The sequence below is a fragment of the Passer montanus genome, unplaced genomic scaffold (genome assembly GCF_014805655.1).
Source record: "Passer montanus isolate IOZ18808 unplaced genomic scaffold, ASM1480565v1 scaffold27, whole genome shotgun sequence".
In the NCBI taxonomy this organism is placed as follows: Eukaryota; Metazoa; Chordata; class Aves; order Passeriformes; family Passeridae; genus Passer; species Passer montanus.
In genome coordinates this window covers 4,617,006-4,827,443 of record NW_024367372.1, presented here as the reverse complement: position 1 = coordinate 4,827,443, position 210,438 = coordinate 4,617,006, and the positions used below count along the sequence as shown (strand labels likewise).

The 210,438-nt window shown below is 42.3% G+C and overlaps 6 protein-coding genes, 3 long non-coding RNA genes and 1 other non-coding gene across 26 annotated transcripts; 5 read left to right on the top strand and 5 right to left on the bottom strand.

Moving 5' to 3' along the window:
- The first annotated feature begins 2,313 nt into the window (after window positions 1-2,313).
- Window positions 2,314-48,099, top strand: WDR20 (WD repeat domain 20). 9 transcript variants are annotated; one of them, XR_005627884.1, is made up of 6 exons: window positions 2,317-2,627; window positions 30,051-30,233; window positions 34,926-36,203; window positions 41,103-41,233; window positions 45,500-45,647; window positions 47,196-48,099. XR_005627884.1 is itself a non-coding variant. In XM_039712975.1 (5 exons), exons 1-4 carry the CDS (start codon window positions 2,379-2,381, stop codon window positions 41,190-41,192), a joined length of 1,800 nt encoding a protein of 599 aa, XP_039568909.1. In that variant the 5' UTR covers window positions 2,317-2,378; the 3' UTR covers window positions 41,193-41,233; window positions 47,196-48,099. The 9 variants fall into 9 exon arrangements, 4 of the variants coding, with proteins under 4 accessions (XP_039568912.1, XP_039568909.1, XP_039568911.1 ...); XR_005627889.1 differs by lacking the exons at window positions 41,103-41,233; window positions 45,500-45,647 and adding an exon at window positions 37,938-38,004; XR_005627888.1 differs by lacking the exons at window positions 41,103-41,233; window positions 45,500-45,647 and adding an exon at window positions 37,938-40,914.
- On the bottom strand, window positions 39,015-45,598 carry LOC120503913. The gene is made up of 3 exons (XR_005627890.1): window positions 45,480-45,598; window positions 41,072-41,336; window positions 39,015-39,200 (listed from the first exon to the last, which is right to left on the bottom strand). It is a non-coding gene; the product is annotated as an uncharacterized LOC120503913 (long non-coding RNA).
- Window positions 48,100-48,236: 137 nt separating the features above from the next.
- On the bottom strand, window positions 48,237-70,408 carry MOK (MOK protein kinase). The gene is given in 14 exon segments (XM_039712910.1): window positions 48,237-49,960; window positions 52,483-53,367; window positions 53,370-53,562; window positions 53,564-53,596; window positions 54,846-55,024; window positions 55,447-55,565; window positions 57,894-58,066; window positions 58,925-58,978; window positions 62,000-62,016; window positions 62,306-62,376; window positions 65,775-65,878; window positions 67,003-67,369; window positions 67,493-67,594; window positions 70,284-70,408. Coding segments are annotated over 10 exon segments (987 nt in total). The 5' UTR covers window positions 65,795-65,878; window positions 67,003-67,369; window positions 67,493-67,594; window positions 70,284-70,408; the 3' UTR covers window positions 48,237-49,960; window positions 52,483-53,239.
- A 1,400-nt stretch (window positions 70,409-71,808) lies between these two features.
- On the top strand, window positions 71,809-71,882 carry TRNAI-AAU. Its single transcript has one exon. It is a non-coding gene; the product is annotated as a tRNA-Ile (tRNA).
- A 983-nt stretch (window positions 71,883-72,865) lies between these two features.
- Window positions 72,866-83,738, top strand: ZNF839 (zinc finger protein 839). 2 transcript variants are annotated; one of them, XM_039712469.1, is made up of 8 exons: window positions 72,866-73,416; window positions 74,318-75,211; window positions 77,123-77,374; window positions 78,110-78,202; window positions 78,553-78,705; window positions 79,814-79,954; window positions 80,610-80,745; window positions 82,360-83,738. In XM_039712469.1, the coding sequence occupies exons 1-8, from the start codon at window positions 72,883-72,885 to the stop codon at window positions 83,349-83,351; spliced, it is 3,195 nt and encodes a 1,064-aa protein (XP_039568403.1). In that variant the 5' UTR covers window positions 72,866-72,882; the 3' UTR covers window positions 83,352-83,738. The 2 variants fall into 2 exon arrangements, with proteins under 2 accessions (XP_039568403.1, XP_039568402.1); XM_039712468.1 differs by having other exon boundaries at window positions 74,315-75,211.
- LOC120503713 (cyclin dependent kinase 2 interacting protein) lies at window positions 74,577-92,644 on the bottom strand. Of its 3 annotated transcripts, none has more exons than XR_005627820.1 (6): window positions 92,539-92,590; window positions 91,141-91,309; window positions 89,821-89,947; window positions 88,221-88,350; window positions 86,474-86,753; window positions 74,577-74,707 (listed from the first exon to the last, which is right to left on the bottom strand). XR_005627820.1 is itself a non-coding variant. In XM_039712470.1 (5 exons), the coding sequence occupies exons 1-5, from the start codon at window positions 92,543-92,545 to the stop codon at window positions 86,551-86,553; spliced, it is 636 nt and encodes a 211-aa protein (XP_039568404.1). In that variant the 5' UTR covers window positions 92,546-92,644; the 3' UTR covers window positions 86,418-86,550. The 3 variants fall into 3 exon arrangements, 1 of the variants encoding a protein (XP_039568404.1); XR_005627821.1 differs by lacking the exon at window positions 74,577-74,707 and adding an exon at window positions 84,819-85,180; XM_039712470.1 differs by lacking the exon at window positions 74,577-74,707 and having other exon boundaries at window positions 86,418-86,753; window positions 92,539-92,644.
- Window positions 92,645-92,672: 28 nt separating this feature from the next.
- On the top strand, window positions 92,673-134,560 carry TECPR2 (tectonin beta-propeller repeat containing 2). Of its 3 annotated transcripts, XM_039712466.1 has the most exons (21): window positions 92,673-92,921; window positions 94,916-95,064; window positions 98,131-98,415; window positions 98,528-98,656; window positions 99,077-99,208; window positions 100,121-100,278; window positions 101,383-101,695; window positions 102,497-102,629; window positions 103,905-104,366; window positions 104,967-105,967; window positions 107,326-107,509; window positions 109,365-109,538; window positions 111,746-111,926; window positions 113,375-113,516; window positions 114,734-114,974; window positions 115,718-115,807; window positions 116,766-116,999; window positions 120,971-121,119; window positions 131,927-132,076; window positions 132,325-133,890; window positions 134,051-134,560. In XM_039712466.1, exons 3-19 carry the CDS (start codon window positions 98,182-98,184, stop codon window positions 131,951-131,953), a joined length of 3,984 nt encoding a protein of 1,327 aa, XP_039568400.1. In that variant the 5' UTR covers window positions 92,673-92,921; window positions 94,916-95,064; window positions 98,131-98,181; the 3' UTR covers window positions 131,954-132,076; window positions 132,325-133,890; window positions 134,051-134,560. The 3 variants fall into 3 exon arrangements, with proteins under 3 accessions (XP_039568400.1, XP_039568399.1, XP_039568401.1); XM_039712465.1 differs by having other exon boundaries at window positions 132,325-134,560; XM_039712467.1 differs by having other exon boundaries at window positions 92,674-92,921; window positions 103,938-104,366; window positions 132,325-134,560.
- Window positions 134,561-149,756: 15,196 nt separating this feature from the next.
- Window positions 149,757-151,521, bottom strand: ANKRD9 (ankyrin repeat domain 9). Of its 2 annotated transcripts, none has more exons than XM_039712768.1 (2): window positions 151,371-151,521; window positions 149,757-150,995 (listed from the first exon to the last, which is right to left on the bottom strand). In XM_039712768.1, the coding sequence occupies exon 2, from the start codon at window positions 150,943-150,945 to the stop codon at window positions 150,070-150,072; it is 876 nt and encodes a 291-aa protein (XP_039568702.1). In that variant the 5' UTR covers window positions 150,946-150,995; window positions 151,371-151,521; the 3' UTR covers window positions 149,757-150,069. The 2 variants fall into 2 exon arrangements, with proteins under 2 accessions (XP_039568702.1, XP_039568703.1); XM_039712769.1 differs by lacking the exon at window positions 151,371-151,521 and adding an exon at window positions 151,142-151,336 and having other exon boundaries at window positions 150,070-150,995.
- A 4,717-nt stretch (window positions 151,522-156,238) lies between these two features.
- On the bottom strand, window positions 156,239-167,342 carry LOC120503803. 3 transcript variants are annotated; one of them, XR_005627840.1, is made up of 3 exons: window positions 167,136-167,342; window positions 166,921-167,036; window positions 156,239-156,591 (listed from the first exon to the last, which is right to left on the bottom strand). It is a non-coding gene; the product is annotated as an uncharacterized LOC120503803 (long non-coding RNA). The 3 variants fall into 3 exon arrangements; XR_005627841.1 differs by lacking the exon at window positions 156,239-156,591 and adding an exon at window positions 161,471-161,756; XR_005627842.1 differs by lacking the exon at window positions 156,239-156,591 and adding an exon at window positions 162,932-163,198.
- Window positions 167,343-191,504: 24,162 nt separating this feature from the next.
- Window positions 191,505-202,371, top strand: LOC120503804. Its single transcript, XR_005627843.1, has 3 exons — window positions 191,505-191,606; window positions 197,810-197,904; window positions 202,243-202,371. It is a non-coding gene; the product is annotated as an uncharacterized LOC120503804 (long non-coding RNA).
- Window positions 202,372-210,438: the final 8,067 nt, after the last annotated feature.

Below are 210,438 nucleotides of genomic sequence, written 5' to 3'. Positions count from 1 at the left end.
AAATTTCTTTATGAAACAATCACTCTTAACATGATTTAAAAAAATGCAGGGCTGCTTACCTACTTTATGTGCTTTTAGAAGGTCATCAATACCATCTGGCAGGACTGGCTGATAAGCTGACAAGATCTATTGGTCATTATTGATTGGCTTTATCTTAAGAATTTCAAGCAAGTCTTCAATACCCAGCCTCTTAGAAGCCTAATCATCTGTACTTGTTCAGATATTCACTCAGATACATACTCTGTTCTGGAGAGCCTTGGCTGTTTTGTGTCTCTCAGCTATCTTTCACTAATATTTTGGTGGTCGGCAGCAAGACAGCATTCAGCTACAAACAAAATCTCTTTGAACTAAATTGACTTGAAGCTAAATCCCTTTAAACCCCTGCAGTCTGGAAGACTGAGTGGACTTCTTCAGCTGAGCTGATGTAGTGGAAAGCAGGAAGGTCCTGCTGTCCATTCCCTTAAGCAGCCGGTGTTTTTTGTTTAACCATATTCATTTCACATTTGCAAGGAGTTTAATTGTCTGTCCATTTACCTTTCAGAAATGGCTCCTCATGAGGTCAGGAGAGCACTGTGGCTGGTAGAGGAAGGAGGGGCAGCAGACAGTCATAGTCCAGAAAGAAGAGAGCGGGACAATGCCTTTGGTAGCAGTCACATTAGAGCCACAAAGCTGCAGCAGGAAACTATACCTGGAAAGTATGATTTTTTTTTTTATTATTAACATAACAGTATGTTCTAATGTTCAATATGTTCTAATTCTGTGCTACTTATCTTCCCCATGTCACACATTTCCAACTCCTTCCTTATTTTGGCTCCAGCAGTTCTGTGGTGAGTTGAATCAACTTGGTTGCTGATCAACACTGTGCTCACCTGAGAACTCATAATTTCTGTGTGTGTGTGTTAATTTTCAGGTGGATCTGACTCACCCTTTGGTTGCATGATTACTGGAACTGATGCAAGACAGGTAATGGAAATACCTGTAGAGGAGGGGCCAAAACCTTGTTTTCTAGCTGGAGATCAGTCTTACATCAGTTTGAGTCAGTCATGAGGCTGTAGTCAGACAAACTCCTAAAGCTGAAACTGTTGTCAGAAGAAACAGTCCTGCCTCCCTGTCCAGTGAATGCAATCCTTCCCAGCCTGTGCCACCTCCATCTGATATTGATCTGGTTCACCATGCAACACAGCTGGCTGTATGGCTGCAGGATGATCAGAACAAGGAGGTGAGTGATTTGATAACCAGTTTTTCAGGTTCACACCTCAGGCCGACTCCCAGGCCTGGCCCTGCCTGCAGCAGGTTGGAGCTGGTGCAGAGCTGGAGGGATGGAGGCTCCATCCCCCTCAGGGGCACCTGAGCTGGGCAGGAAGTGTCAAAGCACAGCTGCACTCCTGGATTTGCTGTCCCTAAACTGACAGACTCCCACAGCAGGATCCTCACCAGGCACTGGCAAGTACCCCGTGGGCAAGGCTGGACAGGGCCGTGGCAAGCGAGCCAGTGGAGATGGCCAGGGCTGTGGTGCCTCACTGTGATGTGGGTGGGGAGCCATTGCCCCAAAACCAGCGCTGCACAGGGACACCTCCTGACGGATGTGGCACTTCCAGCAGCGGGGATCCCCTCACCCCACACTGTGCTGGCACATCCTTGGGTGGCAGGTCCCTGTGGGCACACAAAGCCCCTGCTCTTGACCTCCTCCTCTCTCCCACCCCCAGAGCAGCTGCCCCGTGGAGCCACCATGCAGGGTGACCCTGCTGCGGCCACATCTGCAGCGCTGTGTCCAGCTCTGGGCTCTGCAGCACCAGAGACTCGTGAAGCTCCAGGGCTGGGCCAGTGGAGATCTACAGCAATGGTTAAAGGACTGGAGCAGCCCCTTCATCAGGAAAGGCAGGCGGAGCTGGGCCTGTCCCGCCTTGAGAAAAGCTGACTGAGAGTTCACCAAGGTGTATAAATATCTAAAGGAGGGGTGTCAGAGGATGGAGCCGGGCCCTCCTCGGGGGTGCCACGGCAGAAAGTGATGCACAGCAGTTCCACACGAACTTCTTGACTGTGCAGCGACCACACTCTGGAACGGGTTGCCCAGAGAGGGTATGGAGTCCCGCTCACTGCAGACATCCAGGAGCGCTGGGGACGCAGCCCTGCTCTGAGGAATGACCCTGCCGGTCCCGGTGCCGGGTCCCCTCAGGCACCCCGCTCCTCCCGCCCCAGGCCCCGCCCCAGCCCCAGGCCACGCCCCCTTCCACGCCCCCCCGGCGCGCGGGCCCGGCGCGCCCCCGCCGGCCCCGCCTCCTCGCGTCGGCCCCGCGCGCCGGGGCCGCGCGCGCGCCGGCGGCTGCGCAGTGTCGGCACATCCGGGCACTGGGGCAGGATGAGCGCTCCTTTCCAAGATGGCGGCGGAGGGAGGTGGGAAGGAGATGAACGAGATTAAGACCCAGTTCACCACCCGGGAGGGGCTGTACAAGCTGCTGAGCCACTCGGAGTACAGCCGGCCTAACCGCGTGCCCTTCAACTCGCAGGGCTCCAACCCCGTCCGCGTCTCCTTCGTCAACGTCAACGACCAGAGCGGCAACGGGGACCGGCTCTGCTTCAATGTGGGCCGGGAGCTCTACTTCTACATCTACAAGGGGGTCCGCAAGGTACCGGGGCTCCCCCGCCGGGATGGGGCGGGCAGTGGCGGGGGCTCGGCGCCGCCCGCCCGCGGGGTGCGGAGCCCCGGGGGCGGGGGCCGAGGCCGGGCTGCCCCTCCCTCGCTGCCCCCTCCCCGCGGCCGCGGGGCCGGCGGCTCCTCGGCTCCGGCCCCTCTCCCGCTTAGCCGGGTCGCGGCTGGGGAGGGGGAGAGCAGGCCGGGGAGAGCGCGGTGTGAGGGCATCGGCGCTCGGGGCCGCTCCAGATACGGTGTCAGCGACGGGAGCTGTGTGAGCGGGCCCCGTGCGGGGATGCGGTCGCTGGGGCCCTCCTTGTGCGGGAGTGAGGGCTGGCTCTCCCTCCCTGGGCCTCCGTCACCTGCTGCTTCAGGTCAGAATTTGCTGGACACACTAATGCCTGTTGTGATTATGGTGGTGTCAAATCCCTGCTTCCAGGATCTTCCTGGCTTTGGTTGCATGGCTGAAGCATTCAGTGCAGTGTTAGGCCTTTGTTATGACTTACAAGTGTGGGTTGGTTTTAGAATTGTTTCTAAATGGGAGCGGTGCAGTGAAATGAGTCTTAAATATCAGATAATTGGCAGAGAGAAAGTTGCTTTTGCAGGAAAGAAAGATTGATGTACTTGAGAGAGAGACTCCTTGCTTGTCATTACTGGCTGCAGGACAGTGCATGCTTTAGATCTCTCGGGTCACCATATTTATGAACAAACCCTTGGTTTTATGGGATTCAGAGAACAATTCGGAATTTGCTGTGCTAGGTGAACACACGTCACTCCTGCTAGATGTAAACACAGCTATAATGAATGTCAGCTTTCTGTTTTGTTTCAAATACTGGGTGTTTGTTATTTTACATGCTCCCGTCTCAGCTGCCATCATGGGAGCGCCTTGAAATCTTCCTGCTTTTAGCTCATCGTTCAGCATGGGATGAGGGCACAGGGAGCTGGGCACTCACACGAGGCTGTGCAGGAAGCTCGTGGATGAGCAGGGGATTATGCCTGAGTCTGCTGTGTCCCAGGGCAGTGCCCCCAGCACTCCTCCTTTCTGTAAAATGTCGGCACCAGCAGGAGTTTAAAGTCTACGTGGTTGTTTGTTGACTGTGACCTAACAGATCTGATATGTCTTGTATAATTATATGTGAAAGCGTGTCTGTGTGTATTTGGTTTCACTCTTTAATGAATTTTAATAATCTAGGTATGTTCCAAATAGTGCTTGGACAATGGCTTCTTTAAGCATACAAGGAGTATTTAGTATCACACAGTATTTATTCCCTACTTACACCCAGTTGCTGTCTTGACAAGGTATCCTGAGGAGCAGTATCTCTGAAAATCTATGTCCTGAATTGTTGCTGTGTTTGGTTCTTGCTGTGTTTGTTTTTTCCATGCAAAGTAGCTGCAGACTAGCTGCTCCCTCAGCTCTGTCTCCCTTAGCTCACAGAGCAGGCCTTGATGTAGTTTAGTAATGGTACATGTGACTCTTGCAAGTTCTCTTAGTCATCTCTTGCCACACTTCTGAAAAATAAAAATCTAAAGGCTGGAGCTTCATTGACAATAAGGAATGGAAGAATTATATCGAATTACAAAAGTCTTCTTGAGCTGGGTATTTGGATATCTTTTTAGATGCTAAAAGCTACTGGTGTGATATACAGTAACTGAGAAATTTGAGTTTGTGAACTCATGAGCTCTGAGGCATTTACACCTGTGACAGTGTGAAATACTTTTTTCTCTGAATAGAGTAAAACATACACATTGTTAGGACAGAATGAGTCTCAATGACCTTTTACAGTATGAATTATGTAAAATAATACTGTACATTCTATATGTATAATACTTTAGTAAAGTGAACCTAAAGAAAGAGCTGAAATAGATTGACTCACTTTAAGGAAAATGCTGTAAATGAAATGGGAAGGTTGTCTGACTTAAATCTGCAATACTTACTGCTTTGGAATTTATTTTGGAACTTCATCTGGAAGTAACTGTTTTGTCTGTGCACAAAAGTGAAACAGGAACAGGCTGACAGCCTGTCAACTGATCATGTGAACTTTTCAGAATCAAAAGTTTTATCTTGTAGCTATCATAAAGGGGGGAGAGCTATTGTTACCTAAATGGACAGGATGTAATTCTGCCTTAAACTGGGCAGACTGTCACATTCTGTGTTCCTTCCTGTTCCTGGGAGCAGGATGGGGGAGAGGGATTTGATGGGTTTGAGACCAATCTATTTGTGCTCCTTGGCATAATACAGGTGCTGATAACTTCAGTTTTAGCTGTTAGTTCATAATTATTTATGTATCCCTTAAAATTTTCCCTGATTACTTTAAGATCATGATTTTCATTCTGGCTAAGTCATACTGGAGTATTGAGTTGAATTTAATGAAGCTGTGCTGTGTGAATATATCAGCTCACTGTGGTTTTGTCTTTTTATTTTTTCCTTTTTTTTTTCCCCTTTTTTTAAAAAGAGGTTTTTGAAACTTCTTCTCTTGATGGTAAAATGCTATATTTTTCCTAAAATGAGTGAAAGAACCACCAGGACTGTATTTTAAGTGACCATGTCTGTTGGGTACTGAGCTAATTCTTGCATCAGTAATCCATTGCAGATCAGTACACATTAAGAAAGAGTAACACTTAAGCCATGAATGACACTTAAGAATAAATAACCTAATATTGAGTCAAAGATACCACTTGGAAGGATATTTCTTGGCATCAATAACGCTAATCTTTCTTCTTTTAGTTTCCTTTAAATCCTAAATGCTTTGTGTCTGCTATATCTGGTTTGTAAGTCACCTTTTTAGGTGAACTGCTGATGTGTGTGTTGTCTTAGGAGATTTAACTTGCACAAAGAAAAATGTTCCCAGATAACCTTGATCCTTCCAAGGCACTTGTGGAGAAGTTAGGTCTGGCATCCAGGACAGTGGTGTGGAGGTTGTCTTTTTGTACTCCAGTCCTAAGGTTTGGTAGAGAGACAAGAGTTTTGGACAGCATTTGAAGCTGTCTCTAGAGACTTTTCAAAGCAGAAAGGTACTTTCTCCCAACTTCGTTCTTCACCTCTTTACTTGAAGCTGTCTCTAGAGACTTTTCAAAGCAGAAAGGTACTTTCTCTTCGTTCTTCACCTCTTTAAGAAGGAAGCTGAGTTTTTACTGTTTTGTAAAAAAACTAAAAACATTATTAAAAAACCTGATTTTTTAAAAGAAATAATTAAACATTGCAGCTCTCTTTGTGTTTGTAAAGCAATGCAGACTTCTAGAAAACTCCTGTGTTCTGATTTGGATCCACTGAAAAAAAAAAGACATGGACCTGTAGTTTAGTAAGAAGTTAAACTGTGACAGAATGAGATGTGGTTGGTTTACTTAGATAAGTATGTAATTGTTCTTAACTGCACGGAGTGTCAATGGACTTTCCCTTTCCGTCCTCCTTCTCTCTGGCTTTAAGGTTGGATGTGTGCAGTGATCTCTTATTAACCAGAGGGGTAAATTGTCATGAGCCCAACCGATCTAGGGACAGCTGTAAATGATGGACTGGCAGTATGGGATCCTCTTGGCTCTGTGTTCCTATCTCCTCGTCTTTGGCAGTGCTCAGCCTCTGGTTGAGCCAGTTCAGCTTGCTAAACCAGCAGCAAAAAGTACTTGCAGTTTTTCTGGGCAGATTTCTACTTGATTTGGTGAGTTGAACGGTGTCGTCTTGGGGTTGGTTAGTCACTGCACTTGGAGTACAGTGACAGCAAGGAAAGGGCTGGAGGGGCTCAGCCCCCTTCAGTGGCCTGGACTGTCTGCTTGGATCCACTGCCTTGGAGGTCTCTCCTGGATAAAGCCTCTGCTTCAGCCTTAAATCAGTTTTGGAATGATCTGTTCCTGAGGGATTGTTGGTTTGATTTTGATTAAGAGAGTTGTAGGTGTTAAAGGAAGCTGTTCCTGTTATTTTCGGCATTTGCCTCTTCATTGAGTGAGATTATAACGTCATCATTCAAAAATTGTTCAGATTATGATGCTCTGATGTTCTTGGTGGGTTGCTTTTTCCTACAGCCTCTAATGAAGAGTGAGGGCTGTTACGTGATTTATTTTTTTTTGTTGTTTATAAGACAGTCTTGAAGGACTTAAATATGGTTTGTGGCCAGCTTTGCAAAATTATTTATTAGTTGATTCATTAGGCTGGAAAAGGAGAGTGCTATATCATCTCCCTTGCCTTAGGAATGAGTGACAAGGCAAGGCTTTCCAGACTGCTGCTGACATTAACTATCAAGTCCTTTTCCCTTCCTGCTAGAAAGCTTGTGCATTGTCCTCACAGAAGTTGTGTGTGTGATGATGTGATATTCTCTATATGTTGTGAAAGTTTCTGGGCAGGTTAATCTGCAGCTGTCATTGCAATGCAGGTACATGTTAGCAATAGTGTTGCATGGTGCACAGTCTTAATTGTTACGTAATATATCAACAAGTTATGAAATTTGAATGTATAGTTTAGCTTCTTACAGGACAGAAAACCTTTTGCATTGTAGTTAAATTCTGGTTATATACTCTTTGGTATGTGTGGCAGACTTAACATTGGTTGTTTCATTTTTGAAATCACCTTGTTGCAAGAAGTTTTGCTTTTAGTTTGACTTTTTTCTTGCAGCTCCCTAAAGCAGCAGGCTGTTAATAACTTTGGAATATTACAGGATGTTGCTGTTGATTAGAAACATACATAGGTGATAAGCACAGGTTGCTGGAGCCATGGAGAGCAGAATTTGTTGACTGTCTTTTTAAGCTTTCATTGAGCAAGTGTCTTGGAATTGATATTTGTACGAGGATGAAAATCATCTCATATCTCAGCTTCTTTTATTGAGAGTTGACATACTGGTAGTCCCTGCTTATCAGTAAAAAGACTGATGTATAGGATTCTTTCCTTTGCAGTTCTCAAAATTACTTCTTTTTTGTGTCTGGCTTGATTTGTTGTGCAGTTGAGGAGTGTTATCCTTGGTGGTGACTTTCATTCTATAGACTGTTCACCTGGGAACTTGTTCAATGACAGAATAGTAATGGGTGGCATTTGTCACTGTGCTTAATATATTGCTCTGAGAAGAGCAGTGAGGCAGTTCTAGGTTGGAAGCTGGGATGTGTGGAGAAAACCATCACATTTCCTCAAGATGTGGTGGGAATGTGAATTTATATTACTGTATACTTACACTGATCACTAGGCTGTGTCAGGCCTCTGAAAACCATGCACATTTTGAAAGCAGATATGAGCTATAAAAGTGCTGAGCTTTGTAAGGATCTTGGAAGATACAGTAGGTCTGTAGCAGAGGGAAGTATACCTACATCCTAGTGACTGCTTCTGACACTTGCAGTAATGAGAATCCCACAGTTTCCTTCAATAACGATTTTTGATGTTCTCTTTCTTCTTCCTCCCATATCTGACTAAACTTCTCCTTCAGGGAAAAAAGAGAAAAAAAAACAGGCTGAATGCAATTATTTAGTGTGGACATAGAGATTATTGGACAGCTGATGATTGCCTTTGGTTTTTGCATATTTAAAAACTTGTTAATTTGTCCACTCAGTTTTCCTGAGGTAAATAAATCCAGCTCTTTAAACTATTCTTCTCAGATCATGAGTTCCAAATGTTTCATTGTTCTCCTCTCTTGGCTTCTGTTACCTGTTATTAGTGGTACTTAAACTAGACCCAGACCCAGTGCTTGCACTGTGACTTCAGTACAGAGCAAGGGAGAATTGTTGCTTGCTGTGTCTGTCTTTTAATATTCTTGCTAACATATTGAATAGTGTTGACATTTTTGAATCCTCCTTATAGTGATGACTCACTTGGATTGTTTCTTATCATATTGCTGCTTTTCTCCATTTTTATCCATGCCTTGATTTTTGTGGATGTTTATAAATGCCATGTAGCATTTTCATTGAATTTTGTTCTATTAAGATTATTAGAGTGGTTTTATTTCCAGTTCTGTTCTGCATAATGCAACAAATCCTTCCAGTCTTGATGTTAGTCACAAATTTGTGATTTGTACTCTCATCTATTAATGAAAATCTCTCATAGAACTTAAAACCCATATGTTGGATTTGCTGCTGATGTTTCACGTTTCCCAGGTGTTTTGGATGTGACTCTATTGTGTCGCTCTTTAAAAGGGTGTTGTAGATTTCTTTTTTCAAGAGATCCCTTTATTTCTTGCTGAGTTTTTTTCTTCCCTTTGTGTTGGATAATAGTTGTTGTATTGGGACTGGACTAGCCGGTCTCATGGAGGTATTGTGGCTGCATCAGCAGTACTTTACCTCTTGATCTGTGGTTGTGAAGGTGTTTGAGAGCCTCTTGGAAATTTGTTTCAGGTCTTTAATGGGTGGATCTATTTACCACTTGGAGTTTTGTGATGTAGGTAGGTACTATCCCAATTCTAGCTGGGCTGTACTAGGGACTGACAGACATGCTACAAAATACTCCTGTAGTCTTTTCTGAAGGGTAGAAGTTTTAATAATGCTTTTTTTTTCAACAACACTGCTGAAGGAAACAGTGAAGAGTTAATGTAGATTACAGATGGGTAGGTAGCTTTCAGTGTTTAATTTTGTTATGAGGCTTTTACAGAGCAACTTGGACTGGCTAGAGTAAGATAAAAAGACTAAAAAGCTTTAAAATGACAGTTACACTGTTAAATGTTTCTTGCTCTGGAGGAAGATGAAATATCTATGGTTGACAGAGCTTGCAAGATGATTTTTATGTAGGAAGTGGTATTAGTCTGTGGTGCTTTTTCTAGTCCAAGTCTGTGCTTCAAGCCCATATCACAGCTGTTTGATCTGAGTGAGCTCTTGCCCTGTGCTGGCTGCAGGATTGCTCTGAGGTAAGAGTTCATTTGTCTGTGACTGCTTGTTTGGCTGGCGTGTTTGACAGTCAGTGCTGGGCTGTGCTGGCCAAACCCCCGTGTTGGGATGCACTGTTTTATAGGCAGTGAGTTTCTGTGTGTGTCTTTGCTTGGGGTTTTTTTGCCACAGCAGTTATAATTTTGGAGGTTTTTCTTTTGTATTGAAGTGCATTTGTGGTAATAGTGCACTTACTTGAATTCACTTGGGGAAATTAATTTAGCGTAGAGCCAATAATTGTGGCACTTATTCTTTGCAGATTGACAAAATTTTAGTCATAATGCTTCACAGATGCAAAGAGGGGTCATTTGTAACAAACACTTCTGTGCCTGTGGAAAGTTTTATGGAGCAGCTTTGTCAGAATATTTAGAAAAGTATTGTGCTATGTGCTTAAATGACAAGGGGTTTGCATTGTACATTGACATCTGTGAGTCTGCAAAACAGTTAAAGAGTTAACTGTTAATAGTTAAAATGTACATTGAAGGTGTCTCAAACTCTAATTAAAGGCTGCCTAGACCCACCTCTGAGAGGATTGCCAGCCATAATTGTCTTGTTTGACATTCTAGAATAAAATTTAATGCTCTAGTTTGAAGTATTATTGCAGTTTTCTGGCTAAAGGGACCCATCTGAATTACTTTCTTGTGAAGGATGTGTACTGAAAGGCCACTTGCTATCCAGTTGTCATGACTATGAGTTGACACACTTGGACAAATTATTATTTGAAAGTGGTGCCATTTAGTGCAAAATAGTGCCTAATATTTCCATTATCTCTCCTCTCAGAGAAAGCTTAAGGAAAAGAAACAGTAACATGAAATGTACTATTCTTTAAGTAATAATATTTCATGTTCTTCTGGGAAATAGAGTATTTTTCCTTCCTTACCTCACTCCACTTTTAGGCCCAAGTGAATAGACAGCCCAGTTTGTAGCATCTGCATGCCACCCATTTCTTCCCCTCTGACTGAAAGCAGCTGCTGTTGCCTGTTTGGCTCCTGCTGAGCAGCTCTTGGTGCACTGCATGCAGCCCCCTGGTCTTTGTGGGCAGGACCACCAGCTGCTGCAATTGAAACCTTTCCAGAGGCAGTGTTGTAACTTGTGTTGGGATTTCTTGCATTATTCAGTCCAGCTGTTCAAAATGGAATGATAGATGTCTAATAGGTACTTTCTGCAAATTGATTTCACTTTTGCTTTACCAGATATATTTGTTCTTTAATTTCATGAGTTAATCATAATGTTTACATGTGGCTATAATGGTAAAAAAATAATATTTATAAATTTTATTAGTGCTTTTTAACTCCATATGGGATTAGAAAGTGACTGTATTAAGAAGTTGTTGGTTTAATAGTGTAATTTTCGTACTACTAGAGATTGTGAAGTGCTATGTCAGACAAAATACTAGTCTAAGCAAGAAGTTTAGCTTAGGAGCATGCTGGTGTAGGGAGAAAACGTTGCATGTTATGAACAAACTTCATTATCCCCAGTTTCCTAGTAATTAAAAAAGTATTATTTAGCAGGAGTTTTAGATATATTTTTTTCAGGGAAGTGATATGATGTGAAAGTTGGAGAGAACTCACGTTTATGGTTTCAATTCTCCCTTTTAGCTAAAGAAAGGGGGAGCAGTGACAGCAGGAGAGAGAATGGGTACCAATATACATTGAACTGTGTGTTAAAAACCCACAAGTCTGGAGAAAGAAATCATTTGAACAGTGCCTTAAGGACACTTTGGCCTGCCCAGGGCTACAGTGACAGGGATAACTGTGAATCTGGGTAAAATAAATGTCTTCTTTTCCTATCTTACAAATGTGATCAGAACAAATACAGAGTCCTAAAAGTTGTAGTCTCGTCCTCTTTTAACTGTGGCAGTTTATTTCTAAGGATTTTTTATATGGCTCTTTTAAGACTTCTAGAAAGTTTTCCTGCAGGTGTTCTTGATATTTGAGGTAGATGTTGGAGCATGACTGTGATACATGTTTGAAGCTATCGTTGAAATGAAATTTTGGCACAAGTTGTAAAGGATTATTTTTGTTGTCTTGATTTTTCTGGTTTTCTGTTGGTAACTGTCAGTACTATAGAAAAATAATTTTGCAATGATTTGTTTTTTAAGTCACATTACTAAGATTTAAATTACAGTTTAGATGTTTGGATTTGCTTATTTTAGTGGTTTGAATGGAAAATATTACCTCTTAACATTGACTTAATACTGTATTGTGAAGCCATAGGTGAAGGCTTAGTGTGCTTCGTTCTTCAGATTTTTCCCTTTCCTACAGAATAGCAAACAATTTGATTTAGTTTTCAGACTTAATTTTTAAATGGAAGTATTTCTAAAGGTTGCTTTTCTTTAGCCTTTTTAGTAAGAGAGTGGGCCAGAGACCTTCAATAGGTACCTGTTTGCACTTAAGGTGTCAAGAGGGTCTGTCTTTAAAGTAATAATTTATGAGGGCAGGAATAGTTGCATGATTAGGCAATAGCACTTTTGAAATTTGATCTCATCTACTGCCAAATGCTGTATTTCTTACCTGTTTTGCAGCCCATTTTGCATTGTCATTTTGTGTCAGTTTGAATTATTACTTTACTGTCCATAAATAACTAAATAATAATTTTTTAAAATGTGCCTGTTCAGTGTGGTATATTGATCCAGGAGGTTTTTTTCCCAAAGAAGAATTTCAGAAATACAGGGTGCAGCTTGTAAAAGTGAGGTGCTTGTATTGACTAGAGAATTACTGCTATTTAATAGCATGAGCTGTATATCTCAACAGGTGACTTCAGGAAATGTCTTGCTTTTACTTCAGTGTGAACTTATGCTCCCTCCCCTCTGCAGGCATCTGTCCAGTTACACTGACATCATAACACAGGGGATGGCCTCTCCTGCCTGCAGCAGTGGAACTGTGCTCCTTGTACAGAATGACTTCTGTCTGTGTGTCGTGAGCTGTTTGCTAACACCTTCAGAGTTCTAAGATGCTGTTCCAGGTGATGTTTCTGACCTAACAGCGTTGACAGAATAGCTTCTGTGCCAATGAAGTGACTGTTCAAGTGTAGTTCTGTGTTTTAGCCAAAATGCTGCCTCTGTAAATTCTCTAGATGGAACTGGGATAGTTAAGCGTGGGCACATGTTAGCACTTCTAAATCAGAAAGATGGGGCAAACAACTGTTCTAAAGAACTCAAACAAATGCCTAGGTTGAGATGCCTTTAGTGATGCTCCAGGTGATCCATACTTCTCATTTTTAGAGTGACAAGGTACTGTTTGCCAGTGAGCTACTGCAGCAGCCCAGTGCAGCTTGCTCAGTGCTCTGGGTGCTGCCCTCTGAGGGCTCTGCTCCCTGTGAGCAGGGTAACACCTTGCACTGGCATGGCCAGGCTCTGGGGGGCTGCTGTTGGAAGCTGCTGTGAGGACGGACCTGCTGCTGGCCAAGGCTGAGCCCAGCAGGAATGGTAGTACCACTCTGTGATACTGTATTTGAGGAGAGAAAAACAGTTGTGCAGATGTGTTTGCAGCCAGAGAAGAGCAGAGTGAGAACATGTGAGAGGATCAGCTCTGCAGACACCAAGGTCTCTGCAGAGAGAGGGGCAGGAGGTGCTGCAGTGTCGGAGCTGAGATTCCCCTGTGGCCTGTGGTGAGAACCTTGACCCACATCAGAGCAGGTGGATACCTGGGAGGAGGCTGTGAGCCTGCAGGAGGCCCAGGCTGGAGCAGGTTCCTGGCAGGGACTGTGGACCCAAGGAGGGAGGAGCCCATGTGGAGCAGGTAGGACTTGGGACTCGTGCAGGAGTAGGCTGTGCCTGAAGGGCTCAGATGGGAAAGGTTCATGGAGAACTCTGTCCTGTGGGAGGGACCTCGTGCTGGAGCAGGGGAAGGACTCCTCTCTCAGAACAGTGGCAGGAGCAACGTGTGATGAACTGGCTGCAGCCCCCATTCCCTGTCTCCATGCTGCTGGGGAGGAGGTAGAGCTAGGAAGAAGGAAGGAGTGGGGAGAAGGTAGTTTTAAGGTTTGTTTTTACTTCTCATTATTGTGCTTTGATTTTCTTAGTAATAAATTCAGTTAATTTCCCCAAGTTGAGTCTCTTTTTGCCATGATGATAATAGGTGAGTGATCTTTGCCAGTCCTTGGATCATGAACCTTTCACTATATTGTTCTCTCCTCTGCCCAGCTGGGAGTGATAGGGCATCTTTGGTGGGTGCTGGCATCCAGCCAGGGTCAACTCAGCACACACCTGCAAAACCGTGTTGGACTGGCATTGATCTGGTTCATCTGTTGTTGCCTTTTGTTATCCTACACTGATGGAAGCATTGTGTGTACATAAGAGAGTCAAAGGGGAATGCTGGTAGGATCAGGGCCTGGAGAAACCCAGTCTTAGGAGCCTAGAAACAGATCTTGCTGTGCTTTCTCTTCACTCACCTGGGAACCCTTTCTTCATTTCTCTGCCCTGGTTATTGGGTGTCTTGCAGCTGTGGCACTTGCAGTGCAAATTGATACAAAGTAGAGTTTGGATTTGGACAGCGTGGTGGTTAAAGGTAGGATCATTTTTGACAGCAGAGATCCCTGGTGTGCCTGGTGTTAGTGTGCCCTATCCGTGGGTGGGATGATTCAGCAGCTGGGCTGTGCTGGGTGTCCTCACGGTCTCCTGGGAGCACCTTGAGCAAAACGCTGACACGTGGGCCCTCAGTGGGCAGCACTGTTCTGTGAGGTGACCACAGACAGTCTGATCACAAAAATCACCCTGAGGAAAGAGACTCTTGTGTGACCATTTGGTATGTGGAATACTTTTAGCCCTTTGATGGTAATTTGAAAAGAAAATTATTAATAGCAGGCAAAAGGTTGTGGGTTTTTTTCCACATAATATCTATACCAGTGAAAGTGACAACACTTATTATTACTTACAATATCTTAATAGTTTTGCTTACTTTAAAATAAATACTTTTATTGAGAAAGCTAGTGCCTGAATTTGGAACATATTGCCTTTTGTTCTAAAAATTCTGAAGGAGGATTTTGCTTCTCAGACTGGGTGATATCCTAGAAGTTGTACACTTGGGGTTGTGGGAAATCAGAATTCCCTACATTTGTTTTAGGGATTTGGTCCTTGATACTTGTTTGCTAATAGCTGTGTTTGTTTTGCAACACTTTCCATCTTATTGGGCTGGTTTGTAATGAAATGCCTTCAGCCCCAGAAGGAAGATGCATTGTGAATTAACAACTGCAGGACAATAGTTAGAGCAAATATGTTATTTCATCTGTCTGTTACTGTACATGACCACAAAAAGCATAAACCAATGGGCCTCATCCTGGTTTTGGAGCACAGGTTATATATTTGTGCAGTATTTTATTCACATAACTTCTGTGGGACTGTTTTGGTGTTCTTGGGATAAGAGCCATCTCCATCTTATTTTTAGTACTAAAGTAATTAGGGCTTTGTTCTAGTAATATTTCCTTAACATGCTGCAACATGATGGAATTATTGATAAAAACTCTGTATCAAAAATGTCCAGCATTCCTGTAGGGCTTGCAAAATCCAACAGTAGCCAGAAGAGACATAATTTAGACTTGCTGGACAGATATGACAGTATTCCATTTGACTTCTATTGAGCTTTGTAATGAAAAATTATAAATTGATTAGCAATTAACTGCTACAGTGAAATAAGTTTCTATAGCAACAGGGCAATGCAGGGTACAATTATTCAGACTGCTTTCCTTACCAGATAATTTTTTCTTCCAAGCACTGAGTTTACACTGTTGGACTAAAACATTATTTTGTTATAGCAATGGATAATCCTCAGCTTTTGCTGCTCTTGCCTTTTAATTTTTTTCTTCTTCATAAAGAAATTACTTTTCCTCTTATGAGCTGAAAAAGAAATGGAAGAAACTTTCTGAGATAGATACTGGTGTGGTAGACTGGTGGAAACTCAACCTGCAACTATTTGTCTGTGTGTTATTAGTATAATGAATGGAGTTATATCAAATACACTGTTATGCAGTATGGATTTCTGTTTCATTTCTGCCTGTTGACAATCTACATGAAATTAAACCTGGTCTAATTTAATAATAATGGTGAGCATATAAGAGCTTGCAAATTTCAAGTAAATCAATTTAGATGAGTTGTAATGCTGATTCCCTGAATCAGCCAGACTTTTTTTTCTTAGTTTGTTCTTTCTGTGTTTCTTTTAATTTGTTTCTTTTTGTGTTGTGTGAAGTCACTGTATTTGTTTTTTGGTTTCAATACTTCTAAATACCTTTAAAGAGGAATATTCTACTTTAATCTTCACTCTTAAAATTGGAAAACATTAGGATTTTGTCAAGGCACTGCAGGTGTTTGGGGTTTTTTGCCATAGAACACACTCATAAAACCAACTTGTAAGTGTTTCTATATTTTGATCTTTTTAAAGTTAGAGGAGGTGAAATTTTAACAACTTAAGTGATAAAGCTACAGTATCTTGATCTTGTTTTTTAACAGGACACTTAGTTTTGTGTTAAGTATTTTAAATACATCTCAGATGTCTGATCTCGTGAAAGAAGAAACAAAAGCAGATTTTGCTTTTGTCAGTCAGCCTCAGTGTTTGCTGTTGATAGGTGTTGCACAAGTGCATTTTTCCAATATTGTAACAAAACCATACCATTGTTTTAGAAGAGAAAAAACCAGGATTCAAAGGTAAAGTGAAAGTAATGGCTTTGAATGAGTGACTGACTAGAACACTGGTCCAACAGGTCAGGTAACATTTGTGTGTGCTTGGGGAGGAGGTGATCAGCTCAGAGATGACGGTGCCATTAAGCCATGCACTGTTCCCAGTTTGTTCCATGTTTTGGGTGCCATCTAAAAGCAGTCTGCCAGCTCTAATTTAAATAAGTGTTGCCTTTAACAGGTGTGATTTTTTAACCAGTTTTGCTTGCAGAACTGGGCCAATTTAAACAATTTCCCAGTGAAAGTAACTTACTAAGTGTTTAATAAATATTGCAACTGAGTGTGAACTGAATGAGAAGAGCTGCTGAATTGTGCCAGAATGTGTGGTTTTACTCGGAATCCATTTGATATTTACATACCTATTTTCCTTATTTTAATTTATTTTGTACATCTAGTACATGTATTCTTATTTTTCCATATTTTGTACATCTAGTACATGTATTCTTATCTCCGTTAAGCTCATCTGAGTTATGCCTCGCTCAGTGTTAAAAACAGGTGAGAAAGACTGATTACAAGTGTAGGCAACAGTGTGACTAGACTGTAGGAGGAAATAAAGGCACCCACTGGAGAGTAAGGAGCAAGAGGGAGATCAGAAAGGTAACTATTACTTTTTTACTTTAGAGCTATGAATCTGTTATAAGGTACTAAATTGTAACTGTTGAGAACTGAATTATAGCTAACTAAGCATAAATATTAGGTGAGACTTGCAGAACTTAAATATGAAGTGTAGTTAAGGAAAGAGATAATTGTTACAGTACACTTTCTCAGTTTCTCAAAAGTGAAGAGACTAAAATATGTGCTTCGATGCCTTCCAGCCTTTCCAGAAGGTGATGTGTTCTTTACATAGCTTGTGACAGTCCATAAGTAGTTTTCCAGCACAAACTTTATTTAGTGCCTGTGAATATTTGGAATGCTCTATGCTATTCTGAAATCAGTTGCTTTTTAATTCACTCTATTCCTAACAGTGAAAACTTCTGCTAAAAACCTTCTGACTGCCTTTGGCTGAGTGACAGGCAGGTATTTTTGCAAGGCTTATCCTGGATTGTATTCAGATGGAGAAAAACATGCAGGAGTGCAATTCAACACATACCCCACCACAACAGCAACAACAACAAATCCCCTTTCAGTTTTAGCTTTTGAAACTCTTACATTGTAGACTCTTACATTAGGGATTCTTTTTTGTTTCACTGAAAGTAAATTGTTGTGTCCTTGTGGTGGGAAAACATGAATGTATAACATGTATATATAGCCAGCTTTATTTGAAGTTCAGGTGCTCAGCCTTTGTAGTGTAACACTTTGGTAGTAAAGGAGAGTTGTAACTTACTAAGTTTGTGTCCTTGAATGAAGTGGAAATTCAGATCCGCATATTAGATATTAAAAATGAAGGAATTTTAGAACTTGGACATTCTGTTAAAATGTTGAGAGAATTAAAAGCTAAGTTCTTTTTCTCTGAGACAACCATTGGGAAGAGACCTTCAAGTTGAGGTCTTCCAGGAGAGGTTTTGGAAATAATTGAGTTGGTGGCACTGTTACAGAGAAGCAGGAACATGTACATGGTGCCCATAATGACTTTGGGATGCATCACTGTTCATAATCAGAGTTACTTTTTAAGAAGAAAAAAGCTGATGTCACAACCATAGATGAAGTGAAGATTCATTGAAAAAATCTGTAGGGAATTTTTGCTTCAGCAATAAAACTTTGAGAAGATGATACACAGAGTGTAGTGTTGATTATAAGCTGAGCCAGCTTGTGATACAGCTGTTGAAGGCTGGAGGACATAAATGCAACCCAGAGATGTATCAAATGAGGTTTACAATGGAAATAAAGAAAGTCTTTAGTGCCATTGTACTAGGCATTGAGAAGATGGCTTTAATATTGCAAGAAATTCTGGTTGCTTTTGTTGAAGGTGATTTTTAACTCCTGATGCTAAAAGAGGATGGTGTCTGAGGTAAAACTGGAGAAAGAGGTTTGTGATTTTAATTTTCCAAGGAAAATAATAAGTCACTAAATATCATTTTTGTCACACTAGAAGAAGAGAGGGAAGAAGGGAGAGAATAAATAATATAAAACCTTCCCTGGATGTATGAGACATTACCAGATCTGCCACAAATCCCAATCATGCAAAATTTACTATTAATTTAGAATTATCCTGCTTTTTGACCAGCCCTGCTGTAAGTTCAATTATTAATAGCTGAACTGCAGAATGAAAATACTGTGACCCTAAGGGAAGTACAGAATAGGTTTTAACAAGAGGCAGAATGTTTCCCCCAGAAGCTTCTTAGGGCTGAGCCAGATGAACAGAGTGAAGGCAATTTATTTTTAGTGATACAAATCCAACTCTGTGGTACCCAGTGAGGCCACCTTAGTGGCTTTCAGATCAGGAGAGGAGAGTAAGAGACTGAGGAGCTGGAGGCAGTAATGTTCAATGAAAAAAGGGATGTACAGCTCACTTGGCAGATATCATGGAAAGAGCAGGAGAATTTTAATGGTAACTAAATGGATGCTAGAGTATCTCAGTAGTTTTGTGGGGAAACTTTAGGAGGAGATTTTGTATTTTGTGAATTTTTGGAGGTGGTTTTCAATATTCTGAGTCTCCATTTATACAACAGACATGAAGGTCAGAACTATTTCATCCTGTCTTAAACCATGAGCAGAGTAAAGGATGAGATTTTAACAAGTGACCAGCCAGCTTTTTAAAAAAATTTTTTTAAAAATCACGAGATATAGTGAGGCTGAAAATATGAGCAGTAAGCCTGTTTTCTCAGGTTTTCCTAATCTGTTTACTTACTTTTATATAAAATTTTACTATGCTGAAGTATTTGGCAGGTTTAGTAAGAATTGGAAAAGATTCAGTGTGCTTAAAACAGATGTTTTCTCATGATCCTGTTTGACAGAAATGTTTGAAGGAAGTTTTTGCTTCAAAATGGAAACTAAAAGAAGCAAGCAGCTGTGCTTTGGCTTTGTCCTGTTAGTGTTAATCCTGGAACTTCAAGTTTGCCAGTTACCTGGCCCCTCTTGCACTGGAACAGAACAGTTTTCCACCAGGGGAACAAGCTTTAGTGCAGGAAAGAGTCTTTCTCATTCAAATGTACTCCTGAAGCAAATTCTCCTTTCTGACATGAATACAAACTCTTCTTTCAGAGGGGAGAAGATAGTGTCAGATAGAGACTGCTGTTCCAATGTAGCTCCTTATAAATTGAGTGTACTCCTTTCCTCACATCTGTCTGCATTCCCTTTATTTGGAGCTTTTTACGTACGTCTTTGGCAAAGAAGTTTCATTACTACCATGCCATTCTGAACAACAGCAAAAATCCTTTGATGTTTGTGATCCAAGGTGGTTCTCCTGTATGAGAATGGCTGCTTCACTCTTTGGAGTGCTTAAGGATGTTAATGTATCTTGATCAATGTGCAATGCTAAACAGTTAAACGGAATTTCAAGTAGAGGCTCAGGCTGCTTGGTTACCATGGCAAACACAGTAGGAAATTCATGCCAAAGTTTGGAAACTAAGATACACAAAAGAAAACTTGTAAACTGAAATAATCACTTCAGAGAGCAAATATACTTGCTTATAATTTATTAGAGTCCGTTTCCCAAGGAATACAGTTTTCAAATCCTATTTTATTAAGCAGATCTTAATTGCCAGTCCAGAGTTTTGTACAAAGGAGGCAATATTCACAAGCAGGGAAGAGTGAGATTCTTTGTTGGCTTGCCCTCTAACTGTAAGGGCATTGAGTGAATAGAGTAGCCTCTTGGAGACAGAGGAATTGAATTACTTAAGTACTGTAATCAAGGTTGACATATTTTCAGTGTGCAATGCCTTGTTTCACAGATGACTCCGTCTTGTCTCTCTAAAATTTGTCTGTGTTAGTGATTATATGTATGTTACACAGATCATACACGTGTGATCTATGTGTATGATCTCTGTATTTAATGGTTTGTTTGTGTTCCGATTGCATATGTATCCTTTCATTACTTGTCTGTATTAAAGATCTTGGCATATTTAATTCACTTTCTCACAGTTGTTTTTCTTAAGGCTTGTTATCTGTAAGCAAGGTCTTTATGTGAGTATTTTAATGGGGTGATTTTCAGTTTGATAGGCTCCCTGTGTAATCAGCTTACTGTGAACACAGTGTTTGGTATTGTAGTCCTGTCAGGATGTTGTGGTAAAACCTGATCCTTTTGCATGTGACTCGCTTTCCATAGGTATGGTCACATGCAAATCATGCAGTTATTTTTATCTTTCTGAACATAAACTAGTATGTATATTTCCATGTATCTTCTCCAAAGTCTCATCCCCCAGAGGGAAGCTGATACAGAGAAAGCCAATCTGTGGCCTGAGGGAGACACTACTTCTAAAGATTTCCTGAAGATCAAGGTTAGAGCTGGCATTGGGCACTGTGATCATGAGCACCTACCCTAACATGTGACTCTACCTCATCACTTTATGCATTGCATAACATGGATTGGAGATTATGGTAGGCAGTTGGAGGCTCAGGGAAAGCAGTTTAGGTTATTACTGAGAAACCATGATGAATTTGCCTCTGTCTTTATAACACGTGGTCTCTTGGGAAGGGAGGCTTGCTGTCCTTATAACTGGGAAGTAGTGTTACTGGAACGTGAGATGTTGGAGGTGATGGAACAAACTGTTTATGAAATGGTGCTCAGGAGTTCTTGTTGTGAACAGTAACTGTTATATTGAATTACAGGTTAGTCTGCTTTTTGCTGACCTCTTTAAAAAGGACTTACTGAGCACTTTTTAATTAAAACAAAAGTGGAATGTGAAAACATCTGGAAGATTATATTAGGGCTTAACTCAAAGGAAAGTAAGAATTTAGAAGCCACAGGAAGAGAAGAATTGTGCCACTGATTAGCCACAGTAAATAAAATGTTTTCACCCCACGAAGTTTAGCATGGTAATTTATAGTTATGTGGTATATCTGTAACTTCAGGAAAAGAAGTGAAAGGGAAAGAGCAGCAGAAGTTGGACTGGTTTGACTGACTGACTGGCAAGAGGCATCTGTAAGAAACTTGGGAGATGCAGTTAGGATACTTGAGTGAGGAGCAGTGTGTGTTCCCACTAATCTCTTGGTGGTACACAGTGGAGGAAAATACTTGAGTGAGTTTGGAGCTACTACACAAGAAGAGTGGATTGATATTGGTGATTGTACTTGAGTACCTATGGCATATATAACTGATTGGTACATATGACACATAAAACTGATCAGTACTTGAGTTCTAATAAATATTTCTTTAAGAAATGGAATAGGGAAGAATATTAGAAACAAGAATTGAATAAATCATTCAGCATTGTATAGATTAGTAGGTCCATCTCTTATAGGTCTATAAAAATGTATTATTACAGAGATATTCAGAGAAGTGGTGAAAATTGTGCCATCTGAAAACTTTTGTGTAAATACTGAGGACAGGACTGCTTACTCTAGTAATCAATATGTGTGCTGTGTATATGAGCAATATTAGATGACATTGTCTCTTCTTGGGAACAAGATGGTGTTCAGTAAAATCAGAGGGGAACAAAATTCAGAAATTATACTTTTTTCCATATATTAACTCATCAGGGTACCTTGCTTCTGTAATATAAGTGAAAGTTACACAGGAAGTGGGAGTTAAAATCTGGCAATTTTTTTCAATTCCATACAGTAGTTAATGTAAAAAAAATCCTGTGTTATTAAACTTTTATATTTGCATTATAAATGGCTTGATGAAAGAAATCTCGGATGGACAGTTATCCATTAATGCAGCTGACTTCATGAGTTAACTTCTGGAACATATATCTGCCCACTGTTGAGGGAATGGTACTGGAGTAAAAAGTCCTGGCACAAAAGTCCAGTTTGGAGTCCATGATCCTGAAGTATGTCTGTGCTATGACTTAAATCAGTGTCTTAGTTGTTAGGCCAATGAGGGGGAAACCAGTGTGAAAATGTGACCTGTCACCCATGGTTTATAAATACCCTGAGAGATCATTATTTTGAACTTAAAATTGCACAGTGAGATCTCTTTCTTGCATATGCTGTTAAAAAGAGCTGAGTAGGGGGAGAAGAGGAGGAAGGTGTCTGCATCACATGCACAACATACGTGATTCTGAATCAGGGCTCTGCTGGAGAGGTTTTTATCCAGCAGGCTAAGTTACAGTACAGCCAAAGTTCTTCAGACCAGGCACTGGCAAGAGACAATAATGCTGATATCAGAGCTTCTTCTCCCTTCTTCCTAATAAAAAAAAGGCAAGTAATTGCTTAAGCCAAAATAGAACATCTAATTCAGTTCATGTCTGTTGGGAATGTGTGATACAGTGACTTTATTCAGAGTTGTTTAATTAGCCTGTTTACAGATTTAGTGTGACCAAATGCAGAACACTGGAGTCATAGTCTCAATTTCCATCTGAGTTGATCATGTCATTAACTGGCACCCACCATGAGGGGAACTTTGCAGAAGGAACTGTGGAATACCTTTTGGTAGCTCTTCTTCAGCATGGGTTTCTGAGGGATTGTTTGGAGGGTCGGGAGAAGTTAAAGCTCATGTATTCTTTTTGTCTCATAGTAAAGCAGTGTTGTGCAAATTTTGTAATTCAAGTGCATTGAGTGAGCAAAGGGAGCAGGTTTGCTTCTGTAGATATAATGTAAACTTTGTTAAATATGGAGAAACAAACATCTTTTGAAAAGTTAGTGTTCTGTCACTTGCCCGAAGCTTTAGTGGTTTGATTATAGTGCAGCTGAAGATGCTGGAGTTGCTTGAAGTGCTTCTGGTTAACTCTGTGGAGTGTGCAGGATGTTGGGTTTCTCTTGTCAGGACTGACCAGGATGTGCTCTGGAGAGCTGTGTCATGGTCAGTTCATTAGAACAATTTGGTCTACCTGGCTCTTTGAACAGCACTGTCACAAATTGTGTGGTTTTTGATCTTCCACTCCAGAGCAGCAGTGTCAGCATGGATGAAAATTGAACCAAGTGAGTAACACCTTGTACTGAAGATGCTTTAAGTTTCTAAAGGAACAGTTTCAGGGACTACAGACCTCTCTTGGGTTATGACAGGTGGAGGCAGCAACAGCATTCTGTGCTCAGAAGACAGAGGGATTTTTGTGTGGAGGGGTTCAAAACCTTGTTTCAACTTCCCTTAGCCTCAGTAATTCAAATGTGTTAGTATTCTTGTACTGTTTCAGTGCCCTTTGCTCATCTTATAAATGAAGAGTAAGTTGATGCTGTATACACCTGTGAAGGACTTGCAAACAAAATTTCTTTCTGAGTCTGCTCTTCTGAGGATTTTAAACACTTTTAAAAAATAAAAATATCTACTTTTTCTAGGGTTATTGGTAGACTGGTGCTTTCACCTTAGACAACTTCCAAAAGAATGTGCTGATCTATACTGTAAGCACAGAAATGCTTTAGTTTATGGCCTTACTAAAATGGAGTTAACATTGTTATGATAAGCTGTAAATCAAACAGTCCTTTATGTGCATTCTTTATGGTGCTCACATCTACTTTCTTGATCTTGTCAATTATATAACCATCGGTTCAGTTAATATGACACAGATTTATTTCAAACCAGTGCGTGCTCTTTGCTCTGTTTGAATGCTTAGAGTAATTCTTCTGGAAACAGAATATGATTATTTTATTGGATCCTTCAGAAAACTGCACTGATCTCTGCCTAAATATGGATTTATGTCCAGTTATCTGGTCTAGAGCTTTTCTCTAAATGTAGGTGGTCACAGTTGTCTGCTGTATGAATAAATGCTTAAATCTTGTTAAGTAATGTTTTTCTCCTTTCAAAAGTCATGTATGTCTTGTATGGCCCCAAGTGGGAATTAAATCTAGAAGGCAGAAGAATATCAAGTAGCTTCCCAAATTTTCAAGCGGCTTTGTACAAAATTGATCTTTAAGACTTTGTTATGGATGAATTGTGTGGAACACTTGAAAAAAAATTAGGTTAAATAAAATTACTTGGTGTCCCTGTTTTACTAGCAGAGCTGTTCTTACAGAGTATCCTAGAAACTGTCACATGCCTTAAGTGTTCCTGTTCAGCATTTAATCAAGTGCTTTGTAACTTTTAAAAAACCTTCTGCAAAGATACAGGAACCCATTTATGAAGAACGGTATTGTGAGCGGCAAGCTATTGATGCTTCAGTTCATGGAGTTGGAAGATCAGCCAAATGTGAAATGGAAAACTAAAAATAATATTTTTATTGAAGTTTAGAAATGTGACTTTAATATAAAGCAGGTACATTGAATGCAATATAAAGACCTAAAATTTCCTTAGCATTAATGGCTTTGCAAGGCTCAGGAGACATTTAAAACTACTCTGTGTACACACACAACACCTGTTATGCAACCCTGGAAACTAAGCACATCACTCAGGTATGGAAAAAGCAGCTCCCATTTATTTAGGAAACCTATTGTGGCTATAAATAGGGCAACTTTACAAATGGTGATTATCTACTGGCTTTTTATTGAATCCTAATGAGAATTTTTACCTTTTTTTTTTCCCCTTTCTTTTCTTTCTCTTTGGTTTCTAAGTGAAAGCTGAGAAGCTTTTAAATTATTTTAAGTGTTTGGAGGGGCTTCTGGAGCAAATATGTGTTGACCTATACATTACCTGAAAGGTTTGTGTATCTGAAGGGATGATGTGAGTTCTTGCCAGACTTTGAACTTTCTGCCGAGAAAGCCAGATCAGCAGTCTGTCAGCTTCTGTGCAGTTATATTTGTAGCAGCCGTTTGCTACTGACACTGTGTCACTGTCAGCTGCACTGAAGAGTGTTTTGTTAGGCCTTTGTACTTGCAGGAAGTGTTGCCTGGACTTTCTGTTGTGTATTTTATATAAACTAAGCAGAACTTTTGCCCTACATCAGTGGTCTTTATAGGGAAAGACAACCAACTTGTTCCTGGAGTTTTTTTGCTTCCTGAATTTCCTTTATGATGCAAACCAGACCTGTTAAGTAATGTGGGAGTGGCCCTGTTGCTGCTGCTTTGGTTGATCCTAAGCTTAGGATTCCAGGGCTATTCAGGTGGGAAGGAACCTCTGAGAGTCCCCAGTCTAACCTGCCCCAAGCAGGGTCAGCTGTGAGATCAGATCAGCTTGAAACAACAGTGATGTAACTACAAAATTATTATGTTGGTAATAGTAAGTGATCTGTATTTGGGCTATAAAACCAAAAAAATCTGGAAGTCCACTCCTGTGTTAATAAAGTAGAGTGTGAAGTATTGATGCTGGTATTTCTGTCAGAAACTTGTACAGAAACAAGGAATGGAGTTGGCCAGAAAATTCTGCAGAAGTGCCTGGGGTAGCTCTGCTTTCTTGTGTTCCTCAGCAGTCCCTGCCTTTTGGCGTGTCTGCAGGAGGGAGAAGGAGACCAGCACAGACATGGAGGAAGAATAAGCAAGTTTAGTTTCCCCATCCTTGCTAACGCAGTGAGCGAGTCAGGGAGGGTTCTGTCCCATTCACAGGAGATTGTGTAAAGCAGAGAGCTCCAGCAGGGGTTGCCTTGCCTCTTTTTTCAGCCAGAAGCATCTGTGAAGTTCAAAGAAACTCACTTAGTAATAATTCTAAGAGTTGACTTCTTCTGTTACCTGTACAGCATTATAACATAATCATTAAGCACATTAGGCACAGCTTTCTCAAATTCTGTTTCTAGACCAAGGACCATTAAATCCCTGGAGAGCAAGGTGTGGAAGAGATAGCAAGTTCCAGGTAGTCAGTTACAAATTCCAAGCTCCAGAAATACTGAGGCAATTGTTTTCAAAAGTACATTGTTTTGGTTCTTGTGTGTTCTCTTTTACTGTGCACTAGAGCTGTACATACATAGCCAATCTGTAATCTGCTGTTCAAGATCAGTAATTCTCTGGACAAGAGAGATTTTCTTAAGAGGATTTTTTGGCAGTAAAATTTTTATTAAATGCTTCACTATTTTGTCTCAATCTCACTTACAGCTATGACCCATTGAAAGCTAGTGTCCTGGCAAATGTAATATTAAATGCTATTAAGTATCTAATGGAACCCTTTTCATGAATACAATTGAAATTACCTGGAATAAATTAATAAAGTAATTAATTTAATATCTTGGCAATGTTTGCAGCTTGGAAAGAATTGTAATGTGTGACACATTTCATTCAAGTAAAATTTGTAGAAAGCTGTAAATGTAAGTTAGGAAAAGATACAGGAAGAAGTAATATCTGTCAAGGAGTGTGATTAAACACTGACTTAAAGTAATGTGATTCACTGTTTAGGCAATTTTATTATGAAAGCTCTAAGTCTTGGATCAATAAAATAAATCTTGGATAGATATTAATCTTTGGCTTTGACCTTAGAATTACACACAGCTACAGAACCAAGGTTATTGATGCCCATCCTAATCAGACATTTCAGACATCAGAATATGAATACTTAAAATTTGCTTCAGGCTAAGGTAACTGTTTTTTGTTGTGGTTCTTTTTCTGCCATTTTTTTTTCTTAGTGTTTATATAGTTAAAGCTGTGATTTAGTATGTTCCATTTGACTGCCCTTCTACTGGAAGTCATAAGTCCAGGGTGAATGGGCTACTGTTAGACTGTTAGATTTTCCCTCCCTCCCTCCCCATCAGAGTGGGAGTAGTTTTGTTAAAAGTGTGCTGTGAGGAATAGGAAGTCCCTCAAACAGTTACATGGCTCATGTTTTGTTTCTAGAGTAATAATTCATCACACAAACCTAAGCTCAATTTTTCTTCTGTGAGCAAGTTTGAGGTTCTCTCAAGGGAGAGTTCAAATCTCCTCGGAGACAGGACTTGGAAGCTGTGGATGCCCAAGGTACAGCAGTTTTGTTCAGCTGTGTCACTGGCTTTGTGACAGTGTGTGAGGTTCCTGTTGGTGCCCAAAGCCTGTTATTCCTTGTCTCTTTGCCCAGGGGGTACAGTACCTCTGTATGTTGGAAGGAGCAGACTTTTAGCACAGGGATCAGTTGGCCAAGTGCCAGTCCCAGAGCCTTCATTAGCTGAGATGTGCTTCAAGGCTTGCACAGGTAAGGATGCTCTTGATGTTCCTTGCCTTGCATCAGCTGCCCCATTCTGCTTTCAGTTGTGATTACTGAAAGTGTTGCTCTCATCATGAATCATCCACAGTTGAGGAAGTTTCTCAGAGTGGGCAGGCTGGAATAGTGCTGAGTGTTTTTCAGAAGAAAATTTTAAAAGCATTGGGACAGGAAGTGTGCAAATAACTTTCTGCCAGGTGCTGTGGTGAGGGTGTCTGCTCCTGTACTTTTAATCTCCATGCCCAGCAACACTTAATCCCAAGATTTTTTTGGGGTTTTTTCAAAGTCCATCACCACTTCTAAGCAGAGGGAAATTCATATCACCGTGTTCAGTAAAGAGCAAGGTGATATGTCAGGTCTTAGGATTTGACAGTTTTTTATGGACAAGATCTCATGTAAAAGCTTTTCTCTGAGAATCACATCTTTCACAAAATAGCAAATGGGTTTAGTGGTGAGCTGATGAAACACTGAGTCCCATGCTTGATTTTGAGTAAGCATTTTTCTTGTTCTTAGCAAAATCCAATAGCAGCCTTCATGCAGAAATAAAGAAAATGTCTCCTAGCTGCTGTGCCCGTTGGTTCTTCTCTCTTTCAGTTAAGAGAGATCTAGACCAAAGCAGAACTTTAGTGCTTGTAGATTTGACTTCTCTCCCTGAGACAACTGTGCTGTAACTGAAAGCAGTAGCTGCATGTAAATAAAAGGCGGGGCATCCCTGTCAGTAGGAGCCTGGTTAATTCTGGGTTGATTTAGTTTATTTATACTTCATTTAAGTTCAGACAGATTCTCACTGCCATCTGGTTCCCAGAGAACAGCTAGAATAAGCACAGTGAAGTCTGTGCTTAGATTCAGTTTATCAGAATTTCATGTGTTGCTAGGTCTGTTACCACAGAATTTCATGAGATAGGGAACTTGTCACGCCAAAGTTGTTGGACAAGAAAAACAAAAGCTAGTGATGTAAAACCTCAGCCAGACAAAGGAGCAAGGTATAGTTTGAACATAGCCACCTATTTATTGATTCTTTGCTGCTTAAAGGGCCAATGAGGATTCAGAAGAAGGTGGTAATGCCTGTATCCTCTGCTGGCTGGGACACTCTGTGGTGCTATGGTCATTCAGTATGATTCAGACCAAGTCGTGTTTACTTTAGAATGGATCTTTGTTCTTAGGCATTGAGTCCTGCTGCAACTTCTGTCCAGAGGAGAGAACTTGGAGTCTCATAGGTTTGCTTTAATTCTGCTTTATTTGAGGTATGGCTATGTGGTTGTGTAGTTTGCTCTTCCAGATAGAAATGCTACCCCAGTTCTGAGAGTTCTCTCTTGCCATCACTTGTTTATAGTGATACAGGACAAGGGAATGTTACACAATCTAATTGCAAGGCCTTTAGGATTTGATCTTTCAACTTCAAATCACAGATTTACATCAGCCTGTGAGCTGGTGAATGCTCTGTGGCAGGCATGCACATTATCCTTCCACCTCCCAGTTGAACTAGTATTCTATTTAATTTCTCCTTGAAGGGGTATTGGTAATATTCTCTTTTAGCTTAAAATGGATCTCTGGACTCTGGGGAATAACTTTTTAGTCTGCTGACTTTAGAAATTGTAATACATCATCTCATTTTGGAGTTTTTAACTAGGAGACTGTACACCTGATTAAACTGGTTTATAATATGTGCTGCAAAACATAAGTGCAGCTTTAATATTGTGTATAAATGTTTGTCATGCATATCTTGTAGTTAAATTTGCCTTGGAAATGGCTCACCTGTGTAGCTGGTTAGGATTTTTCCCTACTGACAGGTCTAGTTTCTCTCTGTGTAGCTCTGTGAATACCAAAGATCTTCTACTCTTCAGTCCTTGTCCTCCAAGGTTTAATGCTTTGGAGCAATTCTGTTTTATGTGAAGCTTGTTTACTTTCTCTTTTATTGCTGGCCTGATTTCCTCTGAGTAGATATACTGAAAAAGTATATATCAGAATTAGAATCTGAGCCCAAATCACAGCTACATCTGAGGCCTGTAATATTGTTTGAGTATCTGCAGCTTTCTAATTACAGACTCTGCACCTAGTAAATAGGGAGGTTAAAAAACAAGGTTGAACCTGATGGATGATCTTGCATATTAAAGTGTGGGGTTTAATCTCTGGATGATGAAAGATTTAGTTGTCTGTACAGAAGTGATATGGGGATGAACATGGGTGGCACAAGTGAGGGAGCATTTTAAATTGCTTTTCTGTTCCTTTTGATTCTTCTGACACTTAGTGCTAGATCTTAATTTGTTTATATTGAAATGCCTCAGTTTTGTTAGCACTTATTTTGTCTGAGCTATATTTGAGTTTTGTTTTCAGAAGCAAATTACTTTGTAGCTCAGTGGTGTAAAATGTGTTTTATAATCGCAGTATCAGTATCTTGAATCACTGTTCCTAGAAAATGCTCTCTTTGGAGCTGGTTGATAATTTTTTGTGATTATGGAGAACAATATCATTTGTTTGCCTGTTGTTAAAGGATGGACTTAAAAGTTCAAGAATTGTGTGATTGAGAATATGGTATTTTTAATGCAAAATTGGTTGTACTGAATACTGGGGAAGTGCTACTAGTAAAGTAGAAGATTCCTTGTCTCTGTGATGGCTCTTGTGGCAGGAGAAGCCTTCTGGTATCTTGAGGACTCACAGGAGCCTTTGTGTGTGGCTGTCACAGGTGTGTCACGTGCTGTAGGTGCAAAGACAAGGGCAGGTGTAGTTTGCACACTTGCTTAATCTAAAGAGAGAAACATTTTGATAAGATCTTGGATGTCTCATAAATGCAGAGCTGCTTTTTAAAGTAGAGTTTTGTGACTGCATAAATTGTTGTGTGGTATGAACATTGTTTTCAAACAGATGTGGTTGTGTGCACATATTGTGATAAACTGTCTGAATTCTGTTTGCTCTCTTTGCAGGCTGCGGACTTGAGCAAACCAATAGACAAAAGGATATACAAAGGAACACAGCCTACATGCCACGACTTCAATCACTTAACAGCCACAGCAGAAAGTGTGTCTCTTCTAGTGGGCTTCTCTGCAGGCCAGGTCCAACTTATAGACCCTATTAAAAAAGAAACTAGCAAATTATTTAATGAGGAAGTAAGTAGAAATCTTAATATTGTTGCATGCATGTATCTGTGATATTGAAGTTCCTAGGTTTTGTAAGTTCAATAGATGTGGCTCCATTTGCCTGTATAGCTTATTGTTCAGTCATTGCCTTTGTTTTTCAGCTGTTCCATTGGCTTGGAGTACTTACATAAAAATGTTACTCATTGTGAAAAGATAAAGGCATCTTGTGAGGTTAAAGATTAAAAATTAGGATTTTCTAGTTTGGGTAATACTGTAACTAGTGTTGAGGACAGTTTACAGATGGAAATAAGGTCTACAAATGTAAATATTGCTACGTGTGCTCTGAATTCCGTTGTTTCTAAGGCAAATGAAAAAGAACATTTTAAGCCGCTATTTAACTCCTATTTTATAGTCAAAATATTAAATAAGTTAAAAATACACATTTTTATGGTTGGGGTGTTACAGCAGAAACTGCCTGTATTCCTAAAGGCTTGCTTGGATAAGAGTAGGCTATAAAGGTGAGTGCACAGAAATGCTGAGGGTTTGTGTTGTCTTGGCCATGTGATGTTCAGAAGGAAACTCTCCACCTGCTTTTTCTGCTGCTATGCAATAAGGAAAGATAGAAGGAGTACTATGGGGGGCACTAATGCCACGTTACAGGACCACTGGCTCTGAGTATCTGTGGCATTGATATTCTTAGAGGAGTAAGTGTCCAGATGCTAATAAGGAAAGAAATCTGTTAATTGGGATGACTTGTGATGGCATTTTCAGCAGAGGATAAGCTCTGGGAATTTGGGTGGTTTGGGGGAGGTGACTTGCTTTTGGGGATTGTTCTTCTGCTCCTTTTTTGTTTTAATTCAGTTCTGTAGAGAGGTTTGCAGGTATCTTGGTTGGTTTTGTTTGTTGGTTTTTCTTTCCTTTTTTGAAATTTCACATCTGGATTAGAACTTTACAGATGAAGTTAAGCCTTGCTCAGCTTTCAAAGTATACCTTTCCCGCCTCAGAGAGATGTGTTGCCTTCCTCCTTCCTTGTGCAAAGAAGATTGAAGTATTTTTCTCACTGGGGATGTTTTATAATTAGATCTAATTCCTCCTCAGCTTTCTAAAAGTAGCAACATGTAGATCAGAAGAGGGGTGTTTTTCTTCCTACCTGGCCTTGTCCCAACTGCTCTGTCTCTGCTTGTGTTGAGTGGGAAATAGTGCTGGAGAATCTTTTAATGAGTCTTTTGTCTGTTGGTAAAAACCTCTGTATAAGTAGTTGAAATGTTAATTTTAGCATTGCCCTACCACCCCCACCTACCCCCCCCAAAGTGTGTTATTTGTTCTTGTACAAGAACATTGTAAGTATTAAGGGTAGCAGACATACTCTAAACAGCTGGTTTCATATCACAGAGTAGTTCCCACTCCTGCAGCTGAGCTATAGTTCCTTTGAGAAAAACTTCTGGTGGAATGCTTATAATCAAGGCCCAGTGCACATTTCCAGGCCTTGATGGTGTTTACTGTCTGGTGACTGCAGTGCAGAGCTGTGTTGCAGGCTGAATAGTTCCTGTGGTATTCCCCAAATGCTGGAAGAAGTGAAGCAATTTCCATCAGCCAGTATTGCTTTTTGTCTGTGCTGTTGTCAGATTATTCAGTGTGATGGAAATGTGGCCTTTGACAGTTTGGTGGAAATTTAAATGAGGTGATTTCTCTTCTACCAAGCTAATGTAAGGATTTGCTCAGTGCTACCAAATACACACAGTAAGCTACAGTTAAATGACAGATTCTTGTTTCCTACACTGACCTTATCTGCAGTTACAACCAGCTCTAAAACTGAAATATATTTTTATTCTGTCAATTCCAGTATTGAAGTTTGCCCTAGATGTTTGTAAGTTCTGGCTTGTATTTAAGGTCCCATTCAGAGAAACATTAGTGAGCACTGATGTTTGAACCAGCTCATTTGCTTCAAGATGAAGGTGCCTATTGGATTTTGAATATATTTGGAGTTTAGATAGTCTTTAGGAACAACTGTAGGCATAAGGTGGTCTGAATGAGTGTTAACGTTGTTCTACAGATCCAGCACTCATGCTGGAGGTAACAGAATTCACCACCTGTCCTGTGAGTGATTTGGTGCTTCAGGTAGCCCAGAGCTCTGCTTTGACTATCAGCTGTGGTAGAGCAATCAGAATATATATGATACATGAAATAATTCATCCTGTTATTACAGGTTATGTTGAACAAAAAATGCAATAGCCCTAGCATAGTCTTAACTTGTTACTAATTTTTTAAAAAATGCTGTTGATGTAGAGGATGATAGGGACTTGAAAGGCTGAGGTGGGTGATAGATACTGTGCAGCTTGTGGCTGCCTACATCAATCCATCTGTAGCCACAGTGGTATTCCTTCCAGTTGTGTCAAAATTAAACCACTGATATTTTCTTACTGCCCAAACCAGTCTAATACACCTCACAGATTCAGTTGCTTCCAGGTGGTAATTGGTTATTATCAAATTAGCCAGTGCTTTTTAATCTTACTTTTTAATCCTTTTTTAATTTAAACTGAAGCCTTGAGCTGCATTTTTTTTCCTAATAAACTTGTCCTGTATCTTTGTTGCCAAAGCTGTGTAAGACCTTAGTGCATATTCTTTGACTGCCTCAGATTTTTCAGTCAATTGTGGCCTGTGCCTGTAATTTTGTCCCTTCAAGTTCTCCAAAACACGACCAAGATAATCTTGGCCAGTGTTTCTGCCTGGTGAGTGAAGCTTCTTCACTTCCTATTCTTCCATCAAACTGAACATCAGCTCTTTATCTCACATCCCTCATTGATGTGCTGATACTGCATTCAGACCATTCTTGTAATGCATCTGCTGCTCCCACTGGCTGCAGGTCTGGCTTTGTTGTGCTGCAGAACTTTGTGAACCCAGCTGAAAGCTTTTAAAACTCACAGAAGTCACAGCTTCAGAGTTTGTATCTTGAGAAGGGGATGTGTTGTAGTCACTTGTACATGGCAGATTAAAGTCTCTCTGCATCTTGTCTCCCTGAGCTGATCTGTTCTCATTGCAAATTGTAATCTTCTGGTTTTTGCAGCCTCCTCCAGGTTTGTGGAGTTTCTCTGCAGTATTTAGGATCATGTAGGACATAAAGTGCCATATCTAGTATGAAAGTTGAGCAGGTACTCTTATGAGTAAAGGTTGTATGTCAGATTGAGCTGTTTTAGTAGAGAGCAAGAAATTTTGCTTTTGTTGCCATGTTGGCAGTGAGAAGACTCTTGCCTACAGGAAACCAGCTGGGCTGGTGTTCCCTGCCCTTGTTCTCCTAGTGTGTGCCAGGTGACTTTCTCCCTAATGTATCAGATGCCATCATTACTGAGCTATGCATGATATATATCAGTGAATACACGACAAACTAGATGAAATATCCCAACAGAACTGCAGACTATATGACAACAGAATTATAGACTCTATTATTTTAAAGCTACTCCATTTGAAGGAACTTTGCCATATTTAGTTACATCTCTCAGATCTCAAATATACCATGGCTGTTTTAACCAATGAAAAATTACAGGAGAGACTTTCTGGTTTTATACTTAGGTTGACAGCAGCAGAAGTGTAATCTAGAATGGCCAGGTGCTGCTTTCCAGTCCAGTTCCACAACAGATAACAGTTGATGTATTACCCATTAGTTTGATGTTTTTGTGTGTGATAAACAGCATAGCAAGGTGGGGTGGGATTCTTTGTTCTTAGGGCTTTTGCAACTTGTTCTGGTATTCCTTAGGCTCTTTACATTTGCACTCTTGCCTTTTGTGTGGCTCAGCTCTTCTTTCTCCTTACAATGAATATGCCAAATACAAATCTTGAATGTGCTTGTAAAGAATTACTTGTCTGCAAGTTACAGCTGAGTGGTGCTATGGACAACGTGGTAAGTTGTGGAAGTCCACCAGAACTACAGTAGTCAAAGGAGTCACACTTCACCTCTCAGTTCTTAGAGTACTGAAGTCAAGATCAGGAATGTTTGTTTAATGTGTGTGCATTCTTTTGCAATTATGAACTCCAGTAAAACATTTTGTTTTAAAGGAAAGTGCTTAATCAAATGGTAACAGGGTATTGATAGGTCCTTGGCTATTGAAAGAAAAATAATTGGAGGTTGGGGATTCCAAGGTGAAAGTTTGTGGTGCCCTGTGAATTCACCCTGCCACGTGCATTTACCTACTGACTTTGCAGCCACATGATAACAGGGTCACTGTGTATGCAGCCTTTGCTCCCTGAATCAGTAAAAGCTGGTAGGTTTTTTTTCAGAGGTTGGGTTTTATTTGTGATTTCAGATAAAATCAGAGCCTGAATTTACTGTTGTTGATTTGTAACCTGTTTGCTGTATAGTATAGATGACTAAGTGCTTTTTTTCCCTTTAGTTTATTAAATGTTTTCTTGTTGCCTTCTCATGCTCTTCAACCTACACAGGGAAAAGTAAACCAAAGAGCACTGCCTTTAGATTCATAACAGATTGGCTTGACTGAAGTACAGTCTTTGTAGAATGTGACTGGACCATAAGAATGTCTGAAAATAATTCCCTCTTTACTGCCTGATAAGTTTTAGCAAATACAGTAACTAACATAGTCCCTGTCTAGAAAGTTAAGTTCACTTTATTTAAGTATTGCTCCTCATCCCCCAGAAAGCTCAGATTTACAGTTAATCACGAAAACTTTAATTTTCAGAGTTTCTGATGTGTATCTTCTTTGTTTTTCACAGAGACTAATAGACAAGTCCCGAGTAACCTGTGTAAAATGGGTACCAGGTTCGGAAAGCCTTTTCCTAGTAGCTCATTCCAGTGGCAATATGTACTTGTATAACGTGGAGCACACTTGTGGTACCACAGCCCCGCACTACCAGCTACTTAAACAAGGAGAGAGTTTTGCAGTGCACACTTGCAAGAGCAAATCCACAAGAAACCCTCTGCTTAAGTGGACAGTAGGTGAGGGTGCCCTGAACGAATTTGCCTTTTCCCCCGATGGGAAGTTCTTGGCGTGTGTGAGCCAGGATGGTTTTCTTCGTGTGTTTAACTTTGATTCGGTGGAATTGCATGGTACAATGAAAAGCTACTTTGGAGGACTGCTGTGTGTGTGTTGGAGCCCCGATGGGAAGTACATAGTGACAGGCGGAGAGGATGACTTGGTGACAGTTTGGTCTTTCGTGGACTGTCGAGTCATAGCGAGAGGCCACGGCCATAAATCGTGGGTCAGTGTCGTTGCGTTTGATCCGTATACCACTAGTGTAGAAGAGAGCGACCCGATGGAATTTAGCGGAAGCGATGAGGATTTCCAAGACCTTCATTTTGGCAGAGATCGAGCAAATAGCACGCAATCTAGACTATCCAAAAGGAACTCTACAGACAGTCGTCCAGTAAGTGTTACGTATAGATTTGGTTCAGTAGGCCAGGACACGCAGCTCTGTTTGTGGGATCTTACAGAAGATATCCTCTTCCCCCACCAACCTCTCTCAAGAGCAAGGACACATACAAATGTCATGAATGCCACAAGTCCACCTGCAGGAAGTGGTGGAACTAACCCAGGAAGTAATGGAAACAGTATCACAACACCTGGAAACTCTGTACCCCCTCCTCTTCCACGGTCCAACAGCCTTCCACACTCTGCAGTCTCAAATGCTGGCAGTAAAAGCAGTGTCATGGATGGTGCCATTGCTTCTGGCGTTAGTAAATTTGCAACCTTATCGCTACACGATCGGAAGGAAAGACACCATGAGAAAGATCACAAGAGAAACCATAGCATGGGACATATATCTAGCAAGAGCAGTGACAAACTGAACCTAGTTACTAAAACCAAAACGGACCCAGCTAAAACTTTGGGAACACCTCTCTGTCCCCGAATGGAAGATGTTCCCTTGTTAGAGCCTCTTATCTGTAAAAAGATAGCACATGAAAGACTGACTGTGTTAATTTTTCTTGAAGACTGTATAGTCACTGCTTGTCAGGAGGGATTTATTTGCACATGGGCAAGGCCTGGTAAAGTGGTAAGTTTTAATCCTTAATGCTGCATCAAAGAGCTAGAACTCTGAATAGATAGTTTTCTTGAAATATAATGAATGTTGAATATAAAATTTCTTTATGCTTAATGTAAAAAAATATCCTCAGAGCCATACTTTTGGATACTGCATGCCATATTTCTGAATGATTTGAAGTGTCTTGGATACAATTATTAAATATAGTTGCCTTCCAGCAGAAGAAATAAATACTGTGCATCTAAACTATTGATCAGTGTTCTTATACTTAAGCATAACCACAATATGGTGAAAGCTATTTATGTAAAAATTGAAGTAAAACCTGTCAAACACTAAAATAATCATAATCCTTCTAATGTTTTCTAAAAAATAAGCACTCCCAATGAGAGTAGCTTATGAAAAGCTGCTGCTTCTAAGTCTAATGAGAAACGTGAGCCTCTGAAAAAGTGAAAACCAAAGTGTTTTATTCCTCCATTCTTTTCTGTGGTGGCCTGCCATTAATGTGAAACCACTTCTTATTAAAACATCAGCCATTTTATGCACAGATTTGTGAGCCCTGTACTGACTGTAGTTTATGCTCTTAAATTGTGAATCAGTATTAACAAAGAACTCTAATTATAGCCAGGTTTTGATTTATGTATTTAAGTTAGGGAAAATCCTGCAAGCTTTCTCTCAGTAGTTTCAGTGTTCTGTTCCTGTCAGGTTTGTTGAGGCAGTTCAACCACTACAAGCTTGTGTTTTTGATGGCACCTATTCCATCAGCTGAACCTACGTTAGTCTGTTACCAGTTTTCACTCTTGTTGTTGATGCACTTGAACACCTATAATATTTTATTTTTCTTTTGTCCAATGTATAGATAGCTAAATTTTGACTGAAGCTAAATGTGGTGATTCTTACATTAAAAAGTACTTTGTGCTACAATAGCTCTGCTTGCCAGCAACAGTTCAAAGGAATACAGCTGTGAAAACATTTCCAGAGTTGATCTGAGAAAAAGAACCATTATTTTTGTGAAAATTTCTGAAAGGGGATGTAGATTATCACCTGAAGTAAGAGCAATGATCTGGTAATACCTGAGTAATGCCATGTTGAGCAACTTAAATGAAAATCTGTTGTTTGTTAGATTTTAACCATTTGGTTCGTAAATCTGACTTTTGAAGTAGAGGTACTGTATATATTTAGATACCACATCTTCATTACTATAAACTTGCAAGTAAAACTCAATTATTTTTCTTAAAAATTGTTTGTATAATGTAGGCTTTTTTGAGATCTTATCAAATTAGTCACAACATATGTATGCGTAAAAATCTGTGTCTGTTCTGCATCTTAATGCATCTTTAAAGGTTGAATCTAAAACTTAAAATTGAAAACCCCTTTATGGGAGAAGGGAGGAGGGTGTTACCTAAAAGTATTTTTTTGCCTGAGAACTACAAATCCAGCATTAATTAAAAAATAAAAGCACTCCCTTAAAACACTAAATTATTTAAAATGTTTGCTCAAAATGAAAGTATTAAAGCAATTACACTTTTGTGACTCGGTGCACTTCACATCTTATTAATTACAGCAGTGCCTCAGATTGCTATTGTGAGCTACATTTTCTTTTTGTTCTAAAACTCCTTTGAATACTATTAAACACTACATGTCACATTTATTTTTCAGTGGCTGAGGTGGGTTTTGTTAGACTGAGTATAACTTAAATATTTTTGTGTATTGACTTTGATTTGGAATATGACATTTCAAATATTTCAGAGATAAAGTATGCAGTACCAAAAATCAGGATTTATGTATTGGCCAATATGGAAAACTTTAACTACAGGTAAGTAATTTTCATGCTGAAGTTATCACTTTCAAAATTAATATATTGCACACTGATGTAAATGCCATATTCTTTAGGATGTATTTACTTAGAAATTTACAAATTAATTTGTTTTTCTGATTTCACTTGCATTTCTAGTGAGCTCACTCTGCTGGTAAAAACTAAATTTTGGTGGCATGTTTACAGGGCTTTGTTAGGAAAATACTTGTGCCAGAAGGACGTTATGAGCATCCTTTTTGTTTATAGGAAAGCACTTAATTTTATTTAATGAGAATTGTCAAAGTATAAAACACTCATGGTGATGTCTTTCTTACTGGGTTATATACCATCATTTCTGTTTCACCAGCTGTTTTATCCTAGGATGTCCCATTACTCTGGGGTTTAAAGTTGCTATTTCTAGTCTTCCTTTGACACATGGCTCCCCAAGTGATCCTAAAGCTCTGTCACTTTTTTGTCTGCCAACTCTGTAGAGTACAAGCCTCTGAATCTTGCTGCTGCTTCCATCATTGCCTCAGAAGGCCTTCATTAAATTGATGCCACTGCCAGCCTAAAGAAAGAATTGGATGGAAAAGGGAAGGAGGCTTGCAGTGTCTAATGTAATTTCCATTGAGCCAGTGCTACCTCTCCCTCTCATTTCCAACAGCCATCAAAACATGTGCTGGATAATTTGACAGTGTATGACACATTCTGTTTATTTTTCTGGTTGGGCTTGTGCTGCCCTGAGTGGAAAATAAATCCAGAAGTGTCTCTTCAGCCATGATCCCTGTGATAGTTGATAGTCTGTACAGTGCTGATATTGTCCTGACAGTTTGTTTATAAACTTTCCAAATTACTGCTTTGGTGTGTACCAAATCATACCTTGAGCTTCCTCACGGGATGCACCGTCCTTGCGTTGCACTTCCAGAACTGCTCTGCCAACTCCCAGTCAGTGAAGTGAAGCGAATGGCAAAATTCAATTAGAAACAAGTTGGATGAGGCTCAGGGTTCATTAGTTTCAATTTTTTATTCTCTTTTTTTTTTTTTGGTGAGCTGGTTTCTGTGAAAGAAGGTTCAAGGCGGTCAGAAAAATAGGTTGCCTTAACAAGAGTGTGAGCTTTTCTTCTCAACATGGTGACAATTAGCTGTCGTCTCTCACCCCTGTCTTTCCCAGGCCCTGATGGCAAATTTAAACGGGGTTACAGAACTGTTGGATTAATCTGGAAAGATAGAATTTGGAAGGAACAAAAGTAAACTTTATTGTGCTATCTTTATAGCTACGTCAAACTGAATTACAGGATCTGCAGAAGCAATTAAAAAACCCCAACAAAAGCAACCCACAAAACCCCAAAGTGGTACTTGCATATGCAAAATAAGTTTTCTCTGAACTCAGTGGTCAGAGTCACTACTTATGTGATTTCTGTGTTGGACTTCAGAACTGACTGTTCATTGTCTGTGCAGCAACTCCATTTTCCATGAGTGAAAGTTGCTGGTGAGCTCCCTGTGTCAGAAAGCTCAAGGTAAGATTGGCCAAAAGCACCTCCAGGTGAAATGGTAGTGTATAACCTAGCAAGAGAAACATCCTACCACTTTGTAAAACAAATGCACATGGAATTTATTTATTTGACTTATTGTACAGGAAAACTTAGACTTAAATTATAACATCCTTGAATTTTCTAGTTAACTACAATTGTAGTACAGTATCATGTTTTAGTATGACTTCTGTTTTAGTGAAAGTACTTAAACATTCATGTACTATATTTGAGTGAGACGAGCAGCTATACATACTAATTCTTCCTCAGTGGAAAGGAGCATTTCATCATTACAATTGAAGTTCAATTGCTGGTATTTAAGTACTATCAAATAGATTTCTTTCAACGTGATACGGTATCTGTATAAACTTCAGGGATGATTATAGTTAAACTGAAACACAGCTATACAACTTCAGGTTACCATGCTAAAATTTGAAGCTTTCTGTAATGTGCACAATAGCAAAGTTGCACATGGCATACCCACATTGTCAGGGTGAATTAAACCTAGAGTACACTGGTGTGATATTTATAGCAAGGTATGTGTGTGTGCGTGTGTGAGGAGGTGTGACAAGTGGCTCCAGTAAAGCCAGGAGAGATCATAACCCTGTAAAGGCTTTATGATGAGGATGTCTGGATTAGGAAATAACATGACTTTTACTAAACACTTTCTAGAAAACCCATGTTCTGCATTATCACCTCTTAAAATTTGAGTATGTACTTGGAATGACTGTATATGTCTGCCCCTTTAACAACATAAAACTACTAAATTAATATTTAAAATGCTGGCCTGCTTATGTTACAATAATAAAATTTGTGTCAGTTAATTTACTGTCAATTTACATGTAAAGATTAAACTATTTTTTCTGCATTTTATGATTCTGTATACTGGAGTTTGTTAAAGATTGACATGTTAGGTGATACTGTACAAAATTGTATTGACTACCTTTAGTGAAAATCAAAAGTAAAATTCATATGTATTTCCTTTTTACACTTCCATCTAATTTCTTGACAACTTGAATAAATTTCATAGAGCCTTTCTAACATGAACTATTGTTAATTTAACTGTTGCAATAATTAAGCTTTAAGAAGTATTGTTGGTATATTTATAATTTTAAGAAGATCATGTTTGTTTCATACTGCTTATTTTTAGCTGTTCTATTGTCACTGTTACAGCTGAAGAACTTTACTAAATACTTGACATTACAAAATAACTTGCTGGGGTTGTCCTCTGTATACTGACGTTAAATAAAAATGTGTGATTGAACTGTAAATGTAGATAACTTTCAATAGTCCTTTCCACATTTGAGTTTTAATTTATCTTGCAGTGCTTAGGTGGTCTTGTGCTCTCACACTGTGCTGAACAAATGGCCACAATGAAACTGTTAACTTGCCATGCTTTAAAGTAAGAAGTTGATCACATCTGTAACCTGCTCTGAGAAAATGTTTCAATTTGTCTCAAGACTATGCAGATGTTTTGATGTTTAAAGCTTGCTGATAAGGTCGTGACTCAAGGTAGCTATTTTTTTTAGGACTAGAGTAACATGAAACAGAATACTTACCAAACCACTTTTCAAACTTGTTTGAACTCAGATTCAGCAGAACACAGACATGGCTGTATCTAGATTCTCTCTGCACTCCTGTCCGGTAGCAGCTGGGGCAGAGTGTCGTCATTCCTTCTAGGACTCTACAGGAGCTCTTTCCTCTGTGGACTCTGGTGCAGGGTATGTTCTTTATTCCAGCTTTAGATCTTGGTGTTTACCTAATGATTGCTGAATTTACAGCCCTGAGGATATGGCTCATACAGATGATTCAAGCATTTTCTGTCTAGAAAAAAATCTAGCATTAAAACTCATCTGAACCAAAATAAACTAGTCTAAAACTTTGCAAAATTCCTTGGAGCAAATTTAGGTGAAGACTTCAGATGTTGCCCTTCCTTTTGAGGGGTTAGGCATTGTCTCACCTTTGCAGCGGTGATTCTTTGTTAACAAAGAAAAGCCAAACAAATGCTATTTACTGAAATGTTTCAGAGGCATCTTTGAGGAATTTCAGTGTAAAAGTGAGTTACTTTGTGTCTAGTCTGACAGGGAGGACTCTTGTTTGTCTCTTGTGCAAAAGTACTCTGTAGACTAAAGCTGAGGCAATCATCTTATGTAAACTTGAGAACTTTGTAGTACTTCAAAGGTATTGATTGACCATTGTGATGATCTGTACATAGAACATAGATGCATATTTAAGAACAGGGGCCAGTGAAAGAAAAAAATGAAATCTGCTTGAACACTTCTGGAACATCCAGTTATATCAAATTATGCAAGAACTGGTTGGTCAAACCAGTTTCTCAATAGTCAGTGTGAGCCTGAAACAAAACACAGCTTCCACAGGTTTTGTGGTCAGAGAAGGTATTTGGCAAAATATGGCTTGAAACATGAAGGTATCATTTTACTTGCCTTTCATAATGTTGCACTAACTTCTCAAGGAAATAACTTTTAAGATAATGCTATTTTCTGGGTTCTGAAGCTGGATTTTAGGTAGGTGCTGCTCAACCTTATCAAACTCATTTGCCTCCTTTCTTCTGCTAAGACCACAGCTGCTTTACTGCTAACTCACATGGGGTTGCCTTAAGTCATATGCTTTTCCCTGAGGTTTTCCCTGGTTTATCTCAATTACATTATTTTCTAAACTGACTTTTGTAGTTTGAGGAAAGTAGAGAAACAACAGTTTATAAGCCTGTGAGCCCTTACTGCTTGATTGAAGCTTAAGGTCCTATTTTTGAGCCCAGGTCAGGTTTCTGCTGGCAAAAGCCTTTTTGCATTTTCAAGCACCCAAGTAGTTGCATCTTACTTTTTTTTCCTCTTGGACCTGCATATCTTCCATTCACCTAGTGCTACTGGACAGATTTTTAGTTACTGATGGTTTTCTACCAGCCTTGAATTTGTTTTTTTTTTGTTGACAGTCACCTCTGTTAAAACTCCTTTATATGCACAGAAGAGAAGTTTCAAGTGAAACCCTAAAGGTGCTACAGTCTTTTATAAGGTCTGGTGTCAAATGGTTTATGTATTTATACTTTTGTGTAATGTTATCAGAACAGAGAAAAAAAGGCAAATGGAATACAAATTTAAAAGCCCATTTAGTGAACACACAAACTGTGTTCAGCTTTGCTGTATCCCCCTAAAACCCTACAGAATATTTCTCTGTAGCATGTTATGTATATGAGCAGCATGTGCTTTCCTGAGCATTCTTACTAAATTAATTTTATTACTCCATTAGATTAATATATGATTTAGTGAGTATATGAAGTTTAGAAAGTTTTGCTGTTAAAAACTTATTCTTTGGATAAAGAACTTGAAGATTTTGTTCGTGCAAGTCTTAAAACCAGTTCAGCTAATTTAACTACAGAATTTTAAACAAATATGAGAAACCTCACTTTGGTTTTGGTGTATTATTGTTCCAACATTAATGGACCATGGGTTCTTTTCTCAAGCAAAGCTTCAGTCCAGACTACTTTGTAACTCTAGTTACCTAGTAACCCTAATTACTCAGGAATATCACAGTTCTGGACAAGAATAAACTACTTCTGCAGTATTTTTCAAATAATAACTTCCCATTATTTTACATACTGGCAATAGTAGAAATAGTTTAACAAACCAGTACCATTCTTGTATGGGCATTTGGTAATTCAGACACATTTTAACTGGTTTAATTGCATTAGTGAAGTGTACTATGAGACTTCTTTTTTTACATTGGATTGTTTGTTATGTTGGACCCTTTCCTTTATTTTTTCTACCTTTCAATTTCAAACCAGAAAGTAAAAAGATGAGCAGAGTTTGACATCCAGCATGTTCTGAGTGCCAGTGGAGCTGTTTCCCTGAAGGAGACATGCACTTTCTGTATCCTGCTTGCATGTCCAAACTTGCTGTGTATTATCTAGATTAGTGGAACTGTGTATGATTGCACCTTTGGCTCCAATTAAACATCTTCTAATTTAAATTAAGAAAATATTAACTCAGTGGCTACTGCTTACTATTTTCCTATTTAATATTGCAATACCTTCCTGTTTGTTTTTGGTTTTTTGTGGGTGTGGGGTTCTTTTTTGGGGTTTTTTTTGGTGGTTTTTTAATACAGCAATTACATGCTGATCTTTCATAGAATTAGTTTCTCTTGTGAAACATGGCATTTCATGTCATTGGTAAAAAACCCCAGACTTTTGTCTGGATTGTATCTGGAATTTTTAAAAATATACCCACCCCTCTCCTCACAATCCCATACATGGGGAGGAGGGTTTGTTTGCTGCAGCAGACAGACCCCAGCAATGAGTGCCATGAACCTCGGGTGCAAATGGCCTTCCTGATTGTGTTTGTTATGGCTTTTCATTCCTCCCCATGCCAGCATATTTTCACCAGATGTGCAAAGTCCTGTGTGTTTCAGGAAGTCAGAGAATGCATGGATAAACAGGAGGTAGCCTGTGTTCAGCACTCACAGCACTGACTGACTTAGGAAAAATGACCCCATCCTCTGCAGCTGCATTGCTCAGCTGTGCAGTGTCCCATTGAGATGACAGCAGCTACCTCTCTGAGGTTGGGATGAATATTGTTTCACTAAATTCCTCTCTTGGATCTCATAACTCTTCCATTTCCCACGCCTGCTAGACTCCTATGCTGACAAAATACTACTGCTAATAAAACACTACATTTATTTACAAAACTTTGAGCAGTGTCTTAATTTGTTCCTGCTGCTTGCTCAGTGGGATCTGTTTGTCCTCAGGCCGAAGCTGCTGCACCACGCGGCAGAGCTGCAGCTGTTGTGGCTCTGCCCTTCCCTGTTTCTGTCACAGCTCTTAAGCAGGCTGACTTGGCTGTTGCTCTAATAAGTTGCTGCAGCTTTTGTTTCATCTTTTCCCACCTGATAGACTGGGTGGTTCCATCACAGAAAGCACTACACTCTAATGGCTTTCTTCTTTCTTTACAGGCAGGAACTTTTTTATGTCTTTTCATTACCTTACCCATCGTGTTCTTCCAGAGAATGTAACTACAACTGTTCCAATGCCACACCCTTTGTATCACAGATGAGATTTACTGAGAACTTTTGTATCAGAGCAGTAACTTTATTTGAGCCCTCACTTGCTTTTCTTAGGTTGTTTTCCTCTATCACCAAACACATTCTGATTAATAGCCTTGCTTGGAAGGCTCTGAAACAATGGCAAAATGCTGTAGAATTTTTGTTTCAATCAGGACCCACTGAGAACTCACCACCTTCAGTGAAACTTATGTGCCTAAAAACCAAATTCATACTCTTGCTTTTCTTGTATAAACATTTAAGATCTCTTCTGAAATCAAGTACTTGGAAGAACTCACAAACTTTGTGGTCTCTCCCCTGGGAGTGAATTTCTGAATGGCATCATAGCCTAGTCCAAGTTTTAAGGCAGTACTTGCATACATTTGTTCCATCTGCAGAAGCACAAGGATATTGGTCTTGAGGTTATTTCCACTTCATTGTTCCTCTGGCTTGCCTGCTCAGAGTTGCAGAATTAATTCAGAGCAAGGACTGACATACAAGGAATTCCTAGTGCTCACTGAAGGCCATCTGCACTGAGCTGCTGCTCTTCACAGCAGGGAGCATTCACCACCTATGAGATGTAACCAGGACTGACTCCTTGTTCCTAGTCTTGAAACTTGTATTCTAGAATGGCTCATAGTTCACAGGGAATAAGGCACCACACTGAATTTCAGTATGTGCTGCCAGTTTCTAGAGGAATCCTAGGAAAAGAACTTCATTTTGTTTCCCAGGAATTGGTTGTGTTACAATGTAAATCCAATGCTAGAATAGATTTATTTCTCCTGTATAGGGTTGTTATGAGCCTGTTGAAAAAGACTTGACATTATGCCATCCCTAGAGCTTCCTGTGTGCTTATAAAGCACATATTTGCATATGAACAGTTTGGATTGCTGATTTAATTAAAACTGAAAATAATACCTTTGGACGTCTTTTTCCAGGGTACTTCAAAGTTGCTTAGTGGATGTAATCTTCTGACAAGAAAGACCTTCCAGTTGCTGCTGGATTTAATAGAGTTGTGAAGAATGCTTCAGTAATGAACTAGTGAATTCTGATTCAACCTTGTCATTTTGCAACAAAACTTTCCTGGTAAAAATTTCAGAAGTGCTTCAGTGGCTTGTTTGTTCTAAAGTTCTGCCTTCTTTCACCATCTAGTCCTTAAGTAATAACTAGGAAACTTTTTGTTCTCATGAAATATGCAGGATCCTTGCACATCCCAAATGTCAAATGTAAAGAACAACCCACTTCAGTCTACCTCAACAGTGTCTGAACCAGATATTCCCTGCATAAACAAATACAAATAAAGGTGTTCAGGTTCCTTCAGGTGAGCTCTGTGGAAGGCACCAAGTTAATTTCCATGTGGTCTGTTATATATAAATGTTATATGGACCATATGCAAATACAGTCTGTCATAAATCCTACAAGCTATCCAGGCTCATGACATGTTTGAAATGATCAGATGTTCTTTTAAAAAGAAAGGCTTTGGTTTTCACAGGAATTTGATGACTTGAATCCAGTCAGTCTGGCCCTCTTTCCCCTCTTTCCACCTCTTCTGAGGTCAGGGTTTACTTCCATCATCATGACCTCTCAGTTCTTGAGTTTGAAAGAGCTCCTGTAGATTCTGAAGAAGTGACATAATTCTGTCTTTTTCTGTATGCTAATTGCTGCCTGATCTTGTCTAGTTTGGTGGATCTGAGTCCCAGGATCTTAATTTTGAGGTAAGAACATAAGCTGGGAGCTGCTTAGAGGAGTTGCTGAAAGTGCAATTATGATAGCTGCCAGGTGAGGAGTTGCATGGGGATACTTGCTGGTGTGCTGCCAGCTGCCAGCGTGCTCCTTGGCCTGCTGGCACTCAGTACAACCAGCTAATGCCCTTATAAGGCTAAATTGTATTTTGACACTAAGCTTTTCCTAAGTAAGCCTGATAAAGTTGCTTTGAGGAGAATTATTAAAAAGTGGCTACTATGCATAAATCTGAAATGGAGTCTGTCCATTGGTACCCAGGGGTTTAAGGTGTAGCTGCTGTAACCTGAGGGGCTGTGTGTGAAATAAGGCTCTTGATTGGAATGGCAGGGTAGTTAGAAGAGCTGGTACCAAGTTTTCCTGAGTGTGAACTTAAATTGTAATAGGAAATCTCTACTGAACTCTTGTCAGGGTTTCATTCTGTTTTAAAATTACCAAAACAAATATTTGGTTAGATGATGTATTTTTCTGTTCCAACCTTGTAATACTCAACCACATATAAGAGATGGAGTGTTTCCCTGTATCAGGTCAGGTGTCAAACATTGATATCGGAATAGGCTTTGACACCACCCCAGTAAAATGCTGATCACTTTTTTGGTGTATGATTTTTAAAGTTTCACAGTTCACTGTGACTCCAAGTGCAAGGTAGATTAAACCAAATGCTGGGATCAGATCCATTCCGTGTCATAAACGCACATGTTTCTTCCTGTCTGAGAGCTCTTTGTGCACTGCTTGCCTGAGATCGTGGTGGCTTAGAGCCTTTGGAGGAGAGAAGGTGCTAATAAGCAAGTGTTGGTAAAAATCAACTGTACTCATTATAGGTTCAGGTTAAGAACTTTATAAAATTCATGTCAGGTTCTCTTGCTGGATTAATGTAAACTGCTTTGTTTGCAGGGTTTATTGTCATCCCAAAACCAGGCCAATTCTCCAAGTGGAACTGTAGTATAGCATCACACTACTGCTAGCAAATCTCTGAACGCAGGACAAGAAGTAATGGCAGTGGAACCAGGAGCTGTTCTTCAGGCAAAGAGCATCACAAATTATAATGTGGCAGAGTGTAAACATGGAATTATGTGAATCACATAGTGACTTGCAAAGGACAAATGTAAGGAGTTCTCACTACAGCTGATCCTGCTAGGCTGCTCACCCAAGGAAGAGTTTGCATTGGAGAAAAAGCAAAAAGCTTCCTTTAGTACTGCAGGAAAAAAGTAGTAACATTTTTGTTTTCTTTATACTTTTCAAGTCCAGTGTAATTTAATCTCTCTATAAATATATAAATAAAAGTTATACATATATATATATAGTGTAAAATAAGATATGTTTCTTAAATTCAAGTAAGTTCAATGGTTAAACTAGTACTTCACCATTGTTTATTTTGCACTGATTTTTTTAACCAGAGATGGCTAGAAGACAGCCTGGAATGCACTCATGGAAAATGAAAGTCATTACTTTCTGGCTTCAAAATGTTTTTCAGGAAGATGGATGCTGCAATCATAGATTTTTTTAAAACAAAATTGTTTTGCACTTAAATAGTTTAATGCTTATAGAGAATTACTTTAAAATTGGTGTCCAGACACCAGAAAAACTATGTTGTGGAGAAAAGATCCTTTGTATCTATTAAACATTTATTTTAATATTGTTGTTTCCAACTGCAATCGGCTCTGTAATATATGTATAAATAATGTAATTCAGTGATGGGGGATGGGAGTAATGGATCATTACACTAGAAATTCTCATTCATTTAAGAAAGTGATATTTCTAATTCAGAAAATACATATTAAACTATCTTGAATATGCATTTTTGTTTACTTTCTGTTCAAATCCAATCACTTTTGATGTAACCAATTCTTTGCTGAATTAAATGTTTGGTACAGAAATACTACCTAAGCTTTGTAGAACAAATTCCTTTCAAAAACACCTAGAACATTGCTTCATATTTAATAGAATTGAATTTCAATTAGGAAAGTGAAATACAGTTTTTCTCTTCTTGTTCTTAATGGCTTATCCCCAAACACATCCTGCAGTTTAAATACTTCATACAGCAGCAATTTCACAGACAGGCAACTTCATGGGGTAAGGATTTTGTTATTGTGTAGTCCCCTGCATTTGGAGTTGGGAAGTGGAAGATCCCACAGCAGCTGTACACACTTTATGATGTCAGTCAGAAACTGGGCTAACATATTGGAGTAGCATTTCTGAGACTCATTTGTTTTACATCAGGCATCTCATTTATAATTCAGTGGTCTTAAACTGGTAAGTGTGATGGGGATAGACATCCACAAGTGTGGATTTGCAGAGGTTAATGTTGCTTGTCTAAACACCTGTCATTTTTAATCAGTCAACACACCACTTAACTTGTTTTCAGTAGTTCTTGCGAAGACCAACCCTCCATGTCCAGCCCCAGACTGACAGAGAATAGAAGTATCCATCATATGCTTCCCTTTTTCTTATGCAGCAACGTTCACAAGTGGGATTTGCAGAATCCTGCAGGCAGAGTAGAACAGAGGCTGCTTGCCCAGAACAATGAACTTGCCTGAGGGTGCACATACTGTATCTGTGGCCACAAGTTAATGCCCTTCCTGCTCTCCAACAATAAAGCTCGGTAGAATTTTTTTTAATTACAAGTAATCTTAAGACATTTTCTGGCATGAAAAGTGATTTGTTTTCAGGAAATGAATGGACATTTGGGGAGAAGCAACTGCAGTAGCTTTAACTAAGTCTCACCCTTGCAATGCAGCCAGCATGTAGAGAACTGCCAGATCTGTTTATAAGCTGGGAATTAGCTCCCTACTTTATTCAAGATGTAGCTGTGCTTTACAATTCTTATCTGTCTTCTAAAATATGAGGAATGGGGAAAATACTGAAACTGAGCAGGATTATTTTTCAGAAGTTTTGTTTTATTAACATAGTGGGTTTAACTGTTAAAATACAGATAAACCTCATCACTGAAAACTAGTGTAGTTATCTCCCCGTAGACTTCTTCTATGTAAGTGCTTCATATGGTCTGAGTCAAAATGAAACAGTTGAAGAAATATGCAGTAACTTTAAAAGACTTTTTTTCCTTCAGCTGGAAAAATACAAAACCAGTAGGGAAAGAATTGCAATGTCCAGCATAAGGGGAACAACAGCAGCTACTCACATCCGTGTTGGCAGGGTATGTCCCTGCCACAAATTGTAGTCCAGCAGCACACAAGGAATGTGTGTGGATTTTCTTTTTTCAGCCTCTTCTTTACTATTAGGGCAATCATCTAGAAGCTTGAATTGCCCATATCACACTATTCCATGTGGAAAACATTCTTTTAGTAAGAAACAGGATACTAATAACTTACCTGGAGGGAACTTAAGACCTCTACTGTAGATACAGCTTTTAATAAAAATATTTTTCCTACTACATTAAAAAATAATTAAAAGTGAGCAGAACACAGATAATCTCAGTATGGAATTTTAGCTGGAAGAATGAGGGTAGGAACTATACTTGCCAGTTTGTAGTTTAAAGTTTGGGTGTATTTTAACTATAAAGCCAGTGGGAAAACTCAAGTTTGCCTATTCATCCAACAGCCAGAGAAGTGTAAGTTGTCTCCAGAGGTTTAACAGCAAGGAACTTGTTAGGAAATCAATATCCCTGAAGTACTGTATGTGCCAAGCTGAGCAAGATCCACCTGAAAGTATAACAACATGAACAAAAATTCCAATGTGGTTCTTCACTTCAGATTTGCAATTTTATAGCGAAAATGATCTGTTGAACATGAAATTGCCATTCTCATTATAACAGCTGGACAGCCCCAGATACACAGAATGTGATAATACACAAGATGTTATTCTGATAGCCCTTTTTTTTCAGGTTAAAACTTACAAAAATTCTGACTTCATCTTTTTCCTGGTGTATGAATAATCACCTACCTGATATATTAATGAGGGTAGCAAACAGTGGCAATAACACTTTTGAAATCAGAAAGAACACAGTTTGATGGAATTTTATATTTTTAGTCAAAATACTTAAACTTCAGCATCTGTGATTTGAGGCTTCCAGAAACTGATTATGGGAAGCAACAAATACAATAAATGCATCTCCATCAGGAATATACTTTTGATAATCTGAGCTTTGACCTGCTGTATAGTGCTAGGTAAGGGAGATCTGAGTCAGAACAATCCATCAAATGTGGGTAGCAGGATTTGTCCTTTTTTTGGTAAGAAATTAACAACAGTGGAGAGTAAGCTCCCTTGGATCCTGTTAGTTAACTATTTTTAGACTATCAATTTTAATGCTACTCATTCTGCTCAACTCCAAATATATCAGCACTAAGCAACTCACCATCTTCCTCTCTGGAAAAAACCCTGGATAAGCTCATGGCACCTTTTGCTCAGTGTTCCAAAGGTAAGAACTTGGAGGTTACTGTTGCACTGTATGGCCTGCCTATAGACCTGCAGTCCTTAATTTCATTTTCTAAGTGTAGCATCATACCTTTCACATATCTGTCTGTCTATAAAAAATCCCTGTGGTAAGTATTCAGACAAACACTCTGTTGCCTTATTGTTGAAGTTCTCTGTTCTGTCAGCATGAGCTGCTAACATGAAGGCACATAGAGATGTGGGGAGATGATTCACTGAAATGTAACAGAGCAGGAAACCTCAGCCAGTCACTGTGGTTCTACATACCTTCACTGCTCTTTGAGGTACTGTGTTCAGGAGAACACTTTTTGCTTGGAACTGGGGGAAAGCAGCATCCATGCAGTAGGAGTTTCAATAAAATGACAAGGAGCAGTTAGCTGTACCATTGTGTTCTCCTGTTTCCCTTTGTTACAGTGTTCCCACTCTACTGGTGTAAAGCACTTCCTCCACTAAAACTCGGCTCATGTATTTGTTCAGTCCTAGTAACAGAAATGTGCTCTTCCTTTGGCACACCTAGTGCAAGTAGCAGCAGTAGAGGTTTCCCTGCAGAGCCTTGTTCAAGTGCAAATTGAATAAAGTGCAAAATTCTATAAAATTCTTGCCAAGGCTGGAATGTTTTTTCATTCTTGCTATTGAGATTCTGAAAGTTTGCTATGAAGAAATGACATAAACTGAGCAATGGTACATGATGCAGGTGCACGATATTTAACTTGGATAGTCAAATTTGAATCAAGATCAAATACTCCCACAGTCTGCACCACATTTACCCTGTGACTATTTTCACATTTTCAAGAATCTCCTTACAAATGTCACATTGATCCTCAGTATAGTATGTGATAATAACACCATCTTCTAAACATGAAGACAAACATAAGTTAGACAAGTGCTTTTAAGCAGTAGATGTCAAAAGGATTCATAGAGAACTTGAGTCTCATGAGCTTCTCCACACAGAAAAGCTTCAGTGTGGAATTTGGGCATGCTCGAAGTTGTCCAAAGTTGACCTGAACAAGGATTAGGATCTAATCCAGTCACAACAGAACCCTACAAGTGTTGAGATGCCTCTTACAAAAACTACCAACCAATCCACAAACCACAGCAAAAAGCCTGCTTACTGGAAGAGCTCAAATGAGTGAGAGGAATAACTATTTTAACAAACGCACAGCCCTGTGGAGTCTCAGAAGGAGAGCTGAGAACATAAGAGGCTTAATTTTTACTCTTACAGGATCTTGATGTTAACCTGTATTTTACTGCATTGTGTATCTTAACTGGTTAGAATAAATAGTTAGTCTGGATCTAGAGCACAAGTCTCAGATTGATGCCTCAGGGTTGGTAAGTGACTTGGATGTGATGTGCTCCTCCCAGTGCCCCATTTTCCGTGGTGCTCCCCACAGCAGTACCTCTCACACAAAATGCCCTTTGCCTCCTGCTCATGGCTGGGTTTTTGAACAGCAGCACCAGAGCCCCGTGTTTGGTTACGGAAAAAACGATGATCACTTCCCCATTATGAGCAGAGCAACTTTTATAACTATTAAAACCTCCAAAAAAGTTCTTTGCCAAACCTGTCTTGCATGCACACTTGGTAGGCAGAAGATTTTTAAGCCCCAGCCAAGTATGACTTGCACAGACTTTGGTTTTCTAAATTACAAAACGTTCTCTAACACATCACCAAATTTAAGTATTGCAAATTATTTAATGCAAGTTTTTAGATCTCAGTAATTTTTAAAGCAGTGGTATCAATTTGGAATAAAGACTCTTTCCTAGTAAGATAAGGATGTTGCCTTTTAACTCTTACCTTATTTAATAATAGGAAATATTCTGTTAAACTGTTGCTGATGATCCGTGTGCCAGATTTCTGAAGCATTATCAGCTATGTGCTTCTACTGCTCTTTTAAGCAACTGGCTGCAATATCACTCCCTGTTAAGACTTTTGATTAATGTTAAGATCAATGGCTTGAATCAAACTATGACTAAGTTTTACTTGCTTTTCAATCAGCTAAGAAGTTGGTTTAGCTTTTAAATATAGTTACATAAAAATATTCAGCAGTTACAGAAACTGCATGAAAATCAAGTATCTCATATATTAGCACTATTTGCACATTCTCAGTAAAACCTGAGATGGAAGTTACTGAATACAGGAGGGGAATCATTTCCAGGGCTAACTGAAAAAAACCCCAAACCCTTAAATCTAAGAAAAAAATACAGCAGTTAGCTATCATTTGTAATACAATTTGAAAACTTAAATTCTGTAGATAACATTCCATTCCTAATACTTGAACTCAAAGAATCCTTTCATGTTATTTTTAACCAACCTCCTCCACCAGGTTCTGAAAGGAAAAAGTACTTAGGAAGTTCAATGCAGAACACTCTCTGTGCTCTGCCAGAACAATGCTTTAATTAAATATTGACCCCCTTCAGGAATATAATATCAAAATGGTAGGAAACCAGCCCTCAAACCTTGTGGGGTTTTCCTACAAATTGTCAGAGCAAGACAAAATCAGGCGCTGCTGTTCTTGTTAGATCTCTAACAAAGAAGCATGACTGGGTCTCTCTCACTGCATAGCCAGGCTTTTCCTCACTTCTATTCCTTCTGTAGCAGGCAAATGGAAATGTTTCAGGGAACACTGAAGTGCCTTCTGTTTCTCAGACTGTTGAAGAAATAACAGAAGTTTCAAATGTGCTTCAGTGGGCAAGTGAGAGTCTACACCTCAATATTTGATCCAATAAATCTGACAGACTGGAACACAGGGGTTCCACCACCTTCCTTAGGTTTCCAGAAAACGGAATGCAACGTAGGAGTAGGAAAGGAAATCAATTTGGCTACTCCAGAAAAATTTAATTCTCTTAATTCTCCCAGTGGAGGCCCATGTTGTTGATTTGGTTTTTTTCCCTACTTTCCTGAGAGAATGCTTTTAAAATAAATAAACAAGATTAAATTTCTTTCTGAGAACATCTTAAGGAATACAATTAGAAGAGAAACCCCAAATAATCAGAAATTAAAAAACCCTCAGCCAATTACAACTTCACCTCATTCCTTTTTAAAAATTACTTGATGTGTCTTGAAATCTTGCCTAAAGGAACTTCATAGAAAACCTACACCGATGAGTCCCAGAACTAAATTTGTGGAAAAGGTGGCTTCTCCTGTAGAAGGAGAGTTCATGCTTTCAAAACTGAATGTACAGCAGAAAATAATTTATAATTGTTCTTTGCTAGTTTGTGGAGGTTTTGAGGGTTTTTTTGAAAAAAACCTGTATTTGAAAGTTCACCTCACCTTGTTGATACAGCAAGTGATTACATAGAGTATTTTTCACATAGTTGATATATGAACAAAGTTTTAGTTTGCCAGAATTTTTAATCATACTTTAATTATTTATTATTTAATGTCAAATGCACGTTTATAATTTCCCCCAATATAATCTATATACATGATAATTAAGTTTTTTAAAAAAATATTTTTATTTGCTCAAAATGTAGACTGATGTCCTGAAAAGGCAAAAGCATAATTCCTGTCTCTGCCACACTTCATCTGGAAAACTTTTAAACTCAAGGCAGACATCAAAACCAGGATGATTATATTTGAAAATAAAGGTGGAGCTGACCCTTTAAGTAACAGCAACTCTAACAAGAGTCTAGGAGGGGATTATGAGGTAGCAGAGCTTCTAAATTCTAACTTGTGCATGTCAGGGATTTGGGGGGAGGAGGAGCTGCATCAGACCAAATAAAGATCTGTGTTTAGGCAGACAGAATAAACCCAAGTAATCAGCTTAAGTAAAACATTTGTTTCTAGCTAACAAGCTCAGTGCTACAAATTACTTTCTCTAAATGGGCTGACAGTTCTTCCACTTAAATACTACCTGTCTTGGACCTGCCTTTGAAATTTGCCACAAATACTGATGTACTTACCCTGACATATTTCCTACTACTTTTAATTTTTTGTGCATGGTTAAAGCTCGTGTATTGGCTGTCTTAAAAAGGTGGGGGCAAAAAGAATAGAGACAAGTGTCAGTAGTGTTTTAGGTGAGGTTTGGACTCAGTGCAAAGAACTATGTTGACTGAATTATGTTCATGATTGACAAGACAAGGACTAGCACTGGAAACAAATTTGATTTCACACCACTTGAAACATGGATACAATGCTCCCCTCACCTTTTGACTTTAGTCTTCAAAATTGAAGTGATTTGAAGTCACTTGCCAGAGTTCTTGAAAATAAGGGTGCTGTAGGGCTTGATGGGCAGCAGTTCTGTCATTTGGGTCATATTTTGTCATTGCATACAGGAGATAGAAAGCTTTAAAAGGCAATTTGTGCACAAGAGAAGACTTTCCTTTTCCTTTCTTTAAAGGGAGGAATCAAAATTCAAAATTCTTGACCTGTGTTAAGCAAGCTGAGACAAACACTTAATCATGCATATTCAGAGAGGGTTACAATTTACTGAAAAGAAAGAATTCACCTTATTTAGGTAATAATTCATTAGGGAAAAGTAAGTAGTACTTAAAAAAAAAAACCCTCTTCTTTCCTAAAAATCTATGTCACTGGCCTTAAAGACACTATGGAAAGAAAAGGCCAAACAAGATCAAGACAGGCTCAGATTTCTTCTGCTCTGCCTGTAAGGTTGACGAATGGGTGGCTGTCTCTGGGTAGGGATAGAAGACACTGCTCTTGTGTCAGCACAGATTTAGGTTTTTGTGGTGGTTCCCTGAGCAGAAATTGCACACAGCTGTACAGCTCTGTTGTGGATATTGGAACAGTGAGATTAGTAACTATGGGAGTGCATACTTACTGCTTGAACTTTTGGGATTTTGTTACCAGGAGTGCCTAACACTTCATGGATTTTTGAGATGTGGTCCAGCTCACTACATCCAAGAAAAAGAGGCTGGAAACTGCAAGGTAAGAGATGATATTAACATTAGAGAAGACACAGTAGAACTGTTACTTTTGATTAAAAAAACCTTTTTTTGTAAGGAAGAGAACATGTTAGAATTACTAATTTGTTGACACTTTAATACTGATCAACAACTAGAGGATAATGTGAGCAGAGCAACAGAGCTGCTGGTTTGCATTGAAGGAGTAGCTTGGGTTATCAAACAGAAACCTGTAGCTGCCCTCTCCTGCTGGTTTGGGGAAAAATATGTAAAGAGATCATCCCTTGTGGTGAAGGGAAATTGATCTGGAATTGTGTTTGCTTCTAGTAAAGTGGCAGATCCTAGAAGACATTGTGTGCTCCTTATTTTAAGACAGCAGAATCAAGCAGTCCCTCTTGCTGTGTATGCACACAGAAATGTATTTATAACACTCCATTCCTAACACACAGGTTCTTTGCAAGCAGCAATAATAGAAAGGTGATAATGTGAACTGCATTCCTGAGCTTGATCCTCAGTTAATATAAAACTTGCACAGAGTCCTTGAAAACATTGTTATCATATTACAGCAATCTGACTTTAGTCAGGTCCAGTAACATTTATTTCCTGCACATGTTGCTTTTTTCTTTGGGCTTATAATTCAAGAAACACTTCAGTAGCACCACATGACTCTTGAAAGCAAAAAACTCAGCCCCTTTGTAGACATGAGAAACTTCTTTTTAACTGTTTGCAAATTCAATCAAACAGCTGGCTGCACACTGCTCTGAGTGTCTTCATAAAGCTTAGAGAAGGAGAAAAAAGATCTGATTCACATTGTGCAGCTGCATCAAGACATGCAGCTGGGACTAGCTTCTGTGTGAGCTAAAAATGTGCTGTTGTCAAATGTAAAACTGTAACAAATTCAAGAACAACTGTGCAAGCCACTGAAAAGTGTGATCCAGGAATCATGATTTATAGGGAACAGAAAGGGAAACAAGATTTGAAAGATCAGCATGGCTGAATAAGAGACTAAAAGTTCTTACACAATGTGCTGTAAAGCATAAAGGCTTATGCAACCATTCAACAGCAACAACTGCAGGAGGCACTGAAAAAGAAACAAACCTGTCCATAATTGCCTTTAGTTTGGCAAGACTGTATCCCTTGTAATTCATTCATTGCCAATAAACAGCCCTCCTTCCTCTCTGAACAGACCTGTAAGGTCTCTGAAAACGTTCAGTGGTTGAAAAGAGTGAAATTTTTTACATTAAGCTGAAACTACACAGAAATATCTTTCAGGTTTGGGTTTTTCCCCTAAGAAAACTTAAGTTTGCAGCATGTAATTTTCTTACAAAGCTACAAAGCCCAGCTGATTCAAGTTGAAATGAAAAAACGAGGCATTCTTCAACTTTAGCTTTTGGTCCCAATTTACTTTGCAAGAGTACTGCCACATTTGGGATTTTTCTTTTAACAGTTTTCTGGCTGGAGAAGTAGAAATGTTTCTACAAGTTAGCAGGCAAAGCATAATGGTTGTCATTTAATGTGATGGTGATGGCAGCAGCTGCACTTGCCATGTGGAGGAGGAAAGAAGCAAAGCAAATGTTATCAGTCCTGGTTGCATATCAGAGACAGCAGTGTGGGAGGAGAATAAAGAACTGCTGCTGTTGCTAGGGCACAAAGATATTGGAGAAATACTCAGGGTGGGTATTTTTGCTTTTTTCTTGAAGACCAGTGACAAATTTTTTGAGTTATAGTTTTATCATCACCAAAAATCTTAAAAGACTTTAATTTGTTTTTTCCTGAACTCTTCCTTCATCAGAACCTGATTTCAAAATATACCAGCACACAAGATCTCAAGAGCACAGGAGTGTTAGATACAATATACTGTAAATCAAATTCGTAAATCAGAGGAAGAGTATTTTCTAATCTCCTCTGGTTTTGCAGAAAGTACTAGAAAGTCCAAGAAAAGTGGCAAAAATTTTACCACTAAGTGCATTAACAAGACTGAGGATAGTCTGTGATGCTCATGAGAGGAAATGAGCCATACTCTACACAGAGATAAAGCAGAGAAAATACATTTTTACTAGATACGAAGCGATTGGGGAAAAATGTTCCAAAATGTTTCCTTGTAAATCACATTTGTTTGTACTGTGTTCTCTTGAACTGCTCTATTACTAACATGCCACAGGGTGAAGAGAGTGCCAGACCAGAGGATTACTGCCTCATGAACCCTGCACACTAAGCACAGAAGCTTCTTCTACAAATCCATGGAAACGAAGATCATATTATCCAAACCACATGCTCCTAATTTGAGTTATTTACCTTTGATTATCTTGATTAATGATAAGCAAAACCCTCCACTGCACACAGTACCTTGTGATTTCATAGAAAACACAGCCAGGACTCCACATGCCAATTTTGTAACTACAGAGGCCATTTGTAAGCAAACATTGAGGTGCTCAGTACCAGCGTGGGGAGGTACTGTGTGCCTGCTGAGAATAGATACTCCTACAAGATCCAAAATCTCTTAACTTCAGGGTGTTCTGCTGCAAAAATAAATAAAGTATTTCCACAGATTACAAACAGTCAAATATTCAAGCAATGACTGTAAAACAGTAATTGTAAAAGAAATCACAGATTACTTTAAGGAGAAACTTTCCAAATTCCAGGGGCAGTATCACAGCAGTAAAGCTGCATTAAAATAGTAAGTAAGGGTTCAGGCATGAAGATATCTGTGCCCATAGTATGTAATTCAAATACTGTTCTGTACCTCATGAAAGGAATGGTCTAAGAGCACAGGGACTATCACAGAAGGAAAGGCTGCTAAATAGGACATCTAGATTAAGTTATTAGAGTTCTTCTGTTTAGTAGTATAGGTGGCTTTGGCTTCTGTACACTTGTACGACTCAAAAATTTACCTTCAGAAAATAAAATTTCATAAATTGAATTTAAAAATCCTTGCTTTTCAAACATTAGCAAAATAACTTTCTGGAATGGTAAAGAGAGATGGTTACAAGTAAATCTTCTGAAAGCCACTATCTTCTGCTCTCTTTTGTTTGTGTAACTTCCACTAAATGTAGGAATTGAATGTAGAAAGAAAGAGCTGCAAAACTGAACCCTATTTCCTGTGTCTAGATTAACACAGAAATGAAAAGAAATATTAACAGAGGATAAAGAACAGGTTTTTAGGTTGGAGGGAACACATACAGAGTGTAATGCATCTCAGTCATTTTTAGCCAGTAACAAAATTGTTTGTTCATTCCCCTATATCAGGAATACAGTAACTGACTATATATTTCTTAAGAAACTGTGCTTTTCTTCATGAATAAACATTACCTTCTCAGGGTAAAGAGAAAAATACATACCTCACTCTTAGTTAAATATCCTCACATAAATTTAATTACCTTTATTATTATGTTTTCTTGTTGCTCATCACTCTGAAATATCCCATTTCTGTACTAATACAAAGACAGCAGAGAGAAGAATTCAGTAAAAAGATAAACATTATCAGTGCTTCTAGTTATTTGTAAAAAAAACCAAACAAACAAAAACAAACCCTTAAAGAAACCAGCACTTTTTTCAAACTTATCAACATAATAGTAAAAAATTAAATTTTGCCATCATGGTAAGATAACAGCTACATGGGAATGGGGAATGGGCAAGTCCAGGAAGGAGAGGCCAGGCTTTGTGCTTCTGCTCTCCCCAGGGCTGCCAGAGCATTGCAAGGGCCGTCCCCTCCCAGCAGGGCTTCCTGCAGCAGGTACTGCAGCTCCTTTGGGCTGCCTGCTGCCTCCCAGGGCTCTGCTGCAGACAAAGATTTATCTGGGCCATGGCCTTTTCTCTCCCTGCAGCAGTCGGCGGCTGCCCCAGACAATGTTGTTTCTGCCTAGAGAAGACCCTGAAATAAATGTGTGCTACATTTGCTGTAAATATTGCTGAACCCATTTTTGGTTTGCTGAACCAGATCTTTTACCTAGGTACACAATCTAAAGATTTGCATATCTGTTACATGTTGTTCCTGTTTGTTTGTTTTTTTTTTAAGGCAATGGCTTTCTCCTTCCTAGAATAAAATTTCAAGTTGTGTGAGTCTTTTTGCATGAAGAACAAATAGAATACAAATAGCAGTCTTCAGCTTCCAGAGGTTCATTGATATCACCTTTTTCAATTATACTACTTTTATATGTCATTTATAGCTAGCTTTGTAGTTCGTTTTCCACTCGACTTCTAACATAATTTATATTTCAGTATGCACCAGAATAGCTCAGCTAACAATTGTCAATTCAACATTCTGTTAGATGTCTTAGTTTTTACTGCATGTATTACTTGCAGTATCTATTTGCCCAAGTTCTAGCAGAACTGCAATATTTCACTTCTAAATATCTCATTTCCTCTCTACTCAGAGTAATTGTCCTTGAGGTTAAAGATTTGTATCAATCACCTCAAGTTACCACAATGGCTGAAAGACTGTGATTCACATCTGAATTGCAAATTCAAGGCTAACCTATGTTGTTTAGCTTGCTGTTGCTGTTAGGTAATAATTACAGTTATAAAATGTATCTATTTTTCAGAGCCATTCAGTAACTGCTCAGCTTTTTTCTTTTATAGGCTCCAAAGGCCTTTTAATCTTGCTGTAATGCCTTTATGTAACGCTGCAATGCCATCAACAGAGGCAGAAATGATCACATTTTTGACAAACAAAGCAGGTACTGATCTGCCTGATGACAGTAGTATGAGTAATTGGCTGGGAGGAGGAGGGAGATTATCAGGACAGTAACTCATTGAGGCCAGAGCCCCAGAGCCAGACTTGTGTTCTCGCTGATTGCAGTGCTCCTCCAGGCAGCCACATAATCCACTGAGCAGGATTAGATCACAAAGCACTTGGAACAGAGTACCATCTACATTGGGAATTGTAGTAGTAGTGCCCCCATAGAGATAAATGGTGCTTTCAACATCAGGACTTTTGTCATTTATAGTGGAAAAGATATTATAAAATGCAGCTATTCAAATCAATTTAGATTATTATTCGTATTTAAGGAATTGGGCCTTTGTAAGAAGAAGTCATGCTCAATTGCTTTTTCATTACATGTCACTAGAAAAATCTGGAGCAGATGCTCTTCTACTTCCAGATTTATCACTGGAGAAACCTTATTTGGCAGTAATGGTACAGTGAATCCTAAGGCAGTGGCACTTGAGGCTTCTCTCATTTCTCTTGAGAAATCCTCCACACCTCTCTCTCAGCCACTTTTTTCATTGCTTTAAATTACCAAACTGCTGTTGATTAAATAAAGGGCAAGACTGATTTTTAGGTATTAAATGCTTCTGCTATAAATTAACAGCAAAACAATTAGGACTCTGTGTAAAGACAAATAAGCTTGATTGAAGTAACATGGATCTCTTGTTCTTTTAAGGAAAAAAACCAAAATTATCAGCTTTCTACATTAGTAGCATTACAGTGAACTGTTCTCCTAATTACAGAAGTGTCTCCATACTCCTTGTCAAATTAAAAATTCATTTTCAGTCCACTTCAGTTCACTTTCCTTTTATATTCTGTGATTTGACAAGCTCCACCCCATGTGCCACTACCTTATCCAACATTAAAAATAAGGCACTGTATCATGGTAAACACAGTCCAGACTGAAAATTCAGACCACAAAGAAGAATCAGCAATTAACAGAAGTTCAGGTAAGTGCAGATGAATGTTCAGATAATCCCTAACTGCAGCATTTCAGATTAGTACTGAACACAGATTTCATTTTGAACTGATTCACCGTGCCATAGAAAAGGAGGTTACTACAACTAAGTGGTGTGAAAACAATAATCTTCTGGAAAACTTTGAAAGAACTTGTATTTTTAAATAGTAAAAAAATCAGAACATACTGAAATGATGATTCTCATTTCCATTTGAATCCCATGCTAAATATAGCAAACCCAAAATGCCTTATTAAAACTAGTACACACTAATATCTACTTCAGCAATCAGCAAATATTTTTAATCTCACATTCTTATCTAGGTCAGAAACAGAGTTACTCCTTTTGTTAGAGATCTGAATAGTCAGTGTCACCAATGTCATGTTCAGGAGCAAGTCTTTATTGTATTTCACTGAATGACACTTGCATGTTCAGTTATTTAAATTAAACTCCCAATTGTTAAGACATTACAAATTCTTAATTATGCATTTTAAAAAATTCTTTTTTACTTATGACTTGTAAGTCCCTTCATTTGCTGTATTCAATTCCTTTACTGTTTATATAAGAACTGGTTTTAAATCAGCTTTTGTTCTAAATTTTTTGAGGAACTCTTCCTTAAGCTTTATGGTCTCTGACCTGCTTTGACAAACAGCTCCAGAATTTTTAAATGTAGGAGCTATGACGGAACAATGTTATTTTATAAAGAAAACTTAGTGAAAGATATAAAAACTGAAAATCCTTATTCATTGACTTAATAGTTTTGAAACAAATGAGAATAATTTTTTTAATACCTCACGGTAGCCATGACCTAACAAAGAATCTGTTTAAATTTTATTTTTTGTAACATAAAGCAATTATTTTGTGTTTTGCCATCAAGGTTGTTTGACCGTGGAATAGATGGCTATGGACTGCATGCACCCATGCCTTAAACAATTGGGTATATTCTACTGCCAAGAAATAAAGGGTAAAGCAGTACAGTACAAGATTGCCTATGAGTTCTATAATCTGTAACAGTGAAAAACCAAGTGAAAAATAATTAATTCCACTTTGTGATCTACACAAGGAGAGTTTAAGTTTCTTAAGCATATGCTACATACCTTTTATCAGCTCATAAACAGTCATGGCCATAAATTCACATACCAGTGAAAGGGAACCAGGGTTTTCATCCCTGCAGAAACAAGTAAGGAGACTTTAAGCTAGAAATAAACTTGCACATTGATTTGTCCACAGTGTAGGAAAAAAGTACATAGTTTAATCGGTATTAAAATGGACATTTGAATTTTTAATTGATATTGTCTCATGCAAGTTTTTAAACTTACATCTGAGGTATTATAGTTTTAGTTTATGCTATTCAAAGCACCCACTGCAGAAGTCAACTGATTTATTCAGTGAAGCTTTTTGAAGGCAAGCTTTCTGGGCATATCATTCTGTTCAGTATCAGGAAATTTCCAGTAAATTAACTGATACAAGCTCAGAATAAAAGAGAGGGAAGCCATTGCACTATATGTAAAAACACTTTCTAGTTAGAACTCCAGTAGTGTTCTATTGCATGGCAATGAGTATCTGGCTGGACTCACTATTTTGCTGACAACAGCAATTTCAAGTATAATCATGCTGTAATACATCTGACACTTTATTTTTCATTCCACTGCCCTGCAGAGGCAGACATCTTTAGGCCTTCAGTTTTTCTTGTAAGATAATTGCATTACAGTCCATCTCCCCTGCAATGTTGTATTAACCCAGCCAGTAAAAGGTTGAGGGTACAATCTGCAGTTCAGCTTGCAGGAGCTCAGCAAGCTGGCTGGCCAGCTGGATTACACTTAGTTCACAGCACAGCAGCTGAGGCTGAGAATTCCAGAAAGCCAAGCTGCTGACACAATTAGAGCCTTCCCCTGCATTTGCAGAAAACGGGACTGGCAATAACAGTGTAGTACTTGTACAGCCTTGAACAGAGAAATAAGACAGCTTGAAGGGCAAGAAAAAATGTTTCAGAGCAGTCAACAAGTTTTGTGTCAAGTATTTGCGTAATGAAGGATATGTCTGCTGTTGCACAGTGATGAAATGTACCATGCAGTAATGGAGTAAATGGTGTCATAAAACGTGATCACTCTGGGAGACAGAACATGTCCCCAGAAGAGACTGAAGTGCTTAATGAGGCAAGGAACCCAACTTTATCACTGACACCTCTTCCCAAAAGCATCGCTCAGCTCCTGCCTAATTCTGAGATCTAAACTTCAACTACTCACACAGGGGTGTCTGTAAAGCTGCCTGTGAAATGATACTGCCAAATAGTTTGCTTTGATCCCTAGTTCAAACTGATAAGTCAAGCCAAGATCCTTAAGTACCAGAGGCTATTTCAGCAGATAAACTGAGTGTGCCTAACCAGGGTACTGAGCCATGGTGTACAGTTAAAGCACTAACAGGATACGGGATGTAGGTTAAAATCACCAGCAAATCTTACATAGGATGAGATGAAATTTAACTATGCTTAACATATATTTAGATTTTCATTTTAATACTGATGTTGAAATATTTTGGTCTGTTGGAAAAGAGACACAAAAAGCAAGAGCTACATCAGACTTTCTTAACAAAAGCAGACACATAGATTTTGAGAAACATGTTTCAAACTCAAAAAGCTGATTAAGAATCTACAGGTTGTCTCTAAACCCAAAAGTTACTGGATATTGTTCAAATACAGGAATAAAGAAAAAATAAATCAATGCATACAAAACAACTTTATGTAAACATAAAGATAGTAGGATGTGGAGTCAGCCTCCTTAGTGCTTGTATTTATCTCACATTATCACTTGTTCCATACTGAAGTTGAATTAAACAGAAAGCAGGACAACTGTCTTGCAGCCAAGGACTGGATTATAGCTGACTTTTTCCCCTGCCATGAGGCTGTCAGAACTTTAGTCTGTCACAGAACTTTCAAATGCAGGGTCTGATAAATTGTTTGCTTCCTCTTTCTTTATTGAGCAGATCAGTAATTAGTAAATGGCTTTATTCCTTCCTGCAGCTTGGAGTAGCTGGGTTTACCCCAAGAAGAAAAGTAACAATGTGCTGTGCCCCAGACACCAGTTACCATGCCAAGGAGCTCCCAGCAGGAATTTTGTGTTGCATAAGAGTATGGATTGTTCTGCTTACTCTGTGCTGCTGTAGCATACATTCCAAACATTGCTCAGAGGGATGCATTGCCAAATTTAACGTTTAAAATTAAGTTTTGATGGAAACCTCTTACATGAAAAATAGACACTATTCAATTATTGTGTATATTATTTCATTGCCCTCCTAGGCTTCAGTAAACAAAAAACCCATGGTACAGAAACTCTGGGGAGGAAGCAGGAAACAAAGAGTTTTGCACACTATTGAATGGACCAGGGCAGGACATACGTCTTTCCCCAGTCAGACGTACAGCTAAACACCAAAACAATATTCTCCACTTTGAAATGAGGAGAAATATCATGTATGGGCAGGTTCTGTTTAAAATAATGTTATTATCTGCTGTTAACAGAGTTCACTTCATCAAAAGAATTTGTCAGTCAATTTATCAAAGAGTTAAAGGCCTAAAAGATGTTTTAGATGAAAAGATGAGAGAGTCTGCAGTGCCTTACCACTGAGTTGTAAACATCTGCCCTTGGTACAGTTAAGCAGATAGTTTAAACACTGAATATAATTAAATAACAGTTTAAATACAGTTTTGATCATAAAGTGGACAATTCTGTCAGTTGTACGTAGTGTATAAATGGACCAACAGATCTACCAATAAAACAGAGAATCAGAAGCCACATTACTTGAAGATATTTCTCTTCCTTTAACTGATATTCTTTGAAGCTCTGAGCTACATTTTGAAATCTCACCTAAGAGCAAAATGTCCCATTTCACTTTGTATGTACAAATGAGTCATTCCCAGTGATTTCATTAGGAACTTGATATATTTAACTGAGAATATAAAATCAGTAACCCAAGAGGCACTGGTGGGTTCTTGTATACTTGGAGGACAATGTCATCTATGTCTACTAACACACAGCCCTCTCCTCTCTTTTCCTAACTGATAAAAAGCACCTATTTTGTGACCAGATAACATCTGGATGATGGATGTAAATATAAATGCAAATATGAAGGAGAACTAATGCTATACATTGACTAAGGAGAAATGCACTGGTTTGAACCAGCATTACAACAGTACTTAAAAAGAGACTGAAAAAAGTATTACCAAGGAGAGGACTGACACATGTCCTCCAATTATTATTTACAATAAAAGAAAAACAGCATAAGTATATTCAGTGCATTTGGCAAGGCAGAAATCAACTACTTATTCCTCATTTATGGTTTCACCCTCGACCCAGAGGCCAGGCACCATTTAATGCAGTGGGTGACATCCATTAGAGCACTCAAGGAAGTAACCCCCAGTGCCAAACAGGAAGGCAGAGTTCCCTTGCTGTACCACAGGCAAACTTTTTAATTCATGTGTACTTAAAAAGCTTCACTTAGTCTTAATTTTGTGTTTCCTCATTGAATTTAAACATGGCTTTCTGTAGAATTTCCTTGATTAATTATGCATACCTTTCAAAATGTTGCTTCATGTGTTTACTTGCACAGAACTTTCCTTCCCAAAGACTCACTTTCTCCAGAACATCAGGAAATATTCCCTCTCCTTATCTTAGCAACTGGTATTTTAAAAACAAAAATACACTGTGTGTCAGTATGTTTGAAATTATTCTGAAGACTGTGTATCAATCCTTACTTTACTTGTTAAAGGCTGACTAATGGAAAACTTTTGAATAAAAGAGGTATTTTATTAACATGTAAGTTGAGAGAAAATAAAATGAAAAACAGCAGATGAAGTTTTGCTGCCCAGATTACAGAAATATATATTCCAGAAAGTAGAAGACAATAATTCTTAGAAAAGAAAATACCACTTCCTTGCTCAGAGACATGATGCCTCTCCACACAGCCCTTCCTACCTTTTTTCATGCTGCAGCATATTAGCAACTCATATTTGAATTTATTCTTTGTTTCTTTCACCAAAACAAAACAAAAAACTCCCTTTTTTTACAATGTACTGAAAACAAAATTATCTTGGAAAGCAAGTGTATCATGGAATCATTGTTCCAGTGTGGGGGTTATTTGTTGGGGTATTGTTTGGTTTGGTGGTTTTTAAAATATATTTTATTTTAAGCAAAGCAGTTTCTGATTTTAAAGCTTTATTCCCATATTAAACTCAGATATGAGATTTGCACTGGGCCAAAAGTAATGTTTGGCTTTGATAATTAAATGCTTCAAATACAAGGATGTGAAAAATCAGTCAATTCTAATTCTGCAGAACTTTAAGGAATGAAGCAGGTATGGGTTATCAAAAAAAAGTTTTATTTATATTAATTTTTAGGTCTTCTAATTTCCATCAGAATTGACTTTTTTCTTTCTCCTTTATTCTCCTCCAGCTTTGTGATTAACTGTTCCTTACAATCCCAGTGCCTAGTTCCCTTCACCCACCTCATCCTCCTATTTCCTTTTATTTTTAGCACCTACAGATTCTATCCTTCATAATTTTTTCAGTAATTTCACCTGAGCAAAATCCAATTCTGGTTAGCTTTATGCTGCTGTTGCTTCTGACATGGGTCTTATTACTCAAGAAAGATGCAAACCCAGTCATTTTGAGGGAGGCAGATCAGAAAACCTCTTTTATCACACTCAGCCCTTTATGGGTGTCAGAATAACTGGGAGTCTCAAGCTTTGTGACAGCAGTAAATTCAGTGTAGCTGCCTGTTACTGGTTACTGTGACAACAGTACCTGGCAGGGACTTGGCCTGTGACAATCAGCACTTTGTGAGGCACCTTCCCTGCCTGGTGTGAGGACTCCTTCTAAGGTCGGTTCTCAAGCAGTTTCTGTCCTTCTGCCTTGTTTTGGAAGATAAGAGAATTTACTAGCAGAGATGAGGGCTGTTTCATGCCAGCTGCTCTTTGTGTCCAAGAAGATTTCCAGATATGTTTAATTTACAAGTATAAACACAGCCTTACAGTGGAGAAAGCCTGCCAAGAAATTTTGCAGAGGGAAAAGTTACTTAGGCAGGGACATTCTAATGCTGTCTTCCAACTGACAATCGATTTGTGTTGTCTCATTCTCTTTTCATCTCCCCAGCTTTCGTATTTGCTTCTGTCTAAAAAAAGACACCAAACAACAAAAAACTGTTTTCTTCCTTGTGAGCCAAATGCTTGCATTTAAATTAGTAAAAACCTTCCCCTTGCAGCCCCTCTTTCTTCAATACAGTAGCAGCACTTACATGAGAATTGTCAGGTGCTCTTCTCATTTTTATCATCTGCTACTTCTGTTTTCTGATCATTATCAATCATGCTGCATCATAAACTAATTAGGCCACCTAAATCTGAAAAATTGGAAATAGGAGAGTAATTTAAAATAAACCACACAATCTCATATGCTCAATAGAGACAATTTGCATATAGAGCTATTTTAAAAGCACAAACAGAATGTGAAAATCATTGTGGGTAAAGGAGGCCATCTAACAGACTCCAGCATGGGGGACAGTTTAATTGTTGTGGCTGTAATTTGCTAAGTGGGCAGTTTGTGCTTCAGGGGAGCTGATCCTCAGCTTTCACCAACTGAGACTGAAGAAATAACATCTCGTCAGGAAAAATGTTCTCTATCCCCACATTAAGTTTTAATTTCCTATCTAAATTGCTAAATATAAGATAGAGATTGTAAATTCAGACTACTTAAATACTACTCTCTCAGAATTCAGTGTAAACGTATTTTTTTGGTAGCAACTGATACCCTCCAACCAGTCACAAACACACTGCCTGTGTTACATGTTCTTATGATGTCAGAGCCAGCCCTGGGGCCAAAATATATGCAAGACAGTCACAAAAAAAAAGTTAGCTATTTGTTGATTTACTCTTTTATTCTAATAAATGGCCATCCTAATTTTTTTTCCTTAAATGCAAGTAATTGATTCTCTGGCATCAAAAAAAAATTTCAAAATCATATGATCTGAAAATGAGATCTTAATATCTATGGCATAGCAGCCATAGTGTTAATGAAGCAAAGTAGTTGGGCAGAGAAATGCAGGGAAAGCATTATTGCACAAATTTATTGAAGATATCCTCAGGTACTTAAAGAAGTCAGTATATGTTTATACTGTTTGGTTATGTCTACATATTTTCTTCTATAAATGTATTTTACACATAAAAGAAAAGTGGAGAGACAGTGGAGAGCTCAAAATAACTCGAGTTGTTTATAGATTTTAAATTGCAGAATTCTGATGTGGTACAAGGACTTAATCCTTTACACATTCTTACAGCACTGAAGATCTTTTCCACATAAGCCTGTAAAACTTGTTATTGTAATTCTTTCACAACAGAGAGCTCTGTAGACAAAATAAATACCCCACACATGAGCAACAACTGAGCCTTAAACCTGGCACTTGTGAGATCCACCCAGTTAAAAGAATGAAGCAAAGGCCTGAATAATTTCAACTGACTGAATAAAGGGTGGAATCAGGAATAAAAACTGCATTATTTGAAATGTTTCTTTGATGAATAAGGTCAATGTGTAAACTCTGAACAAAACAGTAAAATAAGAGAGGTTTTCTCCTAGGGACAAAATGATCATGATCACATGACACTTTAGTTATTGTGTAAGCAGCAGCTGAAATAAAATCAGACATTGTAAGAACAACAGCATAGAAATTTACATAGAATAAGAAGAAATAAAGTTTAGACTTCAGGTGTACTAACAAATTTTAATTTTGCATTCACAAGCCAAGATTTCTGGAGATTCTTAAAAATCCACTTCAGCACCATCCTGATCATGATGTGACCACATCCTGAGAGTGACAAGGCAACAGAAAGAACCCACCAAAACAAGAGACTTCACACACATGCTGAACAAAAAAAAGCCAGCTCAGAGCCGACTTTAAGCTATGAAAATTTGTACAGCTACAAAACAAAACTTACTACCAGTTAGGATTACCTGGATTTGCTGTAGTCAGAAACGAAGACTGAAAGAAAGGTTAAAAATTTTATTGTAAGACTAAAAGCTTCGAGGGTAAATTAAAGGAAGTGTTCTAATTACATTTGCATAGAACACTGGAGAATGACAGAGACCTGATCACTGGCTAGAGTGTATATCTGTAGTTAGTTAACTATATAACATATCTGTAACAACAGATATTAACTAAGCTGTCCCTCCCTCCCCTCTGTCTCAGCACACACATTTTCCAGCTTAGAATCGTTAGTGGAAAGGGAAATAAAGGCTGGGAAGAACAAGTCGTAGCAATAGGAACTCATCCAACACCCCCAAAAAGTGGCCATGAATTATTCAATAGACGAAGGGTTTAATGTGCAAGAGGCTAGAAAACCCCGGAAATAAGGAACAATCTAAATGTAAATTATGGACAAGTGATGGAACTCACAAACACCCAATAATTGTAAATAGAGAGTGTGGAACATTAATAATCATTTAGCATTAAAGAATTCAATACAAAATGACACAAAAGACAGCACTACAGTAGTCAAAAGAGGATATTATAAAAATCTAAAGCAGATGCTTTGTTACAAAGATGCCAAGATACTGAGGAAGAAAGAGCTGTGATGTTTAAGTATACACGTGGGAAGAGAGAAATAACCAAAGACATGAAGGAAGCAGCAAGAAGTTGAGCTTCAAGGCCATGGTACGTAATTATTGCACTCAGAGACACGCCAGATGTGCGGGGTGTGACACGGCATGCTGTGAAGGATGCTGAGCAATGCAAAGCAAGGCGTGCCGAGCCAGGAAAACTTCGCAGCTCCCGAGAAAACGCTCGGAGAGACCAGCAGCCAGGGTGATGGCCCGCAGGAGCCGAGAGAAAGACCTGCTCGCTGCCTGCTGCGGAGGACTGGGGCGCGGAGAGCAGCGCCGGCATGCGAGGCCCGGGAGCTGCCCAGGGGCTGCAGAGGCGCCCGCAGCCCCTCAGCGCGGCTGCTCCCTGAGACCACGGCCCCTCGGTGACCGTCAGCCTCCTGCAGCGCCCGGGCCAGCACCACCCCGCAGAAAGGGCCCGAGGCCTTCCCCCGTACCCTCTTACTGTGCCTCCCGCGCCGTGCCGCAGCTGCCGGGGCTGGCGGAGGAGCGGCCGGGCCCGCCCCGGCCCCGCTGCCGGCGCTCCCCTCAGGCCGCCATGTTGTGTTCCAGTCGCCCCGGCAACCGCGCACGCGCCGGCCCCGCTGCGCACGGCACGGCCGAGGGGGGGCGCATGCGCAGTGCCAGCGCTCCGCCCTGCCCGCCAGGTGCGCGCCCAGGTGCGGGAGAATCGTGGGTGTCGCACCTCGGGTAATCTTTTTTTTTTTTTTTTAAGGAAAAGGAAAGACAATCCCAAGGTGAACGGGCTGTCTGGACGAGGGACACCAGGATTGGAGTCAGGAGAATGGAGCAGTAACTGGGGGAAACGTAATTTCGGCGGTGCGAGATCGCAACCCATTGGCCGCCTACCCAGAAGGGACCCCAGCCTCAACCGGAAAAAAATAACTACGCCTACGGACTAATTAGCGTGAAAAGCGAGGTGCTACTACCAAATAGTGCTTTGGATACTAATTAATAGAAAACTTACGTAGTTGGTAACGGAGGATGCTGATGCCTTTGTTTGTTAAAAAAGTATAGCAAGTGTGAAATTTTGATGCTCACTGGGCTAGACTTTTGTGGGATACCACCAGGTATTTTATTATATTCCCTGCTTTGCGCAAACTAGAATAGAACCAGAAATACCTCGCCTCGAGGTGTCACTTGGGGTCCCGACTCCCCGGGGATGGCGGGGCTGAGCCGCCCGCGGGTGCGGGGTTAAGGAGGGGAGCCCTTGGGATAAGAGCCGTGCTCCATGAACCCAGCGGCGGCCCTGAATGCTGCCCCGGCGGGCTCAGACTCATCCCCGGTGATGGCCTGATCCCTGGCGGATCCTGCGCGCCACTGCGGGGTGCGGAGAGCAGCCCAACCTCCAGCCCGGCACAGAGTGGGGGCTCTGCTCTCACCGAGCTGTCTCCAAAACGCTGCATTTTGGAGAGCTGTGTCATCCCCTGCCTGTCCCCGCCGCCGGTGTTTGCCTCTTGCTAAACAGACATCCTGTGAATTAACGCAGGCTTCAATGGTGAGCAGAAAAGTTCTTTTCTATGCAGCATATGTAGTAAAAAACAAAACACTAGGAAAAGGTGAATTTTTTGTCCGTGCAAACCAGGATCCTAGCAGTGTGTTAAACGGAATAGTACATGCTTTTTAAGAATGTTCAAATATTTTAATCAAAAGAAACTGGAATAATAGCTTAATAAACTTCAAGAAGTATTAGCCTGTTGACTTAGAGGCGAAGTTGTCCCCGATTGCGCGTTACAGTTGTTCCCTACCAGGCGCTGCATCTCTCTCTAGGCAGAGAAATGTTTTCAGATTCGCTTTTGGTTTTGCTGAGGAGTTAAGCGTGTGTTTCCATATGCGCGGCCCGGCTCCCGAGGATGAGGCGGCTCCTCGCCCAGTTTGTCGCCCTCTTTATTCCAGCCGAAAGGTGGAACATTGGCGTGGGGTTGTCTTTATTTACCCCGGAGTCGGACCTTAGCACCAAGTGGCCGGTTAGCTCAGTTGGTTAGAGCGTGGTGCTAATAACGCCAAGGTCGCGGGTTCGATCCCCGTACGGGCCACAGGAGTTACCTTTTCCTTTCCCGTCTTTTTTTCGTTTGTCCTATTTGTCCCAGCGATTCCCACCACCTCACGCGATTGTGCTGCGACGCTGCGTGATCTCTGCACAACGGTGCGTATGTGGGTGTGCGTGTCTGTGTGTCTGTCTGTACGGGGCTGGAGCGCCCAGAGCGGCAGCAGCACGGACCGAGCTTCATCGCGCGCCTGCGGCTGCTGGAGCCCGGCCGGCCCCGGCAGAGCGCGGGGTCGGCTACAGCGTGCTCGGGTGACCCCTCCGGGCTCTTTTCTGCCGTGTGGGCTGCCCTTCCCGCGTGACACCCGCTCCCCTGCCCGAAACGCCTCCCGGTGACAGCGAGTGGCGGAGCACGCGTTCACAGAATGGGTCACTTTGGAGGAGACCACAACTCCTCCAACCTCCCTGCTAAAGCAGACTTGTACAGCACCCGGCACAGGATTCCGTCCAGACCGTTCTGGGATATCTCCAGTTGAGGGAGACTCCACAAACTCTCTGAGCAACCTGTTCCAGTGCTCGGTAACCTGCACAGTTGAGTTCTTCCGCATGTTCAGGTGGAACTTTCTGTGCATCAGTTGTCTTGTATCCCAGAGGTCGGCACCTCCGGGAAGAGAGTGGATCCATTCTCTTGGCACCAGCCCCTTTAGATATTTGTACACAGACATGAGGTCTCCTCCGAGTCGTCTCTTCCCGAGGCTGGAAAGGCGCGACTCCCTCATCCTTTGATCGTAAGGCAGACGCTCCGGTCCCTCAGCTATCCCCCATTGCCCTCCACTGTACCCGCTCTAGGAGCTCCATGTCCCTCTCTCTTGTACTGAGACTCGAACGGCGGGCAAAAACAACTCACGGTAACTCCGCCACCGGGGCCAGCAGCTCCGGGTGCACCTCCGCCGGTTTTATCCCGCGCGAGCCGCCGTCGGCGCCGGGCGGCCCCGCCCCGGGGGGCGCGGCGGGCGCTGCCGGGCCCCGCCGATGCGGCGCCTGCCAAGATGGCGGCTCCCGGGGCGGGGGGCGCCGGGGCGCTGCCGCCCCCTCCGCCCGCTGAGGACGAGCCCCCCGGGACCCGCGGGGCACCCCCCGGCGCGGCCGCGGGGCGAGAGGAGGATGGCGGTAGCGGCGCGGAGTTGCTGGCGGTGACGGAGGAGCTGGTGCAGAGCTTGGCCGCCCTGGAAGCCGGCGGGGGAGCGGCGAGCGGCACCGTGCTGTACCTGCGGGCGGACGGGAGCGCGGCGGAGAGCGCCGGCGAGCAGCGGCGGCTGCTGGGGCGGCTGCTGGAGAGCCCGGGGCCGCCGCCCCGTCCCGCCGCCGCGCCGCTGGCCCCCGCGGAGCTCCGGCGGGTCATCGAGCAAGTGAGCAAGGCCCAGGAGCAGCTGAAGCCGGCGGCGGCCGCCGCGCCCCCGCCGCAGCCCTGCCCCGCGGGCGGCATCATGCAGAACGCCGCCCGGCAGCTCCAGAGCGTGGCCCAGCAGGTCGCCCTGCAGCAGGGCAGGGCCGCGGCGGCCGCCCGCCTCCTCCCGCAGAAGGTAACCCCGGGGGCTGGGCGGGGGGGAGGCTGCGGCGCTCTGTTGGTGATGAAAGCCATGGCTCCGGCGGGTTTAATCCTTTCTAACACTTTTCTTTTTTTTTTTTTGCCGTTCTCCTCAGTCGCACCTGCTCTAGGGTGTAGACTCAGATCCCATAGCTCAAAGGCACAGCTTTCAATGTGGTTTAGGAAAATCCGTGTTTGAATGTAGCTAATCGCTGCTGTGGTCAGTATTTCAGTCTGACAACACGTGCAGCCAAGGACAGCACAGAAGAGCCTTTCCTTAGTGGTTAAGTGGTGATACACTGGAAGTTGCTGCATGCCTCTTGCAGGTGACAGTCCCTGGGCTTTCAACCCACTTTTGGGGTGTAGGTTGTGAAGTGAATGATTGGAACTGAAGTAGAAATTTGGATGAGGCAGAGAAACTGCGAGGGAGATAAACAGTAACATCTGATTCTGTGAATCATCACCACAAAGTTTTTGTGAACTGAACTCACATCATAGTATGTCCTGGACTGGGTACTTGGCCTGTGTTATGTAGCAGACTGTAGTTTTCCCGTGTGCGGGGTTTGCTGAAGGTTGTGAGTGTGCCTTGGTGATGGCATTGACTCTGCTCTTCCAGCCAGGCCTGCTAGCAGGTAACAAAGCTGTGGCATGGCCTCAGAGCAAACTTTACATGCTTTAGTTGAACCGCAGTCACAGCAGAAAATGTGCAGGAAAACCCATAGCTTGGAGGAAGGGAATCTGTGCTTTGATGCATTAAGATGGAAAGTTAATGATGTGCAGTGCTTTCTTCACGCTTTGCTTTAAGGGAATGTGTGTATTAACTCAATAAATATTGTATTTATTTATTAATACTGTATTTGTGTAATTGCAACTCCTCCTTTTTTCCACAAAAGCAGCTGGAAGCCATTTGTGTCCAAGTTCAGCCAGGACAGATGAAGGAAACTGAAGGGCCAGTGACATCATTGACACCAGTCCAGTCCAAAACTATAACGCTGAGTCAGCCAGTTGGTAGGAAATCTAGCATGCCAGGAGTTGGCATTATTAATCCCCAGATAATTAGGATACAGCCTGTTTCAGGAACTGAGCAGCAGCAACTACTCCTGCACAGTTCTTCTGAGTCTCCAGTTCAGTTGCTTATGCAGAGGCCTTTACCATCTCACGGGTCTGTGGACAAGATTCCCCCATCCAAGATGGTGAATGGACAGAGGGCTTCTTGTGCCACAGCATCGGCTTCAAGGTCTCCAAAACCTACTGTGGCTGCAGCCAGTTCAGCAAGTACACCAAGCCTTGAAAAAAAGCAAAAGGATGACAAGTTAAAGAAATCCTTGAAAGTGAAAACTCGTTCTGGACGGATTTCACGACCTCCTAAATACAAAGCTAAAGATTATAAATTCATTAAAATGGAGGATTTGGCTGATGGTCATCAGTCTGATTCTGATGACTACTCTGAGCTGAGTATAGAAGATGATGAAGAAGGAAAGGTGAAGGGAAAGGATGCATTATTCAGTTCTTCAAATTATAATCTGAAACCCAAAACGTTTAAATGTCAGACTTGTGAAAAATCTTACATAGGAAAAGGAGGATTAGCAAGACATTATAAACTTAACCCAGACCATGGACAGCTGGAGCCTTCACCTCAGAAAATACCTCTAAATAAACCTAATGGAAGTATATTTGTGGAAGAGGAAATGATGAGTCCAGATTTGGATTCAATTGCTGTCACTTCAAGTCATGAAAAAACACTAGCTACCAGTATGGAAGAAACTGTTGATTCAAAGGCTGGAGAACAGGTAAAGGGTAACTTATAAAACCTGTAAATTCTGTGCAAAGTACAATGGCAGTCCTATAGCTGCACAGTCTTGTATTGCTCAGAAGTATCCACTGATAGACTGCATTAGGCAAATTTCCCATTGAATGCCTTTAAAAATCAAATTGTCTCTTGCAGTGCTGCAGCAATGGTACTCTTGCACAGACACATACAACTAAATGTTCACTGAGTGTTCATTTCTTCCTTGTTTCTGACATACAGTTTTCACCTTGTCTGCATAAATGACATTCTTCTCTGCATTTGGATAAGAACACTGTTGTTCAGTTACAGCCTTTAGCATGACAGCAACACATCATCTGTTCTCTCATTTTCTGTTGCTGAAATAATGTCATCACAGAAAAATCTCTTATTTGGAACACAACAGTGAACTGCAACTTTTCCTAGAGCAGGTTTTCAAAGTGAGGCTTTGAAACCCTGCACACCAAACACTGGTGAAATTTGAGTCTCTAGAAAGCTGCCTTAGCTGCAAATTTTTTCCTGTGATGTTCTAAGCTGGTCACTTCAAAGAAAAGTTTCTCTTTTAATATTGAAATGACTCTTAACATTTTGCAGCAAGAGCTGATGCAGCTGCTGGAAAGGACAAAGTACTCATTTAGATACAGGGGTGTCACACTTAGCTGCAAATTTTTTCCTGTGATGTTCTAAGCTGGTCACTTCAAAGAAAAGTTTCTCTTTTAATATTGAAATGACTCTTAACATTTTGCAGCAAGAGCTGATGCAGCTGATGGTAAGGAAAAAGTACTCATTTAGATAGAGGGGTGTCACATTTATTACTTTATCATTATGAAGTTGATCTCAGGAAGGTGAAAATTTACAGCAAACAAACCTTCCCTCATCCTCTACACTCAGTTATCATCTCTGGAAAAAGAGAATTGCAGAATACTCAAGTCTGCTTTCTGAATTACTGTATTTGATACAGACAGGAAGCCAATCAAGATCCCCATGCTCAACCCCTAATCCTGTGTCAAATTTAGAACTAATTTAGTAATTTAATCCCTGGATAGAACTGACATAAATTTGCCATTTATAGAGCTTTCCTAATCAGTAGAATAGTAGGGAGTTACTGAATGTTGGGATGCAAATGTACAGATTATGCAAAGAAGCCTGATGTAACTCAGTACAATTATAAACTAATTTCTTGAAAGATGCTGGAACATTCTTAGAAATTCTAGCTTGGAAGGGAAAGATGCTTAAGTAAGAAATCACTGCTTTGAACAGTTATAAAGTTTTACACTGAAATGATCATAACTTAAACATATAAAAGGTACTTTGACTTTCTGTGTGATCTTATAACAGCAGCTGCTTCCTAGCTGTATTTCTAAGGAAGACAGGATTTTGAAATGTGGTAACTGGGCAGTACATTTTGGAATTTAATTACTATGCTTGTCACTGTTCGTGGTGTCAGAGTTTTTGTCTTATAAATTCTTCATTTTGATGTAGTTAGAATGAAACCCAAATTATACTTTGAGTATGTTTTATTGCTAATTAAGTTTTATTTCTACAACCTCTTTATCTAAATAGGATATATTTTACTTCAAAAATATTAAATGTATTTAACCCACTTAAATCACCTCTTTCATTATGTTTATTTAATATTTTTATTTTGTATGACATCTTGTGGTTCAAAAACGCTAACTTTGCGTTATCTACTTCTGCATCACATATATGCCATTATAAATAATGGCATATATGTGATGCAGAAGTAGCAGTCTTACTAATGTGTTTTATTCCACAACTTTCTTTCAAGTTATGCTTGTATCCAGCTTTGCGTTTTTTAATATGCTATTTATTGTATGCACAGATGACAAAATTTTATAACTGTCTCCTTGAAACTGTTTAAAATGGTGAATAAACACATTTCCTTTTAATTAAGGCATCAGAGTGTGAGGAAAGCAGACACTTGCTGGCAGAAGAACCAAATGAAACCAGTTCAGGACGCCGGGGACCGGTAACACCAAAAGGATCTGGAAGGCCCAGACGACCAAAGAGACGTGGTCGACCCAGGATGGGTGGAAGATCCAGGTGTTCTGGAAGGCTTAGCAGACCTGGTCAGTCCCCTTCAAAGTCACTTAGTAGTGTGTCAGCAGAACACAATGTATTCAGAAGAAAAGCTAGGTTAAAAGAGGTATGGTTCTCTTCTGCAATTACTTTGCAAGTATTTTTACCCCACCCCAATTTCCCCCCCTCCTTTTTTTTTATTAATCACTTATTTTCAATTAATCATTTTCAAAAAAAGATTTTTTTTTTACATCCTTATGTATGGACAAGATGAAAGCCTTAGATGGCTTCTAAGAAGAAAATGTTGTCTTTTAAGAAAAAAATACTTCCAGCAGAATATTGGAAAAAGGGAAAATGGGAACTGGGTTTGGAAAGGGACTTCTGACATGTAGATATATTCTTGCTACCCTTTTTCTGCAGAAGGAAAGTTACTAGCTACTACTAGTATCTCCTCCAACACAGTAAAAGAAATAATACTGAAAAGAACACCAAAAAACCAAAACAAACCCACAAAGAAGGTCTTGGGGGAGGACAGATTGGGGATTAAAATCCAAGTAACACAATTTGTTCTTTGTTTTCTGTGTGTTATAGATTCTTTATGGCTACTACAGCTACTGAGGTTGCTGTTCTTTCTATGAATTGGCAACATTTGTGGGACTGAGTTTTGTCTGTACATGAGTAGTAACTATTCTGAGGTTTTGTAACTTACCCCACTTTGGAGTTAGTTTGCATCTATTCTTAAAGCTGCCTAAACATACAGCATACCTTTAAAAAAAAAAGTAGTGATATTTTATGTTCTGAAAATGGGGTGCATAATGTGTGGGCTGCTTTTTCCTAATAATCTCATTCTGCCTTTGGACAGCTAATACAACAATGTGATAATGAAGACTTAATGGAGCTGGCTCTCCCACGTCTTACAAAGCTGGTTACAGTGTATGAATTCCTGTTGATGAAGGTGAGTTTTCACCTAAAAATACTAAATTATTTTAGGGATATGTCCATTAGTACTCATAAAAAGATTCCTTTAGAGAAATAATTTAATTTAGTAAATTAATATCGTGCAGCATGTAGATGTTCCACACATCACTTCAGTCTTACACAGGCAAAACTCTCGTAGGTCTCAACTCAAAGCCTTGCTTTTTGCTGCCTGGTTCAATGGCATTTTGAATATTCCATAGTCTTCTGACTTGAATGTTTCTATTTCAAAATGTTGAACAGAACAAAATTGACAGATCTTAATTTCATCTTTTTTTAAAGTATAGGGGAGGGAGAAACAAGCCCTTTTTTATTCCCCTCTTCTTCTAGGTGGAAAAAGGACATCCAGCAAAAGCTTACTTTCCAGATGTGTATAGGGAGTTTGAAGATTTGCACAATATGGTAAAGAAAATGGCTTATGATCACCTCAGTAATTCTGATTATGTGAACTGCCAACAGCCCGTTGAAATAAAAGATGCTAAGGTAATAAAGCACTCTGTTTGGAACTATGATTGGTTGGTTTGTTTGCCTGCTTTATTTTAGATGCCTTCCATTTTTAATTTTTTCTGATAAGCTTTTTTGTGCAGGTAAATTTATTTGACAACAAGATTTTTAATTAGTAAAAAATAGACATTATTGTGAAAAGTCCAACAACTTACCAAGAAGAAAAAGAAATCCATAATAAAACTACAATTCTAGTTTTTGTCAGTGGATACAGCTAGAGAGATAAGAAACAATAATAGCAGTGCTGATAGTTGCCTTGCATATCTAGGATAGTGTGAAGCTGCATGTTACTGCAAGGTTTATTTAGCATTAACCACTAATCAAAGCACATCCTGATGTTTGATCAGGAAGTGGGGGGGTCCTATATTTAAAATGAGTGACCTTGATTTAAAGAGGTAAGTAATTTCATTGCAAAATGAGGGCAAACTGAGTGCATCTATGCAGTACACAGCCACATTAACAAACGTGAAAGGTAGTGACTGCATTAATAAAATTGAAAACTATTATTTCAGTGACTCCAGATGCATTGTTTATGGAGCTGTCTCTGGAAAGACAGATGAAATCTCTTTCTTGCTTCTCTTCTGTGTTCATGTGCATTCTTAATATAGAATGAAGCTCTTTAAAAAAGAACAAGACCACACCAAACCCCAAAACAACCTAGCCTTGAGAAACTGAATGGTAGCACACCTATGTAAGGATGAAGCACAGGAATGGAATGTGAGGAGGGGGGAAAATCCTTAACTATGCAGAGATACTCTAAACAGAAGACTAAAATGTTTTTATATGATGGAGAGCCTCAATAATCTTTATTAAACACTGCTCTGAGTAACTGTCCCTGGATTCAATGTATAACCATAATTCTTTCAAGTTTGCCTGTTAACAGTCACCTTCAAATGAAGGTCATGTGTCAATGTGAAGGCTGGTACAAAACATGGGAGTCTAAATACTTGCATGAGCTGAGGTGATTGTCAGGCTAGACATGACTAGTTCTAGTTCAGTTTGAAGAAAACTAATCTGTATTTCAGCATATATGTATTCAGATCTGAGAGGCTAACTTTTACTTTTTTCCTTTTATCTGTTTTTGAAGGTTGCTGAATCTCTAGGGATCACAGAAATACTTGGTGGAGAACAGAAGATGCAAGGTGCAGATTCTTATTCACAGTGTGTAATTAAAATGGTCAGTGAGCAAGTGCCTGTGGACGTACTGGGACAAAAACGGTTAGCTGAGGTATGGAACACCTTTGTGAAAATCAACAGTGAAACTAAGGCAAATTAAAACTTAAAAATACGTAATTATTCCTGACAAAATCATGCTGGTATTATCTGAGTCAGGTTCAAGTAAGGCTTTTGTGGTGTTCAGAAATACTGAAAGTACTCTCTGCTGTGGTATCATAGCAGGGCACGTGAACTAGCATACCAAGTATGTGCTTTGGGAAGACACTTGGTAGCATTCAGGACAGAGTATCAAAGACTTACAGGTCTTGATACAGGGACAAAAGAACTTAACTGAGGTGCTGGTAGCTGGGTCTCCACAGATTCCAGCCTGTGTTAGAGGAAATAGCCTAACCTACAGCAGGTTCAGACATTAGAGAAGTGATTGCTGTGCTAATTGGTGGTGGATAGAAGGGCATGAAAACAGTTTCTTTCTGATGAGTCAGTTGATGAGCTTCAGTCTGTTTATAGCTGTAGCAGAGAGCTGTGTTTTGTCCCCTTGGAGTTTTGCCGTAGTGTGGGGGCTGTGTTTAAATCCTTACCTCTTAACACCTTTAGTGTAAATCCTGTTTTCAGGGATCATCAGTTCACTGCCATGATGTTCCCACACTTATCTTTTCCAGTATTGTCAGATGTTACAGGCTGCAGTTAATCATCTCTTGTATTGACAGAGCTCAGGGGAAGAACTGTTGCCACCAGCCAAAAGGACCAAGTTAGAAGATGTAACAGAAAATGTGAACACTTATGCCAGTCAAGATGAAGTGAAAGAAAAGAGTGGGAATTTGTGTACACTGTTTGAAAAAGATGGTAACCTCTTCAGATTTTCCAGTTCTGTTCTGTTCATGGAGGAGCTGAGCAAATCTTTGTTCTTCAAGCTACTGTGGTTTTTGTCTTACAGTTTCATTGCTTAACTTGCTTCCCAGGTCCTTCAAAAGCAGCTGTTTAACTGGAAAGGCCTCATGAGGAGGGAAAAGTTACAGAGGATGCAGACAGCAGTAGATCAGTCCTGGATGCATGATAATCAGTGATGATACTTATGAACATAGTAGTGTCCTCTGCTGTGTCCTTCCTGTCTGTCCTGTCCCTCTGAGTGCATGACCTTTGTGTCAGCTGTGGGAGAGCAGAGGAAGCACAGTGCACATCCTTCCTCTTGGCCCCAGCCAGCTACAGCAGCAGAATGACCAGAGCTTTGTGGCACCTGGGGGAAAGGGAGAGCTGTGTAGGCTGTCCTGTATCAATCATTGGAATACATCTTGTATTGGAACTGAGGCACCATTTTGCATCACAGTCTCTTCAGGTGGTTACCTTTCTTTTTATTCCTTCTTCATGTTTCATCCTCCTGCACTTCAGATGAGCAGGGCAACAGTGAAAGGAAAGTAAATCTCTAGTAAGATATGTCCCTCAGTACCATTCACTTTGTAAATACCTCGTTTTGGTGTTGCTGTGCTTTTGCCCTTTGTACGCCTTTCAGTCAATGGTTTTGTTTCCCTCTGTTAGATTTTCTTTCTCTGAAAGGCTCTCTGCATGACCATGCTTACTTCTTGCTGCACTATGATTTTCTTATGGTCTAGGAGTTTTTAAAATTACATTTTTCTTGCACCTGCTAGTAGGGTGTTTGCTAGTCTACAGTGCAAAATGTTAAAAATAGTCCCCTCTGCAGTGTTAAGTCTCCTTTTTTGTGCTGTGGTATCTTTCATAACAAAAAAATCCAAAACCAAACCAACTTACTTGTTCCTTTTGACCTTTAATGATAAAGACTGACAGCTCATACTACTGCAGCTTAGTAGTTATTGTCCAGCTACTTTCAGGGTTTGGGACCCTGGTCAGGTCCAGGTCAAGTAACTGGTAGAACATTGCATTTATTGTGGTTTTGACCTTTTCTGGCACAGGACAAAAGTGCTGCTGGGGCTCTTAGCACAGTTAATTAATATGTAGTAACCTGATGACATGTCTGAGTCCAGGATGAACTTGATTAGGCATAGAAATTTAAACAGAAGTTTAAATGCTTCCATCAACTTACTAAAAGTGATGAGGATGAGCAGCTGACAAGCTTGTGCCTGGTAAAGTCTTTGTCTTTTAATGTTACTGGCTGCATGACAGATGGAAGAAAAATGAGTTTGCTTTTCAGCCCAGGTTCTTTTCAGGATGAACAGAAAAATGCTGCCTCTAAATGTAAGGTTTCTCAACATAGAAATACTTGATAAACTATCACCATTCAAAAATTCCTTAAATATTGTTATAGTGAATTTCTCATTGGGAAGTTCTGTGAAACTCCTGTAAGGTGTTTCAGGTTTGCTAATTTGGGAGAAGCAAAGCAGGGAAATAGTCAAGCTTTTCCTCCAAAATTATTGCTGAAATATAGGTTTTTTGGCATGCAATATTAGATTGCCCAACAAAATAATACTTCTTTCCCCTTTTCAGGTTTTAATCCATTAAATGGAGAAATCCTGCTTTCAGAAGACAGGCATATCACTTGCTGTCCAACTGGAAGTACATTACAGACAGCAGAGGAACACAATTCACTTGCTGATTCAGGAGTTCGAATCGATGGTGAAAATTCAGGTACCTTCTCCCAAACTGTGGAGATGAGGATAGAATACCCCCAGCCTGCAGGGACACAGGCAGCAGCCGTGGCAGCTGAAGCCTCTGTGCTGCACACTGAGGTGGTGCTGCCTGTGGGAGCCGGCGGCTCGGCCGGGCTGCTTCAGGCGCGCTCGGTCAGCGGGAGCGCGGCGCGGGGCCCGGCAGCTCCTGAGCTCCACAGCTCCCTGACGGAGCAGGCAGCGGCCAGGCAGAGCACTGCCCTGCCAACGAGTGAAGACAATGGTCACACTCCAAAATACCATCAACTGCAAGAAGAAAACCCGAATTTTGCCATTAAAGAACGCTCTGAGCAACTCCGTAATGCTGATATGGCTGATGAGATACAGGAGCTTGAGAAAGTTTTTTCAACAAACGTTGTGCCAATAAACTACCCCCAGAATGCTCAGGCTGAGTCGCACCAGAACGCTGTCCAGGGAGCCTCCCTGTCCACTCATGGGAACCAGGAAAATGCTTTCAAAAACCAGAGTGAATATTCTTGTGGGACAGAGGAAGCACACAAACTGGCAAATACAGTTACTGTAGATGAAACTGTAGCTTTTGAGATTTCTGATGAGAGCCATGATTTTTTGTCTCAGGGACACGAACAGATTTTTATTCAGACTTCAGATGGGCTTATCTTGTCTCACCCAGACACTGCTGTGTTGTCTCAGGCAGAAGGCATCGTCATTGTGACCGATTCCAACGGTACAACAATGCACATTCGCACACCCGAAGGGATTCCTCTGGAAACAGTGGAAGCCCTTCTGGCAATGGAAGCAGGTGGCCAAAGTGAAGATATTTTGCTCTCGCAAAGTGAATTGGAGCCATAAATTAGAAAACCCTATAAGCTTTCTTCTGGAAAAGACTGATTATAAAATGTATATTTTTCTAATGTGAATACTGAGATAATTGAAATTTAACTTATTTGTAAACTGTTTCTATGCCCTGTACTTTTTATAACTTATGTTTATATAAATTTAGCAGCATTGCAACCAAAAATTCTAGAATTAACATTGTTCTATTTGCTTTATATGTTGGGGATGGGTGGAAAGTGAAAATCTTGTCAACCCTAAAACTTGCACTGTTCCCTTTTGTTACATAATTCCTTTTCTCTCTAGCCATCTAAAAATGCAGTAAGTTGTACTGCTGTTCAGCAGTGATGTGCTGTGTACTGGCAAGCTGTATATGGGTAAAATAAAAGCTATATTAAAAATGTGCATTTTCTGTGCCACTGAGAGTACAAAACACTGTTATTGTGTTTTTAAAAGCTATCTTGAATATTCATTAGCATTTAGACTTGATGCACATAAATCTGCCTGGAAAAATGAGCAGCTTTAAGTATAATCCATAAACTTGTGCTTTCTGGGAACAATGTGACAGCCTAGCTGATCCTTACTGAAAAAAGCATTCACTGAGTTGAGACAAAAATAGCCTCAAACAAGATCTGATCTGTACTGAACAGCTGGAAATGTATTTAAGTTGCTTGTCTAATGTTCAGCCACACCTTTAAAAATTGCTGTTGTGTAGACATAAATGGGAAGGTGCATAAGTAGTGATCTAATTTTCCTTAACGAGGTACCAGATTCCTTTTTTTTGCTTTAGTCTGTCATGGCCTATTTTTGTTAGAGTGGTATTACACTTTTTTTCCCCTTTCAGATGATGCATCCTTTATGAGTTCCACACTTCAACCTTTCCAGTAACTCCATGCTACCTTGTACTGTTTAATCATAATACAAAGAGACTGTTGCTCTAGGCAGGGAGAAAACTTGGCAAATTACTTGAATTTTTGTCATACTTTCAGTATGATCCTTGGATCAGATTATATTTTTGTGGAGACCTCCTACCAGCATCTTGTCCAGGGCACTGTCTTTTCTTTCAAGAAGTGTAGCATGTGAAAAAGAACAGCATTAAATGAGCAGACACGACTGAAAAGTGGCAACATATCCTTAAAATGTGTGTGTCACCTCATTGCTGCATAGATGCAACTACTGGGACAGTCAGACAAATCTGCCAAGGACAGGAGAGTTGCTCTTAAATTGAATATGAGCAGTGATTTTTTTCCCATGGTATTGTTACCACTAAGAAAAACACTAAAATTGAATCTAAACAGAAGACAATTTACAGATCAAATAAACTGCTCTATGTTCCTTTACACATAGTTGGGTTAGGCTTTTTTGTTTGGTGGGTTTTTTTCATGGTTGCATAAGTAGAAGATGCATTTGATTATCCAAAATGTTGCCTTTTATGAGTAGTTGTGAAAGATACTGTACATTAATGAGTTATTAATGAGTTACTATTTGTTTTGGGTTTTTCCCCTCTTTTTCTAGGAGGTGGTAATTGCCAGAGGATAGAGACCTACCTTGTAAGTGAAGGCAGCATACAAAGCAAAGTCCTCCTGCTCTTTCAAAGTCTTTCACTGCAGTGAGCAATTCTTTATGATACTCTTTTGTACTGACTGTCTGATAATTGTATTTGAGGGCTACAAATATAACAATCAACTGCTTAGAGCTAGAATGACAAAACATCTCTGCAATGATTTTGCAGTAATCTTCCAATGCCCAACACCAGTCAATAAGCAAGAGGGTCTGTGAATATGAAGAGCCCTTCCTGAAGAGCCTTTTTTGCCTCTTAAGAAATGAGAACAAACCACAATTTCCACCTGTGGAGAAAATGAAAACTTGCTTCAATTTTGCCTTCCCCATCAATTTGCACATGCTGGGAAATATAATACACCTACTCTCATCTTAAAAGAACAGTTCTATATGTGAATCAATCTTTTCTCCTTGGAAAATATTTTTGAAGTACTGAGATGTTTCCATAGTGACACAGGTCTGGCCCAACTCAGATGAATTAAGGTGGCTATTAAACTAAGTGGAACACTTCCACTGAAAAAATAACAAAACCCAACAAAGCTGTTCCTAACTTTATCCTCATTGAGCTACAGCAGAATTTCTTTTTAGATGCTGGAATTGTGGGCTAAGAATAGAACTCTTATTAGCTGCCAGAAACAACCTCATTGTTCAACCAAACAATTTTTCAAGAAAACTTCTCAATTCATGTCTGTCTGTCCTGTTACTGCAGGAAACTCATGTATTTCCCTTACTAACCCCAAGGTTTCAGCTTGGGGCTAATTAGGTAAGTGACTTTGCTTTTGCTATCAGTACAGAGGGATGGACACACTTTCAATCCAAAACCACTTGACATGAGTACCAATAGTCTAAGGAAAAACTCACTGAGCCCTATTACAGGGAGCAGACAAGATGGGATACAGCCTTGACTAAAGCAGGTTTTGTTTTATTCACAGCTGCTTTCATTGAACATCTCTTAAAAAAAAAAGTTAAAATTAATTAAAAGGGACAAGACCTTATTATGTAATGATTGTAGAATGCTGAGTTCTACTAAACCTTCCCTGGGTGCTGGTTCAGGCTTGGATCACTCATTGAGGGTGATGTACCCAGCAACACCAGAATCCAAACCAAAGCAGAACTTACACTATTGTCTGCAGCAGCATTTCAAAATCACATACCAAACTATGTGGATCCTTTTGGATTCTTTTTGTGGTTTTCTTTCTTCCAATTATAAATTAAGTACAAAAACATTTGCCCTATTAATTCATGCAAAAAAACCCCAAAAACCATGGAAGATCAAGAAGTGCTGAATTTCTGTGGCAAAAGAGACTGTGTAGGTATTTTAGGCTTTCTAGACTTGGAAGTTACATTTTTTGCTGTGTATTCTTTTTGCATTTAATCCCCCAGACTACCAAGCAGTGCTCACCTCTTTCTGACTATAGAGGACTTAGCATCCTACCTGTAGCCTCTGTGTTGCCCTTACAATAGATAAAAACAATCAAAACTAGATTGTCCCATGCAGAAAAAGGAGTATCAGATGAGACAAAGTAAGGAATATGAAGAGAAAAATATTTTTAATAAGTTTTACAAAAAAATCAACTTACTTGGTAAGCCTTGCAATATGCCAGTTCAGTTTCATATAAAAGCATCACCAGAAGCCAGCCATGTAACCTTTGGAGTTCTAGCACTGCCTGTGTCCTGTTTCCAGCAGCATGGCTTCGAGCAGCAGCATGCTGCTGTTCTCAATGTAAGGCTGGTACAGCCACGAGGATAAATACACCATCATCAGATCCTGGTCAGCAGAATGAGCAATGTCTTGTACAATTGTTTGCTTGAGTTGTAGTTCCTTCTTGTACATTTCAGACAGCTTCAGAGAAACCTCATCTGAAAAGGATTGAAAAACCAAGCACATTGACCAGAACATTTCAGCAATTCTCTAAAAGCTAAATTATACTTGTAATACATGGATCATAAAAAACCCCTACCTTACATAAGCTATTCCCCAATTTAGCCATCTTTTTTTTACAGCATGAATGATGTTTTTACATTAGAACATAAAATACTAAACAATTTCCTCAGCTTTGGGATGTATTTTACACACTGCTGATTTTGACATGAGTCCACATTTAATTCTAGAATAAGCAATGGTATTGGTCTCAGGACCCACTATAAAATTATCAGCTACAGCTATTCCTCAAATAACTGAAATTTGATTTTTAAAATTTGGTAATGCTATCCTACAATACAAGCTTCACATTTTAAGAGTTGCTCTTGATTTTAGCTAATCTTAAGGATGCCCTCACATGCTGTGAAGCACTTCAGCAATGCATGATCACCAGTAAGTAATACCAATAGTGAAAAACAACAGTAAAAAAAAACCCCAACAGACCAAAACCAAAGCATTTATCATAAAAACTGCTACTAATTATGTTAGTAAACCTGGCAGGGGGGGTTAAAATGCATCTGTAATCTTTCATTGTTTGAATTACTAAAAAATAACCACACAAAGTATTTTTAAAGAGAGACTTATCTTGTGCTTCTAACTTAGCCTGAACTATCACTGCCTTCAGAAGGATTTAGTCTTTCATGGAGTAGACAGCATCACTAAATGATTCAGTCACAATGGGTGTTTTGACAGCAGTTGTCTTTGTCATTCTTATTCTTTGAGGCTGGCAGAAACTAATACATTAAGATTCCTGCTAAACCGTGGCAGTGAATTAAGAGGTAGAGCTTCACAGAGGTATGATTTTCACAAAGCAGGCAGCTGGTTTCCATGCAATCAGGCTTCTCTTGAATTCAGACAGTTTTTAAATTGGGGTAATACCAGCTAGGAGGCAGTACCTTTTGCCATCAAGTGAATGCTAAAAGAATTAATATTAACAGTAGAGGGTAACATTTCTTTACTTCACTTGATTGACACTGAGATCAGAGGTATTTTTCTTTGGCTGCTTGAGAATTAACTGAGGTATAGCTTGCTCTTTGCATTCAAGGATTTAATTTCAATGTCAAGTAACAAGTCAAGTAGTTAAGCCTGCAGCTTAACACCAGCAAGCTGCAAATTCATCTCTTCCTGCAGAGAACATGGCTGTTGCAGCATGGACACTGTAAGCTGCTGACAAATTTAGTTCTATGCTGTAATTGTTGCATGTCAGACAATGCTTGGCAGTCATCAGCAGTAACCCTAAACCAAGTGATGCATTCATGTGTTTATTGATTAGTCAATTGTAAAGGAGACAGCACTCTCTCCCTCTCAAGCAAGACATCCAGATAAGAGGGCTTATTTTTCAGTCATAAATTAGATGACACTGATGACACAATGTAATTAGCTAAGATAATCAATATTTTACTTACAGAAGTACGGTGTGGGCCATGTATGAAAGAAGGGAGCCTTGCAATTCCCAGCTCCATGGTGGAATGTTTCCAAGTCACAGATTGCTTTAGTAGTTGAAGTAAGCTTTTCCATTTTCAGTTGTATTTTTGTCTTAAAATGATGAACATAGAATGTTACTGAATATCAAGCATTTTTTTGCAAACACACTATTTATGAAGGCTGTTTAATACTGACATTTCTAACTCACATTTTTTAAACTCCAGACAGGAATCAAAACTGGAATCTATATACAGACTTAATATGAGATACCTGGAAATTCTGAACACTGCAGATATGACTCTGCTTTGGACATTCATTTGTTTCCCACATATAGAAATATACTAAAGCCCTCTCATTTTTTCACCTCAGCAACACAGAGGCTACCTGTAGGAGGCTAATTTAACACTGGGGAAAAACATCACACTGGTATAGCACAAGCCCTGTCAAGATCTTTTTGTACATTACCATATCAAGATGACTTTTAATTTCAAAAGATCAGCAGCAGGTGAGAAAAGCAGCTCAAGCTACTACTGACAATATATCTAGGGTGATCTAACAACTTTCTTCAAAAAATAGGTCATTCCATCCACCTCCTTCATGTTCATACGACTTTGTGCATTTGGGTATGAATATTTACACCAAAATGAGCTTGCAGGCAGTATCTTTACATCAAGCAGCTAAACCACAGATACATCTATGAACCTGTAAGCTCATAAGGAATGAAAAATAAATTAGGTCATAGTGGCTATGTTTAGTATCCAATCTAACACTGAGTGCTTAGACTCCTGTTCCTCAGGAAGAGCAAAAACTTTATCAATGCATTTGTAGTCTGAACACAACAGTACATCAAGTAAAAAAAAATCCCCAAACATTTTCCCCACAGAAAAAAAATTGGAGGGAAATCTAGCCAGTTTCCTGCTTTTTCTAAATACTGGAGGTCTGTGTCCTGTCTATATAAAAAAATAGATCTTTTAATGGGCCTCCACTTTGGCAAAAGGCTGTAAAAGTTATTTTTAATATGAATTTTAAATTACAGTATCTGGCAGAAAAAAATTGTTTGCTTCCTGTCAAACTGACAGGTGACATTAATTCCTAGCAAGGTATCCAGAAAAAATGTTGGGTTACATAATTATCTTACTCCACTCTCCAGAGAAGGAGATCTGCACAGCAATGATTGCATTATGTCTGATCAAAGACAGCTGCAAGGATGTGATGGCAGGTAGAGCACTGCTTTATGCTTTGCTGTTTCTTTTGTTCTAAACAGAGGGAATATCCAGGATGAGAAACAGAAAACAGGTGCAGCTTTGGAATGCATTCTTTGTACAATTTGTTTCCACAACCCTTTATAAAGGGGGGAGTAGAACTGCAAGACAACGGAAGATGTAAAAACAACTTTGCACCATTTATTTGGTTGATTGGTAAATTTCAATCTGGATTTATAGTTATTGAGATTTGAAGCCAAAGAGCTATGAATGAAAATCCCAATTTTCTGCCTACAATAAATACTTCAGGACATTTCCTTGTTACTTGAGCTCACTTGGAATTGATTAATATTGACTAAGTCTGAAAAATTAGTATTACCATTTGCTTTAAGGTCTCAAGTAATTCTGCACAGCAATTGTCCAGCTCTTCATTGTATTTTGGGGTTGGCTTTTCAGGTTCTGTGGCACTGTTATCACATACTATCTCCAGTTTGTTGTCTTGAAATCTAAAATAGAAACATGAGGCAGTGTAAACAACTACATATAGGTTTACTTGAGCAGTGCAGATTTAAAATCCTTGTGGTCTGATCCTACAAAATCTCTCACTCACAGGCTGTTCACAAGAATTCCAACATAAAAATAGCAAAAAGCATAGCTGGCCATGTGGGCAAATGGGGCCAGTACCACAATCTTCAGAGAAAAACAAAACTACTCTACCTTAGAATGTGTGCTTGAAAAAACATTGGCAGGTGTTAAGATAACACTTTTTCCCTCTTACCTTGCCCCTGTGCTGGAGGTTGTTCTCTCATCACCTACAAGATATGCCAGGCTTCAGCTGCTCCACAGGACAATCTGGTGCCCCACCACAAACTCACCTTTGTGCAAATTTAAGCCAAGACATTTACCTGTGACCCCAGAGCAGCCAATGTGCAGACACCTGCCCTGTCTGGCAGACTTTCCCACACCAGCTGTAAACTCAGACTGGAGAGAGAGAGCTGCTAAAGAGCAAAACAACATCTGGCACCATTACAGCAAAATATTCCTCAGCTTGTACCTGTCAGAACCCTGTCAGACAAACCCTCTTCAGCTGTCAGGAATCTGGAGAAGCTGCTCACAGCCCTGTTAGTTAAGGCTTTTCATTACAGCATGAAAATAAAAGCTCTACCAAAGTGGTTTTTTTTTTTTTTTTCAGTTTTTCTGTGGGGGTTTTTTTAATGGTGGTTGTGGTGTGGTATTTTTGTTGATTATTTGTTGGTTTTAAGCCATCACCATTAAAACTTTTTGTCTGTACAAATCACTGATTCTTCCTTAAAATCTTCTGAACTTTTGACTTAGGTTTTTTATGCCTCACTGTAAAACATGCAAGAGAGTAAGGGAACTCACATGGGCTGAAATTTATAAAATTAGATTTTAACTTGGCACATTATGTAAATATTTAAAACATGTTACATTTTACTATGTAAAATAATAATTTCCCATTTCTTGCAAATAACATTACTGTATGAGACATTATTTGAATGTAAATAGTTTATGTAATCCAAAAATTGAAACTGCTGAGTTTGATCTAAAAGCTAGCTTATCCACTGTGACATGTTCTTTTCCCATCTCCCAACAGAACTTTCTAGTGAAGAAAGCAGATTAATCTCTCAATAAAAGCAATCTTTATGCTATGTTTATTTGTGTGTATTAGCATACTTACTGCTCACTGATCCTCATGTTGACTATTTTGTTTGCTGTAGTAAATCCATTATCATTCAGTCTCTCCCATTTCATCATTAAATTATGCCAGTCTGCTGCATTATCTTTAATTTTTCTTGCACTGACAGATAAAACAGGCCTTCTTGGAGTACTATCAGGAGGACTTTTTGCTGTATGAGAAAATAAAGATTTTGAAGCCATTTAAAGCATACAGAAACAAATCAGTGTTCAGCAGCTATTTATGTGAAGATTTCCTTGCTTTACTGGTAAATATTGATTAAAGTAAAATGGAATTTACATTAACTGTCTTTGGTCATGAAATCTAATTCCTCATCTCTTGCTATCTGCAAGAAAACCGTATAATTAAACAAGTGCCAGCACATTCTGGGATGTGCAGTTGCAGCATGGACAGCAGTGGCTTTGTAGTGCTGGCAGATCTAGCAGTCTTCTGATATCAAATGACAGATGCTAATGCAGTATGACAGAGAGAAATCATGGCAGCAATTACTGTGTGTGCATGCAGTGCTCATGCCACGAATGTCAGCATTAATTCACAGCAACATGCGAGCTGCAAGAGTTTGGGGAAAGGCTGAGTCCTGCTGAAGGTGGTGGGTGCTTTACTGCTGAGCACAAAGCCTTTGTTTCATGGTGTCTCCTTGGAGGGCAGACAGCTGTAAGAACCCTCTGCACCTCCTCTGATCACACAAAGCACCTTTGCACCTCAGGCCAGGCCCTGGCAGCCACAGCAGCTCAAAGCCAAACCAATGTCCTGCCTGAACGTTTGCTGGCTTCAACTGCTACCCACAGAGATGCCTGAAAAGAGTTCATCACATCCAAAGATGTAAAGTCCACACGAAATCACAGAACGGGTCAGGCTGGGAGGGGCCCCAGTGGGTCCAAGCTCCCTACTCAAGCACGGCCATCCCAGAGCCATGGCACAGGATTGCCTCCAGACGGTTCTCCAGGGATATCCGGACATCTCCAGTGAGGGAGACTCCACAACCTCTCCGGCTCATCTGTTCCAGGGCTCGGTCACTGCATAGGGTTGGAGTTCTTCCTCATGTTCAGGCAGAACTTCCTGTGCACCAGCTTCTGCCCACTGCCTCTTGTCCGGCTGGCTGGCACCACCGAGAAGAGCCTGGCTCAATTCTCCTGACACCCACCCTTTAGATATTTATACAGAGACGTGGTAAAACACATGGGGGTCCCCGTTCCACCCGGAGCATGACGGAGGTGCTAGACACGGTGCACACCGCGTGTGACAGCAGCAGCCCGGCGGGCTAGCAGAGCACCACGGGCACTTTAAACCTCGTTAGTTTGCCGAGAAAACGCCACGACCCCGCCTCTGGCTGTCCCCTGCTACTCTCACGTTCGCTGCCGGCGCTCCCCCATCACTCACCCGCCATGGCGACCCCGCCGCCCCGCGGAAGTTCGCTCACGTCCGGCCCCGCCCAGCCCGGCCCCCGAGCGGCGCAGGCACCGGGGCCGCCGCCGCTCCGCCGCCTCGGGGCTCGCATCACTAACCTGCGGGCGCCTGTTGCGGGCGGCGCTCCCGGGGCGCGGGCAGCGCTCGCTGAGGGGCTCGGGCCGGGCTCCGGCGGCGCTCGGCGGCTGCGTTACCCGGAGGGGCTGCGGCGCTGTCCCCTTGGCGGGGCTCTGTGTCTGGGCGGTAAATCCGGCATAAGCCGGGGAAAAGCCGGCGGGAAGGCGAGGCAGCCCCGGGGGTGTCCGGCCGGGAGCCGCTGGCTCTGTCCTTCTCTGACAGGGGCTGCAGCCGCACAGGTGCGAGAAGGCACCTGTTGGGGAGGAGAGCCTTGGAACATCTGAGTGTGTTTCAACAGAATATGTTCAATAAATCCATTTGAGGATGGGGGGGCTAAGGCAAGGGAGAATGGCTTCACAGTGAAACAGTGAAAGAAGGGCAGGTTTATGTTAGATATTAGGAATAAATTCTTCACTGTGACAGTAGTGAGGCGCTGGAACAGGTTGCACAGAGAATCTCCATCCTTGGAAGTGTTCATGGCGAGCTTGGATGGAGCTCAGAGCAGCCTGGTCTAGTGGAAGGTGTCTCTGCCCACGGCAGGAGGGTTGGGACTCAATGGTCTTTAGGGTCTCTTCTAGCCCAAACCATTCCAGGATTCTGTGAAGGTTTTGTAGGGTGTCACAAGACCATCAGCTGAATTTTCCCATCTCTATAAGGATGTGCAGTGATTGTAGGTTCCCTTTTTCTACCCTTTCCACATCCTTCATCTAGATTATTTGTTTTGTTTTGTTATTTATTTCTTATTATGTCACAGAGGAAAAAAACAAACATCATTTGAGCCATGGTATAAATGACAAATGTAGTTACTGGCTTTTGCATTTATGTATTAGATTTTTCAAGTTATTATTGATCACAAAGATTCTGATATAATAATTATATATAGTATGCATTTGTATTGTAATTATATATAGTATGCAATTGTATTGTATACTATTGTATATAGTATACAATTTGTATTATATATTATACAATTTCTCCTTTTAACTGCTTTTTTGGTGTAATACAACCTGTCAGTTTATGTATGTACCATATAGCTTATATAAATAATAGTGTGGTAAATATATGTTGTATCTTAGCCCTTAGCATAATATTAAAATAAAAACTATATCATGTTAAAATGCTTTTATTTGTGTAATTAGCTCAGATAATGGTGTGAAATAGCTATGTCGTTTCTCACATTTGTGGATCATCTTGTCTGAATGATAACAGTGACAAGAACCAGGACACCAACAGAAAAAATTTACTACTGACTCTCTGGTGTCAAAACAACAGAATGGAGCCTCAAGAAGAAATAAAATATATTGATTTAATCTACAAGATGACATGCAGACAAGTTAAAACCAAGCAAAAGAGTTCCTAGAACGTGTAAACTCACAGGAATGTTTGAATACGTGTAAACTCTCAGGAGTATTTATGTATCCCCTGTAATGTAACAGTATATAAGAACATTGCTTGAAGCTAATTGTGTGGTTTTGGCATATTGCTAAACTCCCCAGCACTGGATATTGTCCCTTTTATCTGGTATTAGACTTCTAAAATTTCAGAGAGCGAGCTCTGTTTCTCACAAGCCAAAAATGCAACATTTAATGAATTGTGTAAAGCCAATTAAGGATTTGTTAATCAGGTAACCATGACCTGCATGCAGGACACGTGGAGCACAGGTCCTGTGGCAGGGTGTGTGTTTGTGTTCTCTGCTCTGCAGCATTGTGCTGTGACAAGCTCTGGAGATGTGACAGTGGGGCAGCCTGAATGTGTGACAGGTATTAGGAAAGAAAACTGCTTTCCTCTTTAGGTGGCAGGATCTAGCTGGGAACAGAGACTGTTGTGTTTAGCTGTGGTCATACGGGAGTTTGTGCTCTGAAGAACTTAAATGTAAGTTTTAATGTCAAAGATTAAAAAAAAAATGGAGCTGTTGTCCCTCTAGTACAAACAGGACCCCTGGGCTCAGAGAGATGCAGTGACAGCTTTAGTTTCCTGTGGCATATCCTGGCACTGAACCTTTGGGTGCTCCCTGTGCTGAACCACAGGATTATCTCTCACTTCAGTTGCCTCTGTTAGGCAGCACTGAGCCTTATTCCTGTTTCTAAGACCAGAAAAATTTTTTTTAAAAAGTTACTTTTCAAAGCATGGCCTTGAATGCAGAATTTAAGAACTTGTGACGTCTGAGAGTTGAGAAGGAAGAACTCTGCTGATTGTTTTTGATGTGGTATTTTTCTCTACTTTATCTCTGCAGGACAGCTGCTTAGCACAAGCTGATTTGCCCTATATGACTGTTACATACTTCAGAATAACCGTGGCTGACACAGACTGAACACATGCATCCATTTCCAAAATCTGCCTGAGAAAATAGATTATATCCGCTGTTTGCCTTTGATTAATGAGGTAGGAAAAACAGATAACAATTAATCCTAAAGCTGTTACAGACTACATGTGATACACAGCTGTTGTCAGAGAGATAGTAAAGACTTTAGGCTCAGAAGCAGAGAATTGTGGTATTTGTGCAGATATTTTGAATGTATAGGCCATATGGGAGATGTTCTAGTCCCTTATACATTTGGTCAGTGTAGGTAAAATTACCTAATATTAGTAGTATTTTTAATAAAAGTATGTTTTGAGTTTTCACTTATATGTTTTTACACAATCAGTAGAAGTGTTTTGTTAGTCTGTAAACAGCTCAAGACGAAACTAATTTGTGTACAATGTCAAAAAATTATAGTTTATTGATAATTTTTCCTCTTTTTTGATTGTATGAATGGGTTATAGAGAACAAAATCTTATTTTTTTTTTAATACTTTGCCATCACAGATTGTATATAAATTTTACAAAGAGTGAAAGCCCTTACCTAACAGCAGAGTTTTCAAATTTATCTTAGTATGTGATAAGAAATAATTCCTCCCATGTTTTTTTGTGGGTGGGAAGAAAAAACTCTATAAAACTTTCCTTTTTTTTTTTTTAAATTAAAGGTAAACTTCGAAAATATCTATCAGGTACCAGATAGAGTTGTTGTAGAAGAATGAAGAAAAGTCTTTTTCTGGATAGTAAAAATTTGCATATTTCTGTAGCTGGTAATCAGTTACTCTATTTTTAATGGTTTAGTTGAGCTGGAAGAATAAGTGGTGGAGACTAAGAAAGAGGATGAATTCTGAGGGCTTGGAAGGTCCTCTAGTAACTGAGGAGTGTGAGATGATGGTTCCAGCTACAAGAGCAGCTTTGGATGTTACAGATGTAAATTGCCAGAGTCACAAAGGGGACTTAAAAACCAAAATATGTGGAATTCATGGGGCAGTAGCTGGGTAATGGTAGAAATTGAGGTTAGACAGGGGAAGATTAGAAAATGTGAGACTCAGGACAAAGATTGGATTTTATTTTATTAGGGAAAAGAGAAAATACCATTGACTAGTAAAATTACTGAAGTGGCAAAACAGCACATTTAGCACAGCAAATGAGACTTTAACAGTGGATTCTTTTTATATTTAGTTGACTGTAGATAGAAAGCAGAAAATGCTGAAGGAAGGGGTAAGAGACTTGAAATATAGGAGAGGAAATCGATGGTTTGTGAAAATATTGTGGAAGTGTCATAATGTGCTAAGGTTATCTGTTAACTCAGTAAACATCTCTGAAAGGAACTCTTCATTCAGAAATAGTTTGGATACATGTATCAGCTGGTCTTTATGATATTTCATGAAATACATCATGACAGGTTGTAAACATTGGAGGAGAGTGGAATTAATTTCTAAACTCTAGCAAGCAGTAAAATTTTCCACAATTAGGAACTTTTAACAATTGGTGCTAGTGTAGTTATGGCAGTTTTTGTACCAGATAAAATATAAGCCAAATAACCAGTCTTTATTCCTGTGGTCTTGTCTATGACATGCATGGGCAATGTCATGCAAACAGTCCCTTTGGCCTTAGTGCAATTTTATGTTGACAGCAAGTTTTGCAGGGCCTAAAGAGAATGTGCTGAATGCTCTGCACAATAACTGAAAGAGTTGGAAAACTGAGGCACCAGAGCTTTTCAGTAATGGAGATATTAAACTAGAGCAGCTTTTTTTTTTCTAGTTTGGTTGATACACACTGCAAGCAATGTATGACACTGCCAAACAAAAAACATTTTCCATCCTTAGAGAATTAAAAACAAGGCACAATAAGGAGATATTACAAATTGCAGTAACAGTGCTTCACCAAATAATTGTGAGCATTTGGAGGCATTTCTAACTTCAATTGGCAGATGTCTTTTTTTTATTTCTCTAAGGAAGTTCTAACTCTGCTGAATCTAAAGAAAATCTTCAACGTTAAGATCTTAAACATAAAAAACTTTCCTGTCTACAGATACCCAAAATTCTTGTGTTGGAAAACTGCAAGACTCTATACATTCTGTTACCTGGACTTGCTCATAGCAAAATACAACTTGAGAAGTGAAGGCTTCTTTTCTTTTCCATGTTTCAAAGTCACCCATGAGGAGAAGCAGCAGTTGCTGCTGCTAAATGTTCTTGTCAAGGCTGTAGTGATGAAAAAATTACTGGGTTTAATTAAACTTTTTGCATATTTTTATGTTCCTCCTGATCAGCTTTTCCTGAAGGTGCCAGTATGTTATTACTGTGACGAGCTCTGACTAGGTTGTTTTTCTTGGAGAAGGCAAACAGAGTCTTTGTTTCTGTTTTTCATAGATATCCTCCCCTAAGTATATTTACAGTATTTCTCACAAGCATGAAATTATTTTCTTATCCATAAAAGGAAACCTGGACATATGGTGCTTTTTTCCTGTTTGCTCCTTATCTTTCTCAGTTCAGTTGCCACATGGATATTTTCCTGTGTCTGTCAAAATAGGAGTTTTAAAGTTTTTACTCACTCCTTTCTTTCCACATTATTCTAATTTTTTGGTTGCTGTTTGAATGTATAGCAGATGTAGCTCTAGCTGAGCTGCCTCTCAGCTGTGTTTTTTCTTGGGCTGTGGGGCATTAAGGAGTGGAGCACAAATGCTAGTCTGTTGTTTTGATCTTGCAGCCCTGTGATATCCCATGCTCTTGGGCACTGGTTGGATTGAGGCTAGAGGCTGCAGAGAGATGAAGAAATACATCACATGGATTGTTCAGTGTCAGAGTCATACTCTCATCAGAGTCCTGTTTTTTCACTAGGCAGATGAAAAGAAACACTGCATTCCAGCTCAACTTTGACAAATTTACAGATGCAAGAAAAAGTGGTTATCCCATATGTAGTGGTTACCATATATCCTTATATGTTAGCTGACCTTAAGGAATACACTTTTTGGTAAGAAAAAGTTTCTCTTAAGAATAGGTTACATTCACTACAATAATTTAACGTGCTTTTTCTTTATGCAAAGCAAAATCTGAGATTTTTTTCTTCTTTTTTGCTGGATTGTTGGCTATATGTTAACCTTTTGCTCTCTCCACACAAGATAATGACATGTCTTCTGCTTTTGTCTTTCAGATTTCCTTATGTGGTCATGTAGATGTGTTTATTTCAGCCTTAAAATTGCTGATGCAAATCCTTGCTATGGCATCTGTGGCTTCACCAGTTATATTTAAGGAATTTTGTCCCTTGTATTATCTCCTCAATGCCATTCCTACAAAGATCCAGAAAGGCTTTCGCTCCATTGTGGTTTACCTCACAGCACTTGATACCAATGGAGACTACATTGCTGTGGGGAGCAGCATTGGAATGCTTTATCTCTACTGCAGACATGTAAACCAGATGAAAAAATATAATTTTGAGGTAAATACTGACTTTTACTGTTGTCTCTTCCGCTGAAGCTGAGTTGCTCAGAACTGAGCTCTCAGTTGGTGTCTCATTAACTCTGAGCTCTTTGTGTGGTTTGTTTCAACAGGGGAGGTGTGAATCTATAACTTTCGTAAAGCTCTTGAGTTGTTTTGATGATCTGGTTGCTGTTGGTACAGCCTCAGGTCGGGTTGCAGTTTTCCAGCTTGTGTCTTCATTACCTGGAAGGAACAAACAGGTAAATATTTTCATTTGCCTAAATCTCTGTGAGGTCTAGTATGGCCAGTTCTAGTTGAGTGTATCCTGTGATCCTTTGTAAGAAGGAAACCCAGCCAGTCTTGCCTGATGAAAAAACTGTATGTTTTAGACTTCGTATGTTAAGCTTATAAAACAATAATATTAAAGCATGTTTTGCATTACAAAGGATGTATTTAATCAAATATATTTCTGAGAGATTTCTCATGCGTAATGGTTGGCTGATCTCTTTGGTGGAGGGGGGTTTTGGGTTGCTGTGGGGTTTCTGTGCTAAATAAACTTTAGAAGGACCTTCACTTTTGTACTTGATCTCCAGTTAAACCAGTTAGGAGTCACTGAATAGGCTTTGTGCATCTGTTTGCTCTTCAGCTCATTCTTCTGTTGCTTTGTTATTGTTTCACAGCTTCGCAGATTTGATGTTGCTGGCATCCACAAAAGTAGCATTACAGCTTTAGCTTGGAGTCCTAATGGAATGAAATTATTCTCTGGAGATGACAAAGGAAAAATTGTCTACTCTGCACTAGACCTAGACCAGGTGAGTGTTTGTTATAGGGACCTTAATTCACATTTGCACTTTCTGAAAGGGTGCTTGTGTGTTTAAATATTTAGCAGTAAGTTAATTGCTCAGTGTTATGTGTTTAGTTGAATGGCTTTATTGGTATGTGTACACTTGGCCCAGTGTGTGCACACCCAGCAAGGCAACCACTGGATATCTTTCAGAACTACCTTATCTTTTTAAAAAAGTAATGCATTTTAAAAGAAGTAGTGATCCTTCTCATTTTTAATGAAATAACTATCAAACCTTTCTTCAGCTTTCAGCTAGTTTGGAAAGTGTATTTTTGTCTAATGTAGCTCTGTTGGTGAAGTATTTCTCCCAGAATTGTTCAGCATCTCAGTCTAGAGTGTAGAATGAAAGTAACATTTGCGTGCTGCTGGCTGACTGACATGTTACCAGTAAATGGAATTTTTCTCACATCTTGGTAGTTAATACAGACCTGAAATGTCAACAAAATTAATGATAACTTGAATTTATAAATGGGAGAAAAGCTTAAACAACATCTGACTTATCTGTGACTGTCCCTCAATTTGGTTTGACAGAAATCACCAAAAGTAATGATTATCTCAGCAATGGATCAGCTGGCAGTGGGGAAGAAGGAAGAAAATGTGTCCTAAAGCTCCTAAAGTTTCTGTTGATTTCAAGAGAAATGTATTAGCTAGTATTCCAAGAGAAACTGCATTTCATAGAGTGTGACACACAATCTAACACTCCTCTTCCCTACATAAATTAATTTCATATTCATTAAGTGAATTTCATGCAATGGAATTTAAAAAGCTTTTTGTTTGTTTTGGTTTTTGTCTTGGGCTCGTAAATGTCTTTGAAGTATTAGTTACCACCTTGCATTTTTAGGAAGGTTTGATTCTTGTGAATTGTGTGTGTCTTTGAAAGGGTATTTGCAACTCCAGCCTTGTACTGGAAGAGCCGTCTTCGATTGTGCAGCTGGATTACAACCAGAAGGTGCTGCTTGTCTCTACTCTACAGCGGACTCTGCTTTTTTACACAGAAGAGAAATCCGTCAACCAAGTTGGAACACAGCCCAGAAAAAAGTAACCCTCATAAAATCTTGATGCAGGCTCATCTATTAATTCTTGCATTTCAAAGTGAATTACAGACAGAGTGATCTAGGCAGTAAAATTAATACAACACAGCAGTCTGCTCATAAAAAGCTAGTTACAATAGCTGTGTGTGATCGAATGTGAAATGACAATTACACCTATTTAGAAAGCATGTGGTTGCAAGGATGTCGCAATCACATTTTCAAGGCACTCTTAGGCAAAAATATTTAAGATCTTTTCTCATTTTTTAAACTGAAAACACTGCTGAACTTCCTCTGCAGTCCCTCTTTATTTACTGTGACTTGCAGTGAGCAAGCATTGTAATCAAGTCTGTCTAATGGGTGATGTAATATTTGATGCAAAAAGCAAGTCATCATCCCTGTTTTTCTTATACACCGAAGTGAATTAACAGGCAGAATGTATAGTAAGCACTTAAATTTGAGTTGAAGACTAGGAACCTCTTGTGTGGCTTTGACATCTCCTTTTATGTAATCCCTCTCGGGTAAGGAAAAGGGAACCCGGTCATAGAACAGCATGACTGACTCTGTCTCTAAGGAGGGGAAATCTACCCTTGAAAGAGGGTTTATGATGTATCTTTCAGGGGTATGAATAGAAAGAGGAATACCAAGGTCCATCTTGCATGTGAAGGGTTCTCTTGGATGATAGTAATGGTGTTTCTGTGTATGTGAAAGGAAGGGTTTAACAGCTGAGGTCTGTTCCATGCTTCTTGCAAATAAAGGCTGCCAGTTCCTTAGCATTAGTTTGTAGTGTTTTGGTTGTCTTTTATAAATTCTGGGGGAAGGACAGGTGCATAGTAGGATCTTTTTGAGATGGATAGAATGGCATTAAGGCTATGAAGCTTATTAGGAGGAGTCATTTAACTTGCTTAGTTGATGTAGCGTCTGACATGCAAAGCTGAGGGGAAACTTCTTATTTGGAATTACTGCTCATGTCTTACTGTAACTAAATTTATATTTCAGATGTTTAAATATTTTAATCAAAGACTTTTGATAATTTGTGAATTTGTACCATTAGTTTTTAAATTGTTTCGAAGTTGAGAATATAGCTTTTAAAATAAATTCTTTTGCATTTTAGCAGTGGCAAATTTGGAGCATGTTTTATCCCTGGCCTGTGTAAACAGAGTGACTTGACACTATTTGCTGCCAGACCTGGGCTTCGTCTGTGGAAGTCTGATGTTCATGGGACTGTTCAGGCCACATTCATATTGAAAGATGTATTTGCTGGAGGAATAAAAACTTTTGAACTGTATCCTCGTTTAGAACCACCTGACAGAGGAAGTTACAGCTCTCCAGAGAAACACCTTGGGCTTGTGTCATGCTTTTTCCAAGAAGGATGGGTGCTGACCTGGAACGAATACAGCATCTATTTACTGGACACTGTGAACCAGGTAGATAAATCTTGTGGCTGCATATTTTGTTTCTTCCATGTTTTTGTTCATGCTGTGCCATGAGACTCAGTTTTGGTTATAGAGTCTATGGCTGTGATTTAAATCCCTATTTAAAGCAAGAAAAAAAGAATGTTTATTGTCTCCCTTCTCAAGTTGTCATTGCAATGATATACTCACCAACTAGCTCAGTATGTTGTTTATGAAAATTACATATATTTAAAGCTTTCAGTTAAGGTGTTAACATCATAATTAATTCTGATGCTTAGTGAAACATATAGAAACCTACAGTCTAGGAATTAGTGCAGAAAGATATTTCAGGCATATAAAATGTGCCTGGAACAATTTATTCTTTCTCTTCTACCACTGTTGGTGTCTTAAAAAAGATGTATTACCTTTTATTTGGTATACAGTGAAGTGTTATTTTAGCTATTTTGTTGTCTTAAAAATGCATATGAATGCAGATACAAGCTAGTATATTTTTGTCTAAATGATGTTAAATATTCATACTGTGGCACTTTTCTGCCACCAAATTGTATATTGCTTAAGTTGTTATATTTAGTTGCCTTTAGTTGGACAAAGAATGGATCTGTGGAATTTAAATTAGTATAAAAATGGAGCTGCATCATGATTAATAAGTTATTTTCTGTTTCTTTTTTCTATTTTCTTTTTTTTATAAGGTAAAAATCTTTAGCCTGTACTGTTTATGTTGATTAAAATCCAAGGAACGCTTTTGTTAAGAGTACCATGTTGTACAAACACTGTGTTAATCTAATTATTTCTTTCTCTGCTGACTCTTTACAGGCTTTGATTGGTGGTTTGGAAGGATATGGTGATATTGTGTCTGTGTCCTGTACCAACAACGAGATTTTTCTCTTAAAGGGAGATAGAGACATAATACGAATTTCAAATAGACCTGAAGGACTGTCATCAATAGGTTTGTATAGATTAGTAAGCTTAGTATGTAGAAATTAGTAGTAGTATGTATCAAATCGTGTGTACCTCATGGAACATGCTGCTTATTGTCCTTTTTAATAGCAAAAAAACAAAACCAACAAAACTGAAAAACATCAAACCTCAGACAAATCCCTTCAGACAGTTACAAAAACCTGCCAGGTCCTGTAGAGTTACTCATCTGTTCTCATAAGTTATATTTGGAGATCTGCTTTATCTGCTTATCTGAGCTTCTCTTTTGGCTGCAGTGAGAATGGGGGCATTAAGAAATTAAATATGCTTGCCTTTTTTTGAGAGTGGATCAGCATTAACCTAATGAGGCATCTCTAATCTGTGCATTTGAGAGCTCATTCTGAGCCATGATGCTGAAGCAGTCTGGATTCCTGATCATGGTTATCTCTTTAGGATCAGTCTCAACAGCTGAATATGTTGATTCTGTGCCACCTGTCAGCAGCCACATTCCAGGGGAAATCTCAGCCTTCCTAGCAATGAAAAAGAAAGAATTGGCAAATAAATCCAAAGAATGCTCTCTAAAATTCCAAAAATAATTTGACTGTTTCATACTTGTTGCCATCTGAATTAAACATTTATGTTACTAGAACTCTTTGAAAGGGGCTATTAATGCATTTAAATACTCCACCTTAGCTTTGTTTTAGCAAAATGCTAATAAATGTGCTATGAAGTCTATTTCAGTGCTAGAGAACTTAACTTAGTTGTCATTGCATGTTGGCAATAGCTTTAGTCATTTAGGCAGTTCTTTACTCACAAACTTATGGAGACTGTTTATTATTTTAATCTCAACTTTCAAGTATAGTTTGAAAGGAGCCTTTAGAAATGCTTTTTCTGCTAATCATTACAGTAATTTATCTGATAATTTTCCTTGATTTTTTCAAGCTACTGAATATTTGAATAAATAAGTTAAAGATATAGGATGGCACTTCAGTGTGTGATAGAATTGGATCTTCCAAGCTGCAGACCTGTCCTGTTCTTTTCACATAAACATCAATTCAGAATTTTACTACTAGAAGTTTGATACAGAACTTGGGAGAAGTGCTTTCTTATAGGTTAATTTGCAGGGAGTTTACAGTGTGTGTGCTTGATACAGGTATTTATTTTTAAATGTCGTTAGCTTAGAATTTTTTTTCATAAATACTCTTTTCATTCAATACTCTCGGAAATTATGCCCCTACTCACTTGATGCTAGTATTTATACTTGAGCTAGTATTTATGCTTTTATTTTTCTTTTGAACAATTTCAGATGTGAATTCAAAATTGTCAAATCCTTTAACAGATACGAGCCCTAAATTGCTGACCCCGTCATCAGTAGTTTCATCTGTATCATCCAGCCCTTCAGTGGAAACAGAAAAAAAACCAGTTACTTCCCCTTCACTCACTGGTGATAAAAATGGCACTTCTTTGGTGAAAGATGATCTGGAAACTCCAACACTATCAGAGCAAAGCTTTGACAGAGTGGGAGACTTGAGCAGTGAAGCCAGGAAGAGGGGCTGCTCTGTAGTGAGTGAATCACGAAGCAGGAGCAGCTCTGTGAACTCTGTGGACAGTGGCTCGAGCTTCATGATGTGTGCAGACCAACTTCCAGAAGCTCAGAGAGAAGGTCAGCTTCCTTCACAGCGGTTCAGCACCATCAGCTCTGAAGATTTTGACCAAGAACTTATTGTAAAGCCAATTAAGGTGAAAAAGAAAAAAAAGAAGAGACAGGGTAGGTGGAGCAGAACTTTCCCTGACACTGCGTGTTGTTAGAGCACATTACATGGAAGACTCTCTGCTGGGCAGGCTTCTGTGTACTGTGGTGTTGTGCTTCTGAAATGGTTGATGGCTTGTGGTAGGTCATTCCTGTTTAAGATGAAAATCTCCTTAAAAGTGATAAATTGATGAAGTCTTTTTAGATCTGTTTGGAGTTTATTTCTTTTGTTTTCTGTCATGTAAACATGCTTTGAGTTCTAATGTATTTTTTAATGGGATCACACAGTGGACTCTGTGTCCAGTTTTATGTTGGAATTGTGTAATAACTATTCAATCTATTCAGAATATTTGGCAGTGTCTTGGCCATCCTCTTTCGTTTGATGAAGTAGTGTGAGTACTCACTTATTTTAATTGTTTACTGTATTAAGATTTTTGGGCTTTATATGTATCATAATGTTAAAAGTTGGAAAAAAATACAGTATGGTTAAAATTTAGGTTTAGCTTTGTTCTTCCTTCAGTTCTAAAAATGTTTTAATTTCTTGCTTGGCACTGGGATTTAATAGATTTTATTAATACTACTTTTCTCCTTCTTTTTCATGTGTGTGTGTGATAACAGAAAGTGGCACAAGGAGAAACCACAGCTCTCTGGAAGGCACACCAATTTATGAGCGTCAGCTTTCTGGTGACAGTCCACATTCCTTGAATGCAGACTCCTTTTCCATGACTTCTAGCATAATGAGTGGCAGCATTGATCATTTGAGTACTGGATCTCCAGATCAGGAAAGCATGTTCAGCATGGAGTCCCATACCATCTTGCAAGAAGATAACGGTTCAGAAACTTTCAGTGTCCTGCAGTCTCCTGAGTCAGCAAATGTACTAATTAATGAAGAGAATGGAGATGTGGCTGATTTACAGAAACTTCCAAACAGTGACAGTGGCATGGGTACTTCAGCTATTATAGATACTTTGACATCTGCATCTCCTCTGATGCTCACAGAAGACTTGGCAAGCAGTGTTGGTGGTGAATGTAATGGTGGTGTGGTTTCTACAAGCAATGAATGCTGTCCTGGAAAGCTGAGCCAGGAGGAGGAGGAGCAGCAGGATTTTCCTGCCTTGTGTAAAATAGATGAAGACTTGGATAAAATGAAGCTGCAAGATACTGAAAAATCTTCTGAAGATCCAGACCTTACAGACCAGATATTTTTGGAATGTGACAGTATACTTGGTGTCCAGACATCTCTGACACCAAAGGAAAGTGATGAAACTGGTGAGGAAGACCAACAGCAGCTGTCTCTAATCCACAGTGCTCTGTCAGACCCTTCTGCACTCCAGTGTGATGTCTCTGACAATGTTCATTCAGACAACTCTTCCATTTCTGGGTGGAATTTTGAAAGTGCAATCAAAGCTAAATGTAGTACTAGCGCTGCTGAAAGGGTAGCAGACACTCATGAAAGTAAGACTGAAAAATCTGCCTCAAGTGATGAAGAGGATATTTATGGACATGGATTACCATATTCATCCTCTGAGACCAGCATGCCTGAAGTTGGTGCTGTGCCTGGAGCACAGGATGTAGCCAAGATAAGCCTAGATGAAATGGTGCTGTTAAAATCTGATCAGGTATTTCTTTTCAGTTTAATTAAAGTACCTTTAACCTTAAAAAGAAACAGCTTTTCAAAATAAAGATTCCTGCAATTACTGTCCTTTGCATCTTTAGGACAGCAATTTTTTTTTTTGCTTGATTCAATATGCAAGTAAAGTATAAAGCCAAACAACAGTGTGTGTTGTAACTCTTAAAAAATATGGTGTGGGTATCTGACTTCAAAATGGGTGATGTGTGCTTGCAATGCAAAGAAGCTGTTCTGGCTGTATTATTCCCAGCTCAACAAAAATGCTGTTAGAAACCCATCCATTAAAGAGTGAACAGTAAAACCCAGTCACACTCAAAGGCTGCTGCTTGTTTGGATCTCCAGTAGTCCAAATTCTGCATGATGCTGTTCCCAAATTCAGCTGACTTCATGAAGAATTAATGCTAATTATCTCACACGGCTGGCTTCTGCTTAAGGATTACTTTACCTCTAAATACTCAGAGTAAGGATTAGTCTTTGCCCCCTAGCCAGCAGTAGTTAGTACTGTTTAAAATGTTGACAGTTTTCCTTCTTCTGTTATCCCTCTTTCCTTCATAGTTATTTTGTGGGTAATCCTCATAGATACTACAGAAAAGAAGTACTAAAGTTAATTGTAAAGTCTGCAAAATTGCCAGAATCACTGGAACTTTTATCAGAAGTCTTAAGAAGGAAATGCAGTTCTTGTAGGGTGGGGATATTGTTTCTTTTAGATCTGTAACACGCTGTATTGAGATCAACTAAATATTAATTCATAAAGGTGGAGTTATAAGTTGATGGTGTCCTATCTACTGACAACTGCAGCCCAAAGTGCAGAAGATTTTTGTTTCAGGTTGTGGTATTCTTACACTCTGTCATGTTAGAAACCTCCCCTGGTAATGTATGCAGTGCTTGACCTCATGCAAGCAATCAATATTTAAGAGAGCGTAAACCAGATTTCTGCAAGCCATGGCTCTGCTACCATACAGAGAGTACTGGAGTTGGATATTCAGCTGTCTCTGCCCTTCAGCTGTCTTGTTCCCTTTGCTCATCACTTCCTAGACAATGAATAATTTCCTAGACTACAAACAGACTGTATATTGTTATATATTCCTTCTTTGGAGGTGGATGATGGGGTGGAGGGGTTTATTTTTTTGCTAAATCTGTTGTTGGAGCAGTCTCTTTGTGCACGTACAGCCTTAGAGAACAGTGACAGATGTAGCTTTGTTTTACACGAGGCAAATTTATTCATTGATTAAAGTACTTCAGTTTAGCTTCTTTAAAATCAAACCGTGGGAGCTGCTCTTCTTATATACTCATTTTCTTACGCAGTTTGAAGACAACCTGACACTGTTCTGACTCTACAGTTTTTAGTTTGCAGAGAGCTGGATGGGTTACTCTGGCCCTGGATATGGCATCCTGAGCCTGGTTGTCTCAGAAAAATACATTTGGTGCCTGGACTACCGAGGCAGCCTGTACTGCAGCGCCCTTCCTGCCGCCGGCCTGCGCTGGCAGAAGTTTGAGGATGGAGTCCAGCAAGTGGCAGTTTCCCCCTCAGGTAGGTTGGCTTCTGCTGCACTGTTGTCTTGTAAATATAAAACTTGGATAGAGTTGGACATTTTATTTTTTTGGGGGGTTTTTTGTTTGGGTTTTTTTGTGGTTTTTTTTTTTTTTTAGTATCTGTTATTATTTAATTAGGTGTCATTTGTCATCTTTATGAGATTACATATATAGTTGAGTACATATGTAATTTCCACATAGGCAGTTTATTGTTTGTTTGTTTGTTTTCAAATCAATTACTTCCAGAAACTTGCTTGTTTAATGTAAAAGTATTGTGTTGGTTTGTATTTCTTTTTGGGTTTTTTTTTTAAATCGTCACAGTTATATGACTGCATCATAGTAGGTAGACTATCATCTGCCTCTGCATTTCATATTCTAGTTTAAGTGACTGTCTTTCCAGCAGGTTCACATTGCATTTTGGGAGGTTTTCAACATGCATTTATTTGCCTGATTAAAGTGAACTTCAGAAGTAGCAGTTTAGTGGTAGGCAGAGAAGAGCTCTTTGTCTATACAAAACCTTGATTTTTGTTACAGAGCTATAGAAGTTCTTGGCTGTGAGGGTGGTGAGGCACAGGAAGAGGTTGCCCAGAGAAACTGTGGATGCCCCATCCCTGGAAGTGTTCAAGGCCAGGCTGGATGAGGCCTTCAGCAATCTGGTCAAGTGAGAGGTGTCTCTGCCCTGGCAGGGGGGTTGGAACTAGATGATCTTTAAGATCCCTTCCCACCCAAACCATTCAGTGATTCACAATTTTAAAGTTCTTTTTCTTGTAAGTGTAGAACTGGCTTTCTGTATGCGTGGGTTGGTTGATTTGATTTCTTTTGAAATACTGAAGAAAAAAACTTTGAAGTTTTAGTACATTTGCATATGCATTTGTTCTGGATGGTTGTGAATGAGGATTATGTAGGATTAAAATTAAGCAGGTTTTGGTTATAAACTTGCGTCACTTTTGGCCTTCCAGATTGTTCCAGGACTGGAGTGAAAATACAAAGTTTCTCAGCCATTTTAATTTCTTTGTCTCCTGCCTTGACACTACTTTTCTTCCCTGTCATCTCTAAAAGCACATGTCAGTCTTTCCTTCTGTCTGTAGGGGAGGACTTGCTATCTGTTTTAAGAAGAAAGAAATTCTGTTTGATATGTAGCTGAGCTTTGCTATAGCCAAAACAATTTGAGAGTACTTGTAGTAGGTGAGAATGTGGGTTCATCCAGCTCAGTATCTTACCCTTAAAAGTGGTCCAGCAGGGTCTCTGCAGAAAAGTGAAAGGCATGGGCATGTGTCATATTTGCCCTTGGTAGGTTCAGGCTGCAGTTGTTGGTGGCTCAAATTGCCTGGGCAAAAAGGTTGTTCCTCTGCATCTCTTATCCTTCAGTTCTAGGAATTCACCCAGCTTTTCACTGAATCTGTGCAAGTTTCTAGCATCCACAGTTTGCCATGGATGTGTTAATGCAGGAGCATGTTAACCACAACATGTCAAAATGGAATTAAATGCAACTTTGTGGAATCATTTAAAGGAAATTAATATGACAATGTACCGTTCTGGTACAAGCCAGCAGTTAAGTTTGGAGTCCCATTTGGTTTTCTTTTTTTAAGCTATTCGAGGTACAAGCCAGCAGTTAAGTTTGGAGTCCCATTTGGTTTTCTTTTTTTAAGATATTATTCGGTATTAGAAGTCAGTTACTGTTCTGGTCTTGCTTTTTAAAGAAATTATAAGGACTTTTTAAACTTGCATTTTTGTTTAATGCTATTGATTTGCTTTCCCCCTCCTGTTAGTTTAGGTGTAGCTAGGACACATCACCTGTAATTGTTGCAGTAATGGCTGAGTGCTATTATGTTCTTTCTTTGCTTCTCCTACAGGGGCTCTTCTCTGGAAGATTGAACAGAAGACTAACAAAGCTTTTGCTTGTGGAAAAGTAACTATAAAAGGAAAACGGCACTGGTATGAGGCCTTACCCCAGGCTGTATTTGTAGCTCTAAGTGATGACACTGCCTGGATTATCAGAACAAATGGAGATCTGTATCTGCAAACAGGTACCTGAATTAATTGCAGGCTCTTTGAATTTTTGTGGGCTGAGATTATTAGATTTCAAGTCTATAGGATGATTGCAATTTGCTACAAACTTTTATCCACAGCCAGAACATAATGAAACCTTTGTATCTTGAGAAACACTTGGAAACAGTTGTGAGATTTTGTGTAATGAGGAGAGTGGAAAAGCCAGTTAGTTCATGGCCACTTGTTTTGTGTGTGCCACATTGAGTACATACAGTACAGAGAATTTATGGCATGGGGTAGATACAAGATGGATGGAGATAAATGGAAAGGATTTTAGAAAATATCAAAATAATATCCTTGCTTTGAAAATGGTATGGTGCACTGAAACAACTCTGCCTTAAGTGGGCAGAATAGGGAAAAGTAGAAGGTTTGAAAAGCACAGATCTCTAGAAGGTAAGAGTGACCACTTGATAATGACAGGAAGGTATTCTGAGACAGAAGATGGTGAAGTGCTTTGGAATATAGACAAGTGGTATGTGTTTTATATGATAGAGAAAGCAAAGCCATGGGGGATCAGAATGGGCTGTGGAGCAGGAATCTGCAGCTGCATTCTTCCTGGATGTCAGTGAGGCACAAATTGGAAAAAGGGGTAGTGTGTAGTGGCAACTTTGAAGTCGTGGCCTTAGTTTTAAGTTCTTCAGTGAATAGAAGAGGATGTATTTGGAAGGTCTTATGCAAAAATATTCAGGCTAAATGCAAGCAGCTAGGATGAAGGATGTTAGTACTAGTTTTAGAGTTAAGGGAGAAAAGTACCAAGGACTCTGAGGCATGTGAGGCTTGCACAGAGTTACTAAGGAAAAATCACCAATAACATGATGAAAGAAATACTGGTGAATCAAGAGGAGGACTGGGTCAAGGGCAAACTGTATTAGACATATACAGACAGGACACCATGTCTGAGTGGCTATCAAAATTCTTATTTACCTTTCATTTAATTTTGGCACTGTCGTAGGTTTACTTACTATAGCACAATGCAAAAATTCTATCAGAATTCTTATTTACCTTTCATTTAATTTTGGCACTGTCGTAATTTCTCTTTTAGGTTTACTTACTGTAGCACAATGCAAAAATTTTTGTGATTAAGAAAACTGTTTTAAGTACAAATCAATGTTTCAAAGACACTGTATTAAAATTAATTTTTTTAAATTAAGTGTAGTAGTCCTAGAAAAATCAAATGGCTTGTCCATGGTCACATGCCAACAGGCATGGATAGTGGTGATGGAGAGTAAATTTTGGATGCTAATCATCCAGGGCTCTGTGGAGGTTTGAATCAATATTTTTCTTCCCTTTGAGAGATTGGTTTGATTACATCAGCTTACATTCTGCTGTTCTTAGGCTTCCAAATTTGTCTTGTGATGCAAAAAATAAATTCTCAGAATATCAGTCTTTCTAATGAGAGGCAGAAGTGAAAATTGTTTCTTCAGGATCTTTTCATTCCCTTCACTGTCTTGTGTAACATTTATAACAAAAGTGTGTGCTCAGAGGTTTAGAAATGAGTGTTCTTGTTAGTCTAGAATATATTATAGACATGAGTCTGTTCATACTGGTTTTGGCAGCATGAGGAGATGAAACAAAAGCTGTGTCTCCTGAGATGTTTCACATGCAGTTTCACATGTGTAAATCAGGCTTCAGTGTAATCATAAAGAAGACATGTTCCTGTAGATTAGATGTAGAAATGTGTGCAAACTGCCTGTAAATCTACCAGAACCTCTCTGCTCCTTTCAGTACTACACACTGTGCCATGCTCTTTTGTAATTGCTCTGCTGTCACTACTCAGATCAGGTTGCTTCTCTCCCTGGCATGTTCTGGGCAGAAGTTCTTCCATTCCTGGCTTTTTCTTTGATGCTTCTGTCAGCTCTAATAGAGGTTTTATAAATGGAGATTCCTGGTGCTGACACTAGAGGGAGAAGAGGAACAGAAATGACAGGACAGGACATTCACTGTGCAGGACGTTGAAGGATGTACAGTGTCTTATTTTTTAAAATGTAACATCAGCTATATTAGAGAAAATTATTAGTAGTTTACAGAAAGAACAGTCACTCAAGGAAATTGTGATCAAATGACAAATGTCAGCATATCAAGGAGATTCCCTTCTGCATTTTCTTTTATTGACTTGCTTTATCTCTTTCCTTTTTCTTGCAAAAAGCCAAAGTTTGTAAAGCAATCCTCATTTTCTCATTTCTAGGCCTGAGTGTGGACCGTCCTTGTGCCCGAGCAGTAAAGGTTGACTGCCCTTATCCACTGTCACAGGTCACATCCAGGAATAATGTGGTGTGGGCTCTGAGCGAGCAGCGGGCCCTGCTCTACCGCGAGGGAGTGCGCAGCTTCTGTCCCGAGGGAGAGCAGTGGAAGAGTGACATTGTCAGGTAATGACTCTGCTGGGCATAACCAGAATGACACAGAAAATTGTGCTGTAGCTCCTTGAAGTTTGAGAAAGTATTACCTGAGCTCCTGTGTCTGTATACTGCTCTTGTGCGGATATATCTGTTATAGCTCTCTGTCTGTACTTCCTTCCTTCCTGCCAGCCATCCATCCATCCATGACTGCTATGTAATGAAAGAAATTGTCATAAACACAAGCAGATTTAAAGAAAAAAATTTAAAATATCTTTATAATGTCTGTCAACGTGATTTTCTACTAAATATTGCTTCTTTAATCTGTGGCATAATGGTTTTAAGGAACTCACCAGTTTTATGAGAGGTGGGGTTTTTTTTCTTTTTTTTTTTACACCTGAGATGAAATGTATGCATTTTATTGGTCATACAGCTGGATAACACTTCTGCACTCCCCAGCCACAGATTTTTATAAGTCCTTTGTGTCGTTGGTATTCAGCTTTGTAGTTGATCCTATGCCCACAGTAATTCCTCTGTGATAAAGTTAAAAGCACTGAATCTCTACTGCTGGCTTTGAGAATGTAGAATTTAGTGTCTCTTGTGACATCAGCCTGGCACAAATTTAGGAAGAAATTCAAATTCTTGTTGTCAAGAGATTTTATCTACTGAATATCCTATTGTGAAACCTTAACCTGTGCTACCTTCCAGCCTGGTATTTGGCTCTTGAACAGTCTGAGAAACTACTGTGTCTTTGTTCAAATGTGAAATTTGCTCATACTCTAATGAGTTTGTTTAATGAAAATACCTGCTGACCTACACCTTAGGTACATTTCTTGTTCTTGAGCTTTGTGTTAAAATTGCAGAAGGCAGTCACTATTTGTTCTTAAACTGTCAGGAAAGGTTATCTGAAAGAACTAGCATTGTTTGCTACCTTTTCAGTGTCTGATATGATCACCTGACCCTGTTGACTTTCTGAGCTTGAAAATCATTTACTTACGCAGGAAACTTACAGTCCTAAATTCAGCATTTATCTCTGTCACATAGTTAGGTTGAGTTTTCTCTTTGTGGTCCCTGAACTGCAGGTATTGTTCTGAGAGTAGGTCAGGGAAGTTGAGGAGATAGATTTATGAAGCTATTTTATCAAAACCTTAAAGAGCACAGCTCTTGATTATTTATTTACTGAATAAAATAGGGCTTGTTTAGTTTTACTGTTATATATCCAAGTTTCCAATCTTGAGTGATCTTTGAAGGAATTGTTTTTATTGTAGTTGTTGTTGTTGTTGAATGTTTTTTACTTAAACAAAATATAAAGTACTGAATAACTGAAAATTTAATGTCAAATGTGTTTTTTTAGCTTGGCTCCACTGAGTTTCAACCGTGTTAAACTATTAACATTGTAACAGCTTCCTTAAAATACCATTAACATAAATTTGAATTAAGGTTTTTAATATTGTTATTAAAAATATTGTTTGCATTTCCAGTGAAATGCAAGCTTTGGAACCAGTGTGCATAACCCTTGGTGATCAGCAGACGTTATGGGCTTTGGATATCCATGGCAATCTCTGGTTCAGGACTGGTATAGTTTCAAAGAAACCACAAGGAGATGATAACCATTGGTGGCAAGTAGGCATTTTTTAATTTTTGCTTTCAGTTTAGTCTTTTACTTTGGGTTGATTATTTGTGTTGTTTTCCCACAAAATTCTAAGAAAAAAATTCTATTAATAGTACACTTTATTCAGTATATTTAAACTTTTGTGTGGCTATGGCTGAAATCCCCTTTCTGTGTCTGCTGTAAAGAGGGAAGGAAAACCATCCTGTGGTCATTTAGAGCAGCATTGCAGAAGCTTTCAAGAACCCAAGAAATGCTCTGCCAGGTCATAGGATGTGCTGTTGAGGCAGAGCATCAAGTCTGGCTGCTGAATGCAGCCTCTTCCCTTGTCTTTTAGGGCCCATCCTTTTCCTTAGATGGAGAAAATAAATAATAAGTCACCATGCAAAAGAATGTGTTCCACATTTTTCCGTTCAGTTGAGGTTTCTTTGAGCCATGTGGAGCAGCTTGCTTCAGCCACAGTTCATGTGGGTGAAACCAGCTTGGTTACTGCAGTTATTGTCTGGCATTGATTTGGAATTCCTGCCTCTGGTTTCTCCAGCTTTTCTTGTTTTCTCCAGAGACAGGGGTGGGGAAGAAGGGAGTACAACAACAGTCTTACAGAAAATTTGTCTACATGCTACCTTAGTTACAAGAATTTTGGTCTATGTGCATGTATAATCCCTTTGTGCATGTGGACATCATGAGTAGCTTGGCTTTGAGGTTATTGGCAAGCTGCTGCTCTTTTTGTGCTCTTAGAAATGTCATTCTTTTCTAGGAGTATCCCAGAGTGTTGCCAACCTAGCTGTCCATGACAGTACTTGGGCAATTACCTATTTAGACCTCCTTTTGCACTGTGAATGAAAATGTCCATGAGGTAGTTGCAAAGGAGTATTGTGTTCAAGTTTTTGTCATGTGGTTTGAATTGCTGCACTGTACAAGTTTCCTTTTGGAAATTGAAAATTTACCTCTTAGTTTGCAGAGTTTGGCATATTTTTAGAGGGACACATCCTAAAACAAAGGCCTATCTTAAAATGCAGATTTCTAAATGGATTGTTGGATAGAAAGGAGTTGTAAGCTGGTGTTTAATACTGATTGTGACTTATTAGCAAGATAATCACTCAAAATGTACCATTTTTATTTTTCCCTTCCTACACTTTGAATTCTAAAAAAGCTTCTGGGGAAAGATTGTGCAGTTCACCCCAGAGCTTAACTAATTATGAAGAGTACTTTTTTTTTCTTTTTCCCCCAGGTAAGCATCACTGATTATGTAGTGTTTGACCAGTGCAGCCTGTTCCAGACCATAATCCAGGCAACTCACACGGTGGCAACAGCAGCTCAGGCGCCTGTGGAGAAGGTGGCTGACAAGCTTCGAATGGCATTTTGGTCACAGCAGCTTCAGTGTCAGCCCAGCCTCCTCGGGGTCAATGGCAGTGGGGTCTGGATCTCTTCAGGCAAAAATGAGTTCCATGTAGCAAAGGGAAACTTAGTAGGTTGGTGTACTTTTGCATCTTTATTTCTTTAAGTTACGAATATTAAATAGAAGGAAATACCTAATTACAACTCTGTCACCACAGAAATTACACATGGCAAGTCAGGGCAGCTTTAACTTGTTTAAAAATTAAGTTAAATTATTCATTAGCATTTGGTCTTAAATACTTGCTCATTTAAAGGGAAATATTTTTCATGGAAAAATCATTGTCAACCAGTGGACTGTGCACAAGTTACTGCTTTTAACAGCTGCATTTGTCTCTTCTCTGGGATAATGCAATCTTAAGCTGCTGAAGCTATTTTATCTTGCACAGTGGAGTCTGGCTCATGATCAGTGTGACTGTGCAAGACACCAGTGTTATGGTTTTATAGTGCTAATAGAGGGATTACTTTATTTTTCTTGCTACAGTTCTCAAAATAGGATACTTATTTGGTATATTTCTTTGTTTACATAAACTCTAACAGTACATCTAGCATACCTTATTACCAAATTGGTCCCCTGCTGCAGACCATTAATATTCTTCTTTATCCTCTTCTGCATTCACAGTTTTCTCTCTGTGTTTACATAGGTGTTGGGAGGAGGCTTCCCCCTCCCCCCTAACACTATCTTGAAAGATTTTAATAGAAAATCTTGTCTAAAATATATTTAAGAATTGATTACAATAGAATTTATTCTAAATTTGATATAACAAATTTTAACAGAAAACTGTGTTTCCTATTAATGCCACTTGTTCTTTCTTTCAAGGCACATACTGGAATAATATTGTGCCTCGTGGTACTGCTTCTGCCACAAAATGGATTTTTGTGTTGGCTTCCCCAGCTTCATCTAAAGAAGGTTGGTAAATCAGGTGTATAATATCTGATTTTTAAACAGAGTGGAATTGATGGTGTAAGTAATTAAATATCCTGAATTACTTCAGATTTTGGTTGTCTTTTCTGTTTGCAGGGATCTAAAGTAGTTGAAGTAGGTTGGTAAATCAGGTGTATAATATCTGATTTTTAAACAGAGTGGAATTGATGGTGTAAGTAATTAAATATCCTGAATTACTTCAGATTTTGGTTGTCTTTTCTAAAGTAGTTGAAGCAGGGTGGAAGTATATCTGTAAAACTACTGGAGATTAAAATAACATATTATTCACTCTCCCCTTTGGTGTGGAGTGGCATCCAGCAGAGAAATGGGTGGTCCTCAAGAGCAGCAACTTCCTAAACTGCCAAAGCATGAATTGCCAGAATTTGTAATTGGAAGTTGCAGAGAATGCTTTGCTGAAATGCTTGTAGTAACCAAGTGCTTCTCCTGTCAGTGCAGTCACTGCAGCAAAATTGCCCATTATTTGTAAAAGTGAGACCCTGTCAGGGAATTGAACTGCTGGTTACAGTAGTTAGCAACTGCATTATCTGAGTACACTGGCTTTAGTGGCAAAAATGTGGTTTAGAGCTGTAAAAGAATGCTGCTTTTCAAAGGCTATTATCAAGGATATAAAAGAGCAAAAAGAATAAAGAGAGGTGATAGTGCATTGTTACATGTGTCTTCTCTCTATTAGTTCCTTCAAATGAAACATTTCTTCAAATGAGATCACTTACTACTTCCTTTATTTGAGAAATGGAGTATTTAAGTGCCTAAATAAGAGCTTAGGTTGTGTATTTGTACTTCAAAGCTTTACCCTATGAGCATAGCCAAGAAGCTTTAGTTTTGCCTTCAAATGTACTGATATTTTTTTCAGAAAAAGTAGATGTGTAAGCTTTCTCAGAGTGGATTAGGAATTATTTTAATAACAGACATGTCCTTTCCATAGGAAGCTTTTTGTGGCTGTGCCAAAGCAACAAGGATCTGTTTTGTGTCAGTGATCAGAATCCTCATTTTCGTCCTTCTACGGTGCAGCTGCCACCAGAGGCTGAAATGGTGCACTACTCTGCCTGCCAGGATGCCATCTGGGGCTTGGATAGTCTTGGGCAGATATTTATCAGAACACTTTCCTCCAGCTGCCCAACAGGGATGCATTGGACAAAACTGGATCTCTCCCAACTAGGTATGACACTTTTATTGAGTCAACTGTCTCTTAGCACACCATATTTTCCAGAAATATCTTTGAGTTTACTGATGCAGAATATAACATTTACTGGATTAAATAGTACCTATTGGCAGTGATTGTAAAATATGAGGAACAGATGTGGCTTTCAAAGAATTTTCTGTTCAGCCTTTTCCTGGAGACAAGAAGATTCCTGTTTGCAAGGTACTTGGTGTGTGTTCAGTGCATCTTGCAGCTGGTCACTCTGAAGTGGCTTGGCCTGACATGGTGCTGTGCAGGGGCTCCAGCAGCTTTAACTAGGCTGGCTCTTGTACCCCAGTGCATCCATAGTCACCTGATTAGGGCACAAATGTCTGAATTTTATGGTTAAACATTTTTAGCTCCTGCCAAGGAAGAATTATGCTCCAAGAGTTGAATCATTCATGAGTGCTGCAGCTGATAACACTCATGTTCAGATTTATAGTGATGTAATCATTCAGCATAATGCTTAGAATTGGTTAACTGCTCTTTTCATCTGCTTAGGTGCTTGATCATGATTTGATCATTGAAATGTAGTCACAGTTTGGAGTTTGGCTCTGGAGGTAATCAGGTTATTTGCCACCTTCATGAGTAGTATTCTCATCAGATTTATTTGTTTAATAGTCTGACTGTTAGAACATTCTTACATTTGTGCTAATCTGCACACCAGTTTCAGGTGAAGAGAAAGGAAATTGAGACTATGCACTATTCTCTCACCATTTTAAAAATAATTCAACTGGTTAGCAATTTTTCCATTTTTGATGGCAATGTTCATCACTGGTCTGATAAGAGACAAGCAATTTTAACTTAAAGTTTAAGGAAAGGCAGACACAGCTGGCAGCGTTTAAGCCTCATGTACAATTTTAGTGTATAGTTTAGAATATTTAATGGAAAAATTATAAACCGTATCTTTTAAAATTAACTAGTTTTTCAGTGGTACACCAGTTATTTTTCAGACCTGATGAATGGGTTCCAAATCACTCATCATACTATAGTTTAAACACTGGTGCCTTTTACTGACCTACAGGATAGATTTGGTGACCTGATGAATTGGTTCCAAATCACTCATCATACTATAGTTTAAACACTGGTGCCTTTTACTTTTACTGACCTACAGGATAGATTTGGCCCCTTTGTCCTTCTCATGTTCCTTAGTGTGGTTTGAAACTTCTCTAATGAACCACTGCTTTCCAGCAGTTGACACAGTAACTGTTGAACTGAAAAAATAAGTAACTTCTGGACATGTCTGAAAATCTCAAAAGAATTCATACAAGAAAACAGTGTAATTTGTATTAGCTGATTGTAATACCTGGCCTGTGAACTCAGCAGTTCAGAAATTCAACCTTTACATTCAGCTGTTCCTGTCAGCTCTGGCACATGGTGGCATAGAAGAGGTTTGGGATTAGGAAATATTTAAACACTGGTGCCTTTTACTGACCTACAGGATAGATTTGGTCCCTTTGTCCTTCTCATGTTCCTTAGTGTGGTTTGAAACTTCTCTAATGAACCACTGCTTTCCAGCAGTTGACACAGTAACTGTTGAACTGAAAAAATAAGTAACTTCTGGACATTGTCTGAAAATCTCAAAAGAATTCATACAGGAAATCAGTGTAATTTGTGTTAGCTGATTGTAATACCTGGCCTGTGAACTCAGCAGTTCAGAAATTCAACCTTTACATTCAGCTGTTCCTGTCAGCTCTGGCACATGGTGGTGGCATAGAAGAGGTTTGGGGTTAGGAAATATTCAAACACTGCACTGTACCTGTCACTGTGGGTTAGTAGTGAAATGTGAAAATATTTTAGGCATTTTTTCTCCATTTAATTGCATGTGGTACATCACTGCTTGACAAGTGCATATTCATGGCTTTAATAGAAAAGCCTTTATTTGTTCTAATGGGGCTGAAGAAATTGGAGAGTTGTTGTTATTGTGTCAAGTGTTTGTTTAAGTTTACTCCAGAAACATTAGGACTGTGACTGTGGAGGGCAGGCAGGGTGGGAGCAACTTTCTGTAAAGTGCAGTTCAGAATTTTCTATGGAAGTATGGAGTTTACCAGCATTAAGGTTGAAATATTCTTATCATGTTGGTAGTATCTTGCCTTTTACATTATGTACAGGGAGTAGCACCCAGTAGATTATTTTGATTAGCATTCCACTATCACCATCAAGGTTTCTAAACACAGTAGAATGACCTTTAGGTTTTAACAATAAACAATGCTGCTGGTTCATGGTACTTGCTCTAAAACAGTTGGTGAATTTGGTTAACATGACCTTGTCCTAAGATACAACTGGTAGGTGGGAGGAGGGAGAAGCCCCAAAACATTTACATAAGGGCTGTGTTTTTGAATATCAAATTGTACTGTAGACGTAAATAATACCAGCTATGCTGGGTAGGTGATATGTGATTCCATGTTTGAGTGCCTGATGCTTGTCTGGATCAGAACACTTGGACAGCTGAGGTAGCATGTGACAAAGCTATTGCTTTGAGGCATACTTTATTAGAAGGAATAACAAGGTTTTAAGTAAGGTTTTGGCTTTGCAGCTCAAAGTCAAGCCTCTGCTCTCAAAAGAAAGTTGCTATAGATGTTCTCATCCCAAGCAGTTGAAGTTTTTGTCTGTCATTTTGGTTTTTATATGAAGCTTTCTGGTTAAAGGAAATTCTGGGATGAGATGGATTGATTTCTATTCTTGCGATTCAGAAAATTAAATAATTTTGGTTAATGAGATCTGTTTACTACAGATAATTAAAAGATAAAGCTGTGTTGTCCTGTTCTTTTCCCCAGCACTCCCTAACAATTGGGAATATTACGTTCTGCAGAAATAAATACTTTGAACTTATACTGTGTGGGATAAAATTCCAAGCCCCTCTTTAAGGAATTCTGTGTCTGATGCACTTTACAAGGATTTGTTGCCAAATTTCACATCCCTGAACACAGAACTGTTACCAAGAATGGGATATCCCAAGCAGCCCTGGCATGTTCAGTTAACCAGCAAGGCCTATTTTTAGAGTCTTTAGTTTGGAGTCTGACCAGAGCATTCCTTCTGTAGTGGATCTGTACTGCTTGGGTCCCACTTTCTTTGGAACTTGTTTTCCATTACTTAGCTTCGTTTTGTCCACCATGGGGTGAAAAAAGGAAATCAAATGTTAGATACATTATATCATGTGGCTATTTTAAAATTAATTTGAAAGAGTTAAGAGTTTCAGTAGACAGTTAACTAGCAGTTCTTTTTTGTCCAAAATACCAGGTTTGCATCTCTACTGTCTTTGCAGGAATTTAGACTAAACCCAAACACAAGTCATGTCAAAATTGCAACACACACTTACTTGGCAGCTTTGTTTTGATGGTGCTGACAGGGTTAAATTACTGCTGCACATTTGAGATTGGTGTAATAAATATGTACAGTGGTGAATATAAATCCATTTGAAAATCAGTTCATTTATTTACAGATGTGACACTGGTATGTTAACAGTGAAATGCATAACCCATATGCTCTCGTATTTTTGAAATGCTGGTGGTGTTAGGAATGTTCTTTGCTGCCTGTATTATCAGATTGACACCTTTAAAAGTCTCCAAGCATGGCCAGCTACAGAGAAGAGTTCACATTAGGTCATGTGAAAGTTTGTCTAGGCACTGATAACATTTGTCATGGAATGGTTCCCTGCTTGAATTTGGTTATTGTAATAGAGTATTTATAATGTGCTTTAGAAATTGCACTCTCCTATGTCTAAAACATTTATTTTTAGGTTTAGGAGATATTTCTCACATATGTACTACCTGTTGGTTTTGTTCATTGTATCCAGCAATTTTTTTTATTCTCCCACAAGTTGTATTAACTTCTAATCATTTTTATGTGACTTGAGCTTGCTTAATACAATGAAGTCTAAATACAAGTTGTGATTATTAGCTGAATTTGAAAGGAAAATGCCAGGTTGCTAATAATCTCTTTGTTATTAGGTGGTGTAAAGCTGATCAGCTTGACCTGTGGAAATCAGCATGTTTGGGCCTGTGACACCAATGGTGGCATTTATTTCCGTGTAGGAACTCAACCTCTTAACCCAAGTTTGATGCTTCCTGCGTGGATAATGATTGAGCCACCTATACAGGTAAAATGCTGCTTGCAATTCTTTGTGACCCAGTATTTTAACTCTATGCTAAACAATAAAACAGTAATTTTAGAATTCATGGGAAACAGTAGAGCCAGGTTTTGTAGTAGAGTGTAGCACTGAGCTATGCTGAGTACCCTCTGTGTGCTAAGCCAGAGGCTGGACAGGCAAGCAGCACAGAGCAGAGGTGGGGGAAGGCTCTGCTCAAGTGGCATGGTGCCGAAGTGCCTGCCTCCCTCTTGCTTTATCCTCACCCTTGTGAGTCTGGGGTGCTTGCTAGGGTGCTGTGCCTGAATTCAGGGACTTTCTTTGTCAGTGCTTTGTAAGCATGCAGTACAACTGCAGCTCTTTTCCTTTGTTACCAGAATCGGCAAACTTTATATCCTTTCTACCTGCCAGCTGGGAGGGTTGGAGCTGAAAGAAGCCTCCTAAAATAACCTGGAAGCATATTTGGAAAATGCAGAAAACTGACAAAATCTGTTTGTTTTTCCAGTGCCTGTTTGTTGTTTGGTTTTTGGTTGTTTTCTTTTTAAATCTCTCCTTTAACCACAGTGCTTGCTTTCATTGCTGCTCTAATACTTTGCAAGTTAATCTATGAAATGGGAGTAATTTCTTTTGTGGGTTGGGACTGCTGTAATGGAGCTGACCTCTGACTACTGATTTCATTCTTTACTCCTTGGCACGAAATGGCTTGAACTGAACTGTCTGCTGGTCTAGCACTGGATGTGTTTGCATACTTGACTGACATTCTGTGATGTTGCAGCATTTCTCTTAAAGATTTTGAAATGTGTGATACTTTCAAAGGTACACATTAAGAAATACAAGTAAATCTGTGGCAGTGGAGTTGCAGTCATTTATTTGGTTTTTACATCATTTGCTTTTAGTTCTGCTTATCTCTCATCAGCCATTTGTTGGCTCATGTGTATCTCAGGGTGTAACAGCAAAGAAGGGCAGGGGAGCAGGGAAATGAGAACTGCAGACATGCATCCCATCAGTTAGCACAGCACTGGTTAGATGACTGATTCTGTACATTTTGTAATGTGGTTCTGCAGAAGTGGTACCTTGTTTTGCAGAATAGCAAGGCAGACTGATAAATAGGTGCCAGTATCAGTTGCAGAAAGGACTTGGTTACAGTGCTTGTTCTTGGTGTGCTGCAAGTGGGTCTTTGTGGTGTAACACCTTGTCCCTGCTAGCAAGGGGGTAGAGCAGCAGGAATGTGAGACTGAAGGTGTCAGTGATGATGTCTCCCATAAAGGAAGTATTCCTAAAAAAAAAGAAGAAACATTCCATTTAAACTGAGTTTGCCAAGAGACAGGGAGTTAAACTTGTGTCTGTCAAAAGCCTATCCAGGAGAATAGCCCAAAAAGCTGTTTCTCTATGCTGATAATATTTTCTCTGTACTAAGTGGTTCTCTACTCCACTGAAGTAGATTAAACTACTCAATGTGAAGGTGTTTACAAGAATTGGGATTTGCTGTGGCTCATGATTTGGCAGTAACTTCCTTAAGTAGAAAGTGGACAAGGTTGAAAATCAAATTATTTCCCATAATCTTATCAACAAATCTGGATGATGTTGCCTTCCAAAAATTATAACCTTCTGATACCCAGAGCAGTATCATTCCCTTTCCTGTTATCTTGCCAACTCCTGACATGGCAAATTTAATGGGTCAATATGCAGGGCCAAGAATTCAGACATTGCTTGCAGAGAAGATGAAAACTCGTGGGTTACATGCTTGTTTTGAGACAATTCCAGCATGTTAAAACAAGTCATTAAATGAGCAGCCATTCATGCTTTTGCAGAGGCTTAATGCAAAATGAGAAAATATGTGAACTTTAAAAGTATTTCCAAATACTAACTATTTGGAAAACAAATATAACATGATGTCTGAAGAGTGAACTATTAAGTGAACAATATTTACTTATTAGGAACACCTTACTGTTCTGTCCCTTAATTGCCTTTGACATGTGCTGCTTTGCTTTTATCTTCAGAAGAACAGAAATACTGTAAGAAGTATTTGTGAATGATTCAGCCATTTTCTGTCTGAAGAAGGAAATCAGAATTTCTTTTCACTTGCTTCAAGTGCAGGAGCACTCTCAAATAACGTAATTTAAAACCAACTATGGATATTTCATTCCTTAGTAAATGTCAGAGCCAATATGACTTGCCTTTCCCAGATCTCATGACTCAGGAGCAGCTTGTGAGCAGCTGCAGACTCTGCTTTTATGGTGTCACTTCTCCTTAAAGGAGTGCTGCAGTGGCACAGCATTCATCTTTGCATAACTTCACAAAGGTATTCAGAGACTGCAGTTTTGGTGAGATTTTGCTCATGCTAAAATGAGTGAATATAATTTAAGTTCATCCTTTGGCTCTGTGATGCTGTATTTTTTTCTTAAATCAAGACTAAACCCATTCTCCTTTGTGACTCCTCTCTGTACCTCCTTACTGAAGCATCTCTTGAGATGAAGAAAAGATTATTTGTTCTCTGCCCTCCTTCTTTTTTTATTTTATCCAGTACTTCAGAAGTGGTTGATAACATCATTAGAGTTTCTTGAGCAGTAGTAGTTTATATATAGCTGGTTTCTGTGATTCATCAATTTGGTTCTGCAGTCTTAGAAGTAAAATAATTATGTAGTTAAGCGGCTTGTTTCAAGGACATTGACAAAACTAATCAAAATGCTTTGATGAAATTATTTTAGACCAGGAAATAGAAAATGTTCTTCCATTCTATTGTTAACATGCAGGACAAAACCATAATCTGTTGCAACACGTCTCAAAATAATCCATATTTTTACATATATAAAATTTAATTTTAAAAAAAGCAGGAAATACAAATATTTTTATATAGATAATATAGAGTATCTTTTTATATGTTTGTATCTTTATTAGGATTTAATGCTTTTCCAATTTCTGGCCTAAAGGAAAAATAACTAAAAATAAAATAGAAAATTAGTATAGACTGTAAGACTAATTTAGATTACTAAAGGGTAGAGCTTGTTCTAAAGGTAAAAGTCTTTAAATTGCTTTCAAAGGCCCCCCCCATGTTGAACTGTTTGAAAATAATTATTTGAACATTTCAGCTTTGATTTCTGGTACCTTCTGAAAAAGAAGCTGAGACAAAATCTGATCTTGAGTAACTCTTGCTTCCCACAGTTTAAAAACTGGCCTTAATAGCCACCTTCTCAGATTTACATTAAGGCATCTATCAGATAAACAACTTTATCTGACAGAATTAAAGGAAACAGAATAAATATTTGTAATGAGTGACTAATCGTCTGCTCATTGTAAATAATTAGCCTTACTCTAAAAATAGATTGAGGCATTTTATTGTCACTTCTTTAATTGCTGCTCTTTGTTAATTTGTAATCAAATCTCATAGAGAATAGAATTGAAAAAGTGATGCTATTAAATCCAGAGGTCTGTTTAAATGTTCACATAGCTTGTCTGAGCTACAAGGTACAAGGGGTTTGTTTAGGGAAACGTTTGGTTGCTGCATAAAGCTTCAGTTATCATTTGTAGGTCTCAGCAGACGGGCACTGCTTGACTTAGTTTGCCATAAAAGTGTCACCTGCCTTTTGTGTGCTTCAAGTTAGAGAAACTTCTGATTTACTGCTCTTCCCATAAACAGCCTGGTAATTGTGTCTCTGTACTTTAAGCTTGATATCATAGGTAAGAGAAATTCTTATAGGTAGTAGAAATTCTTATTCATGTGGGAGGAGCTATTTTTTTCTTGCACACAGACTTCCAAAAAACTAAATTAAGGCTGTTCATGTTTTCACAGTCATTCAAAAATTATTAAAACTACAAAGCAAATGGTAGTCTAAAAATGAAATTTAAAATTTAGGCAAATTATCTGTAATTCTAAAAAATCACTACAGGATAGATTTAACTTCTTTCCAATACCTCACATTGAACATATGTCAAGAAAAGGTAAGGAGTTGGTTGTGTCTTCCAGATGAGTGTTGAGTTGTTAGAAATGGTTGTCATCATCTTTGTTTTGTTTCCTTTATTTAGATAAAATTCTGCTTATCTTCCAGAACACTTATTGTGAATCTGGGGACTTTCTTCTGCATCTGCCTTGCTTTTGCATTTCTCAGTGAGATTTGTGTTGTTACTAAGGCCAGTTCTGCATTAAGTGGTACTTAGAGGAGGAAGTGGTGAGCAGTCCTCAAGATCAGATTTTGCCATTGAGCTGAAATGCAGGAAGGGATTGTTTGAAATGATCTTCAAGAATTGAATATTTAGAGGGGAAGGAAATTTTTCTGTAGAAAATGCTTTATAGTTTTTACTTCAGAATAATCTTCTACTTCTAAACATCATGGAAGTCTCTGTTCTTTCTAATGCAGTATTCACATGCCTGTTCTTTCCAAGTGCAGTGGTTTTCACTAGCACAGACCAGCTTGCATTTCTCAGCCATTGCACAAACATCTTGAGTTACCATGAGTTCTGCTTTGGAGGGCTGAGATTCAGAGGAAGTATCTTTAATTAACCAAAGTCTGCTTAGGTTGGAGAAGTCATTAGGCCTGGTTCTCTCTAGACCAGACTAACTAGTCTGTTGTTCTGCATATCTTCACTCATGTGAGGCCTCTGAAGACATCAATAGGGAGGTGATTTTCCTGGAGGACTGAACTTTCCAAGATGATGTAGAGAAAAGCTGTTTGGCAATAGTAAGAGCAGCTGTCTCAAGGTGGATTGCAAACAAGTACAGGAGATGAAAGCTTCTGCAGCTGTGTCTTTTGTTTAGCTGATTTAGAATGCCATAATGTTTAAGTTCAAGTCTGTGCTATTCTTCACAGGCATGCCTATCTTAAGTAATTGTTAGTTACATAAAAGGTGCTTTTAGAGGGTGAGAAAATGCAATTTCAGCATTTGTTCTGGAGTTGCCTCCCGCTGACTCCATTGCTGAGCGTAGTGCTTATTATCTTCCTCCTTGTTGCTAGTTAAGAAAACTGCTGTCACTGTATTTCACTGTAGTTTGCTGCTGTGGAGTTTTAGCCTTCTGATAGTTGTTTTAGGGCCCAGCTATCGCCGTGTTCAGAAAAGCAGGCGTGTGGCCTGTCGTGGGAGATAGCAATTGTTATCAGCACCAGAAGCTTCAGGTCACAGAAAGTGCCCAACGAGCAGCACAGCCAGAAAGTTCAGCAGGCAATCCTCCTGTGTCCTTCTAAAATGTGATCTCAAGGTGGTGTATTTGCTTTTTGGCAAGACTGGCTCACATTTAAAACAACAATTGTGGGAAAGGGATCCTTCAGTTTTCATATTTCAATTTGGTCATTATTTGGCGCTTCCTCATACCTGCAACTCTTCCAGTATTCCCATGTTTTGGTTAGTTAACACAGAATTAGATATTTAATTATTCTTTGGAGAGATTAAGAAATATATTTAACATTCAGTTGGGCAAATAAAGTAACCACAAACATCATTAAGTTTTGACAGTTTTTCAGAGTGATTCCATTCAAAAATAAAAGCACCATGGTATAAATTCGTGTGTAGAGGATGATCATCATGGTTTTGCAGGTATGAGCTGTGGTAGCACAGAGTAAGGAGACACCCTGGGATATCTGCTGGACACATCAGACCCTTTGACCTTGAATTAGGAGCTTGAAGTCCCTTTCCTGTAGTCCCCAAAAAACGCTTTCTCTCCTTTGTAAGTTTGAAACTTAAGTTTTTAAGCTTCAAAAACTAAAGAGGGGCACTTTACAGGCATAGGCTGCATCAGAGGGTGTTTTGCTGATGCTCATTGAAGGTGTATTTATAGAACAAATAAAAGCCTTGGTTACTCAGGTTTGCTTATACAAGGTTTTTATTACCTAGTGTTAAATGACGTTCTGTTTCCTGGGAATTTGCACTTAGTGTTTACTTAACGCACATTTCTGTAAATAATTAATTCTTATTTTCCTAACAGTTTAGTTCTTCAATATGTTATTAAAAATACCTCTGGGGTAATTACAGAGGGCTTATCTCCTATATTAGTTTATAATCTTACTTGTAAAACAGTATGACCAGAAGACAGTTGGGCAAACCTGAGTAGGCCTGGAGTTTGTATGGTCTCTAAAGTGGTTACATGAAATTTTTGTTACTTATTTTTTTAATTGCTTCTAAGGAACAGTTGTACTGAGTATTTTTAAAGTATTTTATGGTTCTGTTGAGAACATGTTGAGTAGTTGCATGGGTTTGGTTTGATCTATTCTATGATTTGATACCCTATGTTGTTGTCTTTCCCATGTTTCTGCAAGAAAAAATGTTGGAATAAAAAATTTAGGGCTAACAGAAGGGAGAGGTCAAGGGATTTCCTCCTTGGCTTTGCTTTGTCTTCCAGATTGTGCTAGTCATAGACAGCACAGTAGATACCTCCTTGGTTGGAAATACCCAACTAAGGCCTTTGTCCCTTTTATCCAGTGAAGGCAGAAAGTGGGGCAGAGGGTCCTGTTGCTGTTCTAAGGCTTCTGAGGAAAATAATGCTCCAGTTTTACAGACAATAAATAGTTGTGTTTTTCTGACAATTTAATGCCAGTTTTAGGGAGAACACGTGGCATCAAGGAAGACCAAACAGATTGATCTTTACTGCTCCTGTATAATGCCTTGAACTTCTCTGCAGAGAAAAAAGCAGCACTTAATTTAGCAAGCTAATGCTGAAAGGGCTTTATAACCTTCATTTAAATGGGCCTCAGAAAATAATATGTAAATAGGCCTTTATGGGGGGAGAATGTCTCTAAGTTGCATTCTTTGTTATCCTCATTAGGAGGGTCTGGATGTTGTTAGTCATGAAAATAGTCAGATTAGTCTGATACACTTATAATACTCAAGAGTGTAAGAAATATCCCTGATGTGACCTCCTTACAGCCTGGCCTGGACCAGCTGAAGGTGTTTCTGCTTTGTCTTTGGAAGGCAAGGAGAACATTTGTGCTGAACGTAGCCACCAACCTGTTACAAAAAGGACTGGGCTTGGCCAGACTGATAATGTTATGTTTAGTCTCCCTTATCCTGGATATTTGCAGCAGGACAGAGATAATGGAGGTTTGCTGGTACATGGACTCTGTGCTCCTGAAAAGTGACGTGGAAAATGTCCTGGTGCCTTTTTTGTGTGCGTGTGTTTGTCCTTTCTTCCTTGACAGGGAACTTTAACCATTTGGGTTCAGCTGTGACCAATAAGACAAAACTTTTGAGTAGTATGTAGGGGAGACTGGGTGGAGAAATGTGTTAGTTTTTACTTTGGATTTTGTTTGATACTATTGGTTAAGTAAAATTCTTACAGTGAAACTTACTTCTCTGTGGTTTGCAGAAAGAGAGGAAGTAACTTGCACAGAATTATAAAGCTAATGGACAACTTGATAACTTAAATATGTTTAGCATAAACATTGTTTCTTGATATCATTTAACAATTTGCCAGTTATATGATTCCTTCAAGTTTATTTCATTTCATCAACATTGTTTTCACAACAGACATGTGGCAAGCTGATTTTATTTGTAGCAGACAACAAATATGTCCACAGCTATTAGTATATTGCTTTAATGTTGAAAGGGGCATAGTTGATAGTAGTGCAGTCCATGGTCCTGGTGGGAAATTCTTCATATCAAAAGACAGGGAGTGACTGGGGTGTTTGCAGCCAAGGCACAAGACCAGAGCATGGGGAATCTGTATTAGATCTGACTGGCTAAACCAGTCAGACTTGTGAGATTTTTAGAGATTAAAAATGTTTGGCACTCCAAGTAATAGAGAAATAAAAGTTTTCTGCAATTTTTTATCAAATAGCACTGGATCCATGAATGAACCATAACAGGTTGATCTCTCACAGTAGTGATTATATTGTGGATAAATGTATAAACAGAGTTTGGTGTGTCAGAGCAGAAAGGCTGAGAGGCTGCTGCAAGATTCCGTAAAATTCCAGATTCTCCAGTAAATTACAGACAGGACATGTTTCACAGTCAAGGTATATAAAACTCATGAATGCTGTTGGAAGTTAAACCAGCTGAGTAAAGGCTATGCTGAAATAATTTATCAATTTTCATGGTTATCAGTCTCTAAAATGTTATCAGCAGATTTATGAATTTGCAGAGATATCTCTCTTTAGTGCTATAGAGAACTCTATTTAACCTTTAACTGCAGCTGTAGAGATTTTCTTCTTATATAACTTATAAAATACTTAAAGCATGCTTATGGTAATTAAAACTGAGTGAAAATGGGAGATATCTGAGATAATATCAGCATGGTTGTTCTAAGAAAATAGTTCATTATGTCAAGAAAATTGAAAATTAATTTTATCCACCTTACTGTGGTAGCCATGAGAGTACCTTCTTGTTGTAGATGGCTGCTTTCTGGGTAAAAAATAATCCAGAAGTCAAACCTTTGCAACAGGAATTGCCTGTATTTGTTTCCAAACAAATTTCCTGGTTTGTGCCAAAAGCTGCTGTATATAATGATATGTATATATGATATGTAATGGTGTGTATATAATGATGTCCCTGTGTGTCCTCTCAGTTGTGTCCTTTACTGGCTGTTCCACAGCAGAGAGCTGGGGGGTAGAGGAGTTGCCTGGATGCTTTGCAGTAGTAGAAGGAGGATTGTTTTATTGATGTCAGGTTATCAGAAAGAGCTGAGTAGCCTGAAGAAGGAAGAGAATCTGGAAGTGAAATACCCAGAGAGGCAGGGAAACTGAAGGATGAAGTGAGCTCACTTAGAAAAGCAAAAAATGAGAAGAATATTTGGCCAAGCTTTTAAACACATTATTTTGAATTTGATGATTGGCATTTGTTTCTTAGATGTGTTGGTGGGTGCAGAATAGGGTAGAAGTAATTGCTTTGATTACACAGGAGCAATTTAGCTGAGATTCATACAACTTTTGTGACTCTCCTTTTGTGTGTTTCCTCTGCTTTTCTTAGCTTACACTGCCTCTAAATCTGTAACAATGCAATGCTTAGGTGGCAGGTTTAAGCACTCAGTGAGTCTTTTTGGATGGAAATACTCCTCCAGTTCTTTCTGAGAGAATTCTCTTCTAGATAAATCGACAGTAGAAGAGAGGCATGGGATCCTGGCATATGAATGGGGAGCAAGGTGCACAAATCTCAACAGTTCAGCAACAAAAGTCTCACCAAGGTGTCAGGCACAGTTTGGGATGGACCCTGGCTGGAACATGAAGTGCATTGCAGAGCACAGACAGACACACTGTCAGTCTGTGCTGTGAAGGACATGGGGGAAAGGTAACAGAAAGTCCTAAATCTGGGAAAGAGGTGGCTGTCTCCTTCTTACCACGTTCTTCTAAATAAGTGGATGTAAAAAATAGAAATATTAAAAAAAAAATGAAAGGCAGGGTTCTCCTGTTCATGCAGTACTTCAGCCTGCACAAGCTAATAGCTGCCCTTGTGTGAAAGCATGGGACTGCAGGAGTGTGGTGAGGGATGTGATGGAGCAGGAAACTGCACTGGAGGGAGGCACTGCCCCATGGCAGCCCTGGGGGGACATGAGCAGGGACAAGGGGGCAGTGAGAGCCAAGGTGGCTGTAGAAAAGCAAATGAAAAATGGAGGGGAGAAATGGAAACTGGGCCAGGAGTAAGGGTCACTTCCAGCAAAGGGGCAGAAGTCCAAATGGGAAAATTGTGTGGGGTTTTGGGGTGTTTTGTTTTTAGTGTGGTTTTGGGCATTTGATGGGTTGGTTTTGGGTATGTTTGGAGGTTTTTTTGGTGGGGTTTGTTGTTTTGGCATTAGGTTGTTTTTTGGTGGTTTTTTTGTTGGTTGAGATTTTTGTTCAAAATAGTAGTTTAATACCAATCTGGTATTTTAATGTAGTTAAAATTGTTCAAAATGGTAGTTTAATACCAATCTGAAAGTAGATGAGCAGCTGTATATTCTATATAGTCAATGCTTTTCAAGACAATTAGTGGCTTTACTCTTAAGTATTCAAACTGCAGCTACTTGTAAATTTACTGTGACCACAGGTAAATACTTGATCAAGCCTCTACCAGCCCTTTTTTTTTCTTTTTGCAGTCAAATGTTTGATAAGGGTTATTTTTAAAGAGGACTTTTGTTTTACTTAAAAACACTGAGTAGTTAACTGGAAGAAATACAATTTTTTAAATTAATTTCTGATGTGTTATTTCAGGCTGCTGCCACTCAATTAGTAAGTGGTACAGATCCCTTTCAATTAAAACTAAAGCAGAATTCCTAAGCAGTAGGGAGACTGTTGTGCTGTGGGGTTTTGTATTTAGTTGTGATATCACATGAGGTTTCTTACCTATATGTGGGTAACAAAAACCTTACACTATTTCTCACGTCTTTCTACTAATCCTGTGTGCTGGATATGTTCTGGATTAGGAATTACACTTTTGCCTTGCCTTTAAATAACACTAAATTTTATTTATTTCCTTCTAAATAACTGCATTGATGCTGTTTGCTTTTTAAAGATTTCTCACTGCATTAACTCATGGCACTTAGCTGTGGAGTACTCTTGTGAACAGGGAGCAAGAGTCCACAATGTCTGCAATATTAACCATTTTTAGACAAATTAAGTTTGTAATTGTTGGCTTATTCCCCATGCGGTAGTCACATACAGTGGGGGCTCCAAAAGCATGTTATGAAGGTCCTGTAATTGGATGTTGCTTGTGGCTGTGGCCACATAACAAATTATATCCATGCTGGGATAACCCTTGTGGTCAACAGATGCAGGGAGTACCAGCTCTGCAGTTAAAAACCCTTTTTGTTCACCAGTGCTTCATGTAAGAATATATAAAAACTGTTATAGTCTTGATGTCTGCTCTCAGAGTACTTTTTGCAAGTCCAGGACAGCCTGATCATGCCCTCCTCATGTCCCTGCAGGTCTGCAGGCCTGCCAGCTGGCTCTGAGTGCCAGGACAGTGTGGGCACGCTGCCCCAACGGGGACATCGCTCGCCGGTACGGCGTCACTGACAAGAATCCTGCAGGAGACTACTGGAAAAAGATTCCTGGGAATGTCTCACGTTTAACAGGCAAGTTGGTGCTGCATGGCAGTCTGTCCAAAACATTGGGATCTGCTTTGAGCTCTACCTGCTGGTGCTCAAGCTGGCCATATGCAGGGAGGGCCACACACACTGTGTTTCACCAAGGGTGTTTTTATCACATTGGTAAAAACCTTCTTTGGGTATAATTGGGAAAACAGATCCAAATATTATTTATTCAGTGTTTAGAATTGGAACCTGCTACTGTAATTAAAAGATGGATAATTTATGCTTTGCAGTGACCCCTCTAGATGAACTGTGGGCAATCAGTACTTCAGGATCTCTGCTCCAGCGCCTCACTAAGACCTTTAGCCATTCCCATAGTTTGCAGAAAAATAATGAAACCTCTGTTCTGCTTCACCCTGATGATTTGGAAGATGAATGGGAAGTGATATGAAGTCTGTCAAGCTTGTGAAGCAGTGAAAAAAACAGGAGGACAGAATTTCTGTAATGTATGTACAGAATATTGGATCTAAGAGCCACTCATATTGGACCTGTGATATTAGCACTTTTGTACTGAAAACTGACCTGTTAAATAGCCCCCAAGCTGTGAGTTCTAATGTTTGTTACATAATCTTTTGGGAGACTCTTTAAGTGTGGCATACTGCAATTGTTATACCGTACTACTGTAAAAGCTCCTTTGGAAATATAACTTTTAAATTAACCTTACTAGCAATGAAAGTGAGTACTTCACAACAGCATGCAACTAATGTACTGATTTTGAGAAGGAATTCTGTTGCATTAAATATTTCTCTACAGTGGAAACATTGAGCATTTCTCAATTTCTTCTTGCATTTGGAACTCCATACCATACTGATGGGATCACTCCCTGACTTTTGTACATATATTTAGAATTATTTTTCCTTGCAGCATGGAAGAAAATATGATGAAGTATTTCTTAGTAAGATCTGAGAACATCATGATTACACAGTATTGTTAGAATGAACTTAGTTTGATCCATTTCCATATAAATAATTGTGAGGCTATACTAACCTTCCATTTCCAGAAATTTTTGTTCATAATTTGGCTTCATTCACAAGGTAGAGGTTTGGATTACACCTAATATCAGGGGGACTTTTGCCCATTTCCATAGCCATCAGGAAGCTGACAGATTTTTGGGGGTGAGTCCCAGTTTGGAATAAGAAGAGGTCTCTTGTTGAGTTTGTAGTACAAAGCAGGAATGTACAAGGCAGTTTTCATAATTCCTGTTGTGCTGTATTTGTGCCTCCAGCCAGTGCTTTAACATTTGGACTCATATTGTTTTGAGTACCAAACTTAGATCCATTAAGAATAAAATGGTAATTGATAGAATTACCTATATATCCCATTAAAAATCGTGATATTGTAAGAAAATACTTAACAATATTCTGATTTTTAGCTATGTTAGCTAAATTCTGAAGTGTCTTATACTTAACAGATGTTGCAACAGGAATATGTGATGAACTGGGAAGTAACCTAAGTTAATCATTGCAGTTTATTTTTCTTTATACTAAATCTTCTTTGAAAGATACCTCATCTTTTTTAAGCAATAGAACTATAGATGAGAGAACCTGAGTTCAGTATGTGGGCGGAGGAGTTATTTTGTGTTTGTTCTAAGCTTATAAATCATCAGAATGTTTTAAGCAGCTGCTAACCAATACTGTAAAAGAGCCAGCTTCAGGAAAGGCCAAGAGTTGAAAAGTGGGGATGTTTCTGTTTTCAGGATTTAACACAAATGGAAAAGGATGTTTTCTTTTTAACCTCTGTTCTCTTCCAGAATAGTTCATGCGTGTACTGCACTAAACTTGGAACAAACATGGTGCAAGGTGAGAATGTGAACTGGGGAGAGAGAAGTTATATTTTTTTTTTTAGTAGCACTTGTGGCGTCGGCTGTCAGTTCTCAGATGAATCTCAGTCCTACAGGAAGGACAGATTTAATTCCCTTTTACAGATTGTTTGCTTCTTTGCTGTCTCATCTCTATACAGAGCTTACCCCAGAGGGATTCTTTTAGCCTGTCTGGAAGTGGATGGTAATGGAATCAGCTTGTGAAGTAACCCAGTCTGTTTTATGCAAGCATAGCTTGGTGTCTTGAGGACCCCAAAGAAGCTGAAATTCAGCTAAAAAGTATCTTATGGCAACTCCTGAGTCAATCACTTTGGAGAAAGGACATGAGACAGAACAACTTCTCTGTGCCCTCCAAGCACCAGATGCTCAAGTACAATGGCATTATTTAATAGTAACACTTTTGTACTGCATTTTTCAAAGTCATCTTAGTAATGGTTTGAGCTTGCTAGTTGTTTATTTACTGTATAATACTGTTCCTTGCTATGGTCGTTAATATTCGATTGGTGTCAAGAGCTCTTACAGACTACTTTTTAGGGTAGTTTCAACAAAATTAGGATGGCGGTTTTTTTACTTTTATTTCTGTATTTAGTTTTTTGGTTTTGTTTGTGCTTTAAGACAAAGTGCAATAAATTAGATTTTTAAGAAATAAATTACTGTGGTAAGACTCATCTTTTGTGTGATTTTCAAGAGAATTCTCTATGTCTGACAGTCTCTTGTTGTGAAGGACTGTGCCCTAATGTTGCCCCAGACAGCATGGTAATGACAGTGTAAGGACCTGAATACTGTGAAGTTTATTTTATCTATTTTTTTAATTGTGACAGGGGTGTCAAGCCAGCAAAATGTTCATGACTCAAGCAAAGACAATTAAACGTGTCTCTCACTTGAATATTATGCTTGTTGCGTCCATATTAAGATAGTCTTGCTGTAATAGCAGTAAAAAAATTTCTTTCCTTGCATGCTGAAAAAAAATTGCATGTTGAATATTTTAGCTCTCAGTGAAAAATAAGCATTTGTGATCCCAGCTAGAAAATGGTGCAGCAGAAAATGGTGTTTGTACCACGTGTGCTGTAGCTGCACCCTTCCTTGAATTATTCATTATCTGAGGACTTCCTGTGTTTCTGACATTTTACTGGAACTGCAGCTGGGCTTTAAGAGAGAACACCTTGGCTTTGCTTCCCAAAAGAGAGCTGTTTCCTGACTGAGTGGGGACCTGGGTAACTTCACACAAGAGAATGTAACAGTGATTAATGAGGCTTCTGACTCTTGAACACACTTCCAGCCCCAGGAATCCTGTTCAGATTCAGATGGCAGTGTCCTTGCTAATTATCATAGCTTTTATCTTGACAAACTGGTTCAGCTGCTTCTCTGACTCCTGCAGGGAAATAGCAGTCTCCTTGCAGCACTGGCTCCTTGCTATTATGCAGGAGTAATCCTGGTGTCACAGCTTAAGGAAGATGTCTGTGATGAGGTGTTGTGAAACCAGCTATCTTAGACAGATGAGAAACTCCTGGTTTTCTTTGTCTCACAGCAATAAAAATAGATAGGATCATGTTAAATGGTGCAGAGAAAGGCTTTCAGCAACAAGTGTCAAAGAAAATACACTAATTCCTTAGGTAAGGTGGTAGAGTTGTTGATATGAAACAGTGCTACTATTAGGAAAATTACAGTGATAAGCACTAAATTATGAACTTGGGTCATTGTCTAAACATAGCTTTACTTGTGCAGTACAAAGCTTCACAAGTCTTCAGCCTCCATTACCTGTTCCAAGAGTGTCTGATGGAATAGACCAGGATCCCCCCTTCTTCCTAAACTCTTGTGAGCATCAGAACCCCATAACTCTCCTACATTATTTTTCAATAGATGAGTTCTGCCAAGCTTTTCAAAAGCACTTGTGGGTTATTTCAGACTTGTGTAACACTCTGTTTATGTTTTTGCTTTTGTCTTGGAACTCCCTTTACTGAATGAGCTTTTGCTAGTTGTTTCAGCCAGTTCTGGGTAGATTTCAAGGAACAACCTTGATACACCTTTTCAGTAAATGCTGTTCTGAGTATAAAGGCTTGAAATTCAAGTGCTTGTATGCCTATGGCTTATCCTGGTTAATTAGCAGTTAGTGAAGCATAAGTTGTTTATGAAGGTACGGAATTCTCCTCATGACTTTGGTGTAAATTCTCAGGTGTCCAGATTTTACACTACCTGGCCCTGTCTACATCCCATCCCTACTGTCAGGAGTAGAGAGGTGAGAGTGGATTGAGGATTTCCAGCTGGATTTCCAGCTGTTACTCCTCTTGCACCTTCCTGAAAGCCAAAGTTACACGTTGGAAACTTTATATGTATTATAGTGGCAAGTAGCAGGAAAGACTGATGGATCCCATGCCAAACAAAGTAGATCACCCTGATTTTTTGATAATGAGTTATTGTAGTTAACCACTCTCACATCAGCAGGACAGAAGAACTTGTAATATATAGGACTGGATTTTAATTACTGGAAAGCGAAAGTTGAGTTGCAGTCATTATCTTCTGTGAATTACTACAACCAGAGCTCTGCCAATAAAGATTAAAATGTCTGGATGAATGAAATTATCTTCCTGGTCTGTTGAATAGCAATATCTGGGTTTATCAGATATTTAGTTATGGATTTCTCACTGCTTGAAACTGAGATGGGAAGTGAGGTTTGGGTTCAGTGCAGGAAATGTTTTAGAATGTTCTGTGGCTGGTATCACACTAGAAGCTGAGTGAAATTACCATGGTGACTCCTTTGGTCTTTGAGTCTAGCTGACTTGAAATCTATTTAAATATATCTATCAAATTGTTGTATTAGCCACCAGGTTAAAATCCTGCTTGATGCTAGTGGAAGAAAAAAAGCATAGAAAAAGTAAAGATCTGTTTGAAAATCTTTGTGTTCTTGTGGATAGTGAACTGTTATATATGTATATGCACATATATAAAAGCTTTGATTTCTGTTCTGAAAAAGCTGATAACAAAATACCAAAAATGTGCTAAATCTTCCAAGCTGAAAAATGCCCTTTCCATTTTGGCCCTCAGAAATTACTTCTAAATACAGTTTTTTATAGCCTGTGATTCTGATAGATGGATTGAATAGTACACAGCTGAATATCACTGAGTGGAGCTGCAGTTATGAATTAATCTTTCAAACATTATTCACTATTTCTGATACTGAAGAAACCAGTGACTTGTTTTTCCATTTTAATATACTTTTCTCATAACCTCAGCTGAGATACACATAGAGGAGATAAAGGAAGGAGACTTCCATTTACAACACTTGTGTTTTGAATCTCATATCCACAGAAAATGTACCTAAAGATGTGTACAGAATTTGATTAACGTTCTGTGCTTACCATTTTGGGTTTGCACAAGTGACTGTGCTTTATTTGTATTCAGTGGACCTGCTGTCTAATCAGTGTGGGGAGCCTTTGCTGAGAGCTCTCTGCTGCTAAGGGTCTGCAGAGGTATCTTGTGTATGGGATGGAGAAGTGACACAGGTGTTAACATCTCTTGAAGCATGAAATGAGAATGCTCAACAGATGACTCCTTGCTGAGGCTGTCATGCTGCTGTATTTTTCCCTAAATGTGGGCTGGATGAATTTAGCTAAGCTCTGCTGGGTCAGGTGGAAGGTCAAGCTAACTAGATCTCTCCCAGAAAACAAATATAAGGCTGGGAGGAAAGTTCCAGGGAAGCCCCCAGCAGAATTCATGGCACGTGTGCCTCACTACAGAGCAGGGGGATGTACCATAGAGAATGAATTTGCTTGAGCTGCAGGGGAAAAACTGCAACTGCCAGCAAGAAACCCCACAATCCCTGGTTGTTCTGGGGAACAGACCAGCCAGCTGATCATGGGAAGTGCAAAGTAAGTAGGGTAATTGCTGGAATGACTGAGATTTTACTTGCTCAGCTCCCACGCTTGTCTTGCTAAATCCGTTTTGTGCCTCAACAGATGGTCTAGGGTCTGTTCCCTCTGTGAGCCGCACCCAGCTCCAAACTGGGGATAAAAACATGAAGCAATGGACCTGCACTTTGTTCCGTGGTGCTGTGGTGAAAGTCAGACCTTTTAAGTTAAGGAGATCATGGTAAATGATGAGTGTAACACTTGGAAATAACACGTTTAGCACTGTTGGTTCTCTTTGTAATTGCTGTAATAATAATGCTGACCTTGTTAAATATTAACATCCATGCCATAGGTACTTGTGTAGGAGATCTGTTGGGCTTCAGGTCTCATTAGCTGGTTACTTAAAATACTGCCAACATGGGGCATGTTTAAAACAGCAACAAAAACATCTGAAGCACGTGTTTGTCTCTACTCGGAATGGATGCACTGGGGAGCTGAATCTCCCTGCTTTTAAGGCCTGCTGATGGCTTTTCATACTGTTTTTTTGCTTAGTGGGGAGATCTTTCTCCTGTCCTTCCATGTGTTTTTACATGATGCCCGTGTAGAGCAAATATTTTGAGGAAAACACACATTGAGTGTTTTGTATGGCACTTTCTTTCCTTCCTCCCCATCTTGCCACTTCTAATTGCTGTAGGATGGGAGTTGAGGTCCAGGGTTGTAGTGAAGCAGCTCCTTCTGCTTTAACTTCAATTTTAATAAAAAAAACCAGAGCTTCAACTGGCTGGGTTTTGTGTCAACTTTAACCTTGTCCTTAGTTCTCTGCAGCATGTTTTTCACCACTGCTGGCTGCTTGCAATGTAGTGGCTTCTTCAACCTGATTTTAATAGAAGACTTTTGAGATGGAAGGGAACGGATGTTTGGGGTTTTTTCTTAAATGGGTGAGATGCCATTTTTTTCCAGATGAGTTTTCAAAGCATGCCAAGCAAGGTGAGCTTGGCTTTCACTTAAAAGGCCATGCTTCATTCAGTCCCTGAGTGTCAGTCATACAGCCAGTGATTTCTCAGAGCCACTTTTAGAAGCAGGTTGGTATCTATCTTGCTGTCAGCTCCAGGGACCTTAAGAATAATGATGTCTCTGCAGAACTACTGCCAAGAGCACAGCCTTCAGTCTCCCTCAGCCTGTTTGTTCTGGGCAGCGTGGACAGGCTCGTAACCTACACAGAATTCCCTGCCTGGTGAGTTTTGCCAGCCTCTGTGGGGGATAAGAGGACTCTTTTGCAGATCTGGACAAATGGGTGGGTTTTTTAGGTCTGTCTCTAAGGATTCTTGCTTTAAGTCTAGGGTTCCCTGCTAGAGTTCCCAAAGTCAGCCAGGGTGGAACACATCAGCACAGGAGACACAAATTGCATCCTTGATGAGTTGTTATTACAAATTCAATTTTGTTCATGCTCTCTCAGGATGAATTTCACCAAACTTCATGCAGTTTTTAATTTTAAAAGTTAAATGTTGAGGGGAGCAACACAGCCCATATTGTATCTGGCATCTACAATTATTTTAGGACATTGAGTGACAGGGATTTTCCACAAGTACCCATCTCTGACCTTGAGATGGTTACTTTTAAAATCCAGTGTCTAATGGACTCAACAATTAGGCCTCTCACCCAGATGATTTGGAAATTATTACCCTGTTTGCATTTTGCATTCAAGATTCTCACTTTTACAAGTACAGCTTGTTCAGAGTGAGTAGATTTAAAATAGCTATTCCCAAATTCTGGAGTGGGTTGACCGGGGTCACCACTAAAACTTCCTTGTAGATTTTCCTGCACTTGTTCCATCTAGTTTTTAATAGAAAGCACCACAGAAGTTGTATGCTTCTGTAAACAAATGTGGTCCACTTGGCAGTGCCTGATGAAGCATCTTGGAGAATCACTGCTCCAGAAACACTGCTGCAGTGGGAACATGAACATTGCTTTCACCCCAAAAAATAAAAGAAGTCCGAGTTTATTTTTATTAGCACTGGTATTGTTGATCCCTTGACTTATACTCAGCTGTTTTCTCAATAGTAGATTAAGAGTATCTGAATTCTGTTGTCATGTAAAGCCCAGGAAATACTGGCCACAGTTACAACCATGCTAAATAGGGGAAAAACAAAACTGCTTTTTTTACTATTTTGAAAAAAATATTTTGTGAAAGCACAGCCAGGCAAGTAGGGAATACTGGAATGCTTTGTCTTTCATATTTAGTCCTATTCATGGCAAGGCTTTCACTACAATGGACCCTGGATAGGCTTCAGGAATATTATTAGTAGGCTTTGCCTATAAGGCTTTGCCATATAACATCTCTGGAGGAAACTCTGCTTATGTTCAGCTAAGTAAGATGTTTTTGGAAGCCATCCCAAGCAAGTGATTTTGCAAAATAAATGGATCTTCTTTCTATAATGTGAATAGTCTTTCTTCTTTGGCAGTGACTCGTAAAATTTTAATACGGACAACACTTGGGGAAGGAACCATCTTTTTTTTCCCCCTCTCTCTATCCCAGTCCCTCTGCTGTAGTCCACACAGATAGTAAGGAGTGTCTTTGGAAGCCATTTCATGCCACTGGTTGGGAAATAGGAGCATATCTGTTCAAAAGACAGTCAAGTCACAGGAGGCCTGTGGTAGTAGTTTTGTGTAATATTTGCAGCTTTGTTCCTGGTTTGGGGTGAAGTCTTTTGCTTTGCATTGCATAATGCTAATGTGACTAATAATGTGACTTTGTTTCCCTCTGATATTGATGTGTTCACATCAGGGTTACTGCAAACAGCTGGAAGCACCCAAATTTCAGAAAGGACATTCTGAGAAAACCAGTATGAGCAGAGATAATGCTCCCCTTGGGAAGGGGGGCAGGGATGGGAGTGAGAGAAAGAACACCTACCTTAATCTGTGGTTGCTAGGGTGAGTAGAAGTAACATGATGATTTCAGGGAATGTTGAGAGTAATTCTGACCTGTGGAAGATGAATGAGGAAAGAAGAAACAGGCTTAATGGCAGGAAGCATTTCCTTATCATAAAGCTTATTAGGTTGTGCTGTTGTCAGGAAATGGTTGCAGTTCCATTCCATGAAGCATTTAACACTGGACAAAGGGACCAAGCTCTGTAATTATATAAAAGGAAAGAACATCTATCTGTCAGAGCCATTTAATGTTCTGTTGCTTTGCTTAATTCTTTCATGTAGGTGGTATCACCTTGTTTTCACTTCTTAAAGTGAACTTCTTTTATGTCCATCGTGTTCTCTTTGCTAGATCAGAATAATGTTAGCAGAAAGTCAGGAATTCTGAAGGTGAAGAATGAGTGCATCTTCCTTTGATGTCATTTTCACAGAATCACAGAATGAGTTGGAAGAGACCCACAAGGATCATCGAGTCCAGCTCAGGAATGAATGGCCTGTACAGTCATTTGGTGCTGTGAACATGCTGCAGTTTTGCACATCAGTCCTCCAGCACTTCTCTTATCCATGAGAACATTCAGGGCTTGTTGATGGCCTGTGTGAAAACTGGTTTCTATTGTAGAAGAGGCAAAAAAAAAGCAATGCCACCAGCAGGCTCATAACATGTGACATCACCTGTAATAGATGTAACATGTCTGGGGGTTGGGTTGGTATTTTTATTTTCAAAATCAGTATGTCACGAACATAAATAAGAAAGATTCCTTTGACCACTGATGATTTGACATTACAACAATATGGGGGACTTGTAAAAGGCAAATGGTTAGACTTGTGTAGTAAATATATTTTTGTTAAGCTCTGGGTGCTGGTTCCAATAGTCTTTCTCCACAGAGGTGATCCCTCCACAAGTGGATGCTCATGTGTAGTATCAATTTTTAACTTAAACAGGCCTGAGCTGTCCCTTTTATTACCTGGTCATTTTCCCCAAACCCAGCCACCTGATGTATTTATTGTGGTAAATCAGCAGTAATTTTGTTTTTACCTAAAGGCAGATTGAGAAGGAGAGCAGGCAAACAGGAAAGAGGAATAGAAGGTTTGCTGCTGACAGGGTGACTGGTCAGGCAGTTCCCAAAGGCTGCTCAGAAAGGAGCAAACCAGAGTGGTGATCTGAGTGAGGTGAGCCTCAGTACCCCGTTCAGCAGGATGTCAGGCACTGAGCTGACACTGAGGGTGTGGGGTTGACAGTGGCACGATGGGCAGACACATCCCACAGCAACAGGAAAGTGAGCCACAAACCAGGAGAGTTGTGTTTTCCCATTACTATGTTACAGAGGTTTGGGAACTAGGAAGGCAGTGGAAATGCCAGGAGCACTGTGCTAGTTTTGATACCACAAGAACATGGGTTTTCTTTAGGGTCAGAGCTCAAGACTTGCTGTCCCAGGGGGTGCAGCCCTTCTGCCAGCTGAGCTAAAATTCATCAGCTTGGGATAGCCAAACTTGCTTTTTTCTGCACAGACAGCAGCTAACAGAGAGAAGTAGGACACATCTTTCTGCCACACTGTATTTAATGTCAAGGTCACCTGTGGTCAACATGGGATTAAAGCAGCATGTTTGGTATGTGTCCCATCAGCAAGGGTGTGTCCTGCAGAGTGAGCTGCACCAGTGTCAGGTTTGGATCTGAGTGAAGCTTCAGTGTAGTCCAATTAATGAGTAGGGCCTGGTAAGGTCACAGTCCAAAGCAGGGATTTGGTTACATAAATTTCTATGCTTTTGTTTTAACAGGGAATCTACACAAGATTTGTTTGGTATCTGAGCAACCAGTTTCTAAAGCATCAAATCCCAAGTAGGAGGCAGGAAAGGCTTCTTTTGATTCTGGAACAAAAGACTTCCGAATACCCTCTCAGCTCTGTGTCCTTGGTTTGGTACAGCACAGTGCCACTTCCCATGCATGAACTGCAAATGCTGAAGAGGTGAATAGATGCAGATCCAGTCTACCAGCTGGGACTTATTACCTCCCAGAGTGCTGCTTAGCACCCTCTGAAAGGCACAGCATTTGCTCAGCAGAGCTTTTCTTTCTGAGCTGGAGGTGGGCAGAGCCAAGCTCTGTGTCAGTTCTTCCCTCTTCTGTTTGGCTCTAGCTTGGAAAATTACTCCCTCACTGTCAGGGCTAGCAAAGTAATTTGTTCCCCATTTTTCCTCTCCCATCATTCAGCTGAAGTGGAAAGAGGATGGGAACACATGAGAGTCGTGCTGCTGGAGCAGAGCATTCTGGTGGTTCTGTCTTTAGCCCCATGGGGCTCAGCTGTGCAGTGGAATCACCTGCCTGACAGCCCCGGGGCTGGGACCAGCAAAAATGCTGTTTGCAGCTGCAGCATGGACTGCAGGGCAAGGCCTGCCTCTGTCTGGCTTGTGTTGTGGGGGCCTGGGAGACTTCAGGAGTTTAAGGCTGCTGTGGTGGCCACAGTAGGGCAATACTGAGCCAGAGACCTCTGGTGATAAGAATATTTGCAGATATTACTGATAAGAATGTTTGCTGATGTTACTCGGAAAAGCTTGACCTCAAAAGCTGGAATTTAGCTGCTCTATGTCTCTCTAAACTGGCAAAAGGAGATGTGCTGCGGGATGGCTGTTCATCATGTGGGCAGCGGCTGGGCACCACAGGCATGTCTGAGCTGTGTGTAAGCACAGCTGATGCATGTGCTACCACAGGAGCTCAGGTTCCCACTGCATTCATGGTACAAGTGTTGTGGTGCTTGGCCCCATGTCTGCCTGCCCATGCTGTCTTCCCAAAGGCCCAGGTGCCTCCTGCTCGCTGCTTCCACAGGGGCTGGTCCCACTGAGGAGCTGGGGCTCGCCCAGTCTCTCGAGCAGTGAAGGACAGCTTGGATGCTCTTTGCCCATTGCTGTGCTGGCAGAGTTCTCCTGTGCATCCTGAGAGCAGGGCTGTGAGTGCTGCAAGGGGTCAGTGGCAGACAAGAGTCTTGGGACAGGCTGTGCTGGAGGGAGGATTTTATTGCTGACAGAAAGAACGGAGGGTGGAGTGCCTCTCTGTGCACACCCAGTCTGGGGTGGCGACTCTCGGGAAGAATTATGGTCTCACAGAGAGCAGACTGACTGGAGCAAAGGATTATGAGGAAATACACCTTGAGTCTTTCACCTAGAGCTTGATACCACAGCCCTGGCTGATGGGATGGTAGCTCGCTGACCTGTCATGAAGGTTGGGAGGATGATGCTGGATGTGAATTGTTTGTCTCTAGCCAGGATGTTGTACAGAGCTCCAAGACCTCACCTGGTGTTCTCCATAGTGAGGGCAGCCTGGGTGATGTGAAGCTGGCATTTCACTTTGAAGGAAATTACCTGGTTCTATCCTTCAAAATATTCTACCTGCTGAGTGACTCAGTGAGTGACTCAGCTGCTCTGCTCTCCAGCAGCTCCTGCCTCAGGGCTGTCTCAGAAGGTGTTTTCCTGTCAGGGCGTTTGTGGTCTAACCACAGCCCTGATGCTGCTCTTGGTGGGGAAGATGAGGCAGCAGCAAAGCTGAGTCAAACCTTGGGCATCTGAAGGAGGAGGCAAACCCAAGGGAGTGCCACGTTCTTCCCACTGGCATGAGAGTGTTTTTCCCAGAGCACTGAGAGCTCTGCCATGGTTCTCTGGCCCTGCAGTGCTTTCAGCAGTTTTCCAAAGCTCTGGGACCCTTAAGGTCCCAGCCCTGCTCCTGCTGGGAGAGCCTGCAGATGTGTTACCAGAAGTGATGTGCCCCTCTCCTCACAGAAGAAGTTGTTCAGATCACCTCCTTCACCAGCTGGGGAATTTTATCCAGCCTGCCTTTGTCCACAGCCCTGACTGGGCATGGCATTAGCAAGGGACTGAAATCAGTGGGAGAGTCTGCATCCCTCCGTCTTGTCCCTTTGAGTCACCAACCATCAGCAGCTGTCCCTACTGCAGGAGTGGGAGAGAGCAGGAGAGCCCTAGCAGATGGTTTTAGAGCAAAGCATTTTCAGAAACTGAGCTCCTCAAGGGATTTCATTCTCTCTCTTACTGTGAGTCAGAAATTACTTATCCTTTTAGCCTTAGCTCTAAAATGCTGCCTCAAACATTGTCAGGAAAGTGACATCACGTTAAAAATACGAGTGTGATGTAGTATGTGTTTATTGCAATTTACTTGCACAACTAAAAAGAAAAACCCCTAATGATTATAAAACAAAGCCTGAATATTAAGAGCATGGTGACAAAAAACACCCCTTACATCAAAGCAGTAATTACCACAGGGACTGGAACAAAGGAGCAGAGGGACGATTTTGGGCAAAGTTGCTTTTCTGGCTGAGAGAGAAGATGGGGCTGCCCAGTCTTCCAAACAGAGTCAAGGTCTGTGTGCACAGCCTGGCCCCTGCAGGGAGGACAGTCCATTTGGCCTCAGAGCCATGGGACTGTGGGACAGGAGTTGTGGCACTCACAGCAAACCATGCAGGGAGGGTGCTGCCCTCCTCGGAGCTGGAAGCTGCTCCCTGTCCTGGCTGAGCCAAGTCCTTTCTGCCTGGAATTCTCTCTCCTCCTTGGCCTCTTTGCACTGCTTTCCCCTTTCCTGGGGAAGGACTTGTCTAGCATTAATTGTGCATCTGCCTGTTGAGGTCCATGGGATGTACTGCCCCTGGGTTTGCCTTAGCTGGGGAGCTCGGGGAAGGGGACACTGGTCCATGGTCACCCCTCACATCCCAGGCATGCAGGTGTCTTGCCATGGCTCCTGGACTGGGGAATTGAGCTTTTCAGGCCTTATTTGCTTTCCTGAAGGAGAAGTGTTGATTTGTTCTGCTTCCCATTAGATTTGCAGTACAGGGAATGTAACCTTACAATAGTTGGAGGGTCTGGAGCTCACAGGATCCTGAATTACTGGCTCAGACTTGCTAAAACCTTGCTCAGAAAGCTGAAGTGTGGGGCAGATCAAAGTCCCTCTCTACCTTCCTTAGTTCTCAGAATTATCTCTGCCTCTCTCTTTGCTGATTCAGATCCATTTTGGTCAACTCTCACATTTGTATTAGGAAAATAATTTTTTTTTTCTTACAGACTAAGGAAGCAGGGTTGATGGTAGGGGATGTTATGGGGTTTAGGGACAGATGAGAGATCAAGGTTAGCTGGATGGGACCTTTGTTTGGCTCAGCTACAGGTTCTTCAGAGAGCCTTGGATGCACCACAGTTTAAAAATCAATAAAGTAAAGTTGGATTTAGATACTGTAAATCAATCAGATGTGATAAGCTCAACATAAGAACTGCTGGCCTGGGTCATTAGATCACCAGGCTTTCCTGGCTTTAGCAGTAATTCCTAAACATGATGAAATTCTCTATGTTTGAGGCTTCAGAAATTAGTTTTGTTATGTGATTTTTTTTCATTTATCGACTAAACCACTGGGCAAACAGATACTGGTAATTTCAGAGGTCATCAGGGCACATGGGGACAATCTTTGTACCCCAAATGGTTCCATTTCTTGTAGCAGCAGGAAGGGATCTCTGATGCTTTTGCAAACTGCATTTGTGCTTCCTGCTGAGTGAGGTTTTGAGGGGGAGCTCAGCTCCTTCCACTCCTGTGCTACATGTGCACCTGCACCTGTGGGGTGAGGAGAGCAGGAGCAAATCAGTGCAAGCAGCACCACAGATGACATTCTTGGTAACAGAGGACAACTGGATGTGGTCTGAGCAAGTCATAAGCAGAACTTGCTTTTCACACTTTACAGGAGGGGCAGGAGAGACCACTGAAGCCAGCCTGGGAGTTAATGGTTATGTAGCCTCAGACAGGTGCTGACACCAGGCAGGGATGGAAGTACTGTTATTAACGTAGATCTTATGAGTCTTGGTTTGCAAGGATTTACAGTGCTCTTTAAACATTAAGCACATGGCACAAGTGCCTTGTTTGCCTGGACGGGATGATGCAATGCACAAGGATCTGCTGATGTCAGGACATTTCTTATACTGCAAATCAAAACCCCATATGGCTTGGACACCAGACATAGGACAAATAGGAAATTAGGAAACAAACCTGGCACCCTGGCCTCTTTCTAGTCTCTGTCTTTGCTTGACTCTGTGCCAGGGTAAAAGAAGATTGTTAAAGAGCACAAACCCATTTTTTAAACAAGTTACCCAAAATTACAATAGACTTTATCACCTTCAGCAGACTCTAAGCAGGCTAAACTTTGGGAACTGCAGAGAGGAGTCAGTTGCAGAGTCAAAACTAGCTCAGTACTCCCTCCTCCCCTTGCTTTCTGAATGAAAATGTTTCAGGCCTTTTTTACCTGTCACGTCAAATAAAGCCACTTTGTACTACAATATTTTAGTTTGAAAGTGCTTGAGCAACCCATAGGACATATTTATTAGATTTCATCACTGTCTCCTGACAGAAGGTAGTTTTTTAGGGGACTGACTGTAATCAAGCTTTTCAGGAATGCTGGACTGTCTTGCATGCTTTTGGAAAGCATTTCCTATGGATGAGTAATTTGCCATGTGTGACAACATCAACATGTGCAGGTAAGACAGAAGCTTTTAAGTTTTTTCTCCTTACCCCTCTGCTCCCATGGTGTTAGGACTTTGTTAATCTTCTTTGTGGCCAGCTTCCTGGCTCTAGCACCACAGTTCTGTTCTGCAGTGACATAATCACTGTCCATGTTTGCTTTATCAAGCCTGTCAGTGGTGATGCAGCTGGCACTTCTTGGTACTTTTGTTGGTAGCCTTCTCCAAGAGATGGAAAACTGAATGGGCTGTGGAGCCTGCACTCCACTGTGCCCTAAAGGTGGCAGAAGACAGAGATGTGCTGGCAGGTCAGTCTGAGGAAAGATGATGCTGCTATTGCTCGGTCTATAAACAAAAGACTCCTGTTTCCAATGCCAAGAAGCCCCAGCTTTTTTCCAGGCTGTGACTCTGTCTGAAAAACAAGCCTGGACCCAGCTGGGCGAGCGATCCGCGTGCTCTCCGCCGTGCTCTGCCCACAGTTCCTCTCCAGATGAAGCATGGCAGACATCAGTGAGCCACACACAGCGAGGGCTGCTGGTGACCTTGGGCAGAGCCATCCCAGCGTGGGCTCAGCCCCAAGTCTGACTCCTGTCCCAGAATAACAGGAAGGGCACAGCAGTCAGCTGGCTTGCACCCACCCCGACAGCGTGAGGGGATCAGTTCTGTTTGTTGAAATTAATTACCCCAGAGCTGGTGGGAGGGCTCCAGGGAGTCACAGCACAGCCTTTGCATTGGTGTTCTGTTATAGGGCTCATTTGAGGGTGTAGGATATCCTGCCCAGCCTGTTGTGCTGTTCCAGGGTGTAATTACTCTCACAGCTTGGGAGCAGGAGTGTTTTCCAGTTCAACCAACCAACCAACTCCCCCCTACTGCTGAATCTCGTTATGTCTTTGCCAGCAGAGCTGATAAACATTCTGTCCCACCCCCTGCTCTGTCTCTTCCCCCACCTCACTTTGGAAACTTTGCCATGTGCAAGTTAGACCTGACTCCTTTACTTCTCATCTGTTTGGAAAGACATTTCCACACCATTGTTACTGAAGCAATGGGGAACAGGCACTGTAATGAAGAGAACAGCAACATAGATAATTTTTTTAAAGTGGCTAGGAAGATTAGGATTACTTCTCTGGATTTCTGAATTTTTATAACCAACAAGGAAGCTGAAGAGAGCAGAATTTTTCCATGTTTTCCAGCAAGGGATTTGAATTTCCCATGGCAATAGGTTTGAGCATGTATCAGCTTCGTTTCTTAGGAAAAAGGAACATATTCTCTTCTAGGAAACATTTTCAGTGCTATCAGGCTAAGAATAGCAATCTTCTTTCTGTTTCTTCTCAAATTTCTGAAGCATGGCTTATCTTTTACTGTGCATGCAATACAGATTATTTTAGATTAAATACCACTTTGTTCTGCTGAAACATGAACAGCTTATAGTTCCTAATTGTGGCTTTTTTGTTCCTTAACCAAAATTAATTAATGAATAAAGAAATGTGTGCCTTGAACATAGCTGTTCTCTCCTAAGCACATCAATTCCTTGATGACCCTAGAGTGAACAGCAGTCCTGAAATAGTTCGAGCGGCAAACAGCTCCCTGGCTATGAATTTAAGCCTTGAAACAAAACCCTGGAGTTTCAATGACAACTTCCAAGAGCAGAGCCAAGGCTCCAGTGCTGTGTCCCAGGAGATCACTATCACTGCAGGGCTGATGGAGCCAGCACAGCTCCCTGCAGAGCACACAGGGGCAGTGCCAGTTACACAGGGCCTGCCCAGAATGCTGAAGAGTAAAGGCTGCAGAGCCAGGAACTGAAGCTGTACCCTTTGCTCAGTCAAAACAGAAGTCTTGGAAGCAGGATATTACCTCTAAAGGGATTTTTGATATGGAGCAGCTGTGAGGATGTTGTTTCTACCTTGGAGCATCTCAGAAGGGATAGCTGGGGAAAGTTTGGATATCCAAGCTACTCCTCTGGCACCCAGAGTGAACACCAAGACTGTCATGGTGCTCTCAGCTGAACCTGAGCCATCACACACTGATGGGGAGTGGCAGTGGAGTGGCCAGAATCCACTGAAAAAGCCATGGTCTAGGATCCTGGGCCATTGTCACACCTCCTTACATCCCCCTGGGAACAGTGGGCTCTGTGCTACCCCTCACCCTGCAGCAATCACACAGAAGGGCTGCAGGCTCCAGCCTGGCCAGGGCAGGTACATTTTTGGCCACAGCAACACGTGTGCTCCATCTCTCTGCCTGACAACAAATGCCTTGGGCCTCCAAGGAGAGCAGAGACAACTTTACAGGGAAGCCAACTGTTATTTATGCGTATTTTAAAATACATTTTGTTCAGATGCACATCCTTGGCAGCCTTGTTTAGGGAAGTTGTAACAGTATCTGGCTTCTCTTTGGTCTTGTGTACAAGACGAGGAAGTTTTCATCTGTGCCTTTAAAAAAAACCCGCATCTCTGCCAAGATGTATTAGGAGAGCTGTAAAAAAGGAGTCATCCTGTTCCAGGACGGCGAGGCTTATGTAACAGGGAAATCCTAACAAAAAGATACTCCCCCACCCTGCACACCCTTTTCCAAGGCACATGCCACTCCAGGGTTTTCAGTTGTTTGTTTTGTATTTTGATCGCATCTGCCACTGGTTTATTCGGATGTATTTACAAATATGTTCTTCCCCGTACCCTCATTTGTACATGCCATAGGACATCTTTATAAAATGCAGCATGGCCCTCACCTCACCACAAGGATCTTTAAATAAAATATATTGTAAAGTGCCGGATACAATTCTTTTAAAAAATACTGTTCTCAGTAAAACAGATACTTGGCCACTGCATTAGCAGCTTTGTATAATGATACATTTTTAGCACAAGTCTATTTCTGTCAGGTGAGCAGGAGGCTCTCATACCACCCCTCTAGCTCTCCAGTTTCAAGTCCAAAGGCTTTAGAAAATGAGGCAGAGGCAGATTATCCAGAGCCTCTGGGAAGTGCTCAGGTGAAATGGTCCTGATCAAGACACGCATGGCTCCGACAAACAGCGACGGAGGAGCTAAGCCCACCAGGCACTGGAACCTGCTCTCTCCCAGGAGGTCCTGCCACTGCTGCCGGCTGTCCAACAGCTGCTGCTTCATTGCAAACTCCGGGTCCTGAGGCACGAAGAGGAAGAGGCAGTCGAGGCAGAGGAGCTTGGCACGCATGTTGGCGGCCGGCGCGTGGCAGATCTGCTGCAGCAGCGTGTCCAGGGGGGTGTTCCCCGCGCTGTCCCGCGGGCAGGGCGCCGCGCCGTGCCCCAGCAGCAGCAGCAGGCACTCGGGCCGCACCAGCTCGCAGGCCATGTGCACGGCCGTCTTGCCGCCCTCCACGCGGCTGCAGCCCCGGCGGTCCAGCTGGGCGGCTCGCTCAGCCTGGGGCAAGGCTTGGATGGCCTTGAGGATTCGGAAGAGCACCCGGACGCGGTTGTAGCGGACGGCCATGGCCAGGTGCGGGGCCGACTGGCAGCAGCTGAAGCTCTGGCTGGGCACCGCCAGGGCGCTCTGCGGGAACTTAGTGAGCAGGTGCCGGGCGTAGGGCTGGTGGTCGTGCACCAGCGCGTAGAGCAGCGCCTCCGAGGGCGAGTACACGCTCACCTTGCCCCCGTCCTCCCAGTGGAAGACCTCCATGGTCCGCATGTCCTCCAGGAACCAGACGGGCAGCAGGTCCCTCACCGCCTGGTAGAAGGCGAAGGAGGATTTCTTGCACTGCTTCTGGGACTGGGCGCCGCAGCCGCCGACCCAGCGGACGCTCCAGGGCATGGCGTGCGGCCGGGCTCCGCCGGGGGCTGCCTCCCACCATCGGCCCGGACCTGCGGGAGCGGACGGGCGGTCAGTGCCGGGGCTCCCCGGGCTGCCTCCGGGGCTCTCCGGCCGGAGACACCCGTGCCCCGGAGTCGCCATCCCTCCCTCTGCCCGTCCCTGCTCCCGCTGCACGGGACACCCGTGTCCCCGGTACCAGGAAACGGCCTCCCCTCAGCGCACAGAACGCCCATGTCCCCGGCGCACGGGCATCCGATACGGGGAAACGGCCTCCCCGCGGTGCACTGGACACCCCCATTCCCGTGCACGGAGAGCCGCCACGGGGGAACGGCCTCCCGGCAGTGCACAGGACGCCCATATCCCCGGCGAGCGGGGCCCGGTAGGCGGGAAGGGCCTGTGTCCCTCCCCCCGGTGCCGGCGCTCACCTCCCGGCCGGTGCCGCGGTGCCGGTCCGCCGCAGTGGAGGGGCGGGAGCGGGAGCGCCGCGCGCCGCCGCGGGGCCCTTTTATCGCCGCCCCGCCCGGGCGGTGAAGGTCGGTCAGGACCGGGGAACTGTCCGGCCAACGCCGATTGGCCGCCGCCCCGGCGCCCCGGCCGCCCATTGGCTGCGCCGGGAGGATGGGGCCCGGCGCCGGCGCGTGCGTCACGGGAGGCAAAGTTCCAAGAAACTTGGCTGAGGGCTCGGAGTCCCGCGGGGGCGGGGCGGGAATGCCGCGGGGCGGGGGCCGGGCCCAGCGGGGCCCCGGGGCGTGGGGAGCGGGGCTTGCGGCAGCAGGAGGTCACGGGGACATGGGGTTCCTGAGTGTGGGGGTGCGGGATTCCCGGGGGTATGAGGTCCCGGGGATACGGGGTCCCAGCAGCGCGGGGATCTCGGGTCCCAGAGGTGTGGAGTCCAGGTACATGGCGTCCCGGGGTGTGGGGCCCTAGGGCTAAGGGGTGCAGAGCGCGCAGAGCCCCGGGGGCATGGGGCCGTGAGTCTGGGCGATCCGGGCACAGCAGAGCCTGCACACACGGGTCAAGGGCACAGCGTGTCTGGGCACAGCGGGCCCGTGCCCAGCGGCTGTGGGACACCCGGCCTCCGGAGCATCAGACCTGCAGTGCCCGGGCACACGTGTGCCGGGCGGGCGGTGTCACACCCCCGTGCCCGGCCTGTGCCCGATCTTGGCCCCTGTGGGTGGCTCGGGCTGCGGCTTGGCACTGCCCTTCGGCCAGCGCACGTGTGTGCACATGTGCTTGTTGCTAAACTTGTGTCTCTGGGACGTCTCCAGAGAGTGACATTTGCCTGCAGCCGTTCCCTCTGACAGGCACCTGTCAGAGCGAGGGGATGGAGATGGATGGGGTGAGCCCAGCGCTGCACCAGGGGCTCCCCTCGGGCACCTGCAGTCCCTTGGCCCTAAAATGCATGTGTACAGTCACACACTGGGAAAGCAAGTGCTGGCGTTACTGGGATCTGCCCTCTCATAAGGGCTCCTTACTGATAACAAATACTGGGATCTGCTCCATCCTTGACCCCCTGAGACTATTTCCCTCTTCCTCTGTGTGTTTGGCCCCAGTGTCTCCCCCTGTTGCAGCCACTGTCCTCTCAATCAGGAAGATCAGACTCTGGCATCTGCAGGTGGGCAATGCCACTTGCTGATGGGTTCACAGGCCACAGCTCTGATTTCTCTGTCCTTGGAGTTGTCCCGCTGCTGCTGTTTGCTGCTGGAATGGAGACACTTGTGCACACTGAGGGGGATCACCAGACAGGGGCTGAAGTGCTTTGCTTCCCTGCAGCTCTCTCTGTGAAGCTGCTCAGGGAGGCAGAAGGGAGACCACATCACGCTACCAACTGTCCTGGTGACCACGATGAGTAAGAAGCTGGCGAGGAACAGCCATCCCCTTTGTTGTGCCTCTTCTGAACCACCATTCAGCCAGGGAAACAATGCCTAAACTGTGCTTCCTTTGCTTTGTAATTTTTTCCCTGCCAAGCAATGCTCACAGCAAACCCTGTGTGAGGGGGTGCAGGCAGGTGGGGGAGCTGGGCACGATACTGTCACACTTAAAAACTCTTGCTGACCACATCTGAGGGAAGAGAATAGAAGAAGGATAACATCCACTGATCTGCTTTGCTGGAGAGAATTACGTCCAGCGTTTGTCAGCACAATTCGTCATCGGAGGATCCCTGCGGATCCACCACGGCTCCTGGCGTCTTGGACGTCGGCCACGGCACAGAAAATCCTCTTTCACTGCTTGTTTCCGATTCCATGTGAAAACCCATTAAAGGCAGCCGCTTCACCGCTCCCTGCTACCACCAGGGCACTGACCTGTCAGTCACGTCCTATCACGGCAGCCATGGGATAATTTGTACCAAAGTGCAGGACCCAAAGAAATGGTTTCAAAATAGCTGCTTCTACAGCCCTTCCTTTCTGTCTGCCCGTGCCTTGCTGCCCATTGCTGATGGCAGTGGTACCCACCACATCTCTGTGTGCCTCCTGCTCTGGGGAATACCCTGATGGGAATCCCAAATCCTCTTCTAGCTGTTGCTAGGACATTGCCTTCGATTTGGATGTCCAGTGGGGTGATGTCAGGTTGCCCAGCCACTTCTACTCATCCTGCACATATGCCTGGGCAAGCCAAGTGGTGTCAGGGCCCAAAGGCAAGGCATTAGCACAGTTGCAAAGACAAACTGGCTTTTTCATAGGAATTTAATGTCTTTGGTGTAGGAGTGGGACCATTATTCACAGGCCAAGCTCTCCTACAGAGGTGGTGGGAATGGTTACAACCATAGTGTGCTTTGGCCCCAGCAATGGCTTAAAAATAGGCCAGAGCATGCCAAGTCCTTTCAGCCTCACAGCTGGTGGGTAACCCTTTGCAAATTGTATTTGTCACATACATTTGAAGTGGGAGCCTGCCTGTAGCAAAGGCAGCCTGTCTGTGGGCTGCACTGGATTACATTTGACCCCAAATTTGTTTATAGGGTGCAGTGCTCAGCTCTAGTGATGTAACAGGACAGCCCAGAAAAGTTTTACTTTTCCGATATGTATATTTTTTTGCACAGACCCGTGAACATGATTTGCTTGTTTGCAGTCCAGCCTGGTTTTAATCACTTTGAATTAAGTAGCTGATCTTATTACCAATCTGACTATGAGAGGGCTTATCACAGGTTCCTTGGCACATGACAGAGATTACTCTATTTGTGCAGCCACATCCAAGTAACGTGACGTATTCTCTCAGAGCTATTTTCATCTTCACCCTCCTCTGGGATCTTGATCCTTTGGTTTCTCCAGCCAGTGACCAACTAAAACCTTCTTAATACTACGGAAACCCCAACTACGTAATTGGGCGAAGGGAAAAGCTCTGCCATTTCTTGTGGCAGACGTCATTTGCTTCCTAAGGCTTTCATTAAATTGAGGGCAGGATAATTTTGTCTTAATGGACCTGTGTGTGTAATTAAAAGCAAAATAAAAATAGGCACTATGAAGGAGTACACTGAACATAGTCTAGTGCTGGGTTTGAGCATGAGATTGAAGATGGGCAAAGAGTACATCCCTCATTCTTGAACAGAGATAAAGGATACAGGGTTTACTCCAGTCCTTGTAAAGAATTCGTGCATGGGTTTAACTCTGAACACTTACCAGTCTCCTCTGGAGAAAGGCAGGCTCAGGACCAAAGGTCAGCAGAGTTTGGACAACAGCTCCAGATCCCTGGTGGGCTGGAGCAGCACAGCTGCCACTTCACTTTTAGCCTCTGGGATCTTCATCAACAAGTCAGAGAGAAATGCCTAATGTCCTGTTTAGCTAAAACTGCACAACTTCAGAGTGCAGTGAGGAATGAGGAGAGTCAGGGCTGTTGTGGTAGGGGTGCTGGGCTGGAATAGACACAGTGTATGTCCCCCTCTCACCACAGGTACATCACTGACCTTCAGGTTAATCTCTCTGCCAGCAGCATCCCACCTGCACACGGGGTGCAGTAACGCTGCCTCGACCATCCTGTTTCACTGGTGAGTTCTTTAGGTCAGGGATAATATGCGAGTATATTGTTCTGGTCCTTGGGGGTGTGGGCTTGGCGTGGGGAACCCTCTGCTCTGCTGTGTTAGACACGGGACAGAGACTGGTCATCCTGTGCAGAGACACGGTGGCAGAGCTGCTGGCAGTCACTAGATAGGATTTGCTCTCCTCTGGTGAGGACATGCCATGTGAGGAGGCGGATGGCAGCCCCAGGCACGCTGTTCAGCTCTGATGAATAATAGCTGTTGCTGACACCTCGTGGAAGCCTCACACAAACATTTTCTCAGAAACCTTTCAGTTTCATTTCTTCTGCTGCTGGTTCCCCGATGAGCTTGTCCTTTGTTTCTGTCATCTCAGGGCCCTTGGCTGCCTGCAGCACCAGGGATGGGAAGGCAGCAAGGGAAGCTGCCTGGGGCTGCCTGATAAGGAGGAGTGCACATCTTCCAGCATGGTGGTGAGTGAGGGCTGTTCACCATGCATGGCTGTTGCACATCAGATGCAGAGATGAGGGCACCTCCCTCTGGGTCTGTGACACCTGGGTCATTTGGCCTTTTGTGTGTCTATTTGCCCATCTCCATTTTTTAGGGGAGCATTTTCACAAGTAGCTGTCCTTTCATTTCAGAATATCAAATCAGTTTGGAAAAGATACAGAAGTTTTCCTGGAAAGTGCAAAAAATATTTTCATTTGATAAACAGGACAGCTGATTAGAGAGTCAGCAATGATCTGGGTTGGGGCAATGCTCCTGACTCCCTTGCTGGAGTCATCAGACAACATTGCCCTCTCCAGGGGAGAAGTCATGGCCTTGAACTATGCCCTGTTCTCATGACTCACCATTGCACTGTCTTGCATCCACATCTTCTTCCTCCTCAGTCTTCATTTGTATTACAGTCAGTCTCTGCTTGCTTGACTTTGTGTGAATCACCATTTCACACTGAGCCAGAGCTACCCATAACCTTGGCTGCTCTGCTTTCTCTGCTGTGTTATAGGGTCAGCTCCATCCTGATCCATGGCATGAAAGAAAAATCTGCTTTGGAAACAACAAAGGGAGCAAGTCTTCTCTTGTTATTCTTGTTTCGTTGCTGAGCAAATTCCAAAAACCTGCATCCAAAATGGTTCTTGGTGGAGTAGGTTGCCCAGAGACCTTGAGGGGTCTCCTTCCCTGAAGATATTAAAAAGCTGCTGGACACAATCCAGATTAATGTGCTCCCAGGGACTCTGCTTGAGCAGGGGGGTTGGACTAGATGGCCTCCAGTGGTCCCTTCCAACCTTACCCGTTTTTGATTCTCAAGAGCCAAGTGAAGCTCTAATACATTTTGTTTTGGAAAAGAAATCTCTCCAACAGCTCTGTAGGAAGTATATAAGGGTGACTGCTGTCAGACATCAGGTGATGAGAGGCTGAATAAATGTCTCAGCTGGTGTCACGGATTTTTTCATGTTGCCCACCAGTGAGATTACCCAATTTTTAAGGCTTTGAAACTTATTTTTTATTCTGGTTCTTTGATAAAGTGGGCTGGCAGAGTGAGGTGGGTAGAAAGGTGATGAGCTCCTTCTGCTGCAGGTGTTTTGCAGGCCCTCAGGGATGCTCACAGGCTGTCATCAGTGTTTCTTCACCTTGGTTGAGTTCACAGCCCACATCTCATTAAGCCTTGATTTTAGCACCTGTAATAAAAGAGCCACATTCATCCTTTTGGAAATTTAGGGAAATTCCCAGAACTACAGCAGAGATTAAATTTCATCCAGCATATTACAGAGGGAAGCTGAAAAATGTGCTTGGCCTTTAAAAGTCTACAGAGCACCTTTTGGGGAACCTTTCTGTTTTGTAAGCAAGTGGTCAAGAGGGGTCAGAGAGCTCCTGGTGCCTGTGGACGATTTTGGCCTTCAGCTTGATGTTGGTTGTTAAAAATATTTTCCCAGATGTATTAATATGACCAGACTGGATTGCATCTGAGCTGAACATTGTGAGCCTGAGGCAGGACATAAATATAGAAGCAAAACAGGCTGACATAAGAGTCATCTGTCCTCTTCTACACAAGAAGTGAAGGGGAAAGAGAGGGAACTTATTCTGTTGCAATTTTTAGATACTTCCAGGAATTAGCCTGAGCCTCAGCGAGTGCCTGCATGGGGTCCTGAGGCACAGAAGCCCCCACGTATCCCTCTCTCAGCCCCTGGTGTGCTGTGCCAGAGGACTGCACACTCAGCACATTTTTAACCCAGACTTAGATCTGCCTAGACAAGGCCTGCAATCAGGAGTGACTATTTGTTTGATGTGTTTGCCTAACAGGATTACCCTTATCATAGTGATATAGCAACCTGGCCTTGGCAGAGCAACCCTCAAGGGCACAAGGGGTCATACCCTTGTGTCCATTGCCCCAAATATGCTCAGCATAGCTTGTCTCTTATGGTGCAATATCGAGCCATGCTTCAGTTGGCATTCAGTGCTGTGCTTTGGGAAAGAGCAATTGTGCCAGGTACTGCTGCCTGCTGACATCACACTTGGCATTTCTCTCCCCACCTAAAAAAAAAAAATCAATAATATTCAAAAGTTAGAAAAATGATGCAGTGTTTTATAATTAGAGAATAGGATGGCTTCCCCAGTGGGAATTGCCCTGAGCAAATGCCTGATTTAATTCCATGTGAATTTGTTGCCCTGGCTCCCTAAGAACCAATGAATTGCCTGCCTTTTGTATTGTATATCATGAACATGCCTTAAAACCCTTACAAAATCATCTGTTTGTCTATAAAAGTATATCTGTGATTATTAAATTTTGCTACTTAAAACATTCAAGGAAGGTTCAGGATGAAAGCTCAGTTTTCCTATAGATAAGTAGGATAAAGGTTTTGCTAAACAGAGCCTGGCCCCATAGGGGATCGGTACTCAGACTTATTCACTGCAGTTTCTGGCCAGGCTGGGGACACCTCCTTGTTCCCTGTTGGTGTCATTTTGACCCCAGCTCTTTTCAGGCTGGTGGATGTGAGCCTGTCCTCACCAGCTCCCGGGCTATTTGTGGAAGCAGAACCTCTTGCTCGTTATGTGCCACTTCCAAAACAAGCAGGATCCTCTGTTTATAATGTGCTATAATTGGCCTGAATGAAACCTGTGGTTCAGGCTGTAGGGCCCAGGACTGCTGATGCAGCAGCACCCTAATTCCAAGCAATGCTCCTGGGAATGCCAAAATGGCTTTGCATAAAGCTGAGGGATGTGTAGGTACGTAGTGTTAGCAGTATGTTCACAAGCTCCTGTTTCTGGAGCAGGCTGTACTTGTCAGGGCTCTATGAGGTTTGGAGGAATGGAGCCTCCTTGGAGCAAAGCAGAGATAGCCTCTTTTTGCAGCAGCTTCACTGTGTAGATGCTTAGGTTGCCATGGGGAGCATTACCCTAACCATCCTTTTTTTTTTTCCCCCAAGGCATTTGTAGCTGGCATGTGAGTAGAGCTCTGTGACTCAGAAATTACCAGTCCAACCATTGGGCCTAAATGGTTTGAGTTCACCTGTGATTAGGGTATATTTAATTTTGGTGGCATGTGTGGCTGTTCAGACCCTGCTGTTCAGCATGGAACTTTTCTGACCTTGTAGCTCATTGCAGGACAAACTCCTGTCTAAGATAAAGCAAAGCATCCCCCTCACTTTTGTTTAGAGGCTGGTACATACAGTATAATGTTCACCCAAAAGTTGCATTTGATCTGGCTTTGCTGTAAGAAACCCCTCTGCTATTTCAGCTCTAAAACACAATAGATACATGGCCAAGCAGAAAGATTAAAAAAAGAACTGGCTAATGCGTTGCGTGTCTTAGAGGACTTATTTTTATTCCCATTTGTTCATTCTCTCTGCTCTTGGCTGCTGCTGGGTCTGTTGAAATAACAAGCAGGGATGAAGAAAGAGGGCAGCTCTGTCGTGAGCTTCCTTCAGAGGGAAGCGGCCGCGGTGCAGCGTTAACTCCGCCGGCGACTGCAGCCTCCGCAGCTCTGCCGCCAGCAGCCCAACGGGAAACCCCTCCTGCTCTTCTGACAAAAGATGGGATTATCACTCAAAAGCCTTTCCGCTGCAGAGTGGTGTTTAGAAAGAGTCTGTCTTTTGCTTTGTAAAAAAGTGGTCAGAAGTCTTCTAGTGCTGCATGCAGCTGCTCTGCTGCCAAGAAAACCTCCCGGGCCTGGATGAGGCCTCTGAAATATTTCCGGTTTCTCTGTAATTACTTTCTAATTAAATTTTCAAATCCAAGTACAATCAGGAGGTTAAACCATAGAGAGTTCATAGTAGGGTCCTTCAATTTGCTTTTTCTAAGTCAGTAGCTATCCCCTATGTAGAGGTGATAGATAATTTTGTGAATATAAAGGTGCTTAAAATCAGGGTAGCAATGCCTTTTACCCAATGGATTTAGCACTAGCATAATTTCATGCACTCTCCTTTTGGAAGCACTGCTTTTGCATAGAAATTGTTGTAACTGCCTGATCAGATTTGTCCATTAGTATGTCTGCTCATGGCTTATTAAGTAGCTGGGGCACTAGGGTCCAAGCTTCCTTTGCTAGGATTTTCCTCTACTCCTCCACATGCAGTTCAGGGAAATGGGAGGACTGTTGTTTCCAAAGTGTTGCAAGGGTTTTATGATGCCTCCACTGCAGAAAACAGAAATAAAAAAAGGTCTAAAAAGATGGTGTAAAGTAATTGAGAGATGGGATACATGACAAAAATGTGTAAATAGGGAAGCTGAGAAACAACTGAACTCAGCTGCTAAGCACTGCACAAAGGTCAGCTTGCTCCCTGCACCACCTGCAGGGGCCCCACTGGTCTCCTCCCCTTTGGCTCTGCTCCCTGGACCTCTCCTATAGCCCTGCTTGGATACTGGGACCAGGACAGGCTGACAGGGCTCACCATTGCAGGGCTGCCCACAGCAGAGCAGCCACTGCTGAGTCAGAGTGTCTGGAGCACATGCAGGGGTTTTTACTGCAGAAAGGTGTGAAGACAAAGGTGTTGGACTCCCTCAGACTTTTTTACAGAGCCCATCCTGGTCACCCATCCCATCTGTGTCCCCCACACTTGCCAACACAGTCTGTCACCAAGGGGGGCTGTTGTGTGGCTCTTGGGAGTGCTGCTGTTCAGCAGCTCACTCGAGCTGGGTACAGCATCACCTGCTGAAGCACCCAGCAGTGCCAGTGGGAATTACAGTCATGCTGAGAAGCTTTTTAGCAGACAGACAGACAGAATTACTCAGACTCACCTCTTCACATCTCTGTTTTGATGCTGTCAACCTCTAGCCCCACTCTCCTGCCCCCCAACTGGAGATGGCAGAATAAGAAGTGCCTGTGTCCTGGTTTACAGCCAGGTGTTTCAGCTTAAACCACTGAAGAAAGTGGGTCTGGGATAATATCCCAGTGTGATAAAGGGAGGTAAGTCTTGGAGTAAGGTCTGTGCTTGGGAGAGGTAATACTGTGGGATTGGGTTTTTTAAATGATGTCAGCATTTGAGATCCCTTAGACTTGTGTTTTGGTTAATCCCACAAGAAAATAAGAGTTCATTTGAGTTTACCCTGGAAACCCAGCTGCTGTCTCTGAGGCACAAATGCTCCTGGAGACAGCCTGCTCTTGCAATTCATGTATTCTGTGAAGCAGAAAGAAAAACATATTGGCCAGGGTTCAAGCACCTTTCTTGGTTGTCTTGGTGATAAGTGCCTGATGAAAGTTCAAGGTCTCTGCTTGCTTGTGTAGAATAAAAGCAGCTTTGCTTAAGTTACTGCTGGCATCCATGGTCTTCCAGAGGGTGCTGATCTGTTGTTCCCAGTGTCTGGGCTGTTCTTGGTGAGACAATGTTGTGTCATGTGAGTTGTAGTTTGTCCTGTGTCAGAGGTGACCTTTCAGTCTGTGGCCTGCAGCAGTGGCTGTGTCATGGCAAACATTTGCAGTAAGCTGGATGCTCCCTCTGAGGGGCTGGGGCCTTGTGGAAGGAGTATGGGGTGGTGGCACAAGCCCACTGCAGTTGGCAGCCTGCTGCAATGGTCCCTGGAAGCAAGCCAAAGGTAGCTGCTGTGTCACCACAATCTTTAGGTTTCAGAGTTGACAACATGAGGAGATATAAAGGCAAGGGGAGCCTCCTTGGTGCTGCTACTTCCAGTGTTTTGTTGTCTGGGGGAAAAGGGACTGCTTCTCTGATGTTGGTTTGTGCTCTGAGAGACTCAAGGGTGTTTGAGGGCAGGTTTTTTTAGCAGAAGTGTGAGGATGGTGGTGGGGGAGAGGTGAGGCAAGGTCAGAGCAGTGGGATGTGACATTCAGGTTTTCTCTCAGGGCTCCGGGGGGCTGAAACAGATGTCAGAAGCTGAACTCCTTGAGTCACCTGCAGTGGTGAGGATGGAGCTGCATTCACTCTGCTGCCTTCAGCACTGCTCTCATGGGGCTTCCCCAGCTCCATCTGCCTGACACCATGGGCAGCATCCCAAAGCTGGAACCTCAACTGCCTTTGTTTCTGTACAGGCCAGTTAGTCATTTCCCACTTATAAACAAACATTTTGGAGACACCAGAGAAACTGAGCCACCAAGAGGACGAAGTTCTGTTGTTTTTAAAGTAGCTCATTCACCAGTGAGTTTTACTGCACAGGAGCTCAGCCACCGCTGAGCTGAAACATACAGGGAACAGGAAAATGTGCTACTGGAGCAGGCCAGTCATCAAGTTGACTTCCATTTAAAGTGTTGTAGTTGAGGTGGCTTTGTTCTGAGATTTGTTTTCATCTGTCTTGAGACATCTCCTTCTTCCTTATATGCAGAGGTCTTTCTGGGTTCCTCTGAGGACGCTTGCACTGGCAGTGCAATAGAGATCTGAGGCGTGGTTGTTGCTGCAAACTGAAGCCAAACAATCCCCCTCAATCCTTGAAAAAAGAGGAATCTGCTCACCCATGTTTAACTGCTGCCTGGCTTCTGCACTTTTCTAACCTTCATTCCCACTTGTGACCTGCCCATAGGTGTGTGCTCACACTTTCCTCCCGCTGACCGGCCTGCTGTGTGGTTCCACACTGACGTGGTTCTTGAAAATCCAGTGTGACTGAGGGCAGGCACAGCTTGGAGGTGAATTATTGCCAAGTCTCCTGGAGCATTACCCAGCAGTGCTGGAAGCAGCCCCAGGGATCAACACTCTTGCAAATGATCAGCCAGCCCCTTCCTCACAAAGGTCCTTATAGGAAAATGTTTGTCTAGAGTGCAAAACTGTTTTTCAAAAAAATCTCAGAGAGAGGGATAAATAAGCAAAAAAACAGTGGGAAATGTTTAAATCAATTTTTAAACAACATAGTGAGCATTTTAGTTGAGAGATTTTTTCTTGTCTCATTAAAAAAAATTAAAATCCAAATGTAATTATTTACCTAAAAGCTGTATCACGAGGGGTGGATGCTGCCAGCCTGCAGGGCTGAGCCAGAGCTCCAGATCCCACTGTTCCTGCTCTGTCCACAGGCTTTGGGCTGGCACAGGCACAGTGCTCCTTCCTGCCAGCCTGCTAAACACGGCCGGCTTGTGCTCCAGCTTAGCACAAGCTCGGTCAGGCACCTGATAAATCTAAACCAAACCCAAGTGCCTTTGGCTGCTGAGGATGGAGCTGCTGTCAATTTGTTTTTCTCGGCTCAGCAGTTTCCCCTGAGATCTCCATCCACAAGTCGATGCTCGGTGTGGCACTGCCCTGCCCCAGCCCCTCTCCCGGGAGCCGTGCGTGTCCTCAGGCTGGCCCCGAGGGACGCGTGGCCGCCCAGCGCCGGGGCTGCCTCAGCCCCGAGCTCCGCTCCCATCGGGGCTGCCGGGGATCGGTGACAGGGACACACACCTGGGTTTCCTCTGCACTTCATTAAGAGCCAGAATTTTATATTTTCTGCTGGACTTCCCCCTCTGCAGTGACAGCCTGACTCTGTGTCTGCGAGGCAAATACAACTTTTCCATTTGGGTATTTCCAGTGATATTGGTCAGGCACAAAAATCGTGATCTGAAGGAACAATTTTGGCGGTCTTACCCCAAATGTCAGATTCTTTCTGTCTTTTTACAGATAATTTTAATTTTTAGGACTCTTTCCCCTAAACTGTTTAAAGCTAGGAAAAACCCCAGAAGCTGTAATGGAATCGGGACCCGATACAAATCAGCAGGGCTCTCGCTGCGGGCATTTCGGCCAAAGCTGACTCGCGGTGCCTGCTCCAACTTGCGGCAGCCGCGAGAGCATCAGCAGCCAAAGGTTCCCCCCTGCAGCACAGCGACAGCTACTGCAGGTGCCCCATCAGCTGGAGCTCATTCATCCACGAGGACTTTTCCTGTTTAAAAAATGAAGGAAAAAAAAAAAAAAGCATCTTGTGCTGCTAAAATGCAGAGACAATTCTTCTGACTGCAGCAAAAGCAGATGGGATTGTTGATGCCATGACGGAATTGGCAATTACTGGCACTACTTTTCCTATGTGGGACCCAGCCTGGGGAGTTTCTCAGGGAGTTATGTTGGGCCACAGGTCATGATATAATGACTACATCCACGGGTCAAAATTTTGCTCCTCACCCGTGATGAGGCATGAAGAAAAAATGGGCTAAAACTTTATGTGGTTCAGGGCACAACTGAAAAATTCATAGTGAAATGTGCTGAGGGACAACACCACATTGCAAGGACAGGCTAAGAATCAAACTGTTGGAGGCAGTGGGGTTTTTTGGGGGAGAATTTTGGTTGATTCTCTGTTCTGGTAACACCCCTTCTTCTGGGTGCATCCAGGACTGATGAATCTTTCCATGATCAAGCCCCACCACCACTCTTGTTATCTCGTGGGCATCTGTGCCAGTGCTTGCCAAAGCTTTTGGGCTTGCTGTTGCTTCAAGCTCTAGCCAAATTTAGGCAAATGCAACTAAATGTACTACACAGAGGTCACAGATGAAATGTACTTTCCAACTTTACCTGGTTAGGTCCTTTTCTAAAGGAAAATGGAACCCCTGAAAAATGTGCTGGCCTTATGCATCGCCGGCACCAAGAGCATCCACGAGTGGATTGACCTGCCCCATTTTAGGGATGCAGTGGGGCTTGGCCAGCAGTTGGCAGAGGCTCATAAAGCAGTTGGGGTTCTTTGTTCCCCTCGTACATGCACACACAGACCTCCTGAGCTCTTAGCTGGCTGCTGCCACAGCCCTCAGTGTAGTACAGACTGTGTTTTCTCATGTGAAATTCAATAAATTCAGCATTTTCAGGACCTCAGTATAATCAGGGTTTTCAATCTTCTCCTTCATTGCCTTCTAATATACCCTCCTAACAATTAACTCTGTGTGTTGGGAGAACGCCAAATGCAGGGTAAAAGACTTCGTTTTTCTTTCCCATAATTAAATGTCGTGTTCGCTGCTGTCTTTCCCACTCGATTAAGTGTCCGTGTATGGTCTAAAATGCTCTTTGGTGAATTAGCATAAAGTCTGTCAGGATTTCAACCAACATTCTCCCTCCCACTGCATCTGTGCAGCTCACAAAGGGCAGTGTTGGCCGGCGGCGGGGGCCTGGAGATGGGTTTACTGCAGCTCTGGAAAAATGACTTGCAAACCTCTCCCTGGTCTCACTCCATGCTGCAGGCCAATTGGGGCAGCTAGCTGATTATTTTTTAAAAATGACATCTAAAGGACATAATGGAGAAATAGTCCCCAAGCTGGACTCTGAGAACATCTACAGCATTGCATGTGATGGCAAAAAATATAATCGGTTGTCAGTGACTAATAGATGTGTGAGTTATGGGCTGGGAGGTGAAATAGCAACTTTCCACCAGTTCAGGATGAGCTGGAAGTGAGATGATGAGGTCCTCAGCACAAGATGAACAGTGTGGTTGTCCTGGTTGGCAGCCCTGTCTTAGGGAATGGCCACTTTCCCTAAGAAGCATTCCCTGGAGCCAGTGCACTTTTTGCCACGTTCCCCAGGGCTGCTCTGTGCCACCCAGTTGCAGAGTCTGTTAACCCAGCACTAAACATCCCAGGTGCCACATTTGCACATCTTTTAAATACCTCCAGGGACAGTGACTCTACCACTTCCCTGGGCAGCCTGTTCTGTGCAGTACCTTCCCTGAGCAGCTTGACCACCATTTCAGTGAAGAAATTTTTCCTCATATCCAATCTAAACCTCCTGGCACAACTTGAAGCTATTTCCTCTTGTCCTATTCTTGTTTCTTTAATTTTCATAATTCTTCAATCTTCACAACTTCTGGTTTGTTACCAAGTCCAGAAGCAGTCTCTGGTATGGGATGATGGGTCATTACAAGTTGGGAAAAGACTTAGTGGTGAGGGGAGCAGAGCTGGCAGATAAACCTGGAATGTGACTGTGAGTCCCAAGCCCTCCTTGTCCAGAGACACCTCTGCTCCCTGAGAAGGGATTACACTGGGTGGGATCCCATACTCCTGCTGTTTCCCCAACTCCTCCTGCAGTTCTCTCCATGTCCTTTGGATAAACAGCTGCAGAAAGGGAGCCTTTGTTTCCAGAAGCGTTGGGGAATGGCTCGTGGTGGTACAGATAACCCTGCCTGTTGAGGAGAGGCTGCAATACAACTGGGAGGGTACACAATGAATTATTCACCAGCTGTTTCCTCTCCTTTCAAGACATTTTCTGTAAAAACAGGGGCTGGAAGTGGTGCATATGAGATATGCAATCAACAACACAGAAGGAGTTTGAGTTTTTGGCTTGCTGGGTACTCAGACCATCGGTCACAAGGAACTGGTTTGTGCAAATCTGTGTCTGGACCTCCATGATGTTTGACTGCAGGTGGCCCATAAATGTGTTTTCTTTTTCTCTGAATGCCTGCTGAAGACCTGAAAATCTGATTTACAGAAGTGCCAGGTGCCTGCAGCTTTGACAGATGTTGGTAGGAGTGATGCTTTAAACTCACAGAGAGAGGCACAGTGCCATGCACCCCCATGACTGGGCTCTTGGGGCTTTCTGCTTGGGGCCCTGGCTGTTTGCAGCCTCTCCTTTGCCTGGTCCAGTCCCTAAGGAGGGGACAATGACAGCCCCTCCCTCCTCGGGCTGCAGACAGAGGAGATGCTCTCACCTGGTGAGCACTGGGTTGCATTGGTGAGGTGCAGTGGAAAAAAACTCATGAGAAAAAATACAGGTCCCCACATCTGAGTCCAGCACTGGGAAAAAGCAATTGCCTAAGATGTAAATAAAAGGCATTGCTGGTTTTTTTTTTTCTTTTCTTCAACCTGGCTATTCAAACTGCCATGAAAAATAGGTCTGTTCTTTTCTTTTACAACCTCTTACAAGTTCTCAATTTTAGCCTCCACTCCCCAGAGCCCATAAAATAAATGGGTAGAAACACCATAAAAATGAACAAAATCCCAAACCATAGCTAGTTCATATTCTGAGTGTATCATTAAATGTGTATTAAGGAAAATCCCTCATCTTACATAAATATGTAATTGTTTATAAATCTGTAACTAATTTTAAGATATTTGAAACAGTCTTATAGTAGAATGACCTTCTAGAAATTGAAGGGGGTGCCAGATGGCTGCACTAAAGGACAAGAACAGATTAGATGTGAAATACCTCTGTTTTAATATATTTGAAAAAATTTTCCCAGAAAAATTACAGGTTAAAAAATAGGTAAAATTGCTCATTTATTTCATGTTTTTGGCTTTAAGTAATAGGAATATTTTCCCCCTAGGAGGTCAACGCCCTGCCATACCCAGGAACTGAGGATTTAACCAGGAATCAGCTGGTCAGGCCACCTTCCTCTGCTGTCACTTTTCAGCAGTGGGTACTCAGCCTGCTTTCTGCCATCACCTCCACCTCTACAGGGCAACAGCACAGATGTGAAAGAGGTTATTGGGAAAGGACAGTATCTCCTTGTACTGCCTTGCTTTATACAAATAAGAGCTATCTCAGAGCTGGAAAACAGTCTAATGTGCCTGCAGTTCCAAGGGGAACACATGGCAGGAAAAACAGAGGAGCAGACATGAAAACAAATGGACACACATATTGTGCTTCTGTTTCTCATGCTGAATATTGATGCACAGTGCAGCCAAATCCTACCTGATCCCCTGGGCCTGGATGCAGGGGATGAGATGTGCTTCCCAGTCTGCACGGTCACGTGCTGACAAGGTCTGGGCATCAAGTTGAGGCTTGCCCAGCCATTTCCTAGCCAGGTCCTACTCCAAGAAAATAAGAGTAAGGTTCTGCATCCTCCTCCAGCATTGCCCCCAGCTGTGGAGCATCCTTCACAGGTGCCCTCCTGCTCCCACCTGTACCTTTGTCATGAAGCCAGAGGATGACTCCAGGCTTTCCTCAATCTGCCTGGGGACAGAGGAAATGGGATCCTGTCTCCTAAGGGAAGGTGAAAACAGCTGAATTGGTAAGAAGAAAATATATCCCTGTCCTATCTGTGCCTGGGCTCCAGCAGTGACTCCCTCTCTAAGTGCTTTGGAGGGGAATTAAAACATTGCTGCCTCTTTGGTGGAGACTGAGCTGGCCCCAGAGCGGGGCTGAGCCTGTGCTGCTGCTGCGGGCGGGTGCACGATGACAACCCACATGATTACATTCCCAGCAGTGGGTACACTGAAGTGCTGCCAGATGATGACACCTCACACGGTCCCAGGGATGCTTTTAGATTCATCTATTAATAGCTCCCTGTGTTTTCTCTTCTGGAAACATAAATATGTATCCCCAAATGCTCCCGATTGTCACATGCCTGGAAGTTGGTAAATTGGTGACTGATTTCAGATCTGTCCAATGTAAGGCTCTGTGATTGATCAGCATGTCCTGAGCCGTCCCCTCCTCACTCCTGTGCCAAAATCCTGGGAGCGTGTGCTCATCACAGTGACAGGCTGGGAACAATCTGAGGAGGAAAGCTGCAGGAGCTGGGTCAGTCCTGGAGCAGGCTAGCATAACTTCAGCTGATTTGAATGTTAATTACACTCGTTTAGGCCAGGCCTGGATTTGCCCCTGGCACGGGCTGGCTCTCTGCAGCTTCACTAAACCAGTTGTTTTTGACCCAAAATGCTGTCCGTGGGAAAAGAGCTAAGCAAAAGCAAATCGTGGTGCCAGCCTCAGTTGTGACTTTGCCTATGAAAAATGTAACTAATATGAGCGATCCTTACTTCTTCTGATCTTAGATTTTAACTTTTTTTAGAAATTGCAGTAGTTAATGAGTGCATACAAATGTGTGTGCATAGGATGCAAACACATAAACTCCCACCCATGAACAGACATTCTAAATTCTGGCTGATTCAAGTGTAAATGTTTTGTTTCTGGATTTAAGCTTCCTCCAGATTCAGTAATTTTGGAGTGGAGATTTTGTCACACTGTGCTGCTGAGATGCTCAATGCAAATGTTGGGTTTGATCTGGCTGCTGACAGTTTCTTGGGTGACTTGTGTTCTGGGCTTTGCCACATGGCTCCTTCTCTGAAGCCAAAAGTCTCTTTGGGGTCTGGACTAGCTGAGCTGCTGGTTTTGGGATACATGGGTATGTTGGCAGGGCTCTCCACAGATCAGAGATCAGCATTTCCACCTTCCCAAAAGGTCACTTTGTAGCATCTTTTTGCTGTAGAGTGACTAAATTAAAGTGTTCAACCTAGTGGCACCACAGGAGGAACATCAGTGACCCACTGATAGGAACACATTTGCACAGGTGTGTTTAAGACCATGTACAGTGAAATGTCTATCAAGAAGACATTTCCAAGTGATGACAAATTCCATCCGCTAGACAAGAGCCACGCTGAACCATCCACAGCTGGTGGGACAACGTCCCTGTGCCCAGCACTGCCTCTTCATCCTTTGCCAACATGAAAATCACCCAGGGTGAGCTGCTGCCTCATGGACCTGCCAGCTTCAAATGTCACCCTGAGCCATTATCTGATACAAAAGCAGCTCTTCCTGGGATCAAAGAAAGCCACCTGCACTGAAAAGGACTCATCCAGAGCTTTGACTCTGTGCCCCCTGCTCCAGGCAGGACAGCCACCCCGAGGAGTGACAGAGGCCACAGCTATGCCCTGCAGAGGTCACGCTTCACTCCAGGTGGAAATGGCATTTCTGGGCACCCTCTGGCCTCCAAATAATTTCAAGTCCCACATTTGGCTAAGGTAAAACAATTTGAAATTCTAGTCACTCACATGAGAATTATTTTAGGATAAAGAGCAGAGGCATTTGCAGTCTGGTGAGACACTCCTCACAAGTATTAATTTGGTCTTGTTGCTGCGGGGACTTTCTGTAGAAAGGAATGGTGAGGAGGAAAAAAAAAGAAAAAAGAAAAAAAGAAAGCAGAGAAGGAGACTGGAAAGTGAAGGTCATGTCTTCCCTGTCTGGAGATGGTCTTTACCAATGGAGGTGAACTGTCCTTGTCTAGATCTCCGTGCCTGGGCACAGAAGGGGAAAGAACAGCAGTTTGGGCCCTAAAAATGCAGAAATAGGAGGGTGATATTTTGCTTTCTTACTGCTCACAGGGAGTCACTCAAACATCTACTGCAGTGCAGAGCAAGAAGTGCAGAGCAAAATATGGCCATAGTGATCCAACTGCGTATCAAGCTGGGGAGGGCCTGAAGTCAACTAATTTGGTAGCAGCCTGTTTGTGTAGTGTAATCCCATGCTAGCCTTGAAAATGCTAAATCAGGACTAAAATCAAGATTTTTCTCACTACTGGATTTAATTTAGCCTTTCCAAATGGGATAATACAGCAGAATGCTGCTTTTATTGGAGCTGTTATATTTCATCCCATTTTATTTCCTTTTTTGTTTTGAGCAGTCAAGGACTTTTCAATAGAATATTTTTGTGCTCTGCAGGCTGCTCAGAGCAGGTCATATTAACAAGCTGTGGATGATGTTTCAGAGAGCATCTCAAACCAGAGCTGTGCCTCAAACCCAGGCTGCAAAGCCCCTGGGCTATCCAACATCAGGTTTCCCATTCCAGCACTGGTTTTCCCTAACACAACTGAGGCTGTAGAAAACAAGCTGTCAATGAGATTACTGCATGGCTGAGCTCTGCTTCTACGGGACAGGAACCTGCATTAAAGAACCAGTGCAAGTTGCAGGGCACAATGTGCACTGTCTGAACTAGTGGCACTGGTTTGGAGGCTACTGGTACACACGGGAAACACTGGGAGATGGTGTACCCTAGGGTTTAGTCCCTGTGTGCAAAGGCTGTCACAGGATGCATGACTCATACTTCAGGGCCTTAAACTGCTTTTGTTAATGTTGCTGGCCCAGATGGCCTGGGACAGGCTGGCCAGGAGAGCTCCCATGGCGGGCAGTCCATGCACAGCCTCCTCTGCCACCAGCCGTGGGGCTGGAGGGAGTTCCTGGGGGAGGGCAGCAGGCTCAGGGGCCACAACCTCCCTTGCTGCCTCAGTCCAGGAGCACCTTCTTCCCGTGGTGGGAGAAAGGCATGAGAGCATTGGGAGGACATTTTTGGGAATCATTTGCTATGGGGTTTGCCATTCCTTGCCCCTGGTTTCCACCAGCAGTGTTTGGAATAGGCTTGGTAGCAATGAGGACTTCCCAGCGTGTTCCTCAGGACTGGTCTGACAGAGGCATCCTGTGGGCAGTGTTGTGAAATCCAATCTGATTTTCTTTCCCTGTGACACAGATCTCACTTTACCTGCTCTTCTCCTGCCTACCAGCAGCTCCAGCCAGCTGTGCCTTACACTGAACTCTTGCTTAAGTCTTTGAATTTTCCACAACCTTCAGTCACAGATCTGAGTGTGCTGATAACTGATTACAGCTTCCAAGGACTCTTCCATGCAGTCTTCTCTGTCCATTGTGAAACAGAGATGTGTGACAGAGGAGGAAATCAAGTAAGTGACAATGACAGAGTTGGTCACAAACTGAATGAATCAGCAGATACTCAGTTTTCAGTTATTTACTTTGATAGACCAAATCTTCAGGGCTGAATTTTTCTCTTTCAGTTTCTCTTGGGTGCTTAAATCACATGCAATACTTTGCAAATATAGATTTCCACCTCATGTGTAAAAACAATGAGATGAATAATTTTAGCACAGATGGCTCTTGTAATACTGTTCTGGTTCCAAATATTCAAGGATCCTTTTAGAGAGCTGGGTCCTCATTCCTGGTATGTGAAAGCTAATGTTTGACTCTTTTCATCTTAAATTCTATTCCATCTCTCAACTTCAAGGTTATAATTTTGCCCTAGAAAGGCTGAGGAAAATGAAGAAATTGGAAGACATTCTCAAATATATAGTTTTTGAGATCACTGGCGATTTTTACATTAGATAATCTGAGCCTCTCTAATTTGTAGAATCACAGCTGATAATGTCAAAAAAGAGTGTTCAAGATAAGGTTCCTTTTAAACAAATAGTATGTAAGGAGCTGACTAATATTAAAACCTCTTGAAAAAAACCCCTGTGACACAAAGAAAAGTAGATGGTGTGAATGCAACCCAGCATGGTTTCTGCCTGGTTCCACATGATGCTGGGTGGAGAGACTCAGGGTGACCCCTTACCCACCATGGCTGCCCAAATACCCACAAAAAAACCCTTGGCTGATGAACTCCTCACCAGGTGGTTAAAGCTTTCATTTAGACATCAAAAATCCCCACCAAACTACAGCTCCTAAGGATTGGTCTTCAGGTGGTTGCTGTTAGCTACTCATGGTGGATATAGAGGGTACTTGGAAGCTGGAAGGTTTGGAATCTTAAAGAGGAGGTGCTGGATTTGGGTATCAATCTTTGCTGATCTGTTCAGCAGCAGTCCTAGGATTTGGGCTGGAGGGAAGCTTGTTTTGTTAAGCTTTCTGCTGGGATCTGAGTGGTGCCTGCAGGAACCTTTCTCTGCCTTGGAAGATGACGGTGGGCTCTGGCTTCCCTGGTGGATGTAAGAGCTGGGCTGGAGGCCAGTGAGGCTTGTGTGTGTTTTGGAGGATGGAGAATTGCAGAACCTGTGCAATGCAGAAAGCCCTGAGAACCTGATGATGAGAACATGTTCAGTGTGGGATCATCTCTGACATGGGAGAACAGACCTGTCCAAGCTATTCAGAGCTGGGGCTTAAGGAGCAGGAGAGCCCAGGGTGGGCAGTTGGCAGAGTGAGGAAGGCACTTTTGCAGACAGATGCCCTTGGGGAATGTGTCAAAGAGGTATCTCACAATGACTGGTCACTGCTTTTAGGAGTTGTTGCTGTGCTGATTCAGGGACTCCCTGGACAAAGTAATTATTACTCTCAGAAGTATCATCTTGCTGCTTCAGATGTGTTGCTTTTAGGCTGATTTGTGGCTGGGACTGACCCTTCCAACAGCAACTGAACATTAACAGCTGAAGGCTTAACAGTAATATGCTTAGTGTAATAAGATCAATTATATTAAATGCCTGATTAAGAGCCCTGGGGACTGGAATCCTTCCTCTGCAGAGGCACCAGTGAGTGCCCTGGCACCAGTGGGTGAGGCTTCCCCTCCTCCAGAAGCTGTGTGTTCTACACTTCCCTGTCATGTCCAGCCTGCTTTTAGGTGTAAATAGACATTTTTTCCTGTTCCTACCACTCTTCACCCCTGGTACAGGTTGCATCAGGGACTCCTCTGACGTGGGTTTCTGCCCTTTGAGCTGGATGGTCATCACTGAGTTGCTTCATCCTGGCTGGGAAACAGGATGTGTCTGAGGGCACTTCTAAAGTGGGACTTGAGGGACAGCCCTTGGCACCTGAGCAGCTGAGTTCACATGGGGAGCAGTGCTGCAAAGCACCTGTGCATGGCAAAATTAGCTTTACATGTAATAATGCTGTGTACAAAGAGCTTCAGAAAGAGGGAACCAGCTCAGGGCAAGTTGGGAACAAATATGCTTCTACTTCTAGCAGCTCAGCCTTCACATTCCCAGACAAAACATGAATTTCAAATTGATTATATAGTCTACTAAATGTCTTCAGCTTTCTACTCAATATATTAGAGACGCACACCAGAAATTTAGAAGAGAATTGAATCTGAATATTAAACCAGTGATTCCCCAGAGGGAAATTTTCTCAACTTGTCTGATTCTCCAAGGAGATGGTATTCCCAAAGAACTAATTTTGTAACTAATGATCAGATGAAATAAGGCTCTGTTGGAGGTTTAGAAGACCTAACTTGGCAGCAGTTGAATGCATATGGAATTTGTCATCAGTCATAATGAAAAAAATTGCTTGAAACTTTTTCATCAAGTGTGCATTTTTTTCACTGAAAGTGCACATAGAACTAAAATCTCTGTTCTCTTCACTCTGTGAAGTGAGTAAATGACTATATCCTCTGAAACCCATATCAAAGGGGATGCTCTACCTTTCTGTAGTGTTTTCCTTTTATTTAAAGCCCTTTTACCAATGGAAGTTGTCATGATGTGAGAGGCAGAAGAGTTGCCAAACGTCTTGGAAACACAGACAGCTACTTCTGGGAAAGTGGATAGCTAAGGGCTAACAGGAAGGTAACTGCCTGATTCCAAATTTAGATTCAATGTCCCAAAAACCATAAATCTGCTGAATTTCTTCTCTGTCTATTCAGGCCTCTTAAAACTCTTGTACTTGAGATGCTGTGTCTCAGGACTTTTGAAGGTAAGTTCTGTCCCCATTTGGCTCTAGCAGAATGCCTGAGCAGATCAGGGATTATTTTTTCTTTATTATTTGCATATGCTGTAAAATATAGTAATTTTTCAATGTGTTCAGCCCTGGGCAATGGAGGAGCACGCAGAGCACAGCAGCTTTGACCTGAGTTAAGTGAAGGAGTTGGAAAGAAAGGACTGGGGGAGGAAGGGTGCAGCTGAGGAGAGGTTGGTGCTGCTCTTCCCCTGGATGGACTTGCCTGAGGGGGAAGAAGGTTCTTTGCTTTGCTTTCCCCCTCACTCAGCAAGAGCAGTGCTGGCCCAGCAGTGGGGACTGTCCTGTGATTGAAACAAGCTATTGCTAGGTGGGTGTTTGTTGGGTGATGGGAGGATCTGGGTGGATGTGTGAGTAAAGGATAGGAATAAAACTGGAAGAGTGGGGAGGAGAAAGATCTGACTAATGGGCCTGTGAGTGAAAGGCATGTGAAATGTCCTGTAGAGTCCAAGAGTATATCCTCACCAAAGGTGAGCCAACAGCTGCATCCCACTGCCAGCTAAAGGGCATTGTGCACTTCAGTCCAGTGTCTTGCACAGCATCTGCTCCCAGTTTTCAGGGGAAACCTGAGTGCTGTTTACCTCCATGATTCTTCTCTCAGCGGGGACTGGCTGACCCAGGCTTGGAGGAAAAGCACCTCTTGTGCACTGACCTCCTTCTCCTTTTCTTTCTTGCCTGGTCTCAAATAGAAAATGCACCAGGACCTCACCTGCATGGCTTTTATACCTCAATCATGGATGCAAGGAATACAGACAGAGAAATAAAACCCAAAAAGCAGCTATGTGCCTGACCCTTGTTGAATGTTGGTGAAACTCCCTCATAGAGGGCTGTCAGCTAATGAGAGGATATGAACCTTCCTGACCTCAATCATGGATGCAAGGAATACAGACAGAGAAATAAAACCCAAAAAGCAGCCTGACCCTCATTGAATATTAGTGAAACTCCCTCATAGAGGGCTGAGATGATATGAACCTTCCTAGCTGAGGTGGATCAAGAGAGGGAGAAGACTTTTGCTTTTTATGTGGGTCCCTGCCTTCGTGTCCTGCTGGGGTGTAGCAATCTGACCTGTATCCCAACCAGGTGACACTCCCAGGAGACATGAGGATCCAGATGCTCCCTCCCACAAACCTTTCCTTACCTAGTGGCTGGTGGTGCACCAGGAAGAGTGTGGAGGATGCCTTTATTGGGAATGGGATTGTGAGTGTCCAAGAGTGACACAGTCCCTGCAGTATCTGAGCCTGGACAAGCTTCCCCTCAGCCAATGCTCCAGCTGGATGACTCGGTGGTGCAGTCATGCAGTGGCAGCTGTCCAACCCTACAAAAACCACAGAGCAACAGAAACTTTAGACAGAAGCTGATGGATAGCACTTGAGGAGGGGCTGCAAGAGGCCCAAAGTAGTCTGGTTGGGACATCTTTCAAGGATAACTGGGACAATACCCTGGCCCAGAGTGGCTCCGAGCTCTTGGTGTGACTGTTGGCATTCTGGGGTGGGTGGATGCTTCTATGGAGCAGAGGTGCAGGACTGTCTGTGCTGACCTGTAAACCAAAAACAGCCATCTTTCTTTTACCTTTAACTATTTTTAGGTCCAGGAGTGGCTTGAAAGTTCCATTCTCCTCTAATTTGTGTTGGTTTTCTATCAAGCCCAGTCAAGAGTCTGGCTTGTTCCTTGGAGTTAATGTAATGAGCAGGCCAGGTCTTGCACTGATCCTCCCTTACTGGGTTTGCAGTCAGGGTGCCAAGGAAAACCAACCCCTTGGGAAGCTGGGCAGCTTTCATAGCGGTTGGTGATGCCTCTTGGCTTTCTGTGTCTTCCTTGGATGCTTCTCTTGTGGCTCTGTCCTGTGGGAGCTGGTAAGGATTCACGCTGAAATCGCTGCTGGGGAAAAGGGCTGCTCCCACCTCCCTCAGGCTTTGTGCGTGTCCCAGGACTGAGCCATGGCCTGCTTGTCACTGCCAGGGCCACCACCTCCCAGCTGTGCTGCCCTGCTTTGGAAGGGATGAACTGCAGCCCTGATAGTTCACAGGTCCTGCAAGATGCTCTGAAATCCTGTGAGGGGGATAATCGATCCCTCTCTCCTCAGCGATGCAGTGGCCGGCTGGGAGGCTGGAGTAGCTTGGAGCCATCACTTTGAACCCACCACTCAGGCTAAAATAGTTGGAGTGTTTCCCTCTCAAAAAGCACCTGCACTTTAGAGTTCGGTAACTGACAACTTAAAACCCTCCTTCTCTCCCGAGCAGAAGGACATCTCTTGCTGCTTTTTCATCTGAAGTGCAGCAGCCTTTGACAGCCCAGGCTCCAGCCCTGAGTGTGGAGGGGAACCAAACGCTTTGTGGAATGTCCTGGCTTTATCCTGTGGTATGGCTGGGAGCTGCACCATGGCTCGTTGCTTTTCAGGGCTGTGGTATTTCTCAGCCAGCGGCTCCCTGTGCCGGGGCCTTCGTCCCCCCGCGGCCCCGCGCTGCTGCCGGGTCCGGCTGTTCCAGAGCGGCCCCGCACACCCGGGAGGAGCCTGGCTGGGGGCTGATCCGCTGGATATTTTTTTCTTTTTTGGTGTTAATTTCCCCAGTCATTGTGGCCGCTGCTGAAGGGTTTTTGTGCCTCCAGCTCCACTAGAGGGCAATGTGATCTGCGTGGGGACGGCAGCGAGCCGGCCCGGGAGCGGCGCGGCTGCACCTCTGGGTGGGGCGGGCCTGGCGCTGGGCTCGGGCTCGGCTCTCCCCTGAATCCACCCCAGTGCTGCGGCCTGAGCATCTCCTGTTCGCTGCCAACCCAGGGCAGAGACGGGACGGGGCCTGGCAGCCGGTGAATGTCACCGAAAAGGGGGGTAAAGCCCCAGGGAGTGCCGAGCACTGCTGAGATGGCAAAGCAAGGCGTGGGTGGGGGATGGATGACACGTACAAGCACGCTCCTGCTGCGAGCAGAGCAGCCTGCCCCGGACACGGCTCCTTCAGGACATGTCGGGGATGACTGTTCGTGCCTGGAGCACAGTCCGAGGTGCTGGGAGGGGAGGCTGGCTGTCACAAGCTGTCTGTTCTCCCTGGGGCGGGGGGGGAGGCGGGTGCAGGGAGCCCTTTGTTTTCATGGGGTCTGGGAGATTGTATTTTACCCAATATATTGAAGATAATAGGGGATCAGTTTCCTTTCCTGGTCTGGGTAAGGTTTGTTATAACATCACACCACTGTTTTGAGACAGCGGGTGATGCAGTGTGGCTTCTCCGGGGAGTCCTGAGTTTCTTTTTTCATTTTTGTTTTTTGAATGTGGCGGTTATCTGATTATCTGTGCTTCCTTACACATGATCAGGCACAACAGAACGAGCAGGAGTGGGCCCAGACTGAAATGGAGGCAGGGGAAAGCTGCAGACCAGTGACCAGAGTAAGCGTGGGGTGGGGAGGGGTGGGTGACTGGGTTCCTTCACTGAAGAAAAGCTCCAGGCTTTGCCAGTAGTGAGGCCAGCATTGGCAAGCAGCTGTGGCAGCTGGCCAGCAGCTGTGTGGTGTAGCTATGAAGTGCCCACACCTTTGGATATGGATTGTTGGCTCCAAAGCTGATTGCTCCCGTGGCCCTTCCTCTGCAGAGGGTCATTCTCCTCCAGGCCAAATGCTGACCCAGCTATTACAGTGGCTGAACAACACATTGCTTTTCTTTAGGGAAAAAGAGAGGAAGAAGATGACCTGAGGGAATCTAGACCTACTGTAAATGTGGATTTGGGGTTTAAGGCCAAGTCTTCTTAGAAGGTTCAGGGGGATGTGCTTTGGCAGCAGATTAATGCCCCAACAGTGCCTCTTGGCATTCTTGTTGCTCTGTCCACCCTGCTTTAGGCTGCCCATGCTGGGCTGGTCATTGTCCCCAGGGAAGGCTGTGGAGCAGCATGAATCATGCTGGAGGGGCTGTGGGACCCTACCATGGCTCTTGAGCCTAGTGTGGCCCTGGCTCTGCCCTAAGCTGGTTTCTGGAGTAGGCACAGCCAGGACTACGGGCTCCCCATGGCGGAGACAACACCACCTCAGCTGCCTGTCCTGCTGGAATTTGCACCTGTTAAATTTAACATGGAGCCTGCTGCAAGGTGGTGTTTCAATAAAAATGTGAATTGCTGACTCTGACACTCCCTCGCGTGAAAACTGACCTTGGGAGATGATAAAATGCAGCTGTACTGAGGAGTGACTTAATGAAGTTTGACTTTAGTTATTCTAGGCTTTCTTCAACTTTTGGTAGGTGTTTGCACTGCACTAACACTGTTGTGGCTCTCCTCTCCTCCTGCCCAACACCTTGGGCATGGGCATGTGGGACTTGGTGACCCCTTCCAGAAGGCTGTCAAGGAAGCAAAATTAATTCCAGCTCAGTACATCATGTCATTTTGTTTTTCTTCTGTGGTTTAGTTTTCTTTAATTTCATCTGCTCCAAATTTGGTTACGCAGAAATTTCCACTTCAACCCAATCTGTGAGCTTTTGACAGACAGGCTTATTTAAGACCTACAGCTGGAAGAAGTAATTAAGGTTCCACTGAAAATGCAACTTCTTGACCTAAGGCAAAAGTATGAAATTTCAACTTAGTTTTACTTTATAATCTCAAGTTCAGCTTCATAGCTGTGTAACATTTTATTGCTGATGGTGGAAACAGGGCTTTTGTATCCTCCTTTTGTTTTTGTAGTGGAAGCTCACAAAGGTATAAAAAGCCCCTGAAAACCCATTTCCCTCCCTTCACAAAGCAAAGCCTGTGATGGGGGCAAATATATATATTTTTTTCTATTTAGGGTGCTGCAAACAAGCACTTTTAAATGTTCACTTTCATTGTAGGACTGGTGGTGGGGTGGCCAGGGTTTGTCCTTTTTTCACCAGGACTGGGATTAATTGTCTCATGATGTCTGGATCTTGTATTGCTGAGCTGAGCTTTGGAGCTTCCATCTCTTAAACCCTTCTGGGTGATACCTGCCCCAGGTCAGCTCTGGCCTTTGGACTTCTAAAAGTGCTACCAGCCCCTCACTGAGCACTGGGGGTAGGGATGGGAAGGGAAGCTGTGCCTTGCCTGCATCCCCCTGAGAGCAATTTCCATTCCAGAGGTGGAGGGAAATTTAGGCCTGACTCAGGGAGAGGGTGTGTAAAACTCACACTACAGCTGCCTGGAAATATGGCCAAATGGGAATATACCCAAACCTCTTAAAAAATCAATAAAGCAAGAAAGTACTGTGGAATCTTTAGAAGATCAGATGCTCCCACTTTGTCATAGAAGAGCATTTCACACTGTCTTCTTATTAACTTGCAGGCATTCTTGAACAGCCTTCCCTTGTCATCCCTCCTTCTTCCCCCTCAACCTTTCTAAAGGTTTTCCTGGAAAGAGCAGACTAGGAAATGGCTGCTGCTCAATGGAAAACTAAAAGCCAACTGTTTTGGAATGACTTACAGGAACAAACCTTGCTCTGTTTGTCTGGGAAAACTTTACTTAGTTAGCTCTCTTGGATGAATCACTGCTGGTAGCAGGAAAGCACTGCTGGTCTCGTCTCTACTGCATCCTCTTGCACCCGTACCTCATCTCCAGAATATGTGCTGTTAATCCTATCTGGAGCCTGTTGCTGCCTTAGAGTTCTCCCTTTTTGGCTGGATGGGGTTGCTGCTACTGTAAGGAAAACCAACCCCTTGGGAAGCTGGGCAGCTTTCATAGCGGTTGGTGATGCCTCTTGGCTTTCTGTGTCTTCCTTGGATGCTTCTCTTGTGGCTCTGTCCTGTGGGAGCTGGTAAGGATTCACGCTGAAATCGCTGCTGGGGAAAAGGGCTGCTCCCACCTCCCTCAGGCTTTGTGCGTGTCCCAGGACTGAGCCATGGCCTGCTTGTCACTGCCAGGGCCACCACCTCCCAGCTGTGCTGCCCTGCTTTGGAAGGGATGAACTGCAGCCCTGATAGTTCACAGGTCCTGCAAGATGCTCTGAAATCCTGTGAGGGGGATAATCGATCCCTCTCTCCTCAGCGATGCAGTGGCCGGCTGGGAGGCTGGAGTAGCTTGGAGCCATTGCTTTGTTCCCATCGCTTTGAACCCACCACTCCAGCTAAATAGTTGGAGTGTTTCCCTCTCAAAAAGCACCTGCACTTTAGAGTTCGGTAACTGACAACTTAAAACCCTCCTTCTCTCCCGAGCAGAAGGACATCTCTTGCTGCTTTTTCATCTGAAGTGCAGCAGCCTTTGACAGCCCAGGCTCCAGCCCTGAGTGTGGAGGGGAACCAAACGCTTTGTGGAATGTCCTGGCTTTATCCTGTGGTATGACTGGGAGCTGCACCATGGCTCGTTGCTTTTCAGGGCTGTGGTATTTCTCAGCCAGCGGCTCCCTGTGCCGGGGCCTTCGTCCCCCCGCGGCCCCGCGCTGCTGCCGGGTCCGGCTGTTCCAGAGCGGCCCCGCACACCCGGGAGGAGCCTGGCTGGGGGCTGATCCGCTGGATATTTTTTTCTTTTTTGGTGTTAATTTCCCCAGTCATTGTGGCCGCTGCTGAAGGGTTTTTGTGCCTCCAGCTCCACTAGAGGGCAATGTGATCTGCGTGGGGACGGCAGCGAGCCGGCCCGGGAGCGGCGCGGCTGCACCTCTGGGTGGGGCGGGCCTGGCGCTGGGCTCGGGCTCGGCTCTCCCCTGAATCCACCCCAGTGCTGCGGCCTGAGCATCTCCTGTTCGCTGCCAACCCAGGGCAGAGACGGGACGGGGCCTGGCAGCCGGTGAATGTCACCGAAAAGGGGGGTAAAGCCCCAGGGAGTGCCGAGCACTGCTGAGATGGCAAAGCAAGGCGTGGGTGGGGGATGGATGACACGTACAAGCACGCTCCTGCTGCGAGCAGAGCAGCCTGCCCCGGACACGGCTCCTTCAGGACATGTCGGGGATGACTGTTCGTGCCTGGAGCACAGTCCGAGGTGCTGGGAGGGGAGGCTGGCTGTCACAAGCTGTCTGTTCTCCCTGGGGCGGGGGGGGAGGCGGGTGCAGGGAGCCCTTTGTTTTCATGGGGTCTGGGAGATTGTATTTTACCCAATATATTGAAGAGAATAGGGGATCAGTTTCCTTTCCTGGTCTGGGTAAGGTTTGTTATAACATCACACCACTGTTTTGAGACAGCGGGTGATGCAGTGTGGCTTCTCCGGGGAGTCCTGAGTTTCTTTTTTCATTTTTGTTTTTTGAATGTGGCGGTTATCTGATTATCTGTGCTTCCTTACACATGATCAGGCACAACAGAACGAGCAGGAGTGGGCCCAGACTGAAATGGAGGCAGGGGAAAGCTGCAGACCAGTGACCAGAGTAAGCGTGGGGTGGGGAGGGGTGGGTGACTGGGTTCCTTCACTGAAGAAAAGCTCCAGGCTTTGCCAGTAGTGAGGCCAGCATTGGCAAGCAGCTGTGGCAGCTGGCCAGCAGCTGTGTGGTGTAGCTATGAAGTGCCCACACCTTTGGATATGGATTGTTGGCTCCAAAGCTGATTGCTCCCGTGGCCCTTCCTCTGCAGAGGGTCATTCTCCTCCAGGCCAAATGCTGACCCAGCTATTACAGTGGCTGAACAACACATTGCTTTTCTTTAGGGAAAAAGAGAGGAAGAAGATGACCTGAGGGAATCTAGACCTACTGTAAATGTGGATTTGGGGTTTAAGGCCAAGTCTTCTTAGAAGGTTCAGGGGGATGTGCTTTGGCAGCAGATTAATGCCCCAACAGTGCCTCTTGGCATTCTTGTTGCTCTGTCCACCCTGCTTTAGGCTGCCCATGCTGGGCTGGTCATTGTCCCCAGGGAAGGCTGTGGAGCAGCATGAATCATGCTGGAGGGGCTGTGGGACCCTACCATGGCTCTTGAGCCTAGTGTGGCCCTGGCTCTGCCCTAAGCTGGTTTCTGGAGTAGGCACAGCCAGGACTACGGGCTCCCCATGGCGGAGACAACACCACCTCAGCTGCCTGTCCTGCTGGAATTTGCACCTGTTAAATTTAACATGGAGCCTGCTGCAAGGTGGTGTTTCAATAAAAATGTGAATTGCTGACTCTGACACTCCCTCGCGTGAAAACTGACCTTGGGAGATGATAAAATGCAGCTGTACTGAGGAGTGACTTAATGAAGTTTGACTTTAGTTATTCTAGGCTTTCTTCAACTTTTGGTAGGTGTTTGCACTGCACTAACACTGTTGTGGCTCTCCTCTCCTCCTGCCCAACACCTTGGGCATGGGCATGTGGGACTTGGTGACCCCTTCCAGAAGGCTGTCAAGGAAGCAAAATTAATTCCAGCTCAGTACATCATGTCATTTTGTTTTTCTTCTGTGGTTTAGTTTTCTTTAATTTCATCTGCTCCAAATTTGGTTACGCAGAAATTTCCACTTCAACCCAATCTGTGAGCTTTTGACAGACAGGCTTATTTAAGACCTACAGCTGGAAGAAGTAATTAAGGTTCCACTGAAAATGCAACTTCTTGACCTAAGGCAAAAGTATGAAATTTCAACTTAGTTTTACTTTATAATCTCAAGTTCAGCTTCATAGCTGTGTAACATTTTATTGCTGATGGTGGAAACAGGGCTTTTGTATCCTCCTTTTGTTTTTGTAGTGGAAGCTCACAAAGGTATAAAAAGCCCCTGAAAACCCATTTCCCTCCCTTCACAAAGCAAAGCCTGTGATGGGGGCAAATATATATATTTTTTTCTATTTAGGGTGCTGCAAACAAGCACTTTTAAATGTTCACTTTCATTGTAGGACTGGTGGTGGGGTGGCCAGGGTTTGTCCTTTTTTCACCAGGACTGGGATTAATTGTCTCATGATGTCTGGATCTTGTATTGCTGAGCTGAGCTTTGGAGCTTCCATCTCTTAAACCCTTCTGGGTGATACCTGCCCCAGGTCAGCTCTGGCCTTTGGACTTCTAAAAGTGCTACCAGCCCCTCACCCAGCACGGGGGGTAGGGATGGGAAGGGAAGCTGTGCCTTGCCTGCATCCCCCTGAGAGCAATTTCCATTCCAGAGGTGGAGGGAAATTTAGGCCTGACTCAGGGAGAGGGTGTGTAAAACTCACACTACAGCTGCCTGGAAATATGGCCAAATGGGAATATACCCAAACCTCTTAAAAAATCAATAAAGCAAGAAAGTACTGTGGAATCTTTAGAAGATCAGATGCTCCCACTTTGTCATAGAAGAGCATTCCACACTGTCTTCTTATTAACTTGCAGGCATTCTTGAACAGCCTTCCCTTGTCATCCCTCCTTCTTCCCCCTCAACCTTTCTAAAGGTTTTCCTGGAAAGAGCAGACTAGGAAATGGCTGCTGCTCAATGGAAAACTAAAAGCCAACTGTTTTGGAATGACTTACAGGAACAAACCTTGCTCTGTTTGTCTGGGAAAACTTTACTTAGTTAGCTCTCTTGGATGAATCACTGCTGGTAGCAGGAAAGCACTGCTGGTCTCGTCTCTACTGCATCCTCTTGCACCCGTACCTCATCTCCAGAATATGTGCTGTTAATCCTATCTGGAGCCTGTTGCTGCCTTAGAGTTCTCCCTTTTTGGCTGGATGGGGTTGCTGCTACTGTTTATTAACAAGCACAGATAAAATATGCTGCTGCTTTTTGCTTTGTGCTGTGATGCAGATTTGTCTGACCCCAGCACCAGGAGCTGGATGAGAGGAGAGCCACGAGCTTGGTTTGCCAGGGCAGTGAATAGCTGCTCCTGGAGCCTGGATCACTGCTGTCACAACCCCCTTGCTACAGAGCAGTGGTACAGCAGGAGCTCCTGCTGCACATCCACAGGGGCTTAAAACATTCTGACAAGTAAACTGTATGGGCTGGCTTGATGCAGGATGAGATAGAGTTTGTCAGGGCTGCTCCAGCCTCATGGTTCACTGGAAATTACCCATCTTCCCACTGCTGGCATGGCCCTGGCACGTAGCTCCCAGCCAGCTGCAGTGCTCAGGGGAATCCAGGCCCCTGTGCTTGTACCTGAACAGGACCAGTGTTGGACTGGGGGGACCTGCTGGTGCTCACACCTGGTGAGGTGATGCCATGGCTGGAGTGAGCAAGGCCTGTTCCACCCTGCAGCTGGCAAGTGCTGCAAAGGAATGATATTTTGGGTGGGCAGGGATGCAGATCCCAGGGGACTGCCAATGTGCCAGGTTACCCAGCCCAGGCAAAGCTTTGCTGAGGCATAGATCACTGAGTCTGACCTGGGGAGGAGCTGCTGTGGTTCTCAGCCTTCACAAACCCAGAGGCAGCTGAAGGGGTGCAGCCCAAGCCTGGAGGATTCATCCCTGTCAGAATAAGAAGTTCAGTATTTGTGGAAGAGGAGATGGATTGTGTTTGCTCAGCAGTCCCAGGGGAAGCTGTGTCCTGGGGAGTAGAGAGTGGGAGGCAAAGGGAAAAACAGAGAGCAATTTAAAGGAGTCCTTCATTCACTGCCTGTGCTTGAGGTCAGCAAGGAGGCTGTTTGGGAGCTTATGGCACTGCTGCTGCATTGTGGCATTTGCTAACACAGCTTCTAAATCCAAGGGGGGGAGGAGAGAGAGAAAGAAAATTCAAAATAAACTGCAAATTTTGGTTTAAATAAAATAAAATCTGTTAGATGCAAAAAATGGGAATAACTTCATCCCCGTCAAAATACTTTTTGATACAGTTTTGTGTGCAGACTGCCTAATTTTCATCCGTTTTGCAATAAAAAGCACCCGACTTCTCACCGGGGCTGGCTCTGGCAATATCCCTCGGTGACGCATTTGCAGTTGGCAGGGGAAGGAGGGAGAGGTTCATGTGGGGTCAGACACATCCCAAACGGGTGTTCCTCCAAGCGGCAAGAGCTGCAGTGCAGAGATGCAGCTGCGGTGGCTCCTTGTCCTTGGAAAGGCCCTGCAGGGCTGGGGAGGGACAGTAGTGTTCCTGTGCCAGCTCCCACGTGTGTTCAGCAGAGCCCTTCGCTGGGTTTTGGTCCCACTGTGGGCTCCTTGTGATTTGGGGAGGGGCTGTGATGAGCTGGGGCAAAGCTTTCTGCCAGGGCTGTTCTCTGTGGGCCTTGGGTGATGCTTGGGTAGAGTTGGCCCTGTGGTTATATGTCTCAACACCCAGCTCCTCAGTTCCTCCTGTAAGAGTGATACCTGCTCTTCCCTACAGCCTTTAGGGCAGCCTGGAAAGAGGCAATGTCTGGGTGTCACAAGCAGTGCTGGCCAAAACCCAGTGTTTGTGTTCCCTTCCTGTGTCCTCAGGTGGATTATTTGTATGAGCCACACTGCTGCTGCCAGATAAGTGATGGTTCAATGTTTTTGACATTTAAAAAAAGTAGATCTTTTGTTTGAAATTATTTTCAAACAAGAACTAATTGTCTAGATGATTCCCCTTGTAGCAGAAAGTTCCTCTTCCCATGTTCAGCACAGGGTCTAGTCCAGTAGCAAGGCTTTGGTTGCTCTGGCAAGCAGTGATGATCAGGAGGAAGAATGACAGTGATGTTGAAACAAAATACACTGAACTGGACTGGTTTTCTTTGCAGGCATTTTGTTTTCTGACAGCTGCAGATCTCTTTGCCTGAGGATCCCATGCTGAGAAAAATACCCCGGGGAAAAGCAGTTCAAAGGCATTTTTGGGAGAAGAAACTTTCTTCCAGTCCAGCTTTGACAAAAGTACACACACAGACCAAAACCCCTCTGACCTCTCCCAGCAATGGGCTGGACTCCTCAGAAGCCACAAGCCCTCCTTTCTCTAATTCTTAACTAGAACCATCCCAGATACCAAGGGTTTGGCATGTGAATCATACAATTTGTCAGTGACCTGTGCTATTTGGAGACTTGGGAACGTGCCACCAGGATGCAGAGCAAGGCTCTGTTTATAAGTCACACTGCTGGTGTAACATATGTCCTCGAGGGCAGGTCTCAGGGACATCAGCTCTGAGGTGAAATGCTCCCCTGTTCCCCCTGGCAGGGAGGGATGCACAGCCCTTCCTGGACTGGTGCTGGCTGTGGTTTGGGACTGCAGTGGAGGCGTTTTCACGTGGAGCTGGGGACTCTGGGAGAGGAGGGCACCCAGCCTGGCTGTGCTCAGAGCTGACGTTGGCTTGACCTGCTGGTAATGACCTGACCTCCTCTTAATTAAGGGAGTGAGCCCTGGTTGGGGTGATCATCATCACCACAGTGGCTCCTTGCTGGTGCTGAGCTGTGCAGGGTAGCGGTGTGGGGATGCAGATGGGCAGCTTTCTGAGCAAGGGTATTTTAATAGGGATTGCCAGAACCCACACAGACCTCTGGATGCAGCCTCTTCATCCCAAAAGGGCATTAGAAGCAGCCCTGGAAGGGAAAATGCCAGGACAGGGGGGCTAGGAAGTCATGGGAAGGGAGGCAGAAAAGATGTTAACCGAGGGCCTAATTAGCACAAGTGAAAAAATGCTAATAGGGTGAAGAGAGACTGAGAAGGAAGGGGAGAGCTGTGTGTATGTAGAGACCAGCTGGTGGAGAGAAACCAGATGAAAGGGAAGAAACCAGAAACAGGAGAGGAGCAGGGATAGGGAAACAGGAGGTGGGAGGTAGAGAAGGAAGGCAAGAAGATTAGTTATTTTGAGGGATTTTTTTCAGCAGAAGAAATTTAAGGTTAGGGGAAATGGCATCTGTGGAAAGTAGAGAGGTGAGCTGAACTGAGGGAGGAAAACCTGTTCTTTAATATTTCTCCTCTCCAGGAAGGGGAGAAAATGGTTTCAGGATAGCTGTGTGCTTGGTTACACTGAGAGGAAAACCTGGATAGTCAGAGCAAGAAAAAGACAAAAGAACAAAGGAACAGAAGGAAGCTGTTGAGTAGTTGGTTGCAAAGAGAATGCAATTGGATTTTCTCTTCCCTACTAAGCAGGGTAAAAGTGGGCTCAGCTCTCCTCTCTCTCAGTAACCCTGAGGTGGCTGTTTTGCTGTTTCTCTGTTGATTATGCTGCTGTTGGGTTACATCCATGCTGTGCACATGTGAGCAGAGCTTGTCCATGGAGCTGTTTCCCATTTCCAGGCCTCTCCTGGGGGTTTCTCCTGCAGGGCTGGCTATGGGCACTGGCTGTGCCTGGGTCTGCAGCCCCAATACAGGGCTCAGAAAGCCATGTTGTGATGGGGTGCTTTGCCTTCACAGCTGTACCCCAAGGATGCTAAACCTTAGCTGCAGCCTCTCTTGCTCCATGTCCCATTTGTGTGCCAGGTGAGAACTCAGTTTTAATTACTGAGCAATAACCTTTTTCACTCTCCCTTTGGAGCCACTGCTGTTGAACTATGCTGGCGTGCATTGTTCAGGATGCTGAGCCCCTGTGTGCCTCTGCCATGCCCAGACTACACAGCCAGGAAAGAAACACACACTTTGAAAAGCCCACACTTTGGAGACATGGTTGTGGTGGATGTGTGTGCCCATCTCTGCTGCTGGACACACTTTGAAAAGCCCACACTTTGGAGACATGGTTGTGGTGGGACCATCTCTGCTGCTGGGCACAGCTAAGACCAGGGAGCAGGCAGGTTTCTCTTGTTTGTTTCCTTCTTTCTGCAATATGGACCCTGTATCATTCCAGTAACATGGGTGTAATCATGTCTAGAGGGCTCAGCAGTTCTCCTTCCCCAGTTTGTACAGCAATACTATAGGCAGGGATACCTGGGTCTGATTCAAGAAACTGCCTTGGCAGGGCAGGCTCTGCTCATACCTGCTGGCTGGGCATATGCAGAACAGCACTTGTTGGCCTGGAAACTCCATTGTAGGAATTCTTTGGTGTGTGTGTGGCTTTTTTGCAACTTCGTGTTCTTGATGCGAATTTCTGACAGACTTGGTGTTTAACAGCTTGGTGTTTAAATGTTTAACAGCTTCCACACCACTCTGCCTTTCTTCCCCTTACTGTAATAGGGGCTTTGTAAAATACAATGAGAACCACCCTTGTGGTGTATCAGAGGTGCCAATGGGAAGGGTCCTTCTGTGAAGCAGAAATAGTTTTGCATTCTAATGCACTTCTGGACAGATTTTGGTTCTGTGTGAGGTTTGCATCCAGCAGAGAGGGGGGAAAATGTCTGTTAAGCAGAAATCTTTATCAAAATAATGACACCATAATACAGGCCCAAGTCCTGCTCCTTGTCACCACCCAGGTAATAATGTGGAACCAAATGCAAGTGCCACTCCTGTAGGAATCTCTGAACTGGCTGTGGTGGTGGTGTAAGTCAGGAGTGACCCCAGAAAGTCAAAGCATCACCTTTCTGCTTGTGTCCTGCATGGGGAAGGCACAGTTAGGTGCTGTGAGGTCAGGGATGTGAGCATGGTGTGGTCCTGCACATACCAACGCCAGGGCAGGACTCCACAGCCAAGGGGGAATCACTCCTGGCTGGAGTCATGTTCCCCCTGTTTGGGGGATTCCCCCCACCTTTGCAGCAGTCCTACAGCACAGGGGCTGGTTTGCTGCCCATGCTGCTTGCCCTTGCTGCAAAAGGAACCATTGTGCAAACAATACCTTTGATGGGGGAAGGCAAAATTCAGGACTGGGCAAAACTGAAAGCAAAGTGATCCCAGGTGAGGGAAGTGAATCCTGCCTGAGGATGTAAGGGATGGCCATGGGTGTTATGAGAAAATCCTCCTTCAATGGGCATCTGTGCCGTAATGCAACTGCATTTCAGGCAAAAGGCACATGTGATTTGGCAACAGATAAAGGCTAAGTGAAACTCTTCTTGTTTATTTTTCTTAGCCTTACAGCTCATTACTGGAGCGGCTGGGTTTCCTCCACAAAAATTGCTAAATTTAATGACATTGAAACAGCTGAAAGGTAAAGCAAAGTAAAGCTGATCACTTCCCTGTTTTTCTAAAAATTTCAGACTTTCAGACTTCAAACTTTTCTTCTGTTTTTACTCAATCTTTATTAATTTTAATTAAAAACCTGAAAATCGTGGTTCAGTACCAAACCAAGCATTTCATTTCACATCAAACTGAAGTGCCAGTAGCAATAGTAATCATATAAACAGCCATTTTCTTAATACAGTATTTAATATTAATACAAAATAATAAAAATATTAATACAAAAAATAGGAAAAAAAAAGAAAGGGACATACTGAGGCTGAATATCTTGTTTGGAGTGGGGGACTCAGAGGCTGCCCTGGTGACAGCAGCAAGAACACAAGTGCAGGCAGTCCCTTTCACTGACAGAATAAGATCATACAGTCAAATTGTACAGTCACAAGACTTACAGACAGAGAGGCCCTTCTGGGGTGGAATAAGGAAGCTACAGCCCCTCCTTTTCAGCATTAACAGCAGGTCAAGGCCCTGGATCACAATTCTCTCCTTCCAGTTATAGAAAGCCAAAGTGGTTTTGCTTGATGAAAAGAAAAACATACCTAAAGCCTCAGAAGAAAATATCAAACTCCCTCCCCCTGGTGAATTAGGTATTTTTTATAGGATGACATTTTGAGGGAAGCAAACATCATGAGAGCCAGTGAGCGCTGGGAGATCTGTACGTGATACATGATAAACTGAAACCATAGCAGTTTTGGGTGGTTTAACTGTTTTAGCAGGCAGATGCTGCGGCTGGGAGGATGTGGGGATGTACTTACAGTCCTGCTGCCCTTATGGACTGAGCAGAGTGGGAGCAGGACCTCCCCATGGAGTGAGCAGGGAGCAGGACCAGTGCTTGCCTTGCCCTGGGCTCTGCCCGTTGCCTTCACCCTGGATGGTTTTGTTTCCTGTGCTGTGGTGGACAGCTTCACAGGCAGCAGTTCCTATCAGGCATCAGTTGTGGACCACAAAGTGAGTCAGATCAATAGTCTCACTGCTGTGATGTCCTTTTGGTTAGCACGGTGTCCTGGTGGCCAGAATTGGGTGTCAAATCAGCTGCCCTTGGCTGGAGACTGAGCCTGGCTCAGCCCCTCTTGGTAGTGACAAGGTTTTCTACAGCATCCCATTATTGGTGGCTTCTCCTTTGCATCAGAAACAGACAATAGACTTGCTGGTTTTCCTCTGCCAGAGGGGAAGCAGCTAGAGATATCTCCCTGATGCAAATCTGCACAGCCAGGTGAAGAGCACAGCCACCCATGGATGTCAGGGCCCTCACAGGTCTCCAAAGATCTCTCCAGTATTCAGGTCGTGAGTCCTTGTAATAAAACCACACTTGCTTCACTCTTCCTATCCATCTTTAGAATGAAAATACTTGTGAAGGTAAAACCACACTACTTCCAAGTCCTCTTCTTGGTCCATTTTGGTGTCCATCTGTTTTATACTAAAGGCTGAGGAATTATGTTCATCCTTTGGCTATCCAGTTCCCTTTCTTCTCTCCTTCAGACAGTGTCACTCCATGTGAAACTTCATGGAGGTGACTTGGACCAGTTCTGTTTTGTGGATTTTAGAGATGGTGCCTGGCAGCCTGCCTGCCTGCCTGATGGTCAGGCAGGAACTTGCTCAAGCACTGTATCAATAAAAATGGATATATAGACTGTTCCTGGCCTTATAAAGGAAAAAAAAAAATCACTGTACTGCTTAATTTTAATTTTTATTTTTATTTTTATTGCTACCTTTGCAAGCACATGTGGCAGTTTGACAGGAAAGAGGCTGGGCCAGGAGGTGCAGATGTTACACTGCTCAACACAGTGAATCTTGCACCATTTTGGTCGAAAGCATTCTTAAAAGTGAAGAAAACCTTAGCATTGGCTTGAAGCACAGAGCATTTACATTTTACTTTGCCCTTGAGGCCAGCTTAGATACCAGCTGCCCCCGCAGCAGAAATGTGCCTGGGCTGCCCATCTTTGGCACAGCTGAGACCCCTGGCAGGGCAGGTGTCAGAGACCACCAGCTCCAGCCTTGCACTGCCCCTTCTTGCTACCAGAGGGTGCTGGCACGTCCTGATAATCCATTATTGTTTGATGTAATTGAGGAAAAATGCTGCATTTATCTTCTGCTCAGCTAAGCTCAGTTTGAAGAAAAGTTGCTGCCGTCACAGCTTGAGGAGAACCTGTCCAGAGAGGTTAATGACAGAAGATGTTTATACAGGAATGGAGCTTCCCAAGGAGGGAGATGGGTGGAGGAGAAGTCTCCTCTAGCTGTCACTTTAATTTCCTGTGTTTAAATGATCAGTCCCCACCTTTTAAGAAGGTGTGTTGGGTGAGAGCTTTGCCATTTGTGGTGGTGTGAAGAGAATAAACTGATGCCTCCAGCCCCACTCATGGAAGTCAGAAGCCCAACATCTGCCATGGGCTGGGGGGCCCTGTCTTTGTGAAACAGCCTCTGGCTGGGGGTCCCTTTAGTTTAACAAAGGGAGGGTGTACCAGAATGAGGGAGGCTTGTGCTACCTTCTGTGCTGCCCAGAGTGAGACGTGCCCTGGCAGAGCCACAGCACAGTGGTGTGGTTACCCCATGGGCTCTGAACCTTCTTCACTCACACCCACACAGAGATTGCACCCAGCCCTGTAGCAGCACCCAAACCTCTTATGGGTCTCCAGCAGTGTCATGGCAACCTTCTAGCCAGGAACTTGGATGGAAAAAGATATGCTGGCAATCTTCTGGAGGCAAGGGCTGGAATGATGTTGTTTTACCTCCAGATGCCCAGCCAAATTTATGCATCAGCACAACTTCTTTCCCCATCCTGACAGCCTGAGAAAAATTGTTCCACTGCTCTTCTACTGAAATCACCTTGGAGGAGTGGGGACCTAAGGAGTTTTGGGGCACAATTACCTGTGCAAAGACACCAGCAACAGCTTGGAAGACTGTGAGCCAGTGGACTTGAGAGGTCATTGTCATTCCTGCTGCCCATGGTACTAGACTGTGGTTGGACGAATTGATGGACCAGGGTTATCTGTACCAGTGAAGATTGTATTATAAAAGCAGCAGCAGATGGATGCTTGACATAAAGGATTATCCAGTGCTGCTGACCTGCACCAGGGGCTGCCCTTCAGAGGGCTGGCATGGGGTGCCAGGCAGCTCCCAAGCTGTCTCAAGTGAAGCCATTATTCTAGTTGGACTGTATTGTAAGATGCCAGGGTTTGCTATGTTAGTGGGAATGCGATCAGAAATGCCTATGTAGGAGACACAGCACACAAACAAAGGTAATTTTGCAGTTTTTCACAATTTGACTAATATTTCTGGGAAGAAAAAAGGGCTCCTGATGGTGATGTTTATTAAACATTTCTTCTAGGTAGCTGCATCCTGTTGTGTCCTGCTCTGACCCTCCATGGGTTCCAGCTGTCTTCAGCTGTCCCTTGCCCTTGCCTTGTGAGCCATGTGAAACAAAACAAGAGTAAGTAAGCATGAAGTGTGAATGGCCTGTGCTGCAGGCCACCCTCGGGCTCCCTTCTGCAAGAAGGTGTCAGCAGCTCTGGAGACCTCCAGGTGGGACAACCTGCTCCACACCCCTGCAAAAACCTTGTGTGGCTGGAGGCACCAGGCCCTGGTGCTCGCTAAAGCAGCCAGTGTGGAGGGGGGCAGAGGAAGGCCAATCCTCCAAGATCTCTTTGTGGTTTTCAAATGGATGGACTTGGACTTCAAGGCAAGCAGAGCCCACTGAGCATCTTGCTTTCCTCTTCCCAGGGGAGCATAGGAATGGGGATGATCTTCCTCAGCTTTCTCATGTGATGCCTCAGAAAGTCTGATGATGCTGCTCGAAGTCTGGGTCTGGCTGACTGCAAAAAGTGTTACCCAGCTTTTGTTCCCTTGGCTTTGCTTTCCTTTTTGTTCTCCCTTCTTATTTCTTTCTCCTGCTGGGTAAAGTGAGCATTTGAATCTCCAGCAAATACAGACTTTAGGCAATTTAACATAACCACGGCTCCCCTGCAGTTGGAAGAGTCCAGCAGAAGGACTGTGCTGAGCTGCAGTGACTTGGTGGCCCTTTGCTGGTGTTCACCAACACTGGATCTGGCAGTGAGAGCATTTGCATGTCCTCTTGCCTGCTGCCACCAATTCATGCCTCCTGTGCTCGTGCTGCCTCCCTCTCTGGCAGAGACACAGGTCTCTGTATATGAAGATGTGTGTGTATATATATATATAAATGTCAACATATATATATACTTATCATAATGTGTGACAGAAGCAAGATTAGGTTTACCTTTGGATATATCTGTGGTTTTTCTGGCACTGTGATAATTTGACCTCTCCCAGCTCTGCAAGGAGAGGAAGCTGACTGAACGTTTATTACATTTGTAGATTACATATGCCCATCTACAGCATATGTTTACAACAAATTTATAGACCCCTATAAAGGGGCTAACAGGCATTATATTTAATTAATGTGGCAGAAATTATATCATTGTAATAACTGCCTGGCCTTTAGAGGTAAAACTTAGTGCCAGGGATTCCCAGATGAATCATCTCTGATAAGAACCAGAAATGACATAGGCCATATATTGTATGGTGAATTTGTTTGGATTGGTACCTTTAGGGTATTCAGCCTTGCCAAGTCTCTGTGGTGCTGACACAGTTTATTACACATTTTCATTTATTAAGAGATTATTTGACTGCAGTTTGTTGTTTTATTGTACAGCAGGTGATAATTTTACACTAAATTAACTGTAACATCTCTGTTAGGAACAGGCCGAAGAGGCTTCTTGCTATGATGCTAAATACTAAGTAATGGCTTTTATTCATCAGGGGAGTAATTTACTGCCATGTGCAGGGCTTGAATAAGACTTTCCACTTACCTGTTACTAGTCTGTGCTTGTTCAGGTTAGGGTTAAGAGTCTTCTGCCAACACAGGCTCCCTCTTAAAAACAGATATCTGTGCTAAAATTTCACCGTTTTCTACTTTCAGGCTAGACTAAAAAATTATTTGAGGCTACTAAATCTACACACAGGCAGAGAAATGGCCATGGAGGTCTGGAGATGGGTGATGCTTGTTATGTCAGTCTATGAGCTGGGATTTTAGCATCAGAACAGGTTACAGATGGGCAGGGAAGGAGTGAAAGCTCCTTGCACGGTTTGACTCTTCAGTAAAATAAAAAGATGTTGTTTCCACCCCTGGCTTAAATATTTGTTATTTCAACCAAATAAATAATTCAACCAGAAAATAATTTTCAAACCCTTTATGAAAACAAAGAAAAAAATAAGCAACAATAACCATGCCTCTTTCCCCCCCACAGAAGTTAATAATTTTTGAAGGAAAAATATTTATTCAAAGCCCTTTTTTCCATTTAAAATAGATTACAGATGAAAATAATTTGCCTATCCCTTAATGAAATCCATTATACCAGACTAGTTTCGTAGTCTGTCTCACACAGATACCATTGAGTTAAGCTTTGTGTTGGGAGATGGGAATTCCACACCAAATTGAATTGGAGACTGAAGCAGGAACAATTATGGCTGCAAATTATTAAAGCTTTGCTATATTGGAAATCCACAGCGTGCTTAGAGCAGTAACTTACTATTTAGAAGAACCACACTACAAAGCTAAAAAATAGAGGAAAAAATCAGAACCATATTGCTTTGATCACAAGTCCATGTTTAAAGAAACCAATCATTGGCAAAATAATCCCCTTCCCAACTGCGCCGTGGATTAGCTTTGGTTAATGCTAACACTGCCTTTATATGGAGCACATCAAGGGAAAAATTATCAAATAAAATCTGGGGCTGCCTAAGTAATTCACAGTAAATAATGTGCTGGAGGGAAGCCCCTGACACACACACACACTCACACACTCTCTTGCTCTCACTTCGGACTTTTCTGAGCCAGTTCTGCCTCTGAGTGCAGGGCAAGCTCTGAGTCACACACATCTGCTCTGACTGGACAAGCACATCGAGTGTTATATTTCCAGCTACTGAAAGGATGATCAGAGCTCCTAAATTAGCTGTCCAGTGTGAAGTTTTTTATGATTAGTTATTCCAAGTTGTCTTCTGGGGAATATTTTTTGGGCCTTCTTTTAAAATTTGCTGCTCAGATTGCTGTGCAGCAAGCTTGTTAGCTGGAGTGCTCATGGAAAGCTGCTCCCAGAGCAAAGCACATCCATATGCTGAGGATATGAAATAATATTCCTAACTCATTTTTTTTTGCAGTATTCCCCAGATCTACTGAATGGGTATGCCTCTTTTATTTATTTGGGGGTGTTATTGATTTTAGATGAGGGAATGTGAGGCTATAAAAATGAATGTTGTCTTGTTGCCTTTTGGGAATGACATCTGATTTTCATCGCCCTTCCCCAGTTTTTTTGGAGTCTCTGTTTTCTGCAAAGGGAATGTACAGAAAAATTCAAGCTCATCCTTAATGTGTTTTGTTTTTTGGTTTTTTTTTTAAGAGCATGAGCAATACCAGCCTATGAAACAAAACTCTCCCAGGCCCCAGGCCTGGGAATTAAGTGTTGGTGAGTGGGAGGCTCTACCCATGCATCCCAGCTTAGGTGTGAACATTTGAGGAAAAAACTTGCACGTTTGAGAGTGGAGGAGGTGCATGGCACTCCATGGACACCACAGGCTCAGCTGCATGTAGGGGACACTTGAGAATGAATCCTTTGCTGGACAGCTACAAAAGCTGCTGCTCCTAAAGCCTCCAATGAAAAAAAGATGAGCAAATCTGGGAGTAAACTGAGATCCAAACAAATTTTTTGTGTATATTCAACATATTTTTTGGGGCATGGTGAGATTTTAAATGCATTCAATCCTTCAGAGGGAGTTTCAGTCACTATTTTTAGAGGGACGTGGTCTTGTGCCTGCCCTGCCTCAACACTAACCCAGTGCTGTCCATCCCTGTGGATTTTAGGCAGCATAAAAAGCACAAGGTGAGCTTGTAGAGCCCTGAGAGATCCCTGAGTGAGGGCTGTTCTGCAAGGACCCATGGAGATTACAAATCCTGTTGTGTTCAGGCAGGATTGCACACACTGAGGTGAGCTGGCATGAGTGACATGAACATCAACTAGATCATGCCTGTTTTTAACATCCAGCAAAATTATTAGAACCAGTAGTGTTATCATCTCTAGGGCTAAACCCCCCCTAAAAAGAGAAGGTACTGTGGGACACCCCATACAAAGTGATGCTTGGAGGTCACACCACAGTATATGATATTGCATTACATTTCAACCCATCTACCATCCCTGCAGCCTGTTCAAAGAACTGTAAGTAAAAGCTGAGCTGCTGATAACCACTTTACAAATGAAAACCTTGATTTTATTTGATGGTGTAAGACTTGTGAAGAAAATGAGGGAAGAACATAGAACAGAATGAATTTTATTAGTCGAGTAGATGTGGCAGAATAATTACAGTTTCTGGGAGAGTGTGGAGAACAGTGTAAGAAGGCTGGAAAAGAAATAGCAGCTTAAAATGTGATTGTCTGTTTGGGGTGATAGTAAAGTCAAAAGTGCCATTTCCAGTGTAAAATCCCTGTATCCAATACTAAAGAGCATTAGAGCCTAAATAAGGATTTGAATACAAATGTCTTCAACTCCAGCTCACCACAAAATTAAAGGATCTGTTCCAGGAAATACAGTGTCTGCATGAAGAGAGCCCCCTAGATCTCTGCCTTTGAAGCTTAAGTTTTAATTTGGGATTAAAAAAAAAAAAAAAAGTTGCACAGGGCCCTGCAGGAATCTGACACAGTATCCTGGAAGAGATCCTGTGCTGCTGAGGGCTCGAGCAGAGCAGGATTGGGGGTCTTGCCACTTGCCTGCCTGGAGAAGGAACACTGCCCATGGTGATGCTGCTGATGCAAGAGTGATTCAGCTGTGAACATGGAAAGAAATGCTGAATATGAGAGAGAAGCAGGGAATCCAGGGCAGGCAGGATGGCACACAGGCTGGCTGAGTCCTGCTGATGCTGGTTTTAAAGCCAAACACACATGGTTTGAATTACGGCTGGCCTCCCTCTGTCCAAATGCATTGCAGATTATGGATGATGTGGGTTTTGCATGGGTAATTTCTTCTTTTTCATCTCAGTAGAAGGCAGCCCAGGAGACACCATCATGTATGATGTGAGCATTTTTCTTGTGCTCTGTGTTTGATTTAATCAAAAGAGCTTTCTTAGCAGCCTGGATACACTGGGTGACCACTTCTACTATTCTCAGCATTTTGCAACATGATTATTTTGCCAGTCCTCTTTTATGTGCAGGCTTGAGTGCACTCAGAAGCATCAGGCACAGCTCATTGATTTAGGGTCATCTGATCTGGGATGAAATAAGACAGTGGGCAGCTTTTACCATGGTGTCTTCACCTCCTGGTGTAGACAGGGCTGGAAGCAGGGTCTTCTTCAGCAGGAGCCCATGGGTGCTCCTGTCAAACAAGAGCCCTCACTACTGCAGTGCTGTGTCCCAGCAGCAGTGGCAGAGTCCCTGGATGCAGGGCATTTCTTAGCTGGGAGCTGAGGCTGGCCCACGGCTCCAGTGGTGGCCTATGGCTCCAGTGGTGTCTCACTGTCATGGTTTGTGGCCTCTCTGGTGTTGTCCCCAGGCAGGTGTCACAGACCCAGCAGCACCAGAAGGCTCTGCCTCAGGGTGACAGTGGAGATTTGCTGCCCTGCCTCACTGATGCTCTGCCAGCTGCCCAGTTGCTCTGCAAGCAATCCTGTGATTGGAGTTTGTTTTTATTTATTCCATTACATAAAATATTCAAATTTGAAAAAGCAAAAAAACCAACCCACAACAACATCAGGAAAGCCCCCATTACCCAAAGGTGTTTCCAGAGAAGGATATTTCCTATTTGCTCCTGCTGGGCAGGGTTGCTGTCCCTTTGTCCTGTGGTGCAGTGCTTTCCATTTTGAGGTCTGATGTTCATGGGTCAGACCTGGATGCAGGAGCCTGTCCAAATTAGGGTCCTGCTAAGCCTGGCTCATGGACCACTTGCAAGCTCCCTCCACAGTGAGTATATGCAAATTCACTGATTGTATTCCTTGTCTTTCTGGAGCTTGTTGTGCAACTCAGGATTGGTTTCTGAGTCATCCTGCTGTGATCCCCAAGTCCTGCAGGGAGATGTGCCAGTATGAGCCACATTAGTGAAAAGAGCTGGTAAAGGGGTCGCTGACTTCATTTTAGCCAGTGGGAGATTTGTGCAATGCAGCTCAGCTTGGGCTCTGAGGGCAAGGAACCTTTGGTGAGGAGAAGCTGAGAGCAGACAAGGGTTAATTTTTTCACCTGAAAAGCTGCATTTTCCTGAGGAGGGAAGAGCCTCAGAATCTCTCCTGTGAGCTCTGGAAAACATTTTGAAAATTTTTTTCTTCTTCAAATAAAGAATTCATTAAGTTTTCTGTTCCTCTGAGTCCCTGTGCTTCCCATTCCCAGAGGCATAATATTGAGCCTAATCACCAACTAGAACAACTGAGGCCTTTCTTTTGGTGTAAAGCTGCATGAAAAAAGAAAGTCCCCTGTGTATGCAGCTGTAACACTTGCATAATTTCAAGAAATATGGAGAAACTCACGACTGATTTCCAAATCTGCGTCTTCCTTTTTCCTATAATGAGTGTGATGCATAATTTACACAGGCAAGAAAATGTAGGAAGCTGATTATTTTTTTCTTTGTGTTTATTTTCATTCAGTTACAGAAGGGCTGGAACTGCAGAGAGCTGAGATAAGAGCCCTACCCCTTCCTTGGTGCTGTGAGCACGATATGAAGGATGAAGAGGAACTCAAGGTACAACCACCAGGACTTAGTTGGGTCTTTCCAGCAGTTATCAAAAACAAACTATGTCTCATCTGTTTCCTGTCTCGAATAGGAGGAGCATGAGAGTCATGGAGTGAAATGCTCAGTGAATTTGGGGGCAATCACAGCCTCAGCCACTGAGATACCTGGCCACACCCACAGCTCTGGCAATAAACTGCTGACTACAAGGAATATTATAAAAATTCCTCCCTGGATGTCACAGACAAGTCGATGGTTTTGCATATGTTGAAAAGTCCCTGGCTAATGACATATTTCCTCTTTGGGCTGACTCATGAGCTGCTTCTCCTTGTTGCTATGAAAGTTGGAAGCACTTCAACACTGTGTGCTGCAAGTACATTTCATGAAAGGAGAGGAAAATCTCAGTATTATTTCTGCATTCACAGATTTGACCCTTTCACTTTTGCAGTCGGTGAGCTCTGCCACTTTGACATTTATTAAATAGCTTATTAGTGGCAGAAGGAATGGCAATAAAATTTGTGTGTATAATTTAAAGCAAACAATCTCCACTCTTAATCCGGCCTTCAAGGCCTGAAGTAAACAACCACATTTCAAGGGAACGCTACTGAGAAAAGGAAAGGTCTGGTGCGTGCTACTTGCTTTTAAGCATTGAGACAAAGTGTTTAACAGCCTAAAAGGTCTAAGCCCCTCTTGTTCTGGGGAGATAACAGCTCCATTAGTTAGATGATCAAATATTACTTTATTGGTAAAGTCTTGTATTGGCCTGGAATGGCTTGTGCTTGCTTCTGAGACATGTAACTCAATTCTTCTGAGCATTTATCACATTCTATAATATAATATAGATTATTTAATGTAATTGCCACAATTCTCTAATTTAAGTAATAATTGCATCAATGTTGTGTGTTGATTATGACCTTGTTCAGGGTATTTATCTGTGCTGATTTTCAGCAACTCTCAGGGAAAAGAGAAAAAGGTCTTTTCATGATGTACAAGATTGACACAGTGTCAAACCATGTTTTCTGTCCTCACCGGGACAGGTGAGACTCGTGGGTCTGTGTACATGAGCTCAGTTTGAGTTAGCACCATGCCAGCACATGAGCAGAGGGAAATGTGAGAGAAAAGAGGCCGGATAAAGCCCTAAGGGCTGCTGACACAGAGAGCAGGAGCCGACCTGGCTCCACTGCATCTGACTCCAGAGCAGGGGCAGTTCATATGGAGATGGACAGCACCTTCCTCTGTGTCTGTGCCCTGGTGTACTGGTGGTTAAACCACCTATGAGCTGCTGGTGGCCAGAGGTTACAGCCCCGGGGCTTAAGGGAAACTGAAATCACTGCTAATTCACCTTGAAAAGTGGGCTGTAGGCAGAGTGCTCGGGGCTGCGACCAGAGCCAGACTGGGGAGCTGGGGGCACACACAGTGGCAGAGCTGTGCCAGCAGAAGTCACTTGGCCCTCGAGCCAGCAGCAGGCTGTCTTGCAGGGACGTGGGCTGCACAGACTGGAATCGCTGGTGGATTTAAATCAGTCCTAGCATTTCACAACCTCTCCCTGCAGCTCCCTATGCAGGGCCCCTATACATTTGTGTACCATATAGCTCCTTCACAGCCTGCAGTACTTTTAACACATCATATACACGTTTATCTCAAAGCAGGATAGACACCAATTAACACTGCTCGTTAATGAGGGCACAATCAACTTGCATAACCTTGAACCACTGAATGCACACAGTGATGTATGAATGAGAGGTTAACTGCAGATGACAGCTCATTTCTTTTTGCTCTTCTGCCCAGAACATCCTGCCAATACACACATTATAAATAACATGTTCTCGTGATGGTAATGGGGGGGCATCTCAGAAGCAAGCATTGCTTATTTTTTTAGGAGTGATTACATGACATTAGGGGGTTCAGCTTTAATACCATCTGTTACCTTGGCTGCTGGGATCAGCTGTTTCCGCTGCAGGATCTCCACTGCTGGTACCCTTGACCACAGCCCAGTTCTGCATTCTGAATTAGAGAGTTGAACGTGAAACAAATTCGCATAAAACCCTACAGAAAAGGGCAAGTTGCATTTTTGATGTGCCTGAGACACCGGTGCCCATGTGACTCACAGTTCACGACTCACAGAGTGGTGTCATTCGGAATTCGTGTAAGCGCTCACTTGCTCACCCACACTCCCGTGTTGTATCCTGCTTTTCCATGCACAGCACTCAGCCAGCCACACAGCCCAGTTAGCAACACGCTGTCTCTGCTCTCACACAGACTGCCACACCAGTGTTCCTTCTGTGGGGAATAGATTTACTTGCTGTAAGGAGCCATCTAGTGAGGGTTTACTGCACATAAAATTAAAGTAACTGCTTCTTTACTGTTTGCTGGCAATACCAAAAGAAAACATGCTAAATTCTTCCCCTCTTCCCCTGCTTCCATGTTCTCCTTGCCACACTTAAGGTGCAGCAAAAGCAAATGTCTTGAGCAGGTGGGGATGGGCAGGACGGAGCGCTGATTCCTCGGCTGCCCCTGTACAAAGCACAGGAGCACATGAACTCACACTGGCTCAGCCCTGCTCTCTCAATGTGCTCACCATGGCTCAGCCCTGCTCTCTCATGTGCTCTCCCTGGCTCAGCCCTGCTCTCTCATGTGCTCTCCCTGGCTCAGCCCTGCTCTCTCAGTGTGCTCAGCCTGGCTCAGCCCTGCTCTCTCATGTGCTCAGCCTGGCTCAGCCCTGCTCTCACATGTGCTCTCCGTGGCTCAGCCCTGCTCCCTGGGGACCTGCACGGAGCCAGCACAGTCTCCAAGGACCTGCCCTGGGCGCTGGCAGCAGCGAAAGGCAAGAGTGTGGGTGGAGAGCACAGGGAAGGGCAGAGAGGAAAGGCTGTAAACCCGGTCCCGCTGCGGTGTGCGGGAGCTGCAGGCAGAGCCGGCCGGGGAAAGTGCCCGTCGTCACGCAGGCAGCGGTGGCATAGCTGGGAGCTTAATTTAATTGGCAGAAAGCTGAGCTAGAGCTTCCGTCAGCACACAGATGAAAGAGAGCAGCGTCCGAATGGTGGGCACTTCTTTCAAGTTTGCTTTTTAGGTTTTGTTCTTTAAAGGGCGAGGAGCTCGTGCAATTACAATGCCAGAGTAGAGTTGAGTGTCTGTGCGCTGCAGAAAGCTGAAGTTACTGCTCCCGGAGCATCAAAAGCACAGCTACACTGCAAATTCGTATTGTTAGGAGCTGTGCAGTCCGCAAAGGGACCAAGCACGCCGAGTTAAATATTAAGCCCTCACCCAGGGAAATGACAACAGCTTTGCCACAGGTTAGAAGTAAGATTTTGTGTTGTGCTCTGAAATTTTCCCCAGTGAGCTCAGCTGGGTTGCAGGGACAGGGCGGAGGGGCAGCACTGCCTGTTTCAGGTGTGCTGGAACAGCCTCCAGACTGAAACCGAGCAGGCACTGGGGTCTCCTTCGAGGAGATGGATGCTCCACAGCAGGCCATGGGCTGGAGCCTCCACCGTGACATTCACTGAGGGGCCTCCTCTGGTCCCTGGCTCCTCTGGTCCCTGGCAGCCTCCTGGGGCGAGTTTGCAAGCAGGCGAGCAGCTGCACAGCACTTGGAGCAGCCTCACGCTGTGCTGGGGCTGGAGTGATCCTCCCCATCTCCTGCCTGTTTGCAGCGCTGGCTCTTAGCAGGCAGCTTTTCTGCTCCTGCACAGCTCAGCTCCTGCTCTCCCACGTTGTCCTCAGCTCAGTTCCCTTAGGCACAACTGGCCAGCCCTCAATGGAGAGCTCCAGCTCCATGGCACGCTGGAGGAAAGAGAGGCTGAGATGTTTGACAATGTGATACACAACAAACAGGACAGTCATTTTTCATAGCTACGATGCATATCAGGATAGGCAAAGTAATCCAACTTTTATAAACAAGCCCGTATTCTACAAAACCCAGACACTTTCTCATGCACAAGAAAATGCCCTGAATTATGAATGTCTGCCATTTTACAATAACTATTCCTTGCTTTTAATTTTTTCCCTAAAAATGCAATCAATTTTTTTTTTAAATTTTTTTTACAGTGAGAAAATTCCCAGTTTTAGTTGGTGGAAATTATTTGATTACATCAATGATTAATAGGTTTAATGTAATAGCTGCAATGGAAATTTAGAAAGCAAACAAGCCAAACAGAGCTGAATGGATTTGGTATAATGATTTCATTAGGGATTTTTAAAAGTTTGCTTTATACTTGCAGTTTGTTGTCAGAAAGAATTGGCTGAATTCAGTCAAAATGGTTTGTTCTTTGTCCGTGGTCACCATAGCTACCATTTCAATCTGTTAACATATGTGGTATTATTTTGTTCCTTTCTCTTAAACTCTGTTCACAGATGCTGTCAAGATTTCCCTTTGTACATATCTGATGGGTTCATGCCAGGTTTGGCTCCGTGCCTTTCCAGGGCACAGCCTCTACCACCAGGACAAGGTGGTTCAGCCCTCGGTGCAGCGATGGAGACGGGATTAGAAGCTGGGCTGGGGATGGCTCCCACTCCACTAAGGCATGGGATCAGTGAGAAATACCTTGGGAAGACATTGTCAGAGGTGTACCATTCTTCTGAAGAGGTGGGTATTGCTGTGGCAGCTCCTTGGCTGCCATAAATCAGAACAAATGCACTTGTTTTAGTAGAGGTGTCGTGTCTGCTGTAGTCAGGCCCTGTGATGTTGCTCATTACACAGGTTTTGGGTAAGGAGCCAAGAGATGAAGGGAGGCATGGCTACAACATTTTAAATAAATAAGTAATAAGACTGTACAGCCTCTGTTCTTTTGCTTTTTCCAGTCTTAGGAAAGGTTCAGGTTCCCACTGAGGATGGAGGTATATCCACTCTGTGCTATGGAGGGGATTGGAATATTTAGTGGAGATCAGATTATCCAGATTTCGTATTTTAATTGGCATTGAGTGAGGAAAAAAAATCAGATTTCTCTATTGCTGAATGTGAAGGTGATTGAGATGGCTTCATTTTCTTTCCAGCTGTGAAGCAGTCAGGTAAATATATTGATGTATGGATGCAGTACAGTTTATAGTGAAGCTGTAAGAGATATCAGTCTGGAAAATACACAATTTCCTTTCAACAAAGCACTCACTGTAGAGAGTAAAGTTAAGGTGAGTCTGTATATTTATATTTTTAAGAGCATAAAAGCATTTGTTTAAAGCTCTGTGGCTCTGATTTTTCAGAGCCACTGAGCACTCTGCTCTCTGGCTTCTTTTAACTGGAGATGTAGGTTTTCAGCATTTCTGACAGCCAGGCCCCCTTTACTAATGCCTGCAGAGAGTAGCTGGAGAAAGTGTGAGAAACATTATTGTAATGAGGGGCTAATTCTGCCTCTCCTTCCTGCCTCAGTGCAGATGAAAGAGTGCCTGCAAGTCGTGTTATGTGCACAGGAAAAGGGAATTCTGATTACTGGCTCTGGCTCCCCAGGGGCAGGGATGATCTCCTAGCACAACTCACAGTAAGTCACATCTGCATTTCCAGTATAAGGCCCCTTTTTAAGGACTCCTAGTTTAGCTATAAAAATTCACTTAGCATGCATGAATAGAAACCAAATTGACAAGATAGACCATAACTGCTCTGAAAGGGCCATTAGTTCCTGTCGTATGAAAAATCCACATTTTTAAAAAGCAAGTATTATTCACATTTGCACAACAGGCTGTAACTGTTCCTTCTAAGTCATTATAGACTGTATGGAAATAATAATTTTCAAAATCACTATTGATACCACAGGCACAGAAACAGCAGGAGACAGATGCCTTTGCTTGATATTAATCCAGAGCTTTCCAGTGCCACTGAACAGGCTGGGATCAGTTTAAACCTTTGATTTACACCAATGTAACTGAGAGGAGGAAGACCACAGAATAAAGATTTGGTCTGATATCTGAGTTTGGTGCAAGGTTTCTGGTGTCATCAGAGGAATCCCAGAGGGGCAGTGGCTGTAAGAGGGTATCAATGAAAGACCATCCATCTCCTGTGCTCAGTGCTGCTGGGCAGGGGAAATGAATCTGTATTTGGTGTGTTCCATGTTTAATAAGGGGAAAGCTTGGGGCAGATAGGAATGTAGCTTTTTTTTTTTTAATTGTGATTTTAAGAAGTACTAGGTCATGGCTTTTTAGAAAATTGTTTCTTTTGGTTCATGATTAGTGCCTCACTTGACACCAAACAGAGGGTCCACTGATTTTTAAAAATTTCTTTTCTGGGTTTTCATGTGTTGAGGGTTTTCCTTAGACAAATACCAGTAAGGAACTAACTTGTATTTCTCTCTCCTCCCTCTGACATCATTAGCATTTGAGATTTCCAGATTATATTTAGGCTGAATGAAGAGAAAGTGTACAATCAAAAGCTGGCACTAGAGTTCTGTTGAGCTGTGCTGCCTTAGGGATGTGGTCACAGAACAAAGGGAATTTCCAGAGATTTCAGCAGAGCAATCCCCACATACATCACAAGGATGTGAATAAGATGATTTTCTTCACTCTCACGGACATACCAACATGTACATTTTTACTCTGTTGAAACAGCTTGCTTGGACCTGTGACTGTAAGTTTTGAGGGGAGTTTCAGATTAATTCTAGTAGTTCCCTTTCCCCTGGGGATGCCAGTGCTCAGAGGTCCTGTAGGACAGCCCTGGCTGCATTTCCCTAGGATCCCTGTGTCATGGGAAGAGATTGGCTGAGTGGTGGAGTAAAGGGGGCTGTGCTGGCAGAAAGCCAATGCAGGGATTTTTTGGTATGATTTCAGGAGCAAGCAGCTGCCTCTCAGCTGGACTTCTCTTCCCCATTGCTGGGATTACCAGGATAGCAGCAAGACAGCAAGACACATGGAGGACTCCCAGGGAGGCAGGAGACCACCTGGCCGAGGGACTTTGCTGTGCTCACAGCCCTGGGCTCAGCACCTCCATGGGAGGGGCTGCCTGACATGTTGCAAAGGTGGGACACCTCTCTCTGGGCAGTCTTTTCTGCTCCCACAGTGACATGGGCCACTGGAAAGCTGCCACCATTGAGGGGCTGGCATAGAGGAGTTTTCCTGCTGGATCCGGGCGGTGTTTCTCATGGTTTGTTATCCTTGACACAGCAGAGTCCTTCAAAGGTAATGCCACAGTAGTGCATGAGCTCCTGGGGAGAACCTCTTCCCTCACTCAATTTAAAAAAAAAAGGTTGATTTAAACACTGAAATGCAAGGGATTGTCTTCCTTGCAAAGCTCTTACAATGGGTATCTGCTGTTAAACCTCAATCCTTGTCCCAGTAGGTCTTGCAACAGAGAGCTCTCTGAAGGGATTGTGTGCATTTCTTGTTCAAAATCTCCTTTGAGAAGAATTATGTTATTTGACTCTCAGACACCCTAAAAATGATGGCAGCTGTCCCCTGCAATTCCATCCCACTTCACAGACTAGCACTGCTCACTGGCTGCCCCAGAGACAAGTGGAATGGAAGTCTATAAAAAGAGAGTGGTGTATTCCCAGGTTAAGTGCTGTGTTAACTGCAATCATCCCTATGATTAAGTGGCTCCCTAAAAGGAAATTTTTTCCCCCCATATGTTTTTTTAAGGAGTGATGAATCTCTTCACACAGTGTGTCTCTCATCAGATATGGAGATTAACTTAAACACAGAACTGACTGAAGCAAACCCATCAGCTATCTGAGGTTTTCTACTCTGATTTTCCTGCATGTCTCATCCTCAGGGAGGGGAAGGTGCTTGTCCCACCTCACTCAAGGTTTGTTCTTTAGGAGAAGGCACCAGCTACGGAGGGGTTAATACCACCAGGGTCTGTCTCACCTTCCCTCACTGCTGTGATTTCCCATTTTCTCCTCTTGAGCTCTTCTCCAGGGCTGATCAGAGATGCAGGATGGGGGCAGGATGCGGTGCAGGGGCTCACAGGGCTCCTCAACAGCTTCAAGCTGAATTCAGTGAGAGGAGCTCCCAGGGGGAAAGGGAGGAAGTGGGGTCCTGTGAGGCAGCCTAGGGTGGCAGGGAAAGCTGTGTGCCCCTGCCAAAAAGGAGCCAAAACTCTGCAAAGGGGGTGGCGACAGTAGCATGTACAGATGGGGGACTCCTGTTCCATCAGCTTCACAAGCTGTGAAACATCTCCTAGCACAAATGCTGAAACAAACCCACTTTGCTGGGGACAGACAGGGTGTTCTCTGCAACTCTGCTCACAAGATTGTCCTGTGCTCTCATCCCACTGCTCTCCCTGGCATCACCAGCCTCTGCCTCTGTGCAGGATTCCAGCCTCATCCTCTCCTTCCTCCCAGGCCATCTCTTGGTGGCTCCCCTCTAGGTCAGCCTGGAGCCCTGCAGGCCAAGGCAGTGTTTCCTCAGCTGCAGTGGCTGCCCTGCTCCTGCCATGCTCACCCTGCAGCTGCCAGCAGCCCTTTTCCTGCCTCCCACTGCTGATCCAGCCCCAGCTCTGCACCCTCTCACTCCCACCACAGTTTCCCCCCTCGCTTTTTTCCGCTGGCCTCCCACTCACTACAGGATATGAGCCATTCTCTCCAGTGGGAAATAAAAGTTTGGATTAAAATTTACTATATAATTCCTTCTCTAAAAGCAACTTTTAGGCTGAAAGGCTCCAAGGACAAATTTCCTAAGGCCCACAAGAGATTTAGGGACAGATTTTAAGTCATTTAGTCACATTAAAATGAAATTAGATTCCCCTTGGGTTTGTTTTTCAGCAAAAGAAGGTGCTTTTGAAGCTTGCACATCATGCCTGTTTGTTTCTTTTAGGCATATAAATGCTTCCAGAAATTTGGGGGTTGAACACCCAAGTCCCCTTGAAACCTAAGATAACCTGGCATCATCTCATGTGCATTCCTTCCAAATACCAGCCAAAATTGTTGTTGAACTTGGAGCACCAAGTTCTAAAGTAAGAGATAATAAACCCTATTTCCTCTCTGCATTTTCAGGCAGCTTAGCACCAGGGGAAAGAAAACAACCCATAGTGCTGACTGTATAAACATCTTGTTCAAAGGGTAACATTTTCCTGATTAATAGCCTTTCAGTATTAAAACCAGTCAGTTTAGAGCGTGATTAATTGTCCTTTTACTACTGGTAACCAGCTATATATATATATATATACACATAATATACATACATACATACATACATATATACTTGTGAACACACAGGAACATTCTCACTGGGGTAAGCATTTTTAGTGCATCTGTTTTTAAGGAAAATACATTTTGAAGGAGGTGAGAGAGCTATTTCCTACAACTTCAGCTAATGGGAAGGGTTTTAACTCTCGTAACCCTTTGTTGCAAGAACTAGCAGCCCCGAGGATGCTATGAGCACTGCTGTCCGGGGAAAAGGCTTGGAACACTCACCTGGCCAGGAAGGAGGCCAAAAAAGAGACAGTAGAAACTCTTCTTTTCATCCAGGGAGTAAAAGTTGTCCAGTTGTTGGGCATCCTGGCTGCATTTCTACTTAATCTGTATTTTATTTCTGGGACTTACAGGGTTAATGACAATAAGAAAAGTTTTCATTTAAAAATTGGCAAGGAGAGGTGCTTTTCCCTTAACAAAGAGAAAAAAATTTCAAGAAATTTTTTAATATGACAGTCCTGGCTGGTCCAACCTGTTAGGCCACAGTATATGCACAACAGTGACACTGTCTCCATAAGGAAGAAACTTTTTTTCCCCACTCTTTTTGCTCTAATATCTAAACAGGTGAGCAGGTTAACCACTACATTACAGTATTGTCCAGAAGCTGCAGCCAAGCTCAGGTGTGAGTAAGATACATCCCTGCTTTACACAACTGAGTCTGCTGCAGATCATACACAAAATTCCTCTTGAGGAGCCTGAGCAGGATATACAGGTGTGTGCAGTCATGTGTGGAATCATGGCCTGATGTGTCTAAATAAAGTTTTGATCCAGGTAAACAAGACCCTGTACCTACCAGAGGCTCTCTTCGTGCTCAAAGGGTTTCCTCCCCATCCGTCCCACTTTGCAGAACTTAAAAGTAATGAAGTGTTAACACAGGTTTTCTCCAGAGCAAGTGCTGTGAGCCAGAGAATTTCTTGCTCTTTTGGCATTAGTTAGAGGCTGCATAGTGTATTCACTGTTGCTGCTAAAAAGTGAAACACAGTTCTGTATTTTGTGTACAGTGTCTGTGTACAGACTCGCCTACACTCTGCAAAGAGTTTTCTTTATGTCCAGAAAACAATTTTTCAAAGTTTCCTTCCAGAAAACACCAAAATTGGTTGTGCTGTTTTGGGACACTCCCAAAAATTCAGGCTTTTAGCTTAAGCATAAAGAAACCCAACACCACTGCTCAGAAAGCAAAAACAAACAGGAAGAATTTTCTCAATGGTTAGAAACAAAGAACTCCATCAGCATCAGAGACGTTGTATTCAGGGCTTGTGGATTTTTGCAGAAAGGCTGGAAAATGAAGAGCAGCCCTGCTTTGATTGAAGAGGGTGTTGTTGGCTTGGGACAGCAGCTGTGACAGGTGCAAACGGGCTGTGAGGGTGACAACGCTGAGACTTCCTGCTCTGGGGACACACACACACAGGGGACACACACACACACACAGAGGCCATAAGGAAGAAACTTTTTTTCACACACACACACAGGACACACACACACACACATGCACAGGACACACACACACATGCACAGGGCACACACACATACACACCTTGCCAGCCAAGGCAGAAGGCACAGACCTGCTGCTGTTCTGGGCACCAGCTTATCGTGTGCCGGGCTCAAGGGCCAGCCTGGCAGCCTGGCAGGAGGGCAGAGCGTGCCCGGCTGACCGGGGGCACGGCTCGGGCAGCGGTGGCATCCCTCGTGGCACTGCCAGGGCTGGCAGCAGGGAATGTGCTGCTTCCCCAGCCCGGGACAGGATGGAGCTGCTCGGCCCCGCTCCGGGCAGGGACAGGCACACGGGGGTGAAGTGCCGGCAGTCAGTGTTGTCTCAACAGTTCAAGTGAGGGAAATTGTGCTATGAATAATTTAGATGATTGACTTAAGATTTTAATCCTGGGGCCTAAGTGGGTAATGGCCATGAAGAAAGGAGAGGGAGGGAGGAAGAGGAAGTGAAGGAAGATCAAAATTAGGCCCAGATTTGCAAAACTGTGCACACGTGTGTGTCTGAGCCCAAGCTGTACACACATTTCCAAATGTCATCTGTCGTCTCAGGTTCAAGTTCAGGTTCAGGTTCGTTTCAGCTTAAGTCTTGGGTGAACTTCCCCCCCTTCCCCTTCAGTACTGGGACCTTCAAAGCTCATTTTAAAATGAAAGATCAGACGTTCCCTTCCTGCCCTTGCATTTCTGGAGTAGAAATCCTCGAATACAGAGGAGAAAGATAATGAATACTCAGCCATGTTTGCATTCCTGTCTATCACGACAATGTATTCTCTACTACAAGTCTAATACACTTTGCAATGGGAAACATTTGTGGCTGTCAGTGCTGGGGTTTAAGAGCATCACTGATTACTCCCCTAATTTAGAACTGGTATTTTCAAAGAATGTGGGATCTAGAGCCACCATCATAAATTTTAGTTTTGTGAGCTAGAAGAAGTTCTTTCTATACACGTACTTATTTTTATGTAGTGAAAATAAGCTTATTTTTTTCAGTGGCAAATAACTGGGGTGAATAAATACTCACAGGTACATGCATGTGTAAACAAAGGAAACTGACTGCCTATCAGTATGTACACACAACACACATACCGAGTGAAGATGGGAAAGGAGATAACTCTAAAGACCTCAGTGTGCTGAAGCAAACTACCACACACCTCAACAAGCTATTTATTTTCTTCATTTTAATGGAGAAAAATAGCACGTGAGTATTGAGGACCCTTTTTAAACTACTCCCTGGAAGTGAAATAATTTTGATAACCTTAGGCACAAGATAGAGAAGAAAGGGTAAGGCCAGGGCTGGAGCCGATGGCTCTCCCCCGGCAGCTCTTTCCCCCTCCCCCTGTGCAAATTCTCTTGGATTAAAATGGCAGAGGGAGGCGGGGAGTGGCTGGAACAGTTTGGCTGATACGAGATAACCGCTGCTAGTCAAATGGCACTTTTAATTGCTCGGGCCAATAAAAAAAAAACCAAACCAAAAACAACTTGCTACAGAAGTTAATTTGAATGAAAATAGCAGACACACCCCGCAAGCTGCTTTCCATGCCCGTGCATTGTGCTGCCTCAGCCCGATGTGGGGTTCGAGTCGCAAAGAGCAGCGTGCGCTCCGGACACACTTTGGTTGCCCATTTCAGCCACGGCGGGGCTGTGCGCCCCCTTTCCCCCGGCAGCTCTCCCCCACGCCGAGCGGGCGTTCCCGACAGGAGCCTCGTGTGCCGAGGGGAGCGATCGCGGCGCCGCTGCCGCTTTTGTTCCGCACCTCGCCCGCCGCCGGGCCAGGCACGGAGCGTGGGACGCGGCCGCCCCGCCGGGAGGGCTGGGGGCCGGCTCCGCCCCGGGGCCGCGTGGGGAGCGGGATGCGGAGCCCGGCTCGGCACCGGAGACCGGGGGAGCCACGGAGTTACTTGGGCGGTCCCGGGGCGGCGCCCGGGGCGAGGGCGGCTCCCGGGGCAGCGTGCGG

Coding starts and splice junctions, on each gene's coding strand:
- WDR20 (XM_039712975.1), top strand. CDS start 2,379: ATGGCGGCGGAGGGAGGTGGGAAGGAGATGAACGAGATTAAGACCCAG. Junction 2,628..30,050: donor TCTACAAGGGGGTCCGCAAG/GTACCGGGGCTC, acceptor CTCTCTTTGCAG/GCTGCGGACTTGAGCAAACC. Junction 36,204..41,102: donor GGGCAAGGCCTGGTAAAGTG/GTAAGTTTTAAT, acceptor GTTTGAACTCAG/ATTCAGCAGAACACAGACAT.
- ZNF839 (XM_039712468.1), top strand. CDS start 72,883: ATGGCGGCTCCCGGGGCGGGGGGCGCCGGGGCGCTGCCGCCCCCTCCG. Junction 73,417..74,314: donor CCCGCCTCCTCCCGCAGAAG/GTAACCCCGGGG, acceptor TTTCCACAAAAG/CAGCTGGAAGCCATTTGTGT. Junction 80,746..82,359: donor TACACTGTTTGAAAAAGATG/GTAACCTCTTCA, acceptor TCCCCTTTTCAG/GTTTTAATCCATTAAATGGA.
- LOC120503713 (XM_039712470.1), bottom strand. Junction 89,948..91,140: donor AACATGAGGATCAGTGAGCA/GTAAGTATGCTA, acceptor TTTCTATTTTAG/ATTTCAAGACAACAAACTGG. Junction 88,351..89,820: donor TTGAGACCTTAAAGCAAATG/GTAATACTAATT, acceptor CATCATTTTAAG/ACAAAAATACAACTGAAAAT.
- TECPR2 (XM_039712466.1), top strand. CDS start 98,182: ATGCAAATCCTTGCTATGGCATCTGTGGCTTCACCAGTTATATTTAAG. Junction 114,975..115,717: donor AGCAAAGGGAAACTTAGTAG/GTTGGTGTACTT, acceptor CTTTCTTTCAAG/GCACATACTGGAATAATATT. Junction 117,000..120,970: donor ACTGGATCTCTCCCAACTAG/GTATGACACTTT, acceptor CTTTGTTATTAG/GTGGTGTAAAGCTGATCAGC.
- ANKRD9 (XM_039712769.1), bottom strand. CDS start 151,178: ATGGGCGTTCTGTGCGCTGAGGGGAGGCCGTTTCCTG. Junction 150,996..151,141: donor TGAGGGGAGGCCGTTTCCTG/GTACCGGGGACA, acceptor CCGCTCCCGCAG/GTCCGGGCCGATGGTGGGAG.